The 243,793-nt window shown below is 41.2% G+C and overlaps 1 protein-coding gene and 1 long non-coding RNA gene across 10 annotated transcripts; one reads left to right on the top strand and one right to left on the bottom strand.

The window, feature by feature from the left end:
- Window positions 1-1,842: 1,842 nt before the first annotated feature.
- On the bottom strand, window positions 1,843-218,132 carry USP6NL (USP6 N-terminal like). Of its 9 annotated transcripts, none has more exons than XM_073328781.1 (16): window positions 218,048-218,132; window positions 212,070-212,159; window positions 116,870-116,943; window positions 113,014-113,096; window positions 87,202-87,241; window positions 77,279-77,359; window positions 59,382-59,489; window positions 51,023-51,132; window positions 46,612-46,660; window positions 44,425-44,545; window positions 39,982-40,076; window positions 27,299-27,364; window positions 27,110-27,209; window positions 22,961-23,113; window positions 13,448-13,498; window positions 1,843-7,118 (listed from the first exon to the last, which is right to left on the bottom strand). In XM_073328781.1, the coding sequence occupies exons 2-16, from the start codon at window positions 212,071-212,073 to the stop codon at window positions 5,668-5,670; spliced, it is 2,586 nt and encodes an 861-aa protein (XP_073184882.1). In that variant the 5' UTR covers window positions 212,074-212,159; window positions 218,048-218,132; the 3' UTR covers window positions 1,843-5,667. The 9 variants fall into 9 exon arrangements, with proteins under 9 accessions (XP_073184882.1, XP_073184877.1, XP_073184878.1 ...); XM_073328776.1 differs by lacking the exon at window positions 218,048-218,132 and adding an exon at window positions 217,858-218,041; XM_073328777.1 differs by lacking the exon at window positions 218,048-218,132 and adding an exon at window positions 217,940-218,041.
- Window positions 217,779-221,631, top strand: LOC140905435 (uncharacterized). Its single transcript, XR_012156848.1, has 2 exons — window positions 217,779-218,296; window positions 218,555-221,631. It is a non-coding gene; the product is annotated as an uncharacterized lncRNA (long non-coding RNA).
- Window positions 221,632-243,793: the final 22,162 nt, after the last annotated feature.

Raw genomic sequence — 243,793 nt, 5'->3', positions numbered from 1 at the left:
GCCGTGTTTTGCGTGTAGACACGCCCTTACACTCACATGGGTTCCAAAATGGATCCACTGCCCAATTTCTTTTTTTTTTTTTTAAGTGAATGATCCTGCACATCAGGGTGCCCGATTTCAGAGGGTAGGTGCTCAGCATGTTATGAAAAACAGGTCCCCAGAAGGTGTCTCCAGTTGGGCTCCCAAAAATTGACGGCAAGCAAAAATTGCTAGTCACTTTTGAAAATTCAGGCCATCTTCTTTACAACCTATGATCAAAACTCAAATTATTGCAGGTACTCAGGCATAATTTTCACTAAGTGTCCACTTCACCTGATGCTTGTGCTGGATTCCACAGTTACAAGGTTTGTATAACAGGATGGCTGTTTGCCTCAAAGGCCCTCCCTACCTAGTAGGTAGTGATGATGATGGAAAATGTTAAAGTATGGTTTTCTGATTCAATCTTTGCAGGTGGCTCATTAACTGCTAGCAGAGGCAGATGTCGCTAACAGAGGATCAAGGGTGTGGGCTGAACAGCCCTTGAGAGGAAACACCAGGAATAGACAAGCATGGGCTTGACCTGGATTTTGTCTCATTGAATTTGGAGTTCTTTGTGAATAAAAATAACCGTTGCATCGACTGCATTTGGAGCACAGTGGGGAAGACACCTGTTCATAATTATCTTGAACACATCTTCCCAAAAGAAAAGGCATTGCAAATTCAGACTATACTGAATATCTTAATATCCATTAAGAAGGCTGACATACCTTTTATCTAGTCTATTCCCCTTCTGAATTGCACCTGCATTGCTAAATATGGAGGGAGACCCCCAGATAATATCCTTAGCGGTTTCCATAACTCCAATCTCACCTCTAATGTGTTGTCTCCCTATGCAGCATCATTTTAGCCACTGTTCTAAAAGAGTTCTTGGACAAAGAAAGCAGACAGACCGGCATCACAGTCAGAGCTAAAGTGGCAAGAGAGGGAGGCAAAAAGATGAGACAAAGACAATAAGTGGAGTGGTGAAGGGAAATGTGCATACATATCCAAGAAAGAATTTGTCCCTACCTCTTTTGTATTTTTGAAGTGTAACATGATCTTCAGAGATTAGCACCAATATTTCACACACTCTCTCTCACTTACATGCACTTCAGAAAGCCTTTAAAACCCCCTTAAAAAAAGTTTCCACAACAAGAGAGGCTTAGAACATGTATAATATGTTACCATGCCCCTAAATAAACTTTTATCATTAAGGCCTGTGGGTAAATGCATTCAATGCACAGAATACAGTTTTGCTTTGGACATTATCTGGAAAAGGCTGAAGAGACACATGGTAACCTCTGTTGTCTTAACCATCTTGACAGCATTACCAATGAATAGCAGTAGATGAGTAAGAATGGAACACAGTTGTTCAGGAAAGTCCAGAGAATGGGTCAAGGGAGGTTACCAGAATGAAGGGAGAAAAGAAAAATGAAGTTCAGCACAGCTTAGTTTTGTCTGACCTACCCAAACAACACAAGCAGAACAAACCAATTTCAAAATCAGTGTCAAAAGCCAGAGGATGAAATGTTGGTTCTCAGAAGATTCAAACTCTCTAGTTTTTGTACCTGTAAAAAGCATGAGTGGTTTTCTGTTGATGCATTACAATATAAATACAAACAAAACTAGTCAACGTTAGGCAGTGGAGGAACCAAGAAACTCAGGAGAACTCAGGTTCTTTGTTCCAGGAAAAAATTCCTTATGGCACAAAGCAGCCCCAAAACAGTTTCTTTCCTCATGCCTGATACATGTGGCAACCATTTTAAAGGCCATGTTCAAATTTCTGCCATCATGGTTCTGATTTTTTGTTACTGATCTAGCTATCTCCTTGTTGTGACAGTGCATTGAAAAGCATTTGCGTTGGCTTGACATCCCCTAAAAGGAAAATGCTAAGACAAACTATGCAGGTTAAAATGTTAAACTTTAAGTGTGCTACATTCACAGATCTTCATACGCATGCCATGTTTACAGAACTATAAAAAGGGTCTTTTCCTCACTGAAGTACTGGCAGCAGAACGCACGCTGCTGGAAAAGAAAAGGTGGGCATTTGGTGGCATATACTGTGCAAGCAGTGTAATGGGACTCACGAGGGAGAAAAAAAATTTATAATTTGCAAGTCCAATTTCAAAGTCATATCTAGGATAATGTGAAACTCGGGGTAGGAATCTTTAAAAAAAGATCTTCTTGGAAAATGTACATGTGTTCCTCAGGGAATCAAAGGGATTTACCTCTCTGCTTTGCTAGGCTGTTCTGCCTTTTTGACATTTTGATGTTGTTTACTGTTCAAATCTAATTCTGGAATTATTGAGTGGTTCACTTCAAGGGTGTATTTTTGACTAACATTCAGACAGCTCTCCTAAGCCATGGCCCAGGAGTTGCTAAGCTCCTCAGCATCAGTGCTGGCACTTTTAAATTTGTTTATTTTTGTGGGGGATGTTGGGATGTGTTTTACTTTTACCATAAAGGCTCAGTTCTGCTCTCAATTATGGGGATACAACTCCCACTGAATTCACCAGTGTTACTGAAGGAAAAAATGAGCCCTAAATTTGTTTATGGAGCTATAGTTACTGTTTGCATGTTTTAGAATTATAAAAAGCAGAGAAGGAAAAGCTCCAATCAGGACATTTAATCCAATACACCAGCCAATGCAGAATTTCTTACTGCAAGCTACAGATAGAGTTGTCTCCTACTGTGGCCTGTAATATTGAGCTTTTTGGTAACTAACATGAATAATTCCTTTGATGCTTGCAATGCATTTACCTTAAATAGGCAGATGAAGTTTACCCATAAATAAGACTTTTATTCTATAAACTATGATGTGCCAGTTTCCCTTTAGCATAGTTCAGATCACTCTGCTATATAAATCCTTAGTAAAATTATATTTTTCAGTCTGATTAGTAAAATTTTATAGGCCTATCATGTCAATAAGTCCACTGCTGTTGACGGACATAGGGTGAGAACACTGGGATAGGGCAGGAAAGTTATGATGACAGTTCAGACTCCTTGTTTCTAAAGCCATTGCTGAGGGCTACGTTTAGCGATGAAGAAGACTACAACCAATACTCGGTAACTTCTGAAACAATGACAAGGCATTTTAGGAATTATATTGATATTGCTCAGTCTAAAAGAAAACACATACAGACAAATTAAATAGGGCATACATTATACAAGAGTATACCATTAATTTTTAAAAAATAATAGTTTATCCTGGGAAGACCAGAATTATGGCTTTTGCCTATAAGCATAATCAAACATGGTAAAAAAGACACATAACATAGACTTTATTATTATTATACATGTTAAAAATGCAACCACATCAAAATAGAATACACAGTTAAAAAACTGTTGCAGATGACATAAGAAAATAGTGTGTATATATTTTATATATAAAAATCTACAGTATTTACTAGTGTTGATACATATTTTGGAGCAGTCCCAGGCTGCTAGCACAAAGTAAATTGTACAGCTTTATTTATTATGAATCACAGAACCATGGTTAAAACTTTGGGATTATTACACTTAACCACATTATATACATACATTGCTAAGCTGCTATAAGCAATCGGAACTAAGGTAAGCCCAAGTAATATTCATCAACTCAATTTCAGTTTAGAGTTTTTCAGTGTAGTGCTTAGCTACTGTTACTTCACTGCAGTTTGCAATCTTTAAAATATAAAACTGCCCAGTTCATTAAAAATTACACCGCTCATTATATACACAAAAGAAGTGTGTGAAATATACTAAACGTTACTTCCATGTTTTAAAAAAAACATTTTACTTTTGTACCTTAAAACCTAGACAGCTAACCTGCAGCAAGAATAGGCACTACTGCTCCTTCTTTAACAGAATTTTTTTTCTGTTTTCTAGTGTTCAATGTACTTAGCTAACGCACCCCAAGAAAATGCAAATGACAAAAACCTCCCCAAACAAAGACTGATTTTTAAGCGTCCCAGAACCTACCAGTGTTTTGGTATTTAAGTATTATAAATCTTTTCTGTTAAAAGCTCTAAGGACTCAGTCTTGCAAGAGGCTTGTCACCCTCAGCTCTCATTAACTTCAATGAGAGTTCAGAGTGCTTAGTAATTCCTACATTCAGCAGCTCACAAGCCTGCACCCCAAGTACGCCACTTAATCTGCAATTTTTTTCTTTTCACAGTGGATGAAAGCCAAGGAGAATGTAGAGTACAAAAGGCTGAAAACACTAATTTAAAAAAAAATATTTAATTACAAAGAGTCTATTAAGCTTCTTATTAACAGTCAGGGTTGCACATCGCACAATCTCTCAACAGCCTGACAGTGCAGCAGCACTTGCCCAACCCTGGACATGAACCTATTGCTTTCTGGAAAAAGGAGGGCAAAAGCAAAATGTCATTGAACGGACATTATCGAGCTCATGGGAAAGAGCACTGAATGCATGCATATAGCACTAGGTTTGCCAATTATGGTTGGATGTATTCCTGGAGGTTTCATCACATGACAATCTTTAATTGAAGATTCATCTTTAACTCCTGGAGACTCCATGGCAATCCTGGAGGGTTGGCAACCCTACGCCACACACAGAGGGTCAAAATAGCTACACAACCTCCATATTCTGCCCCCAAGTTTCAAGTGACGGGCAATACTCTTGTACCAATAAGAGGACTATTTGGCAATCCAGTAGCTCACACTATGACTGGTTTGCTAAGTTAGATCCTATGGGAAGGCTGCATGCCATGAGAATGCAGTTCTGTTTCTGCTTCTAGCATTGTATACATTGTGCTCAAATAGTTCAGAGGACTTAAATGGGAACACAAAGCATTGCTTTGCAACATTGGATTTGGGTACAAAGGTACAGATTCCGTGCTGAAAGTTCACCCATACCCTAAAGACTTGCTACGCTCAGACTGCCCTGATTTTAAGCACCATTTGTCAGCCAGAACAGAGTGACACCCTTTTTGGCTCCATGGTTTTGCTTGTCTGTTCCTTCTGGCGGAGGGAAAGGCAAGATAGCAGCCAAAGGAATGGAGATTAACTGGGAAATAGCATCCCATGTAAGATTACATTAACAACCCAGAGCATCTCTTCAACTTCAATCAGATCCTGGGTTACTGAGGCAGTTTGTATACGAAGACAGGGAAGGCCATCCAAAATGAATGGGTCATTTATCAAATAAATTACAAAGAAAATAATTAAACTGAAATAAAAGTACTTCACTAACCTAGCTCAAGAGTAAATGCATCTACATTTTAGACTCTTTAGTTCTTCTCCATGTACATGGTTGTGTATTTGCACAAGCACACTTACTGCATTCTAATGTCAGTCAAAATACAGCTTGCAAATGTGTTACAGTTGCTAGGCAGAAAGATCATAGCTCTGTGCAAATTATTTAAATTTCAGAAACATGGTAGTGTTAGACACATTTTGCAGACGACTCTACTATTGCTATGTTTATGTGCATCAGATCCCTTTCAATAGGTTCAATGCAAGTTTAAAAGCTCAACTACCTTTCAGCCAAAGTTTAAAACTGCTTTGAAATAATGTTATTACTTTATCAGAGAATTGCATGAACTGCCCACATTCTGTATAAAATACTGACTTGGACAATTATAAACACAGCAATATATATCTAATGTTTTCAGCTCTTGCTTTTTAGTTAGCATTGATTGATTCTCACAGAAGCACTGATTCATGCATAGACATCCCATCATTTTGGTTTCTGTAGTGCTCAGCAGGGGCTGGTGGGCCTGAATATTGATATTGTGCTGAACCATGTTCTTCCAAGGTTGGTGAAGTCCTATATCTTATTGGACTATCCACAGAAACATTTGGAAGATTATGGTCCTGAATAGGTGTTGGCTGAAAGGCTGGATACTTCTGTAAGTTACCCAAGTGGCTTTGGTTAGCATCTTGGTTCCAGGGCTGCCCATATATCTCATGTCTATACATATAAACAGCATCCGGCCTCTTTCTGTTGTCTGGCAAATAATCCACTGGAGGAATTATAAATTTGACACCTGCAGGTGATCTAGAGTTGCCAGGATAGGCATCAACAGGTAAGACTTCTATTCGACTAGAAGGTGGAGAAATAGGATTTTGGCGATTGGCAGGATAGGAGTTCATATGTGGTATATCTGGAGAAAAATCTGTTGAAAAGATAGAACCATACGGTCTACCAGAAGTGTTGGTTCGATTCCCATGATTATACTGTGAAGGTATAAAACTTGCACTAATTGGGCTGGAGGCATGCTTTGGAGTGTTTCCATGGTACATAGGTGGGTTACTATAAGATGGTGGTGGTGGTTTAACACTTGGTCTGTGATCTGACCCATCAGACTGAGATGAATATCTTGGGCTTCTCGGTTGGGAACTGATGGCATAATTGTTGGATATTTTTAGTGGGCCAGGAATTTTTGCACCTTGCTTTCTAGGACTGCTAGAGTATGTTACATTCCTGGGAATTTGCGGATGAGCTCTTTCTAGCATCTCCTCAACAGGATTCTCATTCTCATGGTCAACACCTGGAATATTGTCATACTGCGATGCGTTAGACCCTCGCTTACCTTCATCAGCATCCAAACCCCTCATCTTTTGCTTTACATTCAATGGCTGTGGTTCACCAGGACTTGGTGGCGTACCTGACATAGCATGGTTTACTGACCTACCTTTTATCTCCACAGTAAGTTTTGTAGTCTTTTCAATAACTTTGATATCTGAAGGTTTATTCCATTTAGGTACAAATTCCCTTCTTGTATCTGAAGTAGCATTAGAATTTTGGTTAGCAGCTGCATTGTTATATTGTCTAGAATTGTCTTGTACTGTTGACTGAGGCTTTTTTCTGATATCTACGTCTTTCTTAGATAGCCCACTCTGGTCTACTGGTCCAGGCTTTTGTCGTTTTAAAGAAGGCTTCCTTTCCAGTAAATTAATTCTTCTTCGGTTATTTGGTGAATTTTCTTGTACTTTTTCAGGAGATAGTCTCCTTTCTGTCCTTCTTGCTGTCTGTGTTCTTGAACTACTAGCGTTGCTCTGTCCATTGAGCATATGAGTAAGATTAAGCATGGCAGGCTGAGGTTCCAATGGAATTTGTCCCAACGGCTTCTTTGGAAATTCATCTTCTTTACCTAAAAAAGAAGAAATAAAGTAAATTGAGGCTTCTTGAACTGTGTGTGCCAGTTTAACACACACACAAAGGCACGCACACACACAAACAAAATAAAACAAAATACATAAAAGACAAAGGTCCTGCCAAATTCAACTCTGGATTTAGATCTCAGACCCAAAGTTCAGTTATATTTGGATCTAGGGTTTTTGTTCTGGTCCATATATAATGTACATATTTATGGACATATAAACGTACTTTATATAGCTTTGATAGGAGTTTATCAGCTTTGAAAATCAGGCCACTTGTTTAAGTGCCTAAATATGATTTTAGGTACACTTTGTCTAAATTCCTATCTTTTACAGTTTCAAAGATACTAGTAGAACTAAATATGCACTCAATACTGCATTGATTGCCTCCCTGAGTCTGCAGCAGCTATCCTGCTGCTCAGAGTTTTCCCAAGCACTAGAGTGCAATTAACAAGATCCTGGTCTGTTTTACCACTGTTATATTGAACATTGTGGAAAGAAGTGAAACTGGGATATGTCATGTCATTTTTACATGACTGCTGCTTGGGAAAGCAATTAGCAGTGGAGTACTGGAGTATTCATGGAGGGGACCCTCTTCATCCCCACAAAAACCTTGTGGGGAGGAGTAGATTAGTGAAGTCCCATTCCACTGAAGCAGTTAAGAGGCTCTGGAGGAAGGGGAAAGAGATAGCGGTTTCTCCCTTCCAAAAGATACATAGAGAAGGAAGACTTCAATTTTATTAGTGACCTTCTACCTTGAGTCCTAACAGGGGTTGAGGGACAAAACCTTGGTAAGAAACCCAGTCCCATCCTCTTTCTCAGCATTTGAAGGCGAGATGCTGGGTTTCTCACAAGGCCATTATCCTTGAGCTCCTACTTCTTCCTTATTGAAATATGCCTATTAGGATTAGACCACTGGCTTGCAGCTGTCTGGCAAATTTTTGAAGCCCTTTACATCACACTCTCTCTCTCACACAAACACACTAACGACCCCGGGAAGTCAGAAATAAATTCAGCATATAAATGCTTGTTTCTTAACTTTGTTAGTATAAGTATGCAATCAGGTGTGCAGTTATGCTAGACAACTATACCATGCAAGGTGAAACACAAGGCCAAGAGACTTCAAAACACAAGAAAAATGGGTACCCAGCGTAGCTATACACCCAAACTATACAAGAGCTTTTATTTTTTAAACATAGATTTTTGTTAAACACTGAACAGTAAGTTCACTAAAATGGACTAATGGTTACATTAGACAAAGCATTTAAGTGTAACTACTGTATCAGCCAATCAGCCTCTTTTCATAAAGTACAGTATAACTAAAAGATTATGCTTACCACCTTCATTTTTTAACTTCCGTTCTTTTTATGGTCATTGTAGTTAGAAGAGAATTTATTTAAATATCTAGGTACTACTACGGTCTCCATCACCACAGAATCTGAATGCCAAATGGGAACACGGATATTTCTGTTCTGACTAAGATGGCAGTGAAAGACAACAACGTTTACTTAAGAGCAGCATATAAGTGGAGAGTTCTTTTTTGGTTATGAGCACAATATATGTCATTCAGTGTTTAAATGTCAGTCTCTTAAGGTGACACAATATTCCAGATTGTAACCTTGTAAAAGACTTAATTATAAACAGAGAAATGATAACTATACAACCTGTCTGATAATGCCTATATGACTATTTATACCAACATTTCTGCTCAAATTACTCTCTCCTTTCAGCAGTCATAGCTATTTCCCCCTTCTAAATTAATACTGGTAAATATTTATTTTATACTGGTAAATATTTAATCTTATTTCTACACCTCATAAAATTGTAGCTTCCCTATGCACAGCAATTTCTTTCATATTATAAACAGAAAAAAGTTTTAATTTTTAAATGCATCTCCCACACAATCTGTTTGAAAATTTGCCTGTAACTTTTAAAAATCAGACAGCATAGCCAAATAAACTCTATCATATATCAGCTTACTAAGTAAAAGGACAGAAAAAAAAGCCCTGGTTTTCCTGAAAATTTATGTAGAAAAGCTATGTAAAATGGTTGGTAGAGAAATAATTTAGTATTTTGATCCTCATTGAGGCAGTAGACACACAGGACCACGAAACTTTCGTCTATCACTCGAAACTCTGAAGTTAAAGGTTAACATCTCGTCGTCACCAGTTATTTGTACGAATAATTCATTCTGCGTATCTGTATAGTGCATCTGAACAAACACTCAGACATACTTGTCTCTCTAAAATATACTGCTTAGAAGTATTAATCACATCATGGAAATTGTACAAACAATAATACGAGTTAAATCTTTGACAGCTGATTCTCATTAGAGGGGGATGGCAGAAACAGATGATCATTGGATAGCACATAGGAACTGCCATCAAGGATCAGGGCCACATTATGCTAGATTCTGCATAGGCAAATAAAAACAGAATTTACAGTCTAGGTGTCAGGCAGAAGGTGACAGGTTCACAAAACAGAAACATGATGAGGGTGGGAGAGATAAAGTAACAAAATGAGAGTTTAACAGAGAAGTCTCTGTTTGCTACTTGCCTAACTAATGCCAGTTTCATGCTTATTGTATGCTCGTGGTCATTTTCCTTCTGCTCCAAATGAAGTCTACAGTGCTGTGTAAGGTCAAACTTACCCCCTGCCTGAGGTCTTGCTGCATTGGTAATTTAAAACAAACATCAGCCTAAACTTAATCCTTCCAGCCTGACTGTTCTTAAGTTTTCCTGTGTCTATCACTGGTTATACTCTAATCAGGTCATACACTCTAATCAGAAGGTCTCATAACTTGGCAAAGTTAACAAGCTTCCTGCCACAAAGAGTCAGCAGAATTCACTCAGCTCATTTATGCAGGGCACTAACTCCTGCTAACCTGATAGGTCACAGAAGAGTCCAGCATCCCTATGCAGAGTGGTAGATGGTGCCACTCTTACAGTTATATTTCAAAAGAAGATAAGTGAAACTTTCAAGTTGAAGATTAAGAAAATAAAGTTAAGTTACAATGGTTTTCCCACAAATTTCCAAGACACAGAAAAAGAAAAAGAGAGGAAAAATTATGAAGGGGCTAATAGAAAATCCACAAATGTCTTAGAAAACCTGAATCAGCAAGTGCACTCAAATCGCACAGATGACATGATCAGTAAGAAAGAACTGAATGTTATTCTGCATGGTTCTGTTTTTTTTACACAATCCATATAGAGTACATAGAAACTATGATGATAGGTGCTTTAAGAATGCTGAGAGATTTCTTCATAAAGATGGCTTTCCAAGACAATATACTGAACACTACATCACACAGTTAAAAAACTGTCCCATATTCTTTTTGGGGTGGAATTCACTCCCTACAGAGGCTCTGCAAAACCTTTAAATCATTTATGTCCCACTTATGCCCTCCAACTAGGGTGTATGCAGAACTTAAAACCTTGTGCTTGTCTTCTGCACAGGCATGAATTTCACCCTTAATAAATATTCGCAACACTAGAGCCATATGTCATTAGTTTTTCCCATCTTATTTGTCTCAATTAATTTTTTTAAATTAAGGAGTGCAGCATTTCAGAAAAATGAAGCACTTCTGTGTAATACTAAACTGTATTTTAATGATAAGAATGAAATCTGAATTGCGAAGCAAAAACATACAATATGTCCTTCAAAAAAAAAAAAGTTTGTGTAACATTAGATAGTGATATATATCACTTATATAGAAGTGATGTCGGTTTTATATGCTGTTAAGTAGTTTGCAACTTTCAGGTGATCTGTAAGGAGTTATGGGTTGTTGTAAGAGCAACAAAGCCCATTGCCAACTGTGTCCACATATCTATTCAAGGGACACCATCATAGGGCCTAATCACATCAGCCACACTATCAGAGGCTCGTTCACCTGCACATCTACCAATGTGCCATCATGTGCCAGCAATGCCCCTCTGCCATGTACATTGGCCACACTGGACAGTCTCTACATAAAAGAATAAATGGACACAAATCAGACGTCAAGAATTATAACATTCAAAAACCAGTCGGAGAACACTTCAATCTCTTTGTTCACTCAATTACAGACCTAAAGTTTCAGAGTAGCAGCCGTGTTAGTCCGTATTCGCAAAAAGAAAAGGAGGACTTGTGGCACCTTAGAGACTAACAAATTTATTTGAGCATAAGCTTTCGTGAGCTACAGCTCACTTCATCAGATGCATTCAGTGGAAAATACAGTGGGGAGATTTATATACATAGAGAACATGAAACAATGGGTGTTCTCTGTGTATATAGATCTCCCCACTGTATTTTCCACTGAATGCATCCGATGAAGTGAGCTGTAGCTCAAAAAAGCTTATGCTCAAATAAATTTGTTAGTCTCTAAGGTGCCACAAGTCTTCCTTTTCTTTTTGCGGATACAGACTAACATGGCTGCTACTCTGAAACCAATAACTTACGAGGAGACATGACTTATGAGGAGAGGCTGAGGGAGCTGGGATTGTTTAGCCTGCAGAAGAGAAGAATGAGGGGGGATTTGATAGCTGCTTTCAACTACCTGAAAGGGGGTTCCAAAGAGGATGGCTCTAGACTGTTCTCAATGGTAGCAGATGACAGAACGAGGAGTAATGGTCTCAAGTTGCAGTGGGGGAGGTTTAGATTGGATATTAGGAAAAACTTTTTCACTAAGAGGGTGGTGAAACACTGGAATGCGTTACCTAGGGAGGTGGTGGAATCTCCTTCCTTAGAGGTTTTTAAGGTCAGGCTTGACAAAGCCCTGGCTGGGATGATTTAACTGGGAATTGGTCCTGCTTCGAGCAGGGGGTTGGACTAGATGACCTTCAGGGGTCCCTTCCAACCCTGATATTCTATGATTCTAACTATAATGGTGTAATTTTAACACAGATAATTTAATGTGCTTGTATGCAATAAACGTCGTCTTAAGAAAAAATAGTCCTCCTTTGTCAATAATGTCTTCCATGCTTGAAATGTCACTATTCCATCTATTTTTAAACAATAAATAGTTGCATTCATATTTAAATATGCATTCCAGTGTTCTTCCAGTACCTACATCAATGCTTTCTGTATTTGCATATACACAGTTAAAAGCATCAACTGTTTTCCTTTCTCTTACAGTCTTGAAGAAAGTCACATAGAGCAGATTGGAATCCTTTGAAATGTGCTTGGTTGAACAATAAGTTTTTGGTTTTTTTAATTTGACACACTTAAGATCTCTTAATTACCATTAAGCTTTCATAAAACCCAAGCGAGACTATTGCAGACATTTTTTATTGAATTCTACATTGCTTTGAAGATTATTTTCTGTAATCTTTCTCGCATAGTCCACAGTAACAGAGTGCATTAGCATTGGTGTGTGTGGTTTATATGATGTATGCAATAACCTAAATTATAGTTATAAAAAGGATGTCAGAACAACCCTACACCGTAATATTAGTTATGGATCACTACTGTGAAGCTGTTAAACTTTAGAATGAATTCTAAGACCAGAGTAAAAGCCAAAATGTTCCAAGCCTACAACTGTTCTTTAGAAAGATAAAACCGTGGGCACTCTAATAATGTGATACCAGGCTTTAGCTTTCTATGATTTGATGATACTGGAGCTTAGAGTCTGCATAGAAAACAAAAGATAAGATATAGGATGAAAAAAAAGACAGCTTTACATCTTCATCATAAAGCCTCCATACAACACAAATTAACTTAGCCTCACACTCAACCATCGAAAGTCTTGTCTGGATCAGTCAATAAGCATTTGCACTCCACCCTTTAGATACAGCCACTTTACTAAACTCTGTTAGCTATGCTCAGTTTTCCTAACAGGCAAAGCAGCAAAACACATACCTGAATCCCAGGCTCAGTCATGCTCAGATTAACATTCACTAAGGTTTGACCACTTCTTACCATAACACAACCAGGACTAAAGACATCATCAAAAGTGATGGGGTAGTGGCATGGACCACTAACAAGAATCTTACAGCATAAAGGCATATTCCAAACCACTGCCACCTCCTAAAAAAAAAGCACTTTGTTTCAAGCTATAAAATGTGTGTTTAATACCTACTAGAAATCAACAAACAATCATTCTTGGGGGCTATCAACTGCATTAGATGCCAAAAATAAATTACTGCCCTTGAAAACAATAAGAGCTCTTAAATTAACCTAAAATTAAAGAAAATGAAATCCTTTGAGGCACATGAAATAAAAACAGGAAGAATAATTTGCACACCCGTCACCATGCATATTAATGCAAATACATAGGACTCAAACTCACAAAGAAAGCATGCAAATCATGTACATGAATGTAGTGAAAAAGCCAGAGATAAAATACCAGGAGACACTTGGGGGGTAGTAGCGAACAGGAAGACCACGATGTCGGGTGCTGGTAGGAACAGAGGAAAAAGAAAAACAGGTTCACATCCTCACCTCTAAAAAAAGCAAAATGAGAAAAAAAAAATAAAAATAAATACCCAGAGTGAAAGAGCAAGCAAATAACCATAGAAACAGAGAGAGAATGCGCAAGCCCCTCTGTTGAGAAAAAGTATGCAAATAAAACATCTCATGACTTGTCACAGTAACATGCCAAATATTCCCTTGCAAGTTCTGCATCATGTTCCACCACACTTCCGCCTAAAGCTTCACCTGCAGCCTCAGGCACACTTTTACCTTGACCCCTTCAACTGCGATTTTTAAGATCAATTGCTAAGAGTCCCCAGATCTGAACACCTAAGAATTAGCAACAAGGTGGTCTCAGTGTTGCTGCCTTAACTGGAATTTGTTTCCACCATTGGTCCAAAGATTGAGTTTACGAACATTCAAGGCACACTCACTTGTTTGACTGCAGGGCCCATTTTTATCGTGTTAGCAGTAGTTTCTGGGCTGGGTATTTTTATATAGTTTACAAAGGTTAACAAATCTTCTCTTTAAGATGCATTTGCACCAAAAGATAATATTAATAGGGCAACTGAAAAAACAGAAAACATGAAGTGGAAACTGTCTGCCGGTGGCTGTTTTGGTAGTAATAATTAACATTATTATTGCCCAAATGTGCTGGTTTTGTTTTCTGGAGCTTTCTGGGCAACTGGATTTTTCTTAGCCTGCCACTATTAGATCCATAGTGAGGTGTGAAATTGTATTCTTCTCCCTCCTCCTCCCCTTTAACATACCAAGAAACTAAACAAAAAGTTTAATTATTGGGCCTTCCTCAAAAGGAATCTAATAGAAACTCTGCATGAGAAACTACAGACAGGACCGGCTCTAGGCAGCAGCCAAGCAAGCACGTTCTTGGGGTGGCACATTTCCAGGGGCAGCACACTCATAGGTGCTGACTTTACCCTGCTCTGGTGGGGGCTCACGCCGCCGCCCCTCCTCCCCCGTCCCCCAGGGGTGGAGGGAGGAGAAGCAGAGCGTAGGTGAGTTTGGGTGGGTGAGGGCGGGGAGCTGCCAGTGGGAGCAGAGCACCCACCAATTTTTTCCCCAGGGGTGCTCCAGCCCCAGAGCACCCATGGAGTCGGCGCCTATGTGCACATTTCCAGGTGTGGCACATTTCCAGGTGCGGCATTCCGGCCAACAAGGGGGGTAGCCAAAAAATTTTTTGCTTGGGGCGGCAAAAAACCTAGAGCCGGCCCTGACTACAGAGTTGATACAGTGCCATTTTTTTGTGGAAGCATGTAATGATTTGGTCGTCCTATGTCTAAAGTTAGGGGAGTCCATTCAGCATCAGTACCAAAAACCAGAGAGAGCAGCAAAAAACGGGGGAAAACAATACGACTATTCCTAAAATGATCTGAAATTAGAGTCACATTAAAAGGGTTTTTATTCTACTGATTTACTCTTGATCTAAAAAGTCTCTGTCACCACCCAGTGGAAATCAATCCCAACTACAAGACTTTACAGATTAATTGCTTCAGTAGGCACTAACAGCTTCTTGTATTGAATAACAGACATATAATTGGAGTAGAGAGCTTTAAGTGCTCTCTCCGGTGAACAACAGTCTAGTCCTTAATTTCAGCGCAAGCATATACACACTTTGTTCTAATACAGTTTTCAAGCATGGTAAAGGGTCAGAAAAATTATTCAGTTACAATGACATCTTGGTATTTTGTGTTTATTTAGCATCAGTGACTTTCTCCATCTTATTTGCTCCATTTACAAGTCAAAATGGACTTTTTAAAATGTTACTGATTGTACCGGAAGTTCAAGTTGCTATCAGAAAGTCAGACTACCTTCTTGCTCCACAAAATGCCATCATCAACAAAAGGGGATTCTGTAGTTATGACTTGGATGGCAATTTTGATGATGGAGCATGAGGCAGACGAGAATACACAGTTTGCTTTTCTGTAGCTATGTTAGGTTTGCAGTGCCAATGGTAGCAAAAACTCACTTTATAATTATAAACATTTTTATTTAGAATAAAAATAATGCAATTAATTAAAAATGCTTAGCAGACTCACAGGGTAGTTTTGTGTCAAAGCAAGGTGACTTTTTTATAGTCATTTTCTAGTTATAATCACATTACATTTTATATCACTAATTCTTACACTTCTTGAGAAAAATTCTTGTTTGCACTGAAAGATTCAGTTAAAAAAACTGTGACCCACCAGCAGTTGCATCATAATTTCATTTATAGTGATCTAAAAATGTGCAAACTAAAGAGGTCAAGCAATAAAAGTTTTTTAAATAGTGCAGAACCAATATATAAAATTGCTGGAAATAACACCACTCCATGCCCTACTATTCTTTTAAACATCAGAAAATACACATCAGACAAGCACTAGAAAAATTATAAGAAACACATGATAGAAATGTATTTTGATTTAGTTGGTTAATAAATAAAGTGCAGTACAAAAATAAAAAAATAGCTACGTTTGTTTTCTCCAAACATATAAGTGAAAAATCCCAAATTCCTCTGAAACAAAAAACAATAAAAGATACCTAGCATTAGAAATAGTAAATCAAGCAGAGTTTCATAATTTTGTTGCCTCATCCGTGTCATAAGATGCATTTCACTGTCTAACATTTACAGCTAATGGCATACATCCTTTGGCAGATTATCACTAAAATATTACATACCTGGCTGTAGAATTCATAGAAAAATATGAAACTGAAAAACAAAACCTGTGAAAAACATGGTATTCAAACTTCCCACTAATTTTTCTGCACACAGAAAAGCCAGAAATGTGGGTGCAACTGAGGCAGCCAAACATTAAAGCAAGGGTTACTACACACACAGAGTGTAAAATGACAAAGGCAGATTCTAGGTTTGGAATTTGACAGAAATAGTGGCTATGTAAAATGGAGCAGTGCCTACTAGAGGACCTCAGGAGAAATTCTCAGCTACTGTAAATTGGTGTAGCTCCATTGAAGGCTTTACAGACATGAAGAAATGCAAGATTTGGGTCACAGGATGATTTTTGGGACCACTTTTGTGCTTTGTGGATCACAATATGGATGGTAGGTTGCTGCAAGAGTGGACTTCAGGGTCTTCAAATTTTGAATTCTGACCTGACTGACTTGTTCAGGAACTTTAGATTCAGGATCCAGTTTCCACCCAACTGCCTAAGGTCTACAGAGAAGGTGGAGGCTGGCCTCTTGGAAGCACATTGATTTTGTTACTGATTCTGTGACTAACTGAGAATAGGTGGGAAGTTATTCTCATAATTTAGGAGAATTTCAAAGTATTTTTGAAACTTGGGAAGTAAAGAATCTGTGTTGCGGAGTTGTTGTTTTTTTTTTTTTAAACTCAGTGGCATAACTCAATGAGTTACTTCCATTACTCATTGCTCTACAGAGCAAAGTACCCACAGAGTAACAGCCTGTTCCAAAAGGGTCCATCAGGAGGATGGAGATTGGAGTCATGCAGACTTAGAGGTAGTGTGCATTAGCAGATTTCAGAAGTTGTTTCTTGGCCGTGTACCCCTCACTGCATTGCAATGGCCCCAGGAGATGATGTTTTCTCTTCTGCTAAGACTGTTTGAGGGGATGCACAGGAGAAATCTCAGAAGGGTTGCTTGCCTCTACGTGAGCATTTGTAGTCCTTCTGGTGGCTTGATGAAAGGAGGGGCTTGAAACTATGAGGCATCTTCTGAAGCACTCCACATTCCTAAAGCTTCCACCAGGTTAGCAGAGGCCATCCTGCACAGATTGACTCACGAGAGGATTCTGCCAGATATGCAATCTGCTCTATGAACAATATTCCTGGCTTTGGTGTTTGACATTTCAGTGGGTGCCCTATGCTTTATGGCTAGCTCCATGGCAACTAACTTGATTGTGATCTCATTGTGCTCCTGGAACCTGGATGTTCACACTAAGTATTTAATGGCTTCATCTCAACACACGTAGGAAAACCATTTAAACAAACAAACAAAAAAACCCCAAATACTGACGTTTTTCTGCCTCTTCATCCCCCTGCCCTTCTTCTGAAGAAAGGGAGCTCTTTGGTTCTGAGTTTAAAGCCACACAAGAAGAAACCAAGGGAATGCTGTTCCAGGAGGAAACTTGCATTACTTTAAGTGCTGGGCAAAGTTAATACCTCTTTTGATATTTGACCACAGCCTGCCCAAACAGGGTGTCTGGATTTCCTGTACTAACAGAGACTGACAGATGGAGAATTCCGCTGAGCTTAATTAGCTCTCTGCTATTTTTGGATGACTGATACAGTCTGATGAAGGCTATAGTTTTATGTTCTTTTTAAATGGTTTTTAGTTCATAACAATTAAAGATGTTATTGTTGCTCAGTGCAAGAATGTAAGAAGGGAAATAGTACTTCTCTCCAATTTTAGTTGAGGAAAAAAAGATAAAACAAACTCCCCCCCCCCCCGACTCTAATGGATGCTTACATGCCCAGACTAGCTTTTCTATGCATTGCTACCCGGCATATAGTAATTTGACAAGTTTACGTTAAAAAATAAATAAATAAATAAAAAGGCTAAAGAGCACGCAAGTAGCTGAATCAGACAGACAAGGTTTGAGCAAGGTTAAATGTCAAGAGAATGCTGAGAGCCTGTAGAAAAATATTATTGCCTGAAGACAGTGATTAGAAAAAAACCAAAATGAACATCAGAGTGAAGAAAAACCAAAGGCTTGTGAAATTCACATGAAGAACAAATGAGGCATCAGACTTACTCAGCTAAGGATAACAGGAGACAAATCTGCTAGATTTCCGAGGATTAGGATAAAGGTATTTTATATTTATTTTGTGAAAAAAGTGAGTAATATTTCCACTCACCCCAAACAAAAATATGCCACACATACAGAGAGTTTCCCAGGCTACTAAGGCAGAAATAAAAGAAAATCAAAGTCTCCCCCCCCCCACCAATCCAGCAATAAAACACAGTTACCTTTGTTTGCAGTGATCTTACCTAAGTAGCAGCACACCCCATGTTAAAAAATAGTTATTTTTTTCACATCAGTCGTACTTTGGCTACCCAAAAGTAAGAGCAAAAGAAATTCTGAAAACAAACTATTCTTGGCTCAAGAGCCGCACCTTTTAACAAACAAGATCTGCACTGCATCCGATGAAGTGAGCTGTAGCTCACAAAAGCTTATGCTCTAATAAATTTGTTAGTCTCTAAGGTGCCACAAGTACTCCTTTTCTTTTTACGGATACAGACTAACATGGCTGCTACTCTGAAGATCTGCATTGTCTACTGTGGAGTATAACTTGTATTCCAACTCCATAATTTCTTATGGTAGAGATACATGCCCTGTACCTCCATGGGTTATCATTCCCCAGAGATATTTACTCCTAAATACCAAGCCCCCCTCCCCTTCCTCTGTGATACATCAAACACTCAAATACATGCATCTCCAGTGCACACCTCACTTCCTTAAAGAACATGCCTGCTCCCTTCCCAAGGGAGACCTAGGATTGAACACTTGTCCTATTTCACTACCCTTGGTGAGAACTTGGTATAAACCCAATCCTTCTTTCTGCTTTAAAGTGACACTCCAGGATGAGTGGGCAGCAGCAAGGCCTGAACCAGGGACCTCTGGATGTAAAAGGAAGAGCCCCTACTGCCTGACCTAAAGAACCCAGCTTCTACAGACAAAGGCTGTAGCCCTGTATAAGGACTAGCCCCTAGAAGGGGGTTAGAGCAACACTGTATAAACGTGGGTTACACAAGGAAGAGAAACATGATTTCTATCATGACGAGAAACAGCATAGGGCAGTCTCCCTCAGTCTGACACCTCTCCTTCAGAAGAAGAAAATCAAATGGAAAGTGCTTTCACAGATTATTTGACTCCCACTGGAGCATACATCTGATTGGGAAACTTCACTTAATCTCTTTCTCCTCTCAACAGGAATCTGAAAATGGGGAGAGAAGGCCTATCTGACCTGGTTCTTGCTTCCCTCCCTCATCTTGAAGTAAGAGACAATGAACACCAGTGTGTGCATATCTCCTCTATGCTACAAACCCGGGCTCATTCAAGCAGGCCAGGAGGGATGGGGCAGGGGAGGAGAGGTTGATAGGGTTCCCAAAGGGGAGGAATTGTGATCTCCAAAGCAGGGGACTCTCATACTTCTGTCAAAGCCATGGAGCATTGACAGAGGCACCTCTGAGCTGAAGAGCTGTGCTTGGTCCAGCAGAGCAAATACCATACTTGACAGGCTCCCTAACCTAGGAATACTGGATGTGTTGAAACTATTAGGTAAGGACGGACCCTACAACCCACTGCCTAGTTAGCTCACTAAACTGTCCCATCTCATTTGTTGATGGAGAACTAGAGTCCCCCATCCCATCTCCCTGGTCACCAGGATGAGATGAGTTGTGGGGGAAAACAAGTCCCCATTCTCTACCAGTACCCAATCATCCCTTTTCCAGCAGTGCTTCCTCTGCCTCATCAGTGTCCTGGGGATGCCAGGGTAGCGAGACACATACCAAGATGTTCTTGTTCTCGAAGCCTCCCTTGTCCACACTATTCCCTCTGATCATTCTCTCCCCTGATCTCCATCTCAGACATCTCCAGCTACTTCCATATTCCTGTACACCTCAGGGGAAGTCAGAGTGGGTTCTTTACTCTCTAATATAGAACCATAGAATTGTAGGAGTGGAAGAGACCTTGAGAGGTCATCTAGTTCAGACCCCTGCACTTACGGCAGGACTAAGTATTATCTAGACCATCCCAGGTTTGCCTAACCAGCTTTTAAACATCTCCAATGATGGAGATTCCACAACCTCCCTGGGCAATTTATTCCAATGCTTAAGCACCCTGACAGGAAGGTTTTCCTAATGTCCAACCTTACTGCCCTTGTTGCTTATCCTATTAATTGTCCTATTAAAACCCTTGGAAATTCTCATTAACAAAAACTTCATTAAGTTTCCCATCCCCCCCAAAATAAACCCTAAACAGCAAGGAAATGCCAAGTTAGGGGACATCTCTTAACACTCATACACCATATTTCCACTGACAGTAAAAATTCTGCACTTCACAACTCTCTTCTGCTTCCAAAAAATAAACACAAATATTAATCTTCCTCATAGGATAATGTAAAAACCCATACTTCCCCCACAAATACATAACACACCACACACTTGAATGAGGCACAGGTCCCGTGGAAAAAACAGCGTAAGATCATGTAACTAAAAACTGTATCATAATGCACATGCAAGTGCAAAGGCCAAATTAATGTTGCTCAGGTACCTTTATTCTGGAATTTCTTAAATTTTGATAAGTTGACTTTATAACGTTATTTTAGCTTAGTTTTGTGTGTGTAATTCCTAGGTTTTTAAAAAAGAAAACTGAAAAAACTCCATCATGTGGCACCATGTTGACATCACCTGGGTCATCAGCAGTTTTGAACCTTAAGATCCACCATACAGACCACTACCACTTGAGTTAATGGAATAACTCACAGCAGTAGTTTGCTGTCATCTTCTGAATTGACCAGCACTAGAAGGGGATGAAAGAGATGCTTGGCCAGTGGGTTTCACAGATTTTTGGTGACAGCAGAGGAATGGTGAGACTAAGGAATCATGGGTTCCATTTCCGGATCTGGAGAGGAGCGTGGTCTAGTGGTCACAGACCTTTCTTCCCATTTCTCCTGTGGTTCCTCATCAGATCTGTCCTCCTTCCCCTTCACCTCCTTCCATTTGCCCCAGTACTTCCCAGTCCCAGATTCCTTGCCCACCCAGTCCCATTCTCCCCCCTAGCTCTCAACCCCAGTCTCCTTGCCCAGCTAGCCCCAGCTGCCTTCCTCATCATCCTCCAGTCCAAGTCCCCCACCCCACAAGCTCCTTGTCACAAGCTACAAGTCTGGCTCTTATCCCCTCTGCATTCGAGTCAGGCAGCTTCTTTCTCCAAGCTGCCTGGGTGTCAGCAGGAGGAACACAGGAGAGAGACGCTCCCACCTTCTAGTGCTCAGAACTAGCCTATACTGGGGTAAGTAGCCCTGCGTGTTATTAAAGCAGCTCAACCCTTTCCATGATAAGCAACACAAAGCAGGGTCTTATAACTTTACCGAACTTCAACATGGAGAATTTCCATGTTGGGTATCTTCCTCCGGCTGAATTTTTGTGGAGAATTTCAGCCAAAACAGTTCAGTATCTGAGTCCAAAATGTTAAAAAAAATTCTGGTGACTGTGTCTTTGGAAAGCTCTAGCTTTCAGAGTACACTTGTGCCATTGTTGCTGAGCACCTAAGCGTGCCCCATCCCAGGGCTAGAGGTGCGAAGCCGGAGTTTCCCGTAATTGCAGCTGCCAGCTGCTCCGGGCTGTGGTGTGTTTGGCACTGGAACTGAGGTGGGGAGCCTGTTTCTCCTGTGCTCACAATGACCACTCTTGCTGGCATCCAAGCAATGTGGAACAAGAAGCCTGACTCAAATGCAGAGGGGACAACAACCAGACTGCATGGGAGAAATAGACTGAACAAATAGGTGGGAGGGGGAAACTGCATGAGGACATTAATAATTCTGTTTTTGGAGCACAGTTGAATAGTGTGCACTAAATAAAGTCCAGGGCCACACAATGAACAAGGATAAAAAATAACAAGTGAGCATGTAATTAAAGACTGTATCACAATGCATATGCGGAAGGAGGCCAAATTAATGTGGTCTGAGCAACCTTAATTCTGGCATTTCCTATTTTTTGAGTCCTTGACTTTACAACCTTAATAATATTCTTTTAACATATTTTTGTGTATAATAAAATTGTATTATTTATAGCTATAGAGAGCTGTAAATCATCATAAGATAATTTGATATTTTTAAAGATGGAGTTTTTGTTTTTTGGTTTGTTTTTTTTAAGGTAAAAGAATATCTACACAGAAAGGAGTGCTCCATTACGCAAATCATACATAGTGCTGAAAGTAACAAACACCCCTTTCCTTCCACTACAGAACATAGAGACAAAGTTTTTGAGGGAAAGGAGGAGGTGAATCAGTTCAAGATCTAGGAAGTCTGACTAGCTAGAAGGCATTCAAAGGGTGTATCTGACTAAAAGGAGGATTTTTTTGTTCTGGTTATATTTCGGGGGAATAGCAGTTTGTGCAGTTGTTAATCTACACAACAATCTAGAACCTTGGACCGAAATCTGTTGGCTTGAAAAGTAAGCATCCCCTGATTTTTATCTTCTTGCTTATAAACATCCCATTTTAAAAGTTCAACTTAATAAAGTTAATTCAACTCAGTTACCTGAACCTAGAAAGATTAAGTGTTTTGCATATATATGCAATAAAGTGCTAACCTTTTTTTTTTTTTTAAACCACTTTGTAGTGATGAGGAAACAATGTATTCATGGATGTTAATGGCAGGCAATTAACACTTTACAAGTGGGCAACTATATACTTAATTTGTCCAAAAAAGTTCTTAAGGTACAGATCAGTATGTGTGGTGGAAGTTTCTTACCAGCTGCTGGTAGATCCAACTTTGCTCGTTTCAGTTCAGACATCGAATTTTGGAGCTGCTCTATTACAAAGTCATCTTCTAAGAAGAAATCCTTTGATAGAGTCTCCTGAAGAAATTCTACAAGTTCTTCCATTTGTAATTTCAGCAGATGTTCTAGATTGGAACAAGAACATTATTGTGGACAAATAAGTTTTTATGATAAAAATCCAAAGAAAAAGTCTACTACAGAGTTGAAATGCCTTTACAGAGTCTTTTAACAATTTTGCAAATGGAATGAAACACATCTAACTAATTAAACAGAAAAAAAAATCACAGGCAGTTATTTTATACTAGACATTTACTAAGCATGCTATAAAACACACACACTCATTACCCTTCTAAACATTTTCTCTTTTTTTGTACCCATATATTTCTCTCTCGGTCAGTGTTTGAAACTTTAAAACTAAGGTCCCCTTCAGAAAAATAAAACTAATCACACACCCCTAAAATTCCGATATGACACATTAAAATCAACAGATTTTTTTTCATTTATATATCTTCCATCTCCTGCCCCCACACCTTGGGAAATGGTTCATAATATACTTATCCTCCTTTTAAAATGCTTTGAAGAGCCATGAAAATTTAAGACATTTAAGGTGCCCTCATTTGCAAATGAGTCAGTACTCATTGAAATGACTGTGGCAGTGTAGAGCAAGAGAGATTGTTTTAGGCTCTCTGCAGATTCAGGTATGTATTGCTGCATCAGTTACATTCAGGTCACATTTTGAAGCTTTATTCTGCAGTCATAACAGCTAAACTCCAACTTTTTCTTTTATATATATAAAAACCAATTCTACTCTTAAAAGTTTTACCAGCATAGCTATGTCAGGTAAGGGGGATGATTTTTATTACGACGTAGCTATACTGGCAAAAGACCTTCTGTAGAAGCAGTTATACTGGCAAAAAATGCTTTTTTTCTGGTATCGCTTATTTTGCTCACCGAATCAGAATAAGCTGTATCAGCAGAAACACTTTTTAAACAGTATAAATGAATCTACACTAGGACGGTTTTGCCTGTGTAGCTATAAAAACAAAACTTTTAAGCACAGACAAGACTGAAAGCTGGGACTCTGGAGAACAAATGAAAGGTTTGACCATGATGCCTCTTCTCTGCCTCCCAATGTGGTCCATTCGTTGGTGCTTCCCCAGTCTTTCCTTCAGGAAACACTGCTCAAAGGGTATGTCTACACAGCAACTAGACACCCATGGCTGGCTCAGGCTGTGGGGCTGTTTCATTGCTTTGTAGACTTCTGGGCTCCGGCTGGAGACTGGGCTCTGGGAGCCTGTGAGGCAGGAGAGTCCCAGAGCTCGGTCTCCCACCTGAGCCTGCAAGTCTACACAGCCTCACAGCTGGAGTCCAATGAACCTGAGTCAGCTACCATGAGCCAGACGCAGGGTTTTTTGTTTTTTGGGTTTTTTTGCTGTGTAGACATACTCCAAGAGTCCTTGATATTTTTACACAGTGAGGCGCTACACTGAACATGTTAAAAGGCTAGTATTAAGGTAAAAAAACTCCAAATTATCACTATTGTTTCTCAGAGGCTTGAGACTGAACACTCTTCACTTAAAACAAACAAAATCAAACCAAAAAAAGGGGGGTGGGACAAGAATTATACTGATTTTGTTTTCAAATAAAGAGGAAGACTGAAATCTGATTCCTACCATTATTTGTTCTTAAGATTCTTGAACATTTTAAGTAGTATAACAATTATAAACATTCTTCATCTTCAAAAATTTTTATGAACAAACTAAGAAGCAGCTCCTGAGAGAGATTGCGATGCAGCATCCCCATAGTTAAATGGGGTAAATTACCCAGCGAGATTAAGATAGTAATTCTGCAAAGTCCTCCACATGGACCTCTGCACTCCCATGGAGCCCTGGAGACTTCTTTGATGGGCCCATATGACTTATTCAAGGCCACAAAAGAAGACAGCATTGAAACCACGACTAGGGGTAAAATTTCAGAACCATCGAAGTGACTTAGGAGCCCAAGACCCATTTTCAAAAGTGACATATGCACTTAGGAGCCTAAGTCTGATTTAAAGTCAATGGGGCTTGGGCTCTTAAGTCATTTCAGAAAATGGGACATGGATGCTTTTGAAAATTTTACCTTGGCAGTATGATGTTCAGGCTCCTAAATCATATGCTCAATATCATTAGACCAACTCTCTCTCAAAAAAAGCCGCAATACGTACAGTCCTTGATTTGTTTGCTTTTAGATTTCAGAACTCCAGTTCAGGTGTTGGCTCCCCTGCTCCCAATATATTCTAATAAAAAATCTACAGCAACCTTATTACTTTTAGGTGTCGGTGATTACTAGAATTTAAAGGGTTTACTCATCAAAATGTAAAGCTTTAACTCATGTCTGTATTTCTTCTTACTGCAAAGTATATGTGAAACAAAAGCTAATAGGAGTACAATTACATGATCACATGATCTTGAAATTGAAGACTGTATCATAATGCACAAGCACACAAAGGGGCCAAAAATTAATATGGCACAGGGCAATTTTCAATCTGGAATTTCCTAATTTGACTTTGCAATCTTAATAGTGTTCTTTTTAAGGTAGTTGTGTGTGTAATTTTTCTAGTTTAAAAAAAACCCCTGAAATTAACCCTAATTTAATCATGTGGGATCATATTGACACCCATATCGCTTATGTGCAGGATTTGAACCTGTAGATCCACCCCACAGATCTTTGCCACTTGAGCTAATGGAGTAACAAAGTAGTAGTAGATTGTTGTTATCCTCTGTGTGGACCAGCACTAGAGGAGGATGGGACACTTTAACAGAGGGTTTCAAAGATATTTGTTGACATCAGAGGAATTACACTTATGACACATCAAGGCATGTATCTATGCCATGCCAACAGTCCTAGACCATAGTAGTATCAGAAGTAAGTCACTCACCATCCTTATTCGACAGCTAATTTACATGCAAAGATTTCATTGGTTGTATGAGGGAGACTGGCTTTTCGCATACTTCCCTCGCGGCTGAAGGTACCATGTCTTAGATGTTGTCTCTCTCAGTGCATCAACAGCACAGTAATGAACAACCTGTTGTAGCTTATTATCATATTAACCTATGATGAGTAACTGCATGCAGCTAGGAAACTAACATGTTGGTTTGCTTTAGGAAGGCAACTGGGGGTGGAGGGGAGAGAATCTGCTTCAGCTATGAATTTTTTCTAAAACTACGTTTCACACAATTGTTTTCTGCTGCTTACAATAAGGGGAGTTTAATACCTTATATAACAGCCAGAAACACAGAAAGACTGCCTCTGTACCAGATTTTTATGTAGCCAATGCACTGAGCCAAGCCAAGCCAAGCAACAGAGTTAAAAGAAAAATTATACAGGTGATTATTTTAGTAGCTGGTAAGGAAAAGAGAAGCAGTATCTACCACAGAGTGGCATTAAGTATAGATGGTCCACCAAAGAGTAGAATTAGGCTTGGATGCATCATGTCATCGCCCATGCCAGCTAAAGGAAACAGCTTCTGGAAAATTGTAGTAGGGAAAAAGTAAAAAACAGGAAAGGGCCAAACTTGAGACTCTTAACCCTCTTTTGATCTAGCAAAACACTACATTAAAGAATTACCAGAACCCAAGTAACTACAATGCTTATTCCCACAATTTTCTAGAGGCTGTGTCATTTACTGAGTAAATACAATTTAAATCCCTTTTTACTATTGTTCAACTGTATAATAATGAGTAATTTACTCTACCAAATAAGACATTTCTTCTCCTGAAAGTCACTTAAGATTTCCTGGCACAATTACCCAAGATATCAGATAATTAGCTTTTCAAGTCCTGCCATGCAATTGAACAATATTCTTTGTCAGTTCCTTGCAGAACAGTAATTCCAGCATCAGCTATATAGCATGATCTAGAAGGTTGCTAATTTGAGGGCATCACAGTCACGCTGTGCTGTGATGAAAGATTATGCAGTCACAAAGGAGAGATCAAAACAGGAGAAAAAAACATTTGCAAATATATTATTTTTAACAATAAAAGCCAAATAGAGGAAATGACTATTTTTAAAAAACAATAGACTACTTAAAAACTAGTCAAATCTTTGTTTAGCATTTAAGTTTATAAGAGATCTCTTACTTCTATGTAGTTTCAGAATTGTGTAAGACATAGCAGTGAGAACTCGCTCTCCTTCAAGTATGTAGATATCCCATATCCTGAGAGTTAATGTAAAGGGAGTCTGCAATGACAGAATCAGCCAGAAATGTCAAAACAGCTTACCCTAACATATGACTAAAAATAGAAATACAAAAATATACAGATACTCACACGATCAAGGAAACACTGAAAAAACCACTTCATTGTGTAAAAGCTAGTGGAAATCTCCTGGGAGTCCTGTAAAAAACAACAATTTACAAATACTCTATTAAGAACGCTGCAATGTACTGCCGAGCACATAAAGGCCTCCCACTTTTTAACCTGGAGCAATAGCAAAGTACCCTCAGCCAAAAACTTAAAGTGAGCTGTTAGACTAACTCCTGCCCTAAGACTTGCTCACTGTACAACTGAACTTAGCTGCTACTGCTGTCTGGGCATAGCGTTCAGGCATTCTTCACACAAAAGAATTCTATTTCAAACAACGTTACTTCAGTCCAGGTTTCTCTCTCTTGTTTATATTTTTCCTTCATCTCCTTTTTCTGAAGAGAGATGTAGATGTTTGAGGATGAATATTAACGGGTACCCCTGGAAACATTAAGTCTTCCACTTATTGTCAAAACAAGTACAGAAGAGAGTGCATGTTTCTTTCATGTTCTGGAGGAGCCAGAGCTCAGTCTGCAGGCCCATTTAATCTTTAACTTCTCTGCTGACAAGGCTGCTAGCAAGGGTGCCTATTAGTGCTAGATGAGGTGGTGATCTTGTGAGGTGGAGATCTATCCACCAGAAAACAGACTAAGATAATCAATTCATTTCACATAGGACCTCAAATCATTAGAATGATAATGAATTTCACTTCTCACTAACAGGGGCTTAGTTTGAACTAGCGGTTTAAGAGATGAAAGGTTTTGTATTCCATTAGTCATCTGCTGTCTTCCCACCATGTACATAGTTTATATTTCTGCATAGCAAATAATTACTTTCCTTCTAAACAGGAAAAAGCTTGCTATGCCTGAAATAACTTTCCGTATCTTGAGTATCAATACAACTAACAGTAACAAGAAGCAAAGAGACATGACATGCTTATACTTTTCTGTAATTGTAAAACAACTGCCATTCCTGTCACTTGCATTAGCACTGTAGCATTAGTTACAATGTGAAAGTCTTGGAGACTAGGCTGCTGTTTGAGTGGGGAGGCAGCCAAGAAATTAAGTGACACTGAATTTGTCTTCTCTGATGACTATGGGATAGCACAATTTTAAATTAAGCCTCCATGCTTGTCACAGTCAGCTATTTCACAAGTTTTGGAAACATAAGTTCTGAATTAATGAGGGACTGACAGTACAAGAATCAATAGTCATCTGGCATATTCACAGGCCATACATGTTTTGCCATTCCTTGCTGTTCTTCATTGCTCATACAGGTTCAGCAGGGATCATCACAATCTAGTACGTAAACAAATTCAATCTCTTTGTTCAACCAGTGTTACAGCTTTCTCTCTCATTTTAAGGTATATATAATGGAAGTTTCTAAAGAGGTGGAGTATTTGGAAAGATAAAACTACTGATTATTCTCTGGATTCAGGCCTGTGTTAGAGATCAGTAAAACCAATGGCATAGTTCAGTCTTGCAGTTTTGAGATCTAGAGTAGCGACTGGTTAATTTTATGTCCAATGTTATAGTCGAGACTCTGTAAACCATAACTTCCATTTGAAAATAATTATTCATAGGTACTATTACTGTAAGAAAGATGTGGCATATCCACAGTGAGAAATTGTGACAATTAACTTCTAAAAGCATCTGAAACAATCCTAAAAAATAAAGAATTCATTTATAGGATGAGTCATTAAAACAAATGGGCTTGTTTGGCAATTTCCCAGTAAAACAAGGTAAATCAAAAGTCGACCACATGTAAGAAAATATAGTGGGTCAGGTTCTCAGTTGGCGTCAATTGTTGTAGTTCCAATAAAAAAATAATCAACACAGCTAAACTGGCCTGGTATATATAATTCAAAGAAGATCTAGCAGGTTCTAGTAATGCATGTTTATTGAGATTTCAGATGTTCCTGTTTGCAAGTGGCTGAAAGGTCCCTCAGAAGGTGGGAACTATTAAGACGCTCTAAATAAAGCATGTCTACACTGGAAATACTGCAGCTGACACTCTGTAGATCGTTCTCAAGAGGTTCTGAGGAAGAACTATTCTTGGTTATTAAATATATTATAATGGATATGGACAATAACATCATATCACCAGAATGACTGACCACCATGAAGTTTTATCATCTAGTCATATCCTATTGCTCTTATTAAATACTATTTTACTTGTTGGTTTACTTTGATTTATTAAAAGCACCTAAGCAAAAACGAAGGGCCGAGAGCATAACCGGCGGCTCTATGCCTGGTAAGCCAAAATCCTCCAAAATTAAAGCAATAAGAAGCTCTGACCTATAGTCCAAAACCTGCATGAACTCTACTGTGAAAACGGAAGCCATAATTTTCATTCCAGAGGCAAGTGAGCTACTGGATCTCTGTTTTCACTACACAGTAATTTTAAAAAATCGTAAGATATACCCTGTGATTTTGGATTAATCTTTTACTGCAATGAAGAGAACATTTCCAAACTAATATATGTCATAGCATGGCCTGAACAAGACTCAGCACATTGTAAAAAAAAAAAGTTGATTAGATTTTAGTGTATATACTATTAATGTTCAATAGAAACAGATTTAAGTAGTATCTGAGCCAGCTACAGTCATCAGGAAGTTATTCTCGCCATAATGCATGTGTGTTGCATTCCCACTAAAAAGGTTACATGAACATTACTTATTGTTTGGCTTCAATGTGCTCAACATTGTAATGAAAATAACAAACACAGTCCCAGCCCAAGGATTTCATAACCGATAGGTAAACAGAGTGTACACTCTATTTCTTATGCCCAAGTTCTGAAAAAATTTCGTTCCTCCTGTCACGGAGGTTACAGTAGTTGCAGTTCCTTGAGATTCATTCCCCTATGGGTGCTCCACTTCAGATGTGCCTGCTCCCCTCGAGCACTTGATCAGAGATTTTTCTAATAGCCGCATCCTTTTTACCCACTTGGGTCCTATGTATCCTTGTGCTGCACGCTGAGGGTATATAGTCCTCAGTTCCTTCTCCAGCCAAATATCCTAAGAAAACAGTCTGAAGCAGAGGGGAGGGAGGGTGGGTAGTGGAGCACGCATTGGGGGACACATCTTGAAGAACTGTAATTCCTGCAGAAGGTGACCTCTTCTTCTTGAGTAGGATCCCTATGGGTGCTCCACTTCAAGTAGTACTTTGAAGAGGAACATCTTTTTCTGCCTCTTCTTCAATAGGTGTCCTTATGGATGCTCTACTTCAAGTGACACCCAAGCAGGATCCCTAGAAGGAGGAGGGAGCTTCAGAATTGAGTCTAGAACTGAAGATAGTACCGCATTACCAAGTGCCCCATAAGATCTGGTGGCACGGCTCAAAGCAGAGTGCTTAGACAATGTATGTGCTGAAGCCCAGGTAGCGGCTGTACTTGAGTATGCTGTGGATGTTGCTTCTCATCTGGTAGTGTGTGCTATCACCCTTTGGGAGGGTTGAGCAGCACCTGTATCATAACAGGCAACAATACACAAGAGATCCACCTTGACAGTCTCTGAAGAGAGACTGCAAACCGCTTGCATTTGTCTGCAATGGAAACAACTGCCTAGGTGACTTCCAAAAGTGTGTGGTCATATGTAGGTAGAAAGCCAATACCTTTCTAACATCTGAGGTAGGCAAACAGGTCTCCCGTTGAGATGTCTGCAGTTTTGGAAAAAAACACTGGTAGATGAATGGACTGCTTAAGATGAAATTCTGATAGTACCGTAGGTAAGAATTTAGGGTGTGGGCGTAAAGAGACCTTGTCCTCGAAGAACACCATAAAGAGGGGATCCGCAATCAAGGCCCCAATTTCTCTGACCCAAGGGGCCAATGTGACAGATGCTAAAAAGGACATTTTCATATATAAGTGGAACAGGTTGCCATTGACTGGTATGCAGGTCTCATGACATATTTAAATACCAGATTGAGGTCCCAAGTCAGAACGGGAACTCTAACATGGGGGTAAAGGTTCCCAAATATTTAATAAATCTTGACGACAGGCTGAGCAAATGGTTCTGGCTAAAAATTCACCATCTGAGATGATGGGCTAAAATTGTTCCCTATGTTCCTGTGGAAAGTATTCAATAAAAGCCAGTTTATAAAATTATATTTGGCCATGATTACCTATAGTTTGTGATCTGAAATTGCAGGGTCATTGACGAGTAAGATTTCCATTCAAAAAGATCTAGACTCTTTTGGTCCTTGTCATACAGTGTAGACTTGGAGTAGCACTGCTTACCTCATTCATTTATTGCATCTATCACCAGGGAGTTAGGTGTGGAGTGGCAGAACAAAAATTTGGAGTCCTTGGGAAGAACATAATATTTTTTATCCTCCCGTTTACAAGTTGGTGGAATGGTAGCAGGTGTTTGCTGCGCTGTCTTTGGCAGGAACGCCTCATTAACAGGTAACACAACCCTACCGAATGTTGCTGACTTCAAGATTTTAGACCTTGACCTCTTGGAGTCGTATTTGAAGAATGTCAGGTACCTCTTTATAAGGTCCTCAAATTGCCAGAAATTGTCAGCCAGGGACGGTGGTGGAAGCATCATCACCTTATCTGAAGACAAGGCCACCACTCAAATAAGAGTTTGAATGGTGGCCTTCTTATTCACCCTAGCCCCCTACTCCTCCAACTTCGGTTGGTGGGCTGGTTGGGGAGAAGACTGCAAAAAAACTGCAGAATGAAACTGCAGAAAAACCTGAGTGTCTCTGGATTAAGTTTAGAAGAGTGAGCAACAAGGGTGATGTCGTCGTGGGAGTCTGCTATAGACCATCGGACCAGGGGGATGAGGTGGACGAGGCTTTCTTCCGGCAACTAACGGAAGTTACTAGATCGCAGGCCCTGGTTCTTATGGGAGACTTGAATCACCCTGACATCTGCTGGGAGAGCAATACAGCGGTGCACAGACAATCCAGGAAGTTTTTGGAAAGGGTAGGGGACAATTTCCTGGTGCAAGTGCTGAAGGAACCAACTAGGGGCAGAGCTCTTCTTGACCTGCTGCTCACAAACCAGGAAGAATTAGTAGGGGAAGCACAAGTGGATGGGAACCTGGGGGCAGTGACCATGAGATGACTGAGTTCAGGATCCTGACACAGGGAAGAAAGGAGAGCAGCAGAATACGGACCCTGGACTTCAGAAAAGTAGACCTTTGACAACCTCAGGGAACTGATGGGCAGGATCCCCTGGGAGAATAACATGAGGGGGAAAGGAGTCCAGGAAAGCTGGCTGTATTTTAAAGAATCCTTATTGAGGTTACAGGGACAAACCATCCCGATGTGTAGAAAGAACAGTAAATATGGCAGGTGACCAGCTTGGCTTAACAGTGAAATCCTTGCTGATCTTAAACACAAAAAAGAAGCTTACAAGAAGTGGAAGATTGGACAAATGACCAGGGAAGAGTATAAAAATATTGCTCGGGCATGCAGGAGTGAAATCAGGAAGGCCAAATCACACCTGGAGTTGCAGCCAGCAAGAGATGTTAAGAGTAACAAGAAAGGTTTCTTCAGGTATGTTAGCAACAAGAAGAAAGTCAAGGAAAGTATAGGCCCCATACTGAATGAGGGAGGCAACCTAGTGACAGGATGTGGAAAAAGCAAATATACTCAATGCTTTTTTTGCCTCTGTCTTCACGAATAAGGTCAGCTCCCAGACTACTGCACTGGGCAGCACAGCATGGGGAGGAGGTGACCAGCCCTCTGTGGAGAAAGAAGTGGTTCAGGACTATTTAGAAAAGCTGGATGTGCACAAGTCCATGGGGCCGGATGCACTGCATCCGAGAGTGCTAAAGCAGTTGGCGGATGTGATTGAAGAGCCATTGGCCATTATCTTTGAAAACTCATGGAGATCGGGGGAGGTCCCGAACGACTGGAAAAAGACTAATGTAGTGCCCATCTTTTAAAAAGGGAAGGAGGAGGATCCTGGGAAGTACAGGCCAGTCAGCCTCACCTCAGTCCCTGGAAAAATCATGGAGCAGGTCCTCAAGGAATCAATTCTGAAGCACTTAGAGGAGAGGAAAGTGATCGGGAACAGTCAGCATAGATTCACGAAAGGCAAGGCATGCCTGACTAATCTAATTGCCTTCTATGACGAGATAACTGGCTCTGTGGATGAGGGGAAAGCGGTGGACGTGTTGTTCCTTGACTTTAGCAAAGCTTTTGACACGGTCTCCCACAGTATTCTTGCCAGCAAGTTAAAGTTGTATGGGCTGGATGAGTGGACTATAAGGTGGATAGAAAGCTGGCTAGATTGTCGGGCTGAACGGGTAGTGATCAATGGCTCCATGTCTAGTTGGCAGCCAGTATCAAGTGGAGTGCCCCAAGGGTTGGTCCTGGGGCTGGTTTTGTTCAATATCTTCATTAATGATCTGGAGGATGGTGTGGATTGCACCCTCGGCAAGTTTACAGGTGACACTAAACTGGGAGGAGAGGTAAATATGCTGGAGGGGAGGGATAGGACACAGAGGGACCTAGACAAATTAGAGGATTTGGCCAAAAGAAATCTGATGAGGTTCAACAAGGACAAGTGCAGAGTCCTGCACTTAGGATGGAAGAATCCCATGCACCGCTACAGACTAGGGACCGAATGGCTTGGCAGCAGTTCTGCAGAAAAGGACCTAGGGGTTACAGTGGACGAGAAGCTGGATATGAGTCAACAGTGTGCCCTTGTTGCCAAGAAGGCCAATGGCATTTTGGATGTATAAGTAGGGGCATTGCCAGCAGATCGAGGGACGTGATCGTTCCCCTCTATTCGACATTGGTGAGGCCTCATCTGGAGTACTGTGTCCAGTTTTAGGCCACACACTACAAGAAGGATGTGGAAAAATTGGAAAAACGTCCAGCGGAGGGCAACAAAAATGATTAGGGGACTGGAACATGTGACTTATGAGGAGAGGCTGAGGGAACTGGGATTGTTTAGTCTGCAGAAGAGAAGAATGAGGGGGGATTTGATATCTGCTTTCAACTACCTGAAAGGGGGTTCCAAAGAGGATGGATCTAGACTGTTCTCAGTGGTAGCAGATGACAGAATGAGGAGTAACGATCTCAAGTTGCAGTGGGGGAGGCTTAGGTTGGATATTAGGAAAAACTTTTTCACTAGGAGGGTGGTGAAACACTGGAATGCGTTACCTAGGGAGGTGGTGGAATCTCCTTCCTCAGAAGTTTTTACGGTCAGGCTTGAGAAAGCCCTGGCTGGGATGATTTAGTTGGGGATTGGTCCTGCTTTGAGCAGGGGGTTGCACTGGATGACCTCCTGAGGTCCCTTCCAACCCTGATATTCTATGATTCTATGAAGACTATTGGAAAACTCTAGCCTTCCTATGTGTTGGAGTCAGGGGTGTGGCAAACTGCTGCCGATACACAGCCCACAGATCTCAGTATGGCCATTGAGAGAGCTCATATGGGAGAGGGGGTGAGATTCACAGTCAGTTCCACCACACTTCTTGTTGTGCACAAGGTTCTTTCTACAAGCGTCAAAGAGCAGGTTCCTATGCAGATGCGTAGGAGAACCCCATACCGAGACAGAAAACACTAACTGGAAGTCTCCTTCATCCTCCTCAATAACCTCTAATGGGGGGTGGGGGGGAGAAAGGGGAAGAGAAACAGCAGAAAAGGGTAGGCAGTCCTTTGGTAAGAGAGCGTGATGGTAATCCAAAGATTGGGGTTTCGGTACCAAGCAACACTCAGTACCTATGAGCAGCATAGACTCCAGTTTCTCCATCACTGACAACTCACTAGAGTACCTGAATTCCTGCTGTATTGAGTAGATCACTACTGATGTGGTACCCAAAGATGTACCATTGACTGGGAGCATACTGTACAGGGGCCAATGGTGCCTGGTGCCTTGGTATGCCCAGTACCAACGGTGCAAAACAGAGAGGTACCAATGGCAGAGCTGTGTCAGAGGGTACCAGTCTGCAGAAGTGCTTATCCTCGCCCCCCTTGTCCCTCAGACAGTGATGGGGCCCTGTCAGAGCTATGTTCTTCTTTAGAGCTCTGGGACTTTCCAGCCTCGCCAGTACTGGAGGAAGTGTTATGAGAGAACAGGACTTGACATAACTGTAGCCATCTTGTGTATTCAGCCACCATTCCTTTGAAGTGAGTACACCACGTAGTCAGGAATAATTTGGTCTTTGCCAAAGCAAGCAGACAAAACAGCTGCACAGCTGCAGTGTTGCTAATAAGGATTGACAAAGTGACAGATTCATGAAAATGGGAGAGGATGTGAATAGCTGACCTTGGATCTGTGATCATGAGGTTTTTTTTGCTGGAAATTGTTTTGCTGATAAGTAGAATTATGAGTTCTTTGTTGTTACTAGGGAAATTGTTAGCCCACTAGAGGTTACTGTAAGTTATGTGCTTTGTATTGAGCAATCTATAAAAAGATTACTTAGAGTGTACAATGTGGAGAAGTTCGGAGAGAGATTATGACGAGCTAGGAGACTGACATCCAACTTCCCAGTGGCTAGGACGAAGGTGGGCCACCAGAAACCTGCTGCTGACCACTCATCACCATCTTAGTCTTTGGGTAACTATATCTGGGGTGCTCTAGACTATTGTTATTTTAGATGTGTGCTTGGGACTCAATAAAAACAAGGATTTTTGGGTGAAAGCACTCTTGTGTGTACCAATCATGTAGCACACTGAGAAGCTGTGTCCCCATTGAATTATGTCCTGAAGCCGCTTGGAAAACAAAGACTATTTACCATAGTTTTGGGTTCAGAAAACCCCAGGTAACAGAGGAGTCTTTTGCATCTATGGTATTGAGTTGAGAGGTTGAGGACTTTTAGGAGCCAGCTCCTTACAATGAGAGTTCAAGCTCCTCTTCTTCAAAGCTTCCCCTGAGGCCTCCATTGTCTTCCTTCTTAGGGGAAACCTGTGGTGAGACTTAAGGGGTTGCTGGTGGATGGAATCTTCTGAGCTGACTCAGAAGCAGTTGAAAAGAGCACTCCATCACCAGCAGCCTCAATTTAATCTCCCTGTCCCTCCTTGCTTTGGATTTGGGGGCCAGGCAGAAGTTGCACTTCTGGGAGACATCGGACTCTCCCAAGCAATGGACACACCTGTAGTGGCTGTTGCTAACCAGGATAGCCTCTTGACAAGACAGGCAATGTTTGAAACCTGGCGAGCCAGGCCTGCTCTGCCAGGAGAGTAAGGCTCCCAGGAGGAAGGGGAGGAAGATGAAAGAAAGTCAATCCTTTCACTATTTAGATCCTTTACAGTTAGTTACATATGACAACTAACACAAAACTAATACTAAACCCCAAAACTACAGCTAAAGTGAATAGCCGAGGCATGTTCATGGTAGATGCGCTAAGGCTCCATCTCAGTCCGAGGTGATTCAGAAGGAACTGAGGGCAGTTCACCCACACAGGCCCACCGACAGGGGAGCAGGGCAAAGGAGGCAATTGCCCAGGGGCCTGGGCCATTTTAAAGGGCCTGGGGGGCCCAGCCACCACCGCAGTAGCAGCAGCAACCGGGAGCCCTGGGCCCCTTTAAATCACACAGGTGCGCACCCAAGTCCCAGCACCTGCCGTGGGCTGCAGAGTGGTTCTGCTGGGCTGGCCCACGAGGCTCTGTGCACCACGCCGGACAGTGCTGGGGCAGGAGGGGCCCTGGGCAGCCGGAGGGTGAGTCGGGCAGTAGCCCCTGAGCTGTGCCGGGGGGCAGAGCTGACCTGGCTGTGGCAACCATTGCTGCAACTTTGTAACCAGGAGCAAAACTTTCTGCATCCATGTGAGTGAGCCGGGGGGTAGGAGTTGCCGGGCTGGGAACAGAGTGTGGGAGCTAAGCTCAGAGGGTAGAGCTGGGGGAAGAGGAACCGGGCTGGGGATGGCTGTAGGGAGCCAGGCTGGGAAAGGAAAAGAGCAGGGTAGGGGGCACAGTGCTAGGCAGGGACAACTTGGGGGGGTGAGGGGGGAGAGGAAAAGAGCGGGGGGCAGACTCGAGATCAGACTCAGGATCCAGCAGCCACTGGTCCAACATCTGCAGCAAAGGCGCTGACAGCACACCGCTGGGTGCTGGCTGGGCTTTGTCTGGGGTCCACCAGGAGGAGAAGAGTGGGTCTTGGAAGGGGGAGGGGAGGGTGTTTCAGTGACAGCGCTGGGCTGGTGTGTGTGGGGGGGGAAGGGGTATTTGAGGCTATTTTGATTTGGGGCTGGGGGCTGTTCTTTGGCTGATCTCATTAGTGGATTATCTCTGGTATTTGGAGATGGTTTGGGGGTGATGGGATGATTGAAGATCGGGGCTGGTAGATCGGTAGCTGGTAGTTGCTGTTGGGACTGTTGTAAAGGGAACAGTGATGGGAGTCTCACCAGAGGATTTATTTATGTTCACTCATAATAATCCTGGTGGATGCTCCCTCACTGACCATTTTAAAATCAAGATCTAAAAAAATCTGTTGTGGAAATTATTTTTGGGAAGTTCAGTGGCCTGGGTTATGCAGGAGGTCAGACTCACCCGTCTGGCCTCGGAATCTATGAATAAGAATGTAACACTCCAAAAAGAGCTTCAGCTGGTGCATGAGTAACATGTCAAAGAGGGACATACAAGCCTTGGGGGATTATCGTGAGAATTTTCATACATCCACAGCTGTGGGTTTAAAAAACTCAAGAGTGCACAGTCGGTAAATTTAATCATTATTTTGGTCACTGGTTAATGTTGGGACCCTCCGCCTCCCATATATTAGTACTCTGTTTCAGCCAGACTTTCAGTGGGGATTTTCCTTCATGTTCTGGGTGGGAAATTGGCAGAGGGATGGGGATTAGCTGGAACATAAAGTCACAATGAATTTGGCTCAGGGAGATTAAATGACTTGCCTAAGGAAACCCAATGAATCAGTGGCACAGAGATAGAACCCAGAGATAAAACCCAGTGTGCTGCTCTAACCTTTAGGCAACATTATATTAAGTGTTCCCTAAATTAGGCATTTATATTTTTAAAGGAACCTCAGTTTGGCCTCCTTTTCAGATTGTTGCATATGCAAATGATTACGTGTGCAGAATTATATGCCACAAATGTAGAGTGTTGGGGTTCTTTTAGCTGTAGGCTTTAGGAATGGGTCAAACAGCTTGACTGCCTTTTAGTGTATTTATTGTCATGTCTTGGAAGTTCATACTTATTTCTGGGAAGAGTTTTTATACAGAGATGATGGATGATCCTGGGGGTTCAGCAATAGGAGCTCTGTGTTCAATTCTCTGCCCTAGACTTCCTGCCTCCCACGGCTGGAGTGTGCAGTGGGGGCAGTGTAGGGCTGCCTATGATGGCACAATGCAGTGCCCATGGCAAGGGAATTCTCTGGCTGCTTGTGGGCTAGTTTGGGTGGGGCCGGGGGGACAGAATGCCACCTTGGATAAATCAAAATCTCCCTGGGCCTCAATTTCCTAACTGTAAAATGGGGATAATCCTTGTTTGTCTTGTCTCTTTAAACTGTATTCTCTGTAGGGCAGGGAACTGTCTCCATGAGCATGTACAGCACCCTGCACAACAGGACCCTGATCTCAGTTGGGACTTATAGGTCCTACTGTAATACAAATCCATAAATAACAACAGCTGTAATGGTTCCCCACTGGGACCTGAGTTATGGTGTTTGCATGCTGAAGTACCTTTGGATACATTCTTAGTCTTTTGACTGGTTGTCTGGAAATACCTTTAAAAAAAAAAAAGGCAAGTCTCAGCTGGTTACTAGGGCATTAGGTTACCCCTGGCCTGGTGAAGGAGGGGGAGAGGGAATTTTTCAGTGTTGAGACATTGCACTGCAGATTCCAGACACAGAGCCTTCAGGTAGTGACACAGTTACAGAAAATGCCATTTATTCTGCCTCATCCTCCAAAAGGCCAATGAGAGGAAACTCATTTTGGGATATAATGGGGAAGAGGCTGAGTGGTATCTGAGAAACAAACGAATTCTGAAGCAGCTCTGGAGCTTGCACCAGTCCCAGGTGGATGGGAAAGGCAGCTAGATGGAGACCCATGGGGAAGAGCTGAAAGTTAGGCTCTCTGTGGTTGGCAAATGTGTATTAGAGAAAATGATCCATAGAAACACAGACAGTAGGAGACTGGAAAGAAGCAAAGGTTCTCCTGAGCCCAACGGTAGGAGATGCCGCACCCATCCATTCTAGGGGGCCCACTAACTGTTCTGCCCTGGGGCCCAGAATTGCTGTCAGTGGGCCTGCCCCATATACGCTTGTATGAGGCATAAGGATACACTGGATGCAAGAGCTTGCCAAGCATACACTGCTAACGGAAAATCTCTGATCAAGGGCTCAAGAGGTACATGAGCACCTGACGTGGAGCACCCATAGGGACACTACTCAAAGAAGAGTAAGCTGTCTGATTACAAAGTCTCCTTGGCCCAGAGGCACTGTGTGGTCAGTTCTGCACATGATAAATCCTTTACAAAGGGTGTTCAGTGCCCAGGGGGTTGCTAAATAGTAAAATCTTGAATTGCATTTACTGGAAACACAAATATTTTCAGGAAACCAGCACTCAGAGTTGTGACTCTCAATCTGATTATTTTAAGAGCCCAATCAATGTCCCAATTCAGCCAAGACTCCATGACTTCATTCATATAACATCAATAGGACTTTTGCCGGTTAGAACCCAACATCCATCCCCGAAATTCGTACCATTCTAAATCAACAGATTGGACTGGACTGAAACAAGATGATTGGCTTTAGTGCAATAAATACTACTTTTATCTGGCAGATTTACTTACGAAGTGTTGCTTAAGTTTAGACAAAAACTTCTTCAATATTTTCTCATGATGTTCTTGAAACCGCAAGAGTTTTGGAAAACCAGGAACAAAAAAGCCTAGGAAAAAAAGAGCAAACATGCAGCATGTAACAGGGATAAGTTTCACAAAAAATTATCTACAAGATCTCTAAAGATTTAAAAGTGTGTTGGTTTCAATTACACAAAGTTTCAATTACACAATTACACTCAAAATAATTTATACAGTACATTTTACTACATTGATGCAAGAATAAGTGTAGGTTTTATTGTTCAAGCTACTGTGGTAAAATCTCAACCATTTTCCTATTGCCTATTTTCAATTTAATAATAGCTATGATGGATACAAGCTGCATCAACTCTGATTTAGTCTGCACCACTGTAAAAGCACATGGCAAACAGCCTTTTTTTTTTTTTAAATGACAGATTCCAAAAAAGGTTAAAAACAGAAATCTGAAGCGTGGTTTTGCCCTCAACAGTGAGCAAAGAAAGGCACCTTCTTAGCAAGTCTGCTCTCCATGTGTATTCACAGGACAGACACAAACCACACAGCTGCCAGAACTTGTGCAGCAGCAAGGTTAAAGAGAATGAGAATATTAGGCAGGGCTCCCCACACAGATGTAGAATTAATAAGGAGAGAGCATAATTTGAAGACCATGGGCTTGTACAGTGAAATTAAGGGCATAGGTAACCTGCAAAAACTTTATTGGTGATATGTCTGAGAATGCAAGCACCCAGATTGAATTTCATTGCTTCAGTTGAGTTTGCAGGGCAGGCAACGAGGGGAAAAACACATTTCTACTTGTAAACTGAGATAGCTGATATGGAAGTTAGTGAGGCAAGGTGGGTGAGGTAATATCTTGTATTGGATCAACTTCTGTTGGTGAAAGTAGGAAGCTTTTCAACTTATACAGAGCTCTTCTTCCTGGTATTTTTTCAGCAAAGGTAGTCCAATAAAAGAATATTACCTCACCCACCCTGCCTCTCTATTATCCTGAGACCAACATGGCTACAACACTGCAAACAACATGGAAGTTAGTGGCATAATAAAAAAGGACCCCAAAATACTATTTTAACGGAACCAGTTTTCAGAATAGAATCAAATTTTAAAACCAAAAGACGCCTTCTGGCCAGTTGCCAATTCAATAATTAAGGACAATATACAGAGTGACTAAATATTAAGATCTCCTATCTCAGAATCATGGAACGTATGTTAATATAGCGACTCCTCTGTCATATGAAAAAAGGAATGTCTGATGTTACCTACATTCAGCTAAGCAAAATTGTTCTCTTTTTACATAAACTGTGAATCAGTACCTCAAAACTAATTGCACATCATTAATAATATTCAAAGGTACTGCCGCTCTTTCCCTTCATACACCAATTCTTTAGCCTGAATCTGGAAAATAGTTATGGAAATCCTAAGGGAAACAGCTTTCAAAAATCTAAATCATTTTCATGGTCAGCTACCTACATTTTATGATTTGGAGACTGCAGTGTAGATGTACCCTTACAGTCAAATTCATCCCTTGATTTCAGTGGACTTATACCAGGGGTTAGTCAGGTTGTGTATTTTGAGAGACACTTGGTTGCACTGGAAAAACAGCCTGAGTCCCCAGGTCACGGGTGGGGGGCCGATGAAGCAAAGTGCTTTGTTTATTATAGGGAGGAACTTTTTAGCCCTGCTACTCTAGGCAGCACCTTTTTTAATTGCACTATTCAGCCATCACTATCAGCCACTGATTTGAGTTCAATCGTTGAGGGGGCCATTTAGGGATCTGGGGCAAAAATTGGGGGATTGGTCCTGCTTTGAGCAGGGGGTTGGACTAGATGACCTCCTGAGGTCCCTTCCAACCCTGATATTCTATGACTCTATGACTTCAGAGAGTGATGTCTTGATCATGGGCATCTAGTGTGAGAAGAGACAGCTCCCCCCGGTTTAGAATTGAAACACACGCATAGCAACAATTTAGAATTGAAATAGTTTAAGGGCTGCTTTTTTAAAGATGTACACAGGAAGAAATGCAAACAGCAATGTGCATGCACACTTCACGTAAATCAATTTGAAAGTTTACTCTTTAGCATCTTCAGTGTTTACAGTAATGCCTTCACTGCTATAAATGGATTTTAGGTATATAAACTGAAGTGCATTTGATTATTTGAGGGCGGGGGTATTATTCATTCAAACTATAGTTAAGGTTATATGTTAGCATATCTATAAACACAAACTTCCCCACCAGCGTGTTGTAAGGGTTAGTTAATACTTCTAAAGCACTTAAGACCTTCCATTTGAGAATCTCAAAGTGCTAAGTATTCTATTAATCACATTTTTAGAGATTTTTTAGCCCTAATAGAAAAGAATTTGCTCCAAGCTCAAACTTGTAAAGCAATAATTTGGCCTGGGCGGGAATATTTTAAAACAAATTTCATAAAATTAAATCCAGCCATTTTCATTTTATGCAGGTGATGGTAATGGTTTGTGAGGGGGAGATGGGACACACTTATTTTTATTCGATTCTATTTATTCCAGCCTGCTCATAGCACAATTGTTCATATATGTAAAAATGTGCATGCCCAGCTCTGGCAGTAGTGTTTGTTAGCTACCAGCTCAGTGCAGACAAGCAAAAGGAGCATACACTCATGGCCATGAAAACACACAGCAACCCTCATGGAGCTCCTTCACCATCAGCCAGTTGGGAGCACTTGGGCTCACTGTAGCAGTATGAAATGACCCTGCAAAAGCTAATCGCTTTAGACATTTATTCTATGGGAGTTCCTCAGAGGCGTCATGTTAAGAGCACAAATCTTACGGCAAGAATCTCTCCTGGTAACAGTGTGATGTGCCCAAACACCAACATTTAGAATCTGGAGGACATTCTTTATCCTATTTAATAGTTTATAGAAGACTAGCTTTTGGCCCAAAAGAGCATCCTTGGGGTGGGGTGGTGGGGGAAAGCCTACAGGTGTACAGGGGTCATATGTACTACAGATGGATAAACAAGTTTGGAAAATAATAAGAATAGATTAGTTTAGTTTACATTGGTTTGGAAAAGGTACAGAGAAGGACAACAAAAATGATTAAGGGTACGGAACAGCTTCTGTAGGAGGAGAGATTAAAAAGTCGGTGACTGGGCTCAGAAGAGGCTATGACAGAGGTCTATAAAATGAAAAATGGTGTGGAGACAATGAGTAGGGAAGTGTAATATTACCCTTCACAGGACACAAAAACCAGGGGTCACCCAATGAAATTAATAGTCAGCAAGTAAACACAAATATGAGGAAGTACTTCTTCACACAACACAAGTCAACCTGTGTGACTCATTGCCAGGGGATGTGGTGAAGGTCAAAAGTATAACTGGATTCAAAAAAGAATTAGATAAGTTCATGAGGAAAGGTCCAGGACAGTCAGGGCTGCAACCCCATGCTCCAGATGTCCCTAACCCTCGAACTGTCGGAAGCTGGGAGTGGATGACAAGGGATGGCTCACTCAATAATTGCCCTATTCCATTCATTCCTTCTGAAACATTTGGCACTGGCCACTGTCAGAAGGTAAAGAACACATAGAAAATACTAAAATTTAAAAGTAACAAATAAAATAGAGAGAAAACACAATTATATTTAAGTAGCAAAATGGTGGAACGATAGAATTCTGTGTGAGGCAGAGATAAAGCTTGCCAACAGTTTACCCTTAGCTCAGACCATTGTGCCTACCTACAGCATTAGTTTTAACTGAGGATTTCCAGGTTTGCCAGTTGATGTCACAGCCGTTTAACAGGTTTTTTTATATAATTTTCATTATTATTCTATTGCTATATAAATGTCTGCATAACCGAATTTCGACACTGCCAGGCAAAGATAACTGAAGTAACTTCCATGAATATCAGCAATGAAGTCCAGAAACACAGTCCTTAGAATAAATACCTGTAAGTGCAGCATTTAACATAGAATAGCAGCTTTATCAGCATTTTACAAGGCTCTGACAAAGTGGCATTTGTAACATTACTGTACAGAACAAATCAGTGGCACTAAGAGCTGAAGCAGAGACACTGGTACACTTAAACAAAGTGACAGCTCTAAGAGAACTTTTGGGTATTTTCCCAGAATAAATTACACACACACAAATCTTTTAATGGGACACAAGCAGAATAACATTAGAGGATGGGAAATTTTCATTGATGACTACTCGTAGAATATAACCTATAAAACAATCATATAGGAAATTGCAGATAAGTGTTAACCATATATATTAAGAGATTATTAAGCATCATTTGTACTGCAGGAGCATGCAATAGCCCCACACAAGATAACGGCCCCGCTGTGCTAGGCACTGATCACACACAAATGGATATGGCCCCTGTCTCAAACAATTTATTATCTAATTAGGACACGTTGAAATTTAAATGGTACTGCATGAACTGAAATTCCATACCATGCATAGCATGTTTAGGACCTGAGAGTAGTTTCACCAGGGCCCAGAAGGCATCTTCTTCATTCATGTACATGAGGAGTAAAGCTGTGATCTGGCTCATTCCCTGACAGTATCCAACCTCCTGAAATGTAGAGGACAGGAAACATTAACTTTGTAAACAAGCAAAAGAACTATTTGTGTATTTTTTAACATGAGAAAATACACCATTTTTGGAATAAGCTCTCTAAATATTGCAAACCCACACACCACTCAAATTTTCATGGTTAAAATTTTCCTTTAAACTCCATTACCATGGCTATTCAAAGACAAAACATATTCTACTAGAAGGGATAATTCACTGTCTTCCAACTGGTGCTTGAACTGGCTTTGGCCTTTCATTAAAATACAATATATTTGTACACTAAATCCTTTATTTTAAAATGTTTGCATATAATTTATATGAACCTACACCCAGAACAGATGTGTTTTCTATTCTCCATGTGGAGCAGCACAACATATAGCAAGAAGATATTGCAGATACATAAACATGTGAGACAGAGAAATCTCTCCTCTTATTCAAAAACTGTAGCAATGAAAAACAGGAAACCCCACAAGGCTACTGTACTAATATATTAACTCCTATGGTGGGAACCAGCAATAAGAAACATCAGACTGCTTAAGTAAGGATTATTACTGACTTTACAAAACCAGCTGCTAATGTATATTTGATGAGAAAGAGATAATTATTGAGAAAGTCTTTTTGACAGATGGGTTCGTCGCAAGAACTTTGGCCAAGGAAGCCTTTTAATTTGCTTTAATGCCGAAAGATAAAAAGGAAACTAGCTAAGAAGTCTGAAACAACTGTGATATAAGAGAAAAAAATACAACAAGCCTAAATACTAATCTTTTTCTACTTGTTTAAACACTGCCAATGTTTATACAATATCCATTGATTTTAAACAGCATCTTTCATGTAATATAAATTGTGCTGTGGAAAACAAAAAAAGTCCCTGCTATCAGAGTTTTAACCCTAAACACCATACAATCAAAAATCTAGGGCACCTATTAAATCGCAGAAAACTTAATTCTAGAATTAAAAACAGTAATATTAGCTTCTTCTTGCACCAAAAGAGAGAGCTTTCAATCTGGTGAGAGCAAAACTAAAACTTCTTTTAAATAGATATGATGCTGGAAGGGAAGCAAAGTGATATTTAAGAATGATGACCTCTATAATTACTTATAATGAGAATAATCCTGCAAACATTTCTGCATAGACTCAGCTCTACATATGGTCTCATTGACTTAATTAGAACTACTCATGTGTTAAGTTACACACAATTATAAAAATGTTTGCAGAATGGGGGCATAATGTGTAAGCACAGAAGTGGACATCTGACAACATTTACATTACTTATGTTTTTAATAGGCAACTCAGACTTAGATGCTACAAACCTGGAACATTTCTGGCATATAACATGAGATCTAAAAACCCCATTCAGGAAAGCATCGCCATTCATGATAGGAATGAAAAACTTACCTTACAAGAGAAGACTCAAAGAGCTTGGCTTGTTTAGCCTAACAAAAGAGGCTGAGGGGAGGAGATATGATTGCTCTCTGCAAATGTCAGTGGGATCAAATAGGAGGGAGGGAGAGGAGTTCTTAGTTAAGCGCCAATGTTGACAAAATAAACTGGCAATCAATATATTTAGGTTTGAAATTAGATGAAGGTTTCTAAACATCCGAGGAGTGAAGTTCTGGAACAGCCTTCCCAGGGAAGTAGTGGGGCCAAAACACCTAACTGGCTTTGAGACTGAACTTGATACATTTATGGAGGCAATGGTATGATGAGACTATCTACAATGGCATATAGCAGTAGTGGGCAACCTGCGGCCCATCAGGGTAATCTGATTGCAGGCCACGAGACATTTTGCGGATGCTGACCGTCCGCAGGCACCGCCCCCCGCAGCTCCCAGTGGCTGCGGTTCTCTGTTCCTGACCAATGGGAGCTGTGGGAAATGGCGCCTGCATGCGAACGTGCTGGCCACTGCTTCAGCAGAGTTTGAACTCAAGCTCCCAACCCTACAACAGCCAGATTGAGCTGGCAACAGTTCAGATCTTTATGCATGTTGAGAAGTATGTTCAGTAACTTTCGCAACATTGTTTAAAAGACCCATATTTTATCTCAAATGTACATGAAACATGACTTACCGTATTATATATTGAATATGCAGCTAAAACATGGAATAAGGATTGTTGCCTGGAGAAACAAGACGGTAAGTAAATGGAAATATTTAACATTGTTTTTAAAAAAAACAAAAACAAACCAGAAAGCTATTGAATCTACTTTCTAGATATCTGTTTCTCCAATTTGTCTAATTTCAAAAATTTAGAGAAATATATTTCATAATCAAAACAGATGTATTATAATCAAACAATACTTACTACTTATAACGGTTTACATGTTCAAAGTACTTAATAACTAATACATGTAACACCTCTAGGAGATAAGTGGGGAAGATATCAATTTTACAGCTGTGGAAACTGAGGCATAAACTGGGTAAGAGTTACATTTTCAAAGCATCCACTAGTTTTGCATGCCAGTATGGTTGCCAAGCCTCCAGGATTGCCCTGGAGTAACCAGGAACTAAAAATTAAACTTTCATTAAAGACTGTCATGTGATGAAACCTCCAGCAATACGTCCAACCAAAACTGGCAACCCTATGTGGCAGATGAGAGACTCCTTGGACCTGATTTTTAGAACTGCTGAACATCAGCAGCTTTTATTCATTTTAGCAGGAGCTACGGGGGTTCAGCCGTTCTGAAACAAAACAGGCCCAATGTGTCTTAAGCTGGGCACTCAAAAATTGAGGCACTCAGAACTAGAGACCATTTCTGAAAATTTAGGCCTAAATGACTTTCCTGAGGTCCCACACACACATGCTTCCTTCACTAATTTCTTTTTATTAATCTTTAGGCATATACTTAAGCAAAATATTCTGACAGTTTTGATTGCTCTTGTTTTAACAATGAAATATTGAATTTGCTTTTTAAACTATTTATATTTTACCCTACATTGCTTTAAATTCTTTTTAGCAGAACAAACTAAGAGCCGGTCTTCATCATGTTTGAGCAATTCTGCTGATCTTTTTCCACAGATTTTAGAACCTGGACCTGGACCAAACTCTCAGAGTGCCCGTGCAGGGAAAGAAGCATCTGAAGAAGTGGGTTTTTTACCCACTAAATCTTATGTCCAAATAAATCGGTTAGTCTTTAAGGTGCCACCGGACTTCTTGTTGTTTCTGAGGTCCCACGAAGCATCAGTGGCAGACCCAGGAACAACATTTGGGAGACTGACTCCTATTCCTGTGCTTAGTCTTACACAACTAGCTGACTCTCATACATACTTTGAGAAAACTTTGCCCTATTTAATAATTACTCTCCCTTTTTCTTTCTATATTACCCCACCACGTTCTAATTACTATTTGTTAATACATTAAAATTGAAAGTGTGAATTCAGCTTCCTCTCCAATTCAGGAATTAAGTAATGTTGAGTGTAGAGCTGTGCAGAACTTTCATAATGAAATCCAAGACTTGATGGAACTGTGTGTAAACTTCAGCAAACAAACTTCAAGGTTTGTTCAGAACTTAGAGTCTGGGAATGTGAGCCAATATCAACCAAAACTTAAAACCATGGAAATGAAACTGCTGAGTTTTGCACAGGTCTAATCAGCTATCCTGCATCCCCAATGCATTCTTCCCTTTCCCCATCACTGAACCAAAACATGTAAATGTCCTTTTACACTTCTGCTGACCGTCAACAAAAAACGTTAAGTTTTCCATTAATGGAGATGGGAGGGAATAATCTGTTAGCCTTGTAGAGCACTTCCCCAGGTCAATTAACAGTGTTTCCTCTGAACATGCTCACTGCATGATTATGTGAGTGGATACCACTTATTTATAAACGTGTGTGTGAGAGAGAGAGATGGATGGGCAAAAGAATGAAAGTTGGACTTCAGTTTCAACCTTCCTTTAACTGTTGAATGATGATGAATTAGTATGGTACTAGATATTAAATTTGAGTCGTATTTCTTTGAAAGGACAATTTCTGTCTTTCACTTTATTTGGTCTTTGATTGCATTGGGTAATTAACGTATGTTTATTTTCATTTCAAGAAAATTTGCATTTAACCACATATTTCTTAGTCATCCAACACAGACCCACTTCACAAGGAAAAGGGGGCATATTTTAAAGACAATCTGCATTGGAAGATAAACAAAGAGGTGAGTAAAAGGCTTCATTCATATCTACAAATGGGCTTCATAAACAGATTGTGTTCTGCATTTTAAAATACTGCATCACATTACATTAATTCAGTTTAAGAATTTTAAAACAAAAAAGAGCAGTCAGCTTTCTCTCAAGGTTTAATGTCAATGTATGTATGAAACACTACACTTTCATATGTCAGACGCATGAAAATTAAATTAAGAATACATTAGATTAGAAAATCTTGGTCTAACTTCTCCTGGGGTAAGTGGTCTAGGATTTAACTGAGCAAAGACATCTTTGCTTTTTAAACTATTTATATTTTAACCTACATTGCTTTAAATTCTTTTTAGCAGGACAAACTAAGAGCCGGTCTTCATCATGTTTGAGCAATTCTGCTTATCTTTTTCCACAGATTTTAGAACCTGAACTTGGACCAAACTCTCAGAGTGCCCATGCAGGGGAAGAAGCCACACTAACTTCAGAGCTGCCTTCAGAGAGTACACCTGCAGAGCTTCCTGAAGCTAGGGGAGGTACCTGGAAGTGGGACTCATCTCCCCACGAGAGCGGCCGTGCAGGGGAAGAGGAAGTCCTGTCCCTCCACAGCGTGGCTGTGACCAGAAGCTAGGAGCCCCCACCTGGGGCGCTCCAGCAGCACAGAGGAGATCAGACTCACCGCCACGAACCTCCTCTGGCTGCAGGAAGCTCCACGGCTGATGCCTTTGGAATCCAACTCTGAAGGAAGCATAGAAGTAAGGGTGGCAATCCAGCAACCCTCCTACAACAGCCTTGCAAACCCCTCCCCCCCAACCACGATCCCCTTTTGGGTCGGGACCCCCACAGTTACAACACCCTGAAATTTCAATGTAAACTTCTGAAAACATGAAGTTGACTAACTTTAAAATCCTCCTGCTGTGAAACTGACCAAAATGGACCCTGAATTTGGTAGGGCCCTAATTATGAGGTGTCAATAAACTTCGCAGGGACTCGGTGCACAAATCAGATGGCAGGAAGTAGCCAAACAGAAACTAAATGTAAAGGGCACAATATCACTATTATTGTCTAACATTAACTAAGCTTTAACTAATAATATTTTAATACTATTTACCCTAAGCGTTCCCACTAAAGGCCTAAAACAGGATGAACACAAAAACATTCAGAAGAATACAAACTGTTGAAAAGGAAAGCAATTTACTTTCAGGGGAATAAAAACAAACTGGACTTCATTTCTTTAGTGCAGGATATGGTTACTGAACTTTCCCCAAATGCCATAAGTGGCGGCACTGGAAATACACAATGTGGAAATTCCACGTTCTACCACGGATTTAGGGTCACTGCCCAAAATTTTTATTTCTAGACGTCTACAGAATTTAAGGATTTTATTTAGACTCTACATTCTCAAGGACACAGATATTGGGGAATTTTTTACTTGTCTCTGAAGTATCCTACGCAATGTTCTACAATTATATGAACAACAAAGTAGTAAACAAAATAACACATTTTAGTTTATCTCACTTATGACAGTGAATATAACCTTTGGAAGGTGAACAAATGCAGTGAGGTCTTCCAGAAGCTACTGAAAAAGAATGAAATGATACATTTGAAGAGGAGTGAGATGTGTCTCATTCATCTCAATGGGGGTGTTGATCCTGAAGCCTAAGAACAATGCTGTCATTTGGTATGTTTATGTTAAAGATGTTTAAATAGTGAAATAGTTTAACATTCTTTATCCAACAACTATAAAATAAAATATTGCAAAAAAATGTAGAAGTATTAAGGTGGCAAGGTTTAATTACATAAATAATTACATGTTCATAGCTAAAAAGTTGTTTTATTTGGTTCTCAAAGCTACACTGCAAAAGAGGGAAAATACAGAAAATCTAGGGGAAGGCTAAAAGGCTAGAGGGGAGAGATTAAAGTTACCAAAAAAGTAAGAAAAAATTGTTTTTATAACATTACTTTATAAAGATATACATAATTTATTAAAGAATTTAGTCTTTTCTTGTGCTCTGAATTTGCTTTAAATAGAGGCCAACAAATTTTCTCAGATTTTGTAAAAATGTCTACAGCATCTGGGGGATAAAGAATTTAGATTTTTTCCTTTAGATTTCCAGTGGCCATAGCTTTAATACATTAAAGGGTAAAGCTAGCAGGTTGGAGATTAAACAATCTGATTTTGAACTATTCAGAGACTACATTCCTTTAAGCTATATGTGGTACTTTCTGAAATCTGAAACTTTTACATTCAAAGCTTTGTCATACTTCTTGGGTAGTAAACGGAGTCTTAGGTAGGTAAAGATCTATCTGAAAGACAAACAAGAAATGACTAAATTACATACATTTTTATTTACTTACTTAACACCATATCTGTCTCTAAACATGATATGATCCCTATATGTTCGATTTACATCAAGATCGATTTGCCTGATATCTGGTGAAGACCCTCGTGCTCGATGTTTTAATTTCTAGGAAAAATGGCAATAAAGAAATGAAATTAGGCAAAACTCTGTGGACATTTAAAATAGGAAGAAAAACTGCTTAAGGCCACAGAATTTATTGGTGGACAAAAACATTTGTAACCTGTGAACTTACAATGCTTATTATAGAAAATGATGGGGAAGCAAAGAGAAGCAACACAGGAGTTGGGGGTGGGGACACACATGGGCATAATTGGGGGGGCACTGCCCCCCAACAGAGACAAGGCATGGGCAGGCATGCAGGGTCACATGCCACTACCCCCCCCTCCCCACCACCACCATTTCTGTGAGCGCAGAGCTGCCCGGCTGAAGGAAGTTGGTGTTCAAATGCTGCCTCCTGGATCCTAGTGCTGGGTGTGCTCCCCTTCTGTGTGCTGGGAGCCATTCTATTTTCTGTATAAACAGTGAGTGCCCATGATGGGGCAGGGCAAGGGGGGCGGAAGTGGGAGGGAGGGGAGAGAAAAGAGGGGTGGGACGGGGGCAGTGGAGAAGGGGGATGGGATGGGATGGGATGGAGCAGCAAAGGGGATAGGAGAATTGGGGGGGGGAAGTGGGAGCCCAGCATGTGGCATCCCCTCAGCCGCAGAAGCAGCTGGGGCTCTCCCATTAGGCAGGCCTATTGAACTCCCACTCCCCAGGAGCACTCCAACAAGTACGCTGCACCCAGACCCCATCCCACCAAGACCCACTCCCCCAGTACCTGGACTCCCCTGCTGAGCCCCAACCACCTTCACCTGGACCCCCCTGCAGTCTCATTGCCCCTGCACCAGAACCCCCTGTCAAGGTTCCTTCCCCACTCTGAACGCTAGGGTACAGATGTGGGGACCTGCATGAAAAACCTCCTAAGCTTATCTTTACCAGCTTAGGTCAAAACTTCCCCAAGGTACAAAATATTCCACCCGTTGTCCTTGGATTGGCCGCTACCACCACCAAACAAATACTGGTTACTGGGGAAGAGCTGTTTGGAAACGTCTTTCCCCCCAAAATACTTCCCAAAACCTTGCACCCCACTTCCTGGACAAGGTTTGGTAAAAAGCCTCACCAATTTGCCTAGGTGACTACAGACCCAGACCCTTGGATCTGAGAACAATGAAAAAGCATTCAGTTTTCTTACAAGAAGACTTTTAATAGAAATAGAAGTAAACAGAAGTAAAGAAATCCCCCCTGTAAAATCAGGATGGTAGATACCTTACAGGGTAATTAGATTCAAAACATAGAGAATCCCTCTAGGCAAAACCTTAAGTTACAAAAAAGATACACAGACAGAAATAGTTATTCTATTCAGCACAATTCTTTTCTCAGCCATTTAAAGAAATCATAATCTAACACATATCTAGCTAGATTACTTACTAAAAGTTCTAAGACTCCATTCCTGGTCTATCCCCAGCAGAAACAGCATAAAGACAGACAGAGACCCTTTGTTTCTCTCCCTCCTCCCAGCTTTTGAAAGTATCTTGTCTCCTCATTGGTCATTTTGGTCAGGTGCCAGCGAGGTTACCTTTAGCTTCTTAACCCTTTACAGGTGAGAGGAATTTTCCTCTGGCCAGGAGGGATTTTAAAGGGGTTTACCCTTCCCTTTATATTTATATGACACCCCCCTTCCCCCATGAGCCCCTGTGCATCCAGACACCACTCCCCGCCCCGGATCACCACTGAGCTGCCCATACCCAGACTGCCCCACATAGAACCCTCTCACCACACACTTGGATCCCCCCCACACTAAGCCCCTCTACACTTGGATGCTGCTGAGCTGAGCCTGCCTGCCTACACCTGGTGCAGAGAGGCAGGGCCCTGCGGTGTTTCTGAAGCAAGCCCAGCCCCTGAGCTGTGTCAGGGTCGGGTGCAGCCTCACCACTGAGTCCCTGTCCCGGGGAGGTGGAGAGGTGGCTGCAGAGTGATCTCCCAACTCCATGCAGCCAGTGGCCTGTGCTCCCCACTGCCATGCTGGAGTCTCCACAATTATTTATTGACAAATAAAATTTGCAGAATTTTTATTTTTTGGTGCAGAACTCCCACCGGAGTATAGTTTTCAGTTTCCCAACTTTGCACATAGCTGGCACCTTTCCAAATTGGATGATGACTTTTTTCATGATTATTATGAGAGGTCTTGATAAAATCCTACCAAGGCAGAAAAGGATAAGTGAAGACTGCTATGACAGCATTATGCTTACAGGTTTCATTGTTTTACTTACTGGTCTGGCCCTTTGGCAATATCTAAGTTCGAGATTGGGTTTCTTTGTTTGTTTTGTATTTCACTTCTCCGTATGTTGTTTGGGTTGAATTGTATAATCACTTTACAAGTTCCCAATACAATTTTAAATTTAAGATATATTGTAGGATGGGAGGTGGATAGACCATGCTTCTGCGTCTACCCCGTTTTGGGAGTTAGACTGACAATAATAACCAAAGAACTCCAAATATGTCCTCACTTCCACACTAGAAAAAGGATCTTCTCCTATATCTTGTATGTATTTGTCACAGAATAGGTCTCCTCCTTGTTTGGCATTTTCCTTAATATTTTCATCTTTGTCCTCCAAATGCCTGATACACCACAGTAACTGAACCTGTACTATATATATGATAGTCTACCAAAAAGCTATTCTTATGTCTAGGCATACTTTCTATGTAGATAGTTCCCCCATCACAAATTTCTGTGACTAGCTTGTAAATTCTTTTAGATTTATATTTATAAAAGGCATATTGATTCTTGTGTGAATTCAGCAGAATCTCACTTATCCATATTTTATGTAAAATTACTACCTCCATTTCTCAGCAAAGATTTAGCAACAGATAGCTGAAATGGGTCGCAAAAGCCGAAGACTTAAAATATGTTTACACAAAAAACCCTACAGAAATGTGCTTTACGCTATTACAACATTGGCTAAGACATTATGGAATATTATAATAAAGTAAAATACAGTTGTCAAAATAAATCAATAAAGCACATTTCATGACATCTAGCTTTGCTTATTTTTATTGTGTTTGTTCTCTTAAGTTCTCAAAATTCAGAAAATTGCAATATTCTCCCCAATAATTACTGCAAACTAACAAGGTTCTGTTTTATAAACATTTGCAGAGTACTTCACATCTTCAAAGTGCTTTACAAACATTAAATTAATTCATCTTGGTTATTCTCAAAGCTTGATTTTAATGGTTTTCCCTCTGACCAAACATTCAAATATATAAAAAGAAAAGGAGTACCTGTGGCACCTTAGAGACTAACCAATCTATTTGAGCGTAAGCTTTCGTGAGCTACAGCTCACTTCATCAGATGCATACTGTGGAAAGTATAGAAGATCTTTTTATACACACAAAGCATGAAAAAATGGGTGTTTACCACTACAAAAGGTTTTCTCTCCCTCCACCCCACTCTCCTGTTGGTAATAGCTTATCTAAAGTGATCACTCTCCTTACAATGTGTATGATAATCAAGTTGGACCATTTCCAGCACAAATCCAGGGATTAACAAGAACGTCCTGGGCGGGGCAGGGAGGGGAAACAAGGGGAAATAGGTTACCTTGAATAATGACTTAGCCACTCCCAGTCTCTATTCAAGCCTAAGTTAATTGTATCCAATTGGCAAATGAATTCCAATTCAACAGTCTCTCGCTGGAGTCTGGTTTTGAAGTTTTTTTCTTGTAATATCACAACTTTCATGTCTGTAATCACGTGACCAGAGAGATTGAAGTGTTCTCCGACTGGTTTATGAATGTTATAATTCTTGACATCTGATTTGTGTCCATTTATTCTTTTACGTAGAGACTGTCCAGTTTGACCAATGTAGATGACAGAGGGGCATTCCTGGCACATGATGGCATATATCACATTGGTGGATGTGCAGGTGAACGAGATAAACCAGTTGGAGAACACTTCAATCTCTCTGATAGTGTGGCTGATGTTATTAGGCCCTGTGATGGTGTCCCCCGGTGTTCTGTTGTGTGGTATGTGATTGCTGGTGAGTATTTGCTTCAGGTTGGGGGGCTGTCTGTAGGCAAAGACTGGCCTGTCTCCCAAGATTTGTGAGAGTGTTGGGTCATCCTTCAGGATAGGCTGTAGATCCTTAATAATGTGTTGGAGGGGTTTTAGTTGGGGGCTGAAGGTGATGGCTACAGTCACCTACAGACAGTCCCCCAACCTGAAGCAAATACTCACCAGCAACCACATACCACACAACATAACCACTAACCCAGGAACCTATCCTTGTAACAAAGCCCGTTGCCAACTGTGCCCACATATCTATTCGGGGACACCATCATAGGGCCTAATAACATCAGCCACACTATCAGAGGCTCGTTCACCTGCACATCCACCAATGTGATATATGTCATGTGCCAGGAATGCCCCTCTGCCATGTACATTGGTCAAACTGGACAGTCTCTACGTAAAAGAATAAATGGACACAAATCAGATATCAAGAATTATAACATTCATAAACCAGTCGGAGAACACTTCAATCTCTCTGGTCACGCGATTACAGACATGAAAGTTGCGATATTACAACAGAAAAACTTCAAAACCAGACTCCAGCGAGAGACTGAATTGGAATTCATTTGCCAATTGCATACAATTAACTTAGGCTTGAATAGAGACTGGGAGTGGCTAAGTCATTATGCAAGGTAACCTATTTCCCCTTGTTTTTTCCTACCCCCCCAGACGTTCTTGTTAAACCCTGGATTTGTGCTAGAAATGGCCCAACTTGATTATCATACACATTGTAAGGAGAGTGATCACTTTAGATAAGCTATTACCAGCAGGAGAGTGGGGTGTGGGGAGAGAAAACTTTTGTAGTGGTAAACACCCATTTTTTCATGCTTTGTATGTATAAAAAGATCTTCTATACTTTCCACAGTATGGATCCGATGAAGTGAGCTGTAGCTCACAAAAGCTTATGCTCAAATAAATTGGTTAGTCTCTAAGGTGCCACAAGTACTCCTTTTCTTTTTGCGAATACAGGCTAACATAGCTGTTACTCTGATTCAAATACATGAAACTCCTCTGGAGTCAAACCACCCAGTTATTGCTTTATTTTTAAAACGTACTGAACATTTTTATTTACCACCATACTTTCTTTTTAAAGAAATCTGCCTCCAGCTCCAAGACAACAGTGGGAACCACTGCCAAAGTTTCACAAGATGAGGGCAGGATCATGAGATATAGTGCTTCAAGCTTACTTTCTGGCTAGTTATTAGTATGGTCTTTCACCCATGACTGCCTCCTCCTGCAAAATGACAGGTTTCAGAGTAGCAGCCATGTTAGTCTATATTTGCAAAAAGAAAAGGAGTATTTGTAGCACCTTAGAGACTAACAAATTTATCTGAACATAAGCTTTCGTGAGCTACAGCTCACTTCATCTGATGCATTCAGTGGAAAACACAGTGGGGAGATTTATATACATAGAGAACATGAAACAATGGGTGTTACCATACACACTGTAACCAGAGTGATCATTTCAGGTGAGCTATTACCAGCAGGAGAGCGGGGCGAGGGGGAACCTTTTGTAGTGATAATCAAGGTGGGCCATTTCCAGCAGTTCACAAGAATGTCTGAGGAACCGGGGGTGGTGATAAACATGAAGAAATAGTTTTACTTTGTGTAATGACCCATCCACTCCCAGTCTCTATTCAAGCCTAAGTTAATTGTATCCAGTTTGCAAATTAATTCCAATTCAGCAGTCTGCTACCCAAGATCCGTAAACCTGGAAATCCTGGGGACGCCCCATCATCTCAGGCATTGGCACCCTGACAGCAGGACTGTCTGGCTATGTAGACTCCCTCCTCTGGCCCTACACTACCAGCACTCCCAGCTATCTTTGAGACACAATTGACTTCCTGAGGAAACTACAATCCATCAGTGATCTTCCTGAAAACACCATCCTAGCCACTATGGATGTAGAAGCCCTCTACACCAACCTTCCACACAAAGATGGACTACAAGCCGTCAGGAACAGTATCCCCGATAATGTCACAGCAAACCTGGTGGCTGAACTTCGTGACCTTGTCCTCACCCATAACTATTTCACATTTGGGGACAATGTATACCTTCAAATCAGCGGCACTGCTATGGGTACCCGCAGGGCCCCTCAGTATGCCAACATTTTTATGGCTGACTTAAAACAACCCTTCCTCAGCTCTCGTCCCCTAATGTCCCTACTCTACTTGCTCTACATTGATGACATCTTCATCATCTGGACCCATGGAAAAGAAGCCCTTGAGGAATTCCACCATGATTTCAACAATTTCCATCCCACCATCAACCTCAGCCTGGACCAATGCACACAAGAGATCCACTTCCTGGACACTACGGTGCTAATAAGCGATGGTCACATAAACACCACCCTATACCGCAACCTACTGACCGCTATTCCTACCTACATGCCTCCAGCTTTCATCCAGACCACACCACATGATCCACTGTCTACAGCCAAGCTCTACGATACAACCACATTTGCTCCAAATCCTCAGACAGAGACAAATACCTACAAGATCTCTATCAAGCATTCTTACAACTACAATACCCACCTGCTGAAGTGAAGAAACCTGCTGAAGTGAAGATTGACAGAGCCAGAAGAATACCCAGAAGTCACCTACCATAGGACAGGCCCAACAAAGAAAATAACAGAACGCCACGAGCGATTACCTTCAGCCCCCAACTAAAACCCCTCCAGAGCATCAAAGGATCTACAACCTATCCTGAAGGACGCCCCATCACTCTCATGGATCTTGGGAGACGGGCCAGTCCTTGCTTACAGACAGCTCCCCAACCTGAAGCAAATACTCACCAGCAACCACACACCACACAACAAAACCACTAACCCAGGAACCTATCCTTGTAACAAAACCCGTTGCCAACCGTGTCCACATATCTATTCAGGGGACACCATCACAGGGCCTAATCACATCAGCCACAATATCAGAGGCTCGTTCACCTGCACATCTACCAATGTGATATATGCCATCATGTGCCAGCAATGCCCCTCTGCCATGTACGTTGGTCAAACTGGACAGTCTCTACGTAAAAGAATAAATGGACACAAATCAGATGTCAAGAATTAGAAGATTCAAAAACCAGTTGGAGAACACTTCAATCTCTCTGGTCACTTGATTACAGACCTAAAAGTGGAAATACTTCAACAAAATACTTCAAAACCAGACTCCAACGAGAGACTGCTGAATTGGAATTAATTTGCAAACTGGATACAATTAACTTAGGCTTGAATAAAGACTGGGAGTGGATGTGTCATTACACAAAGTAAAACTATTTCCCCATGTTTACCCCCCCTCCCCCCCTCCGTTCCTCAGACGTTCTTGTTAACTGCTGGAAATGGCCCACCTTGATAATCACTACAAAAGGTCTCCCCCCGCCCCCTCTCCTGCTGGTAATAGCTCACCTTACCTGATCGCTCTGGTTACAGTGTGTATGGTAACACCCATTGTTTCATGTTCTCTATGTATATAAATCTCCCCACTGTATTTTCCACTGAATGCATCTGATGAAGTGAGCTGTAGCTCACGAAAGCTTATGCTCAAATAAATTTGTTAGTCTCTAAGGTGCCACAAGTACTCCTTTCCTTCTGCAAAGCAGAAATCAAACTTACAGGTCTTCAGAGTTTTTTTTAGGGCTTGTCCGCACATGAAAATTAATCCAGAATAAAGCAGGGGGTGAATTTCAAGTGGATGAACTGTATTCCTTATTGTTTGTATGTTCTTATTTCAAATTAACTTAATAAATTTCCAAAGTGGATTAAGCTAATTCAGAATAAGGACTCATTCTGGAGTTAGTGTGCACACGTGGGTAAAAGTTCACTCCCACAAAGTTGTGTTGGTTCTGCAGGGCTAATAAGAGTAAAAAACAAAAATAATACAAGGAGAAAAAACTCACACACAACCCCCCCCCCATTACTTTTTTCACTAAATTAAACAGATAGGGCTTTGGGGGCAGGGGGAGATTCTGCTGAGTAAAATGATGCTACTTTTATAGTTATTTTTCTGAGTAGAACTGCACTTTATTTATTTGATTGATGGGGGAGGGAATTGGAAGAATTACATAAATTACAAAACCAAAAAGTAAGTGGATCAAATGCTGAGCCCCCATGGGTTTCTATTTGGCGACAGAGTTGAAAATACAGTTAAATACAATTTCTACTCCTTTTGCTACATTGCATAAAATAAAAGCTCAATATTTCCCAGCATCTAAGAGTTTGTGATTGGTAATTCTAAGGGGAAATTTTGCAAACTCACATTATAAAAGTCTTTCATTTCTTCTTTCATTTTAGGGACATCAAGTAGTAAACACCAGACTTCGCCTCTCAGCTGCAGTGGGATTCCTTTATAAATTCTCCTATGGAACTGTAAAAAGAAAAAAATAAACTGAATGCAGAACAAGCCAGAAAACCTTGAGCTGAGTGAGGGCCTTCCCTGCATCAAGCATTATTATCAAAAGAAGAAGGTCATAATATTATCAATCAGCCCTGAAGTAGTACTGGAAGTAGTTTGGCAGGTTCAGCGTGTCTAATAAATACTGGTAACTGGGATCCCTTTTGGCAGCCTTAGCAGGGAGGCCAAGGACGAGACATGGACACTGAACTATCCTCTTATTCCTGGAAGAGGCTCTTCCAGGTCAGGATGTGCACAATGGCACGACTAGTTGGAGAAACTTGCATTGCTGCTGCCTGTGCTATACTTATTCCATGAGTAGAGACCTGAAGCGTTGTCAGTCTGGCCCTGTGCATAAGCACTAAGCTCATAAACAAAATCAGTTCCAAAGTAGTCCACACATAACTCGCTATTATTATGCAGGGTGAATTAAGAAGTTAAAGTTTCTGAGAGGGGGAAAAAAGATAATCCAGTAGTATACTACAACTCTGAAAAATCAGTAACACTCAAAACATGTGGCACTATCCTTTTTGAAAATGTCTTGTGGGACTGTAACACTGAGGATATGTCTACACAACAATCAGGAGGTGTGAGCGCAGCTCATGTGTCATACCCAAAACAACTTTGATTTAGCTCAAAACATAGCCAGAGCAACATGGGTGGCAGCATGGCTACCCACTTGAGTATGTACCCAGCGTCGTGGGCGGGGCTGTACATACGAGCCTAGCCATCCCGCTGCCCCTGCTGCCATGGCTACATTGCTATTGATACTTGAGCCAGCTTTGATCTCTAGCTAGCTCGGGTATACCTACAGAAACGGCACTCAAACCTCTTGATTGCAGTGTAGACTTACCCTGATTTAAAGTGCATACAAGTATAAGACCATCACAAGTACAGGAAATATTACATATCAAACTAACAGATTTCAGGTCAGATATTCTGGTAACTGTCACATTTGGAGAGATCTGATCAGAGTCAACTAATAAGTAACTAGACATTTTTTCCGCTTAGCTGTGCATTATGAGTTACAAATTATACAAAAATGTATTCTTAAAGGATTTAATGCTTTTGGCTGCAGTGACAAATACTGTATGGTAGATAGTCATGATGTAACAGTATTGCCCAATTCAATGCCAATACATGTTGTGAAAGCTAGTTTTAATTATGCAATACAAATTAATTTCCCCATAGATATGTTGTTGCACTAAGACACATACAGAAAGGATGAGAAATGGGGGAGAAAGGCACCACTCAGTCCTTGTATATCTCCTTCCAATTACACAGCCCATCTACCAGCACGTAAAAGCAATGACCATGTTTTTCCATTCTTTTTGGAAGTCCTGCCTCTAAAACATTCTACTGTACTTGGGCTACAGGAAACAAAACCAAAATTGTCAAACACTGGGAAAGTCCTGCATGAACCAGAAGCAAAGGTTAGATCAGTGAGGACTCATCCAACCCTCCACTGGCCACAGGATTTGTGGCCCAGTATGGAACCCTTTGAGGGAAGGAAATGAGATAAAGAACAGAAATGGATGATACTCTGGAGCATTCTTCCCACTTACAAAACAAGTTGAATATCTGCATCAATCATTCCTGGAAACAATGCTTTTAAATGATGGTATTTCTTTGAATGCCACCTACAAAATAGTATCCTTTTGGAGATATGGTTAAGCAAGCACATGCACCTCACCCACAGCAGGTCTCAATAGCTGTGAGGTAAGCAGAAATCCCTCTGACCTTAACATAGCTAGTTTGGTTAGCAGTAGAAATATCACTAAAAGAGCAAACAATAGGCCAGTATTAAATCAAATAGTTCTGATGCTCCTATATCCAGGGCAATACATTTCTCATTCCCCTATGGAGCAAGCAGCATGTTACAGTGTTAATATACTTCAAGATATAAACCTGACCAATATGTGACTAACATAAAAATATCTTTGAATTTATATATTTTGAGGTTTTTTTTAATAAATACACACACCCCATATACCCAAAGAGGAATATGTAGGCTATTGCAAATTTTAAAAAGTATATTTGGACAAATGGACTGGAGATTAAGAATGAATTGTTTCTATTTACTTTTCCATTTGCAGCATCTTATGTTGTACCCACCATTGGAGTACTTGTATACTAAAGATTTTGCTGTTATTATATCACAGAAAATCGAGACTGACTCTTACTGTGTACTGCATTTCTTCTCACCCATTATCCTAGTATATCATAACTGAAAGCATGAGACAGTACACAATATCAGCATAATTAAAAAACATAGATCTTTCTTCTGAAATTTCGTAACTGGTTTTGTAGTCATTTCATGCGGATAAAACATTGACTATAAACGAAACGAGAGGTAATTCAATAATAGATCTATTGGATTGTTTTTTAATTTAACATGCTTTGAAAGTCACAGTAGATCAAGTGACAAATTACTGCATACATAAAACATCTGTATGAATTATGATTGTAATCTAGGCAGCAATTTAAAAACAACTCTCCCACCACAAAGAGAGAGAATCTTAGTCTTATTTTCATTTCTGATTTTAACTCAAGTTTCCAGAGGTGAAAGGCTAGTAAACAAGCCACTGGCTAAACTTTAGGCTATTTGGGCAACAGAAATCCCCATTTTAAAGATACATTTTCAAGTAGTTCAGATCAAAGCTTTAGGTTTAGGAATGTACTAGTGACACTAGGGGATTATTTAAATTTTTAAAATGCTTTCATTTTTAATAATCCAAGGACCAGAGGCCCATTCAAAAGTACAATGTGGAAAGCTAAAAAGCATGAAGAGTAGTGGCCAACTTAGAGCTTCTCAGAGATAGGGAAATTTATCACTCAATTGTCATCTCTACTATACAAGGCAGATGTACACAATCCTTCATCATTGCAAAAAGTATATGCACATCAAGCAGAAAGATTGCGATCCTCAAAAAGCTTGCTGTCTAAAGGCACAATCAGACACACTGGGGTTGTGTATAGATTTTAGCATATACATTTTGCTGCTATTATTCCATAACCTAAATTTCTACATTATTTTGTCAGTTTCATGCACGTTAAAAAAGGCCAGCAAATGCTTGGGTGAGAATTTTCATTTAAAAATTTTGGGTGAAATGTATTGCCCATCTTGGAGGCTGCAATCCTCTGTTTATCCACAGAAAAGACATGGTGACAGCTGTATTGTAAGGCCTTGTCCACATTAGAAAGTTTTGCTGCTTTAACTATACTGGTATAAAGCACCTTTATATCAGCTGACTTAACTGCATCCACACTAGGGCTTTTACCAGTTTAACTATTTCAGTAAACAATTAGACCCCTAGCTTGTAAAACTTAAGTGTAGACCAGGCTTTACTCAACAAAGTCCCACCAGACGGGTTGCCACCCATCCAGTTTTCAGCTGGACAGTCCAGGTTTCAGCTTGTGTGTCCGGGTGCCATTTGACAAACCCTGATGCCCCCCCCCCCTTGTTTTTAAATCTGTGGAAACTGCTTGCTGCCAATTTGAATTTAACCCGCTGAGAGAAAGTTCACCACCCTCATAAGGAGGGGGACAGAGCCTAGCCAATCATAGCCCGGTGCCCTGCCCATCCAGCCAATCACAGCACCCAGCTCTCCCTGCCCTGCCTACTCCCAACTGGGGAAAGTTCAGAAAGTTTCTCAGCCTGGAATTTGGCAGGGTGTGGGAACTGGCAGGTGTGCAACAAATGGGGTGGGGAGACGTGCTCCCCCCCCTCCTCTCTCGGGTCGGCATGCTGCAAATGGGAAGCACCTTTTTCCTCTTCCTTCCACACACTCACTCTGTGTGCAAGTGGGTGGGACCTTCTTCTCTCTTAGGTACTGGTGGAAATAAGGGTAGTCTCTCTGCCAATCTGGCATCTGTATAAATGTAGGGGGGAGTCCTCCCTTTCACCCCAGCTGTACATGCAAAAGGGGGAGTTCCCTTCCTCTGCTCTCCAGAATGGGTGTGCTAATGAAGCAAATCTCCCACTGTGTGTGTATGAAAATGGAGAAGTTCAAACAAGTGTCTGTAAAGGACGTGTGGGCAGATGTACCTCAGAGGTAGCAAACCTACCGGGGGAGAGGAGCAAGTGATGGGGGCGGGGCTTCAGGGGAAACTCGTGAAGAAGGGGTGGGGCCTTGGGGAAGAGGCTGGTCAGGTTACCAGCCATTAGAAAGGTGGCAACCTCCCCTGCCCAGTCTGTCTCAGCCTTCATCTGCAGGGATAACTACCCATAAGTGAGAAAGTGATTAATTCTTCAGGGCCCATTTTCGGACACCAATTGTGGTACTTTTTGTTTGGAACTTTGGAATGATGCAGCTCTTTTCCAAATATCCATCCAACAGCCATCAGATAGTAATGACTTTCAGTAGCTATCAAACTAGGCTGGAATTGACCTAGTAATCAGTAAGTTAAAGGTCCTATCCTATTACCAGTCCCCTATATCATGCCATTCTCCTAATCAGGTGATAATTATTGCAATACAGGTGTACTTTAATAACTAGCATTTTTGACATTTCGTAACAATGTTGTTGCTTGTTTCTTCATCCATTTCCATCAATTAGTCTCTTAATCAACAACCTATACACTGGAGAAAAATTTACTAACAGATCTATATTCTAAATAAACACATAGGGTTGGGAAAAGGAGGAGTGGGGAAAGGTCAGCAGGATACTGAGCATCTGCACTTAATGGACGCTCCATAATCTATACTTTGTGATACAAACTTCTTGCTGAAATAAAAACAAAACTGAATCATGGTATGGAATAACAGCCAAAGGCCTGAGCACTGCATTATTAAACAAAATACCCTTTGAAAATGAGTGACACTAAGGAAGGAGAGAGATATGTTTTCAGGGTCTCAACAGAGTGGGCAACTCTACCACGCTATGTGCCCACTCAGGCTGAAACAACCAGCAACTAGGACAGCTCTCTGAAATCCTGACTTGAAGGTTGATGATAAAAGGGCTGACAGAACTTCTGTGAAAGCTAAGTTGGAAGAACAGTCAGCACAAATAACTTGAACAAACAAGTGAAAGGTTCACAAAGCAGAACATCGTCCATTGAAAAAATATTAGGACCCAACAGGACTATTCAAAGCTACAGGAAAATATTGATGTGAGCAAACATTTGTAATTGATTTGATCAGAAGTTTTGCAGTACTGGAGAGGCATGTAGACAACTTGCAGAATAATACCACACCTCATTTTGGTCTTCCCTGCAGGCCCTACAGACTCAGATCCAGTGACTTCACTCTCAGAACTATTGCTGAATTTAAACAGAGGCAGATCCTGTCATTATTGAGAGATGTTGCAAGATTCTGACTAGAAACAACAGAACGCTAGATTAAGGACTCCCATTGTCTGACAGGTTTCAGAGACAGAAAGAAGCTCAAAAGCTGCCAGAAACAAGATTGATATCTCCTTTGAAGGAAGAAAATCTTTCATGACATAGGCTCAATTACACAGGCAATAAGAAGGGAAAGGAATGTGAAAGATTTTTTTTTTTTAATAGGAGGGAAGAGACAGAGCCGAACCATATTCAGCAAAACCAGGAGCTATACACAACAGAAAACCTCTCCTTTATGATAAGTCTTCAGCTACCACACTGTTAAAGAAAAGTCAAATGAAAAAGCAAATGGAATATTAGCATATTTAGTCTATCACCATTAAACTGTACATTGCTATTACCCTATATAGCAAATATACAGTTATATACCTGTGTTGGAAATAGCTGTTTTTGTATATTATCATATGACTTGCATGATCATAAACAGATTTTGTATTCTCTCTAGATTCAAAAACAAAACAAAATACACACACTAGAACTATTACAGTCCTCCAGAAATGGAGGAATTTTCACGAACCAAACTATAACAATATCTGATTTAAAAGAAATTATAGTGCTACGTTTACATATTTGTTTTTCTTGTAAGAGATATTATATATTTCAGTTAACTGTTACTGTCTGAAAATATTTCTCCATAACAGCATAGCATTATGAAATTGGAACAGTGCCCTTAGCATTAAACATGATGAAAAAATTATCCAAGTATTACATATAAAAATGTAATCATTTTTTTTTTTTAAATGCAAGCTTCTACATCTGGCACACTCTGGGGCTGAACCTCAGCTCGGGTAAATTGTCATAGCACTATTGATATAACTGAACTCAGATTTCAATGGAGCTATGACAATTTACACTAGCTGAGAATATGTCCCCCTCACTTTAAGAGAGAGAGAGAAAGTGGCTGTAGAATTGAATCCTTAAGTAGCTCTTTCCAACTCTGAAGTGAAAACACATGGCATGAATTAAAACGGAAAAGAAAAGTTTAAAAACGAACTCATTTTGATTTTGCAAGATGAGTATCTGTGATGATTTGGGGGATCTGTTTGTACAACTTAGGAATTCTGGTTGACATTATGAAGTTGTTCTGAAACTGCTGTATCATGGAAAGCCCCTATGTATGTGTCTCCACCACTGCAGACAGGACCTGCAGCAGGTACACAAGACTGAGTACAACGGGGAGGACTTAACTTTAATAACTGTGTTTTGACTACACAATAGTTATGCTAAGGAGACTGCTGGAGTGGGAAACCAGCTCAGCCAAATTGATCTGCAGGGGGGCTGGGAGTTTGGAGAGTGGAAATTTCCCAAGTAGCACAAAGCTACAGACTAAAAGAAGGAGAATATAAAAGGATTCACAAGGGGAAGACTCAAAGGAGAGACATAGGACGTTTGAGCAGGAGAGGGGAAGGGGACTGACAGGCCATAGTCAGAGAGGAAGAGCTGTGGGGGAGAAGGCTCCATACTTCTGCACACAAACGATGCATTGCAACAGAAAAACACTGGATGACCTCAAAGGACTCTGACCCCAGCCCAAAGAATGGTCTGTATTAGTGAGGAAACTGAGGCAAGGAAATGCATGTAGGGCTCATTATATCTTTATAGGTCTGTATTTCTTGTGTGATAAGTAAAGAGCAATACTGTATTTGAAAGGTTTCAGAGTAACAGCCGTGTTAGTCTATATTCGCAAAAAGAAAAGGAGTACTCGTGGCACCTTAAAGACTAACCAATTTATTTGAGCATAAGCTTTCGTGAGGTACAGCTCACTTCATCAGATGCATCCGATGAAGTGAGCTGTAGCTCACGAAAGCTTATGCTCAAATAAATTGGTTAGTCTCTAAGGTGCCACGAGTACTCCTTTTCTTTTTACTGTATTTGAATTCTGTGCAAAGTTCTATGGGTTATGTGCTATACCTTACCACATGCCCCATGAGAAAGTTAACAGTAACCTAGAAGACTCATACTCTCTCCCAGAACTCCATCAAAGGTATGTTTGATCTACAGGGGAATTCTGAGAGCTCTGCACTGCTTTCAGGGACTATGCAGTGAGCCACAAGGTCTAAATTCTCAGGACAGGGTGCTCAATTGGGGACCTATGCACCCTGAGCTGGTGCCAAGACTGGGCTCTATTCAGACTCCAGAGGCTTAAAACATGAGCATCTGGATCTCCTCACAGCAATCTTGTAAGTGGCCACAAGGTGGGTGCTCAACAAGATCTGTTACAACAGCCAATTAGTCAATCTACCTGACTGTAAAATGCATACTACCTAATGAGACTTGCACACACACCCCAAAAATGTTCCCACATACTCTGTGGGCTCCTGTGAAAATATCTGTGAAAAATAAAAAAACAAGACACTTCTCAAGCCATGTTGCAAGAGCAAGCTCACAAATCTAATTGGCTCAGGAAGGGAAATGAGGCAGCTATCAGAAAATCTAGCTGTTAAGAGTGAGAATCGTCATTTGGGCACCCAGAAGGCTGAGGGAGGCCACCAGCTGAAAAAGAATCAATCATGGCAAGGATAAGAATCAAATCCTGAGGTCCTAAAGGAATGTATTGCTATAATGGAGCTTTCACTAGTTATTTCATCTTTCATAGGTTTTGTAACAATAACAGGAGAGTGCAAGCATAAGAGCTCTGCACTATCTTATTCTGAAATCTCGGAGAGGGGAAAGTGATACTTTATTCAGGCTTTGAAGACTGAACATAAAGCAAGTGGAGATTTGACTATCACATCCTCTATGAATTCTAAAATAAACTTAGCTACCTTTTCTTGGCAGATTCTCCTTCCCTTCCCAACCTCCTCTCTCTGTGGATAGCTTCTCAACTAAAGCTAAAGGCAGACTGTGAAAGGCAGACATATAGCGTTGTCAATATTCGAATGGGAAGATAGTAAGTGGAATTTTATTTAATCTTTCCTGAAAATTGTGATCACATTAAGTTGGGAAAGCTTTAATATGAGTAGTGACTGATGGCTTGATGTACCTTGGCTTGTTACTGTAGAATACAATTAGGAAGTAAAAGCATAAACTAGAAGAACTGGTGTCAAGAACGATAGAAATTGAGGAACTTTGCCATTCAATAGACATCTTCTACATAAGAAGCTGCTCCTGGAAGAGAGTAGTATTTTATTTGGACAAGCAACAGACATGCAAAAGGGTAGTTTATGCAGCTTCAGGAGACCATTACAGTGTCTGAAAGTGCAACCTGTACTTGAAGAGGTTTCTGAATAATTATTATTTTGGAACCAATGGGCTTCATTTTAAGATGCGGCTATTGAGTTACCTTTAAGATGGTTTCTATTAAGGCACTTTTGATTACCTTTAGGTCACCAGTTCAAATCTGACCAAGACTTGACATCTTAACCTTCAGATGGCTGTTTGGTCTCAGTCCAGTTACTAGTGGTCAGATGTTCATAATCCATTCAAACTAGCACCTTTGTAAGCTGCATCAGCAGAGAAGTTAAGGACTGAATGAACTCCCTTCCTCACTCCTACCTCTGCAACACAGGTTAGGAATATGGGCAACATAGTGAGATAAAACATGACTAAAGAAGAAATTCAGTGTCCAGGACTTTGTCTTACATCTTTCATAACCTCTAAAATATTTCCTAAATCTGAAGTGGCAGATCTAGTTTCACCTAAAATTATTTCTCTCTTTTTCTCTGTCTCACACACGAATGCTTTCCCATTAATGCCAACTGAAAAATTAAGAAGGAAAGAATTAAGGAAGCAATAGATAAGCAGCTTTTCAAAAGAGAGGATTAAAGAAAACTGTACTTTGCAATTATGAATAAAAAAGTTTTCGAGGAATATAATCAAATAAATACACTCTCATACACAGATACGACGTTTCTTGAAGGCAAAACCGTCTCAGTAATATATTATGAAAGGTCATTACAGAAGTCCTGCCCAACTACTTACACTAGTTGTTCTTGTGGTTGTTCTATCCTTAGGGCCTGCTCCTCCTCTCTTTTTTCTGCATTCCTGGAATATCTCATTACTGCATTTTCCAAAATGGATTCACAACTACAATTACAGTCCACAACTCTGCAATAATATGGTGCTATTCTCTTTACGGTGCTTTATTAATATACTGATTTCAGGAGCAGTCCTCTCCCAAACTGCAGGGACGTGAGGTGGAATGGGACGCTCTAAGATAATGCCTGTAAGTTTTCTTTAGGTACAAGCTGCTTCTCTGGCTTTTGGACACCCAAAGAGAAGACAGAAAGAGAAAGACAGGAGTTACTCCAGCAACTGTAGCACTGTTCCTTGCTGCCTTAAGAATGGCAGGGTTGAGGAGCTACCACATTCAGTGCCTGTCCCCCACTCACAATAACTGAAGCACTAGCCACACACCCCTCCTCTTTATTAGAGCTTTTACCGAGAAGCAGCAACAGCTCTCTAATAAATAGTAAATAATAAACAATACTTTAATCTTACCATCTATGGCATATTTTGGGAAGCTGGAACTCTACTCAGTTTGTGCTCTGGATCATCCATGTTGTGTGTATGGGGAGAGGGTGGGAGAAGTACTCAATTCTTGTTTTAAGAGTCTCTGTGTGCTCAGTAGTGTTCAGATGATCAGGGTGGACGATGAGTTCCTAGCCTTTGGCAAATAAAGCCCCTTGCTGAATAAAGCTCTATTATCCCTGCCATTATTTATAGTGCTTTGTTCAATTAGTTGCCTTTAACGAGGTACTCCCCATTCTATTGGGAACAGTAAATGTCCATCTTAATGGCATGCACAAGTGGCCATTGTTTCAATCATACCCACTTTATAATTGCAATATGACACTTCAATAGCATCACCCATCACACCTGAGGTACAAATTTACTCAGTACAAGTACCTTCTCTATTGTCTTATTGGGAATTAGGAAGTGAGTGTTATTTAAAAAGCAAATTTCTGCCCACAAAATGCTGCTCAAGATGTATTATCCACAATCAGTACTACTCCTGATCCAGCTACATTTACACTGACAATAAAAAAAGAAGATGGGGACACAGACAAAAACATAATCATCAGCCAATCTCTTGCACTTAGTCTGCAAAGTAACAATTAACTTTATTCAAAACTCAAAAATTGAGTTTCATACTTGAAAAAATACCTCACTTATTTTTGTTACGAGTAACACTTTAGGTTAACTTTTTTCTTTCAATGTAATTTATTAATGTGCTCTGTATTATTTTAGATACATATAAAATTAATACGTTACTAATAATTCACATAAAACCAAACACACCACACACACACACCCCACTCATCTGAGCAGGAGTGCTACTTGTGTGCCCCAGGCACCAGAATCGCACACACATACATCTCTCTCAAATGAAACTCAGGAAATAAAATGGCCCTGTGGATTTTTAAAGGGACACTATCAACCTGAAACATTATCAGTTTTAAAACAAACATGCACATGAGTTAAAAATGGTTTCAGCTGCAACAGAGTCCAATTGTGGTTTTACAATCACATTTTCCTATTTTTAAAACTGTTGTATGCAAGACCCACAAATGACAGAAGAACGTCTATAGCAGAACAAAAAGAAAAGGAGGACTTGTGGCACCTTAGAGACTAACAAATTTATTTGAGCATAAGCTTTTGTGAGCTACACTGAGCTGTAGCTCACAAAAGCTTATGCTCAAATAAACTTGTTAGTCTCTAAGGTGCCACAAGTCCTCCTTTTCTTTTTGCGGATACAGACTAAGACGGCTGCTACTCTGAAACCTGTCATATGGCAGAACAGTGAAGCTAACTGTGCATGAAGGTCTGTCAAACGTCCAAAGGGTGCGTCTTCACAATCCAGTAAACTCGAGTTTTATAACTCAAGTGTTACCTCTAACGCCACTTCAGTCCACACACAAAAATCTCTAGCTCAAGTTAAGTGGTGCTTAAAGCTGGAGCTAGCTGACCCATGAGGCGGGGCAGTTTGCAAAGACGACAAGCCCAAAGTAGAACTGGAATATAGTGAGAAATACTCTTATCTAATCTTAGGTAACAGCAGGTAAAAACTGCAGACTGAAAGGACAGAAAAGGTGTGGCGCATGGACATGAAATTGAGAGCTGCCCTGACGGTGGAGAAGCAGGTGGCTATTGCAATCTGGCAACTTCAGACAGCTACCGATTGGTCGCTAATCAGTTTGGAGTGCGGAAGTCAACCGTTGGAATTGTATTGATGCAAGTTCGTAGGGCCATTAATCGCATCCTGCTCAGAAGAACCGTGACTCTGGGTAACATGCATGACATTGTGGATGGCTTTGCACAGATGGCTTTCCCTAACTGCGGATGGGCAATAGATGGGACACATATTCCAATTCTGGCACCAGCCCACCTTCCCTCCGAGTACGTTAATTGGAAGGGGTATTTCTCTATGCTTCTCCAGGCGCTTGTGGATCACCATAGGCATTTCATTGACATTAACGCAGGCTGCCCTGGAAAGGTACATGACGCATGCATCTTTGGGAACACTGGCCTGTTCAGGAAGCTGCAAGCTGGGACTTTCTTCCCAGACCAGAAGATCACCATAGGGGAAGTCGAAATGCCCATTGTGATCCTTGGGAGACCCCGCTTACCCTTTAATACTGTGGCTCATGAAACCCTACACAGGGAGCCTTGACAGCAGCAAGGAGAAGTTCAATAACAGATTGAGTCGGTGCAGAATGACTGTGGAGTGTGCTTTTGGCTGTTTAAAGGGCCGCTGGCACTGTCTGTATGGGAAGCTGGACCTGGTCGACGACAACATCCCCATGGTTATATCCATGTAGTGTACCCTCCATAACATTTGTGACGGGAAGGATGAAAGATTCACTCAGGCATGGAACTCAGAGGTTCAACACTTGGGGGCTGAATTTGAACAGCCAGAGAGCAGGGCTGCAAGGATTAGGGATGCCTTGAGGGAGCAATTTGAGGCTGAAAGCCACCAGTAATGTTTGGTGCCCTGCACAGGAGTGAAGAGCGGTGGTTCCAATGTAAGTAGGAATCTGTGTTTGCTACATGGACTTGCAGTGCCTGTTGCTTTCCTGTGCTACGGAATCTTTTACTTAATGCAATAATAAAGAATGTTTTCAAAGCCAAAAAAATCCAGATATTGAAAAGAAAATCCATTTATTGAAAAGAAACACAACTGCTTGGGAAACAGAAAGGGCAAGGGGGTGGGGTGGGGTGGGGAACGGTTCAATCACAGATTTGCATATGTCCGGTTATCATACCAGCCTTCCTGTCTAGAGAGCTGTGCAATGAGTGCTGCATTTCAAAGGCTGGCTAAAATGCATGATGATGGGGGTTGAGTGCAGTGGGTAAGGGTCGTAGTTTCCAGGACTGGGTGATGAAGCTACAGGCGTTGGAGGCAGCTGGTGGCGATAAGAACCCAGATATGGGGGAGAGAGGGTTGGAGGTGACATGGGGGCACAGGGGAAGGAGTTCTGGGACAAGGGCTGCAGGCTGGGTGGGCGTGGTAGTGCTCTGCCTGCATTGCTAGGAGCGCCTGTATTGAGTCCGCTTGGTGCTCCACAATGCTTAGCAACCGCTCCGTGCTTTGGTGCCGGCGATCCGCATTCTGCTGGCGGACCCTCCTTCCGCTCTCCCGCCACTCCTGCGCCTTTTGATTTTCATTAAAAAGCTGCATCACTTCATGCAGCAGGTCCTCTTTGCCTCTACGTGGCTGCTTCCGAATTCTTTGCAGTCTTTTGGCCGATGATAACAAGGATGGCTGAGATCTCAAGGTTGAAAAAATCTGTAAAGCCAAAATGCAACACTTAACAAAGGCAGCATTGTTCATACCAGACAGAGCAATGATTCCCCCGTACCTAAAGGCAAGCACAGTCTACACAATAGCAGAATTGCCCATCCCAAAATGAGTGCACATAACCCATAGGACCCCCAAAATGGTAAGCAAGCACAGGGGCAAGGGGGACTGGTTGTTTCACGGACATATGGTCCTCTAGGATTCTGTGCCTTGGGGAGAGCTAACAGCTGTAGGGGGCCCCTGTACTGAACACTGTCCCCACATTTTCCACAAGAGTTCATTCTGGAAGATATCTCGCTGCTGAGGGTGACCTGGGAAGCAAGGGAGGGTCTTCTACTACAATGCAGCTTCTGCCCTGGCCCATATGCAGTTTGCCTGTGTGCAGAAATGGTCCCCTTGTCCCTCACGGAACAGTGGCACGGACATGTTAGCCTGACTGGGACAAGGAGCAGAGTAGTTCTGCCAAGGAACCTGCGTAAGCGCATTGCCCAGCTCCTGCATGAGACCTTTGAAGAGATCACTGAGGCCAATTACCGCAATGTGAGAGCACATCAACGCCCTATTCTGCATCTAGGCATGCATGCAGCCCTAACCCTCCTCGCTCCAAGAGCCTGCAACAAACAACTTCCTTCCCAAAATAAAAGCCGCTTACCGGGCACCTCCCCTGGTGTTTGTCCTTCCCCAAGCACTGTCCGCTGCGACTGGCTACCTTCCTCCTGGCTTGAGAGCAGCTCCTGGCTGCATGCATTTAGGGATGCCGGGCCGTTTCCCTCCTCCTCAGCACCCTCGCTCCCGCCTTCCTCCTCCTCCCTTGTTGAACTGGGCTCTGAAGTGTCCATGGTGGTACTCGGAGTGGAGGTGGGGTTGCCCCCACGTACTGCATCCAGCTCTTTGTAGAAACAGCAGGTCGCAGGAGCGAAGGACTGGAGCGGCACTTTGCCTTGCGGGCTTTGCGGTAGGCATTCCACAGCTCCTTCACTTTAACTCTGCTCTGCAGTGTGTCCCAGTTATGGCCCCTTTCCATCATGTCCCTTGATAGCTGCCCAAAGGTATCGTAATTCCTACGGTTGGAGCGCAGCTGGGACTGGACAGCTTCCTCCCCCGAAACACTGATGAGGTCCAGCACCTCACCACTGCTCCATACTGGGGATCGCCTGGCACATGGAGGCATGGTCACCTGGAAAGATTCGCTGAGAGCACTCCATGCCTTCCTGAGCAAACAGGAAGGGGATGTTCAAAATTCCCAGATAATTTAAAGGGTGGGTCCGACGGTTGGTCACCTGAGGGCAGGACAGTTGAGTTCAAAGTGATGACCAGAGTGGCTACAACAGGCATTGTGGGTCGCTTCTGGAGGCCGATCAGAGCGCATTAATTGACCAGGGTGTCCACACTGACGCCACGGCGCTCCAGTTGGGGCGCATCAAGCATTATGCTTCTTGTAGAGGTGGAGTACCAGAAGCACTCCAGCCGCGGAGTCCGGGCGCTCTATGTGCCTTGTCAGTGTGGACATGTCGTGAGTTAGGGTGCCCGAAGCTGCTTTAATGTGCTCCAACTCGCAAGTGAAGCCATGGCCTAAGATTCCCAGTCTGAACCGGCAAAGGTGTTTCTTACAGAAGATACCATCTCTCTCACACAACTGGCCCCTATATCACTTAAAGCTACTGTTGCTATAGTTACAGTCTAGTACTTTTAAACTATGTATCAAAATAAACAGTTTTGTAAAACCTGCCATAATGGGCAATTTGTGTGTTGCCCTTTACAGAAATATTTATGGGTATTTTTAAAAGACTTTTGCAGGAAGGGAGGGCAGAAGTCTATCGCAGGTAACCAGTACCTCTTCCATCTCCTTCCAAAGAGGGCGATAGGACAGCAAGCACACATTACTTAGCACTTAACTGTGTAAACACCATTATGCCCATCTTACAGATGGGAAGTGGTACTAGGAAAAATGAAGAGCTAGATATGTCTATGCAGCAGCTGGGAGGGTGCTTCTCAGAGCAGGCAGACAGACACTTGCTAGCTCTGCTTGAGTTAGTATTCTAAAAATAGTAGTGTGGCCACACCAGCACAAGCAGCAGCTCAGGCTAGACACCCGAGTACAATCCTGCACCCAAGCCCCTGAGTACACACTCAGGTGGCTAGCCTGACCTGCCATCCTTGCTGCTGTGGCCACACTGCAATGTTTAGCACACTAGCTCAAGCAGAGGTAGCAAGTGTCTGTCCACCCATGCTGTGAAGTGCCCTCCCAACTGCTGTGTAGAGATATATTACGAGAGTTCACTCTCAGCCCACTTTAGGGTTACCATATTTTAGTTTCCCAAGAAGAGGACACAGCCAGAAGGGGGGAGGAGCTGGAGAGGGGTACAGTTGGGGATACCTGCAGCAGGGATACTCACTGGAGGTGGGAACAGTGTTGCTCCATCACAGTGGCAGGGCGACTGCTGTAAGCCCAGGATGCAGCAACAGCCGCCAGTCAGTGCCTCCCTGCGGGACTCCCTCCCCAGAGTTGGGGCCTGGCTGGGTGGGATCCAGCAGTTGTGGCTTGCAGGAGAATGGACCCATCAGGTAGAGATGCAGGGGAGGGACCAATCGGGGCTTTTTCTGAGCTGCAGTTTGTCTGCGCTGCAAAAAGCTGGGACATTGACTGTTATTTGAAAAATCTGCCTGGACAGAGAAAGGAAATTCAAAAAGGAGGCTACGTCCGGGAAACCCTTGAAGTATGTAACCCTAGAAAGGGTAGAGTACGTTCACCGCTCCAGCTTCAGGAAGAAACTCTGATTCAGAGAGTAACAATTCCTTCCTTCCTTCATTCCCCCTTTCTACAGCAGGTTGTAACTTGCTGTAGCAAGGGAAACGTGTAGGTTGCTTCTCCCCAGCAACACCAGCCCTATTCAGCTTGCTATTGCCTGGAGGGACACAGCTGGGCTTCTCACCCACTTCTGGCCTTTTTCTAGCCCCTCCTCACCAATTCACTCACAGTAAAGGAGGATGAGAATGCAAGGGCTGTGCGCTGCAGGAGACAGAGAACAAAGATCCAAGTAGATCTTAAACGGCCTCATGGAGGCTACAGGGCCTAATTCCCCTATTTGGCTGTGCAAGGCATGGACAACACCTAACCCTAAGTGAACTGCCCAAGACAGAGCTAGAAAAAAGTCCAGGTTTCCTGACTCTCAGTCTAGTACCCTAGCATTACACAACTGTCTCTCCACATGAGGAAGCCATTACACACAGAAGTACAGCTATTACACATGTAGATGTAGTCTATTTTCATTTGTTGTCAAAAAACTCTCTTGTGGTCATTAAAAATCCCACAGCCATTTTCAAGACAGTTAGTGATGTTAACCTCTGGCTGAATCCTGAGTTAAATACCAAATGGCTAATTATACCTACTTAAAATTTCCCTGTAATTTCAGTTGAACAAGATTTTTCTTCACCTTTTGTCCTGACCTGTTGTGTGGCATTAATGTGCACTTTTAAATAGCTACTGGCAGTATTTCAGGGATGGCCCCCTGTCAAATTCAGTAAAACCAGTGCACCAACATGTAAGCATCACCCTCCTAAGAGAGAGATCATTTCCACCACAGAGAGGATCCACCTGTATGAAGGGCACTTTGCATTTTTTGCTTAGTCACATGAAATCAACACAAGGAAAATGTAACTAAGTTGTACTTAAGGTTTAGGTTTTAATTATTTGTTCTGTATGTTAAAGCTTACTCTAGGAAACCACTTCCAAGAGAATCTTTAAAGCATCCTTTAAAGCTACTTTAAAGCATCCTCATGGTGTCTGGTTTCTTCAACATGTAGTTAGATATCACAATTTATGACTGGTCAAACTCCCTGGCAGGAACCCAAGACACCTTTCAGTATACAAGTAGCAGAGGCTCTCTTTGCCCATCCACCAAACCTGTGGCTGCAAAAGGAGGCTGTTTCTCTACATAGCTACCTGCTTAATGTCACACAAAGAATTTTAAAAGGATTCAAAATGAAGAGCCAGCAGATTCCCTGATGAGTATACACCACCTGCATATCAGTTTGATTAAAAATTTCAGCATTAAACACTACAATAATGTTCAGCATACAAACGGGCACAAAGCACTACAATAATGTTCAGCATACAAACGGGCACAAAGTCAAATAATAAATTTAAGATTCAGATCCAAATTTTTCCAGAGTTCTCATGTTCTGATCTGGACTTTTGGATTGGGCCTCTCTCAGCTTAACTTTATAAAAGCTTTTGTTTCTGTTTTTAAACTATTTTCAAATATAATTGTGTGCTGACTATTCCTCCTGAAGGCTAGTAGTTGACTCTCTATTTACCTGCTCGGCTTGTGACGGACAGTTCCCCTTCTCCCACAGATATTATGCAGCATGCATGCGAACAGTGTGTACTCCCTGGCCGTGCATGTCCCAATTCCACTCCACAATTATAATGCAATACAAGAATTTACAGGCAATGGTGGTTCTGAATATGCCATGTGGCCCCCCAAAATGCTGTCCTTCAAAACTCCTGTATTTGAACACCAGTTTCTTTGTTAATTTATTACACTGTTGCACCATGCAATCATAAAAACAGCTTTTCATTTTTATTTTTAAATGTATTTTTCTGAAATGAGGTGTGAATTATCACTATACTGCTACATTCAATAGAGGAAACTGACCAAAAACACGAATAACTTACCTTTTCGCTGTTCTTGTATTTTTCCCAGCTTTTCAGCATTTTTAGCCATTTTGTAGTTCTTTCAATTTCAAGGTGCTTTTGCTGAAATAAAATGACAATTAATAATTTCAGACCTAGTTTTTTCCAAAATATCTACTTTAGAGTCTTCTAAGAGTATTAGAAACAAGTTTAACCAAGATATTTTCCTCTGCAGGAGCATTTAACGTCAAGAATTATAGTGGCACCAGTGGCATCACCTTTGCTAAATTAGTCTCCCTTGCAAAAAGCCATTTCTTTGCATACGAGCTGTCAGCCTGGATGTGCTTTTATTTATTTATTTATATAAGGGCTGTCAATTAATCACCGTTAACTCAAGCAATTAACTCAAAATAAATTAACTTGATTAAAAAAATTAAGCACAATTAATTGCTGTTTTAATTGTACTATTACACAATAATAGAATACCAATTGAGATTTTTTATAAATATATTTTGGATATTTTTCTACATTTTCAAATATATTCATTTCAATTACAACACAGAAACCAAAGGTTTCAGAGTAGCAGCCGTGTTAGTCTGTATCCGCAAAAAGAACAGGAGGACTTGTGACACCTTAGAGACTAACAAGTTTATTTGAGCATAAGCTTTCGTGAGCTACAGCTCACTTCATCAGATGCATTCAGTAGAAAATACAGTGGGGAGATTTATATACACAGAGAACATGAAACAATGGGAGTTACCATACACACTGTAACCAGAGTGATCAGGTAAGGTGAGCTATTACCAGCAAGAGAGCGGGGGAGGGGGATGTGTGAACCTTTTGTAGTGATAATTAAGGTGGGCCATTTCCAGCAGTTAGCAAGAACGTCTTGGGGGGGAGGGGGTAAAACATGGGGAAATAGTTTTACTTTGTGTAATGACACATCCACTCCCAGTCTTTATTCAAGCCTAAGTTAATTGTATCCAGTTTGCAAATTAATTCCAATTCAGCAGTCTCTCATTGGAGTCTGGTTTTGAAGTTTTTTTTGTTGAAGAATTGCCACTTTTAGGTCTGTAATCAAGTGACCAAAGAGACTGAAGTGTTCTCCAACTGGTTTTTGAATGTTACAATTCTTGACGTCTCATTTGTGTCCATTTATTCTTTTACGTAGAGACTGTCCAGTTTGACCAACGTACATGGCAGAGGGGCATTGCTGGCACATGATGGCATATATCACATTGGTAGATGTGCAGGTGAACGAGCCTCTGATAGTGTGGCTGATGTGATTAGGCCCTGTGATGGTGTCCCCTGAATAGATATGTGGACACAGTTGGCAACGGGCTTTGTTGCAAGGATAGGTTCCTGGGTTAGTGGTTCTGTTGTGTGGTTGCTGGTGAGTATTTGCTTTAGGTTGGGGAGCTGTCTGTAAGCAAGGACTGGCCTGTCTCCCAAGATCTGTGAGAGTGATGGGGCGTTCTTCAGGATAGGTTGTAGATCCTTGATGCGCTGGAGAGGTTTTAGTTGGGGGCTGAAGGTGATGGCTAGTGGCATTCTGTTATTTTCTTTGTTGGGCCTGTCCTGTAGTAGGTAACTTCTGGTTACTCTTCTGGCTCTGTCAATCTGGTTCTTCACTTCAGCAGGTGGGTATTGTAGTTGTAAGAAGGCTTGATAGAGATCTTGTAGGTGTTTGTCTCTGTCTGAGGGGTTGGAGCAAATGCGGTTGTATTGTAGAGCTTGGCTGTAGACAATGGATCGTATGGTTTGGTCTGGATGAAAGTTGGAGGCATGTAGGTAGGCATAGCGGTCAGCAGGTTTCCAGTATAGGGTGGTGTTTATGTGACCATCGCTTATTAGCACCGTGGTGTCCAAGAAGTGGATCTCCTGTGTGGACTGGTCCAGGCTGAGGTTGATGGTGGGATGGAAATTGTTGAAATCATGGTGGAATTCCTCAAGGGCTTCTTTTCCATGGGTCCAGATGATGAAGATGTCATCAATGTAGCGCGAGTAGGGGCATTAGGGGACGAGAGCTGAGAAAGTGTTGCTCTAAGTCAGCCACAAAAATGTTGGCATACTGTGGGGCCATGCGGGTACCCATAGCCATATATTCTATTTAAATGAGCAGGAGAAGGAATTTTTTTAAAAAAATCTAATTTAACTCCTCTCCCGTATCTACACTACATACCTTGCAGCGGCACATCTGTGCTGCTGTAGTGTGTCCTGTGTAGCCGCTCTTTGCCGACAGGAGAGAGCTCTTCTGCTGGCAAAAAAAAAACCACCCCCAACAAGCAGCACTGGCTTTGTCAGCAGGACAACAAAGTCTCCCACCAACAAAGTGCTGTCCACACTGGCGCTTTTCGTCAGTAAAACTTTTTTCAGTCAGGAACGACCTGACCAACAAAAGTTTTACCAACAAAAGTGTGGTGTAGATATAGCCTAACTCAGTGTAACTGCTAAATACAAGGTGAAACAGATTGTTTAGCATAAATAGTTAACACACATTTCAAGGGACCATTCAAGGTGAAGTTATGAATTTAAGCTCCCAGGCTTTACTAGACACTAAAAATCATGGTCTGAATAGACACACTGGATTATGGATTATTACAACAATCTGTAACCCACTACCAAACCCCACCCCAGCTGCTTTTTCCCCCCTCCATTCCTTTCTTCCCTATGACTGGAGGGGTGTTAATGAGCCACTTAAGCTTGAATGGTCCCTCGAAATGTATGTTAGCCACTTCTGCTAAACAATCTGTTCCACCTTGTTTATAGCAGTGACACACTGAGGCTATGTCTATTCTAGAGCCCATACAGTGCCACAGCTGTACTGCTGTCTACGGTGACAGGAGAGAGCTCTCCTATCGGCATAATTAAACCATGCCCAATGAATGGCAGGAGCTATGTCAGCTGGCAGTTACACACTGGCACTTCTGTCAGTGTAACTTATGTCGCTCAAGGGTATTTTTTTTTTCAAGCCCCTGAGCAACATCAGTTTTACCTACTGAAGTGCTAATGTAGACATAGCCTGAACTAGTTTCTCAGACCGGAAGAAAGCTTGTGTAGCTCGAAAGCTTGTGTCTCTCACCAACAAAAGTTGGTCCAAGCCTGAACTAGCAGAAATAGGGCTGAGGCCAGGTCTAAACTACAGACCTATACCGGTATAATCACATCACTCATAGGTGTGAAAAATCCAAACACCTTAGCAACGTAGTTATGCTGACCTAACCCCTGTGTAGACAGAACCGTGGGGGTGGGACAGCTTCTCTCACCGTCTCTCGGGGAGGTGGATTAACTATGACGACGGGAGAAGCTCTCCCATCAGCATAGTAGCTTCTTCACACACAGCACTACAGCAGTGCAGCTGCGCCACTGTAGGGCTTGTCTTCACACACAGCGATAAGTGTCCTTACAGTTATTTTCCATCTTTAAATTAAATTCCATGATAAAATTCATGAAGTGAACTGGAAAACAACTTGTTTTTAACAGTTATTGTTCTCTTCATCCATCTAGCCTAAGTCTAGAGGTAAGGACAATCCACTTGTATTAGATATCTTACTGTAATTAAACCATGTATACTCCTACTGTTTTGTGTAATAAGATAAAGACCAACTATTTCAGAAATGCTTTTAAAAGCTGTGTACACAACTGCACACAAAAGCTTAATTTACACATACACACACAAAACTTCTGTACTGTCACACAGGGTTTTGCTAGAAAAAAAAGTTACACTATATTGATAATTGCCCCAGAAGATGTGTGGAACAGCCAAATGCCATGTGTAGGCTGATGATAGCATTGTACTGTGTTAAATAGAAACACACCAGAAATAAGCTCCTGCCAGTCAGAAACCATAATAGTGATTTTATAGCATTTCAGGCCATTATAATAGAGTAGAAACACAATGTGCATAATTTTCTCTGACTCACCTATAAATAATATGGCAAGCTATTGTTAGTTCATAATGTTGGGTATTAAAAAAGGAAGGAAACACTCATGAGATAGCTTTAGAAAAATCTGAATGTGGATGCACAACAAAAATTTCATTTTTAAATATGCTGATCCGTAATTTCATAAATGACCCCATATCATAAATTGACCCCATGTGGATTTACACTTTAGAACTAAGGTAATAGTTAAGTTCTGATCAGCAGAATTTATGCAGAAATAAAGCAGATGGATATAACTACAGGTCTGAAAACCTGAAAGAAAGTATTAGGAAGTTAAAGGTGTCCATAGAGCGTTTTCCACAATAAAGTGGAAATGAAAAATATGGTCATAGTAAATACATGGATGACATTATAATGAAACAACAACATTATATCCATTTTCTTGGGTGGTTTAATACCATCAGGTATTAAACTAACAGGGTCGAGTCAGATATTGCTACTTTGCCAGTCTTACTTATCTGACTTTTCACATTGCATTTAATTGCCCTGAGGTTCTTGTGGAGTTTCATGCTGTTGAGGCACCTTTATGAGATTTTGCAGATAGAAAATAAGAATATTTTTAAAAGCTGAAGATGCCAGTGTCTATCTATCTTGTAACATTTAGCTTAAAAAGGAACTGTAGAAAAACTGCTGACTCCCACATATCTTAGGTCTAGATCATTGCACTCTTTTGTTTTCACAGTGAGGCTGAGAAAATACAGTGATCCCTTATAATAACCCTGTAGCAGAAGTTTTCCAAATTATTTCTCTGGATGTAATTTAGGCTGGGAGGGAAAGGGGGCAAATTGCATACAAGTCTCCAGTAAAGCAAGCCAGGTCTCTGCTCTGGGCAAGTTATTCAGTTAGTTGGTCAGAAAAATAAAATCCCATCTTCTCCCTGAGCCTCTAATGCTGAACTCTTTTCAGTTTTAGGTTAATTCAGGCTTCTTGTCTCCTGGGTCAGTCTATGCTGGTTCTTAAAGCCTTCTCAGTTTGTGTTTTGGACAGTTGTGGGTTGTTGTTTTTTTTAACCTAAGCAATGCGCATTTTCACATCCAACAAGAGTTGCTTGGAATACATGGCTACATCTCAAGAAGCACATTGCAGAGAAGACGGATACTACTGCTTTATCAGGAAATCTAGAGTCCATGTAGTAGTCTCTGAAGAAAACCATTGTTCTATCTTCTGGGGTTTTAAAGGCTACGTTTAGGCTAAGTAGGTTTTAAAGGCTACGTCTACACTAGACACCGCTGCAGCTGGACTTCTGTAAGGTCTCCTGTGTAGCTGCTCTCCCACCTCTAACGAGCAGGGGTAGCTATGTCGGTAGGATAGCATCTTGCACCAACACTGCACTGTCCACACCGGTGCTTCTATCAGTGTAACTTATGTTGGTCGGGGTGTGTTTTTTTCACACCCATGACTGAAAAGTTTTACCAACAAAAGTGCTAGTGTAGACATAGTCAAACTTGGAAGTATTTTTGCCTCTGGGAATACTAGAGTCAAACTGAAATTGGGAGGGAATCTTATTCCAAGTAAAATAAATAATGGGCTATTGGAAAGGGATGAATCTTAACTGGCAAATATCCATCTTTATGACACTCTCTTATTTATTATTAATATTGCAATAGCACCTACAGTAGAGAGCCTAGGGTAGTGCCTTGGTAGAGACCCCAACCAAGGTCAGGACTTCATCATGCAAGGTGCTGTACAAACACATAGTAAGAACTATTAAAATCGGAAGAGTTTACAGTCTAAACAAACAAGACAGAGCAAGGAAAAACTGACACAGAGTTAGGGTTAAAAGAAAAGGAGTACTTTTGGCACCTTAGAGACTAACCAATTTATTTGAGCATGAGCTTTCGTGAGCTACAGCTCACTTCATCGGATGCATACCGTGGAAACTGCAGAAGACATTATATACACACAAAAAGAAAAGGAGTACTTGTGGCACCTTAGAGACTAACCAATTTATTAGAGCATAAGCTTTCGTGAGCTACAGCTCACTTCATCAGATGCATATCGTGGAAACTGCAGCAGACTTTATATATACACAGAGAATATGAACCAATACCTCCTCCCACCCCACTGTCCTGCTGGTAATAGCTTATCTAAAGTGATCATCAGGTGGGCCATTTCCAGCACAAATCCAGGTTTTCTCACCCTCCACCCCCCCACACAAATTCACTCTCCTGCTGGTGATAGCCCATCCAAAGTGACAACTCTTTACACAATGTGCATGACAATCAAGTTGGGCTATTTCCTGCACAAATCCAGGTTTTCTCACATCCCCCCCACCCCCATACACACACAAACTCACTCTCCTGCTGGTAATAGCTCATCCAAACTGACCACTCTTCAAGTTTAAATCCAAGTTAAACCAGAACATCTGGGGGGGGAGGGGTAGGAAAAAACAAGAGGAAACAGGCTACCTTGCATAATGACTTAGCCACTCCCAGTCTCTATTTAAGCCTAAATTAATAGTATCCAATTTGCAAATGAATTCCAATTCAGCAGTTTCTCGCTGGAGTCTGGATTTGAAGTTTTTTTGTTTTAAGATAGCGACCTTCATGTCTGTGATTGCGTGACCAGAGAGACTGAAGTGTTCTCCGACTGGTTTATGAATGTTATAATTCTTGACATCTGATTTGTGTCCATTTATTCTTTTACGTAGAGACTGTCCAGTTTGACCAATGTACATGGCAGAGGGGCATTGCTGGCACATGATGGCATATATCACATTGGTGGATGTGCAGGTGAACGAGCCTCTGATAGCGTGGCTGATGTTATTAGGCCCTGTGATGGTGTCCCCTGAATAGATATGTGGGCACAATTGGCAACGGGCTTTGTTGCAAGGATAAGTTCCTGGGTTAGTGGTTCTGTTGTGTGGTATGTGGTTGTTGGTGAGTATTTGCTTCAGGTTGCGGGGCTGTCTGTAGGCAAGGACTGGCCTGTCTCCCAAGATTTGTGAGAGTGGTCAGTTTGGATGAGCTGGTTTGAAGAGTTTGAAGAGTGGTCAGTTTGGATGAGCTATTACCAGCAGGAGAGTGAGTTTGTGTGTGTATGGGGGTGGGGGGGATGTGAGAAAACCTGGATTTGTGCAGGAAATAGCCCAACTTGATTGTCATGCACATTGTGTAAAGAGTTGTCACTTTGGATGGGCTATCACCAGCAGGAGAGTGAATTTGTGTGGGGGGGTGGAGGGTGAGAAAACCTGGATTTGTGCTGGAAATGGCCCACCTGATGATCACTTTAGATAAGCTATTACCAGCAGGACAGTGGGGTAGGAGGAGGTATTGGTTCATATTCTCTGTGTATATATAAAGTCTGCTGCAGTTTCCACGATATGCATCTGATGAAGTGAGCTGTAGCTCACGAAAGCTTATGCTCTAATAAAATGGTTAGTCTCTAAGGTGCCACAAGTACTCCTTTTCTTTTTGCGAATACAGACTAACACGGCTGTTACTCTGAAACCTGTCTATATACACACAGAGACCATGAAACAATACCTCCTCCCACCCCACTCTCCTGCTGGTAATAGCTTATCTAAAGTGATCATCAAGTTGGGCCATTTCGAGCACAAATCCAGGTTCTCTCACCCTCCGCCCCCCCCCCCCACACACACACACAAACTCACTCTCCTGCTGGCAATAGCCCATCCAAAGTGACCACTCTCTTCACAATGTGCATGATAATCAAGTTGGGCCATTTCCTGCACAAATCCAGGTTCTCTCACTCCCTCACCCCCCTCCAAAAACCACACACACAAACTCACTCTCCTGCTGGTAACAGCAGGAGAGTGAGTTTGTGTGTGTATGGGGGTGGGGGGGTGAGAAAACCTTGATTTGTGCTGGAAATGGCCCACCTTGATTATCATGCACATTGTAGGGAGAGTGGTCACTTTGGATGGGCTATTACCAGCAGGAGAGTGAGTTTGTGGGGGGGGGGAGGGGGGGGGGGGGGAGAAAACCTGGATTTGTGCTGAAAATGGCCCAACTTGATGATCACTTTAGATAAGCTATTACCAGCAGGACAGTGGGGTGGGAGGAGGTATTGTTTCATGGTCTCTGTGTGTATATAACGTCTTCTGCAGTTTCCATGGTATGCATCCGATGAAGTGAGCTGTAGCTCACGAAAGCTCATGCTCAAATAAATTGGTTAGTCTCTAAGGTGCCACAAGTACTCCTTTTCTTTTTGCGAATACAGACTAACACGGCTGCTACTCTGAAAAGAGATAGGGTTAGACACAGAGAGATGAAGTGATTTGGACATCAGAGACAGAGCCAGTTATAGAACCCAGGTCTTCAGTTCAGTATTCCATCCACTGGACCATGGTGCCTCTCCTAATTTTACCTTTTAAAACATTGCATAAATTTGAAGGTGAATTGGTTTATAACATACTTCAATGGTTTCTGGCATTTAAGCATTCAAATGACCTATGCAATGAAGTATCAAAAGCAGTTATTGAGCAGTCACACGAACCCCATCCATGTTACACAAAGAAAAGCAATTTAGGCTGTACAGTGGAACATGTATGAAGGACAGGTTGTGACCAAAGGGAAAAGAGTTTCAAATTTAACGGGAAAGAAGTAAAAGACTCCTTATGTAAACTACAAACTGGTCAAAACACCACCAATATTTGCTTCTGGGCATCACACAAGGTCAGAAATGATACAGGAAAAAGCCTGGGCAGGTCCCCACTGCCAGAGAAGTTAATTAAAAAACCCTCCATCTTTTCTTTATTATTAGCCCACAATGAACTTACATGCTAATTGCCCTATCAACTACTGTGGTAACAGACATTTCAGAGAACTAAGCGTCACTGACTGGAGTAATGCAAACCGCAGCCTCAGGCCAGCAGAGGTCAGGATATCACCAAAAGTATAACTAGAATACAATGTAATTATAAAAAGTAACTACATTTGCAACTTAACATTGGAAAGTGTACAATTAATATAGTTCCTATGCAAACACTCTGTCTGGGACAGTATTATTAAAACATGGGATATGAGAATTAGACACTATTTTCATAGCATAGCTTAAGGATACTATATATCTCATGCTTAGTTAAGTGAATCAGAGCTTCAAGTATCATATATGACAATGAAAAATAATTGTTAAGTTGTCTAATATTTGAGACCATGAACATTCATAGCCTCACACACAGCGGTGTCCTTCTGATTAAAATGAAGTTAACAATATATGCTCATTATGCTATAAATGCAATGAAACACTGCAGGAAAACAATGCAGTTTCAGGTTGCAGAAACACGCTGTCATGAACCAAGAACCACCTAGCAATGCAAAACAGACAGGGACTCGGGGATTTTTCTTCTCCTCTCATAAGCAGCACTCCTTTCTCTTACTCTCTCACACACACACTGCCCTATACTGATCCCCATCAGCTTCTCTTGGTAGCTCAGCATATTGCAATTTTCCAAAGAGACAGCTTTTAAAGGCTATGAGAGTTGCATTTGTTCAAAACACACACTCACCCCCACCTCCATGCACTAGGAGAAGCTGATCTGAGCAGCACAGAGACATTAACTTGAAAAGACAATAGTAAAGGGTATCAATTAACCAAAGGGAACTGAACTAGGGCAAGAGCCAAGTGTAACTTGAAATATTTCATTAACAGAATTGCCTTCTTATTAAGCAGCAGCTCAACATGCAGCCACATTAGGGACTTATGTTTGTCCATAATTCATCCAGGCCAGCAGAGCCTGGGATGTATGTGAAGGCAGCAATGTACAAAAAAATGCAATGACCTTTTGTGGTTAACCCAAGAGAGGTGTTAACAGTTCCAGAAGGACTTAATGGCATTAAGTCGTATATGAACAGAAATGCAGTTCAACCAAAAGTGTGATTTTTTAGAGGAGATTGCCATCCTCTAGCAGATGTGAGAAATGTGTTTCTTTCAATATGAAAGTCCATAGTATGACACTATAGCCCCCAGTTATAAAAAAACTTATACATATTATAAAGGACACACTGTCAAGTGTTGACGCTTACTTACAGTTTTAAGAGACGTGAGCATAGGACTTACCCTTTCTATTACTGCATCACGAAAAGGAAGCTCCTCTGAACTAAAAACCAAGAAAAAGATGTTAGTGCTGCTTAACTGGCACATATTCATTTTTTTCATAGGTTCTTACAAGTATGTAGTTACCGAGGTGAATGCAGAAAACCAACTGTTAACGCAAATTACTGCTAGATTTCCAGCAAGCGATCACAACAGCACAGAAGAGCATTGCAAGGGTTTGTGCAGTAAGAGAGTCCCAACAATTTTAAAAAGCAAAATACAGATGGCATAAATAGAAAGTAAGCCATCTGAATCAACATGGGTTAACCTAGCTTCAAAAATAGTGTCAAATGCTTATTAGAATACATTAAAAAAAAGTTATTTTCTGCCATGAAAAAAGCCAGTGAAATAGAATTTAAAGTCATTGTCCTACAGGATTTCTAGATGTATACTGTACAGTTTCAAATAAGTTAATGAAATCTTTTCACCCAAACAAATGTTTCTAATGAATAGCTCTGTCTTATAAAGATTAGCTAGTTCCAAAATATGGGCCCAGCAATCCTTAGTCCATTTCATATGGTTTTCAATCAATGCCAGTCCTATTTAGTAAAAATTGTTTGAGTCTACCACTTTCAGCTAAAGGACATGAAGACAGGTTCTTATTTTTTTGTATTTTACTCCGTTTCGTGACAAAGATTGACTCAAACCATCTTTGAACTAGAGGGAGAAGCTTCAATATTTCAATTACCTAGTAAACTCACTCAGATTGGTGGGAAAAGTGCATTTAGTGCTTTTAGTAGGTATCTAACCTATAAAGAGAATTCTTTCATTTCTCACCCTAATTCGAAAAGGCAGCTTGAAATCATATGAACTCAAACTGATAATTTACCACCAAAGCCTCTTTCAGGCTTTCTAGGTATATGAAACCCTCAAAAAACACAAGAGCAAAAATAATAAGGTCACTTATGTGCAATTGTACCTGAGAACAGCTCTGGACTCACAAGCGACACTACCCTTTGAACACATAGGGTAAGAGCTGAGCTGTCATGCCAAAACCCTTAGTGCTTGCAGAGCAACAGACTCAAAAAAGGGGGTCTTTATATGATTCACTATTTTAGACACCACTTATACTGTAAGGAGAAAAGGGACAAAGTTGAAAAGGTACTAATGTTTAAGCTCAATCTATCAGAAAACAAATCTATTCTTTTGCCAACCTAGTGGTCTAGATAGGGGGCCATTACATGCCAGCTCCTCCAAGTTGCACAAGGGCTAAAACAGGGGTTCTCAAACTGGGGGGAGGGTCATGAGCCCGGCCAGGTGCAGTGGCTGTCAGCCACAAGTGCCTGTTACATTAAATTAAATTCCTACATTCTTAATTTATAAGGGGGTCTCACTCAGAGGCTTGCTGTGTGGAAATGGCCACCGGTACAAAAAGTTTGAGAACCACTGGGCTAAAGGGACCCCTGCCAGAGCCAGAAGGAAATTGCAAAGGTAGTTTAAAGCCTCCTTCCACCTCTTCATTGCTCCTGCAGTCAACACAGAACTGAAGGAACACAGAGTCCAGCACAATATGATTAAGTGATGTATGGTCACATTCACTTCCTTTAAAAAATGCTGGCATTTAAAATCCGGGGTCTACATTTGAGCTGAATATTGATGAAAAAGAATTACTTTATTATTAGAGCTTGCCCAGGGAAACACCCTCTACAGAATTCCCATGTTTATGTCACATGGCTTCCAGCACACATACTGGAAACTAACGTGAAAATCCAGACAGTTAATCTTTTGAATAATATACCTACAGTAGAACAATTTGATCAATTAACTTGATAACATTTTAAAGGTATCTGAATGCCTTTCTGAAAAGAAACAGCAAGGTAACAACTTCTAACCTATTGAAAGGCAGCTTGACTATCACACGGCTGACTTGTTACTTTATGTGCACCATTATTCTATCATACAAGTTTTTCTTTATACAGTAAAAGCTGTTTTATCCAGCATACTGGGGGAATGGGGGGTGCCAGTAGGTGAAAAATTCCAATTAACTAAGAGGGAGGAAGTTTGGGTGTGGGAGGGGGCTCAGGGCAGCAGGTTGGGGCACAGGAGAGGATGCGGGGTGCTAGATCTCGGGGGTGCTCACCTCAGGTGACTCCCTGAAAGCAGCGACCTATCCCAGCTGCTCCGAGACGGTGGCCCAGCAGGCAGCTCAGTGCACTGCCTCCAACCACAGGCACCGCCCCCACAGCTCCCATTGGCTGCAATTGGGAGCTGTGGAGCTGGTGCTCGGGGCGGGGACAGCATGGGGAGCTGCTTGCTGCACCTCTGCCTAGGAGCAGCTGGGACAGGTCGCCACTTGTGGGGAGCTACCAGAGGTGAGTGCCCCCCAGATACAGCACCCTGCCCTGTGCCCCAACCCGCTGCCCCGCACCCTGTCCTGCACCCAAACTCCCTCCCAGAGCCCACGCTCTGCACCCCTTCCCACAGCCCAACCCCCTGCCAGCCCTGCACCAACTGGACTATAAACTGGAATATCCATGAAGATAAGGAATGACATTTTATGGAGCTTTCTAGTGGTGAAGTGCTGGATAAAACAACTTTTATTGTATATCAATTAAACCATATTAAAGTAGGCCCTCAATTATACTCAATATCACCTAAAATTAAACTACCTTGAATAAAATTTGTAATAAATAAATACAACTTCACTCAAAAAGAAGTGTTTTCAGGTCTTCAATCACCACCTTCATTTTCCCCAAGTGACAACTCTCAAGTGTCTTGTTCAGCTGCTGGCACCATCTGCCTGCACCCGGAGATCTGGCTTCATTTGTGTTGTATGAATATACAGTAGCTGCATTCCGCATGACCTTATGGATTACGCAAGCAACTAGTTCCAAACACACAAGAGATGCCTTTTCTCAATGCCAAGGCATATCAAAATCAGCAGCAAACAGGACAGTGTTCTAAAGTCTCCATATTTCTATGCGTCTCATATAAGACACACAGCTATTAAACCAAGCTAGTCTGGTTTGGCAGCTTAACTTTTTAGTTGTGGTTTGTTTTGGACACTAGTTTACTATGTACTGCATGTGTTCTACACTGTCCTACCTCAGTCTAGCACACCGACTAACTCTAATTTTGGCTCCACCTATAGAAATACAGCAACTGACTTACAAGGGAACTGCAATATGTAAACTTTATACAGAACTGCAGTGCTTATCCACACAAAGGAAGACAGTCAGCTGGGTCTGCTGAGTAGACGTAAGAAGGCTCCTTTCTCTTGTGAGGTGTGTGTGTGTGTGTCTCTCTCCTCTTTATAATAGATTAGTTTAGATCAGAGGTCCCCCAACTGTGAGGCACGCCCTTAGAAGAGGTGGGGAGGAATGTCCGGCGGGGAGTGCAGCAGGCATGGGCCAACCCCCATAGGGGGCAGGGAGGGAGTGCCACCCAGCCCCTCCCTGCACCCAGCCCCACTCTGGTCCCAACCCCAGTCATGTCCCTGACTCCTGGCCCTGTCCCCAGCCTCAGCACAGCTCTGCTCCTGGCCCCATACCAGCCCCCAGCCTTTGCCACTGCTCTGTTCCCAGCCCGGGGCTGAGGCCGGGAGATGCACCTAGCCGTGGGTCCGGCTGCCGGTCTCCACTGCGGCCCGGCTGCGGCCCCGCTCCTGCCCCCAGCCGTGGCCCCAGCCTCGGCCCCCTTAGCCTTGTCCGCTTTCCTCTCCTCCCTCCCGCTCCAGGCCACAGCCTGGGGGAGGGAGGATGCAACCCTCAAAAGTTTGGGGACCGCTAGTTTAGATAAACTGATGAACAAATTAAAACTTAATCCTTTAATGATGGGCTTGAACAATAATATACCTAGCACCTTGATAGCACATTAGAACATCGAAGCTCTGTACAAATACTAAAAAATCCTCATGACCACTCTCTGAGATATTATTCCCATTTGGCAGATGGGAAACTGAAGTAGAGACATTGAATGACTTGCCTAAGGCTTCAAAGTGAATCAGTGGATTGGAACTCAGGACTTCATAGGCGCTGGTCCTACATTCAAGTCCACTACATCACACTGCCCATGCACATATACCAACAAAAAAGTCTATCACTAAAGGGTTGGAGAAAGGCACACAGCTGATGAGCTCCCTCATCCCTTAGGATATTAAATAAAAATCAGTGAACTCCCCTTTTCTCAATATGTTTTGTAAGTAATGGGGCTAATAAACTTGAATATAAGAAGCCACTTGTTAGGATCAGAGATAAGGAAATAGTGGTCATAACTGAACCTAATTTTATTACCTTCTTTTTTTATTTTTTTATTACCTTCTTTGCATATCAATTTGTGGCTTTTTTGTCTTTCAAAGTTGTTTAAAGCTGCATTCTTCTATTTTTAGATCAGTGCACACTGTCCAGTAATAATGTGAATTCCTAAATTAAATATTATCCTCCATCTATTTTCTACCTTGTGAAAACAACTTTAAATAGTTATAGTAATATGGATATGGGGAATATGGAGAGGGAGGGAAAGAGTATCAGGCTTTAATATAAACACCTTCAAGACATGCTACTTGATATTCAAAGAGGGAACCAGGAAGAAAATCTTTAGCCATGACAAATTTAACACACATCTAGAATAAGGATTTAATAGCAGCAAAAGCTTAAGTCTTTTATTCTCTGTAAAAAGGATCCACCGAATTGCACTGTACAGTCAGCTTAAATGGGCAGAAATTAAAGGTCATTACACCTGGATGTATTTTTTGTCCAAACATACATAAAGAGAAGGGCGTGGTGTACTGGTCTAGGCATAAGACTGGGATCCAGGAACTCCAGAGCTCTAATCTGGGCTCTGACACAGACTTACTCTGTAGCAATGGCCAAGTCACTTATTCCCATCTACAGAATTGGAATACTACCACCTCCCTGCCTCATAGAAACATTGAGGATTAGTTCATCTTTGCAGAGTGTGCACATGAAAAATACTACATCACACCAAAGAAACCATATTTATTTTTGAGCAATACAAAAGTTTTGCTGGCAAATGCACATTTCTATTAGGTTTGAAGTGATGAATGAAATTAGATCTTTCAATTTATTATGGCCTGTAAGGGGCTGGTGCAGGGTTTCATACATCTTTCAAAATACAGAGACCCTCACATTACTCATAAGTTGTCTAATATAAAATTGTTTGCATATTTTATAACACTTTACAACATTATAACCACAGATATATGTGTTTGGCCATTATTACAATAAGCTGCATATAGTAATTAGCAAGCTCCAGTGCCAGTGAAATAAGTCAAAAAAGCTGCTGTCTCAAAACAAAAGGAAAGAGTATGAATTCTTAGACTATAACTGAATACAACCTACTGCCTCTCTTTAGCAAACTCATATACAGCTCCACTGTTACAGTTTAAAGCACAATGTAAACAATATAATTGTATATATTTTATTAATAAATAATAATCATAATAATACAGTAGACTTCACCCCATTCAGTCATCAGGTTTGTTTGATCTTCCAAATTCAAAGTTGTTTGTTTAACCCTAAAGGACCAAATTCACCACTAGCACAGGCCAGTACACAATTTGGCTCAAGGTGTTGTGACAGAGTTCCTCGTCTGCCTTGGTGGGCCCTGTGCTTATTGGTGGATTTGCTTGCCTCAGAGATTCACGGCAGCTCACAGTTTGGCCACTTTTGCTAGTGGCTCAAACCTGCCGTTCACTCAGCTAACCTCATCACTGACCAGCATGGGGAAAAGGAAGGAGAACAATCCCAGCAGTCTCTGCTGATCCACCGAGTGTGTCGGGGGACAGGCCAGGGACCTTCCCCTCTGGTGGAACCCACAGTCCAGGTCAACTCCTCTGGTATCCAATGTGGGGGGACAAGAGGAACCCAGGCCCACCCTCTACTCTGGGTTCCAGTCCAGGGCCCTATGGATCACAGCTGTCTACCATGCTTCCTGTAACAGCTGTGTGACAGCTGCAACTCCCTGGGCTACTTCCCCCTGGCCTCCTTCCAACACCTTCTCTATCCTCACCACAGGACCTTCCTCCTGATGCCAGATAGCGTTTGTACTCCATAGTCCTCCAACAGCATGCCCTCTCAGTTCCCACTCCTTGAGTGCCCCTCACAGACTGAAGTGAAGTCCTTTTTAAACCAGCTAGGCTGGTGCCCTGATTACCCTGCTTGTCTTAATAGATTCTAGCAGCTTCTTAATTGGCTCCAGGTGTCCTAATTAGCCTGCCTGCCTTAATTGGTTCCAGCAAATTCCTGATTGTTCTGGAACCACCCCTGTTACTTTACCAAGGGAAAAGGGACCTGCTTAATCAGTGTAGCTGTTGCACCATGTTTGCTGTATGAGCGCACTGCACCAAATCAATACTAAAGGAATTGGCTTTAAAAATGTAATGAACATTTTGAATACTCCAATTTAGGAATAAAATTGTAGTAATAATTGGATTTATATATCATCTTTCATTCTGAAGGATCCCAAAGCTCTTTATAAACTTCACTGATATATAGCATACTGAAATGCAGTCATGTCTGGGAGAGAGGGCTACAGCCAGGCCAAATAGCACACAGTGTGGAGGTAGGGGAACGCTGGCTGGGAACGCTGGCCAGGAACACCAGATCACATCTTTACTTGTACCTAAGTTGCTATAGGGTCTTCAGTGTCCATGCATGGTCGACAAGATCCTGGTTTTTTAGACTGTTTCTGAAAGACCTTCTGTGTATGGTACATAGTTTATCTGTTTTAGAAATATGAAGGACTGAATTTATTCTCTCAGGATTCAACTTGATGGTTCTAGGGAGTATAAGCATTTCAAAACTGATGTTTAGACCACTAACCATCCCTCCAGATTGAGATAGGGAATGCTTAAATAGGGAACGCTGAAAATCAAAGTTCTAAACTACAGAAAAGGAGGACATATCTATTTCCAAAAGACATACTGTGACAGGGTTGGGCCAGATGGCTACAGGAGAGTGATAGAAGGCCCCAATCCCACTCAGATCCTTCACACCAGGAAGGCTAGGCTCCAATGCAGAGGGAATGGAGGGTGGGTTGTGGGTTTGCATCATATCTCCAAGAACGACAGCTACAGTAAGTAACCGTTTCTTCTGCTTCGAGTTGATGGTCCCTCGACCAAAAATTTGAATACCTCGGCACCTCAGGTAAGCGGCCACTGGCACTATGCACTTTGTGAATACTCTTGCGGCTGATGAGAGACCAAATGGCAGCGCTGTGAATTGGAAATGGTGCTGGCTCAGCACAAAAAGGAGGAAGCGCCTGTGCCCTGGGAAAATAGAAATATGCGTCCTTCAAGTTGAGGGTGGTGTACCACCTCCAGGATGGGAATAATGGAGGCCAGAGAGACCATGCAAAACTAACTTCTTGAGAGACTTGTTGAGGTGGCACAGGTCCAGAATGGGTCTGAGGCCCCCTTTTGCTTTTGGGATTAGGAAATAGTGGGAGTAGAAACCTTTCCCCTTCAAGTCTGGAGGGACCTCCCTTACCGCCCCCAGCCGTAGGAGGTTCTCGACCTCTTGAACAAGGAGTTGCTCGTGAGAAGAGTCCCTGAAGAGGGATGGGGAAAGGGTGTGGTAGGGAGGGGTGGCCACGAACTGCAGGGTACAGACTGAAGATTTTATGTCAAGCACCCAATGGTCTGAGGTCAGCCATGACCAGGCCGACCAAAAGGGGCGCAGGCTATTGAGGAAAGAGCAGGGGGGTGGATCCTGGGAAGTGACAGGGGCACATCCTCAAAATGCCAGCTTCTGGCTTTCTTGGCCTCTAGAAGAACCAGGCTGGGCAGAGGAATGAGAAGATGAAGGGTAATGCCATTTAAATCCTTTGTCTCTGTCCTTCTTCCTGTAGGAACTAGACCAGGGGATGCCCCAGGACCTCAATGGAGGTGGGGTACAGAACAACTTTCTAGCCTGCTGAGGGGTGCGTAGGTCCAACGAACGATGGGTGGCATGGTAGCATTAAGGCCGTGAAGCCGTGCATCAGTCAGCTCCGAAAAGAGCCCTGCTCCTTCAAACGGGAGGTCCTGAAGGCTAGTCTGCATCTCCTGGGACAGTCGGGAGGATTGTAACCAGGAGCTGTGCCTTGTGACCAACACAGAGGCGACTACCCTGACCGACGAGTCCGTAGCATCCCAGGCCATCTGGAGGGCGCCTCTCAGGTGTCCTGTGCCTTGTAGGTGGAAACCTTGGCATCAGGGACCTGTCTCTTCTAACCGGGGACCGAGGCTGCGGTGATGTGGTCCGGTGATCGGGGACACTCCACTGCTTTAGAGGGTGGTCCCATAACTGGCTTGCCCGTAGATGCAGGGGCCTTAGCCGGGTCCATCACATGGCTTGGCCTCTGCGGTGCCGGACAACCTACTTGGCTGCTGGGCCCGCTTTGAGCACAGATGACCCTGCTAAGGGCCGGGACCCCCCGCCACTCTCAGGAGTCAGAGGTGAGTCCCTGGCTGGGAAGGGGAACGGTGCCAGGCGTGGAGTCCAATCAAGAGGGCTCCGAGGTAGGACGAAGCACAGCCTTCATGGAGGGCCCTCAAGCAGATATCCCGCTCCTTTTGAGTTCGAGGGTGAACGTTTTTGTAGATCCTGCACTTGTCCTTTCTGTGGAACTCCCCCAAATATTTTAAACAGCTCTCGTGGGGGTCACTAATGGGACTCTAACTACTAGTCTAACACTTAATGGTCCAAGTATCTATCAACCGAAAATAAAGGAGACAGAACAATGGACTGTAAGAACTGCTAACGCTCTTGCAATGGAAGACAAGGCGCTCTGACTAACCGTCATGGGCGGTAAGAAGGAACTGAGAGGCCGTAGGGTCAGTGGTGCCTGGTATACCAAAGCATGAGCATGGCATTACAGCCGACCCTATAGATACTGCAAAGGCAAAAATCTCTGATGACTGTGCACGTGAGTGCACACACACCTACAATGGAATTGACATGACCAAGCACTCGAAGAACAACATTAACCTTTTGGACTGAAATTTTGAGGTCTGTGCAGAGACCTAGAGCAGAAGGTTCAATTCTGATCCTCACATTAACAAAAAGAATGACAAAGTGAGGGATTTCACAAGCAACCAATATGATCATGAAGTAAAATTTCAGAGAGCTAAATATGCACAGATTTGATAAGAGATTAGAAGCAGCAGCAATGTAAGTCTGCAAATATTTGATGGATGGAAAAACAAAGGTGGGAAATTGAGTTATTTAGTGTGGTATATGAGGGTAAAACTAGCATAAATATGATAAAAAAATTAAATATATGAGGAAAAACATCCTTAGACTGAGCTATATATTGGGCTGTGGTATACCTAGCCAAAGAGAAAAAGCAGAATTTCCAATATTTAGGACTTTTACATCACGGCTGGACAAAATATTAGTAATTATACCTTAGGGGAAAATGCCTGCATCGTCAGACATATTGACTAAGTTATCTAATAGAATCAAAAAGGTAAAAGAGAAAAAGATCTATGACACACAAAAGTCGTCAAAAGAGTGATACTTAGTATAAAAATACTATGATATTTAGCAGTAGGATATATTCTTGTTTTGTGTATGCAAACATGTCACCCTTTCCTAATAGCTTTCAAACCGATGTCCTATAATGTGAAATGAGCCAATAACAAAATATTCTAGAGCTGCTGATCTCCATTAAAGAATTAACTGACATTGTCATACATAAGGTAACTAAAACTACTAGTATAAATCAGAGTTTATCATATGAAATCTTACATGGGATGAGTTTTGATATTTATCACTGCATTAAATTATTGTAAACAGAATGTGTCAGAAAATAAAAACAGACCTTTAAAATGAACCAGAAGATACCAATTACTTTTACAAATAGGAATAAAACAATGCATTAATTTTACATTTGTTCAGCCCCATCTTTAAATTGTTCTACCCTTATATAGAGTACATCTAAATGTTAATTTTGTTTGTGTTTCTTTCCCACACACACACACCATTATTTTAAGTCCAGTGCTGAGCTCAGAACAAAAACCAAGATATCCTTTTGTATAACAAAATTAATTTGGAGGTGGGTAAGGAGGTAGCTTTGTGGATGTTTATGGAGAATGCCTCCCAAATAAGTAATGGGTAACATGGGTCAGTGCTGTGCATATCCACCTTTAAGTCCCTCCTCAAAACTCTTTGTTGCCATGACGCTACACAAAACTTGACAACAGTTAGACTGCTGGTGTGTATGACCAATGCTTATCAGCAATATGGCTTTGTGCTGTCCTGTCTGTATCCATCTGCTGTCTCAGACTTTATGTAATGAGTGAAGAAATGGTACACAAAGTTATTGAGGATACCATAAGAAGAAAACATAAGGAAAATCCATCCTGAGACACAGATTTTCCTTCTCACTTAAGGTAGGCAGATAACTAGGGCCCTACCAAATTCACGGCCATGAAAAACATGTCACAGACCATGGAATCTCGTCTCCCCACCCATGAAATTTGGTATTTTGTGTGCTTTTACCCTATACTATACAGGTTTCGTTGGGGAAGGGGGGGGGGGAGACCAACATTTCTCAAATTAGGGGTCCTGACCAAAAAGGAAGTTGCAGGTGGGTCACAAGGTTATTTTAAGGGGTCACGGTATTGCCACCCTTACTTCTGTGCTGACTTGAGTGCTGGGCGGCATACCATACCATGCTACCCCTACTTTTGCACTGTTGCTGGCAGTGGCTCTGCCTTCAGAGCTGGGCTCCTGGCCAGAAGCCGTCACTCTCCAGCTGCTCAGCTCTGAAGGCAGTGCCGCCGCCAGCAGCAGCGCAGAAGTAAGCGTAGCCGTACCGCAACCCCCCCCTCAATAACATTGCGACCTCTCCCACAACTCCTTTTTGGATCAGGACCCGTACAATTACAACACCGTGAAGTTTCAGATTTAAATAGCTGAAATCGTGAAAATTTACCCCCTTTTAAAATCTGATGACCGTGAAATTGACCAAAATGGACCGTGAATTTGGTAGGCCCTACAGATAACAGTAGAAAGAGGTGGAACAATGTCCTGAATGCTATCCTTCTGATCCTGAAGGAACTGGACATAGAGATACTAGCTATCATCCACAAGACGGTTAGGAACAGACTCAAACTTGACAAAGAAGGTGCTTTTGGAGGGGCAATAGTGACCATTAAAGAATTTTCCAAAGTAGCCAGAACTAGAATTCACCTTGCAGCACCCATTTCTCACCACCTTTCAGTCTACAACAAAATGCTGATTTCAGAAATGGGTGCAATACTACTGCAAAGGAAAGATGTGTGCCATATGCATTCAGAATCTTCAAACACAGAAGCTTAAAACAATTGTTTATTAAAAGGAAAGGATGTGTGATGCAGCTGTCATTATTCTATAAGAATGTAGATGTACAGATCAAAGCTCATCCTCCATTTTGGAAAGCAGGGTCCTGTACTACAAGAGGCATGGCTGAAGTTTACAGCATGTGCACTATTGCTATATTATGCAATATTTAAATAAAAATAATTGGTTGTTAAAATACAAAGTTATCCATATCCGAACACCATCATCACATCCAGAGGTTTGCACAATTTGAAAATGCCTTGAGTGACATTATTCTGCATGCTCCAGAGTTCAGAATTCAGTCAGACTTGCTGCTTAATTTTAAAACAGGAATGATAATAATTAAGAAAAAATGATACAGATGGTTTCGTGACCTGAAGCTTGTACATCTTCAAGAGTATTTGTATATTATACTGTTAGTTATGTTTTGTAATCCTTCTAAAATATGCAATAAAAATATTTTTTTTAAAAACTGCTGAATGCCTTTGAAATCACCAAAAATATCTTTTCTTGTATTAGTAAAATGAATCTTGAAATTTATTTTGACTTTCCATTACTAACCTAAGAAAAAAACTTCCACTATGCTCATTTTAAAAAAAGCTTGACTGCACAATAGGTTATAAAGGCCAAAAGGTTAATTGGAGCTGAATTTGCTTTTTAACAGCACTTCCCCTACAATTTCACCAGTGCTGATTAGCAATGCATAATTTCAGAGAGTAGAATCAATCTAGGGAAATGCATCACATATTATAAGGCAGAATTCATGGTACACTATGTAAGGTTGTGTTACAACTTTGATAATAATTCCCTATTCTCAGGAGTAAAAAAAAAACTTCGTAAGAAAATAAAATCTCTGCCAGTCAAACTCCCATATACAAGGCCTCAAAGAGAATTTACAAAAATAAATTAAAAATTAAGTTTTGAACTCTAAATTTGTTTGAGGGTCTGCCTGAGGCGGAGATTACTCGGATCTCCCAAGAGAAGTGGGAGTCAAGTCACTATCTTGACTGACAGGCCTGACCCTTCCTCACATGCAGATGAGGAGGAAAACCCTGACAGAAAGCCTGGATGCGAGGCAGAAATACCAGTAATGTAACAAGATTTGAATTCATAATTAATCTTTGTAAACAACCAACATTTCACTGATATTTTTTAGTACACAGGCACAATTTGGTGCCACTTGAGTTCATTAATGCCTGGCTGGGCCCAGGAATTGAAGGATATTGGTTATGCCTCACCATAAACTATGGCTTTATCACATTTTCCAAAAACCTTACTTAATGTTAATACAGCTTTCCTAGTACACCAAGTTAATACAGCTTTGGTGTATGGGTTTTTCTATTTATTTCTACCTCCAAGATCAATTAAAGTTACAGTACTTCCATTTTTAATATTACTCAATGCAAAGCTGCAGCAGCCTGGTTTTCATCTTCAATTTATATTCTCCTGTAAATCTCTACTACTTTTATATGCCTCACTATAACACACAAAACATGTTTGACATCCAAATTCAAGTCAGTGAGACCAGCTGCATGAATAAGGGTTTGCAGGACCCAGGTCCATGATTGCTTTTGGAAGCCATGGTGTTATTCTGAGCTATGTAGAAGTGATCTTGGGAATGTATAAATGATGGAGCGATGGTATTAAAAGGAACTAATGTTTTAGGGACTAAAGACAATATTCCAACAAGGCCAATGCATAAATAAACTGAAATGAAAAGAAGAAAAAAACCAACATTATGCTTATCAAATGTTTCCTACTGACATTACATAGCTAGATTAAAAAAAAATCAATGCCTTCATTTGGAGGCATTTAATGGAGTATCTAACAGTTCTTGATTGAAATCCATTTTTTTGCTTCATTATTTTCATTTTTGCCGCCTGCTGCAAAAATGCATTAGGCAACTAATAAAAATTCAACACACATAAAGAATACAGTTTGATGGGGAAAAAAATGGGTACACATCAGTCTCTTAGTGAGAGAAAAAGTACTGATCTCTGCTGCCTGATGTATGCCCCAGGCAAAGCAATAATCTCCAGCATTAGCAAACTATTCTGAAACATGTTCAGTATTTTAACAGACTCTTAGAATAAAGAGAATAAAACTATGAGCCAAAAGCTCAGCTGTTGTAAACTGGTACAGCTCCACTGAAATCAATACTTGAACTAAATAGAGCTGCCTCAGTTTACAAAAGCTGAGAATCTGGTCCAAGGACCTAAATTTCAATGTTCCAATACCAAATGATAGACTTCTAATTTTAAAAAAAGTTTGTACAAATGTGCACTTTCCAGAATCAGCCCCAAACAATGCTTGACTCCAACACCTTGGTGCTACTTGCAGTCATGGGAGGCAGGTACTGAAGGCCAGGGTAGGCTAAGCCTCCCCTAACCCATGCTGTGGCCCCCCCTTCAGTCCCCCTCTCCCATGAAGCCAGCAACCTGGAGCTCAGGGCTCGGGCCAGCTTGGGCTGGGACTCCTCCGGCCATGGGGCACTCGGGGCTCTGGTCATGGCAAGAGGGGGGATTGGGGCTCCAGCAGGTGGGGGCGGGGCCTTGGGCAGAAGGGGCAGGGCCAGGGGGTTAGCCTCCCCAAGGGGGGAGTTCACCCGCCACCCATGCTTGCAGAACAAATATAGTGGTCTCTGCCCTGCAGCGTTATACTTCAATTTCAGACACGACAATGGGTGACAGCAACAAAGTGAGAGATGGGGTGAGGAAAAAAACAAGTTAAGGGACGCTTAAAGCAGGTAAGATTAAGTTTATTATTACTTGTCTTGATAGTTTTCTTTTTAAAAACTGTAAATTGATAGAGAAATCTTCATATTGCTACAGTATATTTTTGACCAACAGATTTTGAGAGTCAAGTCTTGACCAATATCTATCCCAGAATTCCAAGTAATTGTTGCCTTTGGCAGCTCTCTTAAAAAAAAAAAATACTACACATCCTTCACAGATGATAGAGCTACAGAAAGAGGAGACAAAGATATACACAATTCTGCAGTGGATAATATAGATCTCCGTAGCTGATTAAACAAAGGAAATACAGGTGTATAATTTGAGACCTATTGCTTAATCACTGTATACCAGATGAGCAACTAAAGTAATTAGCTCTGACTGGTGCCAAATAAAGTATCCAAGCATACTTCAGATGACTGAGGCTGCTTAATCTTGCAAGGGGATGTCTTTCAGTGACTTGGTAGGTGAGTGAATATCTTTTATTGGACCAATTTGTGTGGGTGAGTCACAAGATTTCAAGCTGACCCAGAGCTCTTCTTAAGGTCATATTTCAGTGACACGGTGATTTCCATATGGAGGAGTGTGAAGGCTCTGGCTGCATGTTGCCAGGGACATGCCTGATTGGAGAAATAAGCAAGGAAGTGTGCTTTTTGCTGTCCTACAGCAAAAGCTTATCTACAGGCTATGCCCCTTCCACCCTAGGAAGCTGCTGAGGCTGCTGTATTCATATTAGTCTTTAGTTCTCCCCTGATGCTGAATAGCCTGAAGATTAGGAAGTGCAGGTGTCACCTTATGCAAAAGCCACTGATCTTCAGGGCCACCAAATGCTGCCTCTCCTACATCTGTCCTATGTTTTGGGAACATGCACTAGCTCTAGAAAGATGTAGTTGCACACGAGACATGCAAATATTGGACGTATAGGCTCCTTTGAAAATCCCAGCTTAAGGCACTGAAGTAAGGATACAAGCAGGAAAAATTGTACAAGGTGTTACACACACCTATCAGAGGATGCGGAAGAGGTAGTATAAACCTTAACGATAGGTATACCTGGCAGTCCACTATAATGATGCATTGTTTTGTGTGAGCAACAGTAGGGGCTCATGTAAAGACTATACTAAAATGTATTTGCACAAGGGGATAAAGTTGGGGTTGTGTGTTCCACTTTAATTTTGACATTTCTTGACTCTGAATGCTTAACTGTGCAACCTTAACATTGCCTTACTGTAGTTTTAAAATACAACTTGCAAACGGAACTCCAGCTAGCTAACAGGAAGATGATGTGTGAATTTGAACACAACAAAGATCTTAGTAAGAAAGAGTTAAGACAGAAGACGTTCTTCACTGGAGTTCTGCTAACATCAAAAATAAAATGTTTCCACTTCTGAACAAATATTTTACCTCTTAATAAAAACAAGCACGAAGGCCTGAAAAATGAACAATTAAGGAATTCAGTAAGTTCCAAATGGCATACAAATCAGTCATCAGACCTTTAAAATCAGGCATTCTTCAAACTGCTCCCACTACATGCATTGTAGGATGTAAAAATCATCAGACTCCAATAGTGATCTTCATAGTACTTGCTAGTGCTCCACAAACAGGCTGGTCACATGGTTCTTGTTTCCAGCTGCTAAAATTCATTAACAAATCAGCTAAAATAATAAAGGTAAAATCCTGGCTCCAAGGACATCAACAGAAGTTCTGCCATTGACTTCAAAGTAACCAGGATTTCACCTTAAATTCTTTTCTAAAATTACTTACCCATGCATTGTAAATGGGAGAGGAAGCATCAACAAGATAAACTCTCTATATTAAGGCAAAGTCCACGATATGAAAGTTTGAAAACACTTGCTGGTGGCTAGTTGATGAGACATGGTAGATTGATTTGAAGGCTGTCATCTCCTTGGGGGCTACCGTTTCTGGCCTCGTAGCTCATATTACCTGTGTGTCTGCGTATATGGTGTGGACCGGAATCTTTGAGGGTTGTAATATCTGCCTTGTCGTCTTTTTGTCCTAGGAGATACACAGGGACTTCAGAGTCACCCTCAAGTCCTTGAGGGTGTACAGAGACTCATCCATTTTGGCGCCGAAAAGTTTGGGCTCTTCCCAAGGCAGATCCTCCACTGTTCCTTGTACCTCCTTGGGGAAGCCAGAGAGATGCAGCCAAGATGCCCTTCTCATTACGATCGCAGAGGCAGTAGATAGTGCTGCTGTATCTGCAGAACGTACAGAAGCTTGCAGTGCTGTCCTGGAGATCATAGGTGCCGACTCCGTGGGTGCTCCCGGGGCTGGAGCACCCAGAGGGAAAAATTAGTGGGTGCTCTACACCCACCAGCAGCCAAGCTTCCCGTCCCCCCTCACCTCCTCCTCCGCCTCTGCCCCTGAGCATGCTGCGTCCCCGCTCCTCCGGCTACCTCCCAGCGCTTGCTGCCACCAAACAGCTCTAGCAAGCTCCGGGAGGGAAGGGGAGGAGCGGGAATGTGGCACACTCAGGGGAGGAGGCGGAGGAGGAGGTGGGGCTGGGGCAGGGATTTGGGGAAGGAGTAGAATAGGGGCAGGTAGGGGGCAGAGTTGGGGCGGGGGTCACCCGGCAGTATAACTGGCAGGCTGAAGTTTCACACAAACACTCAGGGTGTGGCTTGCATGCTGGAAGGAAGTTTGTGAGCAGCCCAGGTGGGAGCTATACAGCAAGGCATTGTAAGGCATCCAAGGTTGCAAGGCAGGGGTGACAGCCCCACCCTAGTCTGGATTCTGCTGCAGTATATCACACTCTCCTCATATGGTCCATGCCCTTCATAATTTTTGTTGCTCTTCTCTGTATCTTTGCCAATTCTAACTGAGCTAGGGCAACCAGAACTTATGCAGTATTCAGTATGAGGGACCATGGATTTATATACTGAGATAAGACAACAGAAAATATAATACATCCCTTTCCTAATGGTTCCTAGCATACTGTTAGCTTTTTTGACTGCCACTGCACATTGATTTTGTAACCTCTGTGATTTTTGCCACCTCACTATTTATCCTTTTTTCCAGATTATTTATTAATATGTTGCATAGCAAAGGTCCCAGTGCTGGCCCTTGAGAGACCCTGCTATTTACCTTTCTCCATGGTGAAAATTACCATTTATTCCTACTCTTTGTTTTCAATCTTGTAACCAGTTACTGATCCATGAGAGGACCTTGCCTCTGATCCCATGACTGCTTAAGTTTCCTTAAGAGCCTTTGGTGAAAGACCTTGTCAAAGACTTTCTGAAAGTTCAAGTACAATATATCCACTGGATCACCCTTGTCCACATGCTCGTTGACAAACTCAAAGAATTCTAATACTCTGGTGAGGCATGATTTCCCTTTAAAAAAGTCACATTGCTCGTGTCTTACATGTGTGATAATTCTGTTCTTTACTGTAGTTTCAACCCATTTACCTGGTGCTTAAGTTATGCTTACCATCCTGTAATTGTCAGGGTCACTTTTGGAACCTTTTTATTTAAAAAAAAAAAGTTACATTAGCTATCCTCCAGTCATCTGGTACTGAGGTCGACTTAAGCGATAGCTTACATTCCACAGTTAGTAGCTCTTCAATTTCATATTTGAGTTCCTTCAGAACTTTAGGGTGAATACCATCTGTTCTTGATGACTTCTTACTGTTTAATTTATCAATTTGTTCCAAAAACTCCTCTACTGGCACCTCAATCTGGAACAGTTCCTCAGATTTGTCTCCTAAAATGAATCGGTCTAGTGGGAGAATCTTCCTCACACTCTCTGCAATGAAAACCGATGCAATACATTTAGCTTCTCCACAACAGCCTTGTTTTCTCTGAGTGCTCCTTTAGCACCTTGATTGTACAGTGACCCCACAGATTGTTTGGCTGCTGATAAACTTAAAAAAAATTGCTGTTAGTTTATATTTTTTGCTAGTTTCTCTTCAAATTCTTTTTTGGCCTGACTACTTATATTTTTACACTTGATTTGCCAGAGTTTATGCTCCTTTCTATTCTCTTCACTAGGATATGACTTCCAATTTTTAAAGGATGCCTTTTTGCTTTTAACTGCCTTTTACTCTGCAGTTTAGCCACGGTGGTTTGAGGGGGAGGGTCCTCTTTCTGTTTTGCTTTAGTTTTTTTTATTTTTATTTGGGGTATAAGTTTAGTTTGAGTCTCTATTACAGTGTTTTGAAACAGTTTCCATACAGCTTGAAGGCATTTCAATCTGTGACTATTTCTTTTACCACTTCCCCTGGAGTCTATTCTGCAACCTAGTATATCTGTCAGCAGGCTTTTCTGGATATTCAGCTTAAAAATTTCCCTTTATTAATATCATACTGTTAATCCTTATTACTGTACTGCCTTGTACTTTTCTGAGAACACTGCCCCATTTATGGCCCTTATTGCCTTAATTTACCAGCAATTTATTTTGACCATTCATTTTTAAAAAACATTTTAATAACTGGGCCACACCAATTTCTTTTCAATATCCAGCAATTTCAATAGTACATCCAAAATTCATCAAAAGAATTACAAAACGGAAAATAACATTAATGTGAATAATTTGAATAGTTTAATAGTAATAATTACTGTCCTGAGGCAGTAATTATTAAAAATGGAATAGTATGCATTAGATGCAGGCAGTATTAGACACTGTAAACAACAAATTATCACTGCAATAATCATTGGAACTGACCAAAGTTTCACAATTCATATTTCACTGTGGTTTTAAATTACAGTTAGTATCAAGGTTAGGAATTCACCTTGAAATGAAATCTCACTTTTGTACTATTTTTGTTGTCCTTGTAGAACACTGTATATGGAGGCTCCAATGTCAGGGCTTTACGCTCTGACACTGGTCTCATGGATATTAACGCCACAAGGAATGCGACCTTCCATGACAGGTGGGAGAGGGAGCAGGAGCCCATCGGCTCAAAGGGTGGGCCCGTGAGCCTAGAAAGAACCAAGTTAAGGTCCCACTGCACGACAGGAGCCCGGGCCAGTGGTAAGAGTCTCTCAAGCCCTCTCAGGAATCAGACCAACATGTTGTGTGAAAACACCATCTGAGCTTGGATTGGCAGATGAAAAGTGGAGATAGCCATCAAGGTCCATTCTGATGGAAGAAGGCCAGCCCCTGGTTCTTAAGATGGAGCAGGTAATCTTAGATAAATTGTAAAGAGGAGTGCATTGGAGAGACGCTATACTCAGATGTCCAGTGGGAGAACCTCATCCATTTGGCTAGGTACTGGAAGGCTTCCTGCTTTCCAAGAGAATGTGCTGGACCTTGTTAGAGCAGGCCGGTTCCTCCAAGTTCAACCATGCAGCATCCATGCCATGAGGTGGAGGGGGGTGAGGCTGGGGTGTAGGAGATGGCCTGTGATCCTGCGAAAGCAGATCCAGTCGGTCAGGAAGGGGCTGAGGCAACCAGTATGACTTGGGCCTTGTCTCCCTTGACCTTTGACAGGACTCTGTTGATGAGCGGAATTGGCAGGAACGCATACATCAGACCCCTTGACCATGACAAGAGGAAGGAGTCGGAGAGGGAGTCTTTGCCCAGACCTTGTAGGGAACCAAAGCAATGACATTTCCTGTTCTGTCTGGATGTGAACAGGTCCACTTGGGGAGTTCCCCACCTCTGGAAGAGGGTCCATGCTACCTCCGGATGGAGCGACCACTTGTGGTAAGAGGAAAATAATCTGCTGAGGCAATCTGATAGTGTATTCCTTATGCCGGGGAGGTGACAGGCCTCCAGCTGGATTGCGTGGTTGATGCAGAAATGCCACAGTCGGAGTGCCTCTTGCCAAAGGGCCAACGAGTGTGCTCCCCTCTTGCCTGCTGATGTAGAACATCCAGGCCATATTGTCCATCCCCACTCTCACCACCTTGCCTGCCAGGTGCGGTAGAAAGACTCTGCAGGCCAAACGTACTGCTCTGATTTCCTTGATGTTTATGTGCAATGTCATCTCCTCTGGGAATCACATGCCCTGGGTCTGGAGATTGCTGAGATGCGCTCCCCAGCCTAGGTCTGAGGTGTCCCATATCAATCGATGGAGTGACGAAGGTCATCGAATGGAACTCCATTCCAGGACCACCCTGGGGTCGGGTCCACCATTGCAGCGAGGTAAGTGTCATCGGTGGGATGGTAATGATCTTTTCCAGGTGATCTCTGGACTGGGAATAGACTGTCGCTAGCCACTGCTGTAAGAGCCACATCTGGAGCCTGGCATGGCCGACAACATATGTACATGCTGCCATGTGGCCCAGCAGGTGCAGGCAAACCCGGTCGTGGTCAGGGGAATGCAACCCGAGTCCACCAATGCTTGGAACCTCTCCTGCAGTAGAAATGTTCTGGTGCAGATGGAGTCGAGCACCGCTGAACTCAATCCTCTACACCAGAACGAACCGTCGACTTTTTGCCGTTTACCAGCTAGCCCAGGGATGGGCACATGGCCTGCAGCACCGCAACATTCCTCTGAACTTGGGACCTGGAGCGGCCTTTGACGAGCCAGTCGTCAAGGTATAGGCAGATCTAGATACCTCAATGTCTGAGTTAAGCAGCTACTACTGACATGCACTTGGTGAACACCCTCAGTGCTGTCGCAAGACCGAATGGGAAGACCGCGAACTGATAGTGGTTCGGTCCCACCATGAAACGTAGGAAGCGTCTGTGACCTTGAAAGATCGCTATGTGGAAATATGCGTCCTTCAAGTCGAGGGCAACATACCAGTCCCCGGATCCAGGGCGGGGATGATGGAGGCCAGGGAACTTCAGCTTCTTTAGGTATTAGTTGAGATCTTGCAGGTCCAGGCTGGGCCGTAGACCGCCCTTAGCTTTTGGGATTAAAAAGTACCGGGCATAGAACTCCTTGTTCCTGTACTCACGAGGAACCTTTTCGACTGCACCCAGCTGCAGCAACCCTTCTACTTCCTGCATAAGAAGACTTTCGTGAGAGGGGTCCCTGAAGAGGGACTGGGAAAGGGGTTGCGGGGTAGAAAGAAACTGGAGGGTGTAACCCTGCACTACAGTATTGAGGACGCAGCAGTCCAAAGTTACAGTGGTCCATGTGCGGAGGAAAAAAGAAAGGCAGTCGGAAAACAGCAGGAAAGATGGATCCGGGGTATAGTCTGGTAGGTTGCCCTCGAGCGCACCCTCAAATCACTTGCTGGCCCTCCTGCTTATTGCAGGTTGGGCCCAATTGGGCAGAGGGTGGAGACGGGTGGCTCGGACAGCACTTGTAGCCTCTACTCTTCTTATGGGGCAGCTCCTGCTGGGGTTGGCTCCCTTGATCCTGAGATAGCTACAGTTTGAACTGCTTACGGGCTGGACTGGGGACATACAGCCCTAAAATTTTCAGGGTAGTGCTTGAGTCTTTCAGTCCATGCAGCTTACTGTCCATCTGTTCTGCAAACAGGGCCTGGCCCTCGAAGGCGAGTTCATGCATCAACTGCTTACCCTCAGTCGACAGACCCGAGAAGAGCAGCCAGGATGTCCTCAGTATCAAAATGGCCAAGGCCATGGTGCAAGCTGCAGAGTCTGCCGTGCCCGAAGCTGCTGGGAAGGCTGCTCTGGCCACCCCCATGCCCTCTTCAAGGATCACCCAGAACTTTTTCCTGGACCCTTTGGGCAGCGAGACCTTTAATTTGGCCATGGTCTGTCACATGTTGTAGTCGTAGCAGCCAAAGAGGTCTTGGTGATTGGCCCCTCTCAACTGAAGGCTGGAAGACTAATAAATTTTTCACCCAAATAGATCAAGTCTCCGAGTCTTTATTCTTAAACTTTTCTGCCCATCAGCAGCCAGCTCAGTCGAAGGTGTACATCCACAGAAGGATGATAAAACAGGATGCAGACTTCTAATGAGGAGGAGGAATGAAAAATACAAACTATGGATGATAATCAAGGCCCACTGAAGTCTGTTACTCGTGAGACCTAATCTTGTGATAAGTTCCCTACATTCTGCGCATTTCTCTGCATCAGACAGAAATTCTGCAGCAGTTTAAACTTTTAAGTTTTAAATAAAATGAAGATTAAATATACAATCACTACAGATTTCCCTATATTTTTTATTTTGATGTCTCGTTGAATTTTACACTTCCCCACATTTCCAATTTTCTATATTCTACATTTTTTTTATTTCACAATTCAAGGACATTATAAATGCTGTCAGGAAAAGTCAGTCTTTAAACTGGGTAAGGAACAGTTGGGAAGACAAAAACCTTCAGATAAGCTTGTTCCCATAAAACTATCAACCAGTGAAATTGTTAATGCAGACTTTTGTTACCTTTAGATTTCAGAGTTAACGGTAAATTGAAAAGAATGGGGCAGTTCACATCTCTTGGGGCCATTGTTACAGGCTTTCTATAAACTGCATTATGACTACACTGTACATATTTTCAAGGTTATCTTTACAACCATAAAGCTAGAGTTCTTTTTTTCCTTATATGAAAGCTTACAACCTGAATCACAATTCTTTGGCAAAGGGATAAATTCTGATGCTTCAGTACTGCAAAAGATACAAGACCGTGACCACAATTAAAAAGTGAACCCAGTGTAAATTGGCTTTCCCACAAAGGGAGTTTGACATTCCTGTTTTGAGTATATTCTTCTTCGGGCAGTATGGCACATCTCAGAATAACATAAATGTCATCTAGAATGAGTTCTAGGTTCGAGAATCATGGAGCTGCAGGGATGGCACTCAAGTGAACTTTCATTCTCAAGGATTAATGCATAAGTAGACAGATACTAGGTCTCTTCACAAATTACACAGACCTAAGATCTTTGCTAATTTATACAGTCTTTGTGTATTATAAATCTTTCAATTTCCATCCCAGAGAGTTGAGTACACAGGGACTGGATTTTGTACAGTACTATGTACCAATGAATAGATCATATTTCCTCTCCAATATTGACATTAATGATTAAGATACAGGACTAGGGTCATGAGATCTGAGTTTCCAGAACACTGACTAGCTGAACAGAAAAAAGAATTCTAGTAGAAGTGAGGGGTTGAGTGACCTTCAAAAGTTAGTCAAGAAAGAGAGGGTTATTCACGTAGCAAGCATTAACAATCAACTTAAAGGAGTAGTTCATAAGCGATGCCTAACTGTAGAATCTGTTTGTAAATTTCCAGCAGTTTGATTCAGCTCTTCTTAAAGTCAATGGGAAACTTTTTCCATGACCTCAGTGATCTTTGATCTAGGCCCTAGGAAAGCAACAAGAAATAATTTTTCTTTCGCGCCACCCATGTATGTGTGTTTCTCTTTTTTACCCAAAATACATGCAATGTAACAATAGTAGTTTATAAAGTACACCATCTTTCATCCCACTTGACTCAAAAACACTTTATAAACCAGATATGCAAGAATCAATTCACCCAACTCTGGAATAATGAAGCAATTCACCCACCACTAATGAAGCAAAACCACCCCCAAGGCAAAATTTGACAGCTAATTAACAGCTTGTAACAACATAGAACAGTATGGTCAGGAAGTGAGGAAGAATGCTATGAGAACATATTTATTAGGTCTTTTAAATAATGTCTTCACCAGCCAGCAAACCATCTAGACTTCCCAATTTCTGAACTATTTTTTTTTTTTAACACCGTTGGACAAATTTTCCATGAAACGCTAAGGCCTAGTCCATGCTATAAAGTTAGGTTGACATAAGTCACCTACATGAACTTATTTGTGCATGTGTCTATGCTCAAATTTGTCTCCAGCTGACAAATACCCTGCTACAGCGACACAGTGAAACCACATCCTGAACAGCGTAGAGCTATGGTCAACCTATGCAGAACACTGAGGAGGAAGAGAAAGAAGAGGATTAGGGAGGACACATTCTGTGAGATCCCATAAACCAGTGCTGCGTCAGACCGCGAACAAAGGGCTTGGTGGGGCAATATGACTGACTGCATGGAGAACCAGTCAGTGCTTGTTTCTCAGTGAAGTGCCATGTACGGACTGGTTTGCAGCTGCTCCAGGAACACCACCAATAGCCTTGAATTGTTTGTCTCTATGTCCCTCAGCAAACTGACCTAGAAGAAATCCTCACATCCCTCATTATTGCAGTACATTCTGCAGGTCTGCAAACACAGGAGAATCATGAATCCTGTATTTGCAATGTTCACGAGAATACTGCAAAGCTCTGTGGGCTCCATGCTTCTGTCAGAGATTGCAGAGACAGAAAAGTGCCATGTGGATTTGTGGGATTTTTTTTTTTTAAAGGCATGAAAATTATGGAATATGAATGGTATTCTGAGATGGAAAAAGCTGCATGCTTGGAACTTGACCCCTAGCTCTCAGAAATTCCTGGGCAAGTCATTTCTATCCCACAACACGTGGAAAAAATTTCCCAAAAAGCACTGTACCCAATGGTGGTATGTGGCACACTGGGACATTTACCCATGATGCACCACAGTTTGCATTGACACAAGCACCCCTGGTGAGTACACCAGCACCAACACAAGCAGCCAAGTATGCAAAAGCCCAAGCGATATAAAATCTTCAGTGGCTGTATGCCAACATAACTTGCATCCACCACAGTTTGTAGTGTAGACATGGCCTAAAAATGCTGAAGAATCCTGACTGGCTAGTAGAAAGGTTAGCAAATCATTCAGTGCTGTTCAGTATCTGTAAATTGGTCTTCTAATAATATACTCTTACATCCATCTAAAGGCACTAATGGAACACAGGCAGCTTTGGTAAAGACATTTCCAGGTCTTGAGGCTTATTTATGTCCTGATCCAGTCCTCTATGAAGTCAATGTTAACTGACAATGTTAACAGACTGTCATGACTGTGTTACTGTATACAGAAAAGTGAAGAAATACCAATCTTCCCTCTGCCTCCTTTTGTACATTTCTTATACTGGTCTTTACTTACAATATCACATACTACAATTTAATCCTGTATTTTAATTTATTTTTTTAATAAATAGTATGTGATCAAGTCTATATTGGAATGCACCAGGAGTGCACACAATCTGGATTCTGGCATTTCCTGATTTTGAGTGCTTAATTATGAAATTTTAGGCCCCATCCCTGCAAAGACTTATGCTCAAGCTTAACTTTACACAATATGAACAGTCCCAATAACTTTAATGGGACTAGTCAGTGAATAACCTGAACCATAGGCATATGTCTTTGCAGAGTCAGGATCTTCCTTTATTAGTGTAGAATTTTGTATGGAATTTCCTACACTTTTTAAAATGAAAAAGATGGAAAAATTAGTAAAAACATAAAAAGAAGCTTCCCTCTCTAGGGCTTCAAAACTTCTGATCTTCACTTTTCAAGTATTTTATATGTATATTACAATTTTAATTTTAGAGAGACAAACTAGGTGAAGTAATATCTTATCAGACCAACTTCCATTGGTGAGAGAGAAATTTTTGCACTTACACGGAGCTTTTTTCTTCAAGTCTCTAATATTCTTAGACTAACATGGCTACAATAACATTGCAAATTTTAATTGTAATTCAAAAAATACAAATAACTTATCAAATCTTAACTCAGATGCACTGTAACTAAATACAACATTCACACCCAAATAAAATAGTCCAAAACCTTTCTATTCCCAACAACAGATCAATTTCAATCATAGAATGAAAAAAGCTGGGAATACACAGAAAAACCACAATGCAAGACCATTTAAAATGTATACATTAAATGTAATTCTGTTCTCACAGCAGTTCTATTACAACTACGCAATCAATACTTTCACCAATTAGGCATACAACTTATTAGTATTTTTTGATGTAACAAACTTTTAATCTTATTTCCTTTTCAAACTAGCAACTTACTGTAGAAAACCAAATCTATCTGTGACTTTGTAAAGAAGGTAGTCTGCATCTTCCCAAGGTTCAATCTGGGCACCCTCTCGTCCCTAAAAAGAGAAAGGGAGGCAACAATGAAGGCTTATGGCACCACATAGCAAGCTGATCTAAAACTTAAAAAGACAGGACATGAGTTCTGTAGTTAAAGGCATATTCTATATCTGTCCCCCAGAACACCACCACAGAACTCCCAACCTGACCTACAAAGGATGAGAAAGCTCCACAACCATCCCACCAACTTAACTCTTGTAAACAGTATTTCCACTGCACAAGAGTTCATCAGGTTGTCTTTTTCATACAACCCTTAAGGTCACTGGTGGAGTTGGAGTGCAATGTGGTAAAAGAAGAACAGATGAGTAGTGAGGAACAATATTTTAAAAGGCTTTGAAGGACAAGATGTGTCTTTAACTTGATGTGGTGGACAAGGGAGAGCTAGTGGAGAGATTAAAAAGGGAGGGAATGATATGGACTGATCAACAGGGAAAAATTATTTTAGCAGCTGCATTTTGTAGAATGGGTGGGAGTAATATGTTTGTCACAGAGGTCTGAGGAAGTGGTGGATGTGGCAGAAGTCGTGAAGATGGGAGATCATGCAGCATTTTAGCTGTATGGGCGGAAAGAAAATGATGAGTCTTAGACATATGTGAATGAAGAGCAGCCACATTTAGATACTGTCTGCATATGAGGAGTGAGAGGGAGGCGACGAAGATTTCCCCAAGGTTACATACAAGCCTGAGTGATACAGAAGATGGCAATTTCTAATGATAAATCAAAGCTGATGAGAGTGTATGCACACACATCCTTGTTGTTCATGACAGGTGCCATTCTGACAGCCAGTATGCCTCAGCACTGACTTGCCCAGGCCTCCTCCATGGGTAAGGCCAGTCTTTGATGCCTATACATTCAATAACCCCTGTGATAAAGGTGCTGGAAACGGTCTCCATTAGCGCCAGCTGTGATGGCTAATTTTATAAGAATTCTTGTCTCCCAGAATATTGAATGGACCACCAGAATCATGGTAGAGCTGGAAGTGCAGGGGTTTGGGGTGCACTCGCAGAGTTGTGGAGAGAATGGGGAGCTGGAATGCAGGGGTCTGGAGCGGACTGGCAGGGTTGAGATGCAGGAAGCTTGAAGTCCACTGACGCTGTGGGGTGCAGGAGTTGTGGTACACTGGCAGAGTGTTTGGTGCAGGAAGATTAGGGTGCAGGAAGGTTGGGGTACACTGGAAGAGCTAGGGAGTGTGCCCCCACCCTCTCTTGCCTCCTACATCATCCCCATTTATCTCCCTCCTGATAGCCACCTCCCCTTGCTGGAACCCCAAATCTCTATTCCCCTAACCCCCCACTTCTTCATCCCCTAATGCCCCTCCCCTCCCAGGATGTATTACATATCCAAATTTCCCTTCCCACTGGAAGACTTCAATTACATTCCCCACAAAATAAAACTGCCACTCCTGACTCACAAATTGTAGCAACCTCCAGCTGCTCAGTTTTAAAAAAAAAAACTGCTTTTGTCTTAGGTGGGGGCTTGTGATTAACTTATCCTTAATTATATTAATTGACGGGTAAGTTCACAGCCATCGTGATTCATCCAATCATTAACGTGTCTCAGTACAAGACAGCACTAGGAAACAATTTTTGAAAGTGCCTGCAATTCAGGAACTCCTTGGCTGAATGACTGCGAATTTGAATTCCTAATGCTGTCCTGTCCCCTGCTCCCCATGAGGGGCACTAAATTTCAGTGTAATACAAGTAACTATTCAGATTTTAGAGTGCTTACAAGAATCAAGTTTTAAAGCTTATAAAATGGCAAGAACATTAACCTTCTAGCTGATTTTCTGTATTGATGCATGCATAATATTAAAAATTTATATTTTCTTAAATACTGTTTTCAGCATGGGTACCCAAAGATTTAGTGCACTACCTTGGGTAAAATGTGACAGATTAGAACCATTTTGACCTGCTGGGTTCCTTGTCATCATATCAACAGTTTGACCTCTAGCTCTGTACAATGAAAATAAAGTAAAATAAAATATATATTGAAAAAAAACAGACACACACACACACACCACTTAGCCATTTTTTTAAGTTTCTATTTTGTTCTGAGCTTACATATCTGGAACCCCTGGCTCAAATGACTCCACATTTAAGTCATTAATGCTAGCCTGCACACTTCAGAGGCACACCAACTTTCAAAGAAACCTGAAAAAGTTTGTCTATTCTAGTTTACTTAGCAAGGTCAACCTTTAAACAGATGATGTGATGCAACCTCAACTATAGTGGCACTGCTGCACCACTATAACTAAACAGTCTTTCAGCCATGATTGCTACCAACTTTGTACTAAAGCTATTGCTACAAAACAAATGTCCATGAAAAGAAAATCCCTATGGCTCCCTTAAAATCATACATATTCCACATTATATAGATACAGCTTTACTTTATATAAAATTTTGCATGATGTTTCCTTACCTCCACAAATTACCGTCTAGCACAGTACATACTCACGGTATGTCTACACTACCCGTTGAATTGGTGTGAAACAATCGATCCAGTGGGGGTCAATTTATCATGTCTAATCTAGACACGATAAATCAACCCCCAAGCGCTCTCCTGTCGACTCCTGTACTCCACCGCTGCGAGAGGCGCAGGCACATTTGACAGGGGAGTGGCAGCAGTCGACTCACCGTAGTGAAGACACTGCAGTGAGTAGGTCTAAGTATGTCGACTTCAGCTATGTTATTCACATAGCTGAAATTGCGTAACTTAGATCGACAACTACCCCCCTCCACCCCAGTGTAGACCAGGGCTTAGACTGAGGTTTGGGAGCCACAAATGGCTCTTTAATGAGTCTCCTGCAGCTCTTTGCAACACATATTAAAACACTGTGTGATTTAATTATTAACCAGTCTAAGCTATTAACCAATAAGGATGCTTTTATTATGTTACTAACCAATTAAGTTATCAACCTGCACTAAGTTATTAACTTCTTTGCTGTGAGAATAATATATACTACTATTTTATAGATATAGATGTATTATAGATATAAATATGTGTGCATGTAACTAAGTATTTCCCCTGTCATACCATTTAAATATGCATATATTACTATAGCCAAGTACTACTGTGGCTCTGCTGAGTAATGTTGATCACTAATTTGGCTCTTGAACCACTGAGGTCTGAGTATCACTGGTTTAGCATGTAGTATGGCTACCAATGATACTGTGATAAGACTATGCGAGTAAGATGTAGGCATGCATAATCCAGTTATATTATATGACAGTCTTACTTGCTATATGGTTCAAAAACATCACAGGCTGAAATTATTTTCTTTATATAAAATAGGTTACAATAGCAAATCAATGTGGTTTTTTTTTTCCTTTTTGATTGCCATTACTGATTTAGCATTAAATTTATATTATCATGCATCAATAAAGAGTTAAAGTATGTGTATCCTCAAAAAAAAATAGTGTCTCTAGATCAATACCTTGGTTTGACTAAAAAGCATCAATCAGAATAAATAAAACCCTACTGGATGTAAGACACAGGCACCTCAATACAAGTGAAAGAAAAATGACAAAAATGTTAAAATAGTCCTGAAGCAACTTACATACATCTGAAACTTAAGATCATCAAACCATCACCAAAAACACATAGAAAAAAAATAAAGCAAGCTCTCCTAATGTTAATGTGTACTGAACACGATGCAGAATATCACACAGAATATTTTAGAGAAGGCTATTTATTTTTGAACTTGCCAGAGGAAGACCACATTTCAATTTCTAATAGTCAATGCCAAAATTACACTATTAACAGGAGCACTTACTTTGTCATACTTGGCAACTATCTCAGCTCGTTCTTGGGCAAGTTTGATAGCAGCATCCTGTTCGGCATCTGAATCTGTTCAGGATTAAAATAAAATGTAACTGAGGTTTACTCTCTCTGTAATCGAGAATTGTTGAAAAATAATTAGAGAATAAATCTTATCACACAGACATTAGGTCCTAGGAGTACCAAAATAAATATAGTGAAATGAAATATGGTGGTATAACCTGAAAAGTAACAATCTGAATATTGTTCAAGATCAATAAAATTGTGCACTACTCCAACTGCTGAACAGATGTAACTTCAACTCTCAAACCTGCAATTTAACAACATATTTTATTTCTATACAATTATAAGAAACGGAAGAGCTAAAGCTTCTTGCGATAAGATGCATTAGGAACTTCTGAGATACCACTACTGAGTTTTTGTGATTCTTTCACAACTTTCACTAACCATAGTACTTCATTCATTGATTTTCTCCTTTTTAAAATTACATCCATCATGATTTGAGATGTTACAATGCTATCTTATGTGGAAAAGGGTTGGCATGCCAATGCTGAAGTATTTTCTCCAACCTTTCCAGAAGATGGACGTTTAAATCTTGAAAAGAACTGGAAGACTGAACGCCTCAGGGCTACAACTACCACAGGTGCCTTACCCTTAAGAACTCAGATATTGCAAGTAATGCTACAATACACGTTATTACCACTTCTAAAAAAAATTTAAAATTAACAGTGTATGAGTAATTCCCAAGATTCATAAAGTTGCAGGATTAGAATACACCAGAACTATTAAAGTAGCAGCACTCGAATGAACTCTTAGGACATTGGCTATTCCCAAGGAAGCAGTGAAGGAAGAGACGGGTCATATCAGGAACTGAAGCTAGGGCAAGAAAGAGCTAGTGCAGCGGGAACAGCATGACACATCAGGATGATAGGTCTGACACATGCGAGGAGATGGAGCCTTCCAGCTAACTGAAGTAACATTTCACTGTAGCACTGGGGTCAGAGCATTAGCCCTGGTCTACACTACGAGTTTAGGTCAAATTTAGCAGGGAAGTAGAGAGTCAACCAAGGGGGTGGGTTTTCATCAAGGAGAAACAAACAGAACTGTCACACCGTAGCCTGGCCAGTCATGAAACTGGTTTTCAAAGCTTCTCTGATGCACAGGGCGCCCAGGTGTGCTCTTCTAATCGCCCTGGTGTCCAGTTGTGCGTAACTGACCGCCAGGCAATTTGCCTCAACCTCCCACCCCGCCATAAACATCTCCCCCTTACTCTCACAGATATTGTGGAGCACACAGCAAGCAGCAATAACAATGGGAATATTGGTTTCGCTGAGGTCTAACCTAGTCAGTAAACTGTGCCAGCAAGCTTTTAAATGTCCAAATGCACATTCTACCACCATTCTGCACTTGCTCAGCCTACAGTTGAACTGCTCCTTACTACTGTCCAGGGTGTCCGTGTATGGCTTCATGAGCCATAGCGTTAAGGGGTAGGCTAGGTCCCCAAGGATAACTATAGGCATTTCAACATCCCCAACGGTAATTTTCTGGTCTGGGAAGTAATTTCCTTCCTGTAGCTATTCAAACAGACCAGAGTTCCTGAATATGTGAGTGTCATGCACCTTTCCTGGCCATCCCACGTTGGTGTTGTTGAAGCATCCCTTGTTATCCGCCAGTGCTTGCAGCACCATTGAAAAGTACTCCTTGCTGTTTACGTACTGGCTGCCAAGGTGGTCAGGTCCCAAGATAGGGATATGCATTCCATCTATCACCCCACCACAGTTAGGGAACCCCATTGCAGCAAAGCCATCCACTATGACCTGCACATTTCCCAGAGCCACTACCCTTGATAGCAGCAGCTCAGTGATTGCATTGGCTACTTGGATTACAGCAGCCCACACAGTAGATTTACCCACTCCAAATTGATTCCCAACTGACCAGTAGCTGTCTGGCATTGCAAGCTTCCAGAGGACTATTGCCACTCACTTCTCAACTGTAAGGGCTGCTCTCATCTTGGTATCCTTGCGTTTCAGGGCAGGGGAAAGGAAGTCACAAAGTTTCATGAAAGTGCCCTTACGCATGCGAAAGTTTCGCAGCTACTGGGAATTATCCCAGACCTGCAACACTATGCGCTCCCACCAGTCTGTGCTTGTTTCCCAGGCCCAGAGTCAGCGTTCCACTCCATGAGCCTGTCCCTATTGCCACCATGATGTCCATATTGCCAGGGCCCGTGCTTTGAGAGAAGTCTGTGTCCATGTCCTCATCACTATCGTGATCGCACTGTCGTCGCCTCCTCGCCTGCTTTTGCGGGTTCTGCACATACTGCAGGATAATGTGCGAGGTGTTTGCAATGCTCACAACAGCAGCGGTGAACTGAATGGGCTCCATGCTTGCCATAGTACAGCGTCTGCAGTAGAGCACAGTTGCAGCAGAAGTGGTGGATGACAACGGATGCCACGAGAATAAGATATTTATACAGAACGACGAGAGGACCTGAGAGGTGGGTTCATGGTACCAGGAAAGCAGGAGAGCAGAGTTGCAGCAGAAGCGGTGGATGATCATGACGGTTAGCAGTCCTACTGCACCGTCTGCTGACGGCAGTATGACATCTGTATGGAAAAAAGGCGCGAAACGATTGTCTGCTGTTGCTTTCACGGAGGGAGAGGCGACTGACAACATGTACCCAAAACCACCCACGACAATGTTTTTGCCCCATCAGACATTGGGAGCTCAACCCAGAATTCCAAAGGGCAGGGGAGACTGCGGGAACTGTGGGATAGCTACCCACAGTGCAACGCTCTGAAAGTCAACGTTAGCCACGGTGGTGAGGACGCACTCCGCCGACTTAATGCACTTAGTATGGACATATACAATTGATTGTATAAAATCAATTTCTAAAAATCGACTTCTATAAGATCGACCTAATTTTGTAGTGTAGACATACCCTTAGAAAGGATCTTGTTGACTGAGAGAAGGGAGTAGAAAATAAAATGAGAGCATGAACAACTCGACTAGCTTATCTGGCTCCAATCACAAAGTAAAAAGTAAACTCAACCCTTAGTTTTCCAGTGGTAAAGGAGGCACGTAAGATGAAAGAAAGTTAAGATATCTTACCAACTAACATTTGACAACGATCAAGTAACGAATTCAAAAATGGTTATGGCATCAGAATTAATGAAGGAAACAATCTTCCACCAATGGAAGATTTTCATCTTTTTTTTTTTTAAATAGCAATAAACTTTGAAAAACGAAAAAAAACAGCTGTCAAAAAAGATTTGGTATTTAAAAAATACATTCATTTCAAAACTCTATTTTCATTCACCATTTAGTCCTTGAAGTGAGCATCGTTGTAGTGTATTATTTCTCTAGAAAGGGAACACTCCAAAAGTATATGCCATGAAAAATGGTAAATTTTAAGGGATTCTACATAAAAGCATCATATTCCAAGAAGAGACTTTTTATTGACATACTTTTCGATATTTGTTCCATCCTTATATTTCCTTATGCGATTTACTATGACTATTTTCCAGGACAATGGCTTTCCTAGATATTTCCACTAACCAGATTACAAATAAAGGCAGAACAGTCTTGAGAAGAACACATTTTCTTACTGATGCCTAACTCAATACAAGATTAACTGTAACAAATGGATTGTAATGAGCAATGAATGAGAGTTAAGTATCCCTTAATAAAAAAGGAAAAAAAAATAAAAGCTTTACTATGTTAACCAAGGAGCCAGTTAAAGGTAATTGCTGTTAGAAAATTCTTAACACATTAAGTTTTGCATTTGATGTGGTGGTTTTCTTTTTTTGTTCTTTTAAAACCACAGCTGATAGAATAAAACGTGCAGGTGTCCCATCTGCAATAAGGTTTCGGGCAACATACAGTACCTGTACAGTAACTTCTCGCTTAACGTTGTAGTTATGTTTCTGAAAAATGCTACTTTAAGTTTAAGTTTTTACAACATCCCAGCCTTAGAAGACAAAATCTTTGTTTGGCAGACAATTGTAAAGATGTAGAACCCTGCTTTCACTCCTGAAACTCTAGAAATGTATTTCTAAACAGGATCAAGACATGAATTCTACATTTTGGGGAGCAGAACTATGTCCCTATTCAAATGAACCTTCCCTTACTGAGGGCAGAAGTACCAAAAGTTCATGCTGCTGTGGTATGTTTTTCCACAGCCTCCCCACATCTTCCAAAACTATATTCCATTCCCTTTGTTATAGCTCTCCTCCTTTCCTCACCATCGCTGCTGAAGTCATATTTCCTCATGTTATCGGGTGATTTATAGTGTAAATTCCTCAGGCCAGGGAGCTTGTCCTTTTCAATAAAAACAAGGAGGAGTCCTTGTGGCACCTTAATGACTAACAAATGTTTTTGGGCATAAGCTTTTGTGGGCTAAAACCCACTTCATCAGATGCATGGAGTGGAAAATACAGTAAGCAGGTATAAATACACAGCACATGAAAAGATGCGGGTTGTCTTACCAAGGGGGGGGACGGGGAAGGTCAGTGCGAACGAGCTAATTCAATTAAGGTGGAAGTGGCCTATTCTCAACCTTCTATTAAGCTATACCAAACTAATTTAATTATATGTTAATTCATCCACACACAAAAATTGGAGAGCAGCTTGCAATGGGGACAACCGGTTATATTTTGGGAGATAAAGGACATAGCGTGGTCTTCCTTACAGAAAGAGTGCTTAAATATTTCCAAGTTAGAAGTTACATAATGGCTCAGCATTGAGTCAAATCTAAAAACAGAAATCTGATAGAAAAGTTATTTTTGAATATCTGCGCAATTCCAAAAAAAATAATAATAATTTTACCACCTTTTATCACAATGAAAAGCAAAATTCACAAAATCACTTAGGCGTAGTACTGTATGGAAGATCTACAACAAAAAATTATGATTAAAAACATTCTAAACTTTTCTGATTTAAAATTTGCATTATTCAAAAAAATCAATGATTTATTCAAAGGCCAACTGATAAGATTTCAGATGAGGTTGACAATGGGGAATTATCAATCCGAGTTGGTAAAGGGACATTATCAACTCATCAGGTTCCTTTGGGATCTGTTCTTATGATGCTATTCAATATTTTTATCAATGACCTGGACGAAAATATAAATTCATTCCTAAGCAAGGTTGCATATGACCAAGATTGGCAGTGAGTGAATAACAATGAGGACAGGTCACTGACACAAAACAATCAGGGTCACTTGGATGGCTGGATGCAAAGAATCAAAACATATTTTACATAGCCTAACTCAAGAAAAGAATGCAGTCCATACTCACAGGATATGGGACTGTATTCTGGAAAACAGTGACTTCAAAAGGGACTACAAAGTCATTGTAGATAGCCACCAGAATATGAGCTCCTACTCCATGATGATGTCACAAAAAAGAACACACACAATACCTGGATGTATTAACCAAGGTAACACTGAGAAGGAGTAATATATTACCCCTGTGTACAGCACTGGTGAGATCACTAGTGAAATACTGTGTCCATGCTTTTAAAGGGGAATTGAAAAATTGGAGACAGTAAGGGAAAAAAGAAGAACTATAAGAATGATTTGTGAACATTAAGGAAAACTGGGAAACATTCCTCACAATGAGAGACTAAAGGAACTCAATCTATTTAATCAAGGAGAAGATTAAGAAGTGACTTATCTTTCTACGACATATTTTAGTTCAACCACAAAGTTGGTGAGCTACACATAGGAATCCCCAAGTGACAGTAATGGTCTACATTATAGAGGCCATGACAGACATAACAGTTCCATGTCGCCTTAAAATATATGAATGATGATTAACAATAATGACATTTGTCATGGTCCATTGTGGTATTGATTGGATTTTGTTTCTTTAAAGATATTTTTTTAAAAATCCACAGGTAAAAACACATGAAAAACAAACTTCCTGGTTATTTAAAAGGCTCTAATCACAGCCAGTTTATAATCATTCATGAGTATATGTTTAATAGCTAAACACGGAATATGGAGGAGTGGTGGGGAGAGGAGAACGTTCCTTTTATATTAGCAGGGAAAACACTCAGAGAATGACACTTAGAAATAAAGCAGCTCATCTTGTACATTTGACTTTTCCACATTTGTGTGCTACTTTCAAATTAAAACCAAAGGCTAACCTTAAGTAATAAAGGTTGAAAAAAGATATGTTTATACTTCGCGTTACAGATATATACTGACAGGCTTCAAAGATTAAGTCCCCTATTTATCCACAGAACAGGAACAGTACTGATACCACCAGTGCAGGTTTCTAATGTACCAATGGGCCTCCAACCTGACCTGAAGAAACCCAAAACTTCCAAGCCCATTTAATACTTGACCTCTCTTCTGAGGCTGGCAACAAAGGTGCCAGTTAGTGCTAGTATTTTTAGATGTGTTCACTTATTCAAAAAAACTGGACTCCAACTGCCAACTAACTTCATACAGAGCATTAGAAAGTAGCAGCTATCTTATTTGCGCCTCATCTTCTATTTTTAAATTAATCAAAGGGAAAGTAAGGCCTGCTGAACTGGGTAGGTGTGGACTGGCCTCAGAATTAGGGTTGCCAACTGTCTAATCATACAAAGCCAAACACTCCTGCCCCACCCACCCACCCTTCCCCGAGACCCTGCCCCTGCCCCTTCTCCAAGCCCCCGCCTCCCTCCCTCCATCTCTCACTCTCCTCACTCACTTGCTGGGGCACTGGGATGGAGCGCAGGATGAGGTGGGGACTCTGGACTGGGGCCGAGGGTTCAAGTGCAGGAGGGGGTGAGGGGTGCAGGCTCTGGGAGGGAGTTTGGGTGCAGGATGGGGCAGGGGGTTGGGGAGCAGGAGAGGTGAGGGCTCCACCGGCGGCACAGTGGGGTTTAGGCAGGCTCCCTGGCTGCTCTGGCCCCGCACCACTCCAGGAAGCAGCCAGAAAGCCTGCCTTAGCCCCGCTGCAGCAGGCACAACCCCTGCAGCTCCCATTGGCTGCAGTTCCCAGCCAATGGGAGCTACCAAGTCACGTGCTGCCCCCAGTGCTGGAGACCTCTTGCTTCCCCCACACACTCCCGGGGCCATAGGAGCCTGCCTTAGCCCCGCTGCACTGCCGGACTTTTAGCACCTAAAATTTCCTGGTTTGGCTCCTGTAGCCTCTGGGAGATAGAGCCTGATTCCAGGAGACTCCCAGCAAAACCAGGAGGGTTGGCAACCCTAATCACAACAGGTATAATCAGCAGTATAACTGCTTCCTCCTCTGCTATCTGAGCAATATTTAGCACAGACAACTTATTTTGCTCCCTGTTCCCCCACTTGGGGGTGTAGGATTATCCTCTTGTTTCAGGAAGAGTTAGAATACCTTCTGAAAACAGGAAGTAGGATTGGACACCCTGATGAAACAAGCTGATGATAGAAGGCAAAACATTACATAGCCTTATTCAAGAGATGTAGGCAACACATTTTGAGGCCTAAATAGATCTTCTGTAAAAGGAAAGCAAATGAGTTTCGGATGTCAGCATTACTTACGAGTGACAAAGCCACAAGTGAGTTATGGCAGACATCCCAAATGAATATCAATAAAACTTCCATGACAACCAGGTTTGCTGCATGTGCCATATTTTAAAACGAAAACAATATTTTAGAAGAGGTTTTAAAAATATTTAGACTCTTGTATTTCTCCACCTGTTAGGGAGTCCAGCATATTGGTCTCAGAGGAAAACAAATCAAAAACTTCAAATTTAAGTTACTGTGACGTTGGACCCCATAATGCTTTATGGAAATATGCTTATGAATCTATATATGACATAACTGGAATATGTCTTGCGCTACATATGCCATGTAACATATCTCCGCAAAGCTTATGATCTACTGAACATATTCATCCTATTTGTATGCATGTATCATTTTTGTATTTGAAGTTATGAATATTGGCTGTGTACTTGTTTGATTTTAAGTTGCCTCAATAAGGCATTTGGTCAGCTTCTTAATAAAGGAATTTGCAAGTTAAGTGCCCAATCAAGAAACACTTAATGGACAATGGAACCTTGGAAGACTCCAATCCATATAAGAAGTCTACCTGAGGACATTCAAGGTAGCATGTGAACAATGGCTGCCACCTGTAAAGTCCTGAGTCATACATGGACACTTGACTTGCCCATGTGATTCCCAAAACTCCATCTTGTAGCTAGGTTTCTGCATAGGAAAGAGGAAGGGATCTCCACCCACAAGAGAAATTCTATTTAAGCCACTGGGAGACCCCTCCATTTTGTCTTCAGCTGGCTCAAGAGATACCTCTCCACCCACAAAGGATACCTGAAAGAAACTGGAACAAAGGACAGTAACTCCAGAGGTGTGAGTGATTGCTGGACCAAGACTAGGAGGGGGATAGTCTGTAAAAGAAGCTTACTGGAACATCTCTGAGGGTGAGATTTAATCTATAATCACTTTTACTGTATCAGGCTTAGACTTGCGTGTTTTATTTTATTTTGCCTGGTAATTAATTTTGTTCGGTCTGTCATTACTTTGATCCACTTAAATCCTACTTTTTGTATTTAATAAAATCACTTTTTACTTATTAATTAACACAGAATATGCATTAATACCTGGGGTGGGGGAACAGCTGTGCATTTCTCTCTATCAATGTTATAGAGGGCGAACAATTTATGAGTTTACCCTGTACAAACTTTATACAGGGTAAAATGGATTTGGGGTTTGGATCCCATTGGGAGCTGGGCATCTGAGTTGAAGACAGGAACACTTCTTAAGCTGTTTTCAGTTAAGCCTGCAGCTTGTGTGGGACATGATTCAGACCTGGGTCTGTGTTTGTAGCAGGCTAGTATGTCTGGCACAACCAAGCAGGGTTCTGAAGTCCCAAGCTGCCAGGGAAAATGGGCTTAGAGGTAGTCCCAGCACATCAGTTGCAGTTCTCAAGGAGTTTTCTGTGATCCAACCCATCACAGATACCTCTAAAACTGACATAAAATAGATTTCCTATACATACGGGACAAGATTTTCTTTAAAAATATATTCAAAGCTGTCATAAATATAAAGGGAAGGGTAAACCCCTGTGAAATCCCTCCTGGCCAGGGGAAAGCTCCTCTCACCTGTAAAGGGTTAAGAAGCTAAAGGTAACCTCGCTGGCACCTGACCAAAATGACCAATGAGGAGACAAGATACTTTCAAAAGCTGGGAGGAGGGAGAGAAACAAAGGGTCTGTGTCTGTCTATATGCTGCTCTTGCCAGGGACAGACCAGGAATGGAGTCTTAGAACTTTTAGTAAGTAATCTAGCTAGGTATGTGTTAGATTATGATTTCTTTAAATGGCTGAGAAAAGAATTGTGCTGAATAGAATAACTTATTTCTGTCTATGTATCTTTTTTGTAACTTAAGGTTTGCCTAGAGGGGTTCTCTATGTTTTTGAATCTAATTACCCTGTAAGATATCTACCATCCTGATTTTACAGGGGGGATTTCTTTATTTCTATTTACTTCTATTTTTTATTAAAAGTCTTCTTGTAAAAAACTGAATGCTTTTTCATTGTTCTCAGATCCAAGGGTTTGGGTCTGTGGTCACCTATGCAAATTGGTGAGGCTTTTTATCCAACATTTCCCAGGAAAGGGGGGGGTGCAAGTGTTGGGAGGATTGTTCATTGTTCTTAAGATCCAAGGGTCTGGAGTCACCTAGGCAAATTGGTGAGGCTTTTTACAAAACCTTGTCCAGGAAGTGGGGTGCAAGGTTTTGGGAAGTATTTTGGGGGGAAGGACGCGTCCAAACAGCTCTTCCCCAGTAACCAGTATTAGTTTGGTGGTGGTAGCGGCCAGTCCAAGGACAACGGGTGGAATATTTTGTACCTTGGGGAAGTTTTGACCTAAGCTGGTAAAGATAAGCTTAGGAGGTTTTTCATGCAGGTCCCCACATCTGTACCCTAGAGTTCCGAGTGGGGGAGGAACCTTGACAAAAGCAAAGACTAGAGTAACCAGATATTCAGTTTTCGACCAGAACACACAGTCGAAAAGGGATCCTCACACTGCTGACCAGGCCGTTGACTGTCCGGGTGACAGCGCCACGCAGCAGTATTGGCAGGCTCCCTGCTAGCCTCTGCACCCCGCGGCTCCCGGGAAGCAGCCGGCATGTCCCCCCTCTGGCTTCTATGTGTAGGGCAGCCAGGGGGCTCCGCACAGCCAATGGGAGCTGTGGGGGAGGCGTCTGCAGTACGCAGAGTTGTCTGGCCGAGCCTCCGTGTAGGAGCTGGAGGAGGACATGCTGCTGCTTCCAGAAGCTGCTTGAGATAAGTGCCTCCCTGAAGGCCCCCCCGGCACCCCAATCCCCTGCCCCAGCCCTGATCCCCCTCCTGCACCCCAACTCCCTCATCCCAGCCCCATATCAGAGCCCACACACACACACACCGTGTACCCCAACACCTGCCCCACCCCAGAGCCCCCTCCTGCACCCCAAACCCCTCATACCAGGCCCCACCCCAGAGCCCATACCCCCCTCCGGAGCCCTCAACCCCACTCACACCTCGGCCCCCTAAGCCAGCCCAGTGAAAATGAGCACATGAGTGAGGGTGCGGATAGCAAGCGACAGAAGGACAGGAGGATGGAGTGAGCGGGGATGGGGCCTTGGAGGAGGAGCAAGGCAAGGGTGTTTGGTTTTGTGAGAGTAGAAAATTGGCAATTCTAGCTAAAACTCCTAAATCCATATTTAGACTCCTATACAAGTGACCTGATTCTTAAAGAACTGAGCACCAAGCAGTTCTCACTGAAATGCTTTTAAGAGAAAAAGGAGAGAGGGGACAGATAACTGAAGACAACTCTGGAAAAATAGATAATCCTGAAGTATTCTAGGAAAGTAAAAGAAAATTCCAGTGAACCTAGGAAGGGACAGAAGGTGCTAAACAAAAGCAAGTGAGATGTAGTAAAACAAATAAATATATAACTGAAATGCATTTATCTCTGGAGTAGAACACAGCAGCAACTTAGCTACTGAAATGTGTACAGCAACCATATTTATCAGTTAAGGAAACAGAGAAGAATAATGTAGTCAAATGAAAATAAAGAATAAACCACACTACTTTTAAAAAATAATCTGGAATAAGATTGCATGCGAACGTACTATAATGAAGGGTCCCCCCTCCCGCCCCCACCCCATTAAGGGTTTTTTCCTTTCAGGATAACCATTCAAAGAACAAGATCACTGAAGGAGAAATGGTACTTAAACAATTCAGCTCTCTGCAATGTAATTTACAAAGTCTAACATTTAACACAACTAAAACAGAACATGTCAATCTCACAAGCCCTTCAGTGAACACACACACAGCTACCTCAGAAGAATACTGAAAGCTGAGACACAACACAACTGTGTAGATGGGACAATATATCAGCACAACATTTTCTCAAGTTGTTTGATGATTATAAAACAGTTCTATGTATACATTTTTATTTAAGGACTGGATCCCTGTTCACATTAAGGGTACTTTTATAAGTAGTTCATAAAGAGTGAATAAATTATTAAAAGATGCTATAAACATGTTACAGATATGAGTGGTATGTGTTATAGAGGATTATAAATTATAGATGATTTTGAACCCTGGCTACAGGTAACCTATTGACATGTTGGAGTGTATATATATATATAGCAACTGATTAACCATTTATTAAAGCAACTATTTATCATTTATTAATCCTTTATAATTTTATAAACTGGCCTTCAAGAAACTTAATACACCACAATGTTCTCTCCCTAGAGAGTAACACTAGTATCTCTCTTTCCCTATGGATAAAAGATACCTACCCCACTTTCTCTACCCATTGTCATTTATAGTTTCTCAGATTCGCCTCCTCCAATCAATGTTCCACATTTCATTCTCTGCTACAAGTATCATAACTAGAATCCTACCAAATTCACGGCCATGAAAAACACATCATGGACCATGAAATCTGGTCTCCCGCCATGAAATCTGGTCTTTTGTGTGCTTTTACCCTATACTATATAGATTTCAGGGGGGAGACCAGTGTTTCTAAAATTGGGTGTCCTGACCCCAAAGGGAGTTACTGGGCGCTCAGTATTGTCACCCTTACTTCTATGCTGCCTTCAGAGCCGGGCGGCTGGAGACCGGCAGCTGTTGGCCGGGCGCCCAGCTATGAAGGCAGTGCCCCGCCCGCAGCAGTGCAGAAGTAAGGGTAGTAATACCATACCAACCCATCCTTATTTCTGTGCTGCTGCTGGCGGTGACTCTGCCTTCAGAGCTGGGCTCCTGGACAGTACCTGCCACTCTCCAGCTGCACAGCTCTGAGGGCAGCGCGGCCGCCAGCAGCAGCACAGAAGTAAGGGCAGCAGTACTGCAACCCCCTCCTACAATAACCTTGTGACTCCTTTTTGGATCAGGACCTGTACAATTAAAACACTGTGAAATTTCAGATTTAAATAGCTGAAATCATGAAATTTACCGTTTTTAAAATCCTATGACCATGAAATTGACCAAAACGGACCGTGATTTTAGTAGGGCCATAATCGGAACACTAATCCAAATAAGCACAGAAGACCTAGTAACATGAGCAGCACGGGCTGCTGAAGCACGGCATTGAATTTTTTGCAATTAAAGTTATAAGAAAGTTACTGAATTTTAAAAAAAAGAAAAGGAGTACTTGTGGCACCTTAGAGACTAACCAATTTATTTGAGCATGAGCTTTCGTGAGCTACAGCTCACTTCATCAGATGTTTACCGTGGAAACTGCAGCAGACTTTATATACACACAGAAATCATGAAACAATACCTCCTCCCACCCCACTGTCCTGCTGGTAATAGCTTATCTAAAGTGATCAACAGGTGGGCCATTTCCAGCACAAATCCAGGTTTTCTCACCCTCCACCCCCCCACACAAATTTGTGTGGGGGGGTGGAGGGTGAGAAAACCTGGATTTGTGCTGGAAATGGCCCACCTGTTGATCACTTTAGATAAGCTATTACCAGCAGGACAGTGGGGTGGGAGGAGGTATTGTTTCATGATTTCTGTGTGTATATAAAGTCTGCTGCAGTTTCCACGGTAAACATCTGATGAAGTGAGCTGTAGCTCACGAAAGCTCATGCTCAAATAAATTGGTTAGTCTCTAAGGTGCCACAAGTACTCCTTTTCTTTTTGCGAATACAGACTAACACGGCTGTTCCTCTGAAAACTGAATTTTAAGATGTCCAAAAACTGCCCTACCACCCTGGAAACAAAAGACTATCATAGAGCACTGGGCTGGGAATTAAGTGAACTAGGTTATAATCTCAGCTCTGCCAGTGATTCACTATTACTTACTTCTCTGTGCCTTCAGTTCCATCTGCTAGTTATAATTAGCTGTTGAAAGACTAAGTTAATTTAGTTCTGTAAACTTCAAGGTGCTCAGATGAAAGGTGCAATAACTTTAAAGGATCATATTATTTCATATATATTGAAAAGGAGTGCCCCACTATCTTGTCATTTTCTCACCATGATTCATTTGCAGCTGCAGGGGTAAAAAGGAACCAAAGAGCCATGGAAGATGCAAAGTTATTTCCCATTACTTCACTCAAATTCTTGCTTGCTTGCACATTCCACAGCACAAACAGCCAGTTGCATTGGTATAAACTACTAACTGCAGGCACTATTAACAGCTGTTCTGCATCTGCAACACCACATTCAAAGCTCATCTCAGAATGATGTTTGGAGGGTTTGGGTTTTTTTTTTTAAACTGTGTGGTCAAATCAGAGGGTTCTTTTAATGACAATAATATTCATTCTCCCTTCCTATTTTAAAATCACAGTACTTTACAGTGAGTAACTGATATAACTGGCCAATGCACTCTGACCGAAGAATATCAGAATTCCTGGAAACCATCCTCAAACCACTCACCACACAAAGCTTCCTCCAGGACACAACTGACTTCCTCCACAAACTCTGCAGCATTTAGAGCAGAGGTGGGCAAAGTATGGCCCCACAGGCCACATCCGGCCCCCGGGACTCTCCTGCCCGGCTGGCTAGCCCTCTCCCCCGCAGCCTCAGCTCACTGCGCCGCTGGTACAATGCTCTGGGCGGTGGGGCTGCGAGCTCTTGCCAGGCAGGGCAGCTGCAGATCCGTGGCCTAACCTGGTGCTCTGTGCTGCACAGTGAGTGGCTGGCTCCATCCAGGCAGCGCGGCTGCCTGTCCTGGTGCAGCCATGCCGCCAGCCACCGGTGCTCCAGGCAGCGCAGTAAGGGGGCAGGGAGGGTTGGATAGAGGGCAGGGGAGTTTGGGGTGGTGGTCAGGAGGTGCGGGTGTGGATAGGGGTCCAGGCGGTCAGAGGGCAGGGAACATGGGAGCAAGGGTCCCGGGGGGGACAGTCAAGAAGGAGAGGAGGGGTTGGATGGGGTGGCAGGGGGCAGTCAGGGGACAGGGAGAAGGGGTGGTTGCCACTTCCCTGTACACCAACATCCTTCACAATAACGGCATAGCTGGCTGCCTCAAATATTTACATGACAATCGCCAAACTCATCCATTTCATCCTCAACCACAATCATTTTACATTTAAAAACAAAACTTTGTCCAAACCACGGGAACAGCCAAAGGTACTAGGATGGTTCCCCAATATGCCAACTGCCTCATGGGCCACCTTGAAGAAAAATTTCTGAACAAATACAACAAAACCAATTAAACACCTGAGATTCACCGATTACATTTTCATCCTCTGGACAGATGACAAACTCCTTCAGATTTCCACCACAACTTCAACAGCCACCATGCATCTATTAAACTCTCTCTGGAACACTCCCATTCCAACACTCCCAGTCAACTTCCTGGACACCACGATCAGCTTCAACCATGGAACCCTACAGACAACCATCTATAAGAAACCCCCCGGATCACTATACCTACCTTCACAGATCCAGTAACCACCTCAAACACACCAAGAAATCTGTTATCTACAGCCAGGTATTCAGATACCACAGAATATGCTCCAAGGAGAAAATCCAAGGTGTCCACCGTAATGCACTCAAAACCGCCTTCAACAAACAAGGACACTGCACCACAGAAGTAAATCACATCAATCAAAATACCCCAAGAGAATCTGATTCAATACAGAAATTAAACCCCCTCCAACCGCATACCTCTTGTTGTCACCTACCACCCACACTGGAACCCATATGGAGTATCATGAAATAATTACAGGTTTCAGAGTAGCAGCCGTGTTAATCTGTATTCGCAAAAAGAAAAGGAGTACTTGTGGCACCTTAGAGACTAACAAATTTATTTGAGCATAAGCTTTCGTGAGCTACAGCTCACTTCATCGGATGCTTTCAGTGGGAGTATCCAGTTTTGAGAGCTCATTCTTAATCTTTCCCTGTTTGCTGTAGAGGATGTTGATCAGGTGAAATAATTACAACTCCTCCTATGCAATGGGGACCCCATCCTGAAAGAAATCTTTCCTGGCCTTCAAAAATCCCCCAACCTCGCCAAGCTCATCATCAGAAGCAAGCTCCCCACAGAATAGGACACACCAACTCAAAATGGCACCAGACCCTGCCAGAACAACAGATACAAAGTCTCAAGACACATCACCACTGCTACAATGATCAACACCCTGCCCAACACACCCTTCAAGATCCATATGTCCTACACATGCCTATCATAACATGCTGTACCTTTTCCAGTGCATTAAATGACTCAATAGCAACTACGTGGGTGAAACTAGAGAATCACTATGCTCTCAAATAAAGTCACACCGGAAAATGATATAAGACAAAAACACCGTATCACTGGTGGGTGAACATTTTTCACAAAGTGATCACTCTATATCTGACCTATCAGTCGTCATCCTCAAAGGAAACCTGCACAACATTTTCACAAGACAAGCCTGAGGGCTTAAATTCATTACTTTTCTAGACACTAAAAATCATGGACTAAATAGAGACACTGGATTTATGACTCATTTCAAACAATCTGTAACACACTAACCAACCCTCCTTTTTGTCCTATGACTCAAAGAGGTGCTAACAGGCCACTGTACCTTGAATGGTCCCTAGAATATGTGCTAACTATTTATGCTAAACAATTTATTTGATCTTGTATTTAGCTGTGACAGTACCTTTACTGTCAGTACCTTTCCCAGACCTGAAGAAGAGCTCAGTGTAGCTCAAAAGCTTGTCTCTCTCACCAATAGACGTTGGTCCAATAAAAAAATATCTTACCCACCTTGTCTCTCCATTTTAAAAATAATAATTTATCATGGCAAATATCCTGTCCCCCCACACCACACACACACTAAAGCTGTTCTAAACAGGTGTTGGGACTGTACCAAAATATTAAACCCCTTTTACTGTATTTATTTCACACACACACACACACACACACACACACACACACTTACTTCAAAGGCAGATTTTCTGAGCTGTGAAAACAAGTTAAAATTAGGTTGGAAAAAAGTTGAAATACCACTTAAATAATAAGATTTGTCAGAAAAGAAATGGTATTAAAATTTAAATTACATTTCTTCAAATTTCTATTGTTAAAGCCAGGGTGCTTTATTTTAGTACTATTAGATGTCCATCGGCAAAGTAAAACAGAAATTAGATATGCTAGGATAGTAAACAACCTCTTCTAATTCTTAAGGAAGCTAAATAAGAATTATAGATTCTTAAATTAAAGCACTTAAATTAAAATATTTTACCATTCTTTAGATTTTGATTTCCTGTCTGGTCCTGGTAATTATACATTGTCTTAGTCTTCATGTCATAAATTCATTTATTTTTGGATCATATTACTGTATCAAGTAAATAGTAAGTGGCGTAAAACATGCTAAATTTCTCTTTCCTCTTTTCCAACTGCTTCAGATAGCCAAGTCATTTTGTAGTCCACATAGCTATAATGGAATCACTGCAATTAGAAAAGGGGGAAGCACAATCATTCAAACAAAGATTGTGTTTGTTCAAAAGAAGCGTCTTTCAGCCTACACACAAGTATTATCCATTGCAGCCTACAGCCAGCATTCCAACTAATAATAAACAAGTGAATTTGAACAAGCAGCTTCACTATACGTTGTTCCTGAAACACATCATCTTCACAGCCACACTCTTGGCTAAGAATTCTTTTTGGTGTTTACCACAAACTAAAGAGACCGTATTCAAAACTTTTGGAGAGGTATAGTTCCAGGTGTCCCATTTTGAACTTTGCTCATTTAGAAACTAGTTTAATTCTGAAAGCAGGAAACAATGTAAATTTGTAGAAATATAGTTCAGTTTTCCAGTCTCTGCCTGAGCTGGAGACCCATCTGGAAGTCCCTGGTCAGCACTCCTTAAAAAACGGACTGCAGGGTTTCCTTATTCTCTAAGTTATTGACAGAACCCTAAGTCTCTCTTTAGGTCTAGGTATCTAAGTTTAGAATCTGAAATACCTAGCAACAAAACACCACACACTTTCAGGAGTTGATGGCAATCCTTTCCTAGACAAACTTGCTCAATATTCAGAAGTGACAGAATCCATCTTTTTCCTCCTCCTCCTCCTCAGAGTATGAGCAACGTGCCTCAGGTAGCACATGACCACGATTCGTCACCAAATTTGGTCCGCTGGTTGGATCATTAGTTTCCCTGACCCAGGCCGGATATGAGGGGGAGTGTGACGTGATGAAAGCTTGTAACTGTGAGTACAGTACCCTCAGAACTGGAAAGCAATCCCAAATTTCACATATTCATACATACAGATCAAGACATCCATCTAACCTTTAAGCATATTTAGCCTTTAAGCATATTTTCTTCAACAAAATGCTAGTAATTATCCAGGGGTTACATCTGGGGACTGGGACACAACAACAAACACTGTTGCAGATCCTGTAAGCGATTCACTGCATAACTTGAACTTTGCGAACTCTAGATGCAAGACATATTTGGGTCTGATCCAACTCCTATGAAGTCAAAGAAAAGATTCCCATTGATTTCAGTGGGCCTTGGGTAGGGCCCTAAAAGTGCAAGGCATTATTACAGAAGTAATCAGTTTCATTTTTATTATTTATCCTATTCACTGGTGCCTCCCACTGATTCAAATGACTTTTCCAGTGGTTTTAACCCTCCTCCTTACACCCTTCATTGTGGTACTCGCAAAAAGAAAAGGAGTACTTGTGGCACCTTAGAGACTAACCAATTTATTTGAGCATGAGCTTTCAGTGAGCTGTGCTCATGCTCAAATAAATTGGTTAGTCTCTAAGGTGCCACAAGTACTCCTTTTCTTTTTGCGAATACAGACTAACACGGCTGTTACTCTGAAATCTGTCATTGTGGTACTGAATCTGGAAATTATCTTTAGCTCCAATGTATTTAACATTAACTGCTAGCCTGTATCAGATACTCAACAGTAATAAGTTTAGATGGTTTATCTTCTCGACGTAGTATGTTAATAAAATATACCAATACCAAATGCCCTTGTAATTATGGTGAGGATACATGATCAACACCAAAGAGTTCATTATAATTGAATGCAGACCTATTTGGTGTGCTCTCCACTACTCCGCATATTTGCTTCAGGTAGTGTGGTTCCTTGTGGGTAACAGTTTTTCTATATAATTTTTTAAAAGTATTTTACCAACTTTTCTTATGATAAATGACTGTAACAAGCCTGTTAAAATGAATTACATTTATTTTTCCTTATCTTACAAGCTATTCCCTTACTTTTCAATGTATAACTTTGGTGGGGGAAAGAGCGTGAAAGGGATTTGTACAAACTGACTAACTTGCTCATTACACAATAGCTTAGTATGTTTCAACAGATCCCTCTGAATTATGTAAAAATAGATAACTGACATTTTAATGATCCTGAAATTCTTATACAAGGTTCAAGGATAGTGACTGTAAACAGGTGTGTTCTCCTACCTTTTTTTTCGTTTTGTTTTTAATTGTTTTTTTTTTAAATCAAACTCACAAGAGGAATTACACAAAACATACCCAATAAAATGAAAGACTCACATGAAAGGGCTAGTTTTTGGCCTGAGAACTAGAGTTATTTTTCCAGAGGAGTAGTCAGACAAGAGGAAATACAGAGATTTTAAAAAAAAAAAAAACAGGAGTACTTGTGGCACCTTACAGACTAACAAATTTATTTGAGCATAAGCTTTCGTGGGCTACAGCCCACTTTATCAGATGCATAGAATGGAACACATAGATAGATACATACATAGAACATGAAAAGGTGGAAGTTGCCATACCAACTCTAAGAGGCTAATTAATTAAGATGAGCTATTATTAGCAGGAGAAATAAAAAAACTTTTGTAGTGATAATCAAGATGGCCCATTTCAGACAGTTGACAAGAAGGTGTGAGGATACTTAACATGGAGAAATAGATTCAATTTGTGTAATGACCCAGCCACTTCCAGTCTCTATTCAAGCCCAAGTTAATGGTATCTAGTTTGCAAATTAATTCCAGTTCAGCAGTTTCTCGTTGGAGACTGTTTTGGAAGCTTTTCTGTTGCAAAATTGCCACCTTTAAGTCTGTTACTGAGTGACCAAAGAGGTTGAAGTGTTCTACCGGTTTTTGAATGTTATGATTCCTGATGTCAGATTTGTGTCCATTTACTCTTTTGCGTAGAGACTGTCTGGTTTGGCCAGTGTACATGGCAAAGGGGCATTGCTGGCACATGATGGCATATATCACATTGGTAGATGTGCAGGTGAACGAGCCTCTGATAGTGTGGCTGAATCATAACATTCACAAACTGGTAGAAAACTTCAACCTCTTTGGTCACTCAGTAACAGACTTAAAGGTGGCAATTTTGCAACAGAAAAGCTTCCAAAACAGTCTCCAACGAGAAACTGCTGAACTGGAATTAATTTGCAAACTAGATACCATTAACTTGGGCTTGAATAGAGACTGGAAGTGGCTGGGTCATTACACAAATTGAATCTATTTCCCCATGTTAAGTATCCTCACACCTTCTTGTCAACTGTCTGAAATGGGCCATCTTGATTATCACTACAAAAGTTTTTTTATTTCTCCTGCTAATAATAGCTCATCTTAATTAATTAACTTCTTAGAGTTGGTATGGCAACTTCCAACTTTTCATGTTCTATGTATGTATCTATCTATGTGTTCCATTCTATGCATCTGATGAAGTGGGCTGTAGCCCACGAAAAGCTTATGCTCAAATAAATTTGTTAGTCTCTAAGGTGCCACAAGTACTCCTGTTCTTTTTGTGGATACAGACTAACATGGCTGCTACTCAGAAATCAGAGATTTTTAAATAATGTTCAAGTTTCCCTGTGTGGCTATTTTCTACACGAAAACACATTCCAAGTGCGTTCAAACATGTGCCAAAAATAAGCTAAACACTATTAAGGTTTCTTCAATAGAATTGGCTGTAGTTATAGGCATGTGGGAGGTGAGGGGGAAGAGGAGAGAGATGGGAGTAGAGAATGTAACATATATAACACAGGAAAGCAAAAATTTAACTAGGCTGTAGGAAACTTGACTAAACACTCACCTTTACGAACGACCCAATTTCATTGCGACAGAAGACTGACAGTTCTGTAAGATTTCCTGTGAGATTCTGCATATTACACTGATGAAATAAGGATTCTTTGGAAACCAGGCTCCATGATAAATTATAAATAATAATACTACAGCAACTATCAACTTCAAAGCACTTTTACAAACAATCTTCAAAGGACTCCAATAAAGTAGGTATTATTCACTCTTTATAAATGAGGAGACTCAGGCAGAGGTGTTAAGCAATTTATCACAGTGTGTGTCAGAGACAAGATTAGAACTCAGGAGTTTGTCACACAGTTACAAAGAATTTAAAAATAAACTATCGCCACACCACACTTAAACAACAACTCATCTGAGCATCCAAGGAAGCTTTATAAACATTATCAATCCTCAACATCGTTATTAAGTAGGTACGAGTTTTATAGTAGAGCTTTACTAATGTGTACTCCTTATTGCGAGAACACTGAAAATGACTGAATTTTACCAGCAAGTAAGTGAGCAAACAAAAAAGCACATCACAAAATATATTTTGGTAATTTGATGCGTTTGGTTTTAATTAGTAACACTTCACATTATAGTGTTTTATATAAATTACTAAGAAAATCTTAATATTTAGCCTTTACACTGCACTTTACTATAACTAATATTTTTATCCAATTTGGAAGCTGTAATCTGAAACTTCACTACAGCATCCTACTATTTACTCTTTGCTCAGTACACTTTTTAATCATGTGAATTATGGGGTAGAGAGATCATCAGTACACTGGGAATTAAATGCCCATTTTACAGCTGCACCCTATGTGCAAATGGATAAACACTTGTGGATGAGAGACAGGTTTTAATTTACTGAAGGTCAACACAGCAAATCTCTGTCAGAGCCCAGAGATATCAGGGCGGCTAGACCACTGCTTTAACTACCAGAATTCCCTACAAGCGATTTGACAATATTCCATTCAAGAAAAACAAACAGGATTCTGGAAATACAGTAAAAATGTTTAAGACAAATATTCTATGGCAGAAAAGTTAAATGAAAGACTTGGGCTGGGCACATTTTGAGCTTGGCAGGACAGTATCTATGGACCAGTTCTGCTTGTGCTACAACTAGCTAATTTTGTATGTTCTCAGATTAGGTCATCTTTAGCTCTCCTTCCTCCAATGGGTGTAGTCAGTATCAGTCCTTGTTTACAGTTAATTATTTTCTGTCTCTGGCTGGTATGAATGAATGGCACTTATGATAAGATCAAGTATCACTCACTTCATGTGTAAATCATCCTAGACGTAGAAATTAACCACTATTCTGTCTAGATTAATGACAACCCTGCAACCAGCTGTTGGGTGATCAAAGCATACTGTATTGCCACTGTTTAAGAAGACAGTGAAGCACTGTCTCCATAAATACTATAACCAGAAGCTATGAAACTGTAGAGCAGTCTCTATAAAACACAATATACTTTCTAATATTCATTTTACAACCTTCCATGAAAAAATTAAATTGACAAAAAGAATTCATAAAACTCCTATTCTGGCTGTAATTCACATACTTGTAATGTGCTTTTGGCTTTCCACATTTGTTTAAGTCATTGTCAGCCTTAAAAACATGAATTTCACAACTTTTCCCAATTTTTGCCATAAATAAGTAAATCCATTTGTTCATGTCTGAATACCAATAACATTATAGCAGAATTTTCAGAAGCCCTCATGACCATCTCTAACTTAGAGCACTCAGCAGCTGACCTTCCAGGGATCGACTGCATACTATCCATCCATTTCCTCGCTGATTGTCCTATTACAATGACCCTCCATCATAATAACTTTGTCAAAGTTATCTGCATCTCCATACCTTTGACCAATGTACATAAGCTTGCATCTATTGATTTCTGACACCAGGGTCTACTTCTCTCCAATAATTTGTGCCATAATCCTTATACTATTTTATATTTTAATAAAATACTAATACAGCAGTTAATCTACTAATGTTAAAGTGCATTGAGGTGTGTTACCACACAAGTGGCATTAACAAACATTGCCAAGAATTTTATCACCATCACCATCGTCCCTACAGTCTCTCAGAATAACATCCTTTAAATTGGTTTCAGAGTAACAGCCGTGTTAGTCTGTATTCGCAAAAAGAAAAGGAGGACTTGTGGCACCTTAGAGACTAACCAAAGCTGAACCACCAGGATAAAATCAATCAATCCCTTCAGTCATGTCATATTTTGTTTGAAATGTAGGCACAATTAGCTTTCACTTAAAACAGATTGTATAGTTCTTCAGGGTATGGTATTTCCTTTTTCTTACATATTTTGATAAGCAGTGAAATAGTTAACAGTGATGTCATTTAAACTATTATCATTTGCACCTGATTTAACACCCACTGAAATGAATGGGATGGTTCACATATCAGAGCTGTTTGGAGGCTCTTTCCAAACTCACTCAGACATTGCTGCACAGGTTACACTGAGGGCATGTTTTCAAGGCTCTCTTTGCAACCATAACAACTAGAAACTTGCATGAAAATGTAAAAGAAAAAGAGAAAAGGAAAAAAGGAAAAGAAGAGACTGTAAAGTAACTGAGTCTCCTGTCTACCCCATCTTTTGGCTAGTGTTTTACTTTCCTTAGGGAAACACTATTAAGTATAAAAAGTCACTTGGTTTTTCAGGTCATACATTAGTAAATGTAAACCTATTTTCACACACATTTTTACAAATAGTATGTATTTCATACATGCATATACTAAACACGAACAAGAAAACACATTGTGAAATCCAGGTAAGACAGACTGGATTCTTTTTTTTTTCACCCTTCCTAGCTCTCTCTATCAAATGAGCACTACTCAACCAGTCACCAAGGTCAACCTTAATTCCCTTTGTTTGATGACAATGTTCTTGTGGAATTCATCTTTATTTCCTACTACTTGCAGCTTCAAATTTGGCATAAATTTCCCCTTATGAAAACTGTTAATATTTTGTTTTTCCCTCTATCATTTATGTTCCTTTGGCTATGTGTAGGACCCTACCAAATTCACAGCCGTGAAAAATGCATTATGGACCTTAAAAATCTAATCTCCCCCCTGAAATCCGGTCTCACTTGTGAAATCTGGCAAGTGTAGGGGAGAAGCAGGGCTGGGAACTCTTTATCTTGTACTAGTCTCTAGATGCCAGTCTCAGCCGGGCTTGGACTTGCTCTTTCCCTGCAGGGGCCGCTCCTGGGGCTGGGTCAAACTCACCTCTGGGAATCTCCACTGGCTGCAGGTAGCTCCACGACTGTGGGTTGGGAGCCCAGCTCTGAACGCGGCAGCAGCAGCACAGAAGTAAGGGTGGCAATACTGCAACCCCCCTATAATAGCCTTCTGACCCCCACAGTTACAACACAATAAAATTTCAGATTTAAGTGTCTGAAACCGTGAAATTTATGATTTTTAAAATTCCATAGCCGTGAAATCAACCAAAATGGACCCTGAATTTGGTAGGGCACTAGTTATGTGTCATTAGCAGTGTGGTTGTGTTGATTTCTGGTATCTGTACTGCTTTGCATTATTTCTTATCCAGGAAACACATCAAGGTTGTAGCAAGGATTTTTTTCCCATTCAATTCAGAGGACAAAGTTGGTGTGTCTGGATGTGACCTTCCTTGGTGACTATGACTGAGCAACACTGATTCACTAGGAAATTGATGGTGTATGTGTAGATGTCTGTGAGAGAAGCTTATGTAGGCAGATATAATTGTCTACGTCTAACAATATAAGCTTCTCTCAGACTTTCACACATTAAGTATAGTGTGCATAACTCTTCCATCCAAAATGTTCAGCATTCTGTATTGCTGTCTAAAACACTAGAATCCCTACTAGTGATCTGGTTTATATTAAGCAATGTTTAATGGCATTATAAAGTTCAGCAAGACGACTTCTAAATGTCCATTTAGTTTGTGGCAGATTGCAAATATGCTTTCAAGGTTTTCAAATTTAAGGGTTTAACTATCTTCCCTTTATTAAAAAAAGGGAACTTTTTTCAATACATTTACTTTTACATTTATTCTAACATTTTTAGTTACTTTATTATATTATCAGTAATAATGTGTCAATGTTTTACTAGCACTAAGATTTGCAGCATTATTATGTACAGCTCTAATCACATGGTTCCAATTTTAGACAAAAACAGAATTCTGAACATTTTATACAAATGAGTTATACACTTCACAGTAATAGACTTAGCTTTAAGTAAAGACACCATAATGTACTCATCATTTTGTGTCTTCTAATCAATCATTTTTTCTCAAAATTAGCCAAAATTAATTATACAAAAGATAAAGCTGTTTTAAAATTCATTGATACTAGTGAACTTTCTATTCCTGGCTTAGACTTTGCCCAAAAAAACCTCAGAAGAGCACAGTTGGTTTGGGACTCTTTAGTGAGGTTGTTTCTTTTTTTAAAAATGAACTTGTATCTGACCTCATCCCACGTACATGGTGGTCTTAGCAGTACAAGTTTGATCATGTGCTCATTACGTTCTACAGATTTTCCCAGCTTTCCCAGTCCCCCACCCATGCACCCTATGCACTACATACTGGCTAACAACAGAAATCCACTGTCAATAATTTACCCTCATTGAATGTTTTACTACTTTTTCACAAGTTACAGTAATTGCCTTCTTCTCCAAACATGTTCTAATAGCCCCTCTACCTTGTGGTCCAGGGAGTATCTCCATGAGAATTTTGTCTCCAGAGGAGGGTATGAGGGGGATCAGATTATTTAGAGTAGAATGCTACTACTTAGCCAATTTTGGGATCAGCAAGCCATGGATCATATAAAATTAATCTTGTCTGAGCATCTCCAGCCACCTGGGCAAGGTAGTGGAGAAACGTGCTGCCCAATACCCTGATGCCATCCTTTTGATATTACAAGAGCATGGGTGGCAAGGACTTATTCAGGGCTTGTCTACATGGGGACACTCAGGAAAATTAATGTAGTTAATTAAAGGTGTGAATTAAAAGTGGATTAGTTAAACTGCATTAAACAAACCCGTATGTGGGGGCACATTCAAAATTCAAGTGACCTTGTTTTGGCTCAGTTTAATTCATTTCAGTTCTCAGCTAAAGCAAGAACTTACTCCTCTCTGCACCCCTCCCTGGTTCCGGGCCATACAGAGGACGGTAAAGTGGTCGGGTCCCCGTACCTGACCAGGGCCTCTTCAGGCTACCACATGTCTAATACGTATCCATTTCTAAAAGTTTATCCCGTGGAACAGAAAGTGCTGGAGGAGGATACAGGATTCCCTATTTTCCTCCAGAGCATAGGGAGTTTCCTCTGAAGTCACTATGGCGTACAGAGAAGGAGGTTGGCAAAGTGGCTACCTAGGGTACATCTACTTTGGGAGACTGCATAATCCCCATGTAACTTTCTCCAATTTGAGGAGTTCTCTAGTGGGATATCAAAGATTTTGGCTTCTGCTACTCCCCACACAGCTACTCTAAATAAAAAAATAAGATACTTGAACTCCAGAGACATGCTAAGTAGCTGAATATATTGGAAAATACTTGTTTACACAAACAGGATTTTTAAGTTTGGCTCCAAAGACACAAGAAGGAAGAGTCAGACCTCAAAATAGTTTAAAAAGGAAGGAATATTCCAATTTAAAGTTTTTACATAAAAAGGATGTTAGATTTGAAGCTATATTTCCCTGTACTACAGTGACTAAAAAAGCAACCTAGATAAAAAGATGGGCTATTTTTAATTACAAACATTTAACTTTTATACCATTTGATAACTGTACTACTAGTGTTTAGTAGCTTTATAAGGGTTTGACAAGTCACTAAATAATATTTGTTATTCCACGAACAGACTGGAGGAATCAATAGCTCTTAGCAGGTATTTGCTGCGTGCTAGGTTGGTGCCGGACACATTTTCATGAGAAATATATTCCTTTATGCTTTTCCCAGAAGAGGGAAATTGTGTTTCCTGGACAATGTTCTTATTTTAGTTTGTATTTCAAATTGTACATGGTTTTATTAAAAAGGTATACTAGCAATTAAAAAAAAATAATCTCTGGTCTGATTTCCCTGCCATTATTGTTGCAACAAAACACCTATGGTTACCATAAACTGAAAGATTAGAGACAAATCTCTCTGGTTTTCAGTATTTGTCCATATGACAACACCGTGAGCAGCTTTTCCCTAGCAAATAGTCAATCAGTTTCCCTTGTTTGTGCTATTCTTCCACACCAAGATTTTAAAAATAGGACTATAAAACTACAAGTATAGGCAAGGGAGACTGGTTTAGTACCTGAAGTTATTTTAATTCAAGTTTTGGGGTTTGTTGTTGTTTTCTTAAAATTTGTACGGTTTCAATTTAAGGGTATCCCTTTAACTTAACTTTTTGAGTTCAAATTAATTAGTTATGATTTAGAAATATGAAATATTTATCTTATATGAACTGAGCACCAATGAAAGTATCATTCAGGCTAGAAGATCTGGAGTGAAATTTTGGCCCTGCTAACAGCAAAACTCCCATGGACTTAAAATGGACCAGGATTTCTCCCTTGGAGATTGCCAGTACCCTTTTTATTTAACAGTCCAAAAAACTCTGTGGATACTTAATGTATGCCCTACTACGGACAGCTAGATCCAAGAATTGGTAAGCTATCTTAAAGTTAATTCTTATTACACTGAGAAAACAACCCCACACACTATGAACTTTGATTAGTTTATGGTCTCTACCTCAGTCCTGAAGAATAAACTTGTATCATTTAAGTATGAAAAAACTCATCTCAATGAAGTGTTAAACACTAGCTCTGCTTCAAGCAATCCACATATTCTGACATATTTGCTCTGAACTGTGCTCAGAGAATTGCTTCCCTTATTCAGCACAAAATACAATACAATACAAAAAATGGAAATACTGGTCATCTAGAAGTAAGCAAGTAACCATGATATTTGTTCATAAACTCCAGTCCCTGCAGTTTATGTATTTAATATTTTGTGCTATTCCAATTCCAAACCTATTGTGTGGACTTGTCTAGGAAAACTAAAAACATTATGCAAATAGAAAAGAATTGTTTCGAACCCTTCAAGTAGTGAACAAGTTCTTCCAAATAATCAATACTATTGAGACAGAGAGAGAACGTGCAATTCCTAGAATTTTCAGAAACAATTTTGTACTTCAAAATGTGAAATTAAGAAGTTCCTAAGCATTGCATTTAATAAACAGACTTCTGGGATATTGGCTTTGGAGTTACTAAAAGCAAGTAGCTTGATGGTCATGAATGGAAGAAGTTGAGAACTGAAAAAACTAGTATTTAATAGTTAACCAGAATTACAAACTTTTCCTGTATACCACATTTTCAATTGTTCAGTAACAGAAAACTATATTAGCTTTCTACTTATAAATCACTTGCTGGCTCTCTCATGCTTCTCCACATTATGCTTTACAGTCCAACTCAACAGCTACACAACACACACTGGAACACCATCTCTAACTTCAAGGTAGATACACTAACTCTGAATTACACTCAAGTCCCCTACAAATACAGCAGACCAGATTCTAAGGACCACTCATCCTCCTTTGCATTGCTTCTCCTGAATGACACAGCCATCTCTCTTCTGTTGAGTATTTCCAGTGTGGGCAAGTCACCAGAAGGCAGATAGCTGGTATAATTGGCTTCTACTTCACCCTCCTACCTCCCACAGTTCCCAGAATAGAAAACAGAAAGAGTCCTAGTCCAAGGACATTGCCCTCCAGTTATCATTGGCGGGTGGACAGCCTCCTTGTGAGCCATAGCCATCTGGTGTGGTTTAGGGCAGCCCCCCAGCTGCTCTAATGTAAAGTGAGAACAGCAGAGAACCAGCCCTATAATCAAGGAGCTACAACTAGATCCCTTGTGATCAGCCCCCCTCTGGGTGTGGCTCAGAACCTAGACCTGTTTCTCTAACCTACATCTCACTTTAAAAGCCTCATTGTTTGAAGCAGTATTCTCTCCACCAAATCACTGAGTAAACTAGTTTTAAATTACATGCTGCAGTTTTGTCAACCGCTTGCTGCAGGTTTAACCAGCTTTCTTCTGCTACAGTTCTGCTTTTGAAAGTTAACCAACTTAGAGCAGATAAGTACAAACATACTTATATATGACAGTACAAATGGAAAGCCTCCGGGAGAGATCTGTGAAAAGTATGAGTGGTGCTCGGAAGCTCCCCTGTGACAATCTACTCATTGCTTCAAGTTATATTTGAATAAAACTGCTGAACCACATTCGGGCAGTTCTAGATACCTGCCCACTTATACATTAGTCATATTTATGCAGCATTAAGTACACTAGTTTTAAAAATCTGAGTAAGCAAACACCTATGTTAAATCATGGTGCTCACATGGATTCTATTAAAAGATTAAAATAGGATTGGGGCAAAGAGGAGGAGAAAAGTCCCCCCTACAACATTTTAAGTGCACTTAATAGTCATGCACAATCAGCCTCATGATTTTTACATCTACAAGCTGGCTAGGGGATGAGTGGGAGGCGATGGAAAGAAGTTGGCTGGTAGAAAGGGCTGAAGAGGGTTACTAGAAAAGAGAAGTGGACCTGTAGGAGAAAATCTACAAACTCCATTTTGTTTAGGCACTTTGCCATCTTGTTTCTAAATAGTTGTTGTTGTTTGTCCACCATTTTGGTGACTTTCTTCATGACATAATTGGCACCTTTTTCCCTCTAAGGCGGGAAAAGAGCAAGGGTCACATGGTACATATTCCACCTAGTAAAAAGAGAACATAAATGACTGCTGCACCTGAGAGAAGGGGCTGTCCTTCCTTCCTGTATTTCCTAGCCAAGACTCCTGTAATCTTCCGTAGATCTCTCGAAGAAGATCCAAACTCCTGTTCCAGCTACCTATTGCTCATCAGTTCCTGTCTTACCTGTGTTTGAGGATCTTGTTGTACCTGGTCCATTAAGTCCATTGTCGTGGGTCCATTCCTCTGAACTTAGTGTAGTATCTGTACCTTACCTGTAGTAAACTCACTTGTCTTGTGGGTTTGGGACTTTGACTTCATGTCAGTTTGTTAAGCCAACCTGTACCTGAATACCCTTTTGTGTACTTTTTTATTTGGGGGTCCTATCAGTTACTGTTTAAATCTTTGTTAAATAAATCAAATCTGTTTCACTAGTTAAGCCTGTCTGTAGTTTCTCGCCGATGATGGATGCAGGTTGGGGAAACGAATCTACTGGTTGGGGCTTTAAGGTGTGGAACCTAGGGCATATCCAGTTAACCGCTAACAAAATATAAGTAGAGCATATTGCTGGTTAACAGACCAGGTAGGGGTAAAAATGCAGCTTATGCTATTGCTTCTTACTTTCTCCAACCTTACCGCCTGATAGGGAGGTCATGCTCAGCCAGCAAGTTTCCACTATTTCCAGTCCCACTGTTGGCAGAAGAGGGGAGAATAAATCAAGCCATACTGGGAGTTCCCCAGCCAGCACTGGAGTGCAGTTATCAGAGGGTATCTTGTACTCTTTGGGCCTAAAAAGACCACCCCAAGTTTATGGAACATGTCAGAATAACCAATGAGACCTAGGCTACATGCAGTTTTTGCACCAATTTAACAAAATTGGTGCAGACCCTTAGGGTAGACACTCATACCGGTTTAAAACTATTCCTCATCAGTTCCTGTCAATACAAACTAAACAGACAGATACAAACAATTTAAATCAGTACAAAGTGTCACATATCAGGACAAATGCACCTATATTCCCTGCATCTATAGCTTAGCAAGTGCACCCACTCTAAGTTTCTGTTTGGCTGTCTTGGGTGGAGACACACCTCTCCCTCCCTTCAAACCAGGGTGTTTCCAGACTGCACAATCTCTGACTACATTGTGAAATCCCCAGCAAAAGAGAGGTTGCCTTTTGCCTTCTCTTCAGAGACAGTGAACAGTGCAATTCCCACAGGTATAAATTACTATACAGCTTTTTTTAAGCAAGCACATTTTATTCCTAAATTAAAAATATTACAGAGAAAACGTATTAAAAACAATAAAAGAACCTACAGACTTGCTAATAAGCTTACCAGAGATTACCCTTCAACTTCAACCTGGGCTCTGGCAGGTGAGCAGTCTTTCAAAATGCCACACAAGGGTGTTCCTGTAGTTTCAGATTCATGACATCCTTTTGCCCATAACAAGAACTCCTATTATCAAGTTTGGGTCTTTGGAAAGACCGTGAATAGATAATCAGCCAGACAATAATTTGCTACTCAAGGAGTAACTTCAAAGGGAAATTCCTAGGAAAAACACTTCACACACATTGTCCCAAGCAGTTCTTCCTAGAGATTGCATTAGTCACATCTTCTAGAGAAAAGTTACATATAATTCCACAACAACAACAAAAAATCGCATTTTTAATATAGTGGACCCCAAAGTTATTAAACTTCATCCCATAAGGTTTGCCAAGGATATTGCAGGACAAGTCATATCTGCCACATAAAGTATCCCCACAAGTTAGTTATATCAATACTAAAAACGGTGTTTAGACAAGCCCTGAAAATTAATTTTTGCTTATCCACTGACCAAATTCAGCACTGGCAGGACAGACTTTCCCATTCCACTTTGCCCAGGTGCCTGAAGTGTGACCTAGAAGGATCAGCTCATGCACTACATTCTTCCTTTCTCATTGTTGGTCCAAGACCAAGGAAACATTTGCTTGCCCTCAAAGCTCTTCATAGGTCTGTCAGGGTTTTTGTAGTACAGATATTTGTGATAAAATGGATCAAATGCCATGTCATTCTAATCATCTTATTTGTTCCACCACCTTCAATATCACTTCAAATTTTAGTATGATTTTAATAATTTATATTATTTATTTTGATTTTAAAATTCACCTATGTATATACTAGGCGCATCTCGCCAACATGCATTTTGACTATCTATTGGAGACACCTGGTACAGTAAAGTTACGCTCACATCCTACATAGGTATGCTTTACTCTTGGGTCTCCACTGGAGCATAGAAAAAAAGCAGCAGAAAGCAAAGGGAAAAGAAAAAAAGAGGCACAAACTATATAAATGAATCAGAGCTCTGGACAAAAGGAACACACTCATGTTAAGTGTAGTTCTCATCCTCATATACCTACAAATAGTATGTATTGTAGGATACAAGAATACTTATTCGGTTAATTCCTAGGTTGTATTGAAAATATTTTATAAAATCTGGTTTAAATTTAAGAAATTTCTCAGTCATTTATTCAGTGATGTCCATGTTAATACATTCAGTGACAGGGATCAAAATATTTCATTGCATCTTTTCACTTGATCATTTATCATAAAATTATAAACAGTACTATATCTTAATGCTACCACTGCAACCTTGATAATGTCTGCAATTCTCTTCCCTCAGGAATGTTAATACTTGCAACTTTTATCAGCACTAAAATGGAGATAGCAAAATTCATTGCCAAGAATGTGGGAGATATCTGTATTTTTATGAATATTCTCTCTCTCTCGGTTTGCTTATTGTAGTGTGGCTGGTTCTACAGAACACCACGGCTTAATTTTCTGATCCGCACATGTATTCAGGAACAAGGCAATTGACAGTGCTCAAATGGATAGTACAGTAAATCCACAGTTGAAAGTCTACCTGCAACCACCTTGGAGAGGTGCATAAACCAGATTCAGGTGCCCCACAACAAACAAAAGGACTTTGAAAAAAATAAATCTAGGGCAGACACACTTACTGAGGATCAAACTAAGTGGCAGAAGTTCCAAGGGTACAGCCAATTTCACCCAGCCCCCCAATATGGAGGGATGCCTGGAAAGAGGGGAGCTTATCTAAATATGCAAGAAAAGGCTAAGGTTTAGGTAACAGAATAATCATACAGGCCTTCTGTTGTTTTAACCCATTTCCTCTCTCTTTGTTATATTCTGAAGGATAAATAAATACTACTTCATTCTGAACTAGCAGTATTCTGTCACTCCCCTTTCCCACTGCTCCTAAGCTCCCAAAAGAAAGCCTATAGCAGGGGCCAAAACCCAGCTGGACCTGCTGAGGACAGGGTTAGTAAACAGGGTACTGTAATCTGGTGACTCAGACTGAGTGGGGATGAACTGCATGATTCCACCTTGAGAGAAATACAAGTGCAGGCCTGGCACTTGGAAGGGATGCTCATGAGGAGACAGAGAGAAAGGTCAAAAGACAAAGCTCACACTGAACCTTAAAAAGAAAAGGAGTACTTGTGGCACGTTAGAGACTAACAAATTTATTTGAGCATAAGCTTTCGTGAGCTACAGCTCACTTCATCAGATGCATTCAGTAGAAAATACAGTGGGGAGATTTTATATACACAGAGAACATGAGACAATGGGTGTTACCATACACACTGTAATAAGAGTGATCAGGTAAGGTGAGCTATTACCAGCAGGAGGGGTGGGGGGACAACAAAACAAAACGCTTCCGTAGTGATAATCAAGGTGGGCCATTTCCAGCAGTTCACAAGAACGTGTGAGGAACAGTAGGTGGTGGAAATAAACATGGGGAAATAGTTTTACTTTGTGTAATGACCCATCCACTCCCAGTCTTTATTCAAGCCTAAGTTAATGGTGTCCAGTTTGCAAATTAATTCCAATTCAGCAGTCTCTCGTTGGAGTCTGTTTCTGAAGTTTTTTTTGTTGAAGGATTGCCACTTTTAGGTCCGTAATGGAGTGACCAAAGAGACTGAAATGTTCTCCAACTGTTTTTTGGATGTTATAGTTCTTGACGTCTGATTTGTGTCCACTTATTCTTTTACATAAGACCGTCAAGTCTGGCCAATGTACATGGCAGAAGGGCATTCCTGGCACATGATGGCATATATCACATTGGTAGATGTGCAGGTGAGCGAGCCTCCGATACTGTGGCTGATGTGATTAGGTCCTATGATGGTGTCCCCTGAATAGATATGTGGACACAGTTGGCAACGGGCTTTGTTGCAAGGATAGGTTCCTGAGTTAGTGGTTTTGTTGTGTGGTGTGGGGTTACTGGTGAGTATTTGCTTCAGGTTGGGGGGTTGTCTGTAAGCAAGGACTGGCCTGTCTTCCAAGATCTGTGAGAGTGATGGGGTGTCCTTCAGGATAGGTTGTAGATCCTTGATGATGCGTTGGAGAGGTTTTAGTTGGGTGGGGCTGAAGGTGATGGCTAGTGGCGTTCTGTTATTTTCTTTTTTGGGCCTGTCCTGTAGTAGGTGACTTCTGGGTACTCTTCTGGCTCTGTCAATCTGGTTCTTCACTTCAGCAGCTGGGTACTGTAGATGTAATAATGCTTGATAGAGATCTTGTAGGTATTTGTCTCTGTCTGAGGGGTTGGAGCAAATGCGATTGTATCGGAGAGCTTGGCTGTAGACAATAGATTGTGTGGTGTGGTCTGGATGAAAGCTGGAGGCATGTAGGTAAGCATAGTGGTCAGTAGGTTTCCGGTATAGGATGGTGTTTATGTGACCATCGCTTATTAGCACCGTAGTGTCCAGGAAGTGGATCTCTTGTGTGGACTGGACCAGGCTGAGGTTGATGGTGGGATGGAACTTGTTGAAATCATGGTAGAATTCCTCAAGGGCTTCTTTTCCATGGGTCCACATGATGATGATGTCATCAGTGTAGCCCCTACTCTACTTGCGCATTAGGGGACAAGAGCTGAGGTAGCACTGTTCTAAGTCAGCCATAAAAATGTTGGCATACTGAGGGGCCATACAGGTACCCATAGCAGTGCTGCTGATTTGAAGGTATACATTGTCCCCAAATGTGAAATAGTTATGGGTGAGGACAAAGTCACAAAGTTCAGCCACCAGGTTTGCCGTGACATTATCGGGGATACTGTTCCTGACGGCTTGTAGTCCATCTTTGTGTGGAAGGTTGGTGTAGAGGGCTTCTACATCCATAGTGGCTAGGATGGTTTTTTCAGGAAGATCACCGATGGATTGTAGTTTCCTCAGGAAGTCAGTGGTGTCTTGAAGATAGCTGGGAGTGCCGGTAGCGTAGGGACTGAGGAGGGAGTCTACATAGCCAGACAGTCCTGCTGTCAGGGTGCCAATGCCTGACATGATGGGGCGTCCAGGATTTCCAGGTTTATGGATCTTACTTAGCAGATAGAATACCCCAGGTCAGAGTTCTAGGGGCATGTCTGTGCGGATTTGTTCTTGTGCTTTTTCAGGGAGTTTCTTGAGCAGATGGTGTAGTGTCTTTTGATAACCCTCAGTGGGATCAGAGGGTAATGGCTTGTAGAATGTGGTGTTGCAGAGCTGCCTAGCAGCCTCTTGTTCATATTCTGATCTATTCATGACGACGACAGCACCTCCTTTGTCAGCCTTTTCGATTATGATGTCAGAGTTGTTTCTGAGGCTGTGGATGGCATTGTGTTCTGCACGGCTGAGGTTATGGGGCTGCTTTTCCACAATTTCAGCCCATGCACGTCGGTGGAAGCACTCTATGTAGAAGTCCAGTCTGTTGTTTCGACCTTCAGGAGGAGTCCACTCAGAATCCTTCTTTTTGTAGCGTTGGTAGGAACATCTTTGTGGGTTAGTATGTTGTTCAGAGGTGTGTTGGACATATTCCTTGAGTCAGAGACGTCGAAAATAGGATTCTAGGTTACCACAGAACTATATCATGTTCCTGGGGGTGGAGGGACAGAAGGAGAGGCCCCGAGATAGCCCAGCAGAAGACTCTGTTCTAAGAGCATAGCTGGATAGATTAACAATATTGCTGGGGAAAAGACTGAAGAGCAGAACTCATTCAACAATCTTCACTAGCAGAAACTAAAACAACCACATAATTTGGGAGGCTGGGGGGGGAGGGATTACAATATTTCACTTTGAAAAGAGTGTTCTCTTTGAACCTTACCACTGAATACATTCTCTTCAGTACACTAAAATCCCAGCTTAGCTGTCTTCCCTTTGACCTGAAATCCTTTTCAATGATATAGCCAAGGTTTGTCTCTGAAGAAGGTAACTATAAAGCAGTAAGAGTGCTTCCCTCAACTTCATAAACACATATTAAATATACCTGGCTCCTGGAAAAGATACGATAAGGTTGAACACTCTAAACATTTCAATAATTATGGGATGTTGAAAGGCTACAAATTCAGTGATGATCTAATAAATTAATTTTTCGTCAAAGTTATTTGCTATCATTTTATTTACACAAGCAGAACAAAAATTTCAAAAACCAGGTACATGGCCTGCTAACACATGTGAAAACTACAAACATTTCATTTAATTTCAGAGCTACAGTTTGCCCCCTATCCATGAGGGATTTTAAAATGTGCTAGCTAGGAAATAAATATGCACTATAAATCGGGCCCTACCAAAATTTATGGACCTGAAAAACATATCGAGGACCGTGAAATCTGGCCTCCCCCATGAAATCTGGCGATTGTAGTGGGGTCCCAGTATTGCCGCCCTTACTTGGGCACTGCCTCCAGAACTGGGAGGCCAGAGATCGATAGCTGCTGGCCAACCACCCAACTCTGAAGGCAGTGCCGCTGCCTGCAGCAGCACAGAAGTGAGGGTGACATGATATGGGCAGGGCTGGCCTTACAAGTGGGTGATGAGAGCGACCGCTCAGGGTGCCATGGTCAAGGGTGTGCTGTGGTCACCCAACACACACACAGGCAGCCCAAGGTCCCTTTAACCACCAAGCGCTGGGGAAGGCCAGGGTAGGGGGCAACCCAGCTGGGGGCTCTTACAGTGCACTAGGCTCCAGCTGCTAATCCCAGCTGGGCTGCAGAGGGACAGGACTTCCTCTTCTCCTGCATGGACTGGGTCAGACCCACCTCCGCCAGCAGCACAGAAGTAAGACTGGCAATATCATACCATGCCACCCTCACTTCTGTGCTGCTACTTCGTAGCACTGCCTTCCGAGCTGGGCTCCCAGCCAGCAGACACTGCTCTCCAGCCACCCAGTTCTGAAGGCAGCGCCACCCACCAGCAGCAGCACAGAAGTGACGGTGGCAATACTGTGACCCTCCTACAATAGCCTTGTGACACACACCCACAACTCTTTTGGGTCGGGACCTCACACAGTTACAACACCATGACATTTCAGATTTAAATATCTGAAACTATGAAATTTCAAATATTAAAAATCCTATGACCATGAAATTTACCAGAATGGACCATGAATTTGGCCATTCTACATAACTATAACTATAAAAGTCAGTGACAAAAAGCTCTTAGTTCACAAACAAACACACAGCTGTGTGGGGAGTGTGCTACCACTAGAAACTGCAGACAAATGGCAGGTTTACATAGCCCCAGCGGCTGACTTTATGACAACAGCACTGTCGAAGGTTCATTTACTATGGTGATGTGTGCTATAAATAACTGGTAATAAGAATAAAAACATCAGATACCTCATGTAACACTGAGTCCCTCTCCAAAACTGAATGCTGAGACGTTTCCATAAAAATATGATTCAATTCCTGGGCAATGTTGTTATACAGCCTTTATTAAAACAACTCCCAACATGTTATTCTGTCTGCAAGAGGAGATATTTTACTGAACCACTGGTTTTGTAAAGCAGCTAAACAAAGCTTTCTTTTCTTTTTTAAATAAACCATTTTTATTCATTTTGTTTTTGTTCTGTTAAAGTAAAAATATTAAAGAATAAAGACTTAAAGTACATGGATCTGCAATTAAACTAATCAGATTCTAATAGATATCAGGCTATGATGAATGTGTAAAACAAGACTGTTCCTCTATCATAAAATTATCCAGATCTGTTGTGATGAGCTGGCTATGAACTACCACAACATAAATGTAGCCATACAAGTCAAAACTGCCTTTTAGAGGTATTCACTGTGCAGACCTCAGTGTTATAGTTCAGCTCCAATACTACAAAATGAACCCAGATGCACAAAATTTTGCAGGAGTAGATGACCTATATAATTACTTTGTCGTAAAATGGCAGCACTTTCTAAGCTCAGAAAAGCAGAAAACAGATTATTTAGAAGTTCTGTGTAAGTGGCCAAAAAATGCCACACATGAAAGAAACAGAGAAGATATGTGGGAAATGAGGAAAAAAAAGCAGCAGCGTTAAAAATTATGGAAATAAAGCCTGAGCGGTTGAGGTACCGAAACAGTTTGATACAATAAGCTTTCAACTTAAAAAGTTAATCATGTAGGGTGGAGAAAGAGAACTGTGACAAGACAATAGGGTAACAGAATAATTCAACATATTAGTTATATGTTGAAATATATATATAGTGGACAATAAGCAGACACCAAATTAGATGTTTAGGCCAGTGTATTATTGAATTGTTCTGGTATCCTACTGTCTTCCCATAGAACTAATTATATCAAATATTGGGCCTGATTCTCCACTGCCTTGCAACCATTAAGTCATTTACAGCCAAAAAGTTAGAATAGTAGTGTTTTATACCCAATCTGCACAGATGCAAAGCAATAGAGTGAAAAGTCAAAGCCTCGGGAAAGCTTCTTAGAGCAACTTCCTTCCTCTGAGTCCAGACACTGAGGAGAGATGAGTCTGCAGCTCCAAAACGTGCATCACCAGAGGGAGCTGTAAAGCCACAGCTTAATTTTTCCTGGGGCTTGCAGTGGCTCAGCCCCAGCATCTCTTTTCATACTATTTCTGTTATGGCATCTTACATGCATTATGAGTGTGAGGTCACGTTAGCGGGGGGTATGCATAATGGCGTCCTCCATGCAGGGCGCTCTGCTTAAGCCTTGGCACCTCTTTCCTTACAATTTAAGCACTGTGTAAAGCAGGTTGCTGTAGGGGAAGGAATAATATAAAAAGAATTTACTGCTGTCATGGAGACTTTAAAAAGATGGAAAACCCAGCCATTTCCTAAAAGCCATGAAAAGGGATTAGAGAGAGATGGATTGGAAGGGAGACCATTCTAGTTTGTGTTTATTAAAACTGATTTACTGGAATTAGTCATCTTAAGAAGATATAGATAGTTGCCGTATACACACGCTGCTGTATTTATTCAACAGTGCATCCGATGAAGTGAGCTGTAGCTCACGAAAGCTTATGCTCTAACAAATTTGTTAGTCTCCTAGGTGCCACAAGTACTCCTTTTCTTTTTATGGATACAGACTAACACGGCTGCTACTCTGAAACCTTTTCAACAGATGTGTCCTACCCCTATTTCACCATACTTTCACCAAGTATTTGGAGTGTTGGTCTAAGATGACTGTAACTTAATGTAATTGTCTCTTCCAACTTCACCATCATGCTATATTCTAGACAGTGCAGACAACTAGACAGACAACTTCCATACAGCTATTACTAATCTGGGCTCACGCAGACAGAATCCTAGATTAAATGATGTACTGAACAGGTGCAGGCTCCTGTGCTGAAATCCAGAACTTAAGAACAAACCTAACCGGAATACTTTTCAACAGATTTGTCTCAAACAAAAAGGTACGCATTGGAAATAAACTCATCTGATTTTTTTAATTCCGAAAAAGATATCATTAAGAAAACAAGAGGGAATTGAAATCCTTTGCTTGCTAAAGGAATTTTGTGACATCTTTTCATAAAAAGAAGTTCTTTTGAAGTCCGAAGTTGAAAAACATTTTTTACTTTATATTCGAAATCTGTTTTCATCCCAACAAATTAATAAACCAAACTGATGAAAGCCATGAAACACATAAAAGGAAGGAAAGAGGGGAAGAGGAAGCTTATACAGACTACTGCGGAGGGCTTGACTTAGAATTTCAAGGCATCAGAAATGCAAGACACAGCTGACAAATATCAAAGCTAAATTTCGCCACTAATAGTATATTAATAGCCATGAATATGTTCAAAATTTATATCAAATAGGCTCTGCCAAACAAATCACACCGAACAGTATTTCCCATCAATCTTAATCCAGTTCTCTCTTTTAAAAAGAAAGCTTCCTGTATCATGCAGTCTTTATTTCTCTTGCAACATTGCCACAATCTGTCAAATATTTTTCTAGGGCAGCAAGCACTTCAGTAGCTCTACCACTCACTAAGGGGAACTGCTACTGCACATTTTAAAAGAAGCTACATTCATACATTCTAAACTAAGTAGTATTGCAAACCTGAACTGTTTACATTTACATATGGATTCAGTAAGATTAACAAAAACAAAACTTAAAAGCTAGTGCAAACTTTAAGTTACATTTGACATTAATACTAGTTCAACCTAATAGCAGTAAAATGAGAAAAAAATGAAACTTGACTTTTCCCCATGTCAATAAAAACTATCCTTTTAGAGGATACAACAAACATTCCATACTACGTTCTATGGATGTATGTTGTACCACCTCATCACTGAACAAAAAAAATGTGTTCACCTCTACAAAGAATGGTTCAGTATTCATGGAAAACTACTGCACAGGACAATCTGAATCTAACCACAATCATTCCATTCATTAGGAAGCAAAGAGAATTATTAAAACTGCCAGTTAAAGAAGATTTAGGAAACGGTCAAGTACAGCAAGTGAAGCAGGACAACAATTCATTCTAAGCATACACACCTCAAAAATATAAGCAGATATTTAACAACAAAAATTTCTATTATAATCACTTCTTTATAAAATGACACCTAAGTGCTCTATATATTTGGACAACCACCTTTTCAGCTGGTTATATTTCTTCAGATGACAGCATACATAACAACTGAACATAACATTATATAAGAACACACAAATGGCCATACTGAGTCAGACCAATGGTCCATCTAGCCCAGTGTCCTGTATTTCAACAGTATTCTGTGCCAGAGGGAATGGACAGAAGAGGGCAATTCTGCATGATCCATCCTGTCATCCAGTCCTAGCTTCTGGAAGTTGGAGGTCTAGGACAGCGGCTCTCAACCTTTCCAGACTAGTGTACCCCTTTCAGAGTCTGATTTGTCATGTGTATCCATAAGTTTCACCTCACTTAAAAAATACTTGCTTACAAAATCAGATATAAAAATACAAGTGTCACAATATTACTGAAAAATTGCTTACTTTCTTATTTTTACCATATAATTATGAAAAAATCAATTGGAATATAAATACTGTACTTACATTTCAGTGTATAATATACAGAGCAATATAAAAAAGTAATTGTATAAAATTTTAGTTTGTACTGACTTGGCTAGTGCTTTTTATGTAGCCTGTTGTAAAACTAGGCAAATATCTAGATGAGTTGATGTAACTCCTGGAAGACCTCTGCATTCCCCTGATCGAGAACCACTGGTCTAGGGACTCCCAGAGCATGGGGCTGAGTCATTGACTATTTTGGTAAATAGCTCTTGATGGACCTATCCTCCATGAACTTATGTAATTCTTTTTTTGAACCCAATTATACTTTTGGCCTTAACAATATCCCTTGGCAATGAGTTCACAGGTTGATTGTGTGTTGTGTGAAGAAGTACTTCTTATGTCTGTTTTAAACCTGCTACCTATTAATTTTATCAGATGACCATTTTGTGTTATGTGAAGGGGTAAAAAACACTTCCCTATTCATTCTTGAAATCATTCATGATTTTATGTACCTGTATCATATCCAACCCTAGTCACCTCTTTTCTAATCTGAACAGTCCTAGTTTTTTTACTCTCTCCTTATATGCCCTTTTCTGTACTTTTTCCAGGTGGGGAGATCAGAACTGCATGCAGTATTCAAGGAATGGGCATACCATGGGTTTATATAATGGCATTGTGATATTTTCTGTTTTATTATCTATCCCTTTCCTAATGGTTTCTAACTTTGTTAGCTTTGTTGACTGCCACTTCACTCTGAGCAAATGCTAAAGAACTATCAGACTCCAAGATCTCTTTCATGATTGTTACAGCTAATTTAGACCCCCTCATTTTGTATGTGTAGTTGAGATTATTTTTTCTAGCGTGCACTTTGCACTTATTAACATTGAATTTCACCTGCCATTTTGCTGCTCATTCACCCAGTTCAGTGAGATCCCTTTGTAACTCCTCACAGTCATCTTTGGACTTAATTATCATAAGTAATTTTGTATCATCTACAAATTTTGCCATCTCACAATTCACCCCGTTTTTCAGATCATTTATGAACACTTTGAAGAGAACTGGTTCCAGTACAGACCCCGGGGGGAACACCACTATTTACCTCTCTCCATTCTGAAAACTGACCATTAATTCCTATCCTCTGTTGCCCCCCACCCCTTTTTTTTAAACAGCTTACTGATCATGAGAGGACCTTCCCTCATGTCCCAAGATTGTTTAGTTTGCTTAAGACCTTTTGGTGTGAGACCTTATCAAAGGCTTTCTGAAAGTCCAAGTACCTTACATCAACTAGATCACTCTTGTCCACATGCTTGCTGACACCCCCAAAGAATTTTAATAGATTGACGAGCCACAAATTCCCCTTACAAAAGCTGCGTTTACTCTTCCCCAATATATCGGGTACATCTATTTGTCCGATAATTCTGTTCTTTAATGTAGTTTCAACCGATTTGCCTGAAGTTAGACTAACTGGCCTGCATTTGCCAGGAACACCTCTGAAACCTTTTTTAAAAAAATCGATGTTAAATCAGCCTCCATACTAGATGGCTGGATGTAAGTGATAGGTTACATACCACAGTTAGTAGCTCTACAATTTCATAGTTGAGTTCCTTCAGAACTCTTGAGTGAATACCATCTAGTCCTGGTGACTTAGTATTGTTGATCAATTTGTTCCAAAACCTCCTCTACTGAAACCTTAATCTGGGACAGTTCCTTAGACTTTCATCCAAAAACAATTTTTAAAGGATGCCTTTTTGCTGTTAACCATCTCTTTTACTCTGCTGTTTAGCCATGGTGGCATTTTTTTTTTCCCTTTTGGTCCTCACTGTTTTTTACTTAGGGTATACACATTTAGTTTGAGACTATTGTGTTTTTAAATAGTCTCTATGCACTTTACAGGTTTTCATCCTTTCATTTAACTAGCTTCCCCATTTTTTATTAGTTCCCTTTTTGAAGTTACAGATTCCACTCCAGGGGTGCATGCACATGAGATCAGATTCTTTTGAACAGCATCAGGTGTAGCTGTGTTCCATGGGAGCCCTGCCAGCTCCAGAGTACCTTGGTGTTCCCCAAAGCCAAAGGCAAAAAGAGTGAGGTGGCTGCAACCCAAACACAGTTCCTTTGTCAATAAGAATCCCAAAGAAGCAAGACTCTGATCAGCAGGAAAGGAGGGCAAGTCATGGAATCTGTGTGGACAACACATCTCGAAGTACCACATTCACTGTTAGGTAAAAAGAAAAGGAGTACTTGTGGCACCTTAGAGACTAACCAATTTATTTGAGCATAAGTTTTCGTGAGCTACAGCTCACTTCATCGGATGCAACTGTAGCTCACGAAAGCTTATGCTCAAATCAATTGGTTAGTCTCTAATGTGCCACAAGTACTCCTTTTCTTTTTGCGAATACAGACAAACACGGCTGTTACTCTGAAACTGTTAGGTAAGTAAGCATTCTTACCTCAAGTGATTGTCCATACAGATTCCACTCTTGATGACTAACAAGTGTTTGCTCAGGTGCTGGTAAGCAGAGGCTTATTTGCAGGGTGACTGTAGGACAGCCTTACCAAAACTATTATAAGATTTCAGAGTGGATACCCGAAAATAATAATAATGCCTAGTTCTTACATAGCAGATCTCGAAGCACTTTACAAAGAAGATTAGTATCATTTTCATGGAACTGAGAAATTTTCCTATCAACACAGAAAATTTCACTGACCTATCTAATATTTTTCTTACATTCATTTTACACTGCCTGTCTTTGGGTTTTATACTGCCATCCACCACTATAATATCTGAGCACCAGGTCCCTAAAATATATAGAAAATAACCTTGCAGCTGGAGATAGAGAGGAAGACACAGCTACAGCTTAAAAGAAATAAGTATGGCAAGAAGCTATTGAGAGGCAGGTAATTTGAGTAAATACATGTAGACCAGGGGTTCTCAACCTGTGGGTCAGGACCCCTCAGGGGGTCACGATATTATTACATGGGGGGTTGTGAGCTGTCAGTCTCCACCCCAAACCCCGCTTTGCCTCCAGCATTTATAATGGTGTTAAATATATAAAAACATGTTTTTAATGTATGGGGGGGGGGTCGCACTCAGAGGCTTGCTATGTCAAAGGGGTCACCAGTACAAAAGTTTGAGAACCACTGATGTAGACATTACTGCATAATATCTATTAAGCACTGAGTTAACCATTTTTTATCTAAGAATGTACACAAAAGGTAATGAAAGGATTTCAGTTCCCATCTCCCTCACCTTTAGTGCAAATACAGCTTTGTTTTAGAGAAGTTTTACAGACTATTAGTCCATAGAGTGGAGAACCTTTGTCTATACTGGGTATGAAAGAAGCAATGGAGCTTAGATAAATTAGTACAGTAAAAGCTGTGTTATCCAGCCCTGTACCAACCAGATAACATAGAAAGTTATGCGTTCATACAAAACAGAAAGTCTGATTTATACTCCGGTTGGCGTGGGGCTGGCAGGTTCCCTTCCTGGCTCTAAGTGGCTCCCTGGAAGCAGCGACATGTCCCTGCTGCTCCTAGGCAGAGGAACGGCCACAAGGGGTTTGGAGCATAAGAGGGAATGTGGGGCTGGGGCACGGAAGGGGGCTCGGGATCTCGGAGCCGCTCACCTTGGGCAGCTCCCTGCCAGCAGCAACCTGTCCCTACTGCTCTTAGGTGGAAGTGTGGCAGGTGCCGCCACTGCAGCTCCCATTGACTGTGGCTCCCAGCCAATAGGAGCCATGGAGCCAGTGCTCAGGGCGTGGTGGGGGCAGAACGCAGAGCCGTTTGCCGTGCCTCCACGTAGGAGCAGCAGGGACAGGTCGGCGCCTGCAGGGAGACAACCAAGGTGAGCACCCCCCAGATCCGGCATCCTGAAACCCCTCCCATACCCCAAACCTCTGTCCCGAGCCTCCTCCTGTGCCCCAACCCCCAGCCCAATCTCTTATTGTTAGTCCCTAAATGTGTTACCATGCACTTTACACTATTACACTTCATTCCATTTCTATTACTCCAGATTTCAAGGTTGTCCAGATCTTCTTGTACAATATTCTGGTCGTCCTCTGTACTGGCAGTACCTCCCAACTTTGTGTCATCCACAAATTGTATTAGCACACTTCCACTTTTTGTACCAGGGTCATTAATTTTTTTTTAAATAAGATGGGTCCCAAGACTGATCCCTGGGGAACTCCACTAGTAACCTCCCTCCAGCCTGAGAGTTCATTTTTCAGTGTGACCCATTGTAGTTTCCCCTTTAACCAGTTCCTTATCAACCTTTCAATTCTCATGTTAATCCCCATTGTCTCCAATTTATCTAATACATTTCCCATGTGTAACTGTATCAAATGCCTTACTGAAATCCAGGTAGATTGGATCTACTGCATTTCCTTTGTCTAAAAAAAAAAATCAGTTATCCTCCCAAAGGAGGAGATCAGGTTGGTCTGGCATGATCTACCTTGTGTAAAACCACATTGTATTTTATGCCAATTACCACTCACCAATATGTCCTTTACTTTCTCTTTCAAAATTTATTCCAAGACCTTGCGTAAAACTGAAGTCAAACTAATAATAGGCCTGTAGTTTCCTGGATCACTTGCCCCTCCTCACTTTCTTAAAAATAGGTGCTATATTAGCAGTTCTCCCATCATAGGGTCTCTCTCGCTCTCTCTCTCTCACACACACACACACCCCGAGTAGGGTTGCCAGGCGTCCAGTTTTCGACAAGAACACCCGGACAAAAAGGGACCCTGGCGGCTCCGGTCTGCACTGCCAACTGGGCCGTTAAAAGTCCAGTTGGCAGCACAGCCAGGGCCCAGGGCTAAGGCAGGCTCCCTGCCTGCCCTAGCTCCGTGCTGCTCCCAGAAGCAGCCGCCAGGTCCCTACAGCTCCTAAACTCATGGGCGGCCAGAGACGCTCCACACACTGCCCCCACTCCAAGGGCTGGCTCCACAGCTCCCACTGGCCAGGAACCACGACCAATGGGAGCTGCTGGAGCAGTGCCTGTGGGTGTGGGAGCAGTGCACAAAGCCTCCTTGGTGACCCATGTGCCTGGGGGCTGCAAGGACCTGGCAGCCACTTCCTGGGAGCCACAGTAAGCGCCGCCAGAAGTCCGAACTCCCTCCCGCACCCCAGCCCAGAGGCTTATTTGCAAGGTGACTGTAGGAGCCCCCTCCTTCACCTCAAACCCCTCATTCCCAGCCCCACCCCAGAGCCCACACACACACCAACCCCTCAGCCCCAGCCCAGAACCCCCTCTTGTCCCCACAAATCCTCATCCCCAGCCCCATCACAGAGCCTGCAGGAGCCCTCACCGCCCCCCAACCCAGAGCCTTCTCCCACACCCTGAATCCCTCATTTCTGGCCCCACCCTAGAGCCCGCACCCCCAGCCAGAGTCCTCACCCCCCTCCCCCACACACACACACCCCTCAACCACCTGCTCCAACCTAGTGAAAGTGAGCGAGGGTGGGGAAGAGCAAGCGATGGATGCAGGGGGGGATGGAGCGAGCGGGGAAGGGGACGGGACAGGGTTGTTTGGTTTTGTGCAATTAGAAAGTTGGCAACCATAGCCTTGAGATTACAGATTTGTTAAAAAACCTTGCTATTGGGTCTGCAATTTCATGTGCCAGTTCCTTTAGTATTCTTGGAATGAAATTATCTAGGCCCCCCAATTTAGTCCCATTAAAATGCTTGAGTTTGATTTCCACCTCAAACGTGGTAATTTCTATTCCATATTCTTGTTCCCATTAGCCACCCTGCCACTGCCCCTATGCTCCTTATCACCCTTATTAAAAACTGAGGCTAAGTATTCATTTAGATGTTGGACCACACCTAGATTATGTTTAATATCCACCTCCCCTCTATGCTTAGTGGGCCCACTTCATCTTTGTTTTTATTTATATGGCTATAGATCCTTTTACTACTGATTTTAATTTCCTTTGTGAAGTCCAACTCTGCTCACTTTTTCCCTATACTTTCTGACCTCCAAGAAGTAGCTTTCCTTGCTCAATCCATTCAGGGCTGGCCTTACCATGAGGCCTCAGGTGCCAGACTGTGGAGGGCGCCACTAGGACCCAGAGTATAGAAAATTGTGTCTTCTGCTGGTAAATCTCTGCTCTAGATGCACAGAGATGGTGGAGTGCTGTGCTGGAGGAACGAGGGCACAAGAGAGATAACAGGCAGGCAGGAGAAAAGGTGAGAGGGAATAACAAAGCAGCAGGAGCTGCAGGGAGAGAGAGGAGGAGCCTCTTATGTACCTCTCTAGAACCCCCAGAAGCCTGGACTGATTAACACCAGTTTCTCAGGGAGCTTCCTGTTTCCTGCTGTTTCCCTGAACCCACTTGAGAAGAACAGGCAGTCAACTGAAGTAGTAGGAGCCAGTTAAGCCCTTAAGACGCTGATACCTTCCCTCACTCAGGCCCTGCTACCAGCCTGCTTATTTGTCCCCTTCAACTGAGTGTTGAGAGCCACTACAGCTGGCACAGAACAGCAGTCATGAGTGAAAGAAGAAAACGCCCCTCTGGGGCAGCATTCAGAAAAAGAAAAAGCAAAGGAAGCTATTCTATCTAAGTAGGAAGGAGCTCTCCTGAGATACATAGACACAAAAGTTCACAGTTAGCCTTCCGGCCCCAGTGAGGATGAGAGTGGTAAGGAGATGCCTGATCTTCCAGTTAGTCAGAGTGCAGGTGATCTGGCACCTACTGCAGCATCCATATCTCCATCTCAAATGGATGTAACCAGGCACATTCCTGAAGAAAAGTGTAGATCAGAGAAGAGTGTGGTGGAGACGTAAGAAACAGCTGTTACTGAGTTTAGTTCCTTAAGTCTAGATGATCCAGGACTGTGGACCCACTTGAGCAGCAGCCTAAGGGACTCTCCTATACTGCCTGGGCCACAGCAAGTGAAAAACTTCACGTTCCCCAAAGACAATGAAAATAGAAGTTTCCATCCAACACATTACTGTTGTGAAATCCCCAATGGTGACAAAGTGGAGAGGCCAGGGCTTATGTACTCAAAAACCCAGAATGCTGCACACTGTTTTTGTTGCAAACTCTTCCAGTCTAATGTTCCAGCCACATTGGGTTCTACAGGAACAAAGGACTGGAAAAATCTGGCAGGCCATGAGAAGGCAGCAAATCACCAGAGAACATAGAATCATAGAATCATAGAATATCAGGGTTGGAAGGGACCCCAGAAGGTCATCTAGTCCAACCCCCTGCTCAAAGCAGGACCAATTCCCAGATGGAACATTCCACAGATGGAAAGAGCTTGAGATGAGACTAAGGTTAAAGGCCACCATAGACGATCAGCTACAAGAGAAGATTGCATCAGTCTCTCTTTACTGGCAAAATGTTCTGAAAAGGCTCATTGCCATTGTGAGAATGCTTGCTACCCAAAACCTAGCACTGCATGGCACTTCAGATCAGTTGTATGTGCCAAACAATGGAAACTTCCTTAAAACTGTGGCGCTGATGGCCGAGTTTGATACTGTACTCCAGGAGCATCTAAGAAGAGCCACCACCTAAGAAATGTACACACACCACTACCTTGGAAAAAATTCAAAATGAGATTATACAGTTACTGGCAACAAAAGTCAAACAGAAGATTGTGGCAGATCTGAAGTCAGCAAGATATTACTTTGTTATTCTGGACTGCACACCTGACATCAGCCATATGGAAAAAATAACTTTAATGGTGCATTTTGTAAAAACCACCGAACCTAGTGAAAATGTCCCTGCAATGGTGACTGTCAGAGACCATTTTCTAGAATTTATTGACACTGATGATACTACAGGAGCTGGTATGACAAATGTGCTTCTTAAAAAGCTGGAAGATATGGGAATTGCGGTAGCTGACATGAGACATCAGGGCTACGATAATGGTGCCAACACAAGAGGAAAGAACAAAGGAGTGCAGACACGGATCCGAGTTAAACCCTCGAGGTTTTTTTGTCCCATGCAGTTCTCATTCAGTGAACTTGGTGGTCAGTGATGTAGCATCAGCTTCGAGTGAGGTTGCTGAATTTTTTGATGTAATTCAAAGCATCTATTTATTTTTCTCTGCATCAGCTCATCAATGGCAAATTTTGAAGCAACATCCTCTCTGACACTGAAACCACTGAGTGCCACATGATGGGAAAGACAAGTGGAGGTGATAAAGCCTAACACACACCAAACTGGGAAGACAGATGATGCCATAGTTGCCATTATGGAGGATAATGCTATGACAGGAACTGTTCATGGGAGAACAGTGGCAGAGGGAAATGGAATCACCAGAAACATACATAACTTCAAATTTCTGTGTGGCTTAGTGTTGTGACATGACATACTGTTTGAAATAAATGTTGTAAGCAAGAGACTCCAAGGTCCTGACCTTGATATATCTGGAGCAATGGAACAACTGGACAAAGTATAGTCATACCTACAGTCTTATCGGTCAGATGAGGGATTTCAAAATGTTCTGAAGAGTGCACAAAAGTTGGCAGAGGAACTTCACACTGAAACTATTTTTCCCCCCCATTCAGGAATACAAGAGTCACAGAAGACGACATTTTGATTACGAGGCACAGGATAATCCCATAAGAGACCCCAAACAATAATTCAAAGTTGAATTCTTTAATCGGGTGATAGATTGTGCAATAGTTAATCGTTTCATGCAGCTCAAGGAACACAGAAGTATATTAGGGATGTTGTATGATATTCCAAAACTCCTCACTATACCTGAAGACCACCTACACCAGCAATGCAGGGCACTAGAGACAGTGTTGACACATGACGACATGTGTGACATTGATGCGAGTGAGTTAAGTGATTAACTGAAAGCCCTTTCAAGATACATTTCAGCAGGATCAACTCCAAAGGCCGTTCTGGAATATATGTGCACAAATAAGATGACCACCCTCTTTCTAAATGCTTTTGTTGCTCTGCACATACTTCTAACACTTCCTGTAACAGTTGCCAGTGGAGAACATAGCTTCTCCAACCTGAAGTTAATAAAAACATCTGTGCTCCACAATGACACAGGAGAGGCTGGTCGGCCTTGCAACCATCTCAACAAAGCATAAACTTGCCCAGACTGTGGACCTTCAGGAAGCAGTTCAAATCTTTGCAACCAAGAAGGCACGGAAAGCACCACTTTGATTATTCAAACAGATACAAATGTCAGTGTTTACTATGCAGACAAGAAGAGTTACATTTGCTGTTCAGGGGTTTGAAAGTTGAGTGTTACTTAAAATTTTTGAACAGGGCATTTTAAGTTGTTAGTTCTCCTTTACTGGGGTAGGTAGCAGAGCAGTACCAAGAGGAGTAGAACAGGAAGAAGGTAGAATTGAGACCTTCCAAAGTTTTGGCCCAAGCGAGGAGGCATGGGGGCGTCATTTGAGCTCTCCAGCTCAGGTGCCAAAATGTTGTGGGCCGGCCCTGGATCCATCACATCATCTATTCCTTGTAGGCTCTCTTAATAACCTATTTGAGATCTTTATTCATTCAGCTTGGTCTGGTGACTAACAGTATCAAAGGAATTTTAGCAAGATAAGTATGGATGAAGTTCCTATGTTTATAGACAGAAGGCTATTCACCACAGCTATGAGTGATGTCTGTGCACTTTCCCCCATAATGAAGCCTCAATAAGCTCAGAATACTGGTAACACAGGTGAAGTTAGAGACTGCTTTTTGCTGGCTTCTGATTAGCATGAGATTTGCACATTTGTTTACTTATTTTCCCATTCCCACCAAGAATTTAATTAACTGACATTAATTAGGTTTTCTGTTTGAACTTCAGATTCGGGTTGAATTAACATTTTTCCGGGTCGCTTAACTGCTAACATTGATTTGTAATTTTTGGGAGGGACAGATTCCTTGGGCTTCCAATGAGACTACTTACTGAAAGACACTTTTGTTGATCTATAATGGTTTTCTAATTCTTACAATGGAACTACTGTAGCCAGCTGGGAAGAGACAAATATCTTCTTCCAGTGGGAGCGTAGTATTTAGATTTGCTATGACATAACTGGTTAACAGTGGAAACTACTGCCTAGGACAGTGGTTCTCATACATATTTGAACACGCCCCCTTTCTTTGTGTCTGTAGTAGTTTACACCAATACGATAGCATGCCACCTCTGGGTACCCAGCTCTGACGGTGGCAGCTCTACCGTCAAAGCTGGGTACCCAGCCAGCTCTCTGGCTGCCCAGCTCTGAATGTGCGCAGTAAGGTTGTCTTTTTCCCCTAAAGCTTCTCTTGCCTCCCCAGAATACATTCCATGTTCTCCCCACCCTCGAGTTTGAGAGCCTTTGGTCTAGTGGAGTGGAAGCTATTTTTCGGTTCAAGGCATCTGGATGCAAGATTGCCTATAAGCCATAGAGAGGTACAGGTACATGAAAGCATCTAAAGACAAGACACTTTGGAGAAGCCAGACAAACTATCCTGGAAGCTGTGTGAACTCAGGAAAGAGGCCAAGACATTATGAGCCAACAGACTAATATAATCATTTGTTGTTGTGGCTCTCTGGCTGAGACCGTCTCACTTTGAAGACTTACCAGGTTCTAATTCACCAAATAATCCACTTACTGGCATTTGATTCTGCACCATACTATTTTCCACACACCAGTTATTTTCTGTTTTTACTCTTTATTCTCACACACTGTATTTTTTTTAACACAAACACAAAACCTCATCCGCCACAGGAGTTAGTGAATAAAAAATTCTGTGTACATGTCACAATTGCTAAACCCAGAGGCTAATATTCATATTTAACATATTAATTCCAAACTTGATAAGCATGAGAGTATAAAATTGCTCAAGGGTTACAATAAAAGCAATAATTTTAAAATTAGGTCAGCTCTAACTGCTTTATGCATATACATCATATTAACATTGCAAGTTTATCTTTAGGGAAAAGAGGGCCTTTTAATTATCTAATAAAAGATAGATATTATTGTATAATTTATTGTAAATGTAACACTGAGGATCCAAAAGAAAAAGCCTGTGTATGTGCCAAAATAATTTTTGCTATCATAAAAAGCTGCAGAATCCTCATCATATTCCCCAAATATAAGTATCAATGAAATGTTCACCTGAAAGTACATCTACATTAAGTTAGTAAAATGATTTGCTTTGCCACAAATTCTAAAATACTGGGCTAATATCCGATGACATGCAGTCAAATTTACAAGTCCCTTCCTAGACATTTCCTTATACCAAAAGTAGAGATGTACCTATGTTGCAAAATTCACATCAAGATATAATATCTCTAAAGACCAGAAACTACATGATGAGTCAACCCACAGCCTCTGGCTCAAAAAAAAAATTGACAAAATTTTGCATAAGCATTAGAAAAGTCACTAATTCCTCATGTACAAACTGTCTTTCCTCTTCTCTTTCAAGAATCTCCTTAAAAATCAGGGTACTTACAAAAACTACCTTGTTTTTGATTGGTCTTTGTAACTGACTGCCAGGTTCCCTCTGCTATGGCAGACTGAAGGAAAGGCTATTTAAGAGATATTGGTCTTGGCCAAACAAGCTCTCGGTTGGAGGCTAGCACTCCCAGCATTTTAGAAAACGTGGATAAAGATGGGTGGATGTGCAGACTATTTAGCGTCACTCTGTTAGTTAAAGAATCAGTCAATTCAATACCTGATATGGAAAGATTTTTAATAGGAATTTTCAATTTTGATAACTATTTTCTTTTCTAAGAAACAAAAAGATAAAAGAAGCCTATATATTTAAAAAAAAAAGTTTGCCTATTGCAGGGATCTAGCCAGCCAGCTGAGGTAGTAAAAGTACTGCAGTATTAATGACTAGTGCCAGCACCACAAAAGTAGACGAATTTCTGTTTCTCCAACAGATCAAATATGAAAAGGCAGGAAATATTGTGACTCCTGCACCACTTCTAGTGCCATAGGTAAATGTGCAGGGCATGCAGACAGGGAAGCAGATGTGACTCTACCGGTCTCCATGTATTTATTTCTGTTAATACCACAATATGCTAGGAGCTGTACAAACATAAGACATTCAAAAGCTTATATCTTAAAAAAGTATATAATTTGTTTAAAACCAAGAATGCACTCAGCACCATATAGTACAAAGAGTCCTTGATCTAAACGTCTTACAATCTTAAACAAACAGAGATAGAAAGACACATGACACACACATCTATCATCAGGCTGGAATTCAGAGTTCTCTCTGTTTAAAATGCCAATGAACAGGCAGCAGTCATGGCATCCAGAGTGCAATCCAGGATGAGTGATCATCACTTGACCTGTAGTCCTGAGTACCTCAAATGCTTTGCTGCTGTAACTCCCCACCTGAGACTATCATAGCCAGCATACCAACAAACAGGTAACACCCGAAGCCTCTGTGTAGTAGACAGCCCTGGTTCAGCAGCTCTGACCCCCGCCACCTATATACAACCCCACAACCTCACTCTGGCTTCCACCAGCCTTGTTTACAACCAGCAAGGTAACCCCCAACACACTGCTTTCCCAGATTTTCCCAAAACCATGTGCCCTGAAGTGTCCAGCCCTCACCGGGATCACTCAGAGAAATAATAAGGTTTGTTGCTCCTTTAAAAAGACAAAAGCACATTACAGCTTAACTTTACCGTGGTAAATATACCCTTCCCTTCAAACAGAACTGAGCTGGTTTATAATAAAAATAAAACAATTTTATTAAAAAAATATACATGGGATTTAGTGAGTTCAAGTATATGGAATGAAGACAGAGTTACAAGTAAAAACAGAACACATTTTTTAGTGACTAAGACTTGTAGTCTTTGTTCAAGGTAGCTATCTCACCAGTCTTTCTTCTTTCCAGCCATAGCTCACTCTCTCTCAGTCAGAATCTTCCACAAAGAACAAGCAGCTGGTTTCCCTGGTCTTCCTAGGTGAAAGATCTTTGCCTAAGCAGGTTTTTCCATCTATATTCACTTTCCAGAGACTTCAACTCCCCCTTGGTTGAAGGACCCACTTTGTCTGCTTGCAAGAGCTCTGTTCCTTTGTGTCCATCTACTAGTGGATACCAAAAATTCTGTCTTTGCTTATATCTTTCAAAGTTGAATTATCTTGTTTCAAGAGGGAGGATGACCTCATGCTGTTCTTTCCTTCCTCTGGTCTTCTCATCCCCCTGCTGATTTGAATGTAAAAGGGGCTTCCATTGTTTTTGGTCACACCTTCCTGAATTTTATTGGAGTCAGGTAGATACCTACCATTTTTGCCTTCGGGGAAAGCCTGTTTCTCCCTTTGTTAGGTCACAGGCTATAAAGCATAATAGCAGCGAGTATTCATAATTCCTCATAGAGTGTTAAAACATACATCATCCGATGAAGTGAGCTGTAGCTCACGAAAGCTCATGCTCAAATAAATTGGTTAGTCTCTAAGGTGCCACAAGTACTCCTTTTCTTATTTCAGGATGATATCACCAGTGTGTCATAAGCTTTCATAAAAAAGCTCCCTCAATATACTTTTATAATATAGTAATATTTGTATACAATCAGTTGATTCAATTGCTTATCACTTGAGATTCAACCTCACGTCTTTACAGACCAGCAAACCTTGCAATATATTCTTTAGAAAGTAAAACCCAGACCAGGCTTCATTCTCATCCTTTCATCATGCTGTCTCCTCCCCCACTTATAGTTTGATAGCTTTGTAAACAAAACTTCACTGTCTCTCCCTAACCCTGGGGTTGGTCAGAGAAGCAAACACATTCCTTTGTCTAGGACAGACCTGTCTACCAACTCCCCCAACATGCTTAGTTTAAACACACTTTAGTCCTAATTCCCGCATATATCCATAACCCAATATATACCCTGTACATATATCAAGCAAGAATATTAATGATTTGTGAGTTAATGGCTTTCCAGTGACGTTACAGGACACCTTTTAGATACAGATTATAACCCTAGTGAGTTGGGGTACACTGAACTGGTCAGGCCAGCTGAAACTCATTATTTGATACCAGTGAGCCCCTTGCCCTCTGGCACTGAGATGCTCTTAGGGTCACACCTCCACTCTCTTTTGCTGCAGGAAGGTTAGCCACTGGCTGACCTGAGACAGCAGGTCAGAGCCCTCTTTCCTGGACAGGGTGTCTGCCACAATACTTTCTTTCCCTTTTATATAGGGAAAAACCTGTTTTGTCTCCTTTGCCTGCTCACAGCCTCCAGGACTTAGAATCAGAGAGTATCCATCATTTCACCTACAGAGTTGTTACAAACATTTCAGTGACATAAATAACTCTTATCCATAACTCTTAATACAGACCCTGTAATGCAAGAATATTAATGACCAGGGAGATATTAGATTTTAAACTATATATTATGTGTCACCTTTTAAATAAATATCATGAAAAATGTATGAGGTCCAGTGAATATGTCAGGCCTGACTGGAGTTGCTGACACAGAGTAGTAAACCACAAATGGGCCTCTGTGTCACAGAGGGCTAACGGAAATCCATGCTACACAAAACACCAGTTTGGTTCAGTTTGCTCCTGCTAAATCTGCTTCAGTGACATAGTACCATGAAAATTCTTCTCCAATGACTGGACCAAAATCACATTCTCCAGTGTAAGAGCATATGATCACACACACACACTTTTCATCCCAAAAGGGTTGGCTGGTGCCTATCTTATGCCTCTCTCTCTCTACCAAAGATCACAGCAATTACAATACCAGAACTCTTTTATTCTTTAAATAGGGAGGAAGGGAACAAGATGATCTCAGAGACAGTGAGAAAAATTAAGATTTTACTGTGTTTGCAGAAGCAAGAATTTAAATTAAGTTCTCAAGTTAGTGTGTGTATTTAGATTTCAGAGTAACAGCCGTGTTAGTCTGTATTTGCAAAAAGAAAAGGAGTACTTGTGGCACCTTAGAGACTAACCATTTTATTTGAGCATGAGCTTTCGTGAGCTACAGCTCACTTCATCGGATGCATACCGTGGAAACTGCAGCAGACTTTATATACACACAGAGAATATGAAACAAAACATATTCTGTGTGTATTTAGACACTCATTTACATTTTTTACACATTTGAGTGCCAAGCTGTGATAGGAAGCCCAGAGAGCAACTTCATGTGCTATGCCTATCTCAAGCCAGTTTATTTGCTTTCTTTCATTGACCTCAAATTCACACACAAAACAGTTATTTCTTTTTCTCCGAATTTTTTTTTGCTTTCATTGGTTAGATGTACATTTTAACGTAATGAAGTTGGCTGACCCAAGGGGCAAACAACGCAAAACAAACCAACCCTCTTTTTCAGACAATAACTGTTACTCCTGGGGGAATTCTGTGCCACCACGCATGTGCAGAATTCATGTCCCTGCAGATTCCCCCCACCCCTGTAGAAAATAGATTCTGCCAAAGAGGCACTGCAGTCACACCTTTTGCCCACCAAGGGCTGCTGTGGCACCAGAACAGAGAGCAGCCTGCTCACGGGCTGGAGTAGCCAGCCACGGTTAGGGAGGGGGCAATGGCTGCGTTCCTCACAGCACACAGACCCTGGGGCCAGGTGAGGAGGCACAGGATATGCAGGGGGGAACAGAGCGGGCCACAAAGGACTGCTGGTGGGTCACAGACTGGGGCTCAGAAGGGCTGGTAGGGGGCATAGACTGGGGTGGGGGCACAGGAGTAGTGGGTTGACAGCACTGAGCCAGGGCTGGAGAGTGGGTGCAGGGACACATGAGGATGGGGGGTGGCTGAGTAGGGGGGAAGAGACGCATGGGGACAGGAGAGGAGGGTGCAGGGCCACAGAACAGAGGGTGGAGGACCACATGGGGATGGGGGAGATGTGCCTGACTGAACGGAAGAGGCTAGGAGTCAGCCAGGGTCTGCATGGGAGAGGCTCCCCAATTCCCTAACAATCCCTCCTCCCTTGCCAAAAAAACATGGCTCCATATTTCTCCCACCCATACCCAACAGCCTGCCAGGTTCACTCCCAGGCTCCTTCCCAGCAATTACTTCCCTCTCCCTCAGCTTCGTTACCCCCGACTCCCCCAAGCCTTTGCACTGCTTCTAAGGGGTGTGGGAAATATGCTTCTGTATTGTAGCTTAAACGAATTATTACTCAAAGTTCTCTATTAATATGCCTAGTAAGGAATTTATTTGTCAAAGAGCTTTTCCTCAATCTCTTTTGTTGTTTGTACTCTTAAGGACATACCTACTGACAGGTATTTTGAAATAAAATTACCAAAATAATTGAACTGGCATGATTACATTGTGTTATTCTGACAAATAGCATAAGCAGAATTTTGCAGTTTTTAAATGTTGTGCACAGAACTTAATTTTTTGGCGCAGAATTCCCCCAGGAGTAAACTGTAGTTGACCAGCACTACTGCATACAAATTCACATTACCTCACTTTTCTAAAGTTTCATTAAAACCGAATCAAACTCAAAATATCTGAACTAATTTTGGTAAGCCACAGATAAATCCCTTGACATAACATCCAAGCATTTTGTTGATAATATAACCATACCTAATACTAAAAAACCAAAACAAACACATCTAGTCATTAATGACTAGATATTGCTAAGCAGTATTGAAACCTTTCCTAATCACTTCATCTGATGTCTAACAAGTGAGAAGGAAAGATACATGTATAAGCCATCCATTTTTAAAGGGCAATAAATTATTTGGATAAGGAATGCAGTAGGAATAGCACATTTACATTCTGTACAAGATAGCAGTATTGAAAGTCAGAGATACTGAATAGTAGCAAAAACTAACATTACTTGGCTTAAAACTGAACATGTTAGATAAAAGTCCCCTTAATAAGTTAGAACACTCATTATAAGTCATTTGTTCTCTAATAAGCATATTGTTTAATTATCCGAGAGATATATCAGTGTGGGGTGAAACTCCCCACAACATCTTGAACCTACATATTAAGCTAAGGGCACATATACAGTACAAGTACAACCATATCAGAGGATCCAATTACAACATGATTCAATCTGTAGTACAGACAGGCAGCCACTTCTTGCATAAGTTTCCTTGGGAAGAGGGGAGGAAATTTAAGGCAATAGAGAAAATCCCTACCTTAACAGTGTCATAAAATCACTAGTATCAGTGCAGAGCAGACTGAACCTCAGGTTTCAAGGTCTCATCCAAATATAAGATAGCATAAAAATTGAAGACAACAAAAAAAAGTTTTTTCTGAGAAGTGGGAGGGAATGGAGGAAAGTGACATTTTCTCAAGAAAAGCAGCAGTAAAAAAAGCAAGAGTAATATCAAGATATTTTTTAAATGACCCATTTCTTCAAAAGCCTATCTTAAGAGTTTCTTCCTTAAGAGTTTCTTCCTTTAACTATGAAGGGATTTCCTTATAAGAAGGGGAAGACTTAATGCTGAAATCCCTGTTAAAGGCAAAACCCTCAGTAGCTTTTGTATCAAAGAGGCTAGGCTGAATAGAGAGATTGAAATGCTGTGAAGACTAGTTTCTGCAGTTTTTCTGGTTCCCATGAAGGACTATGATTATGATACTTTGCTGTACCATCACTCAAAGTAACAAGAGAACTCCTACAGCAAGTGCCCATGACATTTTACAAGAGAAAAACAAAAATCAAGCCATTCTATATCCTCCAAAAGAAGATAAACCAAAAAATGCTGCCAGTTTCCTGCCTCATTGATCATCAAGGCCAACAATGAAGAGCACAGCCCAGGCCCTACACTATTTGTGCATAAATTCAGGCAGAAGCTTCAAAAGTTATCACCTATATTACTGACAAATCAAAAACAGGTTATCCTGCCCAACCGATATCCCATTGTTCTAGGTGCAAGCTTTTGGAAATCCCCTAACCTTAGAATGGAAGATATTCATGGGCTTTCCCATACACTACCATGAATTCATTGCCTTTGGTATAGTCCTCTGCCTACTGATAAACAGTAGATTTTCATCTAAACAGCATTACCCTGAAGTTATGATCCAGTGCTGCTAAATGGACGGTGACCAAATCTATTGTTCCCCACTACAATCTATCAGAAGGCAGAAACAATTTTCTCTTAGCTATTAAGGCATCTATTACCTTGGTATGTTAAGCACCTTTGTAATTTTAAGAGTCAAGGTTTTAATTACCTGTGATTTCTAATCTACCAAAGTATTTCAGTGTTTCATCCCAATATCCTTGCTATTCTAACACTAAGATGATATATCTGCCAAATGTACAATTTTGTATGGCTGTTCTGTGATAAGGAACAAGAGAGCTAAGACGATTTTTTTTATTTTGACATAAGTTGAACCTCTAACTCCAAGAGTGAAAGACGCATTCATGAACACACCAGCCAAACGAAAGATTCTTATCTAACAGCACCTGTTCATTATACCCAGACAACTAAACTACTAAATTCTGGGGAAAACAACTGTATGCTTATCAACAATAGGTATTGTCAAAGTTTGATTCAGACTCGCAATTTATCAGACCACTCTGTTTTATTAGCAAAGCTGCTCTGCTAATACATTTAGAAGTGAGCCCCCCGAGTGGGGCTTGTGTCTTTTAATTTATACAGTTTTTTGGAGAACAAGTTACAGAGAAGTTACAGACAAAAGAAGAAAAAGATTTTAGTCACCACCCTTCGAGATCCCTGAGACCAGTCACGTATCTTCAATTACCTGCCACCCTTAACAATCTCCTTTAACAGCTTCCAGTTAACTTAACTAATTGCCCTTCACACCTTCCATTCTGATGCCTGCTTCTTAGACGTGCTGGCTCTATCTTAATTGCTTCTCCATTCAAAAGCTAACTGTCCCTACGTGTGCTCCCTCAGATACTTTGTAACATGTTTTGGCATGCCCTCTCATATACAATGTATCCAGCATGTCCCCTTAAACAACGTTATACTTATACAATGTTATACTTCCACAGTATTCTTATAGAATAGGTATACAACAATAGATATTGTAACAACACAGACCTCCTAAATGGCTGTTTCTATGCCAGTGCTCCTAAGCCTAAGCCACAGCTCATCACATCCTGTAAGTTCTAAGTAAGTTCTGCCCCAATCAAAGTTTCAGTACAAAAGCATTTGAAGCAGCAGCCACCGAGAAAATGAGTCCTGCAAGATTTTCAGTAAAACCATGGGAAGAAAATCCAGAAATCAATTTCAGAAGGCCTAAACCACTAGTGAATATATTTTGAGAACAGGTAAATGCCAGGGGCCAGACTCACTCTCCATTCAACACAGCTGGAATCATTGACAGAAATAAGCATAACACACCTTTTAGAATGGTGATTTAAGTGTTGAGGAATGTCTAGCTTTGAATTACAATAATTCTTGAGAGATTTTTGTCTAGGGTGTCTTAGCTTAAAGGCACTGACCCAGAGTCCATTAAAATCAATGGGAGCATATTAACTTCTATGTCTTCAGATCTGCCCTTTAATAATTAAAAGAATTTAAAGATTTCTGTAATAGATAAGAAAAAGCCCTAAGATTTTTAAAAAACTTAAAGTTTTTACAAATATCATTACCTTTAATATTTCTCTGAGTTTGAACAGTGAAAATTAACTAGCCTTTCACTTGTATTGTCTCATCCAGATACTGAGAATATTAATTGGCCTTCCATTAGCATAATGGTTTGGGGATGGCAGTAATGCAAAAGGAATAGTTCAATAACCTTTCCACTGGAATTTTTGAGAGTCATGAAAACACTTCTATTATATAAAATTTGTTTTTTTACAATACCTAGTTTGGCTTGAATTTAAACTGACAGCAGCCCTTTAAAGCAAAAATCAAATCTAGAATTTTTTTTAAAATTTATAAAACAAATGAAAATTATTGGTCATTAACTGTCATTTTGTTTATCAGCATTACATTTTTGACAATCCACTGTACATACTGTTTTTGCGAATAGCTAAATGGACAATGAACTCTATTATTCAGCAATAGCGAATATTAAATACAAAACACAGGTGTGGTTCCAGCCCTGCAAAAAATTATGTATGGAAATATTTTTACTCATATGTGTAAGTGTTTGCTGGATTTGGAGCTATATTGGTTAGTCCATTTCTTCAGTCACATTATCATGAGATCTTCTAAACTAAATCCAATTTGATTGGTTCCCTGGGTCATCTTAGGGTGAAAACAAGCTCAAGACTCTTTTTGACATGCAGTTAGAATAGACTGCTTTGGCAAATTGTTCAGCTAGCCTGTTAAATCCACAGTGCAACCAATAAAATTCTAAGTATGGGTGATAAAAGTTTTCTTTTAGCAAGCTTTCTGGAATCCTCCAGGAAATAATACACAGATCTGTTATTGGCTTTACTATAAACTCCTGTTTTCAAGTCTTGAAGCTATGGCTGTAAAAATGTGCTCTTGGCTAACATTTGCCATTCCAGGTCTCAGCCTGGATATAAGCTTTTTTTTTTTTTTTTGGGGGGGGGGGGGGAATTAGTTTTAAAAATACTGATTTATAGGTCATTAGCTTGTACATTTCAATGGGAAAGTAATGAATTTTTTAAAAGAACTATATACAATATGTGAATTCATTAATATATGTATTATACCATTTTATAATACCTCTGCCCTCACTGGGCCTGAATTAAAGAATATTTAAATGATGCATATTTTCACCTGACATCTGGAGTGCCCTCACCTGGCAAAGACCACTCTGTCATTCTGAACATCAGTTCTCTCTCAGAGAGTTTCTCCCCTCGACTCAGCACAGTGTAGACACCACATTAATTTGACCGCAGCTACATCGACTCCAGCTACGTTTTCCATGTAGCTGGAGTTGCAAACTTAGGTCGACTTAACCCCATAGTGTAGACCTGCTCTTAGTGTCAGATATGGGACTAGCAGAGTCGTGACAGGATTTAGTCTCAGATTTTGAGAAATGTGATCTTAAAATTAAAAAAAAAAGTAAGATTTTTTTTGTAACAAATCATTTTGCTCATAACAAAACCAGCACTTTTTATTTATGGGAGAAGAGTATCCGTGAACCAGACTGACCTTTGCCATTTAACAGTGATTTGAAAACATCTATAAAAGCTTCACATATCTATCATGCCTCACTAAATCCACCACACATTCTAATACACTGGGCTTCCAAGCAACTCTTCCTCTACAAAATTTATTTTTCGATTTACTGAATACACTAACAAGAATGACTCATTCTATAGAATGTAGTCCTTCACATACACAAACTGTCCAAGGCTGAATTCAATTACAGCTTCAAGTGATATAAAACTGAATATTTATTCACACTGCTGTGTATTTAGCTCCTAACATTTTCCCATTTTTGATGATTTCTTCAGAATATTAGAAACTCAACCTTAAATAGTGTTATACAAGTGTATAATGAAGTTAAAAAGTAACAGCTAGAACCTAGTTAGTCATTAGCAGCCTGTGAGCCTTGGCTATATGATGACCAAGATGTAGGAAGAACAAATTCACAGCCATTTAACAAGAGCTAGAAAAACAAAACTATGAAAATTAATTTGCATTCCCTCAGCTTTTTCCAGACATAGTCCAAAACAAATCTTGATTTCAATGCAAAGTGAAAATTTATATAATCACGTGGTTTTTGTTTTTTTTTGGGGGGGGGTAGACTTCTGGGGGGATTAAACACAGTTAGTCCACTACTTCTGTAAATCAAACACTACTCCATAAATTGCCTGATCAACTAGCTATGCTCATATCAAACAATCCAGTTTATTTCCCCATCAGTGCATGTATATAAATTCCACTGTCATCAATGGAAGCTAAGCACAGAGATCAAAAGGGAGACTAGAATCTCTGCTCCTCAATCATTTTTTTAATTATAAATGGGTATTCATAAAATGATAAATCAAACTGACTGAAGAGTCCATACAAAAAACTATTGTATAATATCATTGATCAGATTAAATTAGCCAAATTGCCACAAAATCAAATAAGATACACAAATAAGTTTAGGAAGTTCAGTTTTATTCAATACCTGCACTCTTTGGGTAATGGGTGGCCCAATTCTGCACTCACATTGGTTTTACAATGATGTAGTTCCACTGACTTCTCTGGAGTTACTTTGGATTAATACTGGTGGTATGAGTGATTTAAAATCAGGTCACTGGCCTCTCAGAGCCTACTTGAGAAGGAGGCACACAAAACATGCAGACAAATCAAACACAGATGTTTACATAGTGAATGCCTTAAGGCAAATTACACACACTATGAAAAATACTGCTGTACTCTCAGGAAGTGAATTTCTATAAAAGGCTTTTTTAAAACCCAGTTTTCATTGTTAAGGGTCCTTTCAAACAACACATTTGTTATCAAACATTCTTCTAAAAATATTTAAATAAACTGAAATAAAACTAAACTAAAAATGGGAAATTTAATTTAAAAACTCCAGCATTTTAACAAGTTTCTGATCAGGTGTAACGTGACACTTTCTGCAAAAAATTTTATCACTTTAACCAAGAAATGTAGCAAATATTTGACACACTGAACAGTTTAACAAAAGCAATTAATATCAATTAATTTTAAACAGTGACAAAATGTTTCAGGTAAAGTTTGGCAACATTTGTTTGCAAGAGCCATTTAGGATTTTAAAGTTAGAAATATTCCATATTTGTGTTGCTGTTTAGGGGTTTAAAACGGGTTACTATCTCATTTCAATCAGTATTGATTAAGTCTTTTTTTATTCTTACTCCAATTTAAAATACTTAAATTCAAAAAAGCGATTCTGATCAGATTACACAGAACTTTTCACAGTCTCAGATATGTGCACAAGGCAAATATTTCTAGTACAGAAAGAGAAGGAAATGGTCCTTATGAAAAAGTAGTAGTTACAAATACCGAAATAAACTCTATTTTTAGCACAATAAATCTGATTAGGATTCTTTTTAGAACAGCTGCAGTTGCAAATAACAATGGGTTTAATGTAGTTCAAAGCCAACTACAATAAACGAATGTCAGAGTGCAACAATATACAACCTTATAATAAGGGTTGGCTATACATTTCAAATAATTATACGAGAACCAACCTGGGAGATAATCCTAATTGATAAACTGCTTAAAGGGCTAAGAATTAATATTTCAATGCTGCTCCTACCTTTCTTCACAGCATCTGTTCTACGTCTTGCTGGCAACACAAGCTCCTTCACAATCTGTAACACCTGAATCATTACTGGTTAGCAAGATCAAGGACACCAGCTGCTTCTCTAGATTTCCAACAGGTTTCATCACTGCAGATCATTACATATCTGTCTTCAGTGAGCTCAAACAAAACTGATGCAGGAGCAATTCTGTTACCTTTCAGAAAAAAAATTTCTGCATGACAACTATACAGTCTGAGGAGAGGGATTTAAAGTGGCTTCTACATATGGAGACAAAATCAGTCCCTCAAGGACCGCCAATTGTATTAGCATAAGGCATTTTAAATTAGTTACATATTAAAGGCTGTATGAACCTTTTCAATTAATAAAGTTTAAAGAAAATACTTCTCCAAAAAACTGAAGGGAAAAAAACAGCTAAAAATCCTTGAAATCAAAAGTTGACAGATGCAACATAATCCCTCAGGCACATCATCCAAAAAAGCATATTTCAGTGCATTTTTTTTTTAGCAAAACATTTAAAGAAAACTCTTGGTTCAAAGAAATCTGAAAATATAGTAATGAAGAAAAATGAAATCTGTTGTCAGATCTACTAATGAAACTAAAAATCTAGCTTACTAAACTCCAAGTTCCCAGCAATGCCAAAACCATCAAGCAAATTCTCAAGCACCTGCTAAAAAGACCCCTTTGGTTCCTTTCCCTACCCTCCTTCACACACAACACACACACACCCCTCTCTGACATTATTATACAATATCACTATAATTCTTATACATTATGCTGCACACTAGAAATCCTAGGTGTATTTCAAACATTCTTTTCTTTCACCGCCAGAGGCACAGAGAACAGAGTTTCAACTAAAGTATTAAAATTACCTGACAGAAGCAATGATAACAGCTGAATTGCAACAAATGCACAATTAATTTTTAATACCGTTTTGCAAACTGTACACTGATCACTCAGAAATCTTTTCTGTCAAAGTAATCCACAAGCTAACAAAAGGTGAAGGGAAAAACATTTTTATAAAAGGTGCATAAAATGATTGATAGCCAGCTCTTTCTACGTGAATGTTTTTAAAAACTGAAATCCTATGAAGAATCATGTGGCCTGGACTACACACAGAGAAAAGTTTAGGAAGCCAACTACATATTCCAGGAAAACCATAACATTAAAACAAACCACAGGCTACAACCAAGGCACAGCAAGACCAGTGCTCTGGCCTTTAGACCTTTTGTTCCTGAACACACTGCATGGCTCAAGTTTTGGAGGAGGAGGTAGGTCAGCTCTTTCCACTTTCTAGCTACAGAGTAAAAACGTCTGTGATTTTAACTATGCTGACACATTTCTGTGCATCTCTCTCTCTCTCTCACACACACACACACACACAATGCATGAGAAACTACATTTATCACATACAACTCATCAACTAATCCATCCCCACCATAAATTACAGCATTCCGAACAGCCATCATACCTGGTTTAAACAAAGCACAATCAAGAATTTCAGTCAGACAACTTGTCAAAGAAATACTTTCTTCCCCTTACACCATAAATAATCAAGTGCTAGATCAATAGGAAGTTTAGAAACCACTACCGTGCAATTTATTCCTGTTCAAAAAATGTGCTTTATCCTATTAGAAGAACAGGAATCCCCCTTTCTAACCTTGGTACATCCCCTAAGACTTCTGGGTTTATAATAGTGACTTTACTGTGTAGAGAAAAGCCATTTTAGTTCTAATTAAAGGATTTTAAAATTTTGTTGTAATTTCTCTATCCCTGAGATGCCTGTACAGTTGGACACAGGATAGTAAGGCAGGAAATGAAAATGATAATTCCAAAGGGGAGCAAAAATACAACTCTAGACTAATTACTAAGAAAGTTAATTTAAATTAAGCAACCTATTGAATTCATGACTGTGTGGTACAGAGGCTTTTTTTTATTAGTACTTGTTTAGACTGACCTCACCTCACAAGGGGGCATTGTCTGGCTTGTTGGAAAAGGTGTGTGCCCCTTTAAGGGCTTGAGAGCCAGGGCGTTACTTTCGACTGCAACAGCAGACCAGAACAATGAGAGGACACTGACCCCAGGTGACTGAAAGCGGGGGAGGGGGAGATTATCTAGTAGTGTTGCCAACCCTTCAAGTTTCACCGGGAGTCTCCTGGAATCGGGCTCCATCTCCCAGAGGCTACTGAAGCCAATCAGAGATTTTAGGCCGCTAAAAGTCCGGTCGGCGGTGCAGCAAGGTTAAGGCAGGCTCCCTCCCTGTCTCCGTGCTGCTCCTGAAAGCAGCCAGCATGTCCAGCAGCAGCTCTTAGGAGGAGATGTGGGGGGGGGGGGGGGTGTCTCTGTGCGTTGGCCCAACCCCGAGTGCCGACTCCACAGCTCCCGTTGGCCGGAAACAGGGAAAGCAAAGCCACAGTGAAAAGTTGATTTCCAAGTTTATTGTTCACAGAACAGAATGCTATAAATTATTCTTACACTGCCCAAAAGCTAAGGTCAAGACTCTTCATAGAAAAAGATAAAAGCATTTTCTCCAAAGAACTTACAACTTAAGTTTGAGGTGGGATAACAAGTAAGGATAAAGAAAAAGTAGGGAAGGAGTAAGGTAGAATCAGGGTTCCAATAAGACCACACTGTTACCCAGTTAAGCATGAGCATATCTTGAGGATTCTGTTAAAAGAATTTTTTAATTAAAGAGGACTATTTCACTTCCACAAAAGCGAGTTCTTGGAGTGTGTGAATAAGGAGAGTATGGTGGCCTTTGTAAAAGCAACTCACAGAATAGGTGAAGAAGAGGCTGCACTCCATGCTTAGAATAGCAACTGCTGTTGTATAAGAGGTAGTTTCATAGGAGTTATATTCTCCCTGTGCCAACGGGGGAAAAAGCTAGAGAATGTCCCCAAGCCCTTCCATGGCTCTGGGGTAACACCCAGGAAAGGGTTATAGAACTTTACTAAATGTAGGAGTGATGCTGTTTCCTCTTCCTGTTGGTAATAAGGCAGAGAAATGCAGAATGACCAAGCTCTTAGTTGTCTGGCAGTTTTGGTGGGGCTACAAAGGGAATGTAAAAAGATACACAAGAGGGGAAGGAGGGGGAGGGAAGCCTTTAGAAAGACTGCTCTCCAATTCCCATGTTCTTCAGTAAGCCCCTGCCTCAATGCTCCAGGTGGCAATCGAGCCATGCCATGGAGTGAAACCAAAGATAGTTGCTGCATGCTCCCAGTGTTGAAGCAAGATGCACCAGAACTTCAGGATCAGGGAGAACGAGGTCACCTGCACTGATCTCCTTCAGCATTCAATAACCTGCATTGTGTTTCCCCTTCCTACTCTTAGTGAGGTTCTACTGTAGAAAGTAAAGAATTCTAAGTATTAAAGTGGCCTTGGGAATCTAAACAAGTTCATCTGAACATCCTGTTTGCCAAAAGCATAAAAAGAGTGACGAAACCAGCATGAGTCGGAAGCAAAGGCAGATTGTTATTCATGATAAACAATGTAATGAATAATTTAGGAATACTCACTCACACATTGCAGTATTAGACACCAGTTTTACTGGCTGCTACTTTCCCTGTCAAAAAAAAAAAAAAGTGTTGCACAAGGACTCCAGCTTCTAAAGAAACAGACAGGTTTCCCTGGGCTTCATGTCAGTCCTACTGATCTCTCCCCCCATCCCCAAAAATTAACGAGACAGTAGTCAGTCTCCTTTTACTCTTGAATGGTTACAGAGCAATAGTTTAAGTTTGTTTTCTCATCTTCAAATCATCGGCCACTGATAGTTTTCTTAGAAATATGCATTCGATACAGATGTGGCTTTTCATGACATATAATCTTTAAAAAAAAATAATTACCTACAGTGATTCACCTACAGCTGGCCACGAACAGCCTGCAGGAATATTGAACATTATGGAAGACTGATTCAGTATTGACACACAAGGGAAATTAAGTGCACCTTATATAATTCCACTACATACAAATATTTAAAATCAAACAGATTCTGTTCAAAGAAACATGCTCAATTTTAAATTAGTGTTAATGCATTTAATAGAACTTGGTGTGGTAAGAAATCAGCACTAATACCTGTCAAGCTGACTATGGAATATACACCTGTTAAAGTAGACTATAGCAACTTATATGGAATAATGAAGAAGGCTTGAAGATTTAAGTGCAGGGTAGTAATGTTCTGAAACCAGTTGTTATATACAGAAAGTTAACTGATGTTGGATTTTATGGATCACTATGATCAGCTCTTAACAATCCTTCACCAAACAGAAAGAATGACCTCCATTCTGATTAGTCAGTTCTCATCACTCAAGATCAAAAATGCCTCCTTTAACATAATTACAATTAGTTGTTCTTTGAAAACAGCTTTTTATGAAATGTACTGCCAGGAGGCATTACATTTACAGCACAAAGGGAGCCAAGAAACTATTCTTCAAACCTATGGCTCAATAGAAATCTGTCAGAAATGCTTGCAAAGTCAGCTTCTTAAGTTTGAGGAAATCCCAGCAATGTTTTCTCCCTATCTTTCCTTCCAATATTTAGTCTGGAAAGTTTTTTAAATGCTCATGGCATTCTATCTAGGTTTTTAAAAAGCCATCAAGCATCAGCCAGCATTACATCTACCCAAAAAAGCATGAGTTTGTTGTGCCCTCATTTAAAGAAAGGAAGATGTACATGCTACTAAAGAAAAAATGCTTAAGGGAATGCAAACAAGGAACAATAAAACTCCACGCATTTTCTAGATGTAATTTAATCATAGCCACTCTGTTTCCAATTTTAAATAAATCAAGCCTTCCTAGGAATTGAGCTGCATTCTGACTCTACTAGGCAGCTCAGTAATGAGCAACCATCTTAGTTTTCAGAGATTAAAAAAAAACAAAATTCTCCAATAAAAAGGATAAAAATCCATCTTTTTCCACGATTAAAATGAAATGCTGAACTTTAGTTTCCATAGCCACAAAATATATAGGTTTCAGTTGAACACATTTTACTGGTATTTTATAAAATTACATATATAATTTTTAAGCCGACAGCAGGAGCCCTGCCCATTCTCCTCATTATCTGATCTGGCCCCAGTCCTGATTAAACTGGATAATTGGGGTTCCACTGTATGTTTTTTTTTCCCCCACAAACTGTAAAAACTGAAGATTCTCTGTAAAAACATGAATTCCATGTTCTTCTGTGGCAAACAAATTTCAGCACACAGATATATCTATGCAGACTTCTTCACCAACATTAGGGTAACCAAGACGTCCCGATTTTAAAGGGACAGTCCTGATTTTGGGGGCTCTCTCTTACATAGGTACCTATTACCCCCCACCACTGTCCTGATTTTTTACACTTGCTATCTGGTCACCCTAACCAACATAATACAGATCTTAAAATGGGAGTTGTATATGGCCTTGTTGCCACATACAAGAACTCAAAACGTGGTGTCCAAATATGTTCAAAATTAACCAGCCTTAGCATCCTGACAAAGCCAAAGATATAAAAAGAGCTACCAACCATAAAGGACAGGGAGACAGTTAAATACCACATACAGCAATACGGGGAATATACCTACTACAGATCATCTAGAGCAGTGGCTCTCAACCTTTCCAGACTACTGTACCCCTTTTAGGAGTCCAATTTGTCTTGCGTACCCCCAAATTTCACCTCACTTAAAAACTACTTGCTTACACAATCAGGCATAAAAATGCAGAAGTATCAAAGTACACTACTACCGAAAAAGTGCTTACTTTCTCATTTTTATCATATAATTATAAAATATTATACTTAAGTTCGGTGTACAGTATATAGAGCTGTATAAACAAGTCATTGTCTGTCATGAAATTTTAGCTTGTACTGACTTCACTAGACTGCTTTTTATGTAACCTGTTGTAAAACTAGGCAAACATCTAGATGAGTAGATGTACCCCTTGGAAAACCTCTGCTTACCCCCAGGGGTACACGTACCTCTGGTTGAGAACCACTGATCTAGCGGTCTAATCCTTGCCACCGAAATCAGTAACAGATGGATCAAGCCTGTGTCTTGTCATTACCACCTAAAGAAGCGGGTAAGTATGATCAGGGATAAAATGACACAGTAACAAAGAATATCTTTAAGGTCTGTACTACAGTATTTGGTTAGTTCTGCAATTGTTGGTGCCAAGACTTATGTTTATATATTTATCATAGAAGACTAGCCACTTGCATCTTTTTATTAGTAGTAGTTAGGGCTAGCTTCCTTCATGACTGAAATGAGCATTTGGTTCTAAAGGCTACAATTTATAAAATTACACATGACAGCATCTAGCCAATTCCACATGGATTCTAACCAGTCCCAGTAAGAAAATTTTTTGCTCAGAAATTGAAACAAAACTCTTACCAGAAATAACTATTCTTCCACTTGCAGGCAAATTTTCACCCATTGACATTTTGGACTTTAAACATTTCTTAATTTATAGGCATAAGTAAAACATATGATTTTGGAACAGGCCCTTTGTAGATATGTGACTTACAAACAGTGAGATATTGATGAGGCATCTGCATAGTAATTTGGGAAGAAAGATTAAACTCCCTTCACCAAAAATAGTAGTTCAGTATACTGTATCAGTATCTGAATTTTGCCAAGTTAATAAAATACTAAAAACAAGTGAAGTATCGTGAGGGACTTTTGTTTCAGAATAGTCATCTCTGACTTCAGCTATCGGATTTATTCTTCAAAAGTCTCAAAACACATAGGCCCTAAAAGCACCTCTAAAATAGGCAATACATCATGACTTAAGTTAATATTAACAACATCTGTAAAATAGGTTATCTACCCTTTCTCACTAATATTTTGAATTAATTCTTTAGTCTCTGAACTAAAGTCTACACTTAAAATTTAATGAATGTAAATAGTCTACTATAGCTAGAATGTTATTAATATGGAACACTAGGATTCTGCCAAATACCTCCCATAAATCTCCAAAACCTAATGAGACTCAGACACTTATTGCAGCACTGTGCAAGTGAACTGTGTGGAGAAGAGGATCACGAGAGAGATGAAAGGGAAAAGAATCTACTTTCCTCAAGAGATCATAGCGGCAATTGTGGTACCATATGCTAGGAAACTGCTTGCATCTTGTGAAATGTTCCAGTTTAAAATCCAAGGCATAGATTGAAATACTTTAAAAGGGCTCAATTTTCAGAGACTAGGTTCTCATACTTTCTGCAAGTCAGGCCCCCTTTAAAAGTGCCTCAAGTTAGAAACTCAAAAACTGAGATTCTAAAAATCACTTAACACTTTTGAAAAATTAGGCTCAGAAGCAAAAGGGTTGGAAGTTTTATTTTATAAAGTTTATTAGGTTACAAAAATACAGAAGACCAAAAACGGGCTATGAATCAGTGTTTCAGTTCTTGGATAAAGTCTTTTTTCAGAAGATACTTTTTTTCTTTTTGCTAGTTCTCACTTTAAAAGGAGACCTGCAAAGCAGAAAAAAAAAGTGTGCACCCCCTTTTTCTAATTTAGAATGTACAGGGGCATGAAAATTCTCTTTCAGAAAAGTCTGATTTTTTTTGTGTATTTTTTTAAATACACACTACAAATTCCAGACTTCTCTACTGTTTTTTCCTGGAAGACTCTGGCCATGTCTGCATTTCAGAACGGGAGGAAGTCATAAGGTGAAATCCTGACCCCACTAAGTCCATGGGAATTTTGCCACAGACTTCAGTGGGGCCAGCAGTCATCCATAATGTACACAAACTTCCAACCAGGAACATAAGAATGACGGGGACGGGAAGAGAGCATACAAGAAGCCAGCTAATATGGATGGTTACATTAAGCAGTAGTCATGAATAATTTTTTTAAGCTTTGAAATAACTATCGAACTGTGCACATAGGTATCAAGTGGTATTATTGCCGTTACTCATGTACTCCTCCCTCACTTCCCTCCTAGGCCTTTTCTACATTAGCTATAACCCTTATTCTATGAGCCAGGCTAGACAAACTCCTGTGCCCCTGTAGAGACGCAATGAAGTCAATGGGGTTCTCCCAGATGGATCATCTTTCAAGATCAGGGCCTAAACTACTACCGGCTGATAATGGATGCCAGCCACTGGTGCAGTCGAACACAGTTTAGCTCCAAGCACAGCCAAGGACTGACTGTATTTGGCATAATTTCAGAAGCCAGGTTTAAACCACATATTAAAATATACATCAGAAAAAATGACAGATACAGCTTTTGAAAGCAATCTTGTAGGGTACTCTATCCTGCATTTTTTCTGACAGGGATCTGTTTTACACTAATAGTCCCTTCCACCAAAATGCATGAGTTGTGCAGTTTTTGGGTACAGTTTTATGGTAACTGAACCAGTCACATGCAAAACGTTTCATCCAATTTAAGCATGTAAATAAATGAGTTCAAGTACCTGCAACAATCTTAGGACTTGGCTACACTTGCGAATTACAGCGCATTAAAGGAGCCCCAGGTGCACTAGCTCACTACCCGTCCATACTGGCAAGGCACGTAGAGTGCACTGACTCCGCGGCTGGTCCGCTCCTGGTACTCCACCTCGGCGAGTGGAATAATGTTTTGTGCACCCCCACTGGAGCGCCATGGCACCAGTGTGGACGCCCTGGTCTATTAGTGCGCTCTGATCAGCCTCCAGAAGTGTCCCACAATGCCTGTTCTAGCCACTCTGGTCATCACTTTGAACGCAACTGCCCTCCCTCAGGTGACCAACCATCAGACCCGCCTTTAAATTCTCTGGGGATTTTGAAAATCCCCTTCCTGTTTGCTCAGCGAGGCGTGGAGCGCTCTCAGCAAATCTTTCCAGGTGACCATGCCTCCACATGCCAGGCAATTCCCAGTATGGAGCAATGGTGAGGTGCTGGACCACATCAGTGTTTCGGGGGGAGGAAGCTGGACCACATCAGTGTTTAAAGGGGAGGAAGCTGTCCAGTCCCAGCTGCGATCCAGCCATAGGAATTACGATACCTTTGGGCAGATATCAAGGGACATGATGGAAAGGGGCCATGACCAGGACACGCTGTAGGGCAGGATTAAAGTGAAGGAGCTATGGAATGCCTACCACAAAGCCTGCAAGGAAAACAGCCACTTTGGTGCTGCCCCTGCAACCTGCTGTTTCTACAAAGAGCTGGATGCAATACTTGGGGCCGACCCCACCTCCACTCCGAGTACCACCATGGACACTTCAGAGCCCAGTTCAACAACGCAGGATGAAGAGGAGCAGCAGCAAAGCGGGAGTGAGGGTGCTGAGGTGGAAGAAGACACCCCGGAATCCCTAGAGGCATGCAGCCAGGAGCTGTTCTCAAGCCAGGAGAAAAGTAGCCAGTCGCAGCGGCCAATGCTTGGGGAAGGACAACACCAGAGGAGGTTCCCGGTAAGCGGCTTTTATTTTGGGAAGGAAGTTATTCGGTGCGGGATCTTGGGGTGAGGAGGGTTAGGGCTGCATGCATGCCTAGATGCAGAATAGGGCATTGATGTGCTCTCTCACATCATGATAATCGGCATCAGTGATCTCTTCAAAGGTCTCATCCAGAACTTGGGCAATATGCTTGTGCAGGTTTCTCGGGAGAGCCACTATGTTCCTTGTCCCAGTAAGGCTAACTTGTCCACACCACTGTGCCGTGAGGGGCGGGGGGACCATTGCTCCACACAGGCAAGCTGCAAATGGGCCAGGGCGGAATCCGCATTGAAGTAGAAGACCCTCCCTTGCTTCCCAGGTCACCCTCAGCAGCAAGATATCTTCCAGGACGAACTCCTGGGGAAAATGTGGGGACCGTGTTCAGGATGGAGGCCTCCTACAGCTGTTGGCTCTCCCCAAGGCACAGAAACCCAGAGGACAGTACAGCCGTGAAACAATCAGTCACGCTTGACCCTGTGCTTACCCACCATTTTCGGACTCCCATGGGTTATGTGCGCTCACTTTAGGACGGGCAAATTATGCTATTGCGTAGACTGTGCTTGCCCTTAAATACGGAAGAATCATTGCTCTGTCTGGTGTGAACAATGCTGCCTCTGTTAAGTGTTGCATTTTGGCTTTACAGATGCAACCTTGAGCTCGCAGCCGTCCACGTTATCACCAGCTGAAAGACTCCAAAGAATCAGAAAGAGGCCATGTAGAAGCAAGGAAGACATGATGCATGAAGTAATGCAGCATTCAAGTAATGAAAATCGAAAAGTGCAGAAGTGGCGGGACAGTGAAAGGAGGATCCGCCAGCAGAATGAGGAGCGCCGACAGAAAAGCACAGTGCTCTGGCAGCAAAGCATGGATCAGCTGATAAGCATAATGGAGTGCCAACCAGACTCGATCCAGGCACTCATAGCCATGCAGGCGGAGCACTGCCGTGCCCGACACCCCCTGCAGCCCTTCTCCCAAAACTCTTTCCCTTGTGCCCCCATGTCACCTCCACCCACTTTCCCCAACATCCGGGTTCTTACCGCCACCAGCTGCCTCCAACACCTGGAGCTTCACCACCCAGCCCTGAAAACTACGACCCTTACCCACTGCACTCAATCCCCATCACCATGCAGTATAGCCATCCTGAAGAGCAGCACTCATTACACAGCACTCCAGACAGGAAGGCTGAGTATGATAACAGGACATACGCAAATCTGTGATTGTACCGTCCCCCACCCCTTTGCCCTTTCTGTTTCTTTTTAATACATGAATTTTTTTTTCAAATAAATGGATTTTTTGGCTTTGAAAACATTCTTTATTCTTGCATAAAGTAAAAGATACCTTAGCCCAGAAAAGAAACAGGCACTGCAAGTCAGTGTAACAAACACAGATTCCTACTAACATTGGAACCACTGAACTTTGCTCCCGTCCAGGGCACCAAACATTACTGGTGGCTTTCAGCCTCAAATTGCTCCCTCAAGGCATCCCTAATCCTCACAGCTCCGCGCTGGGCCCCTCTAATAGCCCTGCTCTCTGGCTGTTCAAATTCAGCCCCCAGGTGTTGAACCTCTGCGTTCCATGCCTAAGTGAATCTTTCACTCTTCCCTTCACAAGTGTTACGGAGGGTACACCACGTGGATATAACCATGGGGATGCATCCGACGTATGCATCCAATGAAGTGAGCTGTAACTCACGAAAGCTTATGCTCAAATCAATTGGTTAGTCTCTAAGGTGCCACAAGTACTCCTTTTCTTTTTGCGAATACAGACTAACATGGCTGTTACTCTGAAACATGGGGATGTTGTCATCGACCAGGTCCAGCTTCCAATACAGAGTGCCAGCGGCCCTTTAAATGCCCAAAAGCACACTCCACAGTCATTCTGTACCAGGTCAGCCTGTTGTTGAACCGCTCCTTGCTCCTGTCAAGGCTACCTCTGTAGGGTTTAATGAGCCACAGCATTAAAGGGTAAGCAGAGTCTCCATGGATCACAATGGGCATTTCGATTTCCCCTACAGTGATCTTCTGGTCTGGGAAAGAAGTCCCAGCTTGCAGCTTCCTGAACGGGCCAGTGTTCCGAAAGATGCATGCATCGTTCATCTTTCCAGGGCAGCCTGCGTTAATGTCAGTGAAATGCCCACAGTCATCCACAAGTGCCTGGAAAACCACAGAGAAATATCCCTTCCGATTAACGTACTCAGAGGTTAGGTGGGCTGGTGCCAGAATTGGAATGTGTGTGCCATATCGCCCCTCTGCAGGTAGGGAAACCCATTTGTGCAAAGCCATCCACAATGTCATGCACGTTACCCAGAGTCACAGTTCTTCTGAGCAGGATGCAATTAATGGCCCTGCAAACTTGCATCAACACAATTCCAGCGGTCAACTTCCCCACTCCAAACTGGTTAGCGACTGATCGGTAGCTGTCTGGAGTTGCCAGCTTCCAGATTGCAATAGCCACCCTCTTCTCCACCGTCAGGGCAGCTCTCCGTCTTGTGTCCTTTCTTCGCAGGGTGGGGACGAGCTCCTCACACAGTCCCATGAAAGTGGCTTTTCTCATCCGAAAGTTATGCAGCCACTGCTCATCATCCCAGACTTGCATGACTATGTGATACCACCACTCAGTGCTGGTTTCTGAAGCCCAAAAGCATCGTTCCACGGTGGCGAGCATGTCCATGAATGCACAAGCAAACTCGTGTCATATGCGTTACTCGAGTGGATATCATCATCATCTGAGCCCTCACTGTCACTTTGGATCATAAGGAATAACTCGACTGTCAAACGTGACATGCTCGCGAGACTCTGTCAGCATACTCCTCAGCAGTTCGGGTTCAATTCCCACAGACCGAAAGGAAAGACAGAGCACGCAGTACAAAAAACATTGAAAGATGGAGCTAAATGTGGACGGAAGCACAGGGATTGCTGGGATGCAAACCAATACATCATGCGGCATTGGGACAGGACCTGGAATGCCCTGCACCCTCCGCCCCCTTCCCACAAGCCACAGCACCAGAATGGGAAGAGGTGCTCTGTGGGATAGCTGCCCGTAATGCACCACTCCCAATGCCGCTGCAAATACCACAAATGAGGCCACGCCAGTGCGCTTGTTCCTGTCAGTGTGGACAGACTGCCGCGCTTTCCCTACTGCACTCTCCAAAGGTGGGTTTAACTCAAAGCACTCTACATCTGGAAGTGCAGTCATGCCCTTAGTCCATTTGTATTGTACACTAATTGTGCAACAGTAGCTATCCAGAAATCTGAGAAATGTAGCCTGCCTTATTTTTCACAATTGTGTTGTTGAGAAACTTTGATAAAGAACTGTTTAGCTGTAACTCTAAACTCTGTAAGAATAGCAAAGGTACTGTAGCTAATAGGGCTGTTAAGCAATTATACAAGTTAATTGTGATTAACACAATTAAACAATACCATTTAAATATGTTTTCTACATTTTCAAATATACTGATTTCAATTACAACACAGAATATACAAAGTGTACAGTGCTCACTTTATATTTATTTTTGATTACAAATATTTGTGCTGTAAAAAAACAAATGAAATAGTATTTTTCAATTCACCTAATAGAAGTACTGTAATGCAGTCTTTTTATTATGAAAGTTGAACTTACAAATGTACAAAAAAACTGCATTCAAAAATAAAACATTGGAAAACTTTAGAGCCTACAAGTCCACTCATTCCTACTTCTTGTTCAGCCAATCACTCAAACAGGTTTGTTTACATTTACAGGAGATAATGCAGCCCGCTTCTCGTCTACAATGTCACCTAAAAGTGAGAACATGCGTTCACATGGCACTGTTGTAGCCAGCGTTGCAAGATAACTATGTGCCAGATGCACTAAAGATTCATATGTCCCTTCACCTTCAACCACCATTCCATAGGACATGCATCCATGCTGATGATGGGTTCTGCTCAATAATGATCCAAAGCAGTGCGGACCAATGCATGTTCATTTTCATCATCTGGGTCAGATACCACAAGGAGGAGGTTGAATATCTTTTTTTCGTGGTTTGGGTTCTGTAGTTTCCACATCAGAGTGTTGCTCTTTTAAGACTTCTGAAAGCATACTCCACACACCTTGTCCCTCTCAGATTTTGGAAGCACTTCAGAGTCTTAAACCTTGGATCGAGTGCTGTGGCTATCTTTAGAAATCTCACATTGGTACCTTCTTTGTGTTTTGTCAAACCTGCAGTGAAAGTGTTCTTAAAACGAACATGTGCCAGGTCATCATCCGAGACTGCTATAATATGAAATGCATGGCAGAATGAGGGTAAAACAGAGCAGGAGACATACTATTCTCCCCCAAGGAGTTCAGTCAAAATTTAATTAAATGCATTAATTTTTTAACAAGCGTCATCAGTATGAAAGCATGTCCTCTGGAATGGTGGCCAAAGAATGAAGGGGCATATGAACATATAGCATATCTGACATGTAAATACCTTGCAACCCCAGCTACAGAAGTGCCATGTGAACAGCTGTTCTCACTTTCAGGTGACATTGTAAATAAGAAGCCAGCAGCATTATCTCCCGTAAATGTAAACAAACTTGCTTGTCTTAGCAATTGGCTGAATAAGATGTAGGACTGAGCGTACTTGTAGGCTCTGAAGTTTTACATTGTTTTGTTTTTGAGTGCAGGTATGTAACAAAACAAAAAAAAATTACATTTGTAAGTTGCACTTTCAGGACAAAGAGATCACACTACAGTATTTGTATGAGGGGAATTAAAAGAGTATTTTTCATCATTTTTACAGTGCAAATATTTGTAATAAAAATAAAGTGAGCCCTGTACACTTTGCATTCTGTGTTGTAATTTAAATCAATATATTTGAAAATGTAGAAAAACATTCAAAAATATTTAATACATTTCAATTGGTATTCTATTGTTTAACACTGTGATTAAAACTGCAATTAATCGTGATTAATTTTTAATCACAATTAATTTTATTTTAGTTAAATCGCATGAGTTAACTACGATTAATCGACAGCCCTAGTAGCTATTCTTAAGTCCTTTCAATACAGTCATGTCAGCCTAGATACCTGGATGTTATGAAAACAGTGAATACAGATTCTTAATGATTCTTCACCCCACTTCTTCCACAAAACATATTTCACAAGACACCAATCCACATTAACCAAGTCTACACTTTTTTAAAAAATAAAGCCAAATATCATACAACTATAAATACCGTTTTAACTGATCTATTTTTTAAAATGTTATATCCTAACAGTTCATTTGTAGATCAGATTTCATCTAATAAAACTTGACAGAGAAATGGAATCAATGGAAACCTTCATAGGAATCCAGGCACCAAATCTCATCTTAGTGTACATTTGTAGGGAAAAAATAAAAGTATACAATTTCTCATACACTATATATTACAGTTAGAGCCATAATACACTTTTTAATAAATTATGTACATTAACAATTGACAGATTACAAAGGAAAAATTTACATATTAGAAGATTAAAATAGAAATACTTTATGAAGTTGAGGTTGTTGCAATAAAACAGTTAGCCAAAAAAAGATATTCAAAGCAGAAATGTAAGTTACTAATATATCATGATAACAGGTACAGCAAGATGTTTCTTCAATCTTGTACAACCTGGCTTTTGTGTCACAACTTTAATGGTATTCACAACTGCATTTTAATACTCTATTGTGGTTTTAAGTGATTCTGTAAAATCTACATATTGTGCCAAAAGGAACTATATTAAAGACTAACAAGACTATAGATCAATTCAAAGAGACAATGGAGAAAAAGAATATATTTTTGTCCTTAAACACAGTCTTTCTTCAATTTTCTGCTGAGAAAAATATTAACAAGATCATTTTACCCTCTTACACACCACCAAGGTAACTACACAATTCCATCTGTCTCTATTAGTTAGCAAGATCAAATTCTTCACTGAATGAAACATGCCTTTGTTGATATTTAATTCAAGAAATAATAGGATGCAGCTGCCCACCACCACTACAGAGAAGATACGATACCTTATTTAACCATTGCAAAATATGTGGATTCATTAGCTGCATAGAACAGACAGCAGTAATAAATACTGCTCACTAAAGTGTGAATTTTCCTTTACCCATAAGGCCAAGATATACAATGGGAAATAGAATCATAGAATATCAGGGCTGGAGGGGACCTCAGGAGGTCATCTAGTCCAACCCCCTGCTCAAAGCAGGACCAATCCCCAATTAAATCATTTAAAGCCTTCAGTTTAAATATACTTGATTAGACTTTGATTTTATTTATCTTTTCATAATAATCTAGCTAACACCACCAGACAAGTGAAACTTTCTTTACTCAACTATTAATTTAAAATAAATAGTAAAAGGAGGCTAATACAGAGATTTTACCATTTAAAACATTTAAATTTGGAAAATTGATTTTAAGAGCCTGCAAATCCACAATGTTCCACCTTCCTTTTTAGGACATGTACTTGTTGCTGTGCATATTTTTTACCAGCACTATTAGTTTTACTCAGACAAAGCACTGTGTTTTAAAACATGTTGTTAACATATTTTAACTTGCAAGTTAAAATACAATACAATTTGGCACTCAGAGTAGACTGGGATAAGCAGCGTTTTAAAACATGTTGGCTAGATATGGTTAACTCTAGGATTACACCGCATCTACAAGTCACTGCACCTCTCTCTATCACAATTTCTCGATCTATAAAATAACATGGTAAAAACTTCTGTGTGCCTTTGTTACCACTAGTGGAATTGCACTGATGCTTGACAAAGGGCAGAAAAAGCACTTGTAGACAAGGCCTCTGCATGCAGCAATTCTCACTTAGAAGACAGTCAAATGGGTGTACAGGAGCAGTCAGGGCCTCCCTTTTCTGAAAGTAAAGATGATAAAACCAAAATGTAGGAGAATGGGGACCTGACCTAACAAAAACTTCCACAATCACCTGTTTTTCCAGGCAGCAGATGGCAGTACACTTGCTGTTCTCAGTGGTCTGGTCTGCAGCCTCAGTCTGACAGTGCCCAATGTTCCAACCAGGTTTAGGCAATTTTTTTTTTTTTTTTTATAAACAACAAACTCACAAACCTCCATCCTACCTACACCCATTTGACCTGCATAGTCTGCGGGCATGGAGCCCCTCGGTTAACTGCCGTTCCCAGCCAATGGGAGCTGCGGGAAGTGGCTGAGAACAACGAACCGTGGCCACTGGGAGCTGAGGGGCTCCGTGCCTGTGAACACTCCCGACCTGCCAGCAGCTTACCTCGACGGGCCAGGAGCCAAAGTTTGCCAACCCCTGAAATATAGGGTTGGCTTCTGAAAGGGTCATACAGTTTTTACTATTTTTAACCTATCCATCTTGGAGGGGTGGGGTCAGCTTGTAAACAAACAGGCTAATGAACAAGTATATACGGTACTTATTATGTTGAAGCATTTTGATGTCCCAGCCAGAAGGGTTATCCCCATAGTGCTAGGTACAGTGAACACATTCATGGATTCTAAAACCAGAAAGGACCACTGTTACCATCTAGCCCGACTTCTTGCACAACACTAGCCACAGAACTTCCCTGAAATAATTCCTGTTTGAACTAGAACATTACTTTAAGAAACCATCCAATCTTGATTTAACAATGGTCAGTGATGGAGAATCCGCCACAACCCATGGTAAATTATTCCAATGGTTCATTACCCTCACTGTCAAAATGCTTCAGATTATTTTCAATGTTCATTTGTCTAGCTTCCACCCATTGGATCTGGTTATCTTTGTCTGCTAGACTGAAGAGACCATTATCAAATATTTATTCCCCACACAGGTACTTGTAAAGTGTGATCAAGTCATCTCTTAACCTTCTCTTTGTTAAGATAATAGATTCAGCTCCTTGAGTCTATCACGATATGGCATGTCTTCCAATCTTTTATAATCATTCTCATGGCTCTTCTCTGAATCCTCTCCAATTTTTCAACATCCTTCTTGAATTGTTGACACCTGAACTAAACATAGTCGTTCAGTAGCAGTCGCACCAATGTCAAATACAGAGGTAAAATAACCACTCTGATCTTACTCAAGATACCTGTTTTTACACATTCAAGAACAACATTAGCCCTTTTCACCAGAGTGTCATATGGGGAGCTCATGTTCAGCTGATTAACCACCAAGTCTTTTTCAGAATCACTGTTCCAGATACTTACAGGATGGGGGACTCTATGGCCTACATTCTTTGTCCCTATACATATACATTTTCATCTTTGTGTTGTGTACAACAACTAACATAATTGGATTCTGGTCTATGACGAGGGCCTGTAGGCACTACAGTAATACAAATAATAATAAGTAATAATAATTTGGCTGTATTAAAAAACACACATTGTTTCCTTGTACCCATCTTACCAAGTGGTCCAAATTGTTCTGTATTAGTTACCTGTCTTCATTATTTACCAGTCCCCCAATTTTTAGGTCACCTGGAAACTTAATCTGTGATGATTTTGCTTTCTTCCAGAACACTGAAAAAAGTGTTAAATAATATTGGGCCAAGAACCAATACATGTGGGGCCTCACTAGAAACACACCCACTTGATGACGATTCCTGTTTACAGTTACATTTTGGTACCAGTCAGCCACTTTTTAAATCTATTTAGTATGTATAAGGCTATGATTATGTCACGGAATCTGTGACTTCCATTGACCTCCGTGACATTTTCTGCCCCAGGGCTGGAGCTCCAAGCCAGCCCCGCCCACACAGCTCCCAGCCCCCACCTTGTGGGGGGACCCCACAGCTGCCCAGCCACAGCAGGCAGCTAGCAGACCCTGTAGCTCCCAGCTGCCCCAGGGGCAAGGCGACCCCACAGCAGCCCAGCCCCATGGGCAGGGGGACTCCAGAGCTCCCATGCAGCACAGTGGTGGGGGACCTGGGAGCCCCAGAAGGAGTGGGTGCTGAACCCGCCTACCCCTTTTGTCAGGGATATTTTTAGTGAAGGTCAGGGACAGGTCATGGGCTTCAGTGAATTTGTTTATTGCCCATGACCTGTCCATGACTTTTACTAAAAATATCCGTGACAAAAACGTAGCCTTAATTATGTGCCATGTTAATTTTCTCATTATAGTTAGTTTTTTTTTTTAATTAAAACATCATGGAGTACCAAGTCAAATGTCTTACAGAAGTCTAAGTGTATTACATCAACATGTAAGAGAGAGAGCGCATCTCCCGTGTGCTAGGCACTCTACACACATGTAACAAGGCATTGGGGTATTTGTGAGACATATGGATGTGCATGCACGGCCGAGAAGGAGGCTGGAAACGTACAGACGTTCATTCAATTTGTTTTCTAGAAAGGACATGGAATTTTTAGACTGATTCAGGAAGTAGATTGTGCTTATTCCACTCCATCTAACCTCCTCAGATCTTGGTTTAGAAGAATCTGAGTTACGTTTTAGTATTAGTTTGAATAATTTCAGTACTGTTTGTACTTAATTCTATATAAAAATACAGCAAAAATAATAATCAAAAGATGTTTCTGTTCACAGATTGGTGGTAAGTTTCCCTCCCTCACCAAAAAAAACATTACTATTTAGCATCATTTTACATCTGTTTTACAACAGAATACTTTTAACTGACTACGACAAGCTGACCACATTTATAGTGGTCAACAAAATGATCAAGATCATGCAGCTATTTCCCCATGTACACACCAGGAGTCCTCAAGCTATTTCAGTGTGTGTTCACATCTCAAAAGACATCTCCAATCACATTTGTGCAGATTACATACACACCTGAACAATTGCACGTAAGTTTTTTGTAAGCTTACCAATCACCATAATATACAAACAGTGCATTGCGGCCTACCTACCCTACCATTTATTATTGAAAAATACTTTTTTTGTAACTACAGAAATCACTTACATTTCTATGTAACACCAGGAAAGTATTTGACGTATTTGTAGCTGCCTTTAAGGCAATTTAACAACTGAAAACCAAGAAAACATACAGCATCATGTAATCGGCCAGCTCTCTCCAGAGTACAAGGGTCCACAGCCACAGTTTGAGAACTGCTGGTTTTAACCTTACAGATTGGTCTTACATATTATGTAGACCAAGGGAGGAAGTTAAAAAAATAAAGGAACCACCAACATATTTTAACTACAGACTTTTTAATTCAAAATTTCCAAATTTATTCTGAGAAGTTAGGGTTCCAGCCAATGGGAGCTGTGGAGTGAGCGCATGGGGCACGAGAAGTGTGAGGAGCTGCCTGCCACGGCTCTGTGTAGGAGCAGCCGTGACAGGTTGCCACTTGTGGGGAGCCACCCAAGGTGAGCGCCCCCCGGATCCAACACCCCACACCCCCTCCCATGCCCCAAACCCCCTCCCGCACCCAAACTCACTCCCAGAGCCCGCGCTCCACACCGCCTCCCGCGCCGCAACCCCCTGCCAACCCCAAGCCAGCCAGACTATAAACCAGAATTTCAATGAAGATCAGAAATGCCGGTTTATAGAGATTTCTGGTTGGTGAAGTACTGTATAAAACAGCTTCTACTGTATATACTTTCCTACTCACTTTAAAAATTTTGGCCAGCAGAGAAGGCACAGGCATGCCAATAGCCTTGCGGGGTGTGGACGGGGGGACAGGACAGATCCAGTCTGGCCATTCTTCTGTATAATTTTGAGGCAAGGATTTTAACTATAGTTTTTCCAATGAGAGATTAAACAACTTTTTCACCAGCTGCTAGATATAATAGCACCTCAACATAGCTACCTAATGCACAAAACTTCTGCAAACACCCTTTGAACAACAGTTAAGAGTCAGCAAGTTAGATGGTTTAAATGAAGAAAAGATCTTAAGTTTAAACAAAAACAGAACCAGTCGTGGAATCCTGCTGGGATTACTTGCATTACACCACATATGGTATCAGTCCCCAGCATCTTCCATCTGTACTACAAATCAAAGAGGTTGTATCCAATAAGAAAACACGTTAAGAACAGAGGAATGCCACAGAGTAGTGTAGCTTTTTGATTAACCACAAATCAATCATTGTAGTTTAAAATAAGTGCATATCTTTAAAATCAGCAAATTGATATGCTGAATTAGAACATCTGAACAATAAGAAACAACCATTTAAAAAGCTGTTCCTTAATGTTTAGTGTTATCAACAATTCTATGCCACTGGTGGATGGTGGTTGCTCAGTCTTTCCAATGCAATGCTGTATATTGCTTGATCAACAGCACAGACAAAAGGAGAGGAACATCATGACGCACATTAGAAAGCTTTCTATTTGCTCAGGATCAGTTGCTTTTGGAAATCTCCCTTCAACGCATCTGAAGCCTCCCAACCCTTCACATATAGTGGGAAATGTTCTCCTATGAATGGATTTGAAGATAATTCACATCACCAAGAGAGTATTACTATTGCCTACTCCCAGGAATAGGAAGGCTTTGATGGTATACCTTTACTGGAATACATACTGGCATAGCATTCCTAGTGTGGACGCAGCTGTCCAAGCATTACTGCACTTTGTACTGGTAAAGTAAAGCCATCCCCCAGGAGCAAAACAAGCCATACCGGTAAAAGCACAGCTTTGCCAATATAGCTATGCCTACAGTTGGGACTTCTGTCAGAAGAGGTACAGTGGTCAGGTATTGCACCTGTTCAAACCCCTGACCGATGTAGTTACGTCAGCTGAAGTCTCTAGTACAGACTCAGCTTAATACAAAAGATCTATCAGCAAATGCATGCCTTGATTCACTGAGACTTGCCATTCTCCAATTCCTCTTCAGAGGAATCATGCTGTCCTTGTGCCAGGGAGAGGCTGCAGAAGTTTACCTTCGATGCTGTATTGCTAAAGATACTATGGCTGTAGAAGCCTAGCTGCCCATAAATTCAAAAGGAAGGAGCTGCCATTTCACAGTGGCAGTTCTTCCTTCTTCATCCTCTGACAAGTGGGACAGGAAGACCTGACTATAGGGTCCTGAAGGACGTCACTGTATGTCAGGCACTAACGTCCATTCTTCCCAAGAAAAGACAACAACATGGCAATGTACTGAACTAAACAAAATGTCTTCAGTCTAAAGGAAGACCCATATAAGGGAAACAAAATAGCTTTCCACAAAGCTAGTGATTAACAAAAACAGGCACTTGCTGGGTGAAAAAAAACACCATGTTCAAAAAAACCTCCATTTGGCTCACTTCCTCAGAGGCATGAAGTATAATTGTCCTATGGAGTGAAAACTGGAGTTAGATTCTGCATATTACCAAAATGCTCATTTTCTATTGGGCCACTTGCTTGACAAGCAGCAAAGGGATTTTATCATCTGCAAGGGTAAAATCACGACACAAGAGAAGTTATTTCCTCAAATTTTTGCACTGTTTTTTTTCTTTAAATGTAGGGAAATATGTTGAAATATAGTCCATGTGGAATCACCTCATCCACCTGAACAAAATTCACACCGTCACATAATATGCTCTGGGACTCTTTACTTAAGAGGTTGTCATAAATATAAAGGGAAGGGTAAACCCCTTTGAAATCCCTCCTGGCCAGGGGAAAGCTCCTCTCACCTGTAAAGGGTTAAGAAGCTAAAGGTAACCTCGCTGGCACCTGACCAAAATGACCAATGAGGAGACAAGATACTTTCAAAAGCTGGGAGGAGGGAGAGAAACAAAGGGTTTGTGGGTCTGTCTATATTCTGTTTTTGCCGGGGATAGACCAGGAATGGAGTCTTAGAACTTTTAGTAAGTAATCTAGCTAGGTACGTGTTAGATTATGATTTCTTTAAATGGCTGAGAAAAGAACTGTGCTGAATAGAATAACTATTTCTGTCTGTGTATCTTTTTTGTAACTTAAGGTTTTGCCTAGAGGGGTTCTCTATGTTTTGAATCTAATTACCTTGTAAGATATCTACCATCCTGATTTTACAGGGGGGATTTCTTTACTTCTATTTACTTCTATTTTTATTAGAAGTCTTCTTGTAAGAAAACTGAATGCTTTTTTCATTGTTCTCAGATCCAAGGGTTTGGGTCTGTGGTCACCTATGCAAATTGGTGAGGCTTTTTATCCAACATTTCCCAGGAAAAGGGGGGTGCAAGTGTTGGGAGGATTGTTCACTGTTCTTAAGATCCAAGGGTCTGGGTCTGTAGTCACCTAGGCAAATTGGTGAGGCTTTTTAACCAAACCTTGTCCAGGAAGTGGGGTGCAAGGTTTTGGGAAGTATTTTGGGGGGAAAGACGCATCCAAACAGCTCTTCCCCAGTAACCAGTATTAGTTTGGTGGTGGTAGCGGCCAATCCAAGGACAAAGGGTGGAATATTTTGTACCTTGGGGAAGTTTTGACCTAAGCTGGTAAAGATAAGCTTAGGAGGTTTTTCATGCAGGTCCCCACATCTGTACCCTAGAGTTCAGAGTGAGGGAGGAACCTTGACCGAGGTATAGATCAGTGGACAGGGTCTTGTCTGTGGAGGCCACTTCCCTTTAGCAATTCATCATTGTGACATATTGTTATCACTGTTTTGCAGATACAAAATGCAGCCTCTAACTAGCTGTCTGACAGTTTGCTATAAAGTAGTAAGGACACTTAGACAGTGCTTCACACTTTCAAGCACAGCACTGAAATTAAGTTACCAGACAGCACTAGACAAAAGGCAGTATAATCCAGCTATGTGAGGTATCGAGTACTGACCTCAGTGAAGTTTATCCACAAGTATTATTAAAAAGTAAACTTATAGTTTATGATGTGCCAAAAAACAGATTATGGGAGTAAAAGTGATAGTAACGTACATTTTTCTATATATCAGCTGACAGAAATTCCACTTTCAAGTGCTCTACACATTAAGCTACAGTATCTTAGTCCAATCTCTGATCTCTCCAGAACTTCCTAATTACAGCTCAGTCAAGGCCTTTTCTCAAAGGCAAGGAAGTTTCCATAACTTAGTAATTCTGACCTAAACACCAATTCTCCATTTAGGCCAGATACCTGCCTCTAGCATGGTGCTACTGCTGTAACCACTCTGTTCCCTCTAGTGCTGACTGCAATCTCTGAAGTGCAGAGAAGCCAGACAGGTGATTAAAGTAAAAAACTGCAGACCGAAGGAAGAGAAGAGTAGACCAAAAGGCAAGATATGCCAAGAACAAAACAGCAAGAGAGGAAAGTATTAACCCCTGAAAGTAAAAGTGTTTAAGTGAAAAAGGTCACTAGAAGTACAGATTTAAGTTTTTAACTACTTACGCTTTCTACTATGCCCATGACTGGGCTTAACACGATTATCCTATTTTTTCTCCTTAAGGCCCGAGAGCCATGCCACACCAAGTTACTATTAAATTCCTCTGCTGTGTAGCTTCAGGAAGAGGCAGTTCACAGGTCTTTTCAACCAAGATATGTGTGACACTGCATCCCATATTCATTATAGTAATATGATTGTGATATGATTTTGGCATAATTATGATGCATTTTGTACAAGATGGGTCATGTGAGGTGTCATTGGAAAAGTTATGATTTGCTGAATCTGATCATCCTCTTTGTGTGCACGCATCATTTTTGTATCTGACATTATGAATATTGACTGTATATCTGTATTTCAAATGTGCTTACTCTGGGTGACACCCACAACTAGCCTTTCAGGTACAAGAACGAAGAAGCTAGACAATGCTAACGGCTCATCAACAAAGAAAATGGACTGCGGAAGAGCTTAGCTTTCCTGTGAACGTTTCACCCAGCCTATGGTAATGGTTGCTATGACTCAGCAAGGCATGCAAGGGAATGTGATCAGACCACCTGACACTGAACTCCATTTTGGAACCTGTATTTTTCCCACAAGCTGAACTGGGAAAGGAGTTTGGAACAAAGGGTTCCCACCATATGGAAAAACTATATAAGTTGGGAAGTGACATCATCTCTTGGCCCCACTCCCCACACAAGAGAACTCCTGGAAACACCTGAGGAACAAAGACTGAACTGGGGGAAGTGCTGGTCCAAGGCTAAAGGGATTTCTAGCCTGTGTATGGAAACTTGGTGAACTGCTTGTTTCAGGGTGAGAAACTGCTAATTCAAATCTCATCTATCTAGCATATTAGATTTAGTTTGTGCCTTTTTATTTGTTATGTAATCTGCTTTGATCACTTATAATCACTTAAAATCTTTCTGTAGTTAATAAGCTTGTTTTAGGTTTTATCTTAACCAGTGTGTTTTGACTGAAGTGTCTGGGAAACTCTCAGCTCTGTAAATAAAGGCTGTGGCATATCTTTTCCATGCTGAGGGGGAAGCAAATATTAATGAGCTTGCATTGTACAGATCCCCGTGCAGTGCAAGACTATATACTTCTGGGTTTATACTCCAGCAAAGGTGCAAGGCTGGGGAGCTGGGAAACTGGCTCTTTGTCTTTGAGTGGCTAAGGTAAAGCACTCAGGTAGCTCAGTTGGGTGTGTGGTGCCACATGGTGTCATGTTGGGTGATAACAGGGCCTGGAAAGGCTGGCTGAATCACCAGCAGAGCAATGTGAGAAGGGCCAACTCAGTTTTTGGTTAGGGGGCACAGCAGTTCCCACGGCACCCAGATTGTACCCCAGGGACGACAATCCATCACAATATGCAGTATATATTTCCCTTTGTAAATACCCTGCATTGAATGTTGTCAATCACACAAGTTTTAAGATGCAATAGTGCTTAGCAATTTACTAATCTTATATTTAACTGGTGAATTTTGGTTCATTCCCGTTACTTAAAAAACCCCAACAACCCAGAAATAACAGCAATCACTAAAATATTCCACTATTTCACTGTGAATACATCTTGAGTTTTTCAGTCTAAGCATTTGTGACTTTGTACGCACTACAGCTCTTTCGAATTCCGAGTTCATGGTTTCATAGATTCCAAGATCAAAAGAGACCACTGTGATCATCTAGTCTGACCTCCTGTACCACACAGGCCATAGATCTTCCCAAAAATAATTCCCAGAGCATTTTTTTAGAAAAACATGCAATCCATTTAAAACAGCTACTCATGAAGAATCCACCACAACCTTTGGTAAATTGTTCCAGTGATTAATTACACGAACTGTTAAAAATTTACACCTTATTTCCAGTCTGAATTAGTCTAGCTTCAAACGGATTATGTTATACATTTCTCCATTACACTGAAGAGCACATTATTAATATTTGTTCTGCATGTAGATTCTTATAGACTATGATTAAGTCATCCCTTCAACTTTGTTAAAATAATAGATTGAGCTCCTCAAGTATCAGTATATAGCATGTTTTCTAATCCTTTAAATCATTCTTTGTGGCAAATCTCTGAACCCTCTCCAATTTATCAAGACCCTTCTTGAATTCATTTGGGCATAAGCTTTCATGGGCTAGAACCCACTTCGTCAGATGCATGGAGTGGAAAATATAGTAGCAGATATAAATACACAGCACATGAAAAGATGGGAGTTGCCTTACCAAGTGGGAGGTCAGTCTAACAAGACAATTCAATTAATAGTAGGATACCAAGGGAGGAAAAAAAATCACTTTTGTAGTGGTAGTCACCTACTACAAAACAGGCTCAACAAAGAAAGTAACAGACCACCACCTACAGCCCCAACTAAAACCTCTCCAGCGCATCATCAAGGATCTACAACCTATCCTGAAGGATGACCCCTCATTCTCCCAGACCTTAGGAGACAGGCCAGTCCTCACAGACAGCCCCCCAACCTGAAGCAAATACTCACCAGCAACTACACACCACACAATAAAAACACCAACCCAGGAACCAAACCCTGCATCAAACCCCGGTGCCAACTCTGTCCACATATCTATTTGAGGGACACCATCACAGGATCTAACCACATCAGCCACACCATGAGGGGCTCGTTCACCTGCATATCTACCAATGTGATATATGCCATCATGTGCCAGCAATGTCCCTCTGCCATGTACATTTGCATAGAGAGTGTCCGGTTTGGCCAAAGAATAAATGGACACAAATCTGACATCAGGAGTTCTAACATTCAAAAACCAGTACGAGAACAGAGACCTACAAGTGGCAATTCTTCAACAAAAAAACTTCAAAAACAAACTCCAAAATGAAACTGGAGAACTGGAATTAATTTGCAAACTGGACACCATCAAATTAGGCCTGAATAAAGACTGGGAGTGGTTGGGTCATTACAAAACCTGATTTCCCCCATAGTAAATTTACCCCTACTATTACTCACACCTTCTTGTCAAATGGGCCACTCATTACCACGACAAAAGTGATTTTTCCTCCGTTGGTATCCTACTGTTAATTGAATTGTCTCCTTAGACTGACCTCCCACTTGGTAAGGCAACTCCCATCTTTTCATGTGCTGTATATTTATACCTGCTACTGTATTTTCCACTCCATGCATCTGACGAAGTGGGTTCTAGCCCATGAAAGCTTATGCCCAAATAAATGTGTTAGTCTCTAAGGTGCCACAAGGACTCCTCATTGTTTTTGCTGATACAGACTAACACGGCTACCACTCTGAAACCTTCTTGAACTGGACACAGCATTCCAGAGTAAAATAACCTCTCTACTCAAGAGTCTCCTGTTTATACATCCAAGGATTGCATTAGCCCTTTTGGCCACAGGATCGTACTGGGAGTTCAGGATCAGCTGATTATCCACCAGGACCACTCAAGTCTTTTCAGAGTCACTCTTTCCCAGGATAGAATCCCCCATGGTTCTATCACCAAACTTTTGATATCTGACTAATGTTTTCAAATTTCAGGGATAAAGAGCCAGAAACAAAAACTTCATTTTTTCCATCTTCCTATTCTTTAGAAATATAATGACTGGAAGAACATATACTATCCTGTGAAGTTAGGACAACTTTTGGAAAAAAGTCACATTCATACAACATACATTTAGGCAGAATTTATAAAGCTGTGTGTTGTTAAAAAATGATTGTATAAATAACAATACATCGCATATAAAAAGCAATAACTTAATCTTCTTTGGCAGCTTTTTATTACCCTTCATTATAAGTACATTTAAATTCACTTTTTCGTTTTCCAAGGGATGCAGTTTATTTTGTGGATGAGAGCCACTTGGTCTCTCTTCCTTTTTTGATGTTCTATTGCAACTCACTGGCAGCAGCTGTAACAAAGTATTTTTAAAAACCTTTTTAATCAATCAGTCTTCGAGTTACTTGAAAAACCTCTTTATATGGAATACACAAAACACATAGCCTCACACTTCATGATAGCACAGAGAACTGTGTGTCTGCCAGCATTTGTGTTACAGAACACCGTAACTTAGCCCTACAAGTTCACTCCAAACACAACCTGGCTTAGAAAAACTGAACATATAACCCAAAGTTCAGATCTTGTTTAACAGGGTAAGATATGTGCAAATGCCAGGAAGCCCTACAAAAACAGAGGTCCAGGATACTCAGTTCTCAATTGCAACCATGTGAGAAAATGTGTACACGCAATGCTTTTCTCTATGATGCCTGTCTGCTCCATTCTCTTTGGGCCCTTTTCGGGGGGGGGAGCAGGGGTCATCTATGTATGAGTTTATTTCTCATGAAAAAGTGTCAGATTGACAGCTGAGTCCGCTTTATCCACAGAACATGTTACCAGTGTCTGTAATGTACACTGGCCTAGAAGAAGTAAAAGGCTTCAGATCTCATCATTACTAGTCCCACCTTGTCTGTTCTTATCTGAAGGCATCAATATTTATTATTTAGATCGCAGTGGCATCCACTTTCCAAATAAAAAAAGACGTCAGAGTTCTTGCCCTATATATATAAAGCCCAATGTATCTATAAAGTAAGAAATGTTACTGATGCGTGCAAAACGGCAAGTTATTTTCCCAAACTTGTGCATTGTAAGATTTTTGGGGGGTGTGAGAAATTGATGTACGCATAGTCAAAGCAGAATCATTTTATACAAATAACTAGGACAGCAGAATTTATTTGGAGGGATCTGGGGGGAGGGAGGAAAGAGCCTTAGCACTACATCCCATTGATTTAAAAAAACTGAAGCTGTTAGCAGCTTGTTGCAAGAATGTTAGTATTTAGTACAACAGTGTGTACTAACATTTAAATTTCATTGTTTCTAAATTCCAAGTTAATGTAGCAGCTCAAAGAATAAAATTCACTGCGTTGACCTTCTCTTTCTTCAATGGAGTAATCAAAACAAAAAAGAAGAAAAGAAAAAAATACTAAAAGCAGGGAGCCTGTAATCATAGGAAAATTGTAATGACAGCCTGTAAAAGTTTCCTGCAGCTAAATGTCACTAAGAAGAAAAAACTTTTACAAACAGATTGAACAAACTCCTGCTTGTGGGATTTTAGCAAGATTAGGTACAGCCAGGATTTTTGCAATAAGTAATTTATCTTTAAATATGAAATAAATCCAGAATAGTTAACTACAACATAATACACATCTTTACCATGCCTTCAATGTATCATCTGGTTGCCACACTGTACAAATAATTTTACTATATGTGTGATTTGACAGCTGGATTTAATTGTCTTTCTGTAAACTCAGCAGACATTTATAAAAAGCACTAGATATCAACCCAGTGAAACAAATACTACAATAAAAGCCACTTACATTTGAACATGTCAGATAATCTATTAAAAAAAATTATCCATGGGCAATAGAATCCATCATACACAGAAGTTATCTTTCCATAGATATTCTTCGCTTAAACCTGTAAGTGTTTGCAGGATTGGGGCCTAACTTTCAGACCAGGAGTAGTCCCAATGAAGTCAATCGAAACTACTCACATGCTTAAAAGTTATTGATAAGCATCTGCAGTACCAAGGCCTTACATGTTAGCTTTTATGTTCAATCACACTGTTCAGATGGTAGAACAGACAATATAATCTAAAATACTTCATAGCACATTAAAGAGATTGAAATTTTAATATTTTATATTACACATCAAATGTGCATTTGGAACTTCACTACCAGGTCTGAAAATTAGGAAAAACGAGAACTGCATACTTAAACTACTTTAAGGTATCTGACTGCAGATAAGGCCCTAGCTCTTCTCAATGCAAGGGTGAATAATGACATAATTTATACATTGAGATAGATACAAGTAAATATCTTTTCCCTGACATGGGAAATACCTCTGAGTCTACAAGACATTTAGAAGAGCATAATCTAATATTACAGGGAACAGCTCTTACTGCAAGACATTTTTAAGGAAGCAAACTTTAACTAATGCTTCCCCCAGCCAGTATAGTTGTAATACTTTCTACAGCTAACATCTGTAAATAAACATTCTCCTCTAATCTCATTTAGAGGAAAAGGCATCTTTACAACTCTATCCTTGAAATCCATGACTTATCATGGAAAGGAGCATCTGCACCTGACCGAGAGATATGCTGCTCCCCTGAATACAGGTGACTACATACTGAGTAACATTAATGCCAACAAACAAAAACTGCTCAATTTTCAGAAACAGACACTGATTACAGATGTCCAACTTGAGATGCTGGAGTTCTAATATTCAAAAGGTGCCGAGCTCATAGCTCCCACTCAACACTTCTGAAAAATCAGGTCTATAGTACCTCAGACTAGCACCCCAAATCTGTGGTCACGGTTGACAATGTTGGCCTTAGCAATGCTAGTGTTAACTTTTATCTGAACTGATTTTCAGAATGGACTTCTTATGCTTCCCAATATCAGGCCAAATCCTCCAGTCCATACTCAACCAAAACTCCACTGAAATCATTCATTGTTACAAAACCTGCAATGACTCTATATACGACAATCACAAGAATATTTTATGAACCAGACTGACATAGCAACTATGCTCTGAGAGGAAACTAAATTTATCAGACAAAACAAATATCCACACTTCACCAGGCACTGACAACATCCTTGATGCTGTATCAGATCAAGGAAGACTAAACTAGCAGCCTTTGACAAACTGGTATATTCGAGTTTATGGAATGCTTGGTATATTTAATAAGAATCATCAGTGAAGGGTGTTATTTATGCAATATTATAAATGTTTTAAACAGAACCAGATCCCATGCAAACTGCTGTGTGCAGGAAAAAACATTTTACTGATTTTACATAAAGAAACAGCATCCAACCACAGTGACAGCTAAATAATACCACTTACATTCAGTAAATTAACCTGATAGTTCTTTTTAGATAGCTGCAGTCTTTTTTTTTTTTTTTTTTGGAGGGGGGGCAGATTGATTAATATTTACTCTATCAGTTTTGCCGTTTTCTAATTGACAAGAAAAAATGGTTTTCCCTTGTTTTGAATGGCGCTGAAATTAACATCTGTTTTTCCTCAAAGCAAGCTATTTAAGCAAGGGCCATGTTAAAAATGAATGGGACTTTTGCCAATGTCTTCAACAGGCAGGGGATCCAGGCCATAGGTTCTGTGCATGCCTATGTTGTTAATGAGACTTCACTGTTATGGACATGGTTTTATTAGTTAGCTATTGCTAACACAGATAGAAAGAGGAATACCATCGTGGTTCTTTGTACTGGGAAGTGAAGTAATAGATTTAAAAAAAGACAAACCAGTGAACTCACAATTTAGAAGCAGATTAAGTCTTGAACTAAACTTGATATGGCCTTCTGACTACATAATACAGTACTTGTAATTGTGAAAGGGCTGTATTAAGATGTTTCACTGTAGTTTCTATGGAATGTAACTCCAGTTAGTGTTGCTGTCATGGATTTTACTAGGTCTTACCAGTGTGAAACTCCATTAACAAACAACTCACTTTTTTTTTTTTTAAAAAAGAGATCAAACACCACCTCAATTTGCTAGAAAGGGAACAAAAGAGAAACCTCCACAATCAGATATGGTCTTAGACCTGATATTGGAGCTTTTGGCTTCCTTCCTTCTCTATTTTTTGCCAGACTCATCATCAGATTCCTAAACACAAGCCAAAGCACATTTGCTATCACACCTCTTCACTGGAACTTGGTTAATATATTTCCCTGTTCCCTTAAATGAAATCCCTTCATTTTATGCTGGATTTGTACCAAATATTCTAATTTAGTGGACACCCACATATTTTGGAGTTCTTTAGTAACACAAATAAGTTTTCTAGCTCAAAGCCTGTGGCATATTTGATTCAAATGAACAAGATCAACTTGTTTCAGAACTTTCCTCCCTAAATTATACCAAAATCTTGTCAGCACAGCAACTCTTATAAAAACATAAATAACCATATTTTTTTCTTGTTCATAAAATAAATTCTACTCAATAAATCAATTTTTCTTTGGTTTAAGAATCACCTTGGCTTATTTTTTTTTTTTTAAATAAAAGAGGAACCTTTCCAGGTGTCAATTCTACCTAAATATTTTTTGTGAAAGAGGAACTTTCAAAACCTAACACAGAAGCATAGGTTTCTTTTAAACTGTGAAACAAGTTTTACAAATCCTTATTTTGAACTCTTATGAGGATATGGTAAAATAAAGGAATTTACTCACTCATGACTGGAAACTTCTTTGCATATAGCCCGAGACAGGTATAGAACCAAGGTATCTTCTTAGAAAAGGTTTCTCAGAGGTATACATGTCCTGAACAAAGAAAGAAAAGGGTATTATTCTCACAAACTTATACCCAAACAATTAAAAATGATTCTTTCAAAATAAATTACTTTCCTTAGTTTGTCATCCCCTTTCTAAAAAAAAAAAAAAAAAAAAAATTAAAGAAAGAAACCTCACACCAAAAAGTGTCTTTGTTAATTCTTGGATTTCATTGTTTTATGATATGAAACAACATTCTTGAAATTTAATCTTCTAAAATTCTCACTTTCTTGTAAAAGTCATTCTAGTAGGTCTTCAAAGACTAATTCATAAACATTAACTGCTCCCTTATGGGTAATAAATGTTCATAAGGCATGAAATACAAGATTGATCACATTTTTTCTAGTAGATGTAGCGTTATTATAAAAGTCATACTTCCTCCCAAGTACATTCAGTTAGCAGTAAGATGCAGTAAAAAGTACTCTATAACGAGATGACCATACACAAAATTTAGTAAATAAATATGCTGTTGGCACTAACTTCTATACTTTCCCCGCTCCTCCAAGAAACCAAGTCTTGAAAAGTGACAACTCCATCTAGTGTGAGTGTAAGCCATCATACCTGTCAAATCTAAAAATCCAAACCGAAACAAGGCACCTAAGTAGGACAGATGTTTATTTTTTTTTTTTTTTTTAAACAATACATGCCTGGCTTTATCCATAGCTAAACATGCAACATTGATTTGTAATAGTAAAAGCACAGCAAAGTACGCTTTAGAAGGTTTATTAAATAACCTCCATCCTGCTGCTATGAGCAATTTTATACAGATGTATGAAAACAGTTAAAATTGAGATGACTCTCTCATAATTAACTTAAAACCAAAAACAAGAAACGCAAAATCCATTATATATTAGGCTATAAAGAGAGTTTTCTTTCAATACGTGCATAAGGATAGACTTTCTGTAAACTAAGGAATATTCTCTAATATGATCTATTTCTTCTTTCCAGAACCAAATATAACTTGCAGAGTCTGACCACCTGTGCTAGTCAAACCAGATAATTCCTTCTGCTGACTCAGATTTCAAGTCTCAACTCTCTTCATCTCATAAGGCTAAAGAGAATACACACAAGGAGAGACAATTATCAAACTTCTTTAAAAGTGTGACTGAGCATAACATTTACAGATTTGTAGCAAATGCCAAAAGAGTAAAGGAAAGAGCATAGTCATGTACTGTTGAGCCAGCTCCCACTCCTGGATCAATTGCTAAAATGGGCAAAAGGGACAACTAGAAAGAAAAATGCAACAGTGCTGTGGCTTTATAAACACCAATGAACATTGCAACCAGCCCCTGTGCACTGGAGGGAATGTGAGAAGGACAGACTTAGGAGGGAGAAGAAAATGGAAGCACTGAGTAACCATATTTAAAAACAAAAGAACACCAAGTTGTGAGATGCTGCAATTGCTAAAGAAAAAATTTGACATTTCAAGTCCTGTTGATTCTCTCCATGAATGACTGCTAAATTGAACATCTAAGCACACACAGCTTAAACAAAAATAAAATGCCTAGTTAAAATATATCATTAGAACTGCAGTCCTGTCAGTTTTCTTTCGATTATTGATGTCAAAATTAGCAAATGTAATGTTCACTACATTTAATCACTTACTACACTAATTACAGTTATTATACTAGAGTATCCTTATGGCTGGAATTATACAGATTTGGGCCCCAATCTTGCAATTGGACTGCATGTGTGGAGTCAACTGGTGAATCAGAACCCTGCACTCAAATGTGTTTTTAGGAGGATATTGTCTCACCTATGCTACAGGAAAAACAGCATACTAGCACAGCGCTCTGCTTTAGTAGGGATATCTGAATTACAATACTTTCTATTGCTGACGTGGACAGGAAAACACAGCTCTATAAACAAAAGCAAACCCTTAGTTTTGAAAAACAGTCAGTGTTGTTAAGTGACAACAATGTAGTTATCCACCACATCATTTACAAAATCCAAGCACCCTAAAAACTAAGGAAATTAGTAGTTAAGGTGATCATAAATTTTACACTGCCCGCATATTAAGTACAAAGTGTGTGTTTATTAAGTATGAAGAAATGCGTATTTCACTATATTGTAACCTGAACTCTGATCAGGGGGAGGGAGGAGGGTAAGAAGGGCGGTGATAAATGATTTCACTAACTAAATATTTTCTTTGAAGATATGTTGTTAAATGAGACATATCAGTAAATATTTTTATGCTGAAGTATACTTTCTGTTCCTCAAGAATAATGCTGCATATGTAGTTTAAAAAAGGTGTAACATTGTCAAATTTATAGTTAAAGTGTGGACATGGATTGCATTTGAGGCTGATCAATATGTACATGCAGTTTTGTTTTTGTTTTTGTTTTTTTTTAAGATTGTGTGTTGTTAGTATTTTTAGATTACTGATGAAAGAATAATATGGGGGTAGGGGGTAGAGTGGAGGCTACTGTGTTGTGACCAAATATGCATTTTACAGTTGATAAGAAGAGCATATTTATTACTGTGTGGTAAAATTTGGGGGGGGGGGGAGAAGAAGGGGATGTTTAAAATGATGCAGTAAGCATCTATAGAATTGTCACTTAGCATCTTTTTTATTTTTTAACAAAGGTGTTTGGGGATTTTTTTTGCAAAAGTTACAGACTGTTTTCTTACATACCAACAACATTAAGAAGTATTGTAACCCACATGCTCCTCAGTGAGACAGGAAACCGTTAATTGGTTTTTTTTGTAGTGAAGATGTGTCCCTTAGAAAGGTTATCTTCATGTAAGATGTTGAATCAAGGTCTTTTCTGCCTTCCGGTAGCTAGCCAGGTAGAAAATAAATACCTTATGTCCTGTACTCTTTTCCGAAACAGTTAAGCCTGGCCAATATTGCCTCTATGAATAAAGCAGGTTCTAATATCCTTCCAGGGTACGCAAGTTATTACTGAGCTTTAAATGCTGACATGTTTGCCTACACAGTCACTGAGCTACCAATACCTCTTAGCTTTGAAAGGAGTATTTAGATACCTCAGGTATGGGAAGGAAACACCAAATTCACATCTACTTAAAAAAAAAAATCAAAATACATCATATCCCACCTAACATTGTATCAGCATTGACTCTGAACTTTCCTCTTGTAAACTGTAATTTCTACGTAAACCATCATGAATGTAATCAGGGCTGTAACTAAATTACAGGATATGATAGCCTTGTTCTATGCAGTTTGCATCATCCATGCAATGCCAAAGTAGAATCTTACAATGCACAAGAGTATGAGATTCCTTTAAAATTATAATTAGAAATTCAGCTCTAATTACTGTTCTGTGCATACTCAATTTTAGTACCATTTTAACTTAGATGGACAGACGTTTCAAATAAGAAAGAATGTACATTTCCAGTCATCAGGAAGCAGAGAGACCATAGGATCTTTGTCCTGAAGATTTACCAAGTGTGTGTCATATACCCACAGAGTTTATATACATAAAATCATGATAAAAGTGATCAAAACAGAGCCTAAATGCAAAGAAATTATTTTGGTGTAATTTACTTTCCCCAGAAGCCTAAACTGCTATTATCCTTCAAAAGATAACAGATTCAGAGCTTTCACAAGGGTATATTTGAAATTCTGACAGGCAGCAAATGAACAAAATATAACATCTAAAATTATTAGTTTCCAAGACACATAATGAGAGAGCAAAGGGACTGCTGGTTTAAAGGCAATTTCAGTAATCTAAAAATATTTCACCCTGCACTCAGTTTGCATCTGAAGTAAGAAGTTATAATCAGTAACATTATATAAAAGATTTGTTCAAGTTTAAAAACAGGCAAGCACAGTCACCTAAGCGCAGTGCCACTAAAGCGAAACTTACAACAAATTAAGAACTTAATTTGATCTGGTGTTTAGTTATGCCCAAGTGAGAGAGAGAACATAAAATTCACAATAATGAAACTGTCGTATGGTTTAATGAGACAAGGTGGGTGAGGTAATATCTTTAATTGGCTCAACTTCTTTGGTGAAAGAGAAAAGCTTTCGAGTTTACACAGAGCTCTTCTTCTGCCCTGTTCCAATAAACGATATTACCTTACCCACTTTCTCACTCTATATCCTGGGACCAACACAGTTACAACACTGCATACTACTGTTTAATAATCTAAACTGACTCACTGATTAACCACAAATGAGGAAGCATACAGTAGAAGCACAAATCAAATAAGTACAATGACACACCCTCTTCTTTGAGCACAGCTGGAGTACTTATACTACAAAAAAGTGTTCAGCAAATTGCTTTTGGCTCTCTGCAATGTTAATTGGTTCCTGGATTTAGTATATGTAAGCCTAACAAAATTTGAGTTTCTACTGTGCAATAGCAGCTTTAGAAGCTAATAGAATACTCAAATTTAGTGACACATTAAGTAATCATACAAAAGTTACTCTTTTGTGAAGATATTATACAACACTGGTCCCCGTGAAAGCTACTTATTTGTTGTAGAGAAGGAATATACTTTCATTCCATCAAAATTCACCATTAGAGCTAAAGTCCAGTCAGCCCCTAGCAGTTGAGTTTCTGTGCCACTACTTATTCCAAACCGCAACTACACAAAGAAAGTTGTTCTTTAAGTGTGCACGAGCAACTGAATGGTTCGTGAGATGGTAGAAGGAGGCAGACCATTTCTGTCTTCATCTGAATCCAGCCCCAGTCAACAGTGAAATAACTTTGGTTTCATTCCAGTTCCCTGCAGACAGATGTCCACAAAAACCACAATATAGTTTGACAACCAGCTCTTTTGTTGGCAGTCTCAGTAGATGCCAAGGACTGAGAACGCCACGGCGATTGAAGTATATCGGCAGCACGCTATGTGGGAACCCTGTTTAGTCAGGCTGTTCTATACTAAGCGTGCGCACTTCAGTCTCAAGGCTTGGCCAGCTGGCACCTTCAAGAAAATAACCCAGAGTTTTGATAGTGTCCATAGTTATTAGCGCCAGAAAGTTCCCACTGCTACTTCAAATATCCAGACCTCAATTATGCCAAACTCTGCCATTCTCCAACAGCAATGGCACCAAAGAGCCCCCAGCCATCTTGACACAGAGCCCCATCCCCAACAGCAATTACAACAGAGAGAGGTTATCATAGACCTGGTTATCTGGCAGAGTGACGTCTCTCTCTCTCTCACACACACACACCCAACAGCAACAACACCAGAGAGCCCACAAATTATCCAATACCCCCCCCCCCATCGCCCTGACGCAGAGCCCATCCTCGGCTCAAAAGGCAGTGACACCAAAGAGCCCCCAGTTTATCTGAGCTCCCCCATCTCCTCAACGGCGATGGCATCAGACTCCCCCTGGATCACCCAAACCCCCTCATCCCGCTGGCACCGCCCCCCAGGCAGCCCCCGGAACTCCCCACCTCCTGACACTGTCCTCACCGGCCCCCTCCCCAACAGGGCGGAGACATACACACAGGCTTAGCAGAGGGGCCTGCGCCCCTTCTCTGGTTTGAAGCTGACAGGGGTCCTGCCCCCTCCGTGAGTGGCGGGGTCCGGCTCCCCCCACCCGCAATGGAGAGCTCCGGCGCTCCACCCCTGTAGCACTCGGAATGGAGGGGTCCGCCTCCTCAACCCCTCGGAACAGAAAGGTCCGCCCCCCCCCCTTACCCGCGAGTGGAGGGGCCCGGCTCGCCACCCCCCGCGGCTCGGAATGGAGGAGTCCGCCTCCCCTATGACCCACCGGCCGTGAGGACGGAGCGGGGCGGCCGCCGGTCCCAAGTCGGAGCGCAGTGGCCGGACGTCCCGTCCCGTCCCGTCCCTACCTTGCCTCGGCCTCCGTCCGCCTCCTCCCCGCAGGCGCTTCCCCGTACAGTGCCCCGGCCCCAGCGGCCTCCAACCAGGAAGCGCCCCGGTGTGTGACACCTACTCACTGCAGCTATGGAAACCCCACTCCCACCCCGCCTGCGGCCACAGCGCCGCCCCATAGGGCGAGCCCGCGGCCGCCGCCATCTTGGGCTCACAACGAGGCTGAGGGGGACCGAGTGTCGCCACACGGGGCGAGCCCGCGGCCGCCGCCATCTTGGGCTCACAACGAGGCTGAGGGGCCCAGGTGCTGCCCTGTGCGGGAGCAGGAGGTTCTCCCTCTGTGCAAAGGGAAGGCTGGCCCTTGCTGGAGTCAGGTAACGCTGGATCCACTGGGCATGGCTCCCTGTGACAGCGGCTAGGCATGCATGGTGCTGTATAGGTATTAAATGTGGCAGGGGCCCTGGCCCAAGACGCTTGCAATCTCATGTGGACACAAGGCGAAGATAAGCTGGCCAGCCCTGAGACTGGGATGGGATGGGATGGGATGGGAGGAGGATTAGTGGGGTAACAATACAAGTAGGCGGGGGAAAGGGAAGTTCGGCAGGGGGATCACTTTTCTTTTTGTATTACAGACACTTCTGGTTGTGTTCATTTGAGTTGTACAAGACTCCTGACCCCCTCGTCTCCTGAAAGCGTCAATCGAGCCCCCAAAATCGGATCTTTTAAAAAAAATGGTGACATTTAAAAAGAATTAATACCTTTGAAATGCTTTTTATTATTTTGTTTCTGAAGTGTAACGAGCACATGATTGAGCTTTTCTCCACCACCAGGAAGATTAGAAATGTACTTTAAAAAAAAATGAAAGAAAACAGATTTTCCCATTATTTCTTTCAGAGCTAGGATCTTAAGCAAAACAGCAAATATCAGCATTGCCATGGTGGTTGGGAGTTTGATTTTTTAATTTTTTTTTAATAGTGTATAGGGGGAGTGCAGTAGTTCGGGCAGCTGCTAAGAGCTGCAGAAATGAGTTGCTTATGTAGAGGCTGGCTTTAAGAAACAAGTTGTTAGGAGGGATTTGATTTGAAGAAGAGGAATGACAGATAAATGGAGACATTTTGGAAAAGGGATGCTCTGGGAATTAGTAGTTCTGGGTTCTGTTCTTGTCTTTAATCTCATAGCTTGTTAACATTCACTAACTAATCCTTCTTCACCACACCCTATACTTACTGTAATAGGTAAATATAATTTCCATTTTATAGATAGAGACTGAGGCACAGTGAGAATAAGACACAGATCCTCAAAGGTATTTAGAAGCCTAAATACCTTTGAGGATCTGGGCCTAAGTACATAACCTAGGTCACACACAAAACTACCAGCAAACAACCATACCCAGAAACAGTATCCAGTATTCTTAACTCCTCATCCTATCCCTAGATAACACTACCTTCCTAAATTACTTAAATGCCTTATTTAGGAACTGCTGAAGGCTCTGCATAGTGATTATCAAACATATGAGAGCTGATATGCAAGGTAGTGGCAGAACCTTACAGAGTGGAGAGTGGCATCAACCTTAAGTTTACTTGTCAGGGTAGGGACTTCTATGCCCCTGATCCTAGAACTACATATGCACACATGTAACTTCCCACATGTGAGCAGTCCTGTTAGTTGTGTACAAATAATATACACATACATGCCTGGTGCTTTAAAATGGGCCAGTTTACCAAAGTTGAAAATAATTAGGAACAAAATTGGGAAGGAAAAATAAACAGAAAAATATGAAAGGTAGCTGGAGCTGTTTGGAAACATTTCATTAGATGCCTAAAATCTCTCCGTTCCACAATCACCAAAGGCAGCTACTTTGATTTAGAAAAAAAAAAAAAAATTGTAGTCAAGAGGGAAGCAAACAGTAACAATAAATTATATATATATAACACATTGAAAAAAGGAAGGTTGACAGCAATGAACATAAATTAGAAGTTAAGAAACTAGATAGGACATGATTAGGAAAAGAAGTATGAAGAATATACAGCTAGGAAGATAAGGACGGTATGATTTATTTTTAAAACATATTAGGATTCCTTTTTTCCTGATAAGGATATAGATACATTACTAAACAGAAATAGTAACTGTGCAGAAAAAACAAATGTTAAATAAGAAGTTTTGTATTTTGAAAGATGCTGGATAATGTATTTATTTTATAATGATTAAATACTTTCTAGTTCAACAGTAACTAATGACAACGTTAAAAAGAATCTACTAAAGTTAAACATTTTAGAATCTGCAGCTCCAGATAACTTGCATCCATGAGCTGTGCTCTCTAGACCATTGATGTTGTTTTTAATAAATCTTAGAATACTGATGAAGTTCCAGAAGACTAAAAAAAAATCTACTGTCGTGCTACTATTTAACCGTATGACCCAAGTAATTACAGACTGGCTAGCCTGACAACAAGCCCAGGCAAAATAATGGAATACCTGATATGGGATTCAATCAGTAAAGAATTAAATGATGATAATATAATTGAATGTCTATCAGCATAGCTTAATGGGAGATTTAGTCAAACAAGCTTATTTTTTTTTAATAGATTTCAAATGTGGCTGATAAAGATAACCGCTTTTACTAACTGGTGTTAAGAATTTTCTGCCCAGTGCATATTATTGAGCAAGATCTCAGGTGCTTATCCTAAGTAGGAGGTAAGTACGACCCCCCTCCCAATTTTACAGAAAGAATAACAGGTTGCACTGGGTTGCTTCTGGCAGAGCTGGAAGTAAAACCCAAGGTTTCTACTATGGCAGATCCCCCATCTCAGTGATACAGCCTCTCAGAAAAAGTCTGGCAAATCAGGGTGCTCGGATGTGAGAGTAGTAGCATTTCACACTGACTTTGTACAGCGATAAAATAACTCCAAGGTACAGACAGTGGAGAATCAAATCTGTAGCGTCTATATGTCTCCTCTGTTCTCATCCTGTTCAGAGGAAAAGTCACAAATGGCAGTGATTTACCCTTTCAAATATTTTAGAAAGTAATTGTGATTGACTGGCATGTCAGCACCTCACAAAGCTGGAGAGACTTACAATGGCCTTTTCTTACTCCTTCCAATTTAAAGTCTTAATTGTCTTGTTCAAGATTTTAGAAGCTCTTCGAATACATAAACACATTTAGTTTTCTTCAAGCTGGGGATATTTTCCCTTCCTAAATGGCTAGTTACTTAAGATAAATGTCTTCCAAAGAGCGCGCTCTCCCTCACCTAACCCATCTGCCCTCCACTTACTACACATTCAAACTATATGTCATCGTTTTCTGTTTCCTGCATGATCATTGGTTTCTGTTGTAATGTTACAACAGTGGTTGTGAAATTGTTTTAAAAGTGGAATTTTCAGAGTGGCTGACAGCGATATCATGCTTGTGTTAGCAATAACCCTACAATTCACAGGTAATGTCTCCACCAGCACTCCCTTTTTATTGCAGTGCTTAGACAGAAGAGCAACAATCAGTCTTATTTATACAGATCAAAAAATATATATGTGGTACTTTAGAAGCAAATAAGAGACACAGGGTCAGCTCATCAGTTGGTGTCTTTACTGAAGTCAATGGAGCTGTACTGATTTACATCAACGAAGAGTCTCGCCCATGATCCTAGTTTTTAAAAAGTTACAGTCTGTCAGGTCTTAGGCAGTCCTCATGGTCAGAGCAGGAGTCAGGCCTACTAGACAGAGTCCAAATGCGAGAGCCCAAGGTCAAGGCACAGTCAGAGCTGGGGACTGGAGCTGAAGGTCAGAACTAAAGTTAGAGTCTGAATGCCAGAATCAAAGATCAAGACAGAGAGTCAGAACCAGGGCCAAGGATCAGAGTCCGAATGCCTGAGCCCAGGGTCAAGACAGAGCCAGACCTAGGAATTAGTGCTGATGGTCAAAGAACTGATTATCTGGAGTCAGGGAACGCAGGAGCAGTTGCAAGGCAGAAGCAAGACTGGATGCAGGGCTTGGAGTGAGACAAGCACAGGGAGGCAGAGAATCCACAGGTATGTTCATTGAGCAGCCACTGATCTACTGAAGCCGCTTGGCTTAAGAGCAAGCCATCTGAATACCTTAGCCCAGTGGTCCCCAAACTGTGGGGTATGACCCTTGGGGGGGGGGCACAGAGGAACATTATGGGGGGCATGGCCACCTAGCCCCACTCTGCCTCCAGCTGTGCCGCAGCCCCCAGCCCAGCCACAGCTCAACACTCAGCCATGGCCCCAGCCCAAGCCTTGGACCCCAGTCGTGGCCCCATCCTTGGTCTCCAGCCCCAAACACAGCTCCAGGCCTGGCCCCAGACCCACCCCCAACCGTGGCCCTGGCCTCGGCCTCTGGTCCCCAGCCTGGATGCAACTCAGGCCCTGACTGCGGCCCCGCTCCCAGCCACAGCTCCTGACCATGGCTCCCAGAGGGGAAGAAGTGCAGATGGGGGGGTCAGCTAGATGTAAAAAGTTTGGGAACCACTGCCTTAGCCAGTCAGGTGGTTTTGCTGTGGCCAAGCTGCACACATTGATTGACTGACTGGTCAGGCGCAGCTACAGGCCCTTATTGCTACACAGTCCGAGATCTTACAGTGTTCTGGGCACACTGCATGCCAACTAAGTGAAGGCACTGAGCCCTCTGAAGGTCAGCATTTCATCTTTTTATGCCTTTATTTAGGACCCAGTACTGCAAGGGGCTGAATTCTGATATTACTGTGCTGTGATAATTAAAAACACACTATACTCAAAAGACCAACACATCAGGCTAAAGTCTCTATAATAAAGTAACCAGTTTAGGGTTACCAGGCACCTGGTTTTTTACCAGAATACCTGGTCAAAAAGGGCCCCTGGTGGCTCCTCTCAGCACAGCTGACCGGGCCGCTAAAAATCCAGTTAGCCGCAGTTGCCAGCTCCCGGAAGCAGCTGGCATGTCCTTCTGGCTCCTAGGCGGAGGGGAAGCCAGGGGGGCTCCGCACGCTTCCCCTACCGCAGTGCAGGCACCACCCCGAATGTCCACTCCAAATCTCCCATTGCCTGGGGACCACGGCCAATGGGATCTGCAGGGGCAGCGCCTGCAAGCAGTGCACAGAGCCCCCATGGTCGCGCCTGCACCTAGGAGCCAGAGGGACATGTTGCTGCTTCCCAGGAGCTGCCTGAGATCAGTGCTGCCTGGAGCGCACACCCCGAATCTCCTCCAGTGCCCCAACCCCCTGCCCCAGCTCAGAACCCCCTCCAGGAGTCTGCGTCCCTGCCCAGAGCCCCCTCCTGGACCCCAAACCTCTCATCCCCATCCCCACCCCAGAGCCCACACCCCCTCTCAACGCCCTGCCCCAGCCTGGAGCCCATCCCACACTCCAAACCCCTCATCCCTGGCCCCACCCCAGAGCCTTCACCCCCTAGCCGGAGTCCTCACCCCCTCCTTAAGAGTAACAAGAAGGGTTTCTTCAGGTATGTTGGCAACAAGAAGAAAGCCAAGGAAAGTGTGGGCCCCTTAATGAATGAGGGAGGCAACCTAGTGACGGAGGATGTGGAAAAAACTAATGTACTCAATGCTTTTTTTGCCTCTGTCTTCCCGAATAAGGTCAGCTCCCAGACTGCTGTGCTGGGCATCACAACATGGGGAATAGATGGCCAGCCCTCTGTGGAGAAAGAGGTGGTTAGGGACTATTTAGAAAAACTGGACGTGCACAAATCCATGGGGCCGGATGAGTTGCATCTGAGAGTGCTAAAGGAACTGGCGGCTGTGATTGCAGAGCCATTGGCCATTTGAAAACTCGTGGCGAACGGGGGAAGTCCTGGATGACTGGAAAAAGGCTAATGTAGTGCCAATCTTTAAAAAAGGGAAGAAGGAGGATCCTGGGAACTACAGGCCAGTAAGCCTCACTTCAGTCCCTGGAAAAATCATGGAGCAGGTCCTCAAAGAATCAATCCTGAAGCACTTACATGAGAGGAAAGTGATCAGGAACAGTCAGCATGGATTCACCAAGGGAAGGTCATGCCTGACTAATCTAATTGCCTTCTATGGTGAGATTACTGGTTCTGTGGATGAAGGGAAAGCAGTGGATGTATTGTATCTTGACTTTAGCAAAGCTTTTGACACGGTCTCCCACAGTATTCTTGTCAGCAAGTTAAGGAAGTATGGGCTGGATGAATGCACTATAAGGTGGGTAGAAAGTTGGCTAGATTGTCGGGCTCAACGGGTAGTGATCGATGGCTCCATGTCTAGTTGGCAGCCGGTGTCAAGTTGAGTGCTCCAGGGGTCGGTCCTGGGGCCGGTTTTGTTTAATATCTTCATAAATGATCTGGAGGATGGTGTGGATTGCACTCTCAGCAGATTTGCAGATGATACTAAACTGGGAGGAGTGGTAGATACGCTGGAGGGCAGGGATAGGATACAGAGGGACCTAGACAAATTGGAGGATTGGGCCAAAAGAAATCTGATGAGCTTCAATAAGGATAAGTGCAGGGTCCTGCACTTAGGACGGAAGAACCCAATGCACAGCTACAGACTAGGGACCGAATGGCTAGGCAGCAGTTCTGCGGAAAAGGACCTAGGGGTGACAGTGGACGAGAAGCTGGATATGAGTCAGCAGTGTGCCCTTGTTGCCAAGAAGGCCAATGGCATTTTGGGATGTATAAGTAGGGGCATAGCGAGCAGATCGAGGGACGTGATCGTCCCCCTCTATTCGACATTGGTGAGGCCTCATCTGGAGTACTGTGTCCAGTTTTGGGCCCCACACTACAAGAAGGATGTGGATAAATTGGAGAGAGTCCAGCGAAGGGAACAAAAATGATTAGGGGTCTGGAACACATGAGTTATGAGGAGAGGCTGAGGGAACTGGGATTGTTTAGTCTGCGGAAGAGAAGAATGAGGGGGGATTTGATAGCTGCTTTCAGCTACCTGAGAGGTAGTTCCAGAGAGGATGGTTCTAGACTATTCTCAGTGGTGGAAGAGGACAGGACGAGGAGTAATGGTCTCAAGTTGCAGTGGGGGAGGTTTAGGTTGGATATTAGGAAAAACTTTTTCACTAGGAGGGTGGTGAAACACTGGAATGCGTTGCCTAGGGAGGTGGTGGAATCTCCTTCCTTAGAAGTTTTTAAGGTCAGGCTTGACAAAGCCCTGGCTGGGATGATTTAATTGGGTATGGGTCCTGCTTTTGAGCAGGGGGTTGGACTAGATGACCTCCTGAGGTCCCTTTCAACCCTGATGTTCTATGATTCTATGATTCCTACACTCCTAACCCCCTGCCCAGCCCGGTGACAATGAACAAGTGAGCGAGGGTTGGGGAGAGTGAGCAACAGAGGGAGGGGGATGGAGTGAGCAGGGGGCAGGGTTAGGGTGTTCGGTTTTCTGCAATCAGAAAGTTGGTAACCCTAAATCTATTTCTTTCTACCAGATGCAAGACAAATGTCAAAGTTCATAATATAAGGACTGTATGATCTTCTAGGCAACTATTTCTCAGTATGATGTGCCCTTTATTTTTGTCCTTCCATGGAGTCTTTAAAACCTATCACTCTTTTCAATAACACAGTATTTTTAAAACATTTGTGAAACCTTCAACATGTGTGCAGAACCATCCAACGGAACCATGACATCTTATTGTTGTAACCTTGACTAACAGCAAATTTTCTATAGAGCCTTTCACTGTAGTATCTACAATCTTCCCAGGTAAACTGGATTGATATTGTGGGGGCTTCACAGTGTCGTCTTCTCCCTTCCATAGTTATTAGAGGCTCTGCTTGGGGGTATAATTTGTGTGTCCCCGCTATTCTATTTATGGTGGCATTAAATGGAGGGTCTTCCATTGTGTCTTGAGGATGATCAGACTTTGAATGAGCCTCATCTCCTTCACTAGCTCATTTCACAGGTGAACTCTTTGAACCAGGTACATCTTATTTCAGAGTCTTAGGCGTTGTATCCTGGGCTTTATCAGCTGTCTTTGTGGGTCACAGTATAAATGGAATTGCTGCGGTAGTTAGGTTCCACCCCACTAATGGCGTTGAAAATCGGGACCAAGTCTTCAAATTGGTAGCAATAGCAGACTGGAAGCCAAGCAGAAGTATCAGAGCATGGTAGTAATGTGCTTGTAGCAGCCTATCCCACTGAGCAAGTCCATTATGCTAGGCACTGTACAAACCCAGACAAAGACACGTTCCAGGCCCTGAAAAGTATAGCTGTGACATTACAGAATGATGCATTCTGGGGCTTCAAATGATAGCAGAGCCAGTAGGAATTTGTTGGACTTCAAACAAATTTTAAAAGGTTTTGGTTTGCTTTGGTTTTGTGCTGCATACTCATCTTAGCCTGGTTAGTGTGCGGAAATTCAGCACATTCTTGTGTAGCATGTGGGGTTTTCCTTTTTTCTTGCAGATCACTTTTAAGGTGTCTGATTTGGTGTTTTAGTCTGTGTCACTTGAAGTGTAAACTGATTATTGCATGGTCATGCAGCCCGAGAACCTGCAAGTATCTGAATAAATATAAGCTTTAGCCTTAAAATCAAAACTCACCGTTCAGTCTTGGAGGCTTGTCAATTTTAAAAACTACACTAACCATTGTAAAGGATATTTTTGAAATGTGATTTGATATGAAATCATTAAAGCAGTAGGAACAGTACGGGCCAGGCAGCTATTCCAGTGTCATGCAATAATGCATGTCAATATTATGTAAAGTTAAATGTACTCAACTTTAAAATAGTGCCTGTTATTGAAAATAATTAGTGGGGGCAGATTGCAGCAGAGCAAAAGTGTGTTGTGGGAAGGGATGGAACTAGGAATCTGAGTAGGAGTGTTTGCCCTTTACTCCATTCAGGCTTTAGTACTGAATTGCAGTCCTCTCATTTTTCTGGCTGCCTAAATCTTATTTTCTGTTCTCTTTGGTTCCCATTGTTCATTTGGCCTCATATAGTTCCATTGTCAGCTGACTTCTTTTGTTTTCTTAGGTTTAGCTCAGTTGATTGAGGCCTCCGCTCCTGCTGGCTGCTGTCTTCCTAATCGGTTTTGAATGTATGTAGTGCATCCTGTCACTGCCTGATCAAATGGGCTGTTTCTGTCAAGACAAATTTTCTGCATCTCTCTGCCTCCCTCTCTTCTCTCATATTTTCTGTCTCCTCTCCCATTTTCTTGCCTTTCTCCGTTAACCTCTTCCTGTCTCTGTTTCCCCTCTGTTATCTCTGTTTCATATCCTCTTTGTTTCTTTGTCCCTTTCTCTACTTATTTAATTTTGATTGAGCCCTCAGTACATTCGCAGGGTTGATAAAAAGTGTTTACACAGAAAAATTGAATAAATGGATACAACACAACACCACTTTTTAAAGAATTTCTGTTGTACCCCATTGCCTTTCTGAGAAATTAAAAGCTACACAGATACTAAAAAATACATTACCTGTCAGCAAATGGAAACTGCAAACACGGATGCTACACTAGAGCTTTCTCCATGACTCTATATAGAACAGGCAGCTATACCTGGACGTGTAGAAAAGGCCAAGAGCCTAATTCAGGAAAGCCCTTACGCATGTGTTTTATGATGTGCTGATGCTTAAGTGCTGTCCTGAATCAGGATGTTTTCCTGAATTGGGGTGTCAGTTTAGAATTACCTGGCCTGATCCTGTTCCCAAAGCAAAATGAGCAGGGAGGCGATCATGGAGAGAAAAAGAGGACATAATCAGATGGTGTAATTTACACCATAAGGAGAAGGGGATGTGATAGAACAGGAAAGAAACCAATTAAGTTGTACTAAGATAAAGCAGAGGGTTATTGGTGATGATGCAGAACAAGGGAAGATGCCAGCTTAGAGTTTTGCATTCCCATGTGTGTTTTCAAGGCTTGCAATTGGAAAAGGTGTGTTTTTGTAAACTGTGCAGATCTGATAGGGAGCCATTATGAGACAATAAATCTGGAATATAAGGATGCCATTTTTATGGAGTCACTTTTCAGAACACAACTACACTTAAAGCTAAAGTTAATTTATGCCATTCATCCACTGCTCAAAAAATGACTGAAATTATTTTCCTCATATTTAGCAGAAAAATTCATCTCTGGGCTGACAGCAAGAATGGCAAGTTTCAATGCCAAGAAAGAATTTCCCATAAAGTTACAAACAAATGAAAACAGGAGACTATAATGGAAAATTGTAGGTACACGGAGCTATAGTGTTTGTTAATGCAAAAGCTGTAATTACATGTCTAATATAGTGCAAAAGTTAATCTTCAGTATCTTTTCCATTTGCTACTGAGACAAGCAGACAGGCATATAGAGAAGTGTAATGGATTCTGATAGATAAGGAACATATTCAGTTCACTCAGGTAGAGCTCCTTGTGGGATATCAGAATACATTTGTTCAAGAGTATGATGTTCACAGTCTTTTCCCTGACTCTTCTGTTTGCATATTTCTAAATAAAATGTACACCAAAGCTACCTTTTTAAAAATTACCACAGAATAGTATTGGAAATTATTCAAGTCTTCTGTTCAAACATAAGTGATGCAAACAGAATTCACTATAAAATTGTAATTTATACATCTGCAGCCCTGATAGTCATGTTCAGCTGAGGCATGCTCAGCCAAAACACAGGGTGGAGGTACAAATGTGGCTTTAAAACACATCTTCCCCCTGTCATGGGACATTGTATATTAGACCAGTCCCCAGTGCAAGATAAAGCAGCCTTAAGGTTCCCTAACAGGCCATTACCTCAGCATAACTTGCCAGGGAAAATGGAAGACCTGACTATACCCCCTATGCTACAGGGTGGAACTGGAATCGTAGCCATTACATTAGCAGTACACCACCAGAGGATTCCCCTACATCTGACCACAAAGGCAGCTTCGCAGCATTGGAGCATCACAAAGCTACCTTAGCAAAGGAGAGATACTGGCCTACCCACCTGTGGGATATAAACATTGTTTATCACCTCACAAAAGTCATTAAGCAAATCAGGAGTTTTGTGAAAGCCAAGACACCAAATAATAGAGTTTTCAGTCATCCTAGATTCCTATTTATCATAGTAATTTACTATTATCACTGCCATGCTCTTCACCCACCCCCCCCTTTCCCAAGCTGAAAATATATTCAGGGTTCAATCTGACTGCATTTCAGATCAATCAAGAACAGGAAGCATCGATTTTCTTAAATACCGGGGGGGAAAAAGTGAATTTGTGCAAGGGCACACATACCTTGAGATATATGAGCCAATCGGCTTGAAATGTTGTTTTGCCCTGACCTGACAAGGCTGACTGTCTCAGGCAACACATAATCTCTTTTAATATACTACCAGGAATGTGATGGCTGTTTGAGAATGCTTCCAAAATGCAGTTTATCTTGAGAGTTGACACCTTAATAGAAACTATACCATCTCTTTGGGAACTCTGTTAGAAGCAAAAATTAATAAGGGTTATTGTTGATTCTGGGGAGAGACGGATGGTGAGAGAGACTGAATCAACTTGTCATAGGTTTTGAGCAGGACTTAAAAAAATTATGTGCCCAGCATATGAAGGCTGTCTCTAAACAGACCTGTATGACAAAGCCACTGGAATTGCCTGTTTAACCTGGGAAACTCACAGGGCTGTGTCCTTTGCATCAACAGCTTTTGTAACAGGGTCATTCTCTCATTCGTCAGCATGATTTAAAGTTGCACACTTAAGACTCAAGTAAGCTTCTTTGCAAACACTGTCAAGTATGGGATCATAATGAGAAGAGATTACATGGAAGCTAATTATGTTATGTTGCATTTGAAATAATTCCATGTAAAAATTAAAAGAATACTGGGTTGAAAAAAGAATACACACAGTAGTTAATCATGAAATGATATGAGAATATATAAAAACAGTGCAGTATGCAGGGAAAGGCCACATATTGAGTACAGGACAGAGTTTTCTTTAAAGTGCCGATCCCTGAGGACTGTGATGGCTTGTGGGACTGAGAATAGATGAATTTGAATCTGACCCAGGTTTGTTTCCACCTGTGTGTGGACTATACAAAATGAGCTGGTGGTCACTAAACAAGTGCCTGCATCATAGAACATAAGCAGAGGTCTCTGAGCAATGTTGTGGATTGAATGGGCATCGAAACTAGACCGGTGCTTCCAGCTTTATGCTGGTGGGGCAGTTGGTGGAGGCTTGCACTGCCACTGCTGTGCTGTGCTTGCTTGCTTGATGGCTAGATGGTGGACTACCATCCCTAGTTGATCGATAACTTTACAAGCATAGCATTTACTTTTAGAAAAATTGGAGTCAAGGGCTATAGGGGAATCTAAACAATTAGAGATTATTTTGACTGATCCTTCATTTTCACTGTAATTTCTGTTGACCCAATGAGTCAAATTTAGCCTCACTGTAAGTGGGCATGACTGCAGTGGAATTGAACCTTCTTAAAGCCAGATTTAATTTGAGCCAGTGATACTAACCTACAGTTCTGCCAATCTCCGTGCCTGAAATTACAGATTAGGAAGCAGGCCAAGGATTGCGTGTTCAGATTTAGAACAGGACTGGGTTTAGGCTATAGATCAGAGTTTGCAACGGAGGCTAACCAGCCAGGTCTGACAGCATCAAAAGTTCTTGATCTGTTATTGTGAGATTTCCCACCACCTTGAGTCACAAAAACCAGATCCAGAAAATAAGTCCCTTCTGGTTTTGGATTCAACCCACGAGCCAAAGAGGTGGTTTTCAAGTCCAGTCAGTCCCTATAAAGTTCACTGAGGAGTAGTTAGTTGGATTTCAGATTCCAGTTCAGGGTTTTATCTAGTTTTAGAGTCTGGTTCAAGCTACAAAAGGGTCAGATCTGGATTTTACAACCACCCACATGTCTGCAGCAGCTTGGATCTAACGTTTCACTTGGGCCCATTATAAAGGTACAGGCCATTTACAGAGACCATTTTAACCCTCTCAAAAAGTGGGGGAATGTTTTGATCTGGGGTTGTGATCTGGACCTGTCTGATCAGAGGAACATTCTTTATAGTAGGTGCTCTATAATAAAGAACAAAATTGTCAGACACATAAATTAACATAATTTGTTGGGGAAGAGTCAACATAGTTTTTGTAAAGGGAAATAATGCCTCACCAATGGACTAGAATTCTATGAGGGGGCCAATAAGCATGTGGCCAAGGGGGATCCAGTGGATATAGTGTACTTAGATTTTCAGAACACCTTTGACAAGGTCCCTCACCAAAGGCTCTTAAGCGAAGTAAGCAGTCATGGGGTAAGACGGAAGGTCCTCTCATAGATTGGTAACTGGTTAAAAGATAGGCAACAAACAGTAGGAATAAATGGTCAGTTTTCAGAATGGAGAGAGGTAAATAGTGGTGTCCCCCAAGGGTCTGTACTGGGACCAGTTCCATTCAACATATTCATAAATCATCTGGAAAAAGGGGTAAACAGTGAGGTGGTAAAATTTGCAGATGATACAAAACTACTCAGGATAGTTAAGGCCCAGGCAGACTTAAGAGCTACAAAAGGATCTCACAAAAGTGGGTGACTGGGCAACAAAATGGCAGATGAAATTCCATGTTGATAAATGCAGAGTAATGCACATTGGAAAACATATGTATAGCTGGGATTATAAAGTGGAGTCTAAATTAGCTGTTAACACTCAAGAAAGATCTTGGGGTCATTGTGGATAGTTCTCTGAAAACATCCACTCGATATGCAGCAGCAGTCAAAAAAGGTAACAGAATGTTGGGAATCATTAAGAAAGGGATAGATAAGACAGAAAATATCATATTGCTGCTATATAAATCCATGGTATGCCCACATCTTGAGTACTACATACAGATGTGATCACGCCATCTCAAAAAAGATATATTGGAATCGGAAAAGGCTCAAAAAAGGGCAACAAAAATGATGAGGGGTATGGAACAGCTTCTGTATGAGGAGAGATTAATAAGACTGGGACTTTTCAGCTTGGAAAAGAGAGAACTAAGGGGGGATATGATAGCAGTCTATAAAATCATGACTGATGTGGAGAAAGTAAATAAGGAAGTGTTATTTACTCCTTCTCAGAACAAGAACTAGGTGTCACCATGAAATTAATAGGCAGCAGGTTTAAAACAAACAAAAAAGTATTTCTTCACAACGCAGAGTCAACCTGTGGAACTCTTTGCCACATGATGTTCTGAAGGCCAAGACAAATAGGGTTCAAAAAAGAACTAGATAAATTCATGAAGGATAGGTCCATCAATGGACCTATTAACCAGGATGGGCAGAGATGATATTCCTAGCCTCTGTTTGCCAGACGCTGGGAATGGGTGACAGGGGATGGCTCACTTGATGATTACCTGTTCTGTTCATTCCCTCTGGGGCACCTGGCACTGGCCACTGTCCGAAGATGGCTAGATGGACCTTGGGTCTGACCCAATATGGCTGTTTTTATGTTGTTCTTACGCCTTTTAACCAAAGAAACAAATACCTTTAAAACAACATCTGTACCAGTTGCCAGCCAGATGGTAGTGAATTGTTAGATTCTATCAGCAAAACAGAGGAAGGAAATGTTTTAAAACAAGATTATGTTATTTTCCCTTGTTCTTATTATGAAACCTTTCTGAAATGAACTTTTAAAAACTTGGAACCTCTTCCTGGGGCATGAATGGAACCAGACAAACTGGAGGCTTACAAGGAAGCAATTAAAAACAAGGGAACGTATAGCAGCAAGCAACTGAAACAAAGTACCCATGGCTGAGTTTCCAGTTTGGGAGGACATATAGTGAAATACATTCAAGAATAAAAGGAAAAATAATTATTCCATTAAAATATATGGTGTTTGTTTCCCCTTTAATTGCCACAGATTGGATGGTAGCTGGGTTTCTCATTCTCAGAGGGAAATAAGACTGAAAGCTGGGAAAGGAGATAAGATAAGCAATTGTGTATCCACCTCACTGGGGTTATGAAGTTTAACTAGTATTTGTAAAGTACTCTGAGATCCTTGAATGAAAGGTACTGAATAAAGGCAGCATACTATTATCATCAAAGAATCATAGAAAATTAGGGTTGGAAGAAACCTCAGGAGGTTATAGAGTCCAACCCCCTGCTCAAAGTAGGGCCAACTCCAACTAAATCATCCCAGCCAGGGCTTTCTCAAGCCAGGCCTTAATCTCTAAGGATGGAGATTCTACCACCACCCTCCTAGTGAAATAGTTTTTCCTAATATGCAACCCAAACCTCCCCCACTGCAAATTGAGACCATTGCTCCTTGTTCTGTCATCTGCCACCACTGAGAACAGCCGAGCTCCACCCTCTTTGGAACCCTCCTCAGGTAGTTGAAGGCTGCTATCAAATCCCCCCTCATTCTTCTCTTCTGCAGACTAAATAAGCCCAGTTCCCGCAGCCTCTGCTCATAAGTCATGTGCCCCAGCCCCCTAATCATTTTCATTGCCCTCTGCTGGACTCTCTCCAATTTGTCCACATCCTTTCTGTAGTGGGGGGCCCCAAAACTGGACACAATACTCCAGATGTGGCTTCACCAGTGCCGAATAGGGGGAAATAATCACTTCTCCCAATCTGCTGGCAATGCTCCTACTAATCCAACCCAATATGCCGTTAGCCTTCTTGGCAACAAGGGCACACTGCTGGCTCATATCCAGCTTCTCGTCCACTGTCACCCCTAGGTCCTTTTCCGCAGAACTGCTGCCTAGCCATTCGGGCCCTAGTCTGTAGCTATGCATTGGGTTCTTCCGTCCTAAGTGCAGGACCCTGCACTTATCCTTATTGAACCTCATCAGATTTCTTTTGGCCCAATCCTCCAATTTTTCTAGGTCACTCTGGTCCCATCCCTACTTCCCCACAGCTTAGTGTCATCCGCGAACTTGCTGAGGGTGCAATCCATCCCATCATCCAGATCATTAATGAAGATATTGAACAAAATTGGCCCCAGGACCAATCCCCCAGGGCACTCTGCTTGATACTGGCTGCCATCTAGACATCAAGCCATTGACCACTACCCATTGAGCCCGACGATCTAGCCAGCTTTCTGTCCACCTTATAGTCCATTCATCCAGTCCAGACTTCTTTAACTTGCTGGCGTGAATACTGTGGGAGACCATATCAAAAGCTTTGCTAAAGTCAAGGAATATCACATCCACCACTTTCCCCATATCCACAGAGCCAGTTATCTCATCATAGAAGGCAATCAGGTTGGTCAGGCATGACTTGCCCTTGGTGAATCTATGTTGCCTGTTCCGATCACCTTCTTCTCCAAGTGCTTCAAAATGGATTCCTTGAGGATCTGCTCCATGATTTTTCCAGGGGCTGAGGTGAGGCTGACTGGTCTGCAGGTCCATCATTAAAGAAAAAGAATGGAATGGAACATCATGAGGAAAGTCATCTGATACGTAAATAGTCCAAAAATATTGATTTAAATGCCCTCCAATCCAACGAAATACTTAAATACTATTTTTGTATTCCTCTTATACAAGCCAAATTGAGTACAGAGGACCAGATCCTGGTCTGCACCCATTCATACCAGCTGAGGATTTCACCATAGTTCAAATTTAACGTATAACCAGATAAGGCAAATCACAAATGTGAGATATAAGACTGAAAAGATACAAACGAGGCACAGTGCTGCTGCCCTGCTCCTTCTTCTGTTTTGAAGTAGGGTGAAAATTGCATTTGGGAGAAAGCAGAGAACAGCAGGAGTGTTAGCTCATTATGTTGGCCCCCACCTAAAATTAATCCACTATCCCTTCATAGCACAAAGGGCTTAGAGATATACTCTGCCAGGACTAATATTTCCATTGTGCCAGATAATTAAATTACACAGCATTTGTCGCTTAAAATACATCATGGGTTTTCATACAACAGTGAAAATCTGTCTCACACCAGCTGTATCAGCCTTTCCTTGATGATTTTACTCTTGGACATCTGGGTTCCACTGTAATTTCACACATGCAAAGTCATGACCTTGCCAGCTATATCCCATCAACCACCACACCAATCATTCCTAAGGGGATATCACACAGGAGCAAGGACCGTCTTTTTATGCCTTCCTGTGCAGAAAAGGAGCTCAGTTCTCTCTGTGACACTGTCTCTCCACACCTTGTGGAGGGGCAGGGCAGATCAATACATACTCTTACCCCTCCAACTCCATGGATATTCCCTGGTTTTTTCCTATAGCATCCCCTCCACAGTAAGAGAACCTTGGATGGTGATGACCCAACCAATAAGCAGCCCTGGTACTGCAGCCCCAATGAAGCCAAGCTGGTAGTAATAAGTGTGGGGAGGCCACCAGGGACACAGAGCTGCAACAGAGGCACAGGACTTACACACAGATGATCCCAGGTTTACAGTGCATCTGAAGGATTTCTGGGCAAGCTCCATGCAGGTGGGGATCACAAGGATACCCTAATTGAACATACTCCGATTACTTACCCAGATGTTGCTGGGTGAGATTCTTTTGGACTGTGAGGACAGGAGGTCAGACTAGATCATACTGGCTTTAAAAATCTAGAATCTTAATTGCTGTGATGGAATAAATGGAGAGAAGTGTTCTTTCAAGTAATTGGCCTTGGAAAGTATAATGAATGCCTTGAATTGCAGCGAGACCCAAACACGTAGCCTGTACAAATATCAAACAGGCAATTGCATTAGGTGGGAAAGTCTTTCCCCCACTTCCCAGTGGCCCAGCCTTATGCTGTTTCTTTGCTAAATATCCTAAAAACAGGATCTGCCTTTGCAGAACTAGATTAGATTGATTTGTTCTTTTCAGGCTTATGGGCATTTTATCTATCTGACTTTTGTGAAACACGCACTGTGACTGGCTGTTCTCATAGAAAAGAAAATGTTTACCTTTAATGGAAATGTGCTCGATGGATGACACATTCCATTAACAAGCGTATAATTCAGTCTTCTGACTGCAGACAAAAATTCACAATTTGTAGGTGCTAATGTCCTCAGGTGGTGATAATACGTTGTATGTATGTAAAGTTTGGTACATTCACATATGCTTCAAAGTATTCATAGTGCAATCTGTTTTTGCCTGGGATGATGATGATGCATGTGTATATAACTCAGTGTCTTAAATGCTAATGAAGGCATTCAGATACTACTGTACAAATATCTTGTAAGCAGATGGCTCTGCCACTCTATTCCTCATATCACACCACTGGATATTGGCCACACTTACCACCTTCTCAGGGTTTCTCTTTAAACAACAAACAAATATCATCCTTCCTCTTAAACTAGTCTGTTCTGAGGGTTTCTCTTTGCAGGTCAGGGACTGCTTTATTTTATCTTTATGGTCAGGGACTATTTGTCTAAGAACTATGATAGAAGCACAACATGGGCCACCAACAGAGGTTGAGAACAATGTGACTTGCATGTTGTCCTTAGGAAAACAACTCTCTGCCCACATAGGTAAATTGGGCTAACACTTTGGTACCAACGACAGAATCTAAAAATGATTTAAAGGGGAGAAGCAGGTTTGCATGTTAGGAGAAGAGGGTTATTCTTTGGCAAAAGCAGCTTTCTTTCTGCTAAGGACAGGAAACTCCCGTCTTATCCATAATCAGAGAATGTTCCTAAAAACAGAAAACTGTTGCTGAGCCACACTGAGCCATCTGGATGCAATGACACACATTACCAGTGCCAAGTTCTTCTCTTAGTTACATGGATGCAGCTCCTATTGCATAAATCAATGGAAATTGAAACCATGTAATTGAGAGCAGAATATGGCCCACAAGCTTTATTTCTTCACACAACAGAAATGTTCACACTGGTGTAATCAATGATTGTCAGTGTAGCCATAAAGAAAAAAGGGATTCTGGGCACAGATTCTGGTCCCTGCTCTAGCAGTGCAAAGCAGACAGAAAGCCAGCTCAATCAGTTATCTCAGAATTCCCTCCATGTAGGAGGAATCCTGAGGTGACATGGAGCTGGTGTAAGGGATGGAAAAATAGGAGTGAGGCCAGAATGTCTCTGCTCTGGCTATTCCTGGTTGTCAGAATGGCTGCATGGGGCTATGGGCAGCTAGACACAACTTAAAACAGCCTTTGAGCTGCTCTAACTTACACTGTGGACAGAACTAGTGCTTAAATAAGCATTTAGATGCCTAACTTTAGGCCTCAAGGTCTGACGGTTTTGGCCAATATTCTTTAACAGGCTGCTGTTTCCTGTGTGGTTGTTATGTAGGCTGTGTTACATAACCTTCCCTGCATTTTTCTTTTTTTAAATGGGTTTAGAAAGAAAAAAAGTAAGGTAGGTAACAATAGGGCCTTGGCTAAAGGCCAGGCAATTACATTGTGTCTCCCTAGATGTGCAAACCTATCTAAGGGTGCATCTACACTGGAGCTGGAAGATGTAATTCCCAGCTCAAGACGACATACCCATGCTAGCTCTGATCAAGCTAATGCACTAAAAATAGAAGTGTGGCCACATTCACACTAACAAAGGGAGTGGTTAGCCAATCCAAGGATGTACCTGGAGTTTCAGATGGGCTCACACTTGGGGCGGCTAGCCCCACCTGCTGCTCACATGGCTGTAGCTACACATCTATTTTCAATACATTTGCGCTAGCTTGATCAGATTTAGTGTGGTTATGTCTACTTGAGCTGGAAATTACACTGTTTAGCTCTAGTGTAAATATATGCTAAGTATTTACATGGCTCTGTGCAGTTTGCTGAGTACATTGGGAACTTTTAATGAAAGATAATGTCTGAATATAATTTATCATTGTGATTCTTTGCTGTAGGAAGGGTAAGTAAGCTATGCTGAGTTTACTAGTGAGTGCATCATATCCATTATGGACAGATCCTGGATTTCTCATGAATTCCAAACTGGCTTCATTAGAAGTATTAAGTGTTCAAGGAATGCAAGATCAGGTCCATAAAGTCAGCAAGTGAAATCCTAACCCCAGTGAAGTCAATGAGATTTTTGCCATTGACTTCAATAAGAGCCAGGATTTCACCCAGAAGGCCTTCAAAAGTCAGACACCTTTATATTCTTAGCAATTAGGATTAAACCCTGTTGCCACAGTGAGATACTGAACTTGTTGTCATAAATATAAAGGGAAAGGTAACCACCTTTCTGTATACAGTGCTATAAAATCGCTCCTGGCCAGAGGCAAAACCCTTTCACCTGTAAAGGGTTAAGAAGCTAAGGTAACCTCACTGGTATCTGACCCAAAACAACCAATGAGGGGACAAGATACTTTCAAATCTGGAGGGGGATGGGGGAAACAAAGGGTTTTGTCTGTCTGCGTGATGCTTTTGCCGGAAACAGATCAGGAATACAAGCCTTACAACTCCTGTAAAGTTAGTAAGTAATCTAGCTAGAAAATGTGTTAGATTTTCTTTTGTTTAATGGCTTGTAAAATAAGCTGTGCTGGAGGGAATGTATATTCCGTTTTTTGTGTCTTTTTGTAACTTAAGGTTTTGCCTAGAGGGATTCTCTATGTTTTGAATCTGATTACCCTGTAAAGTATTTACCATCCTGATTTTACAGAGGTGATTCTTTTACCTTTTCTTTAAATAAAATTCATAGATACTAAGGTCAGAAGGAACCATTATGATCATCTAGTCTGACCTCCTGCACAACGCAGGCCACAGAATCTCACCCACCCACTCCTGCAAAAAACCTCTCACCTATGTCTGAGCTATTGAAGTCCCCAAATCGTGATTTAAACACTTAAAGGAGCAGAGAATCCTCCAGCAAGTGACCAGTGCCCCATGCTACAGAGGAAGGTGAAAAACCTTCTAGTTTTTCTAGTCTCTTCTAGTCGCCCTGGAGGAAAATTCCTTCCTGACCCCAAATATGGCGATCTGCTAAACCCTGAGCATACGGGCAAGATTCACCAGCCAGGTACTACAGAAAATTCTTTCCTGGGTAAGATCCCACCCCATCTAACATCCCATCACAGGCCATTAGGCCTATTTACCATGAATATTTAAAGATCAATTAATTACCAAAAAACATGTTATCCTATCATACCATCTCCTCCATAAACTTATCGAGTTTAATCTTAAAGCCAGATAGATCCTTTTCCCCCACGGCTTCCCTTGGAAGGCTATTCCAAAACTTCATTCCTCTGATGGTTAGAAACCTTTGTCTAATTTCAAGTCTAAACTTCCCAGTGACTAGTTTATATCCATTTGTTCTTGTGTCCACATTGGTACTGAGCTTAAATAATTCCTCTCCTTCTCCGGTATTTATCCCTGGGATATATTTATAGAGAGCAATCATATCTCCCCTCAACCTTCTTTTAGTTAAGCTAAACAAGCCAAGCTCCTTGAGTCTCCTTTCATAAGACAGGTTTTCCATTCCTCGGATCATCCTAGTAGCTCTTCTCTGTACCTGTTCCAGTTTGAATTCATCCTTCTTAAACATGGGAGACCAGAACTGCACACAGTATTCCAAATGAGATCTCACCAGTGCCTTGTATAACGATACTAACATCTCCTTATCTCTACTGGAAATATCTCTCCTGATGCATCCCAAGACTGCATTAGCTTTTTTCACGGCCATATCACATTGGCGGCTCATAGTCATCTTATGATCAACCAGTATTCCAAGGTCCTTCTCCTCTGTTACTTCTAATTGATGTTTCCCCAGCTTATAACTAAAATTCTTGTTATTAATTCCTAAATACATAACCTTACACTTCTCACTATTTAAGAACCTAATTGCTTTTTCACTGTTCTTAAGATCCAAGGGTTTGGGTCTGTGTTCACCTGTACCACTTGGTGAAGATATTATCATCAAGCCTTCCCCAGGAAAGGGGGTGTAGGGCTTGGGGGGGGGGGTATTTTTGTGGAAGATGTCTCCAAGTCGGCTCTTTCCCTGTTCTTTGTTTAAAACGCTTGGTGGTGGCAGCGTACTATTCAAGGACAAGGCAAAGTTTGTACCTTGGGGAAGTTTTTAACCTAAGCTGGTACAAATAAGCTTAGGGGGTCTTTCATGCTGGTCCCCACATCTGTACCCTAGAGTTCAGAGTGGGGAAGGAACCTTGACACTTGTGTTTTCTTGAAAACCAGCAAGTCCCTGAAAAACTTCCCAGTCACATTTAATTTTTTGAAAATATTTGTTATCTCAGCTTTCCAAATATATGTAGCCATCTTCCTGAAGGATCATGCTGAAAACAGTAATATCATCTGTGATGCTCACATTTCCAGAATGTACTAAGAGCAGAATTATTCATCCCACTATTCATGAAACCACAACAAAAAAAATATACAATTTGCATAAAATATTAGCCAGTAATGCCTTGGTTTTTCCTCTCCCCTATCTGGGTGTATAAAATATTGATGAAGGGGAAATGCAAGTAGCCATGGTAATCCAGATTTTCAAACAAACTGTATGTGATGTGCTAGACAATGTTATTTTAAAGAGACGATGCCCAGCCCTTCTCTTCTACATGCTTTACAGGTCACACGGGATGAATAATTTATCAAAAAATAAGTACATTAATGTCAGTGGGATTGAGCAGGTTGTAAATCAGGACAGAATTGTGCCCCATTTACTCCAGTGAGATTGAAGAGGTGTAAATCAATGAGCACACACATTTCCTTACTATGTTGGAAGCCCAAACACAAGTACACTGCACAAGTTGAATGCAAAAGTAAAAATGAATATGAACAAAGAAAAACTTAGCCTAATCTCTACTGCCTACGGTGAGCAGAGTCCTAAATATTCACTAATATAACTTGTGATATAATATGTTAAATATGTAATATGTTAAAATTCTTCCAGTATTAATAATCTCAGCCCTTAATACAAATAGTGTTACATTATTCTACTGTAATGATCCGAACCACTACAGCTTATAATAGTGATTCTGCAGTGAGTGGGGCTAGAACACAGGTTTTTTTGGTGGGGGGGTTGTTAAAGAGGATGCAACACCAAGAATATTTTAAAATAAAATCCTATATCATAACAATGTCCCTTCTACTTTGTGTGTTAAAATTCTCCAAATACAGATTAGCTTTCTTTGCTCTGTCTGTTAATGCTTCCTCTGCCTGAAATCAGGAACTGCAGACACTTTGACGCATGGATTGAAAGGATGTTTCTCCACAATATCACACAGCTGTGTTGGATCAAGCCATCAGCCCTTCCTTGTACTGGTGCCAACACACTGTGCACTTAAAATGTAAAACCTAACAAAAGAAAAATAATGCAGTAATTCCACTCAACGAGCCAATTGCACAAAACATTGGGGCCCATGGAACAATGTAAGCACAGATCCTGTAGCCATTCTCTGCCCTCCCACATAGCATCCTTCCCCAACAGTCTGGAGCCAACACACAGGACCTTACAGAAATGTACAAATGGGGCCTGAACCAGAGCCCATTGAAATCAATGTAAAGACTCCCATTATTTCACTGTGTTTGGCTCAGGCCTATGATTTATAAGCACATATACTGGGTTGCTCTATCTGCAAGCTTCCTGCCACAACCATAATGCAGGGCGTAAGTGGGGGCACTTCACCTATTCAGACTCTCCGCACCAAGAGTGAATTTAATCAATTTTGTCTGATCTGAACCTTTGCCTTTTGTTGGGTCCACCATAGAAATTCTGAGCCACTGGGTATTTTTTCCTCCTGTATGACTCAACCTGTAATTTTTACGAGTCTGATCTCCTTATTGGTCAAAAACCTATTTGAATTAAAAAAAAAGAAAAAAGAATCAATCACCATTCTAATACAGTATCATCTCTGGTATAGTCTTGAAGATTGGAGGAAAGGAAAGATGGCACGCGCTGGACTGGGAACTGGCCAAAGGGCAGGAAACAGACTAACCGGAAGAGCACAGCAAATTGAACATATTCCACTGGAAAAAAGTTATTGGCCATGGGAAGTATCATGATGGGGATTAACTTTGCAGTTGAATTTATTGCCTGCAGGAGTGACTTTGAACATAGCACTGTAAGTGGATATTCCAAAATTTAGAATTTTAGACAAAATTCTGCTCATCCACACAGCAACTCCAATTCATCTCTCATTTATCAGCAGTTTTAAACTGTGTGGCTGGTCTCCTTAACATCTGTGAGGTTATTCCTGATATATAGAGACAGGAAAATCAGACACAGCAGATCTAGACCTGATATTCTGCTCTTTCTATAGGCCCTGAACGTCCACTGAAATTAAGAATCTGGTGTGCGTAAGAACGGTGGAGAGGATCAGTGAGCAGAATTTGGACCCTTTGCTTCTACAGATTATCATGTCTATCATCATTCATGGCATAAAAAACTGACAATGGAACAGTACATAAGAAAAATCTAATGCTGTAACCTTTGGAATGCGAGTTTTAAAATTCGCACTCTGCGGCTGAGGAGATGGGGAAAGAGGATAAGAAAATAACTTGAAACAAGGTGGGTGAAGGTAGGAAGGGCTGCAGGCCAGGAGCTATGAGAACAGCAGCAAATAATGAGGGAACAGTGAAGACAGAGATCAGGTAACAAAAAGGCTTTGATCATTCAGCTGGTCTTGAAGCAGAGAATAAAAGTAGGCAGCATCTCTTCAATGGAGCAGTGCTGCCACACAGTGACAAGGAAAGAGATCTGAGTTGCAGAGGCAATTATGCTAGAAGCGTCATGCAGCCATGCCTAAAGGCTAGCTGCAGCAAAGAAGCTTGTTTGCTGAGGGAACACCAGGGGTAACCACAAAAGGCAGTGTTCTTAACAGGTAAGGAACTGGTTTGTTCTTGGCTAGAGTGCTTGCTGCTGTATTAGTTACCATGCTGAAGAATGTATTAAAAAGGTGTTAGTAGCAAGTGCACTTCCATCGTTAAGGCTGTATTGAAATCCTTTAGGTGTGCACAAAAGACAAACATTGATGAGAACCAAAAACTGGAGCTGGCCCTGCTCACGTGAGGTAAATTTAAGCAAAATTCTGTGCCGAGGATAGATTATAAACAAAAATATTTTAAAAACCACCAAGACTGGAATTTTCACCAGTGCGTAAGGGATTTAGGTGCCCAAATCCCATTGACTTTCAGGAGGCAAGCACCTAGGGAGCCCTTAGGGGTTGTGGAATATCAGCCCAAGTTATTATTATTTAATGTTCCTATCTCCATCACAAGAGCTTACAGAGGAATTACCAGTCTGATGCCATTTAATAACATTTTATACAAGAAAACTCCAGTCTGTACGTTTTAGATACAAATCCTTTGAACAAAGAGGAGTAAGTAGAGAGTGGTATGACAAAAAATATTAGCTAATAACTTTTAGGTGATCAATAGCATAGGTGCTGACTCCGGGGGTGCTCTGGGACTGGAGCACCCTCAGGGAAAAATTGGTGGGTGCTCTGCACCCACCGGCAGTCAAGCGCCCCCCCACCCCAGCTCACCTCAGCCTTCTCCCCTGAGCATGCCACATCCCCGCTTCTCCTCCCAGTGCTTGCCGCCACAAAACAGCTGTTTCGCAGCATAACAAACTGTGGGAGGGAGGGGGGATGAGTGGGACTGCAGCACGCTCATGAGAGGTGGCAGGGCAGGGATTTGGGGGAAGGAGTCCAATAGGGGCAGGGAGGGGGTGGAGTTGGGGCGGGGACTTTGGGGAACGGGTTGGAATGGGGGCAGGGCAGGAGTGGAGCACCCACTAGCACCAGGAGAAGTTGGTGCCTATGGTTCATAGTCTTATTCCAGTTCTTCATCTCAGAAAGCACCATACATTAATCTGCCCTTTTGTTGGCAGATCAAGTAGAAGGTACAAGCATGGAAACTGAACTATTCCCACAACTAGGGTTAGGAGAGACGCTTGCTCTCTCTCTGCTCATGCTGCACTGGTTCAGTGGCTAAAGAGAGGATTTCTTCTGATTTTAAAAGGTGTTGAACACCTTTAGCTCCCAGTGGATTTGTGGGTGCTCAGCTATTTTGAAAATCAGGCCACAAGATCCCCCATGGTTGTCAGTTTGGTAGTTTTCACCAGCAATACATTTTCCATGAGAATTAATGAGGTATATG

Source organism: Lepidochelys kempii, chromosome 1 (genome assembly GCF_965140265.1).
Source record: "Lepidochelys kempii isolate rLepKem1 chromosome 1, rLepKem1.hap2, whole genome shotgun sequence".
Classification (NCBI taxonomy): Eukaryota; Metazoa; Chordata; order Testudines; family Cheloniidae; genus Lepidochelys; species Lepidochelys kempii.
The sequence above is the reverse complement of the archived record's forward strand: the minus strand, read 5'-3'. Positions and strand labels throughout refer to the sequence as shown.

Excerpts from the sequence above, each read along its gene's own strand:
- USP6NL (XM_073328774.1), bottom strand. The coding sequence starts at position 180,371 with ATGATTCAGGTGTTACAGATTGTGAAGGAGCTTGTGTTGCCAGCAAGA. Across the intron at positions 40,077-44,424 it reads TCCTAAACATGCTATGCATG|GCTTTTTTGTTCCTGGTTTT; the intron begins GTATGGAATTTC and ends TTTTTTTCCTAG. Across the intron at positions 27,365-39,981 it reads CTAAACTTAAGCAACACTTC|GACTCCCAGGAGATTTCCAC; the intron begins GTAAGTAAATCT and ends TGTTTTTTACAG.